General features: G+C 40.0%; 3 protein-coding genes across 9 annotated transcripts; 2 read left to right on the top strand and 1 right to left on the bottom strand.

Annotated features, from left to right (window-relative positions):
* Positions 1–55779: 55779 nt before the first annotated feature.
* LOC117406860 (interleukin-1 receptor-like 1) lies at positions 55780–68588 on the top strand. Of its 3 annotated transcripts, XM_034011216.3 has the most exons (12): positions 55787–55825; positions 57105–57151; positions 57519–57590; positions 57939–58152; positions 59728–59899; positions 61218–61368; positions 61879–61944; positions 62365–62491; positions 63122–63264; positions 64918–65061; positions 65757–65918; positions 66745–68588. In XM_034011216.3, exons 3-12 carry the CDS (start codon positions 57527–57529, stop codon positions 67119–67121), a joined length of 1620 nt encoding a protein of 539 aa, XP_033867107.3. In that variant the 5' UTR covers positions 55787–55825; positions 57105–57151; positions 57519–57526; the 3' UTR covers positions 67122–68588. The 3 variants fall into 3 exon arrangements, with proteins under 3 accessions (XP_033867109.2, XP_033867107.3, XP_033867104.3); XM_034011213.3 differs by having other exon boundaries at positions 57105–57590; XM_034011218.3 differs by lacking the exons at positions 57105–57151; positions 57519–57590; positions 57939–58152 and having other exon boundaries at positions 55780–55825.
* Positions 68589–84017: 15429 nt separating this feature from the next.
* LOC117406847 (probable ribonuclease ZC3H12C) lies at positions 84018–162086 on the top strand. 5 transcript variants are annotated; one of them, XM_059028781.1, is made up of 7 exons: positions 84018–84418; positions 84766–84868; positions 133545–134368; positions 144396–144535; positions 145559–145793; positions 152556–152662; positions 153119–162086. In XM_059028781.1, the coding sequence occupies exons 3-7, from the start codon at positions 133617–133619 to the stop codon at positions 154516–154518; spliced, it is 2634 nt and encodes an 877-aa protein (XP_058884764.1). In that variant the 5' UTR covers positions 84018–84418; positions 84766–84868; positions 133545–133616; the 3' UTR covers positions 154519–162086. The 5 variants fall into 5 exon arrangements, with proteins under 5 accessions (XP_058884764.1, XP_058884765.1, XP_058884763.1 ...); XM_059028782.1 differs by having other exon boundaries at positions 84742–84868; XM_059028780.1 differs by lacking the exon at positions 84766–84868.
* Positions 162087–168986: 6900 nt separating this feature from the next.
* On the bottom strand, positions 168987–264307 carry LOC117407280 (radixin-like). The gene is made up of 14 exons (XM_034012099.3): positions 263950–264307; positions 245407–245515; positions 222342–222425; positions 214500–214595; positions 207836–208110; positions 197207–197290; positions 196788–196934; positions 196050–196146; positions 187896–188059; positions 182424–182554; positions 180990–181150; positions 177875–177967; positions 177302–177547; positions 168987–171982 (listed from the first exon to the last, which is right to left on the bottom strand). Exons 2-14 carry the CDS (start codon positions 245416–245418, stop codon positions 171818–171820), a joined length of 1755 nt encoding a protein of 584 aa, XP_033867990.3. The 5' UTR covers positions 245419–245515; positions 263950–264307; the 3' UTR covers positions 168987–171817.
* Between the last annotated feature and the right edge of the window lie 24051 nt (positions 264308–288358).

Here is a 288358-nt window from a genome sequence, read left to right as displayed (position 1 = left end):
TCCGTCCACTGTTTGTTTAGTGTTAATCCGTTTTGTCTGTCTGTTTTATTTGGCCTCAAGTGCCGTGTCCTGTTTTCTATTTAAACCTTTTATTTTGCAATAAACTACTGAGCGCAGCCATTGTGTCTCAGTTTCACTCCCCACTACTATCTGTCTGTGTACACCTTTCTGGTCTGACGTCATCACTGCAGCTAGCCTGTCACAAGTGGTCACTGAGGATCTCCAGGAACTGGGATGGGTGAGGGGGAGGGAGTAGCTGGGGGGGAGGGTGCAACGGTTTTCAGGAATACATGAAAATATGATTTTGAGAATGCACTTTTAGACACAGAGTATAACTGCAACTAAACATTGCGCCGGCTTCCCTGTAAGACTCCACCACTTGACGGATTTTTTAAGTTTTTAAAAATCCACATAACCCTGGTCTTCTTTTACCATGACAAGTGTGTCAGACCGATGGGTGTCACTGTATGATAATACTATTATTATTATTATTTATTTCTTAGCAGATGCCCTTACCCAGGGCGGCTTACAGTCGTAAACAAAAAATAGATTTCAAGAATCACAGTACAAGTATTAATACAATTAAGAGCAAGATAAAATACAATTACTTCTGTTCTAGTAAGTGTCAGTGATAGTTATAGATGCATCAGGATATAATTAAATACAAAATACTACAGATTAAATAACACTTGTGACAGATTACAGTACTCTAAAGTACAGGATTAAATGCAGTAAAATAGGGAGCAGATAAGAGCAAGTAAAGCGCATTAAGGAAGAGTGTCCAGAGGGAAAAGAGGAGTTCTACAGGTGCTGTCTGAAGAGATGAGTCTTAAGGAGGCGCTGGAAGATGGTCAGGGACTGGGCAGTCCTGACATCTGTAGGAAGGTCATTCCACCACTGCGGGGCGAGAGTGGAGAAGGAGCGGGCTCTGGAGGCAGGGGAGCGTAGAGGAGGTACAGCCAGTCTTCTAGTGCAGGAGGAGCGGAGAGGTCGAGTGGGGGTGTAGGGAGAGATGAGGGTCTGGAGGTAGCTGGGTGCAGTTTGGTCAAGGCATCTATAGGCGAGTACAAGAGACTTGAACTGGATGCGAGCGGTGATCGGGAGCCAGTGGAGTGAGCGGAGCAGTGGAGTTGCGTGGGAGAAGCGAGGCAGAGAGAACACTAGGCAAGCAGCAGAGTTCTGGATGAGCTGGATCGGACGGGTGGCAGACGCAGGGAGGCCAGCCGGAGGGAGTTGCAGTAGTCTAGGTGGGAGAGTACCAGGGCCTGGACAAGGAGCTGGGTGGCGTAGTTGGTGAGGAAGGGTCGGATTCTTCGTATCTTGCTCAGGAAGAATCAGCAAGTGCGTGCCAGAGTGGAGATGTGCTGGGAATACAAGAGGCAGTGGTCCAGGGTGACTCTGAGGTTCTTAGCTGAGGAGGAGGCAGAGAGTGTGGTAGATTCCAGAGGAATGGAGATAGAGATATCAGAGGAGGGGAAGAAAAGGAGGTCAGATTTAGAGAGGTTGAGTTTGAGGTGATGCGAGTGCATCCAGGAGGAGATAGCAGACAGACAGGTAGAGATAGGGGAGGGGATGGTGGAGTCAGAGGGGGGAAGGAGAGGAAAATCTGAGCATCATCTGATGACTGACCCTTGTGGGACTCCTGTTGAGAGAGGGCGAGGTGTGGAGGTTTCTCCACACCAGGTTACCTGGTAAGTGCGGTTGGAGAGGTAGGAAGAGAACCAGGCCAGAGCAGTGCCAGAGATTCCCAGGTCTGTGAGAGAGGATAGTTCAATAGAGTGATCGACAGTGTCAAAGGCTGCAGAGAGGTCGAGGAGAATTAGGACAGAGGAGAGAGAGGAAGCTCGGGCAAGGTTAGTGAGTTAGTGACAGACAGGAGGGCGGTTTCAGTGGAGTGAGCAGAGTGGAAGCCAGATTGGAGAGGGTCGAGCAGAGAGTGGTTGGACAGGAAAGCAGAGAGCTGGCGGTGTACTGCCCGCGCGAGGATTTTGGAGAGGAAGAGTAGGAGGGAGACAGGACGGTAACTCTGGAGGGAGGTGGGGTCGAGGGTAGGTTTTTTGAGGAGGGGAGTGATAGAGGCTTGTTTGAAGGCAGAGGGAAAGAGACCAGAAAGGAGAGAGGTGTTGAGAAGGGAAGAGTTGAAGGGAAGTAGAGCAGAAGCAGCAGCTTGAAAGAGGTGAGTGGGGAGGGGGTCCAGGGCACACGTGGTGGGTTTGTGGCCCTGGAGCAGGGAGGAGAGGTCAGAGTCTGAGAAGGGAGAGAAGGTGGAGAAGGAGGGTGAGTTAGTAAGGGATGCAGTGGATGTAGGGGTTGGAGCGGGAGGGGGTGGGGGAGGGGAGAGGTGTTAAAGAGTTTGCGGATATCTGAGATTTTAGAAGAAAAGAAGGAGGCAAAGTCATCAGAGGAGATAGAGGAGGAAGCAGGAGGGGGGAGGGTTTAGGAGGGAGGAGAAGGAAGAGAATAGTTTACGTGGGTTTAGTGGAGGCTTGGATTATAGATTGGAAACAAGAACATTTAGCAGAGGAGAGAGTAGAGGAGAAGGAGGAGAGGAGGGAGTTGTAGAGGTCTAGGGCAGCAGGGAGTTTGGTTCTCTTCCATTTCTTTTCAGCAGATCGCAGTGTGGTTCTTGCTGAGTGGAGCACAGAGGAGAGCCAGGCTTGGGTAGGGGAGGGGCGAGCAGGTCGGGAGGTGAGGTGACAGAGGGAGTCAAGGGAGGAGGTGAGGGAGGAGAAGAGGGTGGAGGTAGCAGAGTCTACAGAGTGTTGGGAGAAGGAGTCGATAGGAGGGAGGTGAGAGAGAGCGGTGGAGGCAAGGACAGAGGGGGTGAGAGAGCAGAGGTTACGGCAAGAGGTGACAGTGGGGGTAGGAGGAGCAGGGAGAGATGGGAGAGACAGAGAAAAAGAGATGAAATAGTGATCAGAGCGGTCCAGGGGGTGACAGAGAGGGTGGAGGGGAGGGAGGAGGGAGGGAGGAGAGTAGATAGTCGAGTTCATTGAGAAAGTGAGCGAGAGGTCCAGGGGGATGGTACAGTACAATTAGCAGGAGTTGACAGGGAGAGGTTAGTTGGACAGCATGAAATTCAAAGGTGTTAACAGAGAGTGAGGAGAGGTCGGAGGGGACAGAAAAGAGTAAGGAGGGAGAGAGAAGACCAGTCCCACCTCCCCGTCCAGTGAGATGTGGAGTATGGGACATGATGTAGAGAGAGGACAGTGCGGCAGGAGTTACAGTGTTATCAGGGGACAGCCAAGTTTCAGCGAGGAAATCGAGAGAGAGGTGGGATGCAAAGGCAGAGATGAAATCAGCTTTGTTAGCAGAAGAGTGACAGTTCCAGAGTGCACCAGAGAGAGTGCGAGTGGGGAGAGGGTGAGGGGGGGGAGAGGCAGAGGGATGAGGTTAGAGGGGTTGGAGGAGCAGCAGCGGAGAGAGGGCAGAGGACGAGAGTGAGAGCATAGAATATCAGGGATGTGAGAGTCAGCCATAGCAGGACAGGCGAGACAAATAGGCACAGTGGGAGCAGGAGCAGTGGGGAGAGGGTACAGACCTGACTAGTAGATGGCGTCTTCCAGAGCGCTGTTTGGATCTTTTCCAACAGCCTCTCGGCACAGGCCTCCCCTCGCTGGACTCCCACAGCTAGACTCCCGGCTCTTTTTGTTGTGAGGCTCTTCGGTTGGCTGGCTGTTCGTGCTGGCACACAAATAGGCTAACTGACTAATATAGCAACTAGGTGGATAAAAACTGTGTGTAAACCAATCAAATTGCAAATCAACCTCTATTCAATTTAAACCTGGTACTCTGTTCGTACCTTGGATATAAGAACCGTACTATGAATTAAACGTGCCTTGTATATCTGGCAAGATCCAGTGATTTATTGAGCCACAGTGGAACTGGCATACCTACTCAGATCAGATCATGCTTTATTCATGCATTTCCAAAATCTAGAAAAACATAGTACGATGGTGACAGCACAATGCTAGAAAAGGAACATTAAATTCAGGGCCTGAAAAAAAGTCATGAAGTCCTTGAAAGAAAAACGCCAGTAAGCTGAAACTAGACCAGGGTTGCAAGTAGAGTAGGAGGAAGTGTTTTTTAATATTTTTTTCAGTGAAACATTATATTGAACTTGGCTTTGACATGGTTGTGGTTGAGAGACAGAGACAGACAGAGACTAGACAGAGACAGACAGGCAGGTAGGCAGGTAGGCAGACAGACAGACAGGCAAGCAGGCAGGCATGCAGCAGACAGACGAGTGTCTTGCAGAACGGGACAGAGAAGCACAGAGCTGGAGAGATGCATAGAAAGAGAGAGCTGAGCACGGACTTAGCTTAAGGCAGATTCAGCATTTAGAGGGGAAAGAGGTGAGCTTATCTCCCCCTCACAGAAGTGCTCCATCTATTTTTACTGGTTTCATTTTCATCATGCTTATACATTTCAACTCTCTAATGGTTGCTTAGCAGAGTTCTGTTCTGTTTTTCATCAGATGCCTAATTTATTCTTGCAGCCCTGCCCTTCAATATTATTGAACTGAGCTTGGACATATTATTAGGACATGGAGAAGGGACTGTGATTGTGGACTTTTTATTGGTTTTCTGTGTTCCTTGTATGCATTGCCAAGGTGTTGCTTACCCAATATTAAGAACCGTTCAGTTTTGTTGTAGTTGACAGCTACCCGGTGACAATTGGTTTTAAAACCAATGTTTAATAATGAAACATATGTGAAATGATATTGAAATTAAATAAAGACTGAGATTTAAACATGGGATACAATTCCATCTTTATGAAAACCATGTAATCTGAGTTATATGAATCCCATGGGAATATAAGGATTTCTAAAATATTCCGGAATTTCAGAATATTTCTTATATAAAAAAAAAAAACCCTAACGTGTGTTAAAGGGGTATTTGATTTTTTTAATAGTATTTTTCTCTAAGCTGTAAGTGAAGAAAATGTATTGATGCTTCACATTTGCATCTCTGCATTCTGTTCAAAAGGTTGCATAAAGAAGTGAACTTTGAATGTATGTCAGTGAGACAGAAAGACAATGATTCTTGGTGGTAAATCTTCCTCTCGACCTGTGAGGGCGCTAAGTAACGGGAACAGAGTACTCTGGACTACTTGGCCTGACACTTCGTTCCCAGGGTTAAAAGGAAGTCGGTCATGTAGAAAAGAGACGGAGCTTCGGTACACTAACTCATTGACCCGGAGGGGAAATGATGTGGCAGCTGCAGATCATAAAAAAAACCTGCAATCATTTACCAAGGGGTCATGAGTGACGGTATAAATAGGGGTCGAAGCAATGTTATCTGTTCCTTTTGGTTTTGGTTTATTAAAAGTGACCTGGAAGGACCTGTGTTTTGTGTATCTGTATCTTGAGTGTTTCTTTGTTCTGTCTATTTGTTGTTTGCTATCACTAGACAGCTAACACATTCCGGAGCTGTAGCCAGAGGCCAGCACAAACACGGAACAGCACTGCACTTGTATCACTAATAATTGTATTTGCACCACTAGCAATAATTCACGCACTAACGGACTTGTCTGTGTTTTGTATGGGTGTATAATAAAAACAGGACTATTATTTTGGGACAAACCCGGGGATTACAAATTAAGTAATACACGCTGCTGTATTACTTAACATCATTTATTGTTTACTGTCTGTTTTGCTGTCAAGCACTGGACACAAAAATATCATTAAACAAACTTTGCACCTGGATTATAATTGTGTCTGTTCATTGATCACCTGCACCTGCACACTGTTAACCACTTTGCCACACGTGGTGTCAAAACACGGGATTATGGATCACGCATCACTTTCAGCGTTGCTGGAGGTGCTGGACAGCAGACAGGAGGCTGCGAAGAGATGGAGAGAGGAGCGGTACACGACGTTGGTTGAGAAGGTCGGTCTGGCGATCCAGAGCACAGTACCAATGGCACCCGTGATGATGGTCCCAAAGGCACTGAAAATGACGGCAGAGGATGACCCCAAGGCTTGCCTGGTCGCTTTCGAACAGCTGTCTACCATGCAGCCGTCATACCGGAAGTAGTGTTATATTTTCTTTTTATGTAGTATTAGAAACAATGATTTCGGTTTTATACTATTGTGTGTACATGTACCCATTTACACCTCTACACGGGTATATGTACATACCCTTTTCTTTTGAAATGTATATTTTATCATATTTTTTCACTGTTTGTAGTCGTGCTGTATATGCGCTCATTTTAAAAATAAAGCCTTTATGTTTAATTTTCAATTTAAATACAGTCCGATGCAAATGTTAGATATGATGTTCATGAATAAAACTTTTCAGTTGTATCCAATAGTATATCTTTAATTTTCATAATGTATGGTTCACAGTGACCCTTCACAGGGCTCCGGCCTCCTTCCAACGCCTTATGGATAGAATATTAAAAACCCATATGGAGTACGCGTCTGCATAAATAGACAACATTGTAGTCTTCTCAGAAACATGGGAAGATCACTTACCCAAAGTGGAGGCCGTCTTAAAAAGTCTTTTTCTGCAAACCCAGAAAAAATGTTTTATAGAACTCAAAGAAACTAAGTACTTAGGGTACACGGTAGGGGGCAGAATCATTAGGCCACAGATAACCACAATAGATGCCATTAAGAACTGGCCCACTCCACAAACAAAAAAACAAGTTAGAGCCTTTTTGGGTCTGGCTAGGTACTATAGGTGGTTTGTACCCAAGTTTTCAACCATCGCAGCACCTCTCACAGACCTAAAAAAAAAATTGGCTCCAAATAAAGTGGACAGCAGAGACAGAACAGGCTTTTCGACAAATCTTATGTAGCGAGCCAGTGTTAATAGTACCAGATTTCAAAACCAAATTTGTGGTACAGACAGGTGAATCTGAGACAGGCCTAGGAGCGGTACTGTCTCAGATAAAAAACAGTGTTGATCACCCAGTAATGTACCTGAGCCGAAAGCTTTTGCCCAGGGAAACCTGCTATGCGGTGGTGGAAAAAGAGTGTCTGGCTGTTAAATGGGCCATAGAGGCATTAAAATACTGATGCGCGCACCCGTCTAATCCTCGTCGTGTTGGAGGCATAAACCAGACAGGACTGTGTTTAAAAATAAACCGGATCGAAATAAGAGTCAGGTTATGTAACGTGTCAGTTACAAGTCTTGCAAGGAGAATACGTGGCTGTAATCCTTAATGTGTGTGTAGAGTAGGGAGTTATTGTTAAGATGGGACTTTATAAGAAACTCCATTATAACACACAGAGAGAAAATCTTGTTGAAATCCTTTCTTTATTGTTTGGAAACACATTGCTTATGAACTGTGAGCTAACAACCAGGAACAGTGCCACCTGCTGGTCCTGTTGGTGAATACAATAGGAATCAATTATAAACGTTATAAATGGGGGAGGGGGTGGGGGCGCCGCAGGATACATAACAACATACATCTAAAATACAAAATAAAATAACTCCCTCACTATAATGCACATACAGTGAAGCAAAAATGTAACTCAACTGAATTAACCATGCATAAAGCACCATGTAATCAACGCGATATTTTTACAAAAAAAAAAAAAAAAGGTAACATTCCTGCTCGTGAATCATTTTAATTAGGAGTTTTTAAACTATAAGTAGCCTGGTTAAACGGCGGTCGGGAGTTCAGTTTGAAGCGACAGCCAAGCAAACCAAGTGCGAGAAGGAGAGCGGGTCGGGAGAGGGGAAGAGGGAATAGGCTCGCCCCAGCTTCGGCTGCAGGAGCGGGGCTGAAGTGAAGCTGAAGCATCTCATCTCCCGGAGAAAGCTGCAGCTCCTCTCGCAGCAAAAAAGTAAATACATTAGGAAAGGTAACCATGTAATAGGCCTAATATTTATTTAGTTATAAAACGAATGCTGAATAAGATGTCTGTGTTATAAAGTGCCAGCGCAGCTTTTCTTCAGTTCAGATACTGTATCAAAAGGGCGAGACAGAAACGGAAGTTAGACTGTGAAGTTGTTTACAGTTTGAACAACACCGGTACTGTATTTACTGTAGAAATATTGCATGAATCACTAGTATAGGGAATTGGGGGACATGCTGTAGGAGTGTTAAATCCGAGGCACGTTATATCCGAGAGCCTTATAGCGAGGGAGCACTGATAGCAGAATGTGTGTCATTTGATTGGTTTCCTGTAAGGCAATCTGCTCTTGTGTCAGGTGTTTGTTTTTGTTTTATTTGATCCACCACCATTTTTTGATCGTCAACTGCAGATCTCAGCAGGAGCCTCTTCATATCGATGTTTGTTTCATGTGAATGGACAATACGCAGGAAACTTGGTAGGGAAAGCCCAAAAAACGGCCTCAGTAGTTTACCATGAAAGTCTCAATTTCTTGTGCGATTACAGCAAATGCTTGTGAAATTTTCCTTTCCTAAAGCCACTATAAAAGTCATATGGGAATACATAAGTTACCATGGTCCACAGATGGCAGCAGGGAAGTACATTTTTTGTTTGCAGTATTTCCCTTATCAGACTGATGTTGCAGATAACCCCATTTTTTTCTCTGTCTTCCCTAGAACTTTGCATAATTCTAATCTTGCATGGATCTAAATGTGTTTGTAAAGCATTCTGTTTAAAACTGGGAAGGATATTTATATCATCAACAGAAAAAAACTTGGACTCCTATATCAATATTTCATCAGAAGCTAGGAAATACATTAAAACGTGGTTTGCACTAATACAGCATTGGAATGGCCTGTCTATGTTATGATGATTTCATTTCAGTACAACATGACCTGGCTTTATTTATGGATGCTTCATTTAAGGAATTCAGGGTTTTTTTAAATAGTCAATGGTTTTCTAGTGCATGGCCATTAGAAATCGAAAACCGATCACCACATTTTAAATCTACAGCTCTTCTTGAAATGTATCCAATAGTCGCGTCAGCACACCTATGCGGTCATCTTTAGTCAAATAAATCAATACTGTTGTAACGATGCTGCAAACTGAAAGATAAATTTGGGGTGCCAGGAAGAGAAATACCCTTACCAATAAGAACAATTAAAATAGCAGAGAAGAAACAAATAAGAATATATAAAAGAGTGAAATAAGCACCATTACCAGACTACAGATACCAGTGACACAGGGGCCACCTGACCTGTACCCTGAAGCAGAGTTACTATCAAATAGAAAAAAAGAATAGAAAGCAATTAATTACATTAACTATTTTACAGACTTTTGTAGTAACAAACAGAAGAAATACAGAGAACACCAATAAATGTTAGCTTGCGAGGTTCAGGGGGCGTGGAGCTGGGGGGCCTCTAATCTTCTAATCTTTCAATTTTCTAATCTCCCGTTAATTAGTATCTATTTACTATTTAAGACCTGATCACCTGCACCTTTTCTGTCTAGTGTTTCGTTTTGTAGCAAACGCTCAGACGCCGTTGTTTCGTGCTTCACCGCTAATATCTAAACTTCGTTGTCTCGCTCACTGCAGGCCATTTCTCTGCATATCGCTGCCAAGATATTATCAATTATTTTTCCTACCTGCTCAGGTGATCTTTCTTTTTCATTCAGCTTCTCTTTTCGGCTTCAAGAGCTCCAACGTTACTCTTTCCTGTTCCATCTAGTCTCCACCTCGGCATCATAGCTGTCCAAAGCGCAACTTCATTACTCAACTTGTCTGCAACTTTATCAGAAAGTCTGGTCCTCTGTTAAACTTTCAAGCTTCTTCGACAAGAGATCGACATTCCCGTTGTCTGCGATTGCCTTACTTTAGCTCTATTTAATTCTACCACAAAGTTTTGTCTGCGGAATCTTTCTTTACTCCTCGCCCGCAATCAGACGCCCCTCCCCCGCTCTCCCGCTCCCACGCTCCCACAGAGCCAGCACGATTACCGTTCCATCAGAAGATCCTGCCCTGGACCTCCATCAGCTACGTTCAACCTTTTAAAGTCGTATTCAGCCCATTCTAAATTCCATTTTTAACCAGTGGCGGCTCGTGACTTGACTGGTCACAACATCCTCCAACGACACTATTGTACTGTAACTTTTCCACCGGTGCCTCACAGACCATGGTTACCACGGCAACGCCGTCATTGAGTGACTGCGGGGAGTGGTAAGTTGTCATGGTGACCAGGCAGCTTCATCAGGCTCTGCGTGCTCTGCGCCTCAGCACTGTAATCTTCCGGCTTCCTGTTGCTGCGCTTTCACAACTGGCGGAGACGAATTCAACGCGCGAACCATGACATCTAAATACTGCGTTAACTTATTTATATTCATGACTAACTGTCCTAAAACATTTGTAGAATATTTATTATTCAAATCTAAAGGAATAAGCAAATGTTGTTCTACATAGACAAGGATTTTAATCGTAATAACTTCATAGATTCTACCCTGCTTCACTTTAGTCAATGGCTTAATTCCAATCATAACCTCTGGATGGCAGTATAATACCTCAAGTTCTCTCTCTATATATTAAACCAGTTTGGTATCGCTGCAAAGCTCGGACACTACAGCTTTTCTATCTATTCCCGCAGTTCTCACTCTGATGGATTCTCGGGAGTTCCCCTCCTGCCTCATCCTTTGTCTATCTATATCAACTGACATTCTTCAATTCTTCAGTTCCGCAGCAGACCACCACGCTCTACCAATGGCAGTCCACCATTCACAATAACAGATCACTGCTTCAGCAGATCTCTCTCTCTCTCTCTCTCTCTCTCTCTCTCTCTCTACAGCAGACCACCGCTCATTATTGACAGCACTTCTTTGTTTACTTACTCAGATCTCTGCACCGTTCAGCAGATCCCATCCTCTACCGTTAATTGCTCCTCACTGCAGCAGATCTCTGCTCCCTCTTCAGATCTACTCACTATTATAGCATTCAAGCTCTGCCCTCCATTCCAGAAAATGGTGCACAAAGCGTGCTGAGCTTCCCCAGCAGTCGATTTACACACGTTCGTTCAGTTCCAGCTGCTACCTCAACTGTCAGTTCCAGCTCCCCTTCTGCCTCCACTTTTAGTATCCAAGTTCCGTCGACTGGTCCCGTCTGCTCCATTCCCCCTCCCACCCCCCCCCCCAGACTCCCCAGCTTCACCAGCTGCTATTTGACTGAATTATACTCTCAGTACCTCCTTCAATCTGCTCAGCATTTCGTATCTGCAGCCATCTCCCTCCTTCGAAAGCATCATATTGTACAGCTTGGTCAGTGTTTTAAACGTTCTGTGCCAGAATCGGGTTCATTCTATTCCTTCAATCAAACCAGATCATGGCTTTTATCGTCCACGCTATGGATTTTCTCTCTTCCAACCATTCTCTCCATACCAGTAGTTCGTCTGACTCTTCGCGGAATCTTCAAAAATTTCCCCCCCCTGATGCACCTTCCCGCCTGCCCATATCAACAGACATTCTCCATTCACTCATCTCTACTCTTCGGAAAGTTTGCTTGTCCCCTTACGAAGATCTCCTTATGGAGACCATCTGTCTAACAGCTGATTCTTAAGAGCCTTCCTTTCTGCCTCACCTACCCCCTGTCCGCATCAATGAACATTCTCAGTTTGCTCATTCTACTCTTCGGAAACGCCACTTCTCCCCATACAAGGATCTACCTATAGAGATCATCTGCATCTGTGCCCTCTTCGGTCTCCCTAGGAGCTCAGAATCCACAGTTCTAATTTACTCCATCATTCAGTTGTGTACCTCCAGACGGATCCATTTCAGCGCGGTCAGTTAATTCAGCTGTCAAGCAGATTCCCCTATCTGCCCCTTATTCGTCAAGGTATCTCATCTGCTTCTCGGCCTTCTTCGGTTTCCTCAGAACTCGCAGTTTCTTCTGCTTCTAATTTACTTCACCATTCGGTCGTACCTCCAAGAGGGATCAATTTCAACGTGCTTAGTTCCTTAAGCTGTCAAGTAGAGTCCACTATCTGCCCCTTTCAACATCAAGGTATCTCCCCAGCAAGAACCCCCCCCCCCCAGGACCCTCAGTTCAAGGATTCCCCTCGCTCCTATCATCACTCATCGCTGGTCTCAACCCACCTTTCCACCCTCCAGAGCAAGCCTCCCTCCTCTACTCTACCCCCCTCATTGATTTCTCTCACTCCTAGGATCACTCGTCACTGGATTCCAACCTACCTCGCCTCCAGAGTGGGCCTCCCCCCCCCCCCCCCCCAATCATTCTGTAGGCACAGCCCCCTCTGCTGCGAGGGCCAACATCAATCACAGCCAGATAATGAAGTAGGGAGATGGCCCTCTTCTACAGTGGACTGGTTCTCAGCCCCCCTCTCCACCCTCCTTTCTAGAGCAGGCCTCCCTCCTCAGCTGTATTCTTTCGTATAGGTGCAGCCACCTCCACTGCAAGAGCCAGCATCAACCACAGTCTGATCAAGACCATGGGCCGCTGGTCCTCTTCCGAAGTAGATTATTACGTTCATTCATCTCCCTCCGATATAGTTGCAGCCCATTTTAAAATCGCTAGCATGCCCGGAGTGGGGGCTACCTGTTCGCCGGGGCCACCAGAGGTTTTCCCCTAATCCGCCTCAAGGGGTTTTTTCCTCTCCACTGAGCGGCAGGTATACACAGTCACATCTACTAACAAATTTACTAATCTCCCTCTGTTCGTTCTGTTCGTCCTTCTGGTCTTTTGTTTATGTTATGCGTTGGCATGTGCTGTCTTGTGTTTGTCTCACGGTGTGGGAGTTTTCGTGAGGTGCCGGGGGTCCATCCTTTGGGGGGCAAGTGATGCTCACTTCCCCGACCTCAGGGTGAGGCAGCCGCCTCCCTTACCTTCAGGGGTTCTCACCGCGTGAGTCAGAGCGGACCCCCGGCCAAACTCTGTCCTGTCGCAGCTCCTGCGCTCATCTTATCTCACTCGAGGCTCTCTTCTATTCTGCCTCTCTTCAGGACGTGGTCACTCGTGCCGAGTCCTATACTAACCTCAATGCTTTGTCCTTATTTTCAGGTCCCAGGAAGCGTGACGTCTCGGCCAATGAGGGGTTTTACGAGCGCCCCTTACAGAAGCATCAGATGCTGGGTACCTCTCTCATCTCCTCTCGAGGGGCGGCTTTCCAAGTCATAACCCTCATATGTGTTTTCGGTTGCCGGGTCCTCTGCCCCTGGGATGTGCGGCAGCGTCACCCTCAGTCAGTAACCACATTCTGTCCTACTAACTGCTCCTTGCTGCTTCTTCTGCCTTATCCTTCCCCCCCAGCTCACGCCCAGTGAAAGCCAAATAATAAAGCAACACACCTAAAGAGAAATAACCTTAAATACTATACTCTAAAAGAACTATACAAAGAGATAAAAGAAAACAAGACACCAAGGTTCTGAGATAATTAATAGTTGTATTGTTTTCAGTCAAGGCCGCAGCACAAGCAACAAAGTCACTGTCCTAACCACTACCAATAAGTGATTAAAAGTCATTTTGTAAAGTAGTAATAGACAATAAAAACACTAAGCACATTTAATTCCGCGCCTGGGTTTTTAACCTAGACACCTAATAAGTAACAAAGTATATATGCCGAATGTAAAATAACTAACACAAGAGATATGCCAGTTATGAACTATAGAAGAGTTAGCAGAGAACGGGAAGTCTGTAAATAAACAGTCTTACAATTACCATATACTTTCTTTCACATCTTGCATAATAACTAACAAAGTATAAAGGCAAGAGTTAAAGTGTGTGGCCATTAGAAAGTATAATAATTACAAAAAAAGAAAGAAAGAAAAACAAAAAAAGAAGATAGAACAAATGCAAGTACCTACTGATCTACTTTCTGGGTCAGCGTTTGTCAATACACACAGTTCACGCTGTAGATTTAATTAACAGTCCAAACCCACTCCTACTAGGGACTGAAGTCCTCCGTGAATTTTGTATCCCGTGTGATATAGCGCGTCCGTGTTAGCAGCAAAGAAAATCCATTTAGGTGTCCCGCAGCAACAGTGTCCTCCACGATTGTTTACATATTCACAAAGTTCAATTTCCAGCCTCAGCCCAGGTAGTTGTAAGCCGAATCTTGTCCATCTACCGGGACGCAGCTTCATAGTACTTCTCATCAAAAGTAGAACAGAATTAAGAATTAAAGAAAACTAAACCAAGGTAAAGAAAAGTAACCAAAAACCACAGGGCAACCCAGTCCAGGAAAAACAAACGCTCTCCTGTAGGAAGAGACATGCGCCTTATTAGTGCTCAGTTGTGCGCGTCATTTATTACAACTCAATCTTCTTAAAGGGACAGACGCTGTGGTAACTGTGGCTCGTCACAGTCTCCCCCCCTAGAAAAAAAGAAGAGCCAGGACAGCCAGAAAAAGAGGCAGTTAGAACTCTGTTGACAGCAAATCTGGGAACCTAACAAACTCCTCCTCATCCGAGTCTGCGGCAAACAGGGACAGACGCTGTGATAACTGTGGCTCGTCACACTGTTCTTTTGCAATAACAAATCTACAGTTCATATTATCAAAAAAAGGCTGTTCCAGTTCTCCTCTTATTATGCAACTACTGTGGCACCTAATATGGATTTCAGTATTAAATAATTTTCTAATCCAAGCCCGCTATCTACCAGGCATTCATAATAATGAAGCTGACACACTTTCTTGTTTAGAGATTCAGAGTCTGGTTCCTACAGTCCTGCCAACTCCAGCAGTAACACCCAAGTTCAACCAGCTAATTTTTAACTGCGCTTCCTTTACCTACACAAGGGAGGTTCTCTCAGTGAGTTGGAGAGGACCCTCGGCCAAACCCCAAATTTTTGCATCTCATGCACTACCACTCCCCTCGTAACCCGAGGATCTAAGCTTATTCTAACCTTGCAGAAGGATCTCTTCCTTCATAACACGGGACAATCTTCTCATTTCAGGTTCTCTGGGGGTGCGTCTTCGCCCCAGCTGTGGAAGTCTATAATTCACCTCATTGAGGGCAGCTCTCAACAATCCAGAATTCAACTTTTTTTCTTCTTTTCAGGTCCTCAAGCCCCTGTGTGTTTGGTGGGCCCCGATAACGGAGGGACCCTCTCTTATATGTTTTCAGGGCCCCGATAATGGAGGGGCCCTCTCTTATATGTTTTCAGGGCCCCGATAATGGAGGGACCCTATTTTTATATGTATTATTTATATATTATTTATTTCTTATTAGACGTCCTTATCCAGGGCGACTTACAGTCATAAACAAAATAACATTTCAAGAATCACAGTACAAGTATTAATACAATTAAGAGCTAGATAAAATACAATGACTTCGGTTCTAGCAAGTACAAGTATATGACAAAATACGATACAATAACGGAGCAGATAACAGTGTCAGTGATAGTTACATCAGGATATAATTAAATACAAAATACTACAGATTAAATAACACTTGTGACAGATTACAGTACTCTAAAGTACAGGATTAAATGCAGTAAAATAGGGAGCAGATAAGAGCAAGTAAAGCGCATTAAGGAAGACTGTCCAGAGGGAAAAGAGGAGTTCTACAGGTGCTGTCTGAAGAGGTGAGTCTTGAGGAGGCACCGGAAGATGGTCAGGGACTGGGCAGTCCTGACATCTGTAGGAAGGTTATTCCACCACTGCGGGGCAAGGGTAGAGAAGGAGCAGGCTCTGGAGGCAGGGGAGTGTAGAGGAGGTACAGCCAGTCTTCTAGTGCAGGAGGAGCAGAGAGGTCGAGTGGGGGTGTAGGGAGAGATGAGGGTCTGGAGGTAGCTGGGTGCAGTTTGGTCAAGGCATCTGTAGGCGAGTACAAGAGTCTTGAACTGGATGCGAGCGGTGATCGGGAGCCAGTGGAGTGAGCGGAGCAGTGGAGTTGCATGGGAGAAGCGAGGCATAGAGAACACCAGGCGAGCAGTGGAGTTCTGGATGAGCTGGAGCGGACGGGTGGCGGATGCAGGGAGGCCAGCCAGGAGGGAGTTGCAGTAGTCTAGACGGGAGAGTACCAGGGCCTGGACTGTCTTTACTATAAGTGTAGATCCGACAGCTCTACAGGTAGCCTAGCTCCTGCCCTGTGAAACAACAAATAAACAAACAAGCAGTAATACAGTAGTTTTTTTTATTTCAATGTGGACTAAAAGAAAAGCAAGGAGGTTTAAGCAAATCCCTAATATGCTCTTTATAACCAAAAAATGAGAGGCTATCAAATTCCATTCTTAAACCATGTGAAAAAGCGTTCCAGGTTTTTGGGAGTCGATAAGAAAAAGCCAATTCACTTAATCGTGTCCTTATCCTTGGGACTACCAAACTACCAGAATCATGAGAACACAAACTATAGCCAGGACTGACCTTTTTGACCAAAGTATTAAGATAATCGAGAACCATACCTTTTCATAACTTTAAAAACGAAGCAATACCAGTGATAAAGCCTTCGATTTGTCAATGAGAACCATCCTAGCTTTTTATATCTGGCAGTGACGTGTCAAAAAAGGACACTCTCTAAAACAAAACTGCAGCATGAATTATATATTACATTCAATTTTAGCAAAGACTGCTTGGAAGCAAACTGAAGTCACCATAGTCCAAAACTGGTAGAATAGTAACAGTCACTAACTTAAATCTGCTAGCTTGAGAAAAAAAAACAAAAAAAAAAACTTCTTCCTAAAAAGGAACCCTAGTTTAGGTCCTAGTTTTAAAAGCAGTTTATCAATGTGATAGTTAAATGTAAGATGCTCATCGATCCATAGACCTAAATATTTATAGGAGGAAACTTTCTTAAGTGACTCACCATACAAAGTAGTAATAGCCCAGGTCTGATTAACCCTTTGCAGTCCATTTATTAACTGTGCGTCAGGCACGCCAGGTCTAATTAATTTTCACACGCGCAGTTAATTTTATATGCGCTGTTTAAAAGTATTTTTTTTTCACAGTCAAACGGGTTTAAATGGCCCTGCATATCAACAAAGCACTCACTAGGCATCTCCAGCCCCACCCCACCCTTTCGTTTGCTATAGCGTTCAGCTATGTAAGAAATAAATAATAATAATAATAATAGTCGTACATACCGATCGATCATCTCCGGATCACTCGTTTTATCACCAAACTCATCAATAATGCAATCCAAGTCATTATTTTATTACTATAACATCTGAAAAAAGCTCTGCAAATGTCCATGATAGTCTCTGTACGCTGACGCACTCAGCCAGCTTGTTTACTATGAACGCCCCGTTATCTGATACCTGATACCATGTATGACTATTCATGAGATCCGCCTTTTTTTTTTTTTTTTTTTTCCGACTTGTCTCGGCTCCTGTCGCTCCCACTCGGCAATTTAATGGTTTTTCGGTGAAAAAACGACTAAACACCCGTTTATTGCGTTGCTAGAATGATGTCGGACCCAGTCCGACAAAGGACCTGTGAGGAATAATTGCAATGTCGGACCCAGTCCGACAATGGACTGCAAAGGGTTAATAATTTTCTTCCTGTTACAACAAAATAACATGCTTTTTATAGAGTCTTAGTACCATTATGTGACAGAAATACAATGAATCTTGGTTGTAAATCTCCCTCCCGGCCTGTGAGGGCGCTAAGCAGCAAAAGTAGAGTTCTTTGGACGGGCTGGCCTGACAGTTCTTTCCCCGGGCAGGGAAGTCGGTCAATCTGGAAGAAGGCAAGACTCCGTTGCAGGAACATATTGACCCGGAAAGGAAATGACGTAGCAGCTGTAGATAGTAGAGACAGCTGCAAGGGGTCATGCATGATAGCATAAAAGGGGACGGAGAATCGCAATCTACTCCTTCGCTTGGTTTTGAGCGAGACCGAAACTGGAAGGACTGGGAGAAAAAAGGATTTGTGAGTGTTTTTGTTTGTTTGTTGCTGTTAGTAATTGTCTTTTGTTTTGTAAATCACTAGACGGCTAACACGTATCCTGAGCTGTCGCCTTGGGCCAGCACTACCTGGAACAACACTACACCACAGTCACTGTATAATTGTTATCACACACCACGAGCACTACTGCACACACCCGGACTGGTGACTGTGTACTGTATTATTGTGGGGCAGATAATGTGTGTTTATTATTTGGACTGCAATCCATTTATCATCATTACCTATGAGCTTTACACATTGATGTGTATTGCTGGAGGTTTATTGTTTGGTCACCAGACCAGGAGTTACAAATAAAAGACCCCTTTTCCAAAACAGATTATAGTTCCTGGCTTATGATTATTTCTGCACTGCATCACCTCTGCACCTGTTTCCAATCAGCAGCCAGTTTGCCACACATTAGCAGTGTGCTTTAAAGTGTGCTTTATCAACATACTTGAAACAATTTTATAAATATACTTTGCAAAGAAAAACAACTACAATCAAATAGAGCAGGAAGTGTAAACTATAATACAAAATAATTCACCTACTGACATATTGCAGTAACAAAGTGCATGTTAAAGACACTGCTCTAACCTAACTAAACTATTTAAAATAAACAACACAAACTTAAACAGCATGATACTATGACAGTCATCACGCATAGGAGTATTGTAGAAGACATGAAAACAAGTTTCCTGCTTAAAAATGTTATTTATAATGAATAACTATATTAGCAGTATATAATAATATTACTTATTTAATCATTTATTTATTTATTTATTTATGTATTTAGCAGACACCTTTATCCAAGACAACTTACGGAGGCTAAGCTGGGAACTATGCACCAACAATCACTGTTGCAGGGTCACTTAAATTAGGACCTTGGTTTCACACCTCATCCTAGAGACAGAGCACAAGGAGGTTAACTGACTTGCTCAAGGTCACAGAGTGAGTCAGTGGATGAGCTGGGATTTAAAGCCAGGAACCTCCTGGTTCCAAACCTTTTCTTTAACTACTGGACCACAGAGCCTCCACAGAATATAACTAACAGCAAATACAAATAATAAACTGTGATGGGGTGCCAGCTCGCCCTTATAATTTGTGTTTTATTGTTATTTTTACTGTTTTCATTATGTTCTATTATAATTAGAACATAAGAACATAAGAAAGTTTACAAATGAGAGGAGGTCATTTAGCCCATCTTGCTCATTTGGTTGTTAGTAGCTTATTGATCCCAGAATCTCATCAAGCAGCTTCTTGAAGGATCCCAGGGTGTCAGCTTCAACAACATTACTGGGGAGTTGGTTCCAGACCCTCACAATTCTCTGTGTAAAAAAGTGCCTCCTATTTTCTGTTCTAAATGCCCCTTTATCTAATCTCCATTTGTGACCCCTGGTCCTTGTTTTTTTTTCAGGTCAAAGAAGTCCCCTGGGTTGACATTGTCTATACCTTTTAGGATTTTGAATGTTTGAATCAGATCGCCGCGTAGTCTTCTTTGTTCAAGACTGAATAGATTCAATTCTTTTAGCCTGTCTGCATACGACATGCCTTTTAAACCCGGGATAATTCTGGTTGCTCTTCTTTGCACTCTTTCTAGAGCAGCAATATCCTTTTCGTAACGAGGTGACCAGAACTGAACGCAACATTCTAGGTGAGGTCTTACTAATGCATTGTAGAGTTTTAACATTACTTCCCTTGATTTAAATTCAACACTTCTCACAATATATCCGAGCATCTTGTTAGCCTTTTTTATAGCTTCCCCACATTGTCTAGATGAAGACATTTCTGAGTCAACATAAACTCCTAGGTCTTTTTCATAGTTCCCTACTTCAATTTCACTATCTCCCATATGATATTTATAATGCACATTTTTATTGCCCACATGCAATACTTTACACTTTTCTCTGTTAAATTTAATTTGCCATGTGTCTGCCCAATTCTGAATGCTGTCTAGATCATTTTGAATGACCTTTGCTGCCTCAACAGTGTTTGCCACTCCTCCTATTTTTGTGTCATCTGCAACTTTAACGAGTTTGCTTACTATACCAGAATCTAAATCATTAATGTAGATTAGGAATAGCAGAGGACCTAATACTGATCCCTGTGGTACACCACTGGTTACCTCACTCCATTTTGAGGTTTCTCCTTGTGGCAGAGCAGGGCTCTGCCCTTAGAAATACTGGCAGGGAAGGAGTTAAATTCTCCTCCCTGCCCAGGTTGATTGTGTCAGGTGGGAGCACTCAACCCATAAATTATTCAATTAGTCACCAGCCACCTGACATAAAAGGAGGCCTCAGCCTCCCATTCAGGGAGAGAGAGTTCTAGAAGGAGAAGGGTGTTTTTTGTGTGTTTCGTTAGGTTTTGAAAACCAGTGAAGGTAATGCCCAGCCTGGAAGCTTTATTTTTAAGTTTTGTTTTATGTTTATTATTTCTGTTTAAAACCTTTTTGTTTGGCCCTTGTGCCTGTTTATTTTGTTTTTTTGTTTATTAAAAAGCTTTATTTTGAATTTTAACCTCTGTCATCCTTGTCACACTCCTCTAATCGGTATTTTTTGTTTTCTACATGTTAACCACTCCCTAATCCATGTGCATGCATTTCCTTGAATCCCTACTGCGTTCAGTTTGAGAATTAATCTTTTATGTGGGACTTTGTCAAAAGCTTTCTGGAAATCTAAATAAACCATGTCGTATGCTTTGCAGTTATCCATTTTCAATGCTGTATCCTCAAAGTCAAGTAGGTTAGTTAGACACGATCTCCCTTTCCTAAAACTATGCTGGCTGTCTCCCAGGATATTGTTACCATATAGGTAATTTTCCATTTTGGATCTTATTATAGTTTACATATAATAGTCAGGCTTCTTGGTCTGTAGTTACCTGGTTCGGTTTTGTCTCCCTTTTTGTGGATCGGTATTACATTTGCTATTTTCCAGTCTGTCGGTACAACCCCTGTGTCAAGACACTGTTGCATGATCTTGGTTAGCGGTTTGTAAATAACTTCTTTCATTTCTTTGAGTACTATTTGGAGGATCTTATCTGGCCAGGGGATTTGTTATTTTAAGAGCTCCTAGTCCCTTTTAACACTTCTGCCTCTGTTATGCTAAAGTTATTTAAAATTGGATAGGAACAGGTTGACGTGTCGAGCATGTTGTCCGTGTCCTCCTTTGTAAAAACCTGTGAAAAGTAATCATTTAATATATTTGCTATTTTCTTCACCTATGATTTTGCCATTTGTCTCTTTAGACATTTAACCGCCTCTTTGAATGTTCTCTTGCTGTTATAATATTGGAAAAATATTTTGGAATTGGTTTTAGCCCCCTTAGCAATATTGATTTCTATCTCTTTCTTGGCCTTTCTACCTTCCTTTTTGACTTGTTTGCAGTTCCAAGTACTTTTTCTGTGTACTTTTGTTTTTGGTCCCTTTTAAATGCTCTGTAAAGTGCCTTTTATCACAGAATATTTTTTTTAATTGATCTATTAAACCATTTTGGCCATTTTGTTTTAGATTTAGATTTGTCTACTTTTGGGATGTAATTGTGTTGTGCCTGTTTGGTTTGGATCGGCAGGGAGGGGGTTAAATTCCTCCCTGTGAAATACATGTGAGAATGTGGCTGGAGCCTTAAGTGCTTAATTGTTAATTATTGGTTAATTGGGCTCCAGCCACTGCCTATAAAAGGCAGGTGAAATCTTTTGTTTGTGGATAGGATGGGTGAGAGAGAGAGAGAGAGAGAGAAAGAAAAAAAAAAAAAAAAGTGTTGCTGGCAAAAGATTTTTTATATAGATATATATAGATAAATTATTTATATATAAATAAATTATTTATATATGATACATACTTGTTTAATTTGATTTATTTTGTTCCAGTGTTTTGTTTGTAACCTTTTGTTTAGTGTTTATACCTTTTTGTTTGGCCCTCGTGCCTGTTTATTTTTTTGTCAATTAAAGTGTTTTTGTTTCACTGCATTTTCTGTCTCTGCAGCTGTCCTGCCACATAAACATAAAACAAAGCAAGAAAAAGATATTCACAGTTGGGCATTCACATTGTAAGAAATTTGATTTATTACATAGCTTCAAGAAAATGCATTTAAAATTTGGTAATTTAAATGCAATGCACAAAAAATACCTTTGGTACAACATGAGTGCAAATGTATTTACCTTTATATATTGTATGTTGCCCTTTGTGAAAGAAGTAATGCTTTTAAGTTGCTTGCTGACCCATAGAAGAATAAACACAAGTACAAAATAGCCCCTGTTATTATTTCATGATGTCATAAGGTTTTGTAAATGCACTTTGGCTAGAGCAATCTGGTTTTTCAAGAAAAACACCACCAGTATTCATAAAAATCCTGGTTTATTGTATGTTAAAATATATATTTAGTATATCATCAAGAATAAATTCTGTGCTTTATAAACTGGGAGATGAAGACATTTCTACACCAAACTTCCTGAAAAACTGTGTGCTGTGAACTCTCGAAAGCTGGCATTGTGTAAGACTCCCGCAGAATCTGAGAGTAACCTGACATTTCTCCATTTTACATTTAAAGAAATTCGCTGTAAATGCAGTGGTTTTTTTAAACATCAAATATGCATATGTTTTATATTACTAGTAAAAGCACCATCTTTGGGCCATCCCCTTCCTGCTCTAAAAAGTTCATGCTAAAACTCCAAACTTTCTCAGCACTAAGCATCTCTGAGTTTTTTGTTTTGTTTTGTTTTGTTTGTTTTTTTTTTTGTTTTTTTTTAAAAACCTCAAACTGCACATCTGATGGAAAATTGCTACAATTAGGGAGCAGCATCATTAAACATTCTAAATTGGGAAGAAAAAAAACAATTTAAGTGCAGCATTGAAATATGTACAAAGGTGTTCTCCCATTATGTTCACTAATTGCTATAATAAATATTTGCCTTCGTGGACTCTAATCTCAAACTTGGAGACGTGATTCTCCACTCATGGAATTCAATTAAAATTTGTTCCACCAATTCCAATGTATTCTGTATTGTTCATAAGCCTGCCAGAGTCCTGTTCTCACAGGCTGATGCTATCCAGGAAAGATGAAGAAACAGAACAGCTGCATGCAGTTACAATGTTTCTAATCCACATTCTCCTAATTTCATCCCCGGGTTTGGCCTCTCCATAACACATGATCAGCAGCAGCAGTGCAAGACAAAACCTTGCTCTGCTCCAACAGCTCTCAATCACACATTATCAAGGCAAGATTCTTAGGGGCCAGCGGCAATGCACACACAATTTGAATGGCACTTTTAGTTAATATGCACATTATGAGGCCCGCTATGATGTGATCCTGCTTATCTGTCAATCTACCCATCCTGCATGTTCTAACTGCCTTGAATTTGCATTACAAATTTTGAACATACATTCCTAGACTTTGGTTGCATTTCGGTATAATCTGATAAAAACATCAGTCTTTCCTGCTCTTGATCAACAGTTTTGATGTGGATCAACTTATAAACAAAACAAAAAAGTCCTCAACCATCACAGTGACGTAAATGACTAAAGGGGCTGGAAATGTGTGGTTTTATAATAGTTATGTTGCTGGGGTTTCGGTATCAGTACTACTTTGTGTTTCCTATCAAATGTCCTGGATGACAAACACATTAGCTTACTAAAGAATTTCCCCCTCTCTCTCATTATTAATATAATCACTTTATGCAGCAATTAAATATTGAATTTAGACAGGAAATCAGAAACCTGTAGAAAGTTTAGGACTGTGTGGTACTGTAGACCACACTTTTCTTGTAACTCTCTTAGAGGCAATTATTAGTATTTTTTTAATTTATTTACAAGCCAATTTCCTTTTTTACACCCAGAAACTCAAGAGCAAATGTTGGTAAGCAACCTGCCTCTTGCTCTCATCAGCTGTAGAATGATAAGGAGAAACAGTCTCTGCCAGTTTTGCATCCCTAGCCTGCGAGGCCACCAGAGCCCCCTGGAATCCCCAGCGAAAATTGGTGACTTTGCATAGCCAGGACTCAAACCCCTGACTGTGTGACTCACCCTGCACACTACCTGGCCATGATTTTACTAGGTGAGCCACTGGGGGACACCCACAGACCCAATTTTTTATATTTTTCAATTTTTTTTACATTTTTCAAAATTGATAAACTTTTTTCGATGAACACCAAGTTCTCCGGCCAAAACAATACATTATAATGCATAGCATAGATATTCATTATTGCTAATGTAATGTATATATTTGCTGAGACCTCTCATTAGTACTTTAGGGGAGTGAATACACCAAAAACTAGAGATTGTCCTATCTTCAGCTAAATAGCAATACTGTGTCTCCCATGTGCTGTTCATCAGCTTCCTCAATTTTCACCTTCATACGCTGTACCGTTTTACAGCTATGATACTGCAAAGTGGCCAAAGGACTATGGTTGCATTGTAGATTCAGAAATACTAATGACCTTCCTGATTTTACTTAAAGGACCATGTTTTAAAAAAAATGAAGTATCTTTGAACTGTCGTAATACAATGACAAGGACCATCCCATCGTTCATTTCAATAGGCTATGTACAATACCTCACAACCACACACACCCTGTGCTATGTACGATATCTCACAACCACACACACCCTAGCAGACATATTGCTTGAAGAAACAACCTTAAAATTTATTTTGAGTAATTTCTTAGAAAAGCATTACAACATTTGTTTTATTAAATTCCTTTCAGGAAAAAAATGTTCTATGCTGTTGGAGGGTTAGAACATAAAAAAGTTTACAAACGAGAGGAGGCCATTCGGCCCATCTTGCTCTTTTGGTTATTAGTAGCTTATTGATCCCAGAATCTCATCAAGCAGCTTCTTGAAGGATCCCAGGGTGTCAGCTTCAACAACATTACAGGTTGTATTATAACCAGCAGAGATGTGACCATTTGAACATTCTTCATGGGTACAGAGCAGCAAAAGAACAAATGTACTGCTTTTTCATACAAAAAAAATGATTGTGAATCTTTCTCAACTTGCAAAGTTATTGAAAGACTTGTTTTTGCATTTTCATTTCCTTCTGTTTTCTGCTTAAATATCATTACAGGAAGCATATCAGATAATCAGAGAGATGCTGCAAGAGGATTTATCTTAGATTGTACATCAAGTTATTTCTCTTGCATGACTTTAAATGGCTATGGAAAATTTAAATAGGCATTTTTATATTGATTCATTTATATTATTAAAGAGTAACCAAAAAATATATACTTTGGTGGTTCCCTATAAACATGTAGATGCTATTTATACAGTGGTTTTAGTATAGATATTAATTTAATACACTTTAAAAGCATGAGAGTTAGCACCTACAATTCCATGCCAAAATGCCCCTTGCAAGTGAAATGTTACATTCTTTTCAGGCCCCCTTACCACATGTGATGCTTGCACTCAAATGTGAAAGTATAGCGCATTTAATCAAAAGGCACTTGTGAATGGATTCCAGTCCTCCCAATCACATATTAGGACTTCAGTACATATGTAGCTTGTCTAATAAATGACTGATAGTTTATCATAGGCTCCTAGGGGGATATTCTTATTTTTCACTCCATTTTATCATTCACCACTTTTATCAATCTGCTTTGCCTTTGTATTTCAACTTAAATTTATATTTTCATTCAAAACTACAAACACTCAATAGTACTACATTTAGAAAACTTTTAAGTAACTTCATACATTCAATGACAAACGTTTAATCTGGAAATGTTTTTCATTCTTTCTTTTAGTATCTCTTTTAGTAATGTTGTATTGTTTTGATAAGTCGCACAAAATGCCATTTGCTTTTTTAGTTCCTGAACATTATTAGCAGAGATATACTCAACAAGAAAGTTAGCAAGCTAACAAGTGTATCAGTAACATATAGGCCCTTTCGGTACTGCTAGAGACAGGGCAGTCTACCCCCTGCTCTCAGTCACTTTGTTTGTTCTTAGGGGGGAGGGATTGGTAACCAAAGAGTTAAAGTCATCTGTACGCGTGTGTGCGGCCATAGTGGCCGGTGTCAATAAAACAGTTCAGTTCCCGTAACCTGCCGTGTGTGTGTGTTTTCCTTTGGTGCACCCGATACAACACCCACGCTTCACAATTACTTCCCTGGCTCTGTGCTCTGCTTTTTTTTTTTTTTTTTTTTTGGATCCCTGGCTCAGCACTTCTAATAGATTTTGCAGATTTAAGTAACTTTGATCTTCTGATTGATTAATTCTATGAATCTTGTAATGAAAAGTAACTGAGTGGCTTTGAAGAGAAGGGGAGTGCGAGGCAGATATATTGTTGATTAACAAATCCACAGTTAGTCCTATGAATACACAGAAAACTGAATACCATTTTATTATGCAACATTCATTTTAACAATGAGTTAATTAGTATTGCACATTTTAAACGTAATACTTAGAAAAGAGCTTATGACTTCAATTTAGCATTTCATATTGTTTGCTAAAACTAGGGTAATACAATTATACTGTACATTAAGAATGTAAACATGTTTTTTACATAATTACAAATTGAGACAAAGCTTCTTTATTTACAGTATAACAGTTCTGGGTTCCTGTAACTTTGGTGGATAAAGCATGCTCGACAACAAAGAATGGGGTTTTCCAGTAAGAACACAGCTTCTTTCCACAAATAATACAAAACAAAAATAAATCCTAACATGTTTTGGAGTGCTAAGTAAACTTAACAGGATCCCTACTTTAGTAAGATGCTAATCCGGTTACTGACTTTAAATGACAGATTGAATATACTTTGTTTTAACATACACCACATTCAGCTCTATACACAGGTCCTTACCTTCCCACAGAGAGTTATTGTCTTTGAAACATATCTTTTTATACCTGACTGACTTGTTAAATTACAAACAGGCGTATTAGTTTAAATTATTACCAGTCAAAGAGTGTTCTGGGATAGCTATGGCATTCTGGGAGATGTAGTTTTTCATTCCTCGTTTAAACAGCAAGACACAGACTTTAGCTTTAAACTAGCATTTCTGGCTTTAACCATTATTTAAGTAAGTTTACTTATGTACTTCTCAAACTGATTGCTTGCAATGATATTTAGGTCTGCATCTGTTTTAGATTTGACAAAACGATCAATAACTTTCCTCTCCATTCCCGGTTCACATTTCTTTTTGTTTGCATTTTTATTTTTCTAATGCCACTTTAATGTTCTACATCTAAAACATAGTGCTCACTGCTATCTTCACTTACAACAGACACTTTTGTCTGTAGTGGGATTTTAAACTCAAACTCTCAAGAACTCATGAAAACATTGCTGCAGTGAGAGACAAACATTTTAACTGTTTGAACTAAGCGTAACAAAGGATTGAAAACCAAATTAACAATCAACTGAATTTCATTATGGAACAAGTATCAATTAGAAATAAATGTTTTAAGTGCCATAAACAACTCAACGTGTTGAATTGGTAAGAAAAATAACCCAATAACGGCACTTGAAATGGTGAATTATTTTACCGATTCAACACTTAGCGTTGTTTTTCCCTTACATAAACTCTTCAAAATGTTTTACAAAAGAGGGCATTGTACAAAGAAAAAACACTGTATCATTTTGGTTTTCATTTATTACAGTCCTCATGACAGAAAATACTAGGATCACAACCAAACAAAACATTGATCACATTACTTAACCTTGCAAGTTGGGCCAGTGTTTGGAAAGCATAAAGCATATCTGCATCTATATCCCAATTCTGACTCTCTTTCCAAATCTGAAGCAGCACTTTGTTGATATTGTTTTTTAAATGTTAATCCCTACTGTCCCACACATCACCTGCCATTTTAGAAACATTCGTGCAAATCTGGCAAGATGGTAACCGGTGCAAGGCAAAACGCGTTGTGATAATTATCTTAATATATAAAGAAGAAAGATTGTCTGTCTGTCTGCTCCTTTATGCATTCGGACTCCGCAGTAGCCAGGGCAACCAAACTTTGCATGGCCTCCTCTTTCATCCAGGGGAAGGTCGAGGGCTATGTTTGGATCCAAAATTTGGACCCCTGGGGTACTTTATTTAGTGACCCCAATGCTGGATCACTACAGTAGCCATGTATGTCAGATTAAAGAAAACCAAAAAATTAATAAAAAGAACAAAAACTTATAGGAAACCATAAATCTACCCTTCCCCAATTTGTCATGCTTATATCGAAATATTGAATTTCCCCGGGCAACGTACTTCAGCTAGTTTCTAATAATTATCAAATATGTAATTTATGGTGGGCACTAACATGGATTTTTGCCTTCAAATTCATGTGCAGCAATGGTCGTTCGAATATTCATATATTTTCTCTGCCACACTAAAGAAAATAATAATTACTCCATGCCGCTGTTTTCATGTTGCACTGCTAAGTCTTCTCTCATTGATCAACTAATGAGCACTGACACAAAACAAAATGGGCGGAGATTTGTGACACATGCCAAAATGAAATCTGATCAGAATGAATGCTCAGCTAATCAACATGCAGTTATTATATTGACGTTAATGCTGGCCAATAGCAGCTAACAGAAACAGAAGCAGTATGATGATTCAAATGCAAAACAAAATTCTTAGTTATAGCAAGGTCAAGATCCAGACCACATTTTTACTCTGACTCTGATCCCCATATCCACAAATATACACATAACCAAACAACTATAATTATTACTCCTGTTGTTGTTTGTTTCAGTTCTTCACTAGGTTTAAAGGAGGTTTTTTTAGTGGAAATCAAAACTACTTTTTCACTAGTCTGACTTGTTACTGCATCCGTTCTTTCTCTGCCATAACCTTAGAATTGTATAACAACTGTATCAAATCATAGTGAAGGCAAAGTGAAGTTTCCTACAACACAAGTAGTGCAGCTTGTTGTGTATTTAAAGACGCTCATACAATGTTTCTTCCAATTAAATAGCTCTTCATTGTATTACAGCATCATGCATATGCATATTTCTTAATCCATGCAACATACAGAGATATTTCTTTGTTCCACCATACAACTCGTCTGCCTCGTGGACTCACAATGAGAATATTTATAACCTTGGAGCATGCATGTATAGTACACATGCACACAACCACACTCCTTACACATGTTCAGATTCTAACACGTGTTGCACACAAAATGTCTGCCTGTACAGTGAACCCGGCCATACAGCTGATCTGCACCCTAGTCAAAATCTGATACCTTCACACCAAGGTATGACATTTTGACAGCAGATCAGCAGCAATCAAATGTTGGTACCTTTAATAAAGAACATTGTCAAAGTATGATATTGTAATCAATTAGCGATGAAGGAACAAACAGCGTCAACAGGACTCTTCCAAAACAGTAAGACGTTTATTGTTATAGCAAGTACAACAGGTTACTCATAGCAATTACACACAGCACTATTCTAACACACCAACTCCTGCTCCAACAACTACTTCCAGCTAGCTCGCAGGCTGCACTTATAACCCCCTCAGCATTTGCAACAATGCAGGGAGAATCGTACCGTGCAATCAGGAGGCTGGCTGTGCATCCTTCCCCTAACTCCTGCCAGGTGCGCTCAACGATCCCTTGAATTCCTCAAATCCCTTGTCGCTCTGGGTAGGGTAGGGGTGTGATAGAGAGAGAAAGGATCGATGCTGTAAATCTCCCTCCCGAATAGAAAGGGCGCTGTGTAAGGGGGAAGGTATGCTGCCTCCTAGATCTACTACCTCGGTGGTAGGTGGAAACCGGAAGGTGACCATATTAGGAGGGGTGCGTAGCTGCAAGTATTCAGGACGATTCCATTGCAGTCAGCTGCGGGGCAGCCCTCTATTGGAGAAACCATGGCGACAAGTTGACTGCAGGGAGGAGTTTGCTGGGTAAAAAGGGGAAGCAGCTATGTCAAAACCTCCCCTTGTGCTGAGAATGTAAAACAGACGGCCGGAGCCTGTATTGTTTTATGGTTTTTGGATTACGTGTGTTTTGTGTTGCAGAGGAGGAGTGAGCCGCGGGCCGGCAATATATAGAGCACGTCCCTGCACTGCACAGCACAGCACCGCACCGCACCACTCACGGCACCACGCTTCTCAGGACCGAGAGCACTGCGTGCACGGAGAACGTGGGGACGGACAAAGTCCAGTTTTTGTTTACTTTTTGTTTTTTTATTAAGAGAGCTGCCGTGTACCCCCCAATACCATCGCTGGTAAAGGGGTGGACTTATTTGTGTTATTGTTATTATTTTTATTATTATTAAAACACACAGACTGTTTTGGGAGAAAAGATTGTGTGGACCTGATTTATTCACTGCACCACTGCACCTGACCACAAGGGGTCATTGCTGGTGCAGCATTGCATGCATAGTCCTGAACAGTGAAACATCATGCTGCAGACAGACTCATTCCTGCGCATACAGACAGCACAGCTGTGCTTATCGCTCTTTCCTTCCTACTTTTGTTGGTCTGAAACAACTAATTATTCCATAAATGTTACACTTGACTGTGGTTCAAAAACAATCCTAGCTTGTAATTAATTCAAGTTTCCCCCTCTAACTAATTATCATTTTAACCCCTGGTTTCACTTCTCACTCATCCTCTTGAAAGAAAGAAAGATTCTGAGAAAGAGCTGAGATACAAGGTTTTGCAAGACTGGCAACAGTAAGTACTGAGTGACCTAAACAAGCAGTTCTCTAGATATATGCAAAACTGACTCGCCTCCATTATATCCCCAAGGGGGATAATAGGTCTTGTACTGATACTTAAATTTGACCCATTTTGGATTTAAAATGTTAACTACTCTTCTGTTGTAAAAAATATGTGTATGTCTGTTTTTGACTTTTCCTAAATATATTAATTAAATATAATGACGGCGTTTGATAGCCAGAATCGCAAAAATTAACTCAGCAGTTCTGGTGAATGCTGTATCATGGAGGAAGTTGAAAGAAGAAATGAGGAAGAACCAGCTACGTCTACAAATGTTAATTTGTAAATAAATGTTCACAAATAATATGTTTACTGAAAACCATGTTTCTTGTTTGAATTACACTTTTACACCACACACAGTATTAAATAATTGTCAACCTAATTGGAAAAGTGCTCAAGAACAAAAGAATCCTGATAGGCCAGTCCATTTCTTATACTGTTGTCTGCTACAATACTTGGAACAACAGTGTAGCGTCAGATTGGGTCATAATATCATTCTGTGTATGAAATTAACAGAAATTGAATATACAGAGGGGGGTCCTAAGCCATTCTCTGTGTCTACTTGGTTTCTTGTCACAAACTCCCCCACTGATAAATAATGCTTTTAAAGAGTCGTGAACTAAAATACTGAATAACTGGTTTATCTTCACTATTATTGAATAAATCCTGTGGCGCCGGCAGTGTCTTGCAAAGGGTACAAACCAGACGGTTTTGAATGCTTTGACACCTCAGACAGAAAACAGTCCATCTCATAAATCCAGCCAACAGAAGTAGAAGCAGCGGACCAATTGAGAACACTGGGACGTCTCGCAACGAGAACAACCAATGGGAAAACACCCCACGTGGACTCAGGCACAGCCTCAAAAATAAACAAACTATCCAATCACAGGGGTGAAGAGAGGATTACAAAAGAAAAAGCACAACTTTCAAACAGGGCTCCCGACACAAAACCCAAGGCTCTTGACACACACAAGTCTCTGAACTTTGACAATCTGAAGACCCAGCCTACAACCGGCTTGAACAGAGATACCGTTTTCAGAAACTTGGATACCAGATAACTACTCTAGTGTTTGCCTTGGTGTGGGAGTCCGCAGCGTAAGGCATCTAAAATCCTAAAAGTACTTTTAATCAGATCTCTAACTTAGCCCTGATTGATCACCGGAGAAAGAGTTGGATCAACAGAGACTGAAATATATTAAGTCTTGTATTAGCTAGCACTGCCAAGATCTGCGGAGGAATATCCCAGATATACCTGGACGAGGAGTGCACATTTTGTGGAGGATTTGCTGCTTCAGTGGAATACCTAAAAAGTTAATGACTTTTGTTTTTGCAAAAACATTTTCTTTCGTACCCTGAAGTGGAGATGAAATGTGAGGAAAACAGAAACTGGAATCTGAACTTTTCCTTCTCCTACAGGAGCGCCTTTGAGTGTCTGTTTTGTTGAAGACATGGATCAGCTGGAGGAGGCAGCAAGGAGCCTGTTAAATATTCAACGTTTTGTTTTACGTAGAATGTAAGAAAAGTATTACAGCTTTCAATTCATTCTTTGAGTTAATGAACACTATAGTAATTGTTTGTTTATGTGATTTATACAAATTGATGTTGGTTTTACAAGGCAATTATCCTTCTGCGTTTAAAGCTGGAATCCAAATTTAGCTGACTTGATAACAGATAATTTTTGTTAGGTTGTCTGGACGCAAAGAGCATCTTTATATCGCAAGAGTGAGAATTGCCTTCTGAACCAAAACATATACTGTATATGAGACTGATTTAACGATGCTTTGATTATCAAATATTAACGAAAGTAAATATTTGTGTTATTAATGATACCCCTGTTAAGACTAACTTTTGTCTTAAATAACTGTCAGGAGTGCAGTTGTAACCATTAAGGGACTCTCCCATAGATTGCTTTGGATCGCTAATCAACTATCGGGAGTGTCATTGTTTATATTTTCTTTTCTGTACTGTTTTGTTTAGTTCATTCTTCCTTTCTGTATTACTTTAGTTTAGTTGTTGCACCTTTATTATTTTTCCTTTAGTTTTATTTCCATTAAAATTGTTCTTTTTTTAATCACTAGAAGCATTGTCCAGTCTGATTATTTCAATATTGATGGATCCTTGTCACAAAGACGGCTGCAGTGGGTGACGTCAGACCAGAAACAGGAAGTAACACACACAGACTTGGGGTTTTGGTGAAGCTGAGCGTGTGATCGCGCTCAGCATTTAATAATTAACAGACAGAACAGAAAATAAAAAGGGTTGAACACAAAAGAGGACACGGCACTTGAGCCAAAACAGACAAACAAAACGTACTAACACACAAAACAAGTGGACGAACGTTAAACAAGTACCATGCTGGCACTTCCAGCACGCTGTAGCAATTGTTATTTCACTTTATCTTGAACTTTATTTCTCCTCTCTCTCTCTCCCGTTCTCCACTCTCGAACACCCAACCCCGAGTGAGTGCTACGTGTCTCTATATATACTGTTGTGCTGGGATTCAATTACTAATTAATTATTCACTTGAATCCCAGCACGTGAATTCATTACGTGCAACCTCGTGCTCACATATTACATACTTTAAATGCACGTGAAGTGATGTGCAATCCTGTGCCTAAATACAACTATACATTTTAAATCACACATGAAACACAGACCCGTTTATATCCCGTGTACCAACTACAATACACCAACATTAACACACGCAACATACAACATATAACACACAAACGCACACAGGGGCGGGGCACATTGCCACAATCCTACATGATTTTGAATTCAAATAAAGTATTATATGATTACAACTTAAACTAGTCCAAATACAAATATACATTGCACACTACAACAGTTTCATCCTCTTCTTCAATGGGGGGTGTGGTAAAGTGGGAAGTGAGAACAGGTGCAGAGGTGATGCAGTACAGAAATAATCACAACCAGAAACTGGAATCCGTTTGGAAAAGGGGTCTTTTATTTTTTTAATCCCGGTCTGGCGACCAAACAATAAACATCAGGCAATACACACCAATGTGTCATGCACGGAGGTAACAATAATAATGGGTTGCAGCCCAAATAATAGTGCTCGTGGTGGGTGATAACAATTTATTAAGTGACTGTGGTGTAGTGTTGTTCCAGTTTAGTGCCGGCCCGAGGCGACAGCTCTGGATACGTGACAATTACTAACAACAACAAACAAACAAAAACCACTCACAAATACTTTTTTACTTTTCTCTCGGTCTCTCCTGGTCCTTCCAGTTTATTTGTCTCCAATAACCAAGTGAAGGAGTAGATTGCGATTCTCCGTCCCCTTTTATGCTATCGCGCATGACCCCTTGGTAAACGAGTGCAGCTGTCTCTACAATCTGCAGCTGCTACATCATTTCCCTTCAGGGTCAATACGTTCCTGCAACGCAGTCTCGCCATCTTCCAGACTGACCGACTTCCCGACCCTGAGAAAAAACTGTCAGGCCAGCCCGTCCAAAGAACTCTACTTTCGCTGCTTAGTGCCCTCACAGGCCGGGAGGGAGATTTACAACCAAGATTCATTATATTTCTGTCACAGGGGGTCTGGGTCACCTTTTTGTTTCACAAAATTGTGCAGCACAGCTGTGGCAATGATAACAATATAGCAATTCCTTGGATGAAAGCGAAGTGTCTTTCATAGACACTAGAAGCAACTCTTCCACACACCAAACATGTTTTCCACAAGGTTTCTTGTATGGATGTGAGCTTAAGTGTACCGTTGTTGGGAAACTTCTGCTGCATTGTGAATAAAGAAAAGTGGTGAATAAAAAAGTGGTCTGTGCATAGCCACCAAGTAAAATGCCACCATGTTGTCCTCTTTCGAGCTGAGCATACATGGAAGAATTCTCCTCAACTGCATGTCAAATGCTGTATTCACAAGATACAATATAAATAATGACAGGTCATGCCATCTTTCTAAGATTGTGATTTTGAGCAGTTTGTGTTTGGTGCTTGCACAAATTGGATAGTTATGGCCAATGCATGAAAAGTGGGAAGCAGAAGGGCAAATAAATTAAAAACAACTGGCATCCCCTTTAATGGCTTTTTTGCTCCTCTGCTTTTCTGTGATTTTAATAAATATATACACCTCATACTTCATAGTTACTGATAAGTAATTTATTCCTATTATTAATTTGGATTATGCAGTTATTATGAAAGTTACATGCAGCCCATCAGAATTTACTTGGTCAACATTGAGATTAATATCAATATTAACAAGAAAAAAAAACCTCATCTAATACAAGGGATCAGCAAGTAGTTGACTGGACTGTGTGTCTAAAGTGCAACATATTGCAATGCGCTGAAGGCAGCACAAATAATACGAAGTAAACAAAACGTATTGTACTATGTGTTTGTACTGTATGAATTAATTTATTTTACAATTGCTTTTCTTTTCTGCAAATAAATGATAACACTAGTTATGAAGCCCTGAAGCTAATGCTTTATGCAGTCCTCATAAGTAATAAATATATACTCTTATGCTGTAACAGGGGTGTTCTGTTAATATGTGGGTATCCTCTGATAAACTCTTCATCACCACCATCAACACCGCCACCACCACCACCATCACCATCACCACCACCATGTCCACTAACACCACCACCACCACCACCATCAACATCACCACCACCATGACCAGCATCACCACCACCACCATCACCACCACTATGATCACCATCACCACCACCACCACCACCATCAACATCACCACCACCATGACCAGCATCACCACCACCACCACCACCATCACCATCACCACCACCATGACCAGCATCACCACCACCACCACCACCATCACCATCACCACCACCATGTCCACTAACACCACCACCACCACCACCATCAACATCACCACCACCATGACCAGCATCACCACCACCACCATCACCACCACCACCACTATGATCACCATCACCACCACCACCACCACCACCACCACTATGATCACTATTACCACCACCGCCACCACTATGATCACCATCACCACCACCACCACCACCATCAACATCACCACCACTATGATCACCACCATCACCACCACCACCACCACCATCAACATCACCACCACCATGACCAGCATCACCACCACCACCACCACCATCACCATCACCACCACCACCACCACCATCACCACCACTATGATCACCATCACCACCACCACCACCACCATCAACATCACCACCACCATGACCAGCATCACCACCACCACCATCACCACCACTATGATCACCATCACCACCACCACCACCACCACCACCATCACCACCACTATGATCACCATCACCACCACCACCACCACCATCAACATCACCACCACCATGACCAGCATCACCACCACCACCATCACCACCACTATGATCACCATCACCACCACCACCACCACCATCACCACCACTATGATCACCATCACCACCACCATCACCACCACCATCACCGCCACCATCACCACCATGACCATCATCGCCACCACCATGACCATCACCACTACCACCACCATATATATATATAGCATTTATATTGCGCTTTTTATACGAAATTATCGCAAAGCACTGTACAGTACATAGCAGAAGAAAAGAACAAACCACAATACATTTGTATAGCATGTCACATAATCAGACCATTTAAATAACATATTTAAATAACAGTATACACATAATACACAAACAGCAATTTTAAAGTTACATTAAAAAAAGAAAAAGCCCTACTTCTATGTTGCTTTTGTTGACCCTAGAAATAACCAGCAGCCCTGCATCATGTGATCTCAGAGTGCGGTTTGGGAGATATGGGTAGTAACTCCTGCAAATTACTAGGTGCTAATCCATTCAGGGCCTTGTAAGTTAACAGCAATTAACATGTATACTGCACAGGGAGCAAGTGTAAAAAGGCCAAAACAGGGGTAATATGATCACTTTTTCTGGTTTTAGTCAGAATTCTAGCAGAGGTATTCTGAACAAGATGCAAGCGGGATACCACATGTTTTGGGACACCAGAAAAAAGTGCATTACAATCAATTCTAGATGAAATAAAGGCATGCATTAGTCTCTCGGCATCAGATACAGAAATAATCGGTCTAAGTTTGGCTATATTTCTCAAATGATAAAAAAGATACTTTAGTAACTTCCATAATATGAGTCTCAGATGAGATATCAGGATCAAAGATGACACCCAAACTCTTAATTTCTAGTTTAAGTTTTGATGAGAGACTGCAAGGGTCAAGCTCATGTAATCCCACATTTCCTTTTAGTTGGTTCTGTGAGCCCACAAGCATAACCTGTTTTATCTGAATTCAACATTAGAAAATGATGTGACATCCAATGTGATGTCTGTAATGCATGTACCTAATAACACCCAGGCAGAAGAAATTCCTGACTTTAGGGACAGATATAACTGGGTATCATCAGCATAGCAATGGAAGTTCACTCCATGTCTAAGGATAATGTCACCTAATGGTAGCATATATAATGAAAACAACCTATAATGCCGATTTTACCTCCCCTATAGACAAACTGAAACCTATCAGAAAGATAAGATTTGTGAACCAGGATCAGACAAGGCCAGGCAGTCCTACTGTGCTTTCAAAACGATTCAGTAGGATGGAATGGTTTGCAGTATCAAAGGCAGTACTTAGCTCTAGAAGAATTAAAACTGTAACCAGGAGGTCCCCGGTTCAAATCCCACCTCAGCCACTGACTCGTGTGACCCTGCGCAAGTCACTTAACCTCCTTGTGCTCCGTCTTTTGGGTGAGACGTAGTTGTAAGTGACTCTGCAGCTGATGCATAGTTCACACACCCTAGTCTCTGTAAGTTGCCTTGGATAAAGGCGTCTGCTAAATAAATAAATAAATTCTTCAAAGCCGACAGCTCCCTTTTGTGGGGCTCTGGCCACAGTACTTCCAGCAGTGAAAGTGCTGCTGTGGGAGCAGGTCTCCTGACCTCCCCCACGATCTCCGACAGCGAAACTGCTGCTGGGGTTGGTGGTCTCCGGACCTCGTCCCCCTTCTTCAAAGCCGGCAGCTCCCTTTGTGGGGCTCCAGCCACAGTACTTCCAGCAGCAAAAGTGCTGCAGTGGGAGCAGGTCTCCTGACCTCCCCCACGATCTCCGGCAGCGAAACTGCTGCTGGGGTTGGTGGTCTCCGGACCTCCTCCCCCTTCTTCGTGGCCGGCATCTCCCCTTGGTGGGGTTCTGGCCACAGTTCTTCCTGCTGCGATGTGGAACAACAGGCAGCCCCAGGCGATGCGGAGCACCAGGTAGCCCCAGGCGATGCGTAGCACCCGGCAGCCCCAGGCTATGCGGAGCATCAGGCAGCCCCAGGTGATGCGGAGCACCAGGCAGCCCCAGGAGATGCGGAGCACCAGGCAGCCCCAGGAGATGCGGAGCACCAGGCAGCCCCAGGCGAAGCGAGGCAGGCATCCTTGGGCGAAGCGAGGCAGGCATCCTTGGGCGAAGCGAGGCAGGCATCCTTGGGCGAAGCGAAGGTTAGGACCAGTTGTGCTGCTGTGGTTGACATTGTGGCAGTGGCTGCGGCTGTGCTGGCCCTCTTGTAGTCGCTGGTCTCCTGAACTCCCCCATGATCTCCAGCAGAGAAACTGCTACTGGGATTGGTGGTCTCCGGACCTCCTCCCCCTTCTTATATTCTTATATTCTTATAGGAGTGTGGCAAAGTGCCCCCCCCCCTGTGTATGTTATATGTTACGTGTTGTGTGTAAATGTTGGTGTATAGGCATTGGTACACGGGATATAAGCGGTCTGTGTTTCACGTGTGTGTAAATTGTATATTTGTAGTTAGGCACGGGGATGGCACATCACATCATGTGCAAGTAAAAAGTAATAGTATGTGAGCACGGGGAATTGCACTTTAATTAATTCACGTGCAGTTGTACCGAGATTCCAATTGAATGATTGACTAGCAATCGAATCTCGGTACAACTGCATAAAAGCTGCATGTTTTCACTCACTGGTGGTTGGTGTTCGGTGAGTGGAGAACGGGTCAGGAGACGGAGGGTATTGTAAAGCAAAATAAGTAGTAAAAGAAGCTCACCGTGTTTGTCTGTGTAGTCCGTTTTGTTTGTCTGTTTATTTTGGCTCAAGTGCCGTGTTTTTGTGTTTTGTTACAAACGTTTATTTTCTGTCTGTTTATTCATTAAATGCTGAGCGAAAGCATTAAAAGCATTCGCTCAGCTCCACCAAACTCCACATCTCTCTGTCGTTTGTGTTCCTGTTTCTGGTCTGACGCCACCCACTCCGGCCGTCTTTGTGACACGTGGTGTCAGAACCGGGACAACAGCGCCTCCAGGGCTCAGGCCAGAGCGGGAACCGCTGTTTTTTTTGTGGAAAAAAAAAACAAAAAACAAAAAAACAAAAGTAGAAGAAATGGGGAGAAGAGGCTGGAGAAGAGCACAGGAGGGCAAAGGGAGAAAGGCGGAAGCAGGGCTGTGGTGTTTCGACTGTGGCCAAACTAGCCACACCACCATACCCTGCTCCGTCCACAGGACCCTACAGGCAATGGCCCAAAGACTGGGATGGGGGGAGTGGTGCCCTGGCTGTGGGGCATATGGGCACACGTTGGCCCTATGCCCCATGCAGGATGAAGAAGAGGAGCCCTTGCTGCCACGTCCTATGCCTGAGCGGGAGGAGCCCGAACGTCCACAGCCCGAGTGGGAGGAGCCCGAACGTCCACAGCCCGAGTGGGAGGAGCCCGAACGTCCACAGCCCGAGTGGGAGGAGCCCGAACGTCCACAGCCCGAGTGGGAGGAGCCCGAACGTCCACGGCCCGAGTGGGAGGAGCCCGAACGTCCACGGCCCGAGAGGGAGGAGTCGGTGCGTCCACAGCCCGAGAGGGAGGAGTCGGTGCGTCCACGGCCCGAGAGGGAGGAGTCGGTGCGTCCACGGCCCGAGAGGGAGGAGTCGGTGCGTCCACGGCCCGAGAGGGAGGAGTCGGTGCGTCCACGGCCCGAGAGGGAGGAGTCGGTGCGTCCACGGCCTGAGAGGGAGGAGTCGGTGCGCCCACGGCCCGAGAGGGAGGAGTCGGTGCGCCCACGGCCCGGAGGGGAGGAGCCAGTGCGTCCTGTGTCCGGAGGGGAGGAGCTGAAGGCCCAAACCCCGATTTTTTTTTGGGAGGGACGAGGGCGTGAAGCTCAGGCTCCACAGCAGCCGCTGTTTTTGCTGCTGAAGGGAGCCCAGCGGAGACGCCCGCCACCAGCTCTACCCCCGCTGTCGGAGGAGCCGGCAGCGCCACCAGCCCTACCCCCGCTGTCGGAGGAGCCGGCAGCGCCACCACCACCACCCGAGGGAGAGGAGCAGGAGCTGCCTCTGCCTCCACCACCTGAGGGAGAGGAGCAGGAGCTGCCTCTGCCTCCACCACCACCCGAGGGAGAGGAGCAGGAGCTGCCTCTGCCTCCACCACCACCCGAGGGAGAGGAGCAGGAGCTGCCTCTGCCTCCACCACCACCCGAGGGAGAGGAGCAGGAGCTGCCTCTGCCTCCACCACCCGAGGGAGAGGAGCAGGAGCTGCCTCTGCCTCCACCACCCGAGGGAGAGGAGCAGGAGCTGCCTCTGCCTCCACCACCACCACCCGAGGGAGAGGAGCAGGAGCTGCCTCTGCCTCCACCACCACCCGAGGGAGAGGAGCAGGAGCTGCCTCTGCCTCCACCACCCGAGGGAGAGGAGCAGGAGCTGCCTCTGCCTCCACCACCACCACCACCCGAGGGAGAGGAGCAGGAGCTGCCTCTGCCTCCACCTCCCGAGGGTCCGCTGCTGCTGCCGTCGCCTGAGGTCATCGAGGGTCCTGCTTCGCCTGGGGTCGCCGGGGCCTCTGCTTTGCCTCGAGTCGCTACACTGTGGCCGGAGCTCCATGAAGGGGAGCTGCCGGCCATAAAGAAAGAGGGGGAGGTCAGGAGACCAGCTCCCCCAGCTGCACTTTCGCGGCAGCAGATAGTGTGGCTGAAGCCCCGGAAGAGGGAGCTGCCAGCCACGAAGAATTGGGGGGTGCCAGACATTCCACCATGGCCACCCCCAGAAACAACTTGCTTCCCCCTCTTCCGGGACTTTGGGACTGAGGGGGGAGGTGGCCATTGAGGCCATGTGTGCGTTGCACAAGGGGGGGTATATGTGGCAAAGTGCCCCCCCCCCTGTGTGTGTTATATGTTACGTGTTGTGTGTAAATGTTGGTGTATAGGCATTGGTACACGGGATATAAGCGGTCTGTGTTTCACGTGTGTGTAAATTGTATATTTGTAGTTAGGCACGGGGATGGCACATCACATCACGTGCAAGTAAAAAGTAATAGTATGTGAGCACGGGGAATTGCACTTTAATTAATTCACGTGCAGTTGTACCGAGATTCCAATTGAATGATTGACTAGCAATCGAATCTCGGTACAACTGCATAAAAGCTGCATGTTTTCACTCACTGGTGGTTGGTGTTCGGTGAGTGGAGAACGGGTTAGGAGACGGAGGGTATTGTAAAGCAAAATAAGTAGTAAAAGAAGCTCACCGTGTTTGTCTGTGTAGTCCGTTTTGTTTGTCTGTTTATTTTGGCTCAAGTGCCGTGTTTTTGTGTTTTGTTACAAACGTTTATTTTCTGTCTGTTTATTCATTAAATGCTGAGCGAAAGCATTAAAAGCATTCGCTCAGCTCCACCAAACTCCACATCTCCCTGTCGTTTGTGTTCCTGTTTCTGGTCTGACGCCACCCACTCCGGCCGTCTTTGTGACAAGGAGGCTGTGTGGTCCAGTGGTTAAAGAAAAGGGCTTGTAACCAGGAGGTCCCCGGTTCAAATCCCACCTCAGCCACTGACTCGTGTGACCCTGCGCAAGTCACTTAACCTCCTTGTGCTCCGTCTTTTGGGTGAGACGTAGTTGTAAGTGACTCTGCAGCTGATGCATAGTTCACACACCCTAGTCTCTGTAAGTTGCCTTGGATAAAGGCGTCTGCTAAATAAATAAATAAATTCTTCAAAGCCGACAGCTCCCTTTTGTGGGGCTCTGGCCACAGTACTTCCAGCAGTGAAAGTGCTGCAGTGGGAGCAGGTCTCCTGACCTCCCCCACGATCTCCGACAGCGAAACTGCTGCTGGGGTTGGTGGTCTCCGGACCTCGTCCCCCTTCTTCAAAGCCGGCAGCTCCCTTTGTGGGGCTCCAGCCACAGTACTTCCAGCAGCAAAAGTGCTGCAGTGGGAGCAGGTCTCCTGACCTCCCCCACGATCTCCGGCAGCGAAACTGCTGCTGGGGTTGGTGGTCTCCGGACCTCCTCCCCCTTCTTCGTGGCCGGCATCTCCCCTTGGTGGGGTTCTGGCCACAGTTCTTCCTGCTGCGATGTGGAACAACAGGCAGCCCCAGGCGATGCGGAGCACCAGGTAGCCCCAGGCGATGCGTAGCACCCGGCAGCCCCAGGCGATGCGGAGCATCAGGCAGCCCCAGGTGATGCGGAGCACCAGGCAGCCCCAGGAGATGCGGAGCACCAGGCAGCCCCAGGAGATGCGGAGCACCAGGCAGCCCCAGGAGATGCGGAGCACCAGGCAGCCCCAGGCGAAGCGAGGCAGGCATCCTTGGGCGAAGCGAGGCAGGCATCCTTGGGCGAAGTGAGGCAGGCATCCTTGGGCGAAGCGAAGGTTAGGACCAGTTGTGCTGCTGTGGTTGACATTGTGGCAGTGGCTGCGGCTGTGCTGGCCCTCTTGTAGTCGCTGCGGCCGGGATGTTTTCTGCTGTGCTCCCCTCAGCAGACTATGCAGTGGTTGCTGAGGAATGCCAGTATCACGTCCTGGTCCTTCTTCTGGTGAAGGGAGAGGCAACTCCTGCTCCTCTCCCCCTGGTGGTGATGGAGGCAGAGGTAGCTCCTGCTCCTCTCCTCTTGGGGGTGATGATGGCGGTCGGGGAAGTGATACCAGCAGGCATTCACCCTCTGCTGGTGGAAGTGGACCCAGCAGGCATTCACCCTCTGCTGGTGGAAGTGAACCCAGCAGGCATTCACCCTCTGCTGGTGGAAGTGGACACAGCAGGCATTCACCCTCTGCTGGTGGAAGTGGACCCAGCAGGCATTCACCCTCTGCTGGTGGAAGTGGCGGAGGTAGAGACAGCTCCTGCTGCTCTGCTCCTGGTGGTGGAGGTGGCGGAGGTAGAGGCAGCTCCTGCTGCTCTGCTCCTGCCGGTGAAGGTGGCAGAGGCAGAGGCAGCTCCTGCTGCTCTGCTCCTGGCGGTGGAGGTGGGAGCAGTGTGTAGTCTCCTGGCAGACAAAGGTGGGAGCAGTGTGTAGTCTCCTGGCGACGAAGGTGGGAGCAGCGTGTAGTCTCCCCCTGTTGCAGAGGACTGGTGCGGCTCTCCCCTTATTGCAGAGGACTGTTGCGGCTCTCCCCCTATTGAAGGGGACTGGTGCGGCTCTCCCCCTATTGCAGGGGACTGGTGTGGCTCTCCCCCTACTGCAGGGGACTGGTGCGGCTCTCCCCCTATTGCAGGGGACTGGTGCGGCTCTCCCTCTGACTCGGAAGGCAAAACCAGCAATGGCTCCTCTCCCGGCGTTGGAAGCTCGTGCTCCCCCCGTCTGGGCGCTGGCAAGCTGGCAAAGGGGAATCCTGACCAGTCGTGTCTCCCTTCCTCACATTGCCGGCACCAGCTCGGTGGCACCTCAGAGCAGTCCCTCCAGCGGTGATCCACCTTTCCGCACCAGGTGCACCAGGGGAACAAGTTCTCTGGCTCCTCTGGCTGCTGTTGCAGTTGCTGTTGGGGCGGTGGGAGCAGCAGTCTACCTACCCCTGCTGGTGGTGGAGACTGAGGCGACCCCTGCTCCTCCCTCTCCTGATGGACAGGGCAGCGGGTCACGTAGTGCTCACCTCCGCAGATGGGGCATAGTTGGGGTAGCTGTCCGAGGGGGTACCAGGGGCAGTTTGTGCTGGAATGCCCAGGCTCAGCGCAGCAGTAACACCTGGGCTGCTGTTCCTCCGGCTGGTGTTGTGGCTGCTGCCTTCTGCCGTTCTTTCCCATTTATTTATTTATTTATTTATTTATTTTAAAAAAAAAATTCCCACAGTACTCTTTCTGGCCTGAGTCCTGGAGGCGCTGTTGTCCCAGTTCTGACACCACGTGTGACAAGCAGGCTGTAGTGGTGACATCAGACCAGAAAGGAGTACACAGACAGACAGTAGTAGAAGTTGAAACTGAGACTCAATGGCTGCGCTCAGTGCGTTTAATAAACAAACAAAAGGTTTTAAACAGACAACAGGACACGGCACTTGAGGCCAAAATAAATAGACAAACAAAACGGATTAACACTAAACAAACAGTGGACGGAGAGACAAACAAACACGGTGAGTAAAAGAAACTTAAATTTACTTTTTCCTTAGTTTTTAGTTTTTGAAATTCTCTCCTCTCCACACCCGTTCTCCACTCACCGAACACACAACCCCGAGTGAGTAAAATGTGCATCTGTATATATCTATAGTGCAATCCCCGTGCCTAAATACAATTATACATTTTAAACACTCGTGCTCATTACCCACATTATATCCCGTGTACCAACTACAATACACCAACATTTACACACTACATGCAACATATAACACACAAATGCACACAGGGACAGGGCACATTGCCACACACCCCCAGACAGGTCACTACCTGGGTGGGTGCTAACTGGCTCTTTGCATGGTTTACCTTCAGGCCCAACCGATGTAGTTGATTGGTGACGAGCTCTGTGTGTTTCTGCGCCCTTGCTGGAGACTCAGTGCAAATGAGTCAGTCGTCCAGATAGTTGAGGACTCTACGGGGCTAGTATAGCCTCCTTGTATTTTGTAAAAAAGCGTGGCAGTAGAGAGAGACCGAACAGTAGAACACAGAACTGGTATACTGTTCCCTGAAAGGCAAACCTCAGGTACTTCCTGTTTGTTGGCTTTACTCGTGTGTGGAAATAGACATCCTTCAGGTCTACCATGGTGAACCAGTTGCCTAGCCCGATGGACTGCAACAGCCGTTGTGAAGTCAGCATCTTGAACCGTCTCCGACTCAGATACAGGTTCACCTGTCTGAGATCGAGGATCGGTCTGAGGCTGCCATCCCGTTTTGGCACCAGAAAATTCCTGGAGTAGAACCCCCCGTTCTTCTATGCAAATGGCCCACTTTTGCTGCAGAGCTGCTATCTCCTGAGCCACCTGAGCGGCGGCTTGCGGGTCCATGACAGTTGTTATTGTCACGCCCTGGAAAGGAAGGAGTAGCCAAGAGAGAGTAGCCAGTTTGCACAGTATTAAGCACACAGGGGTCTGTGGTGCACTGTTCCCAGTAGTCCAAGTGGCTTCTGGAGAAGGAGCCCTGGGTTTGTGGCAGCAATATCCTAGGGCTGCTGCTTCGACTGAGATGCAGCCTGCGCCTGTTGCCTAGGCACAGGGTGCTTGAAAGGACGCTTGCCGCCGTGGAACGTGGTTGCGTGCTGCCTCCTGGCGGTACCACCTGAGGTGGGAGCACCCTGTTGTACCGGGTTTCCTCTGAAACTGGGGCTTAGGATGCCACTAGGCTGCAGGCTTACGCGGTGGGGGTCTCTTAGGGAGAAGGCGCACCAATTCCTTGGTGGACTCCCTTGCGCGGTGAGATTGCTGTAGCATCTCATCTACCACCGGGCCAAAAGTGTGGCCTGGAGTGACCGGAACGTCCAGCAATGCCGTCTTGTCAGCATCAAGCACGCATGCTTGGGAGAACCAGAGCTGTCTGGTGCAGCCACCAATGCTGCCAGGTTTCTGCCTATAGCTTGTCCGCTAAGCTTGGACAACTGTAGCAGGTTTCTGGAAATTAGGCGCAGCTCGTCCAGTTGCTGAAACGAGGGCCTATGGTTCTGAGAGAGGGACCCCATAAGTTGTGCCTGGTGAGCTACAAGGATGCTATTGTAGCTTCCCAGGCATGTGGTAAACGCACTAGCTGCATCGGCTTTCTTTAAAGTGACTTCTGTCACTCTGCACTGCTTGTTCGGGCATGCTGTGTCCTTGGCTAGCAAATCAGTTACAGTATTTAATTAAGTAAACATTTATTTAAATGTTTTTGGAATTAAAAGTATAAATGCAAAACTGTGCCTTTTTTTTGTGAACGTTCAAAGTGAAAAAATTCCCCAAGGTAGCAAATCCGCCGAATTTAATACCAGTCAAAATTTCCCGTTATACGGTATATATTAACTTAAAACACATCTTTCTGCTGACACCTCCAGGCATGTCAGTGTTTGTAGATGGCGATGTGTGCTTGCATATTTTTGGATGTAGTCCGCTGCCATCCGGTAATGTTTGTTGTTTATCAGCTTACTACATGGTGTGCACGTTATAACAAAGTTGACTAATAACAGCAGTCAATTGCTACAGCGAAAATAATTATGAAAAGGGGGCCACACAGAGGCTACCAAAAATACATTTATTACTACAAAGGAAAATGGACACAAATTGTCTATTCAACATCCTATAGAAAACTACTGGAAGGCAATGAATGTCACTAGTAGTAAAAAATAAAGAAATCACAATAACAGTCCCGAACAAAAAAACAATAAAGGCAATATAAAAATCACCAAAAAAAACAAACAATGTCCCAGAAAAATCCTATGCAAACATCCCAAAAATAAAACACATGAATGGCCATTCAGAAAAAAAGTGTAATCCAGTAGAGAAATAATTGACGAAGATCTCACCCTGGCTGCTCTTGATCCAGTGCTGGTTCTGTGAATCTGCAATGCAATTGATGTAAATCCTTTGAACAACAAAAACTGGCAAAAACAAACAGAACACCAAACAAAAAAGGAATGCAGGAAAAAACCTGGTGGTAAAGAAAATACAGCCTGCGCAGTTAGGATAGTTGAAAAGAGAAAAACAAAAACTATATTTTGCAAAATAATGAAAAAACTAAAAAGTATAGTAATACAACCAAAGATCCTAACCAACAAAGGTGAGCAACAACCAAACCCTTCTTCCCCTTCCTTCTACTCCCCACCCCTAAAACAGGAAACAGGAACTCAAGGCCTTCCCCCATCAGGTGACTAGTGGAGGGAAAAAAGGAGCAAGCACAAATCATTACCGTAAAACCCCCAGTAAAAGGGTAATGAAAAAAACACAGGTAAAACAAACCAATTCAATGAAAACATACAGATGTCCTGAAAAGCTCTAAAAATAAGAGACAGGAATAACACTATAAGGCGAACAAAAAAAAGCTAAAAATAAAAAAAAAAAGACATTGCCTGGCCAGGCTCTGCTATTCCCCCCCAACCGGAGGTACCAGGGGTTTAGCTCCAAAATATGGCTTCAGATTGACCATATGCACTGTGTCAACCCTCTGTTTCTGGTCTGTCCACTGTACCTGGTAATTGACAGGACCCAGCTTTTTAATAATTTTGGCAGGCCCTGACCATTTTGGTGCTAGCTTGGCAGAGAAATGGGTGTGTTCGAACCCAAACCAATGTCCCTTCTTCCAACTGAACATCTCTCCTACGGAGATTATAGTTTTTAGCCTGGCGTTTTTGGGCAAGGCTAACCCTATGTCGAACTTCCCTGAGTAGGTTGTGCTGCCGTTCTAACAGGGAATACTGCTGAGAACGCGGAGAGGGAGACACTGCAATTAATCGATCCAGAGGGCCCTTAAGGGTACGCCTTATGGCCACTTCAGCTGGAGACAAACCAGTGGTTTCCTGCCTGGCTGAATTTATGGCAAAGCGGAACTCAGGTAGCCATTCATCCCACTGCTTATGATTCTCTCCCACAAAGGAGGCAATCATGGTTTTGATAGTACGATTCGCTCTCTCTGTGAGATTTGCCTGTGGGTGGTAAGCCGTGGTTAATTTACGGATGACCCCCCAGGACTTGCAGATCTCCTCAATCAGCTGGCTGGTGAACTGGGGACCTCTGTCAGACACAAGGTATTGGGGGGTACCCCATCGAGTGAAAATCTCCTGGGTAAGTATTCTAGCGATACTCAGCGTCTTGCTGTTTCTTAATGGGAACATTTCCACCCATTTAGAAAAGTAGTCTATTACCACTAAAAGGTAGACGTGTCCTTTCTTGCTTCGGGGAAAAGGGCCCATTAAGTCAACCCCCAGCTTCTCTCCTGGCTCCTGGACAGTAGTGGGTTGCAACAATCCAGCAGGTTTTCTGTTTGTGGGCTTATATCTCTGACATATGCCACACTCCTTTATGTGCCTCCAAGTGTCTTTGCGGATGGATGGCCACCAAGCAACTTCCAATATCCTCAGCAGAGTTTTATACTGACCTAGGTGTCCCCCCCAGAGGATTGTTGTGGTAGTAATAGAGAAAAGAGGTAAGTGTCGTTGGCACAACCAACTGAAATCTAAAACCTTCGTCAGGTATGGGAACCCTACGATAGACTAAACCCTGCTGAAACATAAAAGTAATTCTGTTAGTTGCCACCGGAGTCGACGTCTTCAGATCTTCAAGTACACGGGAGATCATGGGGTCTTTGGATTGGGCTTCAGCCACTTCATCAAGGGAAGCCGGCAGGTCTGAGCTATAACTCCTCCCTTGGCTCACACATACTGATGCCTCCACATCTGTCGAGATTGGAGCCCGGGACAGTGCATCAGGGACCACATTAAGGCTACCCTTTCTGTACAAAACGGTGAAGGTGAATTGCTGAAGCCTCAATGTCCAGTGAGTTAAACGAGAGGATGTCTTAGGGGTATTGAAAGCCCATGCTAATGCAGCATGGTCAGTGACCACGTCAAACGGGACGCCTTCCAGAAAATGCCGCCATTTCTCCACTGCCCACATTACTGCTAGACATTCCTTCTCCGATGTGGAATAATTTATTTCGGCCTTGTTGAGAACTCTGGAAGCATATGCTAATACGTGTTCCCCCTCCTCACCCATCTGTGCAAGAACAGCTCCCAGCCCGACTTCACTGGCATCCGTGTAAACCGTGAAGGTTCTGGAAAGATCAGGGTGTGCCAGCACAGGCGGAGCTTGTAGAGCTTTCTTAAGTTGTTCCAGGCTGTTTTGGCACTCAGTTGTCCACTCCCATTTTACCTCTTTTTTTTCAGGTGGTTGAGGGGTGCTGCGATATCCGCAAACCAAGGAATAAACTTATGATACCATCCAACCACTCCAAGGAAGCGCTGAATCTCCTTAAGGTTGGTGGGAGTTGGGTATTCCTGGATAGCTCTTGACTTCTCTGAGTCAACAGCCACTCCATCCTTGGTCACCACATGCCCCAGAAACTTCAAGGTGGTTTTAAAAAACTTGCACTTGGACAAATTCAAGGTGAGGCGGGCTTGATGTAATTTCTGAAAGACCAGTTTGAGGTCCTCCAGATGCCGGGCTTCCATGGGTGAATAAATGATGATGTCATCAATATACACAAAACAGCAACGTCCTCTCAACCCTCCCAGCACCTGCTCCATCAACCGCTGAAATGTTGCAGCCGCATTCTTGAGCCCGAATGGCATCACTTTGAATTGGAACAGACCAAAGGGAGTGGCAAAAGCAGTCTTCCTTTTGCTATCTGCATCCATCGCAACCTGCCAGTATCCAGAGCGCAGGTCTAATGAGCTAAATACCACAGTTCCATTGAGGGACTCCAGAATCTCATGGATGTGAGGCATGGGATAGGCGTCAAACTGGGTTTTCTTGTTTAGCTGTCGGTAGTCCACGCAGAAACGATAGGATCCATCACGCTTCTTAATGAGGACTACCGGGGCTGACCAATCCGAGGAAGATGGTTCAATAACCCGGTCCTCATCCATCTGTCTAAGATGTTCTTGAATCAGGGCCTTCTTTTGAGGTGATGCTCGATAAGCCCATCTCACTGGCATCTCGTCTGTTGTATAAATGTTGTGGGTACACACTGTAGTCTTACCCAGTTGTGAGGTGCACACAGAGGGCCACTCCTCCATGAGTTGCCGAAGATCCTGACGTAGCCCTATGACACTGGGATCCGCAACTGCCTCCTCATCCATCAGTGGGGTAAAACCAGCAGTAGCCACCGTCTTCTTCTGGACAGCCATATAGAGCATAACAGATGGTGATTCAGCCTTTTTTTCAATATTCCAGACTGCCCCCCACTCTACTTTAGGTAAAAATGGATAAAAGCTATACCCCTTTGGTCCTTTTACTCCATATTGTTTTCCTCTCATATCAATTTGGGTATTTGTTTTACCTAAAAAGTCAAGGCCCAGTATCAAAGGGAAAGCCAGGTGTTCGTCAGCCATGATATAGGTGTCTATGACCCAAATCTCACCGTGAAAGTCATATGTGAGCCAGGTCTTCCCCAGAGATGAGTGAGTCTGTCCATCAGCCAACACAAACGCTTGCTCGCTACACAGCATCACAGAGTCACTGGGCCTTTGAATCTCTTTCCAGAGCTTGTTTCTCATCAGAGTAAAAGTGCAGCAACGCAGGGATGTGCACATCTCTCACTCCAATCTTCACAACCAACAATGTAAGTCCGGATTGGCTAGGTGAGGTGGTTATAAACTGGCGGACATTTTGCACCACACTCACCTCTGCTGGTTTCCTTGAAGCCCCCTTACTTCCTTTCTTTTCTGCGCGATCAGTGGAGGACTTGCTGTTTACCTTGGCCCAGTAATCCTTTTGCATGTTCCAGTCTCTCTCTATCATGGTGCCGACCCGAACCAGTTCTGACACCGAAATCACTGTTCCCCGCAGACAGCTCGCTAGCTTTGGGTAGCAGCTATTCAGTATTCTTCGTATAACCTCTGTTTCAGAAATGTCAGGCTTCCACCTGAGACACAGGGTGCGGTAGTCATAGGCAAAATCTCTTATGCTCTCCCCTGGTGCTTGCACTCGGTCCCGTAATTTATCTTCCACCGTGGTTAGGAAATCCACTGGGAGAAAAGCCTTTAAGAAAGCACTTTTAAAATCCAGCCAAGTACAAATTCCTTGCCGCTCTGCCATCCACCAGCTCTTAGCAGAACCCTTTAAAACTGATGATAATGTGGCCATTATTTCATTATCAGCCAGTGGTTGCAATGCTAAAAACTCCTCACAGAGATCTATGTATCCCACAGCATCCATGTCTTCCTTCTCCCCCCCAAACTCTGGGAAGTTAATTTTTATAGGGAGTTTGGACTTAGAGTGAACACTTGATTTTTGAGGGACATCCAAATTTTCCAGCACCAATCTAGAGGGCTCAGAGCTGTACCGTTGAGAACGAGGTGTTGTTAGAGTAACTTTGGAGGTGTTTATTTTCTTCTCCAGTTTCTCCAGTGTATTGGCCCACTGTTTGTCTCGCCTATGAAGGCAGTCAACCACTGCCTTGTCCAGCTGAAGGACAACGCTATCTAAATACTTTTCAATTCTCTGAAACCGAGTATCAATATACTGCCGCAGTGACTCCTCTCTATTAATGCTGCTATCTTGTGCCATATTAAACTCTTCCCCCAAGCTCCTAATCTGCTCCGTTATCTCCTCCACAGTGTTAGCCCATTCCTCAGACACTTGCCGATCAACAGCCAAAACTGGCTCTTCAATGTCAACGCCTTCAGGCTCCTCTGGCTTGCTAACATAAAGTTCACTCAATAAAGTAGTTAATTCCCCACTGCTTCTCTGGGTTTTCGCCTAGTCACATGTTCAATAGGTGATATATCAAATAGTTCACCACCAGGCCCTAGCTCTCTAGCAGGAGTAGACAGGGTAAGAGACATGTTTAAAACCTATGCCCATTAACACCAGTGAATATGAATAAGACAAAAGTGACCTATCCTTCAACCAACTCTTAGATAAACCTCTGTTTGAGTCCCCGTACGGGCTACCAATTCTATAACAAAGTTGACTAATAACAGCAGTCAATTGCTACAGCGAAAATAATTATGAAAAGGGGGCCACACAGAGGCTACCAAAAATACATTTATTACTACAAAGGAAAATGGACACAAATTGTCTATTCAACATCCTATAGAAAACTACTGGAAGGCAATGAATGTCACTAGTAGTAAAAAATAAAGAAATCACAATAACAGTCCCGAACATAAAAACAATAAAGGCAATATAAAAATCACCAAGAAAAACAAACAATGTCCCAGAAAAATCCTATGCAAACATCCCAAAAATAAAACACATGAATGGCCATTCAGAAAAAAAAAGTGTAATCCAGTAGAGAAATAATTGAAGAAGATCTCACCCTGGATGCTCTTGATCCGGTGCTGGTTCTGTGAATCTGCAATGCAATTGATGTAAAAACTATATTTTGCAAAATAATGAAAAAACAAAAAAGTATAGTAATACAACCAAAGATCGTAACCAACAAAGGTGAGCAACAACCAAACCCTTCTTCCCCTTCCTTCTACTCCCCACCCCTAAAACAGGAAACAGGAACTCAAGGCCTTCCCCCATCAGGTGACTAGTGGAGGGAAAAAAGGAGCAAGCACAAATCATTACCGTAAAACCCCCAGTAAAAGGGTAATGAAAAAAAACACAGGTAAAACAAACCAATTCAATGGAAACATATAGATGTCCTGAAAAGCTCTAAAAATAAGAGACAGGAATAACACTATAAGGCGAACAAAAAAAAGCTAAAAAGAAAAAAGAAAAGACATTGCCTGGCCAGGCTCTGCTATTCAGAATTATGAATAGCAGGTGATGCATTTCCTGCAACATTGTGTGTGGCTATTGCCACAACGTTAGCAAGCATAGGTCATTATTATGACGGATTGGTGGCTGGTTAGTGCAAAAGAAAAGAAACAGAAAGAAGCCACAGGCAGTGTGTGTGTGTGTGTGTGTTGTGAGGTGGGGGTGTCATGTACCACAGACAAGAGGAAGGGGGGGTGGCCCAAAAAGTTTGAGAACCACTGTTTTAGATGATAATTTAAGGCTTCAGGCGTTTCGCTCGGTTGCAGCCGCTGGCCTCTGAATTGGCGTCTATAAGTGTTTTCAGTTACCCCTAGTCATTCCAGAATAGGTTTTTTAACTTCTGCATAACTGGCAGTATCATCATGATTAGCTACCTGACAGACAGCTTGTGTTTTCCCAGTTAACAAAGGTGCCAAGTATACAACCCAGCAATCCTGTAGCCATTCGCATGCCTGAGCAAGTCAAAGTTATTAAGAAAAGCATCAGGTTCCTCACCCTCAAATTTCCAATGCACCTGTGGTGGGCTAGCTATCGACCAGGGTTAGACTCGAGGGTGAACGCAGGTGAACGCTGTCCACTCACTTTTTTTCAAGGGTGGACGCCATCCACTCACTTTTTTTGGGGGGGGGGGGGGGTATGAGTGCAATTTTTCATTATGATTTTTTGTAACAAAAATCAATGAATAAAATATAAAATACTATATGAAGTGCATCCCCCACCATAAATAACTTCAAATTGCATCGATTTTCCGTGCTGCCTTCTGTATGAGTCTTGACAAAGTGAACACGCCCCCCTCCACACACACACATACCAATAAGAAATAGAACAGTCCATTTTGTTTTATCTTCGTCAACAACCATAAAACCGCCATTGTGTATTTTATGAACATTAGAATATTTAACTGTTACGACCATTAATATACGACGAAGAGGAGGAGTATAGAAGATTTTTTTGTTCCTGTCGGTAAGACGATAGTGACACAATCATATGCTTTTTGTATATTTTGTAAGGCACAGTTATTATTTTATTATTATTATTATTTATTTCTTAGCAGATGCCCTTATTCAGGACGACTTACAATTGTTACAAGATATCACATTATTTTTACATACAATTACATTTTTTTTGTTTTGTTTTTTTTCACATTATTTTTACATACAATTACCCATTTATACAGTTGGGTTTTTACTGGAGCAATCTAGGTAAAGCACCTTGCTCAAGGGTACAGCAACAGTTAAAGTTTTCAATTTTATACAACAGGCCTATTACTAAGACTTTTTTAGTAATTTGTGATTTGCATAGCAGGATTTAGGGGAGTTGTGTTGAACAGTAAGAGGTTCATTTTTTTTTTTTATGTAGCAAGAAATATTGGTGTGTCCTTGTCCCTGTATTATTATTATTATTTTTTTTTTGGTATATTGTGCTCTGTATTCTGTCAAAGGATAACAGTATTATTTGTTTTACTCTTGTGTCCACACTGCTTTTAACATTATGTGGTAGTAGAATTATCTCTGCTCTCACTTTACAGTTAACTTGTATGACATACTTACCAAACAGTATGTAAAATAATATATATATATATATATATATATATATATATATATATATATATATATATATATATATATATATATATATATATTTTTTCCTTGGGATACGTATCCTGCTTCGTACTTTACAGTCCACTCACTATTTTCTGTCAGAGTCTAACCCTGCTACTGACCAACAAGGCCTGAACCAACTGCGTAGGGATCACTTGCTGATGTTCTTGCTGTGCCTGAAGGGACTGCTGCAGTAGCTGTTGACCATCCTGCAGTTGTTGTTGCCCTTCTGCAAACATCTCAATAACTGGCTCCATTTTCTTTCATTGTGCAATCTTGTTGCTTCACCAGTAGGAGGCATTCAAATCCCACAACTAACACCAAGTGTGATACAGCAACCCCCCTGGTCAGGGATAAATCTGTCGATGTGTCACTGAGATGCACTTTAAAGAGGATGGCAAACAGAATAGCTACAGGTGTGGTTTTTATTCAACATTGTCAAAATCAAAACTAAAAATAAATCAAATAAAACCGTATCTCATTTTTGGAGAATTAACTAAACACAAAGATTTTCTTTTCCTGTCTATGTTGAGGCAGGCTAATCCTCTTACCTTGAAAATAAACCTTTATCACAATGTCAGAACACTAGTCCACAATCATAGTCAAAGAACAGGAATATAGTCGCATTACCAAAACAGGGTTTCCACACATATGCATGCACAGCACAAACTGAAAACTGAGCTGCCGTCTAGGCTCGGAGTCTCCTGTAGTACAGGATTTGAGAGAAGATGGCCGCCAACTATGGAAGCCTCCCAGGGACAAAATGTGCTCTGTCACAGTGGTGTACAACGAATGTTTACTTGATATTTTCCAGTAAGTACAGTAGATGCCGGTTATTAGCAGCCCTGATACAGACAACTTTCAGTTATTAACAACATTTTCCCAGGACCCAATCCCATCCCATAGACTTTAATGTTAATGGAATTCTGATATTAGCAACTGCACGTCACTTATTGACAACTTTATTACTAGTTGCCAGTGCTACAGAGCGCACTTGCATGATTTATGCACATACTTCATGCAGCTCTTATAACACACTGACTTTGCAACTACGTATTTCTGACGAACTGAGGCAGAATCGTGGCTTTGAAACTGGCTGCGAAGCTGCACGCAAAATTGAGATGGATTTACAGCGGGAGGTGGTACATTGTAAAAAGCAGACAACATTGGACAATTTCTTATTTTAAAACTGTGTTCTTTTGAATTGATTGTAAGTACAATACATTTTTTATGTTTGCTTTACTCATTGTAAGGACAATTGCAGTACATCGTTGTGTAGTACTATTTAAGCTTATACGCCCTTTTTTGGTTGTTTTACACGTGTGACTTAAACAGTTCTATGTTTGGGTATTTCGTGTTTCTCATGTTCATTTTTTAACAATAACATTTAAAACATGTATTTCAGTGCCATGTTTGTACAACTACAGTATATATCGTTGTTCCATATAAATACACTTGAAAACGGGCTTTTCACTTATTGGCAACTTTCGGTTAATGACAACTTTTTGCTGGGAACCGAGAGGTTGTTAATAATCGGCATCTACTATAATTACATGAATAGATACTTCTGCTTTGGCTGTTTTTAATGATGGAATAAACAGCAAAAAATACTACATTGTTGGTCAAGTACTATGAATAAAATATGCTGTAATGAAAGTCAAAGAACATTCTTACTATTCCTGGCAGCTTGTACACACCCTTTCCCCCACACAGAAATGAATTGGGGTAAGTTCTGTAGTTGAAGGAGGATGACTGAATGACCAACAAGCTCCCAAAAGGTTGTGGGTTGTTTATGGCCTTCCTAATGAGTGAAATAACCACAGAACTCCATGTATATTCATTAAGTATTCTGTTCATACTACAAGCACAACATATGGAAAATAAAGTTTAAATCTAAATCAAACTTGTTTTCTTTGAGGAAGCACCTGGTTATCAATGTGATTCACCATTTGAATAAATGCAAGGTAGATTCCAAAATGAGATCCAGTAAAAAAAAAAAACAAATCCAGTCACACAACAACAGAACTTTGAAAACTTGTATAATTAAATTTATAAGTGTTTCTTTATGACAAATTTGACTTTTAGATAAACAGATTTCTGATCTAAGTGATGTGGTTTTACTTGGTATTTTCTAAGAAAAATATGTTTTTGAAAGTCAGATCTTTATCTAACCACACCTGCCACGTCACAAATAACACGATAGTACTATAAAAACACAACAGCTCAACAGAGGTAACATTTAAAGACTGAACAAGACAATCTTAATACACTCTAGAGCTGAGCTTGGATGAAGTAAGTACTTTTAACAAATGCTAAATTACTTAGGGTCCCTGTATATATGCATGATAGAACAATCTTTGAAAGAATGTTACAATGTATTCCAAGCAGGTGTATATATTATATTCCTGTATATTACTACTGTACATATTTATATATTGGAATTTCACCACATGAGCAGAAAGAACGGGTAAGCCGGAACACACAGTGGGAGTTGTTTTGGAAGCTTTTGATGGATGATTTGTTTGTGTTGTTTTATTAGGATAATTATCTATTTTACTCTAAGTACTTTAACCAAGTTTGATATATGTTGAAGTGTTTGGGTAACTTCTTCTGCATCATTGTGTTTGCCACTATGGGTGATGATCAGTTTGCTTTCAACATGGACCAGTCTGTAATTCTTGAGAAAATGCTGTTAGCATAAAATGTCAGCAGTTTTGTGGTTCAGACAGATAGGCGGGTAGAAAACGCGACATTTAAAAGTTTCAACCAAGATTTTCATTTAACAAGACAGCGAAGATTATGATCACTATATGCACAAGTTATATAAAATAACAAACATAATAATAATGATGATGATGATGATACTACGACTATTTTAACCACTCCATACTAATACTAATGCACTGACCGACTTAAGGCAGTTCTTTTTTTATTAAATGTGTTCACATGTATGTATATCTTTTATTCACTTTATTATTATTATTATTATTATTATTATTATTATTATTATTATTATTTAATATGTTTTGAATCTGTCCTGTTAGTTATATTATGTAGTTATCAGATTTGGGTTGTTTATTTAATTAGTTGATTTGGCCCTGTGACAGCTTGATCGATTTCCATTGTATAAAGTCTGATGTGTGAAATGTCTTGTATTGCTGTTGTTAACAGTTAAATCAGAGGGTTTGAGTTTTTTTTATGGATTAAACATGATCCTTTTAAATACACTTTTATTTGTTTTTGATTTTATTTAATATATGCATAGCGGTTTCTAAACTACAGTTTGTCTTGCTAAAATGAAAGTCAATGTCATATATCTATATGTATGAAATATGTTTCAATATAATATAATGGATAATATTTCGGAATTAATTTTAGTATAAATCAGAATTTTAAATATTTTAAAATATTTTGAAATGTAGTTTATACAGTAACAGAACTAGACATAAACCTGGAGGGGATGAGCTTCCTATCCAGAATGTTTCCTGCATTTGGTTTTGTTTGTCTTAATTAGAAAATGATACAGTGTGAACCCCCACGGTAGCAGAAACCATGTTCTCTTTCTTTATAGCTGCTGATGTGTTAATCTCACAGAGGAACACACGACTGGTTTAATAGGTATGGTTAAATAAATAATGGCTGGTTTCAATACCTTGATTGGCACAGAACCTAAAGTAATAAAGCAAATATTTAAAGGCAGTACAGCTTTATCATTCTTTGCCGCCATATTTATCTAGTTATGTTTTTAAAGAACAAATCTCAGTTCAGTAGTTTTGTTATGTATGCACGTTAACTTTAATTCATTTAGGGAACATCCTGAAGAATCAATAATATATCAAATGTCCCCCGAAACCAATTTGTTTATGATTGTTTTGTAGGTAATTGATTTGTTCCTGTTAATGCTCAGTTGCATCACACAGGGGTTTAACTAAATTATACATTTTCAAATGATAAACAAAAATGATACCCTTTTGTTTTTTTGTAGATTCAAAAATGGGAACATTACTGTTGTTTATCCTTAGTGTGCATGTGTTATTGTCTCTTGGATCCATTCCAGGTATGAAGACTATGCTGAAAGTATGGGGTTTTAACCTTAACATTTCTCAGACATGCTTTTTTGCCGTTCCGTTATTAAGTAATAACAGAATGGCTGACCTGGGGAGAGCAATGCCCAGTTGTTGTAGAATTGCATTTATTGCAGTATTATCATGTTATCTCTTGAGTAATTATAAAGCATGTTGTTACTACCATGTATTACACGTTCTAAAGTGTGTATAAAGTTCATAAAGTTAGTATATAGTAAATGTATTATAAAGTGCTACCAAAAACCCTTAGAAACTCTACCGTCCGATTATATGAGTTCTGATTATAGGGAATTGTTGATATTTTTTTCTACCTCCTGCAGATTATCATGATGAAAAAAGTGTACATGTTATTGAAAACGAAGCTGCGTTCGTATCTTGTTCTCAATGTTCAGATGAGGTTGGTGTTAAATGGTATAATAATAGAACTCTTCAGGAAATAACTTCAAAGGAAGAAGAAAGAATACATTCACACTCTGCTGACCTACTGTTCTTGCCAGCCTTTATCAATGACTCGGCAGACTACACATGTAACTGGTAAAATCATAATAATGCTATCATGTACAATAACCAAGACATTAAACACATTTTAATACCTCTGCTTAGCATAATACCATCCTCAAATACCCCTCATTGTATTTCTGTTTTCCTTTATGTTTATCTATATTTTAGGTTAAGTTCATTTATTCTGCCACAATGATCATCGGTTGTTTCAGTTTTTTGGGCTACCTTATTTAAAGGTGCGTTTTCATGGTAAAAAAAAGGGGGATCCAGTTTCTTTGATCAAAAATGCTTTGAAGCAACTTTCACCGTGAAATGCTCAAATCAAACTCATCCAAATTCTTTGAAGAAACGTCACCCAAGGTCACGTCCAAGTTCGCTCCGATTGGTTTGCAGGTTTTAGTGGCACATTCCATTATTTTGTTTAGGGAAGTACAAATCTCTCTCTCTCTCTCTCTCTCTCTCTCTCTCTCTCTCTATATATATATATATATATATATATAATTTTACATTTTATATTTTTTTACATATTTAAATGAACATGGTTGTCTCTATAATCTCTCTACAAATAGCTACTACCAGGACAAGGGGAAATCAATTACAGGAAATTAATAAGACAAACAATAAATGATACAATCTGCCCATTATATTTATGCAATTTATACAATAGGAAATATGTATAAGTGCAATCAATTTCACCATTAAACTATAGACAAAAAAGGTTTGTGTATAAAACTTATCAGATTCCCAGATGCTTCAGGCTCAAACAAATACAAATTTTCCATTTTTTTTATAAACAAATGTTACCTAATTTAAGAAATGAAACATTTTATTACACTTTTTGCAATACATGTATTTTAAAAAAAATGCACCATTGATTAGGTATATAAAGTTATGTAACATTTATAAAGCCTTTCATACAATAAAGACGTGTAATTTGGAATTGACACTGCACTGCTCATCAAATAAACTGGACCCAGCTTTGGTCCAATTCATTTTTACCATGAAAACAGTGCTTCCAGTTAATTGAATCCAACTTGGATCCAATTTCCTTGACTGTGTAAACACCCCTTTAGGCTAGGATTAGTGCTAATGGGGAATTTGTGAAAGCATCTCTTTAGGTTTGAGGTATGTGGTTTGTTTTCTCAGTCTTTCTCGCCATCAGAGTGAGTTTAGAAATGCATCCTTAGATTTATATAGGTAGAGAGTAGGAAGAACTGGAAGAGTTGAAAGGTCAAATTGTCACATGTTTTGAATGGAATGAGGAACGCTGTTCCTTGCAGGGACAAGCTCATAACTCATGAGTTAAAGTTTCATGAATAGAGCCCTGTACCCTTAACTAACACAATGAATAAAATTAGGAAAAACCATCAATGTGCCAACTAAGCAGCTGTCATGCGATGATGGCCCACTCATCCATTTGTTTATCTCTAAAAATGGATGTTGTTGTGTTTTCATGTCATAGTTTTTTCTTCTAAACAACTTAACTTGCATATCTGCTCTTTATTTGATATTGATAAATAAGAACTTCTCTTGCAGAACTTCCCTTAGCTGAGAACTAATAATTTCTGCATTTATTATGATCATAACAGATTCCATTTTTCTTTTCAGCGTAATAAACATCATAAATTACACATTGATTATTCATTTCATTGTGCATGAAAGAGAGCCTTTCAGTAGCTCACTTTTATACTCTAAAGTAACATCTACAGTATCAAGTAATGTACAAATCTCATGCCCTGATGTGGACCAGTTTAAAAGTGAAAATTTTACCTGGTGTAAGGTAAGTGAAGACCTTTTTTTTTTTTTACAAGAATATACATATATAAAAAGCATTAACAAACGAAGAACACAAAACTACAACATCTTCATCATGTGTTCATTCTGCATTATTTAGGTAGTGTGAATAGAGTATCTGGAGAAGATTCTGGTCATAGTAACACATTTGGAAAATAGACTTCACATGGATCAGGGTTGCATAATTGTGGTCTTCTAGTTCTCCTTTATCCATCTGTACCATATATTAAACCAATTAAACCTCTGTTTTAATTGGCTAATTATTTAATGACACTTTTAAAACCGGAAGGACTCTGAGGACCAGATTTGTGCACCCTGATAGATTTTTACATTTTATACCAAACGGATGAAAGAAAGGCAACACAAAAAAATCGCAGTTACATTAAAAGTGCTTATGTCATGATTTTTTACATTAATGTAAATTTATTTGTTATGATGTATTGGTAGCAATTGTACTCTCCCAGCATTCCTATTCTGGTGAGTGATGTAGAAAGGGTTTGGTCTGTGTAATTAATTTGCCAGAGGATAAAGAGTAAGTAGAGGGGTTCAGAAAAATATAGTGTTAATGTTCCCACATGTTGCTACAACTGTTTAAATAATGTAACTGTCATTTTTCTTTTCATTATTAACATCCTAACAACTTTTTACACTTATAATTTTAAAGTCTGTTTCAAAGCTCTTTTAAAAATGTCCGCTCTAGTGCACTGATCGTGCACACATTGTCAAACAGGTAACACAGCAATAATGATCCCTGATGAGGTATGGAACAGAAAAGCCAGAGCACTGTTTTTTTTTTTTTTTTTGTTTTGCTCTTCCTGCAGTAATTTAAAGGACAGATCTGAAACCCCAGTGCACTACAGCTACTTACTCTTTAACATAATGTAGTATTGAAACAGTACCCATATTAGGTCAGAAGTGAATATCAAGGTCATCAACACATTTAGCATGTGGTTTATATAACCTCAAGCAAGAAATACCTGTGGTAGTTTATGAGAAAATTAGGCTTTTACACTGGTGGCTTTGTAAAAAAACCGACAAAACAATTAGGAAATTATGTTTTTTGTTGTGGTTAAATGAGGATATTTAGATTTGTTGGCAATGAATTATTGGCATAGTACTGTGTTTATAAAGCAGACATTGAACTCCCTGTCTTGGCATACTATTTAACCCACATTTTCAAAATCTAGAAAACTATAGTACAATAACACTATGAAAGTCGTTCTCAACATTACTGTTGTTTAATCGTTTTTCTTTGTGCTTTTTCTGTTGTTCTCCATTATAATTTGATGCTGTTTTTTATGTAGGATTTTCAGATATTACCAAATGAGAACAGGAGACAGTTAGTTCGCAATAATATCACACGAAAGGATGATGGAATCTACACCTGTCAATTAACATGGACACACAAAGGAAAGCAGCTCAGTGTATCAAGAGCCAGACGCTTGATTGTTCAAGGTCATTTCCTCTTTCTATATTTCATCTACTAATAATATACCTAGAACTGGAATACTTTTTAAATGTGACACTACATTTTAATGTTCTGTCCTTTATAAATTGCTACATAAAAAGTTAGAAAAGGGTTTCCCTTTCATATATAGTTTATTTCCACATTTGGTGCACTTTGAAGGATGGTTTGGTTAATTTAGTGGCATATGGGCAACATAAAAAACAACAACCTTCCACCTGGGCCCTTCAGTTTTAAACATGAAAACGCAGCTTTTGTAAAAGATAACAATGCAGGCTGTCCACTGGTATTTTGCTCAGTGAATGTCCCCTGTAAAAGTGTACAAAATTACCCTACATTCATTACAGTGACATACAAAATGTTAAAACAAACAAGAGAAATGCCTAAATAAAATAAATATAATTTAATGTCCAAGTGCTCAAAATAAAAATGAAATTTTGTATTCTTCAAACTTTTTGATATTGATTACTTTTTAAAACGTGTATTTTATTCAATAACAGCACCCTATGTCCCAGTGTATCCAGTTATTGAGTACCCGCGTGACAACACAGAGGAAGCTCTGTTAGGTAAGTAAATAGCTTTCCCATTTCAACTAGTGTAATCTGATCTAAACATAAATATGTAATATACTGGTGACAAAGACAGTTACTACCAGCTGTATCCGAGATAACCTTTATAAGGGAAGTTTAAAAGAAAAACAAATGAACAGATCGTACACATACCAATAAATATGCATCATTCTTTTACCCAAGTGTCATTCATGTTTTTTAGTTGTTTATGTTTTTGATCACATCTGTGACTCTAACCAAGATTCATAGCAACATGCCTCACTCCTACACTTTACAGCATGATCAGTTGAGTCAGAATTACAATGTGTTACACTTGCATGAGGGTGACATTGAATACTGAGCATACTGTACTGTCTAGTCATACTGTGCATAATACCCCAGTTTAAATGTTTTTATCGTTACTCTTTTTTGTTGTAGGTTCACTTAAAAACATCACCTGCAAAGTTTTCATTGGATTTAACATAAACAGTGCATGTCATGTGAGGTGGGAAGTTAATGATACAAGCAATGGACAAATCAACAGATATTCACAACATACACTAAGGTACCTACTTGTATTTTAGCAACTGCTGTAAGAGAAAATCAAGGATGTTTTTACTAATTCTCACTCATTACCAGTTAAAGTGGCTATGTTTTTATAGCAATAAACAGAATGATGTTGTTTTGAAACACTGAATCATTCAGCATAAATGATAAAACATTATTTCTCTAATATGTATTGTATTTGCTAATGCCGGAAATGGGACTGACCCCATCGGCACTGACTTTTGATATGCAAGTATTATGCAAGTATTGGTATATTGGTATATTTTTCTGCTTAGTTGTTATATCCAAAAGCATGTCTCGATGAAGTTTTAAGCACATCAAAGTCCTTTGTATAAAACTCCTTTACTTGTCCGACTTTAACGTTTTACTTTTTAACAGCTACCATAATTCTGATTGTGAAGCCTCCACACTCCAGTTAGATGGAACTGTACCAGTATGGGTTGAGAAATATATTTGCACTATGCTGGACCTTTTAATTTGAGCTATTTTGTAATGTTTGATTTCATGGCAACGTTTTTAAAATGACAGATCATTAATCACCTTTATCACATAAAACAGAAACTGTTGTGAGTGCTGGTTAATGATAGAAAAATGATTTCATTATAAATGTTCTTTTTTGTTTTTAAAGAAGAGAAGAAAATAACAAGACTATCTGTATGTCCATCTTAACCATTCACAAAGTGTCAACTGAGGATTTTAACACACCAATTTACTGTAAAGCGAAAGATCTTGAGAACTGGACAAAACATTTTATTAAATTACAACCAATGGGTAAGAAATGTTTTTGTGTAAATAAAATATCAAATGTGGATGTATTTGTTTAAATGTTTTGCTGTCTTGGATACACCATTTTAATATGAAAACAATCCGCATGAGAGATTGGGATTTACAAATAAAACAAAAAAAATATTTAAATAACTGATGAGATGAACTATATAAACAGCGACTGGCACACATTCCCTCCAGCTGACAGGCAAATTCTCAGGACAGCCACAGCAGTTTTGTAGAAGACACTGCCACCTACTGGCCAATTTTCACACCTGAATTCTAGTAAAAAAAAAAAAAAAAACAGACAATTACCGAATCATTCTTAAAATAAAAATGGCATGCATGCAAGTGTCGCCTCTGAGGGCTTGTCCATATTTATATATTTTTTATATCCCTCTAAATAGCCAGTCTAGCTATTCCAGAATAAGTACTGGGAAGAAAAAAACAAAATCTTGGATGGATAGAGTTCTTAATTATTATTTACTTCAACCTTTTTTTTAAAACTGTACCCCTTCTGTCTGGAGACTTTAGCTCAAACACCCCTTTACAATTTTCGCTCTACTGAATGGTACCACAGTTGCAACAAAACACAAAATAATCAGATTAATGAATTAAAAAATGTTACCATTTATTTAATATATACTTTGTTACAACAGTTAGGGATTGACAAACTGCAGGTTTAGGACCAAATACCTAACAGTCACTCTTAAAAGTGTTTGGAGGCACAGAATAAAAGGACATATTGGAGAATCTCTTCGGAAACACAGATATTCGCTTTCTATTCTACAAAGGTATTATAAATAATAAATAACTGTAATTCACTTATGTAACAGGGCGAGCAGCCCTGTACATTGTTTTGTTTATTTTAGTTTAGAACGGAGTCCCCTCTGCCCCTGTGCAGATTATTGTTTTTGTTTATTATGATTTAGTTGTATTTATATGACGGCGAGCGCTGTATGTTTTGTTATTGTTTGTATTTTGACGGTGTAGCCGGTTTGTTTTGTTTAGCGTGGATGGGTAGCCCCATCCACAACATAATTAAAACTCGTGCAGAAGGTGAACCATCTCCCGAATTAATTAAGTGAGTTAATTTGTTGCTAATCGGGAGATGGTCACCTGTTATAAAAAGCCTGCAGCTCTCTAGCTTGGGGTGGGTGTTTGTTTGGAGCGAGAGGAGAGAACGAGAGGAGAGAAAGAGAGGAGAGAAAGAGAGGAGAGAAACGAAACGAAACGAAACGAAATGAAACGAAAGTTAAAACTCCATGAACAGTGAAGGCATTTGCTCAGCCTGACCTGGGTTTTGTTATTTATTTTGTGTTCGAGATTTGTTTCTGTTTAACCTTTTTATTTTGCTCTGTGAGCACAGTGTTTATTTTTGTTTAAATATTTATTTTTGGATTATTTAAATAAAACGGCGCCCGCGCCACTGCACCGTACCTTTTGGTTTTGTTGTGCCGCCTTCTGGTCTGACGTCACCACTCGTCATCCCTGTCACAACTTACCTATTTCGATGTTGTTTCAAATAGCATCACAGGTTTCAGCCAGCAAGTAGAAGTGTACACAAAGAATATTGCAATACAGTATCAAAACAATATGACTGAATACATGTTTTAAACTTACAAGTTACACTAACATACAAACTTTTATTTTCAACAGCGAAGGATAACAGACTATTTGTGGCAAGCTGCTTTGTTGTGCTGATCTTCTCAAAAATCTCTGTGGCAATACTGGTCAATTATTTTAAGATTGACATTGTCCTTCTCTATCGGGATACAATTAAGCCATACAGAGATCAAAACGGTAAGAAATGTATATATTTGAAAGCACAGTTATAGGAACTTGCACCACAGTAGTAGTGAAGAAAACAATAACACACAACAGGATGTTCAAATATGAGCCAATATCTGCAGGACTGGGCTGAATTTCTAATGTTATTTCATTTGTTTTGTCTACATATTTGAGGAAAAGAAAGAGGCCAAACCATTTTATTGGCTTTGGGTAGTTTGGAAATACAGGGAGGAGGGGTGTAAATAAAATGTTTGTTTACACTTAAAAAAAAACCACATTGACTCAACAATCAATTAGTAGTAGATTAACAGGACATATAAGTTGCCTGTACACAATATAAAGGAAAACGACATTACACAATGTGGAGTGCATCTCAATAAGTCTTTGAGGTATGTTAGGGTAGTGGGGGGAGTCCACTACCTTAAAGCTTCTTGAGCTACAGTTTAAAATCTGGGAAAGAAAAGTACATTAGGTAACAAAACACAGAACAGACTGATTTTTTTTGGAAAACATTTAAATCCCAAATTATGGAATGCCCTGCAAACAAACAATATTGGCACAAACTTGAACTAATGCATAAACAAGTACATTAACTACAATTTGCCCCTACTCCTTTAATAAAACCCTTTACCAACTTTAGAAAAGGCGTTATTGTGTTTTCTTTTTGTTTTTTAAAAAGACATACTTTCACTTTTGCTTCCTTTCAGATAAGAGGTATGATGCATATGTAATTTATCCAAAAGAGAACCTTCAAGAATCTTCTCAGGAAAAGATCAGACATTTTATTAATCAGGATTTGCCAAACATCCTTGAAAGAAAGTATGACTATAATCTTTTCATTTGTGGCAGAGATGATCTCCCTGGGGAAGGTATTGTTTGCACTTGTCTTACCACAGTAATTCCCAAATTAAAAAAATAACCAGTAGTATTTGCATTATGAGACCAGACAAAAACAATTCACAGGTAAAGGAATTTACAATTTTGAATAAAAGTATCATGACTAAGACCATTGAGGTTTATTATTAACCAGACCAGTTATGCCTTTGTTTTAGTAGTTTTTATTTTAATACTGGCTTGGTCTAAATACGTTTTTACAATAGATACTGTAAAATAACAAATTACAGTTACTTAAAGCAAAAGAAAAAAAAACATATTGTCTGTCCTCCAAAGTCAGCAACTTCTATTCATACACTGATCACTCTTTCCTAAGGAATAGCTTCCATTTAAATATTTCCCTAGCCTAGTGTTATGAATTGTTAATATAACTACCTGCTTCCCTTTCTCTAAATTTAAAGCCAATACAACAGCACTGGTGTTAATAAAGGAAACCCTAGCCAAAGCTACATACATTAGTTTTTGCTTGACAAGGAAATTTAAATTACAAAGTAAATAAAACTTACAGATTTTTTCAATTAAAAATAGCACATTCCTAAACCTGTTCTATACAGTGGAAACCCATAACCTCATCACCAAGTTTAGATAATCCTAGTCTCACAAATAAAATGAACAAATCTCTAACCTGCAGATATGATAAGCTATAACACAGGTAAGAAGCTAAAATGTGGAAAATATAGATGAAATAACACATGCCTCTAAACACACCAGGCACATAACAAATCCTTATGTCATGTATTTTTAGTTACAAAGATTGAGCTAAACATGGCTCTAATTATCTTTCTTTTCTGTTGCATGAAGATACTGCAGTGGCAATCGAAAAAAACATAATAAACAGCAAGAGGCTCATTATTATTTTAACTCCTGGGACTTCTTTTGGGATGAAGTCTGAAAATGCATATGATCAACAGCTTGGGTTATACAACGCTCTTGTTCATGATGAGATGAAGGTGATTCTGATTGAGATGGAGAACTTCAGCTCCTATAAGGATCTCCCAGAATCTCTCCAGCACATCATTCAAAAGAGGAAAACGCTGAAATGGAATGGAGGTCAGTCACCGAACTCAAGGTTCTGGAAACATCTCAGATACGAGATGCCTTCAAAGAGAAATCCTACATACTTTACAGTCCAAAATGTATCAACACCTACACCAGAATTTGGAACGTATATTGAATGACGATTTATGCAGAGTGATTTTAAAGTCAGTGGAGGGGGGTGGGGGACGGACGGACAAACCATTATAACTAAGGGTGTGCAGATACTCATATTTTCGAAATAATTCCCTTAAAGAGGTTTTAAGTTGTTATGTATTAATTAAATAGAAAAAAAAGTTCATTATTCAACACAATACTAAGAATTCCCTCAGTTGCCCTAGTTTACACAATTATTGAATTCCTATCAATAACAATCTGCCAGTGCCATATAGAACCTGTCATTATCAAACTAAAACCGCTCATGTTTTATCTGTGATTATTGTAAAATCGTGGGGCATTAATGAGGGCTCCTCCCCCTATTTCCTTCCTACCAATAACATCTGCTAATCCCCTATTTAAACCTCAAGCTTTCTGTCTTGCATTTTTGTTTTGCCTTGCTCTCAGCCTGCAGACTCAAGATTACAGACTCGAGACTAATCTTTAAAAATATCAACCTGCATTTGATAGATAAAATGGGCCACTGGTCCTCTACAGCAGTAAAGTCTTACATCTGCTCGTCATTCCAAGATATATCTCAGGTCCAACATAGCTTAGCTAGTAGAGTAGGAGCTATCTCTCCGTCAGGACCACCAGAGGTTTCCTCCCAATGGGGGGGGGTTCCTCTCTACTGAACAGTAAGATTAGGATTATTATTATTATTATTACATATAATAATAATAATAATAATAATAATAATAATAATAATAATAATTCAATAAATAAAAATAATAATAATAATCATAATTCATATCTGTTTTGCATTGGTGGTGTAGTTGCGGGGTGCCAGGGGTCTCTTTTGGGGGTAAGTGAAGCTCACTCGTAAAACCTTAGAAGTCCAGCTGCTGCTGGCTTCGTCCTCTGTGAAGAAGGATCTCCGCGAGTCAAGGGGGGCCCCCAGCCAAATTTATCTATCATTGATATCTTCCCATTTCTCTCATCTAGACCCCCCTTGGGGGAAGTATTGGTTGAGACCGATCGGTTCGGTCTCACCTCTGCAAGGGCGGCTCTTCGCGAGCCAAGGTGGAATCTCCTTACTGTTTAAGATATAAGCACATATCTTCCATTAATTCCCAAGGTCCCTTACTCCATGCAGCCCTCGATCATGCCCAGTGAATTTGTCTTAGCTTTATTTTATCCTTTTCTTTGCTTATTTCCATAATGAGTTTTTTCTTTTCGTTTTTGCTCTTTGCTTTATTTTTATTTTTAATATTCAGTCATATATAGTATTTGTATTTTATGTCTAATATTGTAAGTCTGAATCACGGCTCATTGATAATTGTTAATTGTTTTACCTTAATGGGGGCGGGGGGGTCGCACGTGTTCGGTATTTGCCACCTCGATGTTAGGTATTTAAGCACTGTGATTCATTTCATTCGGAAGCACTGATTACAGTCTAAAAAGACTGAAATGTTTGCATTTTGTTTGTCATTTAATAAAAGATGTTTTGAACCTTATAATTTCGACTGTTGGACTTGTTTCCTGTTGCGGAGAAGTGCAGAGAGAGAGTCCACTTGTTGCTACCAATAAAAATGTTCAGAAATCTCTGTAGTGAATTGTGGGATTGTAGTCCTGGGCAAGATATAATCTCTGATTGAACTTGACAAAGCAATGCATATCCCAGTATATACAATGGTAGCTCTTAAGGTAGGTCAAGGGAAAGGTCACATGTTCCTGAGGAATCAGTTGCATTTGCTAATTTTGAAAAACATTTTCATTGTCAGTTTATGGCCTCGTACAGCAGTAAAAATATCAGTTCCCGAGGTGAAACGAGAATTCACTACCAAGCAGCTTTTAAATCACTCAATGCAGAAGTTACTTGCCATTGATTGGTACTCAATTGTAAAGGTGAGGGAAAGGCAGCTTTTCTTGTTGTGAAATTAACACATTTATACACTCATTATCATAAAGAAATAAGTGGTGAACAGTGATTTATGACCCAATGATAATCACAATTACCGATATGTTGTAAATTACATTATAGCAGTATGCACAATACAGCAGTCTGCAATGGTAAGTAATGTTTTTTGTTATAAACTCTGGCTATGATGAAATCCTTACTTAAAGTGTTACTCAGTATTTCTAGTTGGTGTTTGCTATATCACCCTGTGGCAAAGTGGTTGCTGATTATGAACAGGTGCAGAGGTGATGCAGTGCAGGAATAAACAGACAGAGATTTGTAATCCGGTATGGAAAATAGTTGTTTTATTTTTGTTATAATCCAGGTCTGGTGACCAAATAATAAACTCTGGTTATACACAGCGATGTGTAAAACACAGAGAACAGTAACAGGGATTGCAGCCCTAAACAATAAACACAGTATCTCTCCCACAATATACAACCACGGTCACCAGGCCTGGGTGCGTGCTGTAGTGCTCGTGGTGGGTGATACAGTTTAAAGAGTGACAAAATGTGCAGTGCTGTTCCGGGTTCAGTGCTGGCTCTTAGCGACAGCTCCGGAGCGTGTTAGTCGTCTATAAACACACAAGTAACAATTATAGACAAGACAAACAAAACAAACACTCATGATACTCAATACACAGTGCACGGGTCATTCTGGGTCTATTTCGAAACCAAAAGTGAAGGAAAAGATTTACGATTCTCCGTCCCCTTTAAGCTATCATGCATGACCCCTTGGTAAACGATTGCAGCTGACTGTATTGCCTGCAGCTGCTACCTCGTTTACCTTCCGGGTCAATACGTTCCTGCAACAGAGTCTCGCCTTCTTCCAGGCTGACCGACTTCTCGACCCAGGAAATGAACTGTCAGGCCAACCCGTCCAAAGCCTTTCCCTTTTGCTACTTAGCACCCTCACAGGTCGGGAGGGAGATTTACGACCAGAACTCATTATATTTCTGTCACACACCCTCACTGGTCTTTGGTGGTGGTCTTAGAATCGTGTTGTCTATCATTTATTGTATCCATCTGCCAAGTGCCATTGCAATGTCGTTTCTACTGTATGTTCTTCAAATAATTAATTGGAAGAAGTAGGTTGATAAATCTGCAATGTGGTTGTATACAATTTTTATTTTATTTAGTTAGTCTGCAGTTTTAAATGTTGCACTATACAACACATAAAAGATAGATCGATCGATAGATAGATAGATAAATAGATAGACAAATCAATAGAAGAGATTAAATCTACCTTCAAAATTCCTTGTAATAGATAGATAGATAGGCAAATCAATAGAAGAGATTAAATTGACCTTCAGAATTCCTTGTAGGGGCTCCCGAGTGGCGCATCCAGTAAAAGCACTCGCGAGTTCGAGTCCAGGCTATTCCACAGCCGACCGTGGATGGGAGCTTCCAGGGGGCGGTGCTCAATTGGCCGAGCGTCGCCCGGGGGGAGGGAGGGTTAGGTCGGCCAGGGTGTCCTCGACTCACCGCGCACCAGCGACCCCTGTAGTCTGGCCGGGCGCCTGCGGGCTTGCCTGTAAGCTGCCCAGAGCTGCGTTGTCCTCCAACGCTGTAGCTCTGAGGCGGCTGCACAGTGAGTTCGCAGTGTGTAAAGAAGCGGGCGGCTGACGGCACATGCTTCGGAGGACAGCGTGTGTTCATCTTCGCCCCTCCCGAGTCAGCGCAGGGGTGGTAGCGGTGAGCTGAGCCTAAAAAATAATTGGGCATTTCAAATTGGGGAGAAAATAATAAAAACTAATTGGCAACGACTGAATTTAAAAATAAATAAAAAATTCCTTGCAATTTTTCATGGGTAAAGCAGTAATGAGCCAATCCTTTTCTTGGGTGCGGACCAGCTGGCACTGCTCCACTGGCTGGAAGAAGAAAACTAAAGTGAAAATAAAAATACATTCAATATTGAAAATTCATAGTGAACTCCTAGCACACAGTAGACTGTGTGCACTCAATTTATTTGCTCTTGTATTTTGTGATATTTAATTCCTGTGCCATAATTTTGATGTTGAGGACCTTATATTGATATATGCCAAAAAATATTTGAAATGTGCTTATATCTAGTTTATTCTTGCATTCCATTTATATATACATACATATACATGGGCACCTAACTTTATTTAAAAGTGTGTGTTGGGGTTGGGGGGGATATAGAAGATTTGCTGAGCGAAGCAAACATTATTTTGCTAAGAAGCTCTGGGAAACCTAACCTTGTGCTGTTAAACCTTTTTCAAGTTACTGTTTTTGTAATACTAAACCAACAAAAGTGTGCATGTGTTTCAGCATAAAATATAGAGTATTTATTAACTGAGCATTTATTAAGTACAAACACAAGTAGCACCAAATTGCAGAACCAGTTCCAGTGACATATCCGCACAGTGCTATACAGTACCCATACAATTCAACAAGCAGCTTATTAAAGGGAAGTGCTAAACAAAAACAAAAAATAACATGCACAAAATATTATAATGTGGCTTGTTTATTGATAGATTTATTGACATATGCATGTTAACAGTTAAAATATTCCTTGCTCGGCTTTGTTTTACATGTAGTGCTGGATGCTACAGAGAATGTTTTGTCATCAGACATTGCTGAGTTCAGTTATCATAGCAAAACAAACTGCTACAAGACTTTCGGAAAGTAAACGATAGGTTGAAACAATAAGCACCCGCCCTGAAACACTAAATGGCAACCCCCATGTGACAATGCTAATTAGCTGACATCCGTGGGTCGTGGGTTCAATCCCAGGTGGGGGACACTGCTGCTGTACCCTTGAGCAAGGTACTTTACCAAGATTGCTCCAGTAAAAACCCAACTGTATAAATGGGTAATTGTATGTAAAATAATGTGATATCTTGTAACAATTGTAAGTCGCCCTGGCTAAGGGCGTCTGCTAAGAAATAGATAATAATAATAAATAATAATGATAATTATCGTATGTATGTATGTAATTGGGACCATTTCCGATGTACGATACATAATTGTGAAAGTGGCCAAAATGTACAATAATTCAGGAAGGTTCATAGAGTACTCGCATTTAGAAAAAAAAATCATATTTGATAATTTTTTTTCATCTTCTGCCATTGGGAGGAGACAGGAAACAACAATAATGAACCATTTTCATCACCTCAGAGATTGGCTGTTGCTCCAGCAGGTTGTCAGTGATTCGTTGGTTGTTTTTGTGTTGTCGCTCCTGGGCAGAGACATGGTTAAATGTGTTTGTGTGCGGGACTGTGCTGTGCTGTGCTGCCTGTGACGGTTGGACATTATTTTCTCAATTATTTGAGTACATATTTGGAAGTTTAAAGGGTGGAATCATAATTAGTGAGGAGATCTCAACGAAAGGCGGACATCGACGAAAGCAAAACACCGGCCGTAGTGCATCGTAAGGAGTGGGAGATGCAACCTTTGCTCGGAGGCTGGTTATCAGGACTAAGTTCAGCAGTAAATTCCATATTACAATATATATATATATATATATATATATATATATATATTGTAAGAAAGAAGTAACGTCGCCTTTAAGGAATGGCGGCGTTACTACAAAAAATGAAGCAAACAGCACCCAGGAACCGGAGCACTAATTGGTAGGGCGGGGTTCCTGGGGTATATAAGGAAGTAGGGTAGGACAGGACGGGGGTGATCGTGGGGAGCACCGCCGGATTGTCCTGCAGGAAATACCCAGAGAGAGAGAGTGTTGTTAAAACTTCGCAAGGTAAAGCGAACGAGTTTTGTTTTGTGAACAAGAGTTTTTGTTTTTGTGTAAATTGTGAGCGGTTTCCCTCTTGGTGAGGTAGCCTTTTGTTTTGCTAGTATAATTTGTTTTATTTAAACGTTTGTGTGGACGCCGCTCGTCAGTATTAAGTAAAACAGTTCCGCAGCTTCCGTGTCGGTTGAGGACCGTCACGGCGGCCGACTGTGTATTTGTGTGAGGTATCCGGGACTGGAAAAGAGACTGTATGAGTACGCGCTGCAGGAGCAGCGGGTAGAAATAAAAAGGAAAAGGAAGCAGACGAAAACAACAGTTTGGTTTGCAGGACACGTTTTATTGTAACAGGAAAATAAGCACGTTGTACACAGGGGTGCTCTGGAACCACCCAGGACACTGGCTGCCGGGGTTCGTCCCCACAGTCTGGATACAGTCATCAACGCCGTTGGGCACGTCTTGCTTAGGAGGCGGGCACAGGAGTGTTCATCCAGGAGCTCTTATTCAGGGCCCCATTACATACTCCAACCAAGAGTCTTCCCGGTACCTGTTACCTGTGTTACAGTGAGATTCCAGCAGAAGGAGTCGGCGCTATACTTACCTGTTACCTGTGTTACAGCGAGATTCCAGCAGAGGGAGTTGGCGCTGTCCTTACCTGTTCCTGTGTTACAGCGAGGCTCCAGCAGAGGGAGTCGGCGCTGTCCTTGCCTGTGCTGCAGCGAGACTCCAGCAGAGGGAGTCGGTGCGGTTTTTACCTCTGGGCCAGAGAGCCTGCAGCGAGCGAGGAGTCCGTGGATACTTACCCGTGTTGCAGGATTACCCCAGCAGAGGCAGCGGACTTCTACAGGCTCCGACCTGTAGGGACTTGGTATTCTATAATAGATAGAGAGGGGCGAAGAAGTGAGACAGTTAGTGTCCCGTACAGGGCATTCAGTGATTTAAAGAGTCTCTTGTGTTTGAATATTGTGAATAAAAGTTACTTGCCTGCAATCTCTACGTGTCTGTGCTCGTCGGTGGAAGCCGGTGAGAGGAGTATCCCGCAGGGTACCCCTCCAGTTTGTTACAATATATATATATATATATATATATATATAATACTATGTTTGGCATTGGTTTTGTATTTAAAAGGTTTAAAATAATATATAAAAAGGGGAAGGTATTCAGAGGATGGGCCACATTTATAAGCAATCACAATAAATTCTCCTTACACAAACATTGGTTTGACCCAAGGTCTGCTGCACCGTGGCTCACTTTAGGGAACACAAAATTGTTAATGAATGTGAACTAAGCAGGTGGTCAGGAGAGATGACTCAATGAAATATTAATATAGTTTTTGTTTTATTACTGCCAAAACTATCTTAAGGCAGAGAAGAAGTTGAAGTTCAATTCCCACCAAATTGAATTTTGATAACTTAGATTAAGAAGCATTAAATATATCAAATAGTGACATTTCAAAATCACTTAAGTCTGATTTAACTTTATTGAAAAAGTTGGCTACAAAAATGTTTTCATTAAAAATGTGTAACTTCGTTGTTCTTTGCTGATACAGTAGAACCTCGGAGTTACAAACACCTTGGGATGGAGGTTCGTTGTAAGTCTGAAATGTCTGTAACTCTGAAAACTGAATTTTCTATGGTGTTATTAAATGTGGACACCACCTATCTACAACCTCAGTTATGTTTCTAAATGGTTTTATAAATGGAAAAAAGGCTACATTTAAGTTACCATTAAACGTCCATGAAAACCTGGGTAACATAGTACTTGTTTTTTTAAAAAAATGCATTTGTGCAGATTTGCCCCTTTTGGCTTGAAATACTGTGTATACTGAGAAGCTGACAGAGCTATGGACTGTGTGTCTGGAGAAGAGTGTGCTAAATAAAAGCATTGAACTGAAGCAAGCATGCCTCTTGCACAACACACTACAATATATTTAAGCAATATGTAAGCAATAAAGCATGACAGGGTGTGTGATATACTATCCGGGGCGTGCTGATATTAGAGTGTGATAGAGAGAGAAAGGATCGATGCTGTAAATCTCCCTCCCGATTAGAAAGGGCGCTGTGTAAGGGGGAAGGTACGCTGCCTCCTAGATCTACCACCTCGGTGGTAGGTGGAAACCGGAAGGTGACCATATTAGGAGGGGTGCATAGCTGCAAGTACTCCAGACGATTCCAGTGCAGTCAGCTGCGGGGTAGCCCTCTATTGGAGAAACCAGGTGACGCTTTGACTGCAGGGAGGAGTTTGCTGGGTACAAAGGGGAAGCAGCTAAGTCAAAACCTCCCCTTGCGCTGAGTTAAAAAGCGATCGGCCGGAGCTGGTGTTTGTTTTTTTGTGATTACGTGTTTTGTGTTTGTGTGTCAACAGAGGAGCAGGAGGACGGGAGGCTGTAGCCAGCGAGCCAGCACTTACCCCAGAGCACGCCCCTCATCGCACAGCACTTCACAGCACAGCGCACGCACCACAAACCCTGGAAAAGAAGAGCAAATTTTCGTGCACGGAGGACTGTGGTTATTGGAGTGTGTTTTTGTTGCTTTTGTTTTGGCTGGATGTTGCTGAGTTTTGCCCCATTACCATCACTGGTACTGGGGCTTATTATTATTTATTATTATTATTATTATTATTATTACTTATTTTTCCAAGTGGATTTATTTTATGATCTTTTTATTTGTTAATTATTAAAACCTTTTTGTTTTTGGGAGAATTCAGTCTGGACATTCACTTTCTACAGCACCACACCATTCACCGTGTCACATAGAGTTTATACCATAAGAATGTGTATATCTAGCATGGGATATATTTTTGTTATTCCACTGGAGTGAGATAACAGGAGTGGATAACATGCTTACTGGGACTAGTTTTGAATGTGTCTTTGTTTGCATTCCAATCCTGTGGCGTGCTGCTGAAATTCAGGATGGAGCTACATGTCAGTACAGTCGCCACCACTTACACCGTACAGGGTTATTTCGGGCAGCCATTTATAGCGGATAAACCGTGTTTGCCGTTTGCCATTCCCATTGATTTCAATAAACAATGGTATTGTTTACAACGTGTTAAGCACGCCGTATATATATTTCGGGCAGTCAGCTGTTTGGATCTCGTTATGTGCCATTCACAAAGATTTAAATAACAAACACACTGCTTATACTGTAGTAATCGCTCTTACTAACACTATGAAGACCAAGGCGGTCATTTTGACCGTTTTTGGAATTTAAATTTAAATTGCTGTGCGTGTGTTTAAGATAAGGAGCTGTGCTTTCTTGACTTTTCCTAAATATATGTACTAATTACCCTGATAAAGAAAGAATCTTGTAGCTGCAAAAATTAGCAAGATAAAATACTGTCATACCTATTCAGACCAGAAGCAGTCAAATTGACTGATGCATATAAAACATATTATAACAATTAAATGTTGAGGTATTATTTGTATTTATGTCGGGACTTGCAGCCATTTATTGAAGTTGATCAGTCTGCATTCCTCAAGTAAGTGGTCTTGTTTCAGTGAGCCTCTTGATAGCCCATCAATCAGCCTTGATAGCTCACGGCACCAGCATTCTGGTTAGGCTACTATAAGTAACTAGTTTTTCTAAGAAATTCACTGTGTGACGGAGTTGATCAAAACCCTTGAGCCTGGCAAGGTGTGGAGAATACATAAAATAAATACTGGTGTTCAGATAGGCTCCTTGTCTAATCTGTTGTTGGAAATACCCACTGACTGTGAAAACAGCACAGAGGTGTGGAAAGTACCCAGATATGGAGGCAAGTCCATATTATAATAGAGACATTAAAATGGCCCATGGTGTGCCCAGATTTCCATAACTGTTCTGCAGAGGATTCCAAAAGATTTGGTTTGAGAGTAATAAATTCTAGGAATAAACAAGCATCTTCAGATTGTAGTTGTGACACTTGCCAGCAAAGACAGGGCCCATTTAAAAAGAGAGTTTGTACAGTTTGCTCCCCTGGGGCCATATTCACAAAGCTGACTTAAGTCTGAGACTGGTCCTAAGTCGTCAATTTGGACTTAAGTCTTATTCACAAACGAGTCTTAATGGAATTTTGGTCATAAGTATGGTCTTAACTTTAAGACTACCCTGGAGGAGACTTAAGTCCTAACTTGCTATTGACCACAGTTATTTTTATTTTTTTAAATGGCTCGACAGATTATGTTGTACGATTTACTTGAAGATCACCCAGATGTAGAAAATCGCCCTCTGCGTGTTTTTGTAGATCAGGAAAACCCTTTGGATGTTTTTCCTGAGACTGAACTAAGAAGTTTATACCGTTTTGGGAGACAGTCAATTGACATGCTAGAAATATTTTAAATACAGACCTTTTTCCCTCAACTAACAAAAGCAATGCAATTCCACCTTTGTTGCAGGTAAAAAAAAAAAAACGCACATATCTATCTTTCAAATTACTCGAACTTATTTAAATAGCCCAAATGAAATTGTACAGTTATAAGAACCACCACATCATTTTCTGCCACCTGCTAGCAAAGCACAATGAAAATAAACAGCACATTTACCATTCTATGCAGTATATAATAAACTGAGTTAATCAAATTAAGTTTCTATTATAAAACAGTAGGCTATTTAACAATCGCCATATCCGTTGCTTTCCACAGCATCGATTTCTTATCCCGTTTCACACGCCAGGCCCCTTTTTGATTCCCGATACTTTCCTTTGCAGCAGCCGAGTTCCGAGTTCTTTTCTTATTGAAGTTATTTGTTTTCAGCCCATGGTATCAATACAGTATTTTTTAAGAAAGCGCAGGGATTTGTATGAAGGTTAATCAGTAAATGTGAATTTAAAAAAAAAATGTAAACATTAAATACAGTATATAGCCTAGCCTACGTTACTTACTGGTAATCCTTTCTTTCTTGCAGTCTGTCAGACCCCTCCCGGACAGAGATGCACAAGACTATTATAATAATTAATATTGACACATAGTAGCCTATGCAATTTGCAGCATTTATTTTTTACACGCAAAGAGTAGCCTAGGCTACTTTTTTGTATTGTAATCTGAAGTACTGTATTGATGATTGTGAGATTATACACATAAAATGGAAACAGATTTTAAAAACAACTTTGTAAATTTACTATAACAATAAATCCAATTTATTTTGGATCTTTCTGTAACATACGATACGAAATTCAGTTTACCGTATAGTTACACTGTATTTGCATTCAAATAATATTGATTGTGGGATTTTGACAATTAAAATTATAGATAGATGCACTTAGTTAGAAATCATATTATTTATATAGAGACAGATCATGTTTTATGTGTTCTTGTGACAGAGATTGAATGATGTCCTGTGATTCTTGGTGTTAGATCAGCTGCATAAAGGGAACAGAATACCCTGCACTAAATGGCACGACAGTTTATTCCCAGGGTTAGGTGGAAGTCGGCCATCTAGAAAGGGGGCAAAGCTATGGTATATGAACTCAATGACCCGGATGGGGAACAGCGTGGCATCCGCGGATTGGAGGAGCGGATGTGCTCGTTGACCAAGGGGTCATGGGTGACGTTATAAAAAGGGGACTGTAAGAAATAATTAAACTGATAAACAATATTAGTTTTGTCAGTTATATATGTTTATTGGTACAGCGTAGAATAGATAATTGTATTGAACAGAGTCGCGTCACTCTGGGCTGCAGTTAGATTGATAGAACTGAGCCCCACACAATGCATTCACTTCAGTTTTGTAGATTCCAAAACACACCCTTTTAATGATGTCATTTATGACATTGAAAGTACCATACATTCCAGATATTCTAACAATATGAATATGGACTATCACATTTCCTTACAGGGACGTAGTGATGTTATCTGTTCCTTTGTGAATGGTTATATTAAAGGACCAGAAGGAGAACCTGTATTGTGAAATGTGAGTGTTTTGTGTGTTTGTGTTTGTCGTTAATAATTCTGTTTGTAATTATTTGGACGGCTAACATGATCCGGAGCTGTCGCCAAAGGCCAGCATTAAACCCGGATCAACAACACTGCACTTTTGTTTAACACTAAAGAACTGTATTCACCATGAGCACTAGAGTACACACTGTGCACTGGTGTTTGTGTTTGTGTATGTGTTACGTGTGGGTGAACTAAAAACGGGACTGTTATTATTTCGGGGCCAACCCGCGGATTACAAATAAGCAATACACATCTTTCGACCAGGAGACAAAGTAATGCTGCTGCTTCCCTCCTCAGAGTCGAAACTATGTGCAAATGGCAGGGGCCATATGAGGTGATTCGGGCTATAGGAAAGGTGAATTATGAAATTAGACAGTCCGATTGCCATAATGAAAGAGAAATTTATCACATACATTTATTAAAGCCCTGGCAGACAAGGGAGGCCTTATTTATAGCCCCAGGTGAAGTAGAGGATGATTTAGGCCCTGGTCTAGAGACCTCTAGCTCAGAAGACATTTCAATGGGGGAACAGTTACTTCCTGATCAGCAACGTAAGCTGCGTAAATTAATTGAGGAGTTAAATTATGTTTTTTCTGACGTGCCCAGTAGAACTAACCTTGTTGAATATACCATTATCTCTCCCCAGATGTCACGTGCGAGAGAGACCTTACCGGATCCCAGAAAGTCAACGAAGTGGCGTTCGCAAAGAGGTATGGGCGATGCTCCAACTTGGGGTGACTGAGCCTTCCAGGAGCGAGTAGTGCAGTCCAGTTGTGATAGTGGCCAAAAAGGACGGCACCAACCGCTTCTGCATTGATTTCCGTAAGGTAAACGCTATTGCCAAGTTCGATGCGTACCCCATGTCTTGGGTTGACGAGCTTCTAGATAGAGTGGGAACTGCTAGGTTTATCTCCACTCTGGACCTGACGAAGGGATACTGGCAGATCCGATTAACCTGCAGTTCTAGAGAGAAAACTGCATTTTCATACCAGTAGGGCTGTTCCATTTCACAACCATGCCGTTTGGGCTTCATGGTGCGCCCGCTGCTTTTCAGAGACTGATGGACCAGGTTTTACACCCACATCGTGAATATGCAGCAGCGTATATTGACGATGTGGTTATTTACAGCTCCACCTGGCAAGAGCATTTGGCTAGGATCATGACCATCCTTCAGTCTCTAAGGGTAGCCCGGCTGACAGCAAACTTGAGAAAATGTGCGTTTGCCAAAACACAGACACAATATTTGGGATTTATAATGGGGAATGGAAGGGTGAAACCTGTTGTCACCAAGGTCCAGGATTTGGTGGACACGGCAATCCCCAAAACCAAGGCTCAGGTGAGGTCTCTACTGGGTTAGCCGATTATTACAGAAGATTCATCCCCGAGTATGCCACAGTGGTCAATCCCTTAGTTGACCTCACCAAAAAGAGCAACCAAATTCAATTAAGTGGTCAGTAGAATGTCAGGGGGCATTTAATACTGTTAAGCAGAGACTCTGCCAGGCCCCCGCTCTCATCACTCCAGACTTCACGAAGAGATTCATCCTCCACACCGATGCGTCGGATGTCGGTTTGGGTGCAGTCTTGTCCCAAACGGTAGACGGAGCAGAACACCCCATCCTGTACCTCAGTAAAAAGATGCTTCCTCTGGGGCGCAACTACTCCGTGGTCAAAAAGAAGTGTTTGGCCTTTAAATGGGATACTCACTCTTTATGGTACTACCTGCTGGGATATTAATTTGATCTCATCACTGACCACGCCCCACTCAAGTGGTTAAACACAATGAAGGACAGCAATGCCCGGATAGCTCGGTGGTATCTGGCATTGTAACCCTTCACGTACCACATGGTACACCATGCGGTGAAAGACCACCAAAATATGGATTATTTTTCCTGGGAAGGGGAGTAAGGGGAAAAGCAGATTTAGCCAAGTGTTCCTTCGGCTCCATTCTGAGCGGTGGGATATGTGACAGAGATCGAATGATTCTTGGTGTTAGATCTCCCTCCCGACCTGTGAGGCAGCTGCATAAGGGGAACAGAATACCCTGGACTAAATGACATGACAGTTTATTCCCAGGGTTAGGTGGAAGTCGACTATCTAGAAAGGGGGTAAAGCTATGGTTTACAAACTCAATGACCCGGATGGGAAACGGCACGGCATCCATGGATTGGAGGAGCGGATGCGCTCGTTAACCAAGGGGTCATGGGTGACGTTATAAAAAGGGGACGTAGTGATGTGATCTGTTCCTTTGTGAATGGTTATATTAAAAGACCAGAAGGAGAACCTGTATTGTGAAACGTGAGTGGTGTGTGTGTTTGTGTTTGTAACATGTTTGTAACTAACATGACCCGGAGCTGTCGCCAAAGGCCAGCATTAAACCCGGATCAACAACACTGCACTTTTGTTTAACACTAAAGAACTGTATTCACCATGAGCACTAGAGTACACACTGTGCACTGGTGTTTGTGTTTGTGTATGTGTTACGTGTGGGTGAACTAAAAACGGGACTGTTATTATTTCGGGGCCAACCTGCGGATTACAAATAAGCAATACACGCCGGTGTATTGCTTCATTAACATTGTTATTATTTACTGTTGTTTTGCCATCAGGCCATCGGATTTAAAAAAACCATTAAACAACATTGCACCTGGATTATAATTGTCTGTCTGTTTATTGATCACCTGCACCTGCACACTGCTAACCACTTTGACACAGGTATCTTATAGATTTTTTGACTGCGCTGAGGTTTTATGCTACAGGATTGTTTCAACTAACTGTGGGCGATGTGTCCCTCATTGTCCATCGTGCGAACAGTTCCTTAGCACAGACAGTGAACAGCTACATGAAGTTTCCAAGTAATTTCCAAACACTGAAGGGGAAATTTTACAAAATTGTGGGCTTCCCAAATGTAATTGGTGCGACTTATTGCACACATGTCTGCATTCAAGCACCAACAGCTCATGAAACAGATTTTGTGAATAGAAAAGGTTATCACTCAATGAATATTCAAATGGTCTCAGATTCTGATTATGTCATTCGCAATTTATTTGCAAAATGACCTGGAAGTGCCCATGACTCACGAATTCTGAGAGATAGTCAACTGGGAAGAGATATTTTGAAAATGGTTATGTTGAAGGGCTGGGGGCAGACAGTGGGTATCTGTCTAAGAAGTGGCTTATGACCCCAATTGCCAATCCTGATACGACTGCAAAAGAAAAATACAACAGATCGCATTCAAAATCGCGTATATGCGTGGAGAGGTGTTTTAGAGTATTAAAACGACGCTTTCACTGCTTACATAAGAACATAAGAAAAAACATAAGAAAGTTTACAAACGAGAGGAGGCCGTTCGGCTCATTGTGCTCGTTTGGTTGTTAGTAGTTTATTGATCCCAGAATCTCATCAAGCAGCTTCTTGAAGGATCCCAGGGTGTCAGCTTCAACAACATTACTGGGGAGTTGGTTCCAGACCCTCACAATTCTCTGTGTAAAAAAGTGCCTCCTATTTTCTGTTCTGAATGCCCCTTTATCTAATCTCCATTTGTGACCCCTGGTCCTTGTTTCTTTTTTCAGGTCAAAGAAGTCCCCTGGGTCGACATTGTCTATACCTTTTAGTCTTCTTTGTTCAAGACTGAATAGATTCAATTATTTTAGCCTGTCTGCATACAACATGCCTTTTAAACCCAGAATAATTCTGGTTGCTCTTCTTTGCACTCTTTCTAGAGCAGCAATATCCTTTTTGTAACGAGGTGACCAGAACTGAACACAGTATTCTAGGTGAGGTCTTACTAATGCATTGTAAAGTTTTAACATTACATCCCTTGATTTAAATTCAACACTTCTCACAATATATCCAAGCATCTTGTTGGCCTTTTTTATAGCTTTTTTATAGCCACATTGTCTAGATGAAGACATTCTGAGTCAACATAAACTCCTAGGTCTTTTTCATAGTTCCCTTCTTCAATTTCAGTATCTCCCATATGATATTTATAGTGCACATTTTTATTGCCTGCATGCAATACTTTACACTTTTCTCTATGAAATGTAATTTGCCATGTGTCTGCCCAGTTCTGAATGCTGTCTAGATCATTTTGAATGACCTTTGCTGCTGCAACAGCGTTTGCCACTCCTCCTATTTTTGTGTCGTCTCCAAATTTAACGAGTTTGCTTACTATACCAGAATCTAAATCATTAATGTAGATTAGGAATAGCAGAGGACCTAATACCCTGTGGTACACCACCGGTTACCTCGCTCCATTTTGAGGTTTCTCCTCTAATCAGTACTTTCTGTGTTAACCACTCCCTAATCCATGTGCATGCATTTCCTTGAATCCCTACTGCATTCAGTTTGAGAATTAATCTTTTATGCAGGACTTTGTCAAAAGCTTTCTGGAAATCTACCTAAACCATGTCGTATGCTTTGCAGTTATCCATTGTCGATGTCGCAGCCTCAAAAAAATCAAGCAGGGTTGTTAGACATGATCTCCCTTTCCTAAAACCATGCTGATAGGCTATTGTTATCATATAGGTAATTTTCCATTTTGGATCTTATTATAGTTTCCATAAGTTTACATATAATAGAAGTCAGGCTTATTGGTCTGTAGTTACCTGGTTCGGTTTTGTCTCCCTTTTTGTGGATCGGTATTACGTTTGCAATTTTCCAGTCTGTCGGTACAACCCTTGTGTCAAGAGACTGTTGCATGATCTTGGTTAGCAGGTTGTAAATAATTTCTTTCATTTCTTTGAGTACTATTGGGAGGATCTCATCTGGCCAGGGGATTTGTTTATTTTAAGAGCTCCTAGTCCCTTTAACACTTCTGCCTCTGTTATGCTAAAGTTATTTAAAACTGGATAGGAACAGGTCGACATGTGGGGCATGTTGTCTGAAGCATAGCAAAGTGTAGTAAAGGCTTAGCATATTAAAAGTGTAGTTAAGGCATGGTAAAGCACAGGCAACTATGTTATGTCATATAAAAAGTATGGCACAAATAACCATACCTTTATAAAGAACACTAAGTACACAAGATTGTATGGTAAACTGCATTTAGGCTACCCCTTGATTGTAGGACACAACATAAAAATAAACTAATGGACTTGGAAACATAATATTCTGTGCTATTCAGTCATCTTTTATGTAAATTTAAACCTGGAAAAAGTTTGAACAAATGTAAAACAGATAGGGACTTAAACTTAGAACAGACTAGATTTAGGTAGTTGATTTGACTGGAATTTTAGGCCAGGTAAAAAATGTAACTTTATGCTAACTAAATATCTGTCCCAGTGAGTGCAACTCATCCACAAGATTAAATAAATGATAGCTGCTGTAGGAAATTGACATATTACTTAATCACAACTTCCACAAGATGGCGCCCTTGTAGTACAGAGTACCGCAATACAGCGCGTTCACTCAACACAGTGTCCGCGGTGGAAGGAACGATGTGTGAAAGGCAATGCTGTGCTATGGGAATTCATCTAGTCTCCTGATCTAAACTGAAGCGACAATGATACAGATAGAAGAATTCAACACGTATTACATGCTCTGATGCGATTTTCAACCCGGAATTGTGTGTTGGATTTCCGTTATCATGAAACGAGTGTCTGTACTGTATAGTCAGTGGTAGTTGCGTGGAAGAAAGCAAGCAGAGGATTGCAAAACTCTTCTGGATTGTGGATTGCATCAGTTAGCTTTTGTGAGAATGTCACGGACTAAGTGTTGCAATATCATAATTCCTTGTAGCTTTCTTCGTTTTGATGCATGGTAAGTGTGTTTCTTACAGGGCTAACTAACCTAATGCCTACTTCGGCCAGTGTTTGTTGAGTTCAGTTATAACTTTATTACGTGCGTAAATTATTGTATTTGTGTAACTATTAGTTTATTATCGTATTAGATTTGATAAAACTAAAGGCTATGAATAGGGTATTATACCAGTTTTCACTGTAAAACAAGCGAGTAAATAGTTGAATTTTGTATAATAAAATAATATAGTGCCAAGGGTCTCGTCACGAGTGACACTGCTTCTGACAGCTGCAGTGCTCTATGTTTCAAAGGTAATTAGGTGTTATTTTTTTAATCTCATGAAGGCCCCTGCTTGTGCTCACGTCCAGGGGCTCAAGTTTGTTAAGTGACCCAGCATAAACCCTACACCAAGGCCAAGGAGAGATACAACAAACAAACAAATAAACAACGTATTTTTACACACCATCAAATGTAAGTATTTTAATTTTATCAAGTCCACATACATTCCAAATTATTGTAAACAACAGCATAAGACTGTTGAAGACGGACTGGATGTAGTATATTTTTAAGCTTGACTATATTGATTGTAAAATATAAACACATTATAAACAATACAAAATAACGAATTTTATTTGACTTTCAGTGCCTTTACAAACTTGTTATTTATTTATTATTATATTTTAGATTTTTCATTGAAACCATTTAAGTTATCAAAAATATTTTTTTTCTCGTTTTTAGGTTGGGCAATAATAGGTTTGTCAACATGGGTTAAACCAGGGGTTCCCAAACTTTTTTTTTTTTTTACCTAAGGCCCACCTGTTCAGCTGCATTAGGCACTGTCGCCCACTATTAGCACTCCTTGGGAAAATGTCAGATTTTGATAGTACACCAAGGCTCGACCATAAAATCAGACAGTGTATGTGATGCATTCTGATTCCTGCATTTCATCCAATTAATTATATGTAGAGTATAGATATGCAATACAGTGTGTATGTTAATGGCACGATTATAATGACATATTTAAGCTATGAATACAATTCTACAATAATAAAATACACGTGTAGCGTATTTTTAAAAATATGTTTTATTTTAAACAACCAAACGAACAAGATGGGCCGAATGGCCTCCTCTCGTTTGTAAACGTTCTTCTTATTCTTCTTCTTCTTCTCCAACCAAACTTATTTTAGCGTTATTTTAAGACGACTGTGAACGAGCCAGAAATCAACAAAATAGCAGTATCCAAACATTTTAATAAACCAATTACATGTCATTGCTCCCACTCGGGACTATGTCGGGCCGCAGACCACAGTTTCGGAACCCCTGGGTTAAACATCTGTTGTGTGCAATCAAATCCATATCCTGAAATGCAGAACTTTTTATTCCTTTTTTTCTTGCATAGTTCAAGTTGGAGATTTTTAAACAATTTTATTTATCTCCCACACATATCAATGATGGTAGGAGCCTTGAATTCATTTAAAAAAACTCATCTGATGTAAATAAGTGGTCCATTTAATTCAGGTATGTGCACCTGGTCAAGTGCCCTGTAATGCAGCAGCATATGTGCTGTAGCAGATGCACCGTCGGATTGTAGTTGAATGAATTAGAACAGAAGATAACAGCAGATGGCTTATCCCAGGGGGGAAATAAGCCTTGTATTTTACAGCCAGAGATGGAATGTTACCTAAATGTGAAGTTAAAGGGGAAGTCTCAATTGAGCTTTTTAAGGTAAGTTATAAGGGTACAACATATCTGGTTGCAGTCACAAATAATAAGCGAAATCTGTTCTTGCAGGTACTTTTAACAGATATTCACTGTCCTCACTGCTGTACTGCGGTATATGGCATCTTGTCCCCTTAAACTCTTGTACTCCACGTAGGGTTGGGTCGATATTTCGGTAACTCGGTAAACCGTATTGAAAATGCAATACTGTATTCCCTGTTTACAGGAGCCACTTTTAAGCCTGCTTTGAGTTGGCTTAGGTATTTTTCTTTGTAGTATAAACACAGCCATCCTAAAAGTGGTCTCCTCCAGAGTGGGGCTCTGCGACGGCTTTCGTCTGTGTTTTGCTCTATGGTGAACGCATTGGTCCCTGAGATGGCCCACATTGGCCTTGTACACTTGTAGGCAACGCCCTCATTAGCAGCGTCAAACAGACACAGACAACAGCAACAGGAAGTTGGGATTTTTACTCTGACAACAGAACCAAACGATGTATATATTTGACAGAACACTGAGAGACCGAGGCAGAGGATTTCCAAAATTGTATTTGTGTTACAATGCGAATAGGCATTTAAACATGTGGGATTAATGTGAAAAAAGCTTAGTTGCCACAAAAGTTTATTGTCAGAAATATTATTTTTCACACATATCTACAAATGTTACCTGTAATTGTATTTTGAAACGTATCATGAGCAAATCATTACAGTAAAGTTGGTAAGAAAATAAAAGTTTTCCTTCACCGAGTGAATACAGTCTGTTTAAAAGCAATGTGCTTTTAGACTTAAACATAGTGCTTGCTTAATTGTATGCATCACAGCACTAACACTTATACAATTTGAAAAATAAAGCCTCAAACTTGTGGAAGTGTAATCAACTTAAATATGTAGGCTTTACTTTTTGAAGTGTATCATCATAAGTGCCGTGATGTGAATATATGTATTAAAAAGCACTAAATCTTAAGGTCCAAAAGCACTTCATTTTTAATCAAAGGGCAAGGAAATCATTTGATTTATGAAAGGCTTTATTTTTCTTTCATCGATAGGACCATCATGCGTTGTTAGTATATGGTGAATAAACTTGAGTTCTTGGGGGAGAACGTACACAATTGAAAGTCTCAGATGTTTCTTTTTAGCTATTACACTAATGAGTTTAGCTTTTGTTGAATAGCAAAAAAAAAGTGTTTTTCATAGGTAAAAAAATAAACGAGAATTATTGTCCACATACCCCTGAAGAAGAGGCTTTGTAAGCAGAAAATGTAAAGAAAGAGTTGTTATTTACATCTCACAGGAGTTGGAAGTAGACGGTATCAACATGCAAGTTTTCGTTGCTTCGCTCCATTTCTGATGGCAAAATGAAATCTTAATTAGCATCGAACAACCATCTTGAAGTAGAAACACACAAGTGACACACGACAGGCTTGTTGTTGATTCTCCATCTGTATTTTGGGGAGGGAAAATGTCTTCACACAAGGGGTGGTCAATATGACTTGGAGCACGCACTGCAGTTCAGGGGCTATGAGTGTGCAAACGGGGCCAAAGCCAGTGTAGGTTTGTGCTCAAGTAGGGTGGTCAAATGTATTTTTACATTAAAGCAGAAAAAAAATCTAAATTTATTTAAATGAATTTTGTAATATAATCTGAACCGTGTCTGGGTCGGAATAGACAAACCGAAACCGGAAATCCTGGTGCCACTGATAGCGGCTAAGTTACAAAATTGACTATGACGCTTGTCTTATAAAAAAAACTGTGTTGTTATACAATAAAAGCCACTAAGAATGTTTTTGTTCTGCTGAATGTAATCTAGGTGAATTGTACAATCAAAATAACAATATTTTGTAGGGCTGTGTTTAAAGGTTCGAAGGTTTGTTCGCTAGCCAGGAATTCGAAGGTAGTTCAAAACCTTTGAAGGTTTGTCAGGCGGCATTCACACACTGTGTTTTTTTTCCTCTTAACAGAAACCGTTTGACTGTGTGAATTAGGGATGGGAATTTTAAACGATTAAGCATATAAAAGAATTGGTTAAACGTTTAATAATATGTATAACCGGTCACGTGACAAATGTCACCAAACGCATATTTTTTATGCATTAATTTTAGTAATTTATCATCAGTAGTCCGTCGCGTATTAGACTACTCTAATGCCACAGTAAGGGTGGATATTATTAAAAGGAAGGGGTTTGGCTATTGCCTCCAAGTAGCTTTTCTAATTGGTGCAACAGAAAGATTGACACTGGGGCGGGTTTTATTCTCGGCCGATCTGGTGCTTCATTGGTGCACTGTGTGTGTGTGTTTATGCCTGTAGTAGGCGTGGTATGGTATCAATTCCACAGGAAGCCACATTTGGAAGTATTTTGCAAATAATTATGGCAAACAAAATTGCCGTACCACAAAAACACAAGTTCAATGCTTCACAATTTGAAATGAAAATGTTCAGAATTATTGTAGATGGAGCTACTGATGGCAATAAAAAGCAAACATCCATAACAACATTTGCTATAGATTTGGCCGAACAGGGCGTGATCACATTACCCCCTATGAGGACAGTACGTGTGAAACGTGAATGCAGCAGTTTTGAAATCGATGTAAGTTTGTCCCAATACTCTGCCGACTCATAAAACAATAACAGCGAGGCTGGAAAAACTTAAAGAAGCTGTTCAAACAAAACTTTCAAACGGGAGAAAAAGTTGCAATACCACAGACTCGTGGACCCCATTCCCCAATCTTCCCACAGGTGGAAGGCTTTTTTCGCTTGAAATTGTTCTGTAAGCTTTTGGACCGAACGGCCGTTTAGTTTAATACAATTTATATTTGTATGTTGGGACTACTGCACTAAAGTAAAGGACCTCTGAGACACACTTCAAACAGGTAGGCCAGGCATCTCTTTTTACAATTTAATGTAAAGTTGTGTGGAAACGTGAATTTGAATACTTTACGTTATTTAGTATTACTTGACCATATACAATTAACTGCACAAGAAGGCAAACATTATATTAATTACTTAATATATTACTTGATTGTGTGATAATTTTGGCATTTAAAATATGACTTGTGGCAATGTTTGGGAGGTTTATGTACATTAGTACAGTATGTAGAGGAGACTGGCGTTTGATTCGAGTACTAGGAAATTGTAATGATCAAGTACTTGTCTCGAGCAACAATATATCTCTAAAATTCCACCCCAACTATCAAAGACCGCAAACTTTTAAATCTCTGAGGCAGACTTCTTAATATCAGTCACAGTGCTTTTATCCCTGGTAATTACCTTTTCCAGAAGTGAAAGTATTTCCAACTTTTTTTTCAATAGTAAGCACAATCGCTTTCGCTTTCCTGTAGCCATTTTGCATTATTATTTATTATTATTATTTATTTCTTAGCAGATGCCCTTGTCCAGGGCGACTTACAGTCGTAAATAAAAATTAATTTCAAGAATCACAGTACCAGTAATAATACAATTAAAAGCAAGATAAATACAATGACACTGGTTCTAGCTGTACAGTGAGTGAAGTTCATCACTTTTTTTATTTATTTATTTTTTAAACCATATAATTTTGGGCAAAGTTACTTATAAAAAATTAAAAACAAACCTACAAAAAAACGGAACAGGTTTCTGTTTTTTTTTTTTTGTTAAATGAACCTTTAAGAAACACACTATTCAAACATAGTATACCATCCAAAAATGTGTTCAATAATATGTATGTATATAGTTATATCTCCACTAGCAACTTTAATTACAACCAGAAATATAAACATTTCAATATATACTTTGATGTGTATGTGTTTTTTTTTTTTTTTTTTTTTTTTTTTACTTTGTAGTTAAAACATTATTTGCTTATTTAGGGTTTATTTGCTTAAAAAATTCTAACCAAGGCTGTCAGTATCAGAATGTAACATGAAGTATGTGAGTGTGTGTGTAGATATGGTTTAAACGCTGACATTGCAAAGCGTTTAAACGTTCATAAAAATTTACCAAAAGCACATCCCTAGTGTGAATACTATAATCACACATTAAATGTCACTCGCATGAAAAATTGGATATTTTGATTTGTATAATGCATATTACTAAAACAAAACTTGTATTAAAATCCACTACCAAATCATTAGACGTAGTAACTCAATATGGCGCCACTGCCGTGCATTAGAGCAGGGTATATTATACCAAATCGGTTGGGGGGGGGGGGGGGGGGGGTACTGTGGCAAAGTGGTTGATGCAGTGCAGGAATAAAGCAGACAGATTGTAATCTGGTATGGAAAAGGGGTATTTTTTATACTCCAGGCCTGGTGACCAAAACAGTGATCCCCGGCAATACACAGCAATGTGTAATGCACAGGGTTAATAATAACAGGTTGCAGTCCCAAACACAGGTGTCTCTGTTCCATGTTTTATACTGGCCCTTAGTGACAGCTCTGGAACGTGTTAGCCATCTATGAAAACATAAGTAACAATTACAGACAAAACAAAAAAACACTCACGATATTTCACAATTTCTGCACGGGTCCTTCCGGGTTATATTTCGTAACCAAAGCGAAGGAACAGATTACGATTCTCCGTCCCCCTTATATGCTGTCACGCATGACCCCTTGGTAAATGAATGCAGCTGCCTTTACAATCTGCGGCTGCTACATTGTTTCCCTTCCGGGTCAATACGTTCTTGCAATGGAGTCTCGCCTTCTTCCAGACTGACTGACTTCCCGACCCGGGGAAAGAACTGTCAGGCCAGCCCGTCTAAAGAACTCTGTCTTTGCTGCTTAGTGCCCTCGCAGGTCGGGAGGGAGATTTACAACCAAGACTCATTATATTTCTGTCACAGGTACCTATAGCGATTGTATTGCTTCCATAAAATATGTACTGAAGTGCTATGGTAGTATAAGTATGAAACACTAACACCTAATAATTTTAATTTTGAAAACTGAGCACCATCCCTGTCCATCCGTCCCTCCAGCTTGTGTTATCCAGAGGCAGAAACGTGTTGTATAGCGTAAGCTGTATTGAAAGAAATGTCTCAAACCCTCTGCTGTTTGGGATTTTTTTTGTTAAATGTCCATACGACCAAAAAAAAGTTGAATGCAAACTTTGCAAGTGACTATACAGCCAATCTCCGGGGTCACTTGACAAGGGCTTTGCTATTACCTAATTTCACCTGTCTATCGTCATTGACTCTGTATTTAAACACAGTCACAGCTCAGCTCTTTCTCTTGCTTTTTTGCCCATCTAGAAAGAGAAAGAGAATATTAAATTGATTATTGTGAATGAAACCTTGCCTGTCTGACTTCCCAGTTCTATTTTCGACTCCTGAACTTTGACTACCCGATCCAGCTTTGATCCTTTTTTGTACGACTTCCCGATTTGGCTTTGACCTTGCAGCACAACTACCCGACTGATTATCGAACCAAGACCAGACCCAACAACAAACATGGATTTTCAGTCTGCATTATTTCAACTTCTGTGTGAGTCCATCTCAGCAGAGCCAATTTTCTCCACTCGCCGCTCCACCCCTGCTCGCTTAGCAACACTAGAACCGCATACGTCACCACCCCAGAGCCGCCTGCAAGTATAACAGAAGCTCAACAGCTACCTTCAGCCAAAGATGATATGGCAGAGCTACACCGAAAAATCATGGACGACATGAAACCGTTTATGCAGCCATTTGCAAATGCCTTGTCAGCAATTAATTCATAGACAATCGCTCCAGCACCATTGCAATTCCTCCTTCTGCCTCTCATGTGCCAATCGCCGCCCCCTCCTTCACTACATCTTCTCTTTCAGCGGCTAGATTGCTAGCCCCTGCCCAGGCAGCTGAATTTATTGATCATAGAGTTGTAAATTGCGGAGATTTAGCATCACGCTGAAATCCCGCGACCCCCGCCTGCTTAAAAATCCGTCCCTTGGCGAGTTTGTTCTTGCATTTTCCGTATATCGAGACGTCCTGTGTGCTACATATCCCCATCGCCGCTAGGGGATGGATCAATATATGTTTTACGTCGTAGAACTATCGGTGAGATACGGGGGCACCATCTTCTACGAATACCACAAAACTCTCTCTGCAAAAGCAGCAGCTGTTTTGGCAAATGATAATCATATCGTTGATTGGTCAGCCCCCGATATCGATTTCTTTAATTGCATTTTCAGTGGGGTCAGGGCGAACACATACAGGGTATGCGCATCCACTACGCATTCATCCAACCTGTGCCCAAAAGTGGCAATGGCAACCCCATCTACATCAACTGCATCTCAGCTCCAATTCCTGCCCTCCTCCCCCTATCAATCCGTATCTAAAGATAAATACGTCCGTCCTATCAAATTCTCTGGAACCAGGCAAGTATGCAATAACTTCAACAATTCAGTATGTTCTACCACATCCTGCAGGTTCTTGCATGTTTGCAGCTTTTGCTGGGATGCACATTCCAAAACCATCTGCACAGCCAAATGACACTCAGTACTTTTTTCAGTCTGCACTCCCATCAACATCCCAGCCCTAGCCAACGCACTCCAACACCACCCAGATAGGCAATTTGTTGCTTATCTGATCAACGGCCTACAGTTTGGCTTTTCCACCGGCCTTTCTAATCTCCCCTACCATTTATATGCAAAAATCTTCGTTCTGCTTCCTCCGAGCCCAGAATCACAGAGGCTCTAATTCAAGCTGAGGTGGACAAATGATTAATGGCTGGCCCCTTCCCAGCCCCACCATTCCCCGTCTTCAGGATTAGTCACATCGGAAAATCGCTTAATTATCGATCTTTCTGCCCAGAGAGGCAGTTCCACTTCCAGTGTCAACGCCCTAATTCACCACGTTCAATTCTCCCTTCATTACATTAAGGGTTCTGACGCTATCAAAGTCTCTAAAGCAGCAGGCCACGGCGCCTGGCTCACAAAAGCAGATATATTAGACGCTTTTAAAGTCATGCCCATTCACCCCTCCTTTTCGTCACCTGTTCAGAATCTGCTGGGAAAGTAAATACTATTTTGTCACCAAACTTACCTTCGGCTGCCGTAGCAGCCCAAAAATATTCGACACACTGTCTGAAGCCCTCTGCTGGATCCTTCTCAACACATACAGAGTGCCTTTCCTTCTCCATCTCCTAGACGACTTTCTCGTTATATCCCTCCCTTCGGACCCCCCGGCTCAAGCAATATCCCAAAAATCCCTATTTTCTTCAGTAGGCGTACCACTCTCTGAAGATAAAACCTTTGGTCGAGTAATCTGACGAGAATTCCTCAGAATCACCCAGGACACCGTCATATTCAAAGCCAGCTTCCCACCTGACAAACTGGAGCGCATTCGTCAGCTCATTAACACTTTTCAAGTATTAAAATCAATCTCTAAACGTAACCTGTTATCTCTCCTCGGCCACTTCAATTTCGCAGTCCGCATCATTCCCCAAGGCAGAACATTCATATCTCACCTTCTCGCTCTCGCCTCAACAGCAAAAAACCTGCACTCTCACGTCAAAATCTCCTTGGAAGCAAGGAAAGATATCAGAATGTGGTACACCTTGCTGCAGCAGTGGAATGGCCTCTCATTAGTCTACAATGATTACATCTCAGCCCCTCATGATCTAGCTCTATTTACTGATGCTTCATCCATAGGATTCGGGTGGGGGGTTCTAATCAATGAATGGTTCTACGGCACTTGGCCCCCCGAAATTCAAAACTTCCCCACCTCAAGTCCTCAGCTCTGTTTGAAATTTTAGCACTGGCTCTTGGTCCAGAAAATCACTATTTTTTAGCGACAACCAATCAACCGTGCACATTATCTATAAAGGTAGATCATCCTCCACTCTCATCATGCAACTGCGTCGTCTAGTTTGGATATCAGTTTCTCACAATTTCCTCATTCAAGCTTGCCTTCTTCCAGGCATCTACAATAACGCAGCTGATGCTTTATCTCATCTACAGGTAGCCAAGTTCCGCAGCCTGGTTCCAGCAGCTGTTCCATCCCCCATCCAGGTCTCGCTCTTCCAGCAGCTCATCTTCAATTAAACACAACCCACTCCAACCTCCTTCTATCAGCAAGAACTTATATGTTAGCAGCCCTCTCCCCATCCACCTGCTCCTCTTATGCAACAGGTTGGGCAGCTTTCTCTACCTTCTGCGCTCAGAAGAGGACATCACCCGCTCCTTTTAATGAAAACTAGATTATAGCTTTCATCCTTTCACACTCGGGACACACTGCATTTATCCCCAACCTCTATAAAAATCTACATTTCAGGAATTCAATTTCATTTCCGCAGCATAGCCATCCCTTCGCCGACCATTCTCTCTATCCCAGCACTATCTAACACTCAGAGGAATCACCAAGAGCCTCCCTCCTGCATCTCCTTCCAGACTCCCATAACCACCGATATACTCAACACCCTAATATCAATCCTCAGGTCAGGATGTTTCAATCCATTCGATGATATTATCATGGAAGCAATATGCCTAACTGCCTTTGGATTGTTGAGAAGTTCAGAATTCACAGTCCCCTCATCATCCAGTTTCCCAGCCATAGGCATCCGCTCCTGCAACCTTTCTCTAGTTCCAGATCTACATTACATTCTATGCCTGAGAGCATCCAAGACAGACCAACTCCACCAAGCTCAATTTATCCAAATATCAAAGATAGATTCCCCTCTCTGCCCTTTCTCCTCTCTAACTAAGTTCATATCCAATAAAAGACCTTTCAGTTCCTTAGACACTGGTTCTCTTCCCACCTCTCCGCTCTTGTCACCAGAGCAGGTCTTTCTCCCCTATTCTACACCACACACTCCTTCAGGATTGGTGCAGCCTCTTCAGCAGCCAGAGCCCACATCAGCCATCATCTGATCAAGACCATGGGGCGTTGGTCTTCTTCAGCAGGCAACTCCTACATCCGATTGTTGCCATCCAATATTACTGCAGCACACCAGTCTATAGCTAGCATGCCTGGAGTGGGGGGCGCCCTCTCCACCAGAACCAGGTTTTCCCCTCATAAAAAGGTTTTTTTTCCTCTCCGCCAAGCGGATGGCCGACACATAGCTTGTTCCACTAATCATCTAATTTAGTTGGTTTGTCATTGTTCGTCTCTTCTTACTTTTTATATTATACATTGGTACGCGGTCTTCGTTTGTCTTCACAGGTGCAGGTTTAGCAGGGAGCTGGTGGTCCAACCTTTTGGGGGGGGGACAGTGATTCTCACTTCCCCGGCCCAGAGTTCCCATAACTCCACAGGTTCTTTGTGCAGTCAGAAGAGACCACCGGCAACACTATTATTTCACAGCTCATGTGCTATATCTTGCCTCAGAAAGAAGGCTCTGTCTTACTGCCTCTTTTATCCTCCTGGGACATGGCCATCATACTCTTAGTGCTCAAGTGCCATAACTAACAATTATTTGTGTTCTTTCAGATTCTCTTTTCTTCCTTACATCAAGGCTTCGTATGAGCCGTTCAGTCCTCTGAGGGTTGAACACGGTCACTAACTGGGACCCAGTCACGAGGCAACACCTATAACGACTCTCCAAGAAGTCAGAGGACTCTGTTTTCAGGGGCCCGGAGGCCGATAGGGCCAGCCTCGACTCCATAGGGAAAGCTGTCTCGATTGGAGTCCGGCCCGTCCTTTTCTCTCTCTCAGCCCTGGTTTCCGCCCTGTGAATTATTATTATTATTATTATTATTATTATTATTATTATTATTATTATTAGTTGTAGTAGTAGTCGTAGTAGTAGTAGTAGTAAGTAGTAAAATGTGACTGTAAACCTGCTTGGAACAGTGACTGTTTTGTTTTGCCTAAGTCAGCTGCAGTTCTTTTAATTGGCAGCAATAAGGTGCTGCTACAATGCAAGCTTACTGTATACATCGTAAGCAACATCAATCAAGTGTACGTAAACAACATGTATTTTATAAAAACATGATTACTGTTCTATATACACTGCTCCCTCGCTATAACGCGGGTCTCGGGGGGACACACAATATGAGCATCATAACCGAAGAGCATTATAAACGGGGGAGGGGCGCTGCGGGACACATAACACACATCTGACTAAAATACAAAATAAAATAACTCCCTCTCTATAATGCACATATAGTGAAATAAAAACATAACTTTCTATGAATTAACCATGCATAAGCACCATGTAATCAATGCTATATTTTTTACAAAAAAAAAAAAAAAGTAACATTCCCACTCATGGATCATTTTAATTAGCAGTTTTGAAACTATAAATATCCTGGCTAAAATGGCGGTCAGGTGTTCAGTTTGAAGAGAGGGGAAGAGTTATGGGCTCGCCTCAGGTTCGGCTGCCGGAGCGGGGCTGAAGTGAAGCTGAAGAGTCTCGTCTCCCATAAAAAGCAGCAGCTGCTCTCGCAGCAAAAAAGTAAATACTGTACATTAGGAAAGATAACCACGAAATAGGCCTAATGTTTATTTAGTTATATAACGAATGCTGAATAAGATGTCTGTGTTATAAAGTGCCAGCGCAGCTTTCCTTCAGTTTAGATACTGTATCAAAATGGATAGACAGAAACGGAAGTTAGACTGAGAAGTTGTTTACAGTTTGAACAACACTGGTACTGTATTTACTGTAGAAATAATGCATGAATCACTAAGATAGGGAATTGGGGGACATGCTGTAGGAGCGTTATATCCGAGAGCCTTATAGCGAGGGAGCACTGTATCATTTTTTTAAACTACTTGTGAATGTGTTTTTCCATTATATGGATTATCTGTAAGTAGTAGTTATGGTGACATCACCAGTAAATTATGCAAATTAGTACCATCGAAGGTCTGAACCTATCTTTGGTAATGTGTTCTGAACCTTCAAAGGTCAAAATGTATTCTTCGTTACAGCCCTAATATTTTGTGAGATTTTATATTATATTTTGAGAAATTATTATACTATTAACAGAACATGTTTCATTGTTTTTTACAATGTGTTGCAACTTTAGAACTCTGTTAAACATAAAACCACACAAACATACTTAAATATTTTAGGACAGACGTGTAGCAGACAAAAAGAAAAACTATTTTACGATGATTACTGGGATAATCGTCGCTCAGCACTTTATTATTTAATAAAGTGCTGAGCGCCGTTGCGCTTCAGTTTTCCCCGCCATTACTTGTTTTGGTTTGGTGTTCCTGGTCCGTGACGTCACCACACCTGCGCATGGCAAACACTCGTTCGCATGCAGACATGAGCCAGTCGCCTGTATCAGGTGCAGTGCGAGATGTACCTGGAGCTTTAGTAAAACGGGCAGGAGAATGAATCCATTTCCCTGTTTCTCACGAGCTGCAACAAAATACAAAGCAGATTTTTTTGGGAGGTATGGGTTTTCTCGTGTCCTGCGAGCCATCGATTGCACACATGTGCAGCTACACGCACCAACACAAAATAGGCACCTCTACATAAATCAGAAGGGGACCTATTCTGTCAACATGCAAGTAGTGTGTGATGCCAACAACTACATCATAAATGTGTGTGCAAACCATCCTGCCTCTGCCCATGACTCGTTTATCCTCGCTAATTCACAGGTGGCAGCTGTGTTTCAGCAGGATGACAGTCTGAGAGGCTGGTTGATAGGGGACAATGAGTATCCACTGAAGTGGTGGCTTCTGACACTGCTGCTCAAACCCACGACCCCTGCCGAACAGATTTAAATGTGCTCGTACTTTAAATGTGCTCGTACTGTAATTGAGTGGACATTTGGAATCCTCAAAATGTGATTCCGATGTTTGGATGTCTCTCGGGGAACACTACTGTACACTCCTCAGAAGGTTAGCAATATCATCATAAAATAGCTCTCCATAATGGATGTGATGTTGAATTTACAGAGAACAGATTACACGGTTTGAGGGAAGCAGATGCCGAACTTGAAGCCCCAGTGGTGGAGTTTGCAGATGCTGCAAGTGCCAGGCAGGTCAGACAAAGCCTAATAGATTTATTTCGGAAGTATTCACTCTCCACCTCCAGGCTGCTAAAAAAAAAAAAAAAAATGTAGCCTTGTTCATCCTCCTCACTTGGGCTGCTGGACATTTTTGAGCTTTTGTCTCCTTTCTTCTTTTCTTGGGCTTTAAAATGCCCTCTGTTTGCTGTCGCAGATGCACAGGGTGCTCCTAAAGGGAATGTTGAATCCTTATTGGTTGTAACCTTACTCATCCCCACTGTACTTTGAAGGTGTGGGAGGTCCTCAGCTCTGTCTTTTGCCAGTCGCTAAACCACCCATATGAACTACCATTGAAAATATACTGTACATCCAAGATTGGTCTACTTTGTAGGCCATTGAGGTCTCTTACTGTGGGCCAGAATACTAGTCCCCAATCCAGTTGCCGCTGGCCGTGATGGAAGCCCAGATAATGCTACCCCATGCATTTTACACTAATGGATAGACTTTAGAGATTAAGCAACAGCTGATCATTTTATTAGGTGGAAATCATTTTCAGTCACTGATCGCTTGGGCTGCATTCAAACCAGCAATCTATGGTTAAGTGCTTTGCTTTGGATAACAAAAGCACTGTTTCTTCTAGGAACAACGTTTCTGTAAAAAATATTTATTTTTTAAATAAAACCCATGCAATCGGAGAAAACAAATTGCTTCTTATCTTATTTTATGGTACAGTTCTAATCAAAAGACAAACCGTGCCGTATAGTCACTGGAAACTGTATACAGCTAACTCAAATTTCAAAGTACCATAAAAAGTGTATACTGTCAGTTTTTATCAAAGTTGTAATAACACTGAAGACAATTTTCCATTACAAAACAATGACAAGTATTATACATTTAAAAGTACTGTGCATTTTATTGAAAATGTGCTTGTGTGTGAACTTTTAAAAAGTATACATTGCAAATGAACTGCACTTCAGATCTGCATGTCCCAACATCAGGGTATTGAGCAAATAGGAAATGCTTACATGCATTATTATACGCAGGTTTTTCAGAATGGTTAAAGTATTTGTGGGAATGATGAAATCTGCAGCCACATCTTTCTTTTTCTTGTACGGTGTTGCATTATCCACCGGATTTCAACACCTCCGCTTTTGTCTGCAAGGATTCTGCATAATGTTTTTTTGAGCTGCTTCATGGAAATGGTATTGATCTGTGAGCACTAAGACATCATAGGATCAGTAGTCCCAAAACAGCACTAAAATACAGAGGCGCTAATCTGGATGCCAGTTAATACATTTCCCAATATCCTTTACACTCAGCTGTTGAAACTAGTGTGATTTGTTTTAATCTAGTTTTTCTTCCCTTTCTATAAATAAATATCATAATTTGATTTGAGGGAATTAAATCGCCTAAACCATTTAAAGTGAATATTGATAGGTATGGAAGTTTACACATGGTGTGCTTATCTCTGTTTTGTGCACGTTTCACCTTTTCTCAGATATAATATCTCATACTTGCCGTTTGAACATTAAAATCATTATATATCTCCTTGCCTCCAAACACCCCAGTTTCCTTTTGTAAACTTTGCAGTAAACTGCAGTTTTTTCCTCTGAAGTAATTTCCTGGTGCACCAAAAAAAGTCCCCTGAAGAAACTGCAAAACAGACCAGTGCCGGGGGGCGCTCTGCAAGAACGCATCCCGTTTGACAAGAAATACAAGCACTTGTATATCAGCAGGGTTAGAAACTCACGCTCGCCCGTTTGACTGAGGCAAATTAAATCTGATGAGGACTAGTTGATGTCTGTGTCTCAGTAGTTCTCTGGGTGAGTACTTAAAATAAATGTATAGATATACACTTACGTTCACAGTGTTGTGTTAAAAAAAAAAAAAGAAAAACATGCAGGAAAAGTCAATTTTCTAACAGGGTGTAGCAGTGGTGAATAAGCATTCATAATGCTTACAAAACAGTCACTCGGAACTGAAACCTATGGAGCGCCATTTGTGCCAAAACTATCCAGCCGTTAGCTTGTCAATTTGTTAGTTAATTTGTTTGTCAATTCGTGAATTTGTCAATTTGTTTGTCAATTCGTGAATTGGTCAATTTGTCAAGCAATTTGTCCATAAATTTGTCAATTCATACAGTAATTCATAAACATATTTGTTAATTCATGTAATAATTAATTAATTAATTTGTCAATTCATTAATACGAAAGGCTGTACAGACCTGCAAATTTCCAATCAACCAGACAAACTTCCCAACAAACAGACAAACTTCCAACTGTCAATCTCGCACTGTGCTGAAAACACTGCAACCTTTCTGCCAATGGGAACACACACTAATATTTTAATCAATGAAAATCCAGCCTCACTCAAAACTGCTTCGGCCAATAATATTTAGAAGGGCGTTTCAAAAGATATTCTATTTAACAAGATACTCGACTCTGCTGATTTTCAATGGAGACTTGTACGAAATGTTGCTGGTTTTCGCCATGTTAAAAAAATGTATAAAACTTTTGAAGTAGATTTCACATTTGCCCAAGGCCTTTTGAAGAAAACGGCAACATTAGCAAATTATGACAATACGTAGTTATTATGAAAAAAGCTATTTTCTGAGCACTGTCCCATTCGTTGGCGCATGCGCAGAAACATCGCTCTAAACAGTCCAGTAACACCGGTTACTTTAGAAATACATAACACAAAACAACATAAAATATTATGAAGACACAGCAATATAGTATAGTAAACAAACTACCAGCATTTTTTTTAACATGAAGGAAACCAGCAACATTTCTTACGCCTGCATTGACTCTACATATAATTTTTTTGCCTAACTCTCTATATACCACAATGCTTTGCACGCAGTGAGACGGAAGTCTCCATTGAAAATCAGCGGAGTGGAGTATCTTGTTAAATAGAATATCTTTTGAAACGCCCTTCTGAATAGACCAATTCACGAATTGACAAACAAATTGACAAATAACGGCTGGATAGTTTTGGCACAAATGACGCTCCATAGAAACCTCCAATGCCAACCCCACTTAGTGCCGTTTTACAGTTGTGTTCTCCCTCTGCCCGGGATGCGAAGTTTATTGGGCATTTGAATTTACTGAAATACGTTGCATATTTGAAGTAAGTTTAAAGTAATTTTACAAAAATTTGGAGATTTATGCCGGGTTGCGATCCGCCACCACAAAATAAAAAAATACTTATGTCATCAGCAAAGGGGTCCAGTTGTACTGACGAGAAAAAAAACAAGCCACGTTTTACTGAACATGTTTAAACCTATAAAAAAAACAATTCCCATAATGAACAGTATCTTAATAGGTTGCTTAAAACATAATAACACAATATATTCATAATAAAGTTGAGTTCTTACCAGTAAACAACAGAAACATGTTTGGGACTCGCTGTCTGTAGCTAGGTGTTGTTTACATTAACGTCAGCATATTTTAAGTGATTGGAAGCTGAAATTACTTTTCTTATACCAATACAGTACTGGTGAGCAATAATCAGTTTGTTTGAAAACCAGGCTTTAATCCTAGGTGCACAGGTGGTGATTCTGTAAGTGCTCCGGGGCTCAAGCACCAATGGGGGAAAATAAGATTCTGCACAGTGCAAATAAATTACCTGTTCTGTCAAATTATAGTGTGGATGCTTCACAACCAGAACTGTTATTGTAGCGTTTAAAACGTAAATCATTCACTGTCGGTTCTGACAAACCGGAAGGCAAATCCATTTATACAGCCTGTCAGCTTTCTTGAAAATATCTGCGTTTCCCTCGTTTTTCTTTTGTAGTTGTTATGCTCTCATTAGTATCCGACCTAGTAGATTAAGCGTCCATCAGTTCCGGCAGATTCAACTGTACTTGCTGCAGTGATTTTCTCCCACTGCTAATTAAAAATAAAATAAATAAATAAAAAATGTCGGCACCTAGCAAAAAATTTTCATCCCGAATGACTCGGTATAGACCGCGTGTGTATGCAAGTACAAAATTATTGTAGGTAGTAATTCATAGTTACCGGTATTTAATCATTCACAGGCTGTAACCCCCAACTCCACAAATCAGCCAGCATTTTTGTAAACAACAACACATGCAATTAACAATAAAATAAACATTTTATTTGTGTCATCGGTGTCAATTTTAGGCAGAGTTTTGTGGTCGGCAAGGTGACATGGCTGAGAGAATTTTTTTCCCTCTGTCATCCCGTCTGGTGCTGTTAGTGTCAGTTTCTCAGCACACAGTACAGTTAGTCGACTCTGCTGATTTTCAATGGAGACTTGTACGAAATGTTGCTGGTTTTCGCCATGTTAAAAAAATGTATAAAACTTTTGAAGTAGATTTCACATTTGCCCAAGGCCTTTTGAAGAAAACGGCAACATTAGCAAATTATGACAATACGTAGTTATTATGAAAAAAGCTATTTTCTGAGCACTGTCCCATTCGTTGGCGCATGCGCAGAAACATCGCTCTAAACAGTCCAGTAACACCGGTTACTTTAGAAATACATAACACAAAACAACATAAAATATTATGAAGACACAGCAATATAGTATAGTAAACAAACTACCAGCATTTTTTTTAACATGAAGAAAACCAGCAACATTTCTTACGCCTGCATTGACTCTACATATAATTTTTTTGCCTAACTCTCTATATACCACAATGCTTTGCACGCAGTGAGACGGAAGTCTCCATTGAAAATCAGCGGAGTGGAGTATCTTGTTAAATAGAATATCTTTTGAAACGCCCTTCTGAATAGACCAATTCACGAATTGACAAACAAATTGACAAATAACGGCTGGATAGTTTTGGCACAAATGACGCTCCATAGAAACCTCCAATGCCAACCCCACATGGCTGAGAGAATTTTTTTCCCTCTGTCATCCCGTCTGGTGCTGTTAGTGTCAGTTTCTCAGCACACAGTACAGTTAGTCGCTCAGTAAAGGCCTTTTCACACTGAGCGCGTCGTGTTAAAGCGTCAGCGTCCAGGGTATTTTGACACAGTCAAGTTGCTTTCACATCAACGGCATTCAAATAATTAGAACGCAAGAAACTGAGCACTGTCCCTTAAAATAAAAACCTAAACAGCCATAGCTAAAACAAATAAATAAAAGAGCACAGCGCAAATAAGAAAAAAATGGATTATTATTATTATTATTATTATTATTATTATTATTAATAATAATAATAATAATAATAATAATAATAATCCTACTGCTGACTGTTTACGTTCTCTACCTTTTCATTTCCAAATGCTGCTCCAAAAACTGCATTTGCAGCATGTATTTCCATGGTTTTATATTTCTTACTGCCTGCCCACTCTGTTTTTTGCTCCTTTTTTTTTCGAGAAAACTGGTCCCGCAAGCTCTTCCATCATAGGGATGCACCGAATCCAGGTTTTTGGGATTCAGCTGAATACAGAATCCATCTCAAAAGATTCGACCAAATACCAAACCGAATACTGAATCTACAAAAACTGTGAAGAAAATTGAAGGAAACTGTTGAATGACTGGCAGCTACTAACAAGGGACGCACACAATCTATAATCTTGAACCTTTTAGTTAATAGTATTTTTTATTACCTAATAGAAATATAACCCTGAATATGATTTCAGTTTGAAACTTACACAATTTACCACTAGCCCCCTCCCCTCACAATAGAAACGTCAAAATACAGAACCGTTTACTTTACCTTTACAAGAAAGGAGAGCTGCATCTTTGCCTAACCCACTATGTTCTTTAATGACGTTTCAACCTGTGTCACCTGATCTGAAAGCTACGAGGAAAAAAAAATACCCTGATGATTGACCTGAATCTCCCTGCGAAATAAAACCCACGTTAATTTAAATGCACCGTGTGTGCAACACATATCAAATAGGCTACAAAATAGTTTAATAAAACACAACAGTTCCCAAATGGTTCAACTTGTATTGGCACATTACAATAAATATATATATATATATATATATATATATATATATATATATATATATATATATATATTTCTGTGCACCAATTATTATTATTATTTATTTATTTTTTTAATCTCAGTATTATCTCTCTAGAACACGTTTGACAGACAAAGCACAAAAGTCTACAACATTTTGCTGTTAATATATATTGCAGGTTTACTGCATAACATGAAAAGTGTGACGTGAATGTGCTGCTGCATACGGCGGTATGTTTGCATTCAGCAGCTGCGTCTGTTTAGTGCGTGCGCCACCAGTAATTTAGGGAGTTGAGAGCTGCAACAGTGTTCATCAAACGTGTTCTTGTTATTAAATACACCAGTTACGTTCAATACCGGATTCGTGTCTTTTATTTAAAGAACTGCACACATTGGGTTAAATTCGATGTGCGTCTAGGCAGATATAGGATTCGGTCTTCGGCCGAATCCGAACCCTGCTCAAAAAGTAGGTATTAGGGCCGAATCCGAAACCGAATCCTGGATTCGGTACATCCCTAGTTTTTAACTACATCTGAGTCACAAGACATGCAAAATAAGTAAAACAGCAACAGTATAGTACTTTACTTGTGGTTCACTATAGCACTTTAAGTTCTTAATCTTAAAAAAGTAAACTTTATGCAACTATTCAGTTTAAAGATACAGTTTGTGTTTGAAACACAGGGCTCCGTACTCACGCCTTTCTCTACAAATAAGTACAGTAGTAAGCATTTTGATGACTGATCATTTATGTATTTACTGTCTGTCCTAAAACTAAATAATGTAAAATGTACATAAACATGAAGATTATATACATGTATTCATTTAATTCAGAGGGAGGTATTTTAACATGTCGGGTCTCATTTTGTGTTGCTGTTAATCCTTGAAAGAGTTTTCTTGTTTTCTTTACTGTAGCTATATTTGTTTCCATTATCTTCAAGGAAACTTTTCATGTTGCCAATATCTACTGTTTTAAATAGCTAATTTTCATTAGGCCGATGTCTGCTTCTGTTAATGAAATACAGTAGGGGCTACCTGTTGATGTTTGTTGTAATGCCAACGAGTGGGCTAAAGCTGGAGTGTGACTGGTTAGAGAGACAAATTTACGTCCAACGCGCACAGAAAAATAGGACAAGGTCTATTTTTAACACCGTCGGTTTTACACGACACGTCCAGTGTTAATGCCTCCATATGATGTATAGTATTCTAAAAAATTAAGTTTACGCAGGACTTTGACGCCTTGACGCAACACACTCAGTGTGAAAAGACCTTCAGACATGTTGCATTTCTACTCTGATACATTATGAGCATCAACAATTTACTCAAAGCCTCCACTAGTGTTTTCTACTATTATAACAACCTAGACTTGCATAAAGAAGGAAAAACAATAAGTGAAATAGCTTGCATCACTTGATTTTCAAGGTGTGGTATCCGAAGCATTAATCAACAAGTACAGAGACACATCATCTGTAATTGACAAACCCAGCACTGGAAGACCCTAAAAGCTGTCTAACAAGGATGAGCAATACTTGAAGATAATATCCATAAGGAATAGAAAGACGACATGTGTTGAATTGACAACAGAACTGGCAGAAGGCAAGAGCAGGGTGATGTATTATATTTTTAATGTTCAAACTGCATCCAAAAAGCAGTGCAATGCAGCGGAGTATGGGAAAACTACGCAATTATGATAAACTTTTTTTGTTAAGACCTATAAATATTCCCTTTAAGCCACAAATATGTTGAGCATATACTTGCTCTTAATGCCTTACTATTCTGACTACTTGTATAGGTAAGTAGCCTCCCCCACATTAACTTTACTGAGGGAAAACTCACCACTGAAACCTGTATTGACCTTTTGACACCCACATGAACGGAACGTTGGTCCTCCTGCTGTGCCACAATAAAAATGACAATTGGCTTTGTTCTATTAAAATCCTTTCTAAAGCATTTACAAGCATGTAAGCATTAATTTATTGATAGGAGAATACAATCAGAAAATATAGATTTCAGAGGGAATATCAAGAACCTGTAGCAGCTGGAGAATTGATGAGCCTCGTCGGTTTCAGAAAAAATGCTGTCAAATATTGTAGTAAAGATTATTTCTAAAATGTGTTTTATAGCCTACATGTGTTTGAAACAAACTCATGAAAAAACATCGGACACTTCACAGTAACAAAGAAAAATCTTAAAGGGTTGTTTATTGATGAAGTTTCTGGCTTGCTGTGTATGTTGATAACCCTAAAGTGGGGCTATCATCATATAATGTCTCTGTTTGTCTAAAGGCCTGTCTATTTTTCCATCTGACTTGCACATAAAAAAACCCTGAAATATTAAAAAACAGTGAATTAGTGAAGTAACAGATCAGTAGTTGTAGTATATATTTTCAGTGACAAAAAGCAGGTTTGTTTACAAGGAAACTGGGGAGGTGAAGTGCAAGCTACCTATTGAAGTATACATCTGTTTTTCGTAGACCACATGCATTAAATGTATGTGACCTAACAAACCCACACTTTGTGAAAGTGTGGGTTTGAGGCATTCACTATTCCCTGGACAGCTATGGTCAAAAGTTTTGCATCACCCTATAGAATTAACTCATTTTGCTTCATAAAGTCAAATGAAACCTGCTGAATAATATTACGTTAACGTATTGAATTACATACCACTTTGTAGTTTTCCATACTTAACAAAAAACTGAAAAATGTAATATTTTCGAAATCTAACATGAAATGCTGTACTACTATTATGGCTTCTGGTAGACTTTTGCAGTATAAATGTTATATATATATTGTGACAAACTTTTGACAAATTATCCGTCTGAAATACTAACGGACAGTGGCTGAGTGGAAACAGGTGCAGGAGTGATGCAGTGCGGTAATTAAACGGACAGAGTCTTGTAATCCAGTTTGGAAAGCATTTATTTTATTTATATTCCAGGTCTGGCAACCAAACAATAATCCCCCGGCAATACACACCAATGTGTACTGCACGGGGTAAATAACAAGGAGAAATACAGTCCCAAATAATAAACAAACAATATCCGCCCCAAATAATACAAACACGGTCACCAGTCCTGGGTGCGTGCAGTAGTGCTCGTGGTGGGTGATACAAGTTTATATTTGTGACAATGGTGAAGTGCTGTTTCCGGTTTAGTGCTGGTCCTTGGCAACAGCTCCGGAACTGGGTTAGCTGTTTAGTAACGTACAAGACAAGACAATTACAAACAAACAAAACACAACACTCACAATACACTATTTGTAATACGGGTCTCTCACAGTCCTTCTTGGTTCTAGCAATTCAAACCAATGCGAAGGAACAGATTACGATTCTCCGTCCCCTTTTATGCCATCACACATGACCCCTTGGTAAACGAGTGCAACTGCCTGTCCAATCTGCGGCTGCCACGTTGTTTCCCTTCCAGGTCAATTGCAATGGAGTCTCACCCCCTTCCTAGCTGGCCGGCTTCCCTTGAACCCTGGGAAAGAACTGTCAGACCAGCCTGTCCAGGGAACTCTGTTCTCACTGCTTAGCGCCCTCAGAGGTCGGGAGGGAGATTTACAACCAAGAATCATTGTATTTCTGTCACATGGACATATTCAGAAACTGCACTTGAGTGTTAGTCCTCACTTAAGGAGCTTTCTTGATATGAACAACAATTAGCCACACTTAATTAAGCACTAACACTCAAGGTTTGTTTCTGAATATTTTTGAATAAGCTGTTGGTGACCTTGACATTGACTACCAAATACAGTATATCTGCAATATTAAGGATGTTTGAAGTAGACTGTATAGTTATTGTCTTTATACAGTATATTAAGGCCAGTTTGTTAGTCCAGATCTTCTCCTATTGACAGCAATGTAAAGTCACTTTATATATTAAGGCCACTGTCTGGAATCCCAAAAGTATCAAACCTTTCTTACATTACTACTCCAAAATAATACCAAAATGCTGTAAACTACCAATTATATATATATATATATAATATTCACTTGAGAGTTTGCCCATGTGATTTAGATAAACCAAAAATATAATTAGAAACTAAAAGGGTACATTAGAACAGTTTTCATAAAAGAAAACTAATATGTAATTTCAACCAGATAAATAAATGTCATAAGTTAAGAACTTTTTAAGATATTAAGTATTCATTCGTTACAAGAAATTATATACGCCTTCAGTGGTAAGGTCCCACCCCCATTAAGGCCACATTTCGTTAGTTCTTTTACTGGCTAATAGAGCTGTTTCGCTGTACTGTATTCTATGATTCTTTCTGACAAGTTCCAATGATGTCCAGTGAAATTAACCACTGATTCCACTGAATAGACCAATACATATATTTTTTCACTATACATTTTACTTTACAAACCATTCGATCATATGCCATTTTCCTTTCACAAAAACTCCAATTTCTCATTAATATATCTGGCACTGACTAAAATACTATAGATCATTTGAAGTTATTTGCATCTTGTGAAGTTATTTTAATTATGCTGTGTTTTGTTGGCTGACAACATACTGTTGTCTGATCTACAGAACTGGTTACAACAGCTCCCCAGCTGTAGTTACCTGCTATAGACACTTAAGAGGGAATCAAAAAGAATCATTGTGCCAACCGGCAGATGGGACTATTGCATTCATCACAGGCAACTTGTCTATGGTCTTATGACATCTTAAAAGTTTTGCGATGGGAATACAGCTTGTTTTACCCATATTTGAAACCTTACCAGATATTATTATTATTATTTATTTCTTAGCAGACACCCTTATCCAGGGTGACTTACAGTCGTAAACAAAAATACATTTCAAGAATCATAGTACAAGTAATAATACAATTAAGATCAAGATACATACAATGACTTTGGTTCTACCAAGTAGACACAGTCTTTATGAATTGACCTGTAAGACAAGAAGTTGATGTGTCCCAAATATTCAATCTGAATGTGCTAAAAAAATCCTGTTTGACTTTTTATTACATTTACTTTGTTGCAAACGTATTGGCTTTCCATTTGTTTTCCAAGGTAGTTTCAGCTGCAGGCACAAAAGCTTCTCGCTTTTTGAATCCCATTACAACTTTCGGGAGCAGGATATCATGAATGTCATCCACACTCTCCACTGCTGGTCAGGGAAGCAAACCTGTAAACAAAGGAAAAAAACAACCCATCTCTGTTTTTCAAATATGTGGTTTATTACTTGAAACACCTGCAGACTGATCTATTCAACATCGACTAATATATTCAGCATCCCCTTATAAGGTACCAAATTCTTAAATATACAAAAGCTATTGTAGAAATGTATTGATCACTACATATTTAATTATGTGATGTCTGTGCAAAGTGACCTGCAAAAAATGGCTTCCGACAGCCCTTTGACTGTGTTTCTAAAGGATTGGTGTCTTATTGGTTCTCTGTTGTGTGAGGGGAAGGGTACTTTGGACTTCCAATACTTGTGATTTAAAGTTCTCCTTGTTTCAGCAGTTTGTAAGGGGGAAGGGTTAATACCTACAATATATGTATTTGTGACTTTATGAAGTTTTGTGAAATTAATATAATTGATGGATTTCTTTCTCAAGCACAGGAGAACCCTTACTGTTGAAGCCAAACTGAAAAGCCCAATACAATTTATAATACATAAACAGTATTGTGTATGGGTTGTCATTTGCTATTTGTAAGTATGTAATTGCACAAAATAGGTGATTCCCATATCCCCATACTAATTTAGTTTTTGTATTTAGAACAGATAAAAGAAAACGCATGAAAAGAGATGGTCATATCCACAGCTAGCTTAGTCAATTGTGAGATGCTCAAAACGTGACTGTGACCTAATGAAAACTTTGTAAAGAAAACAGCGTTTACAATGGAAACCATTTTTGCATTTGGTCTAACAGCAGGGGTAATCCCATAAGGGCCAAGAGTTTTTGACATGGCTTTCTCTCCAGTAACAGGCATTTTTCTCCTGTTATGCCCTGAATACTATTGTATTTTAAAATAAATCTTCTTTCAGTACACTGAAATTAGAAGACCGCAATGAAATGTTTATACTGTACCAGCAATTACTAATAATTGATAGTTGTGCCATAATGATCTTTTCCTTTCTTCGTATTTCCTTTTTTTTTTAAATAAATTTAGTCGTTGCCAATTATTTTTATTATTTTCTCCCCAATCTGAAATGGCCAATTATTTTTAGGCTCAGCTCACCGCTACCACCCCTGCGCTGACTCGGGAGGGCGAAGACGAACACACGCTGTCCTCCGAAGTGTGTGCCGTCAGTCGACCGCTTTTTTTCACACTGCGGACTCACTATGCAGCCACCCAAGAGCTACAGCGTCGGAGGACAACACAGCTCTCGGGCAGCTTACAGGCAAGCCCGCAGGCGCCCGGCCAGACTACAGGGGTTGCTGGTGCTCGGTGAGCCGAGGAAACCCTGGCCGACCTAACCCTCCCTCCCTCCCCCCGGCCAATTGAGCGCCACCCCCTGGAAGCTCCCGTCCTCGGTCGGCAAAGAAATAGCCTGGACTCGAACTCGCGACATCCAGACTATAGAGCGCATCCTGCACTCCACGTGGAGCGCCTTTACTGGATGCGACACTTGGTAGCCCCAAAATGATCATAGTTTTTAAATGATTTATATATGAGTACATGAAGAATCAAACTACTCATAGATTTTAGAATGCAACATAACAGTATGTTTAATACTACATATTATCAGTAATATCACAGTAAAACTAAAGTCTACAGTGTTTGTCATTGTTTTTTAAAATTTGTTTTAAAGCTTATATATAGCACAAAGGAAGCACCAGACAACAGTAACCCGACAAACACAAAACATCCTTCTTCTGTAATAGGTTATATGTTACAAAGATCCTGACAGCACCTCGACAGCCTGCAGTGGTTGCTACTGTACATGGTTCCTCCAGATTTGGTGTAGATTTATGAAAACATTATGTAGCACCATTATTGGTATGGTACTCATTATCATAAACAACAGTCTTGTTACTTTAGAAATCAGCAGCAGGTGTCTAGGCTACCTTTAATGGAAATCTATGAGGTTTAGGGGCTGTCCAGAAGCCTGATGCTCCCCTAGATCACACCAGAGCTGCAGTTGAAAATAATGCAACAGTGGTTACCTTCAGAGGCCTGAGAAATCTTTGTTGAATTAGCAGCATGCTTCCACAACCCCCTTCCTGTACTTTGAGTTAGTATTAATGTTCTGTGTGATGGGATTGTGACTTTAAAATAAAACCACCACCACCTTTTTTTAGTACCTTTTATAGCAGCTTAGAGATCTAACAAGATGCAGCCCATCTTGCATCTTAGAGCAAGATGGGCTGAATGGCCTCCTCTCGTTTGTAAACTAACAAAACCTACGGTCCCCAAGTGCATTTTTTTTGCCAGTATTTTTATCTTTGGTACTTTTGTGGATAATAGGACATTGTATAACATATAGAATAAAAGGAGGGGTTCAGTGAATGACAAGTGTTACATTGAATATAGTATAACAAATCAGTAAGGGAATTTTTGATTAAAACGTAAAGCAGGGTGCTCCTGAGTGGCGCATCCAGTAAGGGCGAGTCCGAGTCCAGGCTGTTCCACTGCCAACCGTGGACGGGAGCTCCCAGGTGGGTGGCGCACAATTGGCCAAGCGCCGCCCGGGGGTGGGGGGGGGGCTTAGGTCAGCCAAGGTGACCTCGGCTCACCGCACAACAGCGACCCCTGTAAACTGGCCGGGCACCTGCAGGCTTGCCTGTAAGCTGCCCAGAGCTGTGTGGTCCTCTGATGCTGTTGACTACTAAATAAAAATAAATGAATTAATTAAAACAAAATGTAAAGCAGATTTTTCTTCTACATTTAAATCTTATTGCGGTCAATTTCAATTGATCTTAAGCTGTTTCAGATCATTAAATAGGATCATCCATGGCATATTACAATTTTTACAAACATAAATACACTAAAGATTCAAATGCACTGATAGATATTTATAATATAGTAATAGGACTGCAAATGTGTCTGTAGGAATATTGGCACATGTACAACTGAACTTGAAAAGATTGATGATGGAAATTTTGTTAAGAGCAACAAGGCTTGAAGGATTTTTAACTTTCACTTACATTTTTTATTGATTTTGTTTTTGTATGCCAAGTCCTTTCAACTGTTTTGAAACTTATGAAAGTTGCCAGAACTTATTGCTTAATCTGATCTAACAAGTACAATGCATACTTGGCAGTGCATTTTAAACATGGCGTTAAGATAATCCTATTTAAATTAAATAAAAATTGTGTGAAGTGCCTGCAGCACACCTAGCAATTCCAGAAAGTTGCAGAGCAGTCTATAATAATATTTCGATCCACCACTATCTTCAGCATGAGACGAGGCACCAGTTTAACCCCACAATTTTATGAAGTAAACTGCTCTCAAAAAGCATATTTGTTTTTGAAAAGGACATTGAGGCAGAGACATTGTTTGAGTGCTGTTTTTGTATGATCACAGTACAGTATTGTGTTCTGTTGTGCTCTGGTAAAACATGGAAATACTGCAACATAATATGTCGAAAGACTCTTTGGATGATATAAAGTAAAATGATACTGCCTGTTCAAGGAAATGGAGAGGTTCTCTTGCACAGGGATGCTCTACATTTTGATGACAACTATTTTAAAACATATAACACATAACATACTGTATTGCATCTTGAGTTCTGGATAGATATTTTTATTCTTGTTGAAATTCTAGTTAAAATTCAAAGGCCTCATCTTTAATATATAAAAAAGATATGACGGGTAGCAATTATACTGGGGATCTGTAAAACAGTATGTTGTTGGATAATATAATTGTTGGATTTTAGTTTTTGGGTTAATTTAAATGAAATATCTTGAACCCCTCAATTGTCCTGCCTTGTAATACACACAAAGCCATTGCATTATTTTGAGATCTGCGCATGCGTCAGCGGTTCATTGAATTTTGTCTGTGTGATTACTTATTCTATTAATTTATTCATCGCTGTGGTTTAAATGTGAACTTTCGGTATTATCAATTTAAATGTACTTTTTAGACATCAAAACAGTATAAAAAATCAAAATACAAACTACATCAAGTGAATGGCCATTTCCTAACATTTATGAAACAGACCATATGAAATTGTTGTTCTAACATTAGTAATAAGACATACTTAAGTAACCATCTGTTTAATCTATATATTTTTAAATACTTTGATATTTATACTGATTAAAAATCGACCTACTAAATAAGTATGTTGTGTTTAAGAAATCTGGCTTTTTGTAAAAAAAAAAAGGAAATGCAATCATTAAAAAATATTACGTTGAAATGCAATGAACTACGAATTTGTGCTAGAATTATTACTAATACTGTACTGCTATTACGCATACATGTAGGGTACAGAAAACGGTGAAGGATTTATAAGTGTTGATGATTTTAAATGCGTCTACATTTAATTTTAGTTTCTAAATGCATATTTCAAAATGAGTCGTCTGAGGCTAGCTTATTTCAAAGCAAATATATAACAATTCCATGAAACGCTGACGCATGCACATATCTCAAAATATGCAAAATTCTGCTCAAATAACGCAAAGATCCTCTCAAAAAGACACGTGCCCATAACACAACGCACTGTGTGAGAATGGTGCCTGCTGAGCTGGGGATATCGACGCTCTGCAGGTCATGGAACCGATTTCAGGCCGCAGGTCTCCCAGCCTCCTATGTGGACTTCCATCCTTATTCAGTGAAGCAGCTTGGCGCTCTCTCTCTATCTCTCTCTGCCTGCCACACAAGCAGCCTGTAATTTTCACACAGACAGTCTCACTGCTGTTTGCTCCACCGACATCTTTGAAGACAGCTACAGAAACACAGATGGTCCGTATGCATAAAATTAATTAACAACATTGAAACACTATTTTCACTTGTTTCTTTTAAACTGTTAGTTGAAACTTAATATTGATTTTAAATAAAATACTTAATGGTTGCTATAAACTCACTCCCTGTACTAAAACATTAAAGCGAAACGGAAAATAATAGTAAAACCATCAACTGTATTTGCGGTGTGGTATGTTTCAAATTTCTTTTAGTGGTACCCAAATTAAAAATAAATATTGGGGGTTAATTATATTGATCGCAATATGTGATCCTTTTAGTATAAAATGTAAATATCGTAGGGAATTTTGTAATTTTAAAGTAAAAAAAAAAAAAGTTACAGTGCTCTAAATTGGCAAAATAAAGGGCAAGGCCAAATTTGTAGAGGGCAAGGTCAAAGTGTAGGATGTTGAGTAATTTTGCACAGGATTCATACATAAAGCTAATTATTAGCCACTGATAGAAACAACACAGTTTAACTTAATAATAACTATTTGTTCAGAAAATGCTGCCTTTGTACGTTTTTTATTGTATGAACTGTCCTGTGTGGCTACTGGCATGAGGGTGACTTTTTGTGCCCACAGGGTCAAAAAAATAAGTTTTTTGGCAAACAGCACTGTTCGGAGGAACACAGCTGTCATCACTGAGACCGCACCGGGAGCAATTCAGTGCTTGGCAGACAGGGGGAGCAGTGCACCGAGAGGCGGCAAGATCCCTGACCGGTAAATTAAACCCCCCGAGCCGGGAAACCAGCCAATTGCATTGTTGCTGGGCAGCCCACCAGCCCAGCAACCAGTATCCTAGATTTGATTTGAGCCTGCGAGGACGTAACTCGCTGTGCTGAAGGCATTGACTTTTACCGGCACTCCATGTTACCATTTCGTTCAATTTTAATAGTGTATATTCTACACAGTTTAATATGAGTTACCGTTCCCTTGTATAACATACAAAAAGCCGAGGCACTGTGTTGCATTTATGGGTGAACTGAAAAAGCAAACTTATTTTTATCATGGAAAACTAATAATAAACACTGTAGTACAATGTAGACACATATTTCCTACCGTCTTGTTTTTGCTGTGGTAAAAAAAAGGAAAGTGAGTTACAGTAAATACTTTTTTTAAAGCTGAAAGAAACTTACAAGTGGTTATATTAAACATTTCTAAACTATTTTCTGAGAAATCCACGTGCTTGAAAGGGTAGTGTTCGTTGTTTGTTTGTTTAGTTTTTTTAGCGTTATACGTCCCCACGTGTTGCTACAACTGTTTAAATAAAGTGCCTGTAATTTTTTCTTTTCATTGTTAACATCCTAACAACTTTTTACACTTAAAACTTTAAAGTCTGTTTCAAAGCTCTTTTCAAAATAGTGCTTTTCTTTTTTTACACTTGCCACCTCATACATGGAAGCCGCCATTTCGGTTTCCCTGACACACTCACCACTTCAAACAGCATTTCTCTAGTTCTACAAGTCCTAGAGTGATCGTCAATGGCTTATTTGAAAAGTAAGATGTTAGGACAGTAGTTCAATCTATTTTTCCTCCTATGATGAAGATTTAACCAATCACAGGCCAGAATTTCCAACTACTGACATTATATATATATATATATATATATATATATATATATATATATATATATACACGCATAAAAATTGCTCTCACATCCTTACACCGATGGGCAATAGTCTCCATCTGTCAAGTGATTGGTTCACATCACTGTCAGTCCTGCCCCTTTTCAAAAGAACGCCCTCCACATCCACTCCAAACAACAAGATAAAATGGCTGAATGAAAAAACTGCTTAATGCCGATTCTGTGATTTAATATTAAATATGTACTGCAGACTCCGCTCATTGTGGAAAATTAAATGCCCCTCAGGAAGACTACTGTTACCTCCAGGGTGCAGTACCCTCAGCCTGTCGGTAACAATAGTCTCCCTCGGGTCAATAATTTTCCACTATAGCCCTCCTCTCCAGTCCATATTTACTATATATATATATATATATATATATATATATATATATATATATATATATATATATATATATATATATATATATATATATATATACAGTGCCTTGCAAAAGTATTCAGACCCCTGACCAATTCTCTCATATTTCTGAATTACAAATGGTACATTGAAATTTCGTTCTGTTTGATATTTTATTTTAAAACACTGAAACTCAAAATCAATTATTGTAAGGTGACATTGGTTTTATGTAGGGAAATATTTTTAAGAAAAATAAAAAACTGAAGTATCTTGCTTGCATAAGTATTCAACCCCCACAAATTAATATTTGGTAGAGCCACCTTTCGCTGCAATAACAGCTTTAGGTCTTTTGGGGTAAGTATGTACCAGCTTTGCACACAGTGTCGGAGTGATTTTGGCCCATTCTTCTTGGCAGATTTGCTCCAGGTTGTTCAGGTTGGTTGGACGACGCTTGTGGACCGCAATTTTTCAAATAGTGCCACAGATTCTCAATGGGATTGAGATCAGGACTTTGACTGGGCCACTGTAGGACATTCACCTTTTTGTTCTTGAGCCACTCCAATGTTGCTTTGGCCTTGTGCTTGGGATCATTGTCCTGCTGAAAGGTGAATTTCCTCCCAAGCTTCAGTTTTTTAGCGGACTGAAGCAGGTTCTCTTGCAGTATTTCCCTGTATTTTGCACCATCCATTCTTCCTTCAATTTTAACAAGATGCCCAGTCCCTGCTGATGAGAAGCATCCCCACAGCATGATGCTGCCACCACCATACTTCACTGTAGGGATGGTGTGTCTTGAGGCATGGGCAGTGTTAGGTTTGCGCCACACATAGTGCTTTGAGTTTTGGCCAAAAAGCTCTATCTTGGTCTCATCTGACCACAAAACCTTTTCCCACATCGCAGCTGGGTCACTCTCATGCTTTCTGGCAAACTCCAGACGTGCTTTCAGATGGTACTTTTTGAGCAACGGCTTATTTCTTGCCACCCTCCCATACAGGCCAGTGTTATGCAGAGCTCTTGATATGGTTGACTGGTGCACCATTACTCCACTCCCAGCCACTGAACTCTGTAGCTCAAAGTGTTTGTTGGCCTCTCTGTGGCTTCTCTCACAAGTCTCCTTCTTGTTTGAGCGCTGAGTTTTGAGGGACGGCCTTTTCTTGGCAGTGCCTGGGTGGTGTGATGCAGCTTCCACTTCTTGATTATTGATCCAACTGTGCTCACTGGGATATCCAAACACTTGGATATTATTTTGTACCCTTTCCCTAATCTATGCATTTGTATTACTTTATCTCTAACTTCTGTAGAATGCTGTTTGGTCTTCATTTTCCTTCAGATTCACAGCCTGACCAATGATCCTTCAACAGTGGGGTTTTTATCCAGAAAATGTGACCACAACTTTAATGGTTCACAGGTGGAGGCCAATGGTAAGGTAATTGTGTCCTCGTTAGGGCAATTTCTTTCATCGGTGTAAATTGGGAGCTTCCACAGCACAGGGGTTGAATACTTATGCAAGCAAGATATTTCAGTTTTTTTATTTTTCTTAAAAATATTTCCCAACATAAAACCAATGTCACCTTACAATAATTGATTTTGAGTTTCAGTGTTTTTAAATAAAATATCAAACAGAACGAAATTTCAATGTACCATTTGTAATTCAGTAATATGAGAGAATTGGTGTGGGGTCTGAAAACTTTTGCAAGGCACTGTATATACAGTATATCAGGGGTATAGCGTATATTGAGGCAGCCGAGGCGACCAAAATATATCTAAAGATTTATTTTTAAGAGTGGCATAATCGACATGTTTTTATATTATTATTTTTGTTTTTGTCATTTCTTCGTAACATCACTGTGATCTCAGGCTGTATACATATTTGACAGCCGGGTTATTGAAACTTTGCACCACACAGACACGTTCGCGTCTCATTGGCCAGTTTCCCTAGTTACGCCGCTTGTAGCTACAGAATTGGATCAAGATTAGGGATCAGTGGAACCTGATCCAGATCCACTTAGTATTACACCTTTATGATCCGGCTCAAGTTAATTCGGATACGATCCCATTTTTTGTTCTCGTTAGTACAGCCCTTGGAGCAGCTGGTAGTCCTGTATATTATTTGGTGGATGGTTCGGTACTGTACATAGTCAAAGATGAAACGATGAAACCAATCTGTAACGCATTTCTTTCAGAAGAAGCCAACTCTAGGTAAAATGTTTAGTAATTTTATTTCTTCTTCTATTAATTTAGTTTTTCTGCTGACAGGCCTGTGTGATATTTAGCTGTTATATGTTTTGATAAATCAATGGTTTTCTTGCGTAATGGCAATGCATCCCCCCCCCCCCCCCCCCCCCCCCATATAACGATTAATAATAGTTGTTAGTTTTTAGTAGTTTTCATGTCTTGTATTTTTGTGCGATGGCCCCGATGCCATGGTCTAGAAGAATTGGAGGTAATTCAATCCATAAATTCACTGTTTGGCAACAGCATTTATACATATACCAATACATATACACCAACATTAACACACCACACGCAATTTAAATTATTTAAAACTTTGCTACATATTTCTTCTTTCGGCATTCACAGGAATGTGGTGATTTATTTAGCAGTTTATGTTTGTTGGTTTATATTTGATACAAAGTGTCATTCTTTGTGGAAAACAGGTGAAATGTATCAAACTGAACTTGAGGTTGTAATAGTGTATCAGATCTGGTGAGATGTATTCGAATGGATGCTCTTAAACAGGGGTGATCAAACCTGGTCCTGGGGACCCCCTGTGTCGTCTGGTTTTCATTCCAGCTGAGCTCTCAATCACTTAACTACACCCTTAATTGAACTAATAATTTGCTTATTTAGACCTTTTAAATTGTTTTCAGCTCTTAAACAGGTGCAGGGTTTAAGTTACTTATAAAATGTTATAGCTAACTGGAAATCTGCAACTGTTTAAGAGCTGAAAACAAGTACAAATGCGGTATATATTTTCCTAATCAGGGGCGTCATTTCAGAAACATCGTCTCTGGGGTAAAGTTGTGTCAACATTGATCATTCTCTGTCCCAAATAGCATCGTGAATGAGAAAAAAACATGCAATAATTGTACCAGTTTACAACAAGATAGCATATTTATCCTTAAAATAAATTATACAAAATGTGAAATGCAATTAGTTTAAAAGTATGCCACTGGTTTATAACAAACTTGAAAATGTCGTGCTACTAAATCTCATTTTATAGTAGTAAAGTGTGTAATATTACGGTCGTCGTTTTTACTGAAATCTTTGTGTTTTTACAGTGGATAAAGGCTTTAACGCTAACTAAATTGCTCTATTGCCAGCTTTCGATATCTCAGTGCAGTAAACATTTCACAGTTACATACTACTGTTACATTAAACAAATAGTGGTACAGCATTTTTTTTTTTTTTTAATCGTTTTACAGTAGCAGCTAGAGACATTAGACTACTCACAGATCATTGAAAAAAACAAATGTCATGCATGGACTTTACAAAAAGAGCCTGGGGTAAGAATGCAATTTAGCTCTTTATTTTAGAGCAGGGCTTCTCAAACTCGGTCCTGGGGACCCCCTGTGTCTGCTGGTTTTCATTCCAACTGAGCTCTCAATTACTTAACTATACCCTTAATTGAACTAATAATTTGCTTAATTAGACATTTGTACTTGTTTTCAGCTCTTAAACAGTTGCAGATTTCCAGTTAGCTATAACATTTTATAAGTAACTTAAACCCTGCACCTGTTTAAGAGCTGAAAACAATTTAAAAGGTCTAAATAAGCAAATTATTAGTTCAATTAAGGGTGTAGTTAAGTGATTGAGAGCTCAGCTGGAATGAAAACCAGACGACACAGGGGGTCCCCAGGACCAGGTTTGATCACCCCTGTTTAAGAGCATCCATTCGAATACATCTCACCAGATCTGATACACTATTACAACCTCAAGTTCAGTTTGATACATTTCACCTGTTTTCCACAAAGAATGACACTTTGTATCAAATATAAACCAACAAACATAAACTGCTAAATAAATCACCACATTCCTGTGAATGCCGAAAGAAGAAATATGTAGCAAAGTTTTAAATAATTTAAATTGCGTGTGGTGTGTTAATGTTGGTGTATATGTATTGGTGCACAGGATATAAATGGGTCTATGTGGCAAAAGTGATTTAAAATATATAGTTGTATTTTGGCACAGGGGTTGCACAATCACTTCACATGCAGATAAAATATGTAATAGTATGCGAGACCGGGGAGTGCACAAATTAGTTCACTTGCTGGGATTGAAGGGAAAGATTAATTAGTAATTGAATCCCAGCACAGCTGTATATATAGAGTCAGTTTTCACACACACAGGGTTGGGTGTACAGTGAGGAGGTACGGGAGAGAGAGAGGAGAAAATAATTAAAAAAGATAGATATAAACAATTGCTACGCGTGCTGGAGGACCAGCACGATACTTGTTTGTTTTGTCCGCTGTTGATTAGTGTCTGTTCGTTTGGCCATTGTGCCGTTTTGTTTCTTCAGTGTTTGTGTTTTGTTAGATCTTTATATTTATTAAAACGCGCAAGCAAGCGCATTCACATTTCAATTGCAGTTCTGTGTATGTTTCTTCCGGGTCTGACATCACCGCTCATGCCAGCTTGCCACATTCCCTTATTGTTTAGTGCTACTTTTCCTTGTTAAAGATGTTTTAAAATGTATTTTCTTAGTGTACCTCTTCCATTTCACTGCTGCCCTTATTGAAAGATTCCCTGCCCATGATGTAATATCTATGCTAGAAGTCTAACTCGGATGCAGCTCAGTTGAGTGGTATGGATTTCCTGACCTTCTTGGCTTCAAGCTGCACCGTTGAAGTTAATTTAACTGTCATTTTTTTTTGTAAGGAATTTCCTGACTTTTGTGATCTTAAGCTTAAACCATAACAATTTAACAAAGTTTTTTGTAATGAATATAAATACTACTGTAAGTGTACTTTTTATTGAAAATGGTTTAACAGATTATTACAGATTCTTTTTTGAAGAGCGAAGCTAATTTCTAATTCTGCTATAAAATATTGTACATAGTAGATCCTATTGTGTAACCCTAATCCTAATTTCCAAGGTTTGGAAAGTTGCTTCTTTTCATTGTATATGTTAATAATGTTGCAATATGTTGATCTTGGTGTATGCAAAATAACACTTAGTATTTTAAGTAAAAAAGTAAAGTTAATATGCTTAGATGTACTACAATAAAGGGTAGATGATTAAACATAATTTATTGAATTGTGTGTGTTTTCCTGCAGTATTTTGCAGAAAAGGCAAAGCAGCTTTGTGTTTATTTAAATTCAGAAGGGCATACGATGTTTCAAATGAACATGAAATAATTTCGCATTTTTTTAGTTTTTACACTCTTAACCACCCCCACCCCCACCCCCACCCCCGCCACCCCCCAGAAAGAAAAACACCTGTTTACAGTTGGAGCACAGCAGATGGCTTCCAGAAGCCTGATTTTTGAGGGCTGGCTGATCTTTCAAAGCCCTTGCATTCACAAGTGTGGTTTAGATTCCTAGTTCATGAAAAGTAAACATTGCAGGTCTGCGACGGCAGTGTGTGAATTAGACGCATGTTTCAGGGGATAGATGTCCAGTCTGATCAGTTGTTTTTTATAATTGATATAGTTTCTACACCTGAAAAATATAGGGGGTTATTTGAAGTCTCTTTTCATTTGTTTATTAATATATTTATTATAAATAAAAGATTATTTAGGTATTTCATACTACATATGTTACAAAAATATATAATAAACAGATCACCAAACAAAAATTCTGTTCTTTGCTAAAATAGTTTACATTGGTAGCAAATGTACATTAACAAATAAGTGTTGTTTGTAGCATTGGGGACAAAATTGCAATAATTTAATTTAAGCAATAATGTTTCTCTAGAAGGAATGGACAAAGACGCAGGAAAGATTATGTAAAGACTACTTTTCTTTTTTGCTGTCATTAAACTAATAAATCCTGTTGGTATCTGATAGATATCAACTACATGTAAAGTGTAATTTTGTTTACATCAATTTTGAAAATCTTGCAAAGGGAATACAACTAACTTCCCATTTTAATTTGATAAATAATTTATTGTGTGCTTTATGTTAAAATAGATTTCACAGAAAAGGAAAAAAATATCTGGGCATTATGTTAATTTCCTAGCATTACAGATCCTTTCCTTTCTTGATAACAATTACTCAAATAATATTATTAATTATTGGTATTTTCATGTTTTTTTTTTTTTAAATAACAAAAAATACACTACTTAAACCACACCATAAAAGGAAAAATGTGCATGATTAAAATAACTACTGTTTTCATTGTAGGGGAAAGGGACAAGTTGACAAGTCCTCAGTCTTTTTATTGTTTTAGTTATGTTTTGCATTTAGAAAATGTTTAGTTTTTGAGACATGCAATACTTAAAATATAATTCCCTTCATTGTTTCCATAATCCAAAACAAAGAGGGCAGGCTAAAGTCCGCAACAAGCCAGGTGTTTCTTACTGGCGGCCTGCTCCCTAATGACTTGAGCCCTCATGCAGCAGCTGCCTGCTAGCTCCTTTTGTTAGACCCATTGTTGCAGCACACCCCTTGTTAATTCACATGCTGCCTGGGGCAGACCTTCCTTGTGACAGCGACTTGCTTATCTTAGAAACCTACAGGCCTGATGTGGGGTGGAGGAGTTGGCTTGCATCTGCCCGTGCAACTAATTGTGAGGTAGTTTTGCTCTGATTGGATGACAGGGGCCACTCACTAATGGGGAAGCAGAGACACTGTCGCTCCATCTGTTCAACTATTCATTGTTCCACTCGCCTGCCTGGAAGCTTGTAGTATTTAGACGTTGCTGTTGCTGTTGAAACCACTACAAAGAAGCCAATGTCGGTGTGCTTTCCATTTAATGTAAGTAGTGTCGATTTGGTTTTGGAAGAGAGGATTTGCAACAGTCACTGTATCTGCTCCTGAGTTCAGAGTTAAACCAGGGAATTATCAGCACATTTTTTTCCTCATAGACAGCAAAGTTTGTTCTTCAAAAGCTGCCTTCTAGGATTTACTATAGTTCAAGGATTGGTGGTAAGTTTAAGAATTTCTTCAAAATAGCTCAATGTTTTATTTTATGGAGCTCATGCACTTTTAATGTATGCTTTTGCACGCATTTATGCACATTTTTTTGTTTGTGAATTTGAATGGACTTTGTTTCTCAAACAACTCTGGATGTCATTAGATCAATCTTTGCATACAAAAATCTGGAATAGCCACATCATTATCAACAACAACATTATACGACAGAGATAGAGAGAGTTATATGTTTCATTTTAGCTTAATAAGTCTTGTGTTTTTGATAAAAAAATAAATTTAAAAAAAACATGTGGAGTATTTTTAAATTATATTTTATAGGATTTATGGAAAGATGTTGAACCAAAGAAAAGCTAATCATTTTGGAAGCATATTGTAGATTACTCTTGAAACCTTGCAATTTAAACGAGACAGTTGACTTTGGAGGCGTAAAAAATAATATATATCTATGCTAAAATAATATTCTGCAATGGCTACTGTTCCATTTGCAATATTGTTGAAAGCAGTACATTTTTAATACGTGTGTAATTTTGTAGTGTAAAACAATGATGAATTGAGGACCATGGTTTTGGTTTTCAGGAAACCCTGCTTTCTTGATTTAAGCCATCTTGGCAACAGTGCCTGAAAACTGTGGAGTTGTAAAAACAAAGACCTCATGATTTGGAGGCGTTACAAAGAGGTTCATAAAGGGTTAAAGAGGTTCTCCTTTGTGCCACATGCCCTATTGTGTGGGCATATGCATAAGCCTATTGAATGTTTTCAGAAGATGGGCAGACCACCAGTTGCTGGTCCCCTGTGGTTCCAGTAGACATCTGTTGCCCCCTTAGCATTAACCAATCTATTAAATGGGGCATCCTTCCTTTGTTTCATATAGCTATGCAGACAGCTCCCTCATTGCACTGGAATAGTAATTACGCCTATAGGGACTTCAGCATTATATTTTTGTTACATTATTATTATTATTATTATTATTATTATTATTATTATTATTATTACAAACATTTGACAATTTTAAATAAGTAACTTTTTTTTTAAAAGGTACAAAAGCTCATTTGTTGGTTTGGGTCATTAAATAAATCACTGTTTACTTCAGATAACATCGGACGCCTGTTTGTTTTTTTAATTCACATTTAGTGTGAGAGAGATACGTGTGGATGATTTGTTCCCCTTAAAGTTGATGCACAGGCTTGTTTACTCTAAATACTACCTGAATAAATTAACCTGTTTCTTGATAAAAATAAATAAATAAATAAAATACATAAAAAAACTGTGAAAAAAAAGCAATATTTGAAAATTTAAAATAAAAATGTCAGTGTTTTTTCTTAGCCCTTCAAACCCCCGCCCACCACTTTAACACCTTTTGCTAACAAAGAAACACGGCTGAAGTGGTGGTATGAGGTTCTTTTCCCCCTGACCTTTTTTGTCACGTTTTTGACTGTATACTGTAGACTGGATTTTGTAGGCAGTAATAGTTAGGCTTTAATTCAGTAGCTGTTAGGGTGTTAACTGAAATATAGAAAATGTCAATTGTAGATTCATAACTTTTATACATGAAGATTTACATGGGCCCTGCTTCTGCCCTTTGTAGTTTGTATGATAAATCACAGTTGTGAGTGTTGTTGTAAGAAACAAGTAACATAACATAAATAGTTTGCTTTCATTTTTTCTAACTTTCACTGTTTCATGTAAAGGTTATTTGTTACTGTTTTTGTTTAATTTCCATACCCAGCGTTCTGTTATGGCCACCATGTTTTTAGTTCAAAGATTAAAGCGAATTTTACAGTTTCAAAAAGAAGAGTCTTAAAACAGTTTGGTTTTATGACCCTAATTTACATAATACTACGGTGTGTGTTTACTCGTGGGTTAAGTTTATGTTCTTGCATGATTACCTGTGTTAGGCTGGGATAAAAGGTTATCTCAAATAAAAGTGGGCTACTTCTTTTTTTAAACTCTGTACATGGATATTATCTAAAGGACTAGTACTGTTTAAAAATGATAGGACTTGAGATCTGTAATCCTAGGCCTTTCTCAACTTTCACAGTACAATGTGTGATTTCTTACCACCAAGAACAAATTGATAACAAATATAAACATTCCTTTGTGTCTCTTACTTTGGACCTGTTTGTTCAAACCTCTGGTAGTTGATCCAAGAAGTGCAAATTAGCAGAGTGAACCATAGTATCATGAAAAAGGTTACAAAATAGTACACCCAGATGAGGAATCAAAGAATACAACATTTTAACAGAAAACAAAAAAAGCTTTTTAGGCACAGTATAGGAAAAGCATTTTTAGATTAAAATGAAAACAAAATCCCATACAATACATAGCCCAATAATAATGAATAGTGTATGGCAGCCTGAAGGTACAGGTAATGCTTAAAGTCTTGTTTCTTTTTAACATTGTGTATCTTAATACCATATACTACTAATCTATATATTTTATTGTAGTGAAATTAGGCAGTCCAAAAATAAAAAAGTACTCATTTTAGAGATTTAAATTATCATAGGTTCATTCAAAATGGAAATTGCTCCAAAGGCTCTGAAGATAAAAGTACAATTTAAATGTTGACTTATTTTATTTTAGTAGTCATTTTATTTTAATATAGCTGTTTCCGGGCTTTATTTGAACCTTCAGTGATTCTTTCCTTCAAAAAACACCAGTAAGAGCAGAGAGCACATTATCTGTGGATATCTTAATGTATTGCTAGTTATCTCTGCAGGTGCAGCCGTTAATATCAATGATAATACCAGTCATTAACAGCTCTGAAAAACTCCAGCAATCCCAGCGAGTGTTACATGGCCATTTAAAAACAGTGAGAGTTTGCTGCTGATTGGTTACATGTAAATCCACATTCTCTTCATTTCATTTTCTTTAGTAAAATACTGTTTATTTCTTAAGTTGAAACTGTTCTGTGATGAAAAAATATATATCTTGTTTTTGAAATACAGTATATTAATGTTGTTGTTATCTGAGAAGGTTAAACTTATATAAAACTTGCTTTATGCATAGACATGCCATGACCATATGTATTTACAATATTAAACAAAATATAAACTTATACAAAAATGACATTTTTTGCAACATAATATATTAAGTTCCAAAAAATAACTTCAGTAGTTTGTATTTCTGTGACTTTGCCAAAAAGACGACATGTTTTGTAATTTAGTTATACATGCACATATAGGCTCAGAGCCAGCTTAGAATGCTGCTCAAGTGTATACGGGTGGCTGAGATGATAAGAATATTTTAATCTAATCAACCCTAAACCAGCTCAGGTTGGAGTTTTAAGTGTAACCACACTATGCTTTTTGCTTACGATTGTAAGTCGCCCTGGATAAGGGCGTCTGCTAAGAAATAAATAATAATAATAATAATAATATGCATGACCCAAGATCACATTACACTTACATGATACTTAAGGGTGAAATGTGTTGTGTTGGCTTAGTAGGCTATAGTATATCAAACTATGCACAGCATTTTAATCCTCAGAATCCACTGAAGAAATGTGCAGTGCTTTTTATTGCTGGTGAAAATGGTTTCAGCAGTACAGTTGTTTCAACCATGAGTATGTGTTTAGCAGATGATTCTTGAATATGAGCAGAAGATGGGGATTTGTATTTTATTTCTACAGAGTAAAACCTTCTTTTACAAAAGACTCATAACTGAAGGCCTTGAAGCATTATGCTTCCAGAATATGACGCGGCTCAAACTTTTCACCACAAATATTGAATAGTTTCTCCAGTTAGAGCAGATTGCAAGGTCTACAGAACAATAACGTCGGAGTGCCCAGATTGGTTTGGCAGCTGCATTGTTCAAAGAGGGTGAGCCAGACACACTTGAGCCCCTGCCTCTTTTGTGGGCTTTTGTTCATACCAAATTATTCTTTCAATATGGAGGGATTCATGGTGACATGCTAAAGCAGCAGAAACCTAGCAACAAGGGGCATGTTGCTAGGCAGCCCAGCTTCCAATTGATTTATCTTTAATAGGTGTTGGTGGGCGCTTCCTGAAGGCCACAGAAGATAATAAATTCCCCATCATCTGCATTACTGCCTCTCAGTCAGGACATTAAACTTTCAAATCCTTACAGCAACTTAAAAAAAGAAGTAGGTTTAAATAAATGATGTTGCAAACAGAAACTGTAATTCAGTTGATAAGAAAAGGCTTTGTGTGACTGTCTTTTGAATCTGAGTCACATGCACGATGATTAAAGATTAGTAGCATTTTTCTCTATCAATGTCTTTAGATGTAGTAAACCTTATCCTTGATTTTTGACTAGTTTTGCTTGCAATCACAACTTCAGAAAGCATTTTAAGGTGCGATTTAGTTCCACAGCTTCTTGTTTTGATACAGCTGTAAAAATGTTTACTGCTTTTTGGTGCAGTTAGTGTGTGCAGTAAGTAACGTGCCAGAACTGATCTCAATGGACAGGCAGAGTGCATGTATTCCAGGAAAAGAAATGAAAGTAAAATTCATTGAAAACAGGAAAGTTCTATTACACAACCTTATCAAATCCCTGCAGCAGGAGTTGTAAAATAGTCCGACTGCTCCTTCGCTGCCAAACTTCAGTTCATCTGGGAAAAGATTTGTATTCCTTGCATGAGGCAAATCTTGTGATGTGATGTATTAGAGCTCGGCAATCCCTTTCATAAATAATTCTATAGCATTACTGTAAGAATTGTATAGTAAACTTTCTATAATAAATTGGAGCATACTATATAATAATATTATAGGTATTAAAGGTGCTGTCATGCAGACAGCGTGCAATGTGGGCAGGAAACCATAATGGTTACTCTCTCAGGAAACCATAATGGCAGATTACAAACAAATGTACAATCTCTTGGAAGGATGAGCAAATGAAATCATTAATACAAGTATGAAAACAACATACAGCAGCAACTTGAAACAGCAATTAGAAATGTAAAATTAAGAAGTGGTGGAATAGACAAAAATGCAGAACAGTGCTGAGAGAAAATGTTTAAATATAGAAAGACTACAACGGAAGACGTGGGCTCGATAGACACAGAATGCAAATAAAATGAGTGGAAACAAGATATTAACACCTACCAGTAACTGATCGATGCTCCTGCTGTGCTCCCTTTGTCACTCTCTTAACTGTCAGCTTCCCCTCTAGCTTGAGTAGAGGGGCACCTTTGATCTCTGCACTCACCCTGCTATCACACCACTGCTCTCGAGCAGCAATCTCATTCAAACATATTTAAGGCTTAATTTGTTTTTAAAATAATGTTCTACAATAAATCCTCAGTTATAAAGCATCCCACAATCAAAGGAGTTACATGATTGGGAACCACTTTCTCTGCGCATTAAGACAATACCCATTTTAAATCTGAAGCCAACAAAACTATTTCTGGGCTTCATGATGATCACAAATTAAAACTACATTTCATATAAAAATATGAATACATAATACAAACAGGCTCTGATTATTAAACTGTCAGTCGATAATGCACATTTATATGTTTAGAATGGAAGGGGAGATTATACAATTCCTAATAATAAATTAATTATAGATTGCATTTGCAGTTAAGTAATTAAAGCTCTGAACATATTTACAATTCATTTAAAAATATTTCATAGAGCTTATTGATTTAAATACATTGCTGCAAAGGACAAAGAATTGTATTAATTAGTTGTCACAAGATAGTATTTTTGAGCATTGATGACCTTTTACCCCCACCTAAAAGAGGTGTTTTAACCTTCAACAAAACACCACTGGCTGTTTGCACACCCCAAGCATTGTTTTTTGTAATTATCTTGTTGAAGGTTAAATGCTCAGTATGAATTGAATATTTTATGCTGAATTACCTGCCCAAATGTTTTGTTTACAATTACAAAACCAGTAACTTAAGCCACAGATTGAACAGCAAAAATGAGGTTGCCTTGGCCTTGCAGAACTTCACAAAGACCCAGACCAAGACCAGTATATGATCCAATTAATCTTTTATACAATAATAACCATTTCTCAGTTATTGTATTTAAAGACAATGAAAAAAAGGGCAGCTGGCTCTTTGAGCTAATATATATATATATATATATATATATATATATATATATATATATATATATATATATATATATATATATACACACTGGAGTCAGCTCTCATTAATATGAATTTCCTGGGACCAGCAAAAAACAATCGTCTTATCAGTAATTTGTATTATCAGGAGTCTAAGCCATACTGTGTCAGTTAATTCATAGTGTCAGTTTTTTATTGGAAGTTATAGTAACACTGAAATCAAATTTCAATTACAGTAGAATGAAAAGTATTATACATTTAAAAGTACAGTGTGTTTTATTAAAAATACAGCTGGAAGTGAACTTTTAACATTGCAAATAAACTGCACTTGAAATCTGCATGTCGCATTTTGATCACCGGCATTTTTAAACCACGAAAGCAAGGGTAATGCACATTCTTTGCACTACTTCATGGAAATGGCATTGATGCGTGAGCACTATGGCAATCAAAATGCATCATAGGATCAGTGGTCCCAAAACAGCACTAAAATAGCAGTACAGAGGCACTAATCCAGATGCAAGTTAATGCATTTCCCAATATCCTTTTAACTCAGCTGTTCAATTTGTCTTATTCAAATTTGTCTTCCCAAAAGGGGCTCCAAAATGATTAGCATAAACAGGGAGTTTGTGTTGTGTGAATTTACAATAAGCGACTGCTAAATTTGACTAGGACCATGTAAAAAATGAGTAGTGTCAGGAAATGAGTTTTGATCCAAGTTTGTTTTAACGAGAATTGACTGTATATATTTGTAGTCCCCTGTGAAAAACAGATTGTGCTGCAAATTTCCAGAATCACCCTTAGGTTGCAGAAATATTGATGTACTGCAGAATCCTGCAAAAAACCCAGAAGGCCACTGTCTGGAGATTACTGCAATTATATGTTGCATTTTAGGGCTTTGACCACTGATCATTGTTGTTCTGCATGAACTAAGGTAATTAAAATAAAAAAGACAGAAGGCCTAATCTTTCTTTTTCAATTCAGATAAAAATACTACTCTCCATCACTTATTCCAGTTAAGTGGGGTGCCTCATTCCTACACACTCTAAAACTATTACAATTTGATGTTTGCCAAATATCTTGTTTTGGAGACCCAAACAGTGACTTTTTAAACATGTGTTACAGTGAATAGGATCAGCATAGGTATGCAGAATTGAACTGAAATTTGGACAGGTAGAACTGCAAGCACCAAGAGTGTTAGCATTATTGTCACTGTTCCTGGGTTTTAATGCATTAGGTCATGATTACTTAGCTGGTGTTATTGTCTTAGTAGAGTAGCAGGGGGTCAGAAGGGTTAGGGTTACTGTCTTAGTAGAGTAGCAGGGGGTCAGAAGGGTTAGGGTGACTGTCTTAGTAGAGTAGCAAGGGGTCAGAAGGGTTAGGGTTACTGTCTCAGTAGAGTAGCAGGGTGTCAGAAGGGTTAGGGTTACTGTCTTAGTAGAGTAGCAGGGTGTCAGAAGGGTTAGGGTGACTGTCTTAGTAGAGTAGCAGGGTGTCAGAAGGGTTAGGGTGACTGTCTTAGTAGAGTAGCAAGGGGTCAGAAGGGTTAGGGTTACTGTCTTAGTAGAGTAGCAGGGTGTCAGAAGGGTTAGGGTTACTGTCTTAGTAGAGTAGCAGGGAGTCAGAAGGGTTAGGGTTATGTAAAAGATACAGTGCAGTAGTATGCTGCCTTTGTTTGATGCCCTGATTCTGTATTGTACTGGCAGTGAAGTACTGAACCTGTTTAAAGAAATGCCCTTTGAAGGTGTGTGCTTTCATCTTTGGTAGGTCATAAACTTGTTAGTTGGAAAACAATGAAGGGATGCTGAGATGCTGAGCCATGATACATTTGTTGTGCATTTAAATACCTGGAATTAACTGCATTTTTATACTGCATTGTCTGTTTTATTTTGAATTTACTGCAAGAATGAATGTAATTATTTATCAATTATTTATGTTTGTAAAACTAAGATTAACATAGACTTCAGTGAACTGGCATAAGTTACATCTTTCAGTTAACTGACCTGGCTAATTTATAACTTATAGAAGACAGAAGCCCTGTCTGTTTTTATGTGTGGCTTTCAGATATTTTTGTAATAAATAACATACATGTATTACTATTGCTACAGTAGATTGATGATATAAAACCTATTGACATCTAGTATTTGGTAAAGCACTATTTAGTATTGTAGATAGTTATATAACCCCTGCAATTGGTGATGCACATTTGAATAACAAAGGCATTTAGCTTGGTTGCGATTTCTTTTATCTCTGATTTGCAGACCACTGTGAATAACTCCTTTGAATTCAGATTGTGCCAAAATGAATTTAGAATATGTACCTGGGATATATTTTTTTTAGAATGTGAATTGTAATTACTTGAGGTTACTTCCAATCTGTGGTGTCTGAGCCATAATGTTTGTTTATTTATTTATTTATTTTTTTACTGCTTTTTACTTTGCACTAAAAACCCTCTTGGCAACAGGAAATCAAGTTTCCCAAAACTACCACAGTCTGCCAGCTCGGTCACAGTTCAGTACATCGAATTGTAATTATTTTACAACAACATTTGTATTAGTTCTACACTGATAGGCCTTGTACTTTTATAATATTGGAGCTGTGTGTAACATTAAAAACATTCAAATTGTAGTGTGAGCAGGTTCAAAGCTGTTCTGACCCACATTTCTTATCATTACATCCTGCGATGACAAATGCTGCAAAGGCCAAATTTAATCTCAAGATGCATTTGTGAAGCTATCCAAGAAAAACTGAATTATATAAATGTACAGTCAATTCTCATTAAAAACAAACTTGGATTAAACATATTTGCTGGTACTACGAATTTTTGAAATGGTCCCGGCCAAATTTAGCAGTCGCTAATTGTAAATTTGTACTAATTATTTTGGAACTCCCCAGGGAAGAAAAAATGTAATTTAAACAAATTTCCTTAGTTCAAACAGTGTAAAGCTGTAACGAAGGTACCATTTTGACCTTCTAAGGTTCGGAACAAATTACTGAACGAAGGTTAGAACCTTCAGTACTACTAATTTGCATAATGTACTGGTGACGTCACTGTAGCTACTAGTTTATATTTGATTGAAAACCCTATTATAGTACAGGTAATCCATATACATTCACACATGAAAATACTTTATATAGAACAGTAATCATGTTTTTATAATTTAAATACACTTTGTTTATGTACATGAATTGATGCTGCTTGCGATACTCATACATTACAGTAGTGTTGGATGATAATGCAATTTTCTGATATCGATTGTCAGCTGTAAATTATCACGATAATCGACTGAATAAATAAAATATATACAATTTCTTGTAACGTGGCTTGTTATTGCTAACATGTTTACAACATAAAAAATAAGTGTTTTAAAAAAAACAATTCCAGTTCATACGTTCTAAATTGTGAATGTCCGCTGTGTAACAGTTTCACATTGCAAACACAGATAGTAATACTATAATACACTTTATTGCTTGCACAATGCAGGGTACCCCAATGTATCTTTATAGCATTTATACCCCTGGTCCCATCCTAGCCTATTGAAAATAAATGCTCATTTTCTCCAAAACTAAACATAGCTCAACTAAGTACTTCAGACTGGGTGTACATCTTTTTGCAACTGTAGATAAACGAGAAGTTGCTCTGTTTCTTGTCTTTTTTTCTGTTTTCTATCTTTCTGAAACCCGTTTCTTGGACACTGTAGAGGTGCCTGCCTGTATAGTGTGACCTTTCACCTCTGCTTTGTTTTGTTTGTTTTGTTTTGCAGTCAGAAACAACAATTCACAATTTGAATATCTCATTATTATTATTATTATTATTATTATTATTATTATTATTATTATTATTATTATTATTAAGGAAATAAAATATTGTTTCATTTTGAACACTGTAATAAAAACAGTTATTTGCCACATTGATGTATATTTTTCATAAATATATTGGTTAAATAAGTACATTTACACCAAAGAGAAATAGGAACACAGTATATTTTAGATGCGGCACGTTTTACGCTACATGACGGTGCATTTGAAGATATTTATGGAAATACATATCACTCAAAAGACGAAATGGTTATTGTAGCTTTTGGAAAAGAAGGTACAACAAAATTAGTTATTTAAACCCGCATAAACGTGCCTTCTCTTGCCACAACGTCGCATTTCATTTTGAATTTATCGACTTTCATTGATGACTAGATGTCCTCTGCTAGGACACCTGGTTTTTAGTCCTGTGCGAATCATGTTTAAGTCAACTCTGAAATTCTTGAATTCTTGAAAACTAAGATAAAAGTCCTGGAATGGCAAACTGTTAAAGAAGGATTGGTATGGGCCACAGACGAACAAAACTGGTGATGGTTTTCTTTGGCTGGTATTCAGAAAACACTTAAATTATTGCTGTGAGGACACTTCATGAAGTGAGCAGCTGAGGGATAAGAGCAATAAGGCATCCGCAAGTGTGGACTATATTCAAAAAGCAAAGTCAGAGCTCCTTTCATGGAGTGTAACCTCACTACTTGAAGTGTTTGTGGTGTGATATGGTTCTACGGCAGCAGGTTAGTAGGCCACTGACAGTATCTCCGGAGGTATGCTCAGTTTACTATACATGATTGGCATTTATGTATACCCTGTCAGCCAATCGGAGGATTTCTCTCAGTTGTGATTGAATATATAATCTCTTTTGTCATTTCTAGGATTATAGGACACTTTACTTCCAAGAGTACCCAAATATTAAAAGTGCAGACCCAGGCGTATGCAACAACTTCATGGGCTTGAAAGGTCATCTGGACGATGGAATAGATGCCATCCTGGACCTGGATTACCTACATGTGGAGAGCGCAGACCAACAGCTCAGCACAACCTCAGTGTGGTCAAGGATAGAGGAGCCCACAATGGACAAAGTAAACTCCAGGAAGGAGGATGGCTCAGCAAGCTCCGCGGAGGACACCACCTGCAACAGCTCCTTCGGGGATTCAGAGGAGAGTGCCAGTTCTGATAGTGAGTCCGAACACCTCAACAGCAGCACAGCAACGGACTCTAGCCCCTTTACAAAAACCCACCGGCAGCTGTGCCGGTCACCATGCATGGATCCACCTGTGGTTATAAGGACTGAGATCCCACAGGATCTAAAGCCAGAGGAAAGCCACGGGACACCCAAAGAGGACAAGAAACCACCAGATGTAGTCAGGGAGTACCAGACCAAAATGGAATTTGCCCTCAAGCTAGGGTATTCTGAGGAGCAGGTCCAGCTTGTTCTGAGCAAGCTGGGCCCAGAGGCGCTGATCAATGACATCCTGGGGGAGCTGGTGAAGCTGGGGAGCATGTCTGAGGCTGACCAGGCCTTGTCGGGTGGTAGCGGTGGGGGCTGTGGCTCCTCATCCTCCTCCACTTTGTCTTGTATCTCATCCGCTTCCTCTACAGAGTCACACCGTCCCGACTCGCCTTCTCAAGAAGAGCTGTCTGACGACACAGACAACCTGAGACCCATAGTCCTCGATGGCAGTAATGTGGCCATGAGGTAAGTTGAGACTGTTCAAATCCTAACAAAACAAAAAAGGTTTATATTCCTATCTACATAATTTAGTACTAATTTAGGAACTATAAAAATCACTAAATATAGCTGCCACTTGATTATCTTTCACCTGATTATTTCCAACTTTGGATAGTCTTATTAAATCATTTACATTGTGCCCCTATAACAGTGGCTTCTAAACTTTTCCAAGCTTGGGAACATCTTTTAGGGATCAAAAATATTTATACTACAAACTTTACTAGAACATGCATTTTAATTGCATAGTAAAACATTAAAATACTCCATGAGAAATTCTTCATGAGAAATGTTCCATACTTGTGCATATGCTGTGTTAGGTGTAGTGCAGATGATAAATGGTTTGGAATGTGAACATGGATAGATCATTTTAATCATGGACCTTAATGCGATATGGTAAAAGAATATTCAATAAATCCTAGATGTATATAATTGAGTGTTAGCTGTATTTAGGCAGCAGATGAATGGAATTAGAACTCCACAAACATAATAAAATGCAGAAACATGTTTTAAAGTGGTTCACTTATGACTTTTATTTTAGTGATGTTTTTTTACATAATATGAAAAGAAATGTCTATACTTCCGGTCTGTGTTCCTTGAACTGTAGCTTTAAACAATGAATCAAAAAGTTTTGAATAACTTTTATGAAACTGGGTATGTTGAGCGGGTCCATAGATAAGCAAAGCACATCAAATTGCAGGTCTCCCATCACCCTGGAAAGTTCTTACTGAGTTTCATCCAGAATCAGAGCTAGGGGGTGAAGTACAAGCTGTGAATACTTGTCACTGAGCGTATAGTCCTTGCCTTTGAACACTGACAAGACATGGTGTCTTATATAGCTTATTTTAAAGCCCTCTACAGTAGACAAGTTAAACAAATGATTTATGTGACCACAATCACTCCACATGCCTATCAGTATCAAAGGAAGTATGCAGTCCATCTTGATCTTCAAAATTAATTCTCAGTTTAGGAGATACACTTCATAAAGAAAGAGGAAGTAAGAAATCATATATATTTAAATGTCAGTTGAAGATATTTAATCGTTGAAGTAAAAAAAATAATAATACAAAAGTTTTTACTAACCTAGCAGTTTGTACAGTTATGGGAAAAAGTATTATTATTATTATTATTATTATTATTATTATTTATTTATTTATTTATTTATTTATTTATTTATTTCTTAGCAGACACCCTTATCCAGGGCGACTTACAATCGTAAGCAAATACATTTCAAGTATCACAGTACAAGTAATACAATTAAGAGCAAGATAAATACAATGACTTTGGTTCAAGCAAGTACAAGTGTGACAAAATACAATTCAGTAATACAGCAGATAACAGTGTCAGTGATAGTTACATCAGGATATGATTAACTACAAAATACTACAGATTAAACACTTGGCAGATTACAGTACTCTGAAGTACAGGATTAAATGCAGTAAAATAGGGGGCAGATAAGAGCAAGTAAAGCGCATTTAAGGAAGGGTGATGTGTCCCAGGGGAAAAACAGAGGAGTTCTGCAGGTGCTGTCTGAAGAGGTGAGTCTTGAGGATGCGCCGGAAGGTGGTCAGGGACTGGGCAGTCCTGACATCTGTAGGAAGGTCATTCCACCACTGCAGGGCGAGGGTGGAGAAGGACCGGGCTCTGGTGGCAGGGGAGCGTAGAGGAGGTAGAGCCAGTCTTCTAGTGCAGGCGGAGCGGAGAGGTCGAGTGGGGGTGTAGGGAGAGATGAGGGTCTGGAGGTAGCTGGGTGCAGTCTGGTCAATGCATCTGTAGGCTAGTACAAGAGTTTTGAACTGGATGCGAGCTGTGATCGGGAGCCAGTGGAGTAGTGGAGTTGCGTGGGAGAAGCGAGGCAGAGAGAACACCAGGCGGGCAGCGGAGTTCTGGATGAGCTGGAGCGGACGGGTGGCGGACGCAGGGAGGCCAGCCAGGAGGGAGTTGCAGTAGTCTAGGCGGGAGAGTACCAAGGCCTGGACCAGGAGCTGGGTAGCGTAGTTGGTGAGGAAGGGTCGGATTCTTCGGATGTTGCTCAGGAAGAATCGGCAAGTGCGTGCCAGAGTGGAGATGTGCTGAGAATAAGAGAGGCAGGGGTCCAGGGTGACTCCGAGGTTCTTAGCAGAGGAAGAGGGAGAGAGTGTGGTAAATTCCAGAGGAACAGAGATAGAGAGATCAGAGGAGGGGGAGGAGGAGGGAAAGAAAAGGAGGTCAGATTTAGAGAGGTTGAGTTTGAGGTGATGTGAGTGCATCCAGGAGGAAATAACAGACAGACAGGTAGAGATACGGGAGGAGATGGTGGAGTCAGAGGTGGGGAAGGAGAGGAAAATTTGAGCATCATCAGCATAGAAATGGTATGAGAAACCATAGGATGCGATGAGGGGGGCCAGGGAGCGGGTGTAGAGAGAGAACAGGAGAGGACCCAAGACTGACCCTTGGGGGACTCCTGTTGAGAGAGGGCGAGGTGTGGAGGTTGCTCCACGCCAGGTTACCTGGTAAGTGCAGTTGGAGAGGTAGGAGGAGAACCAGGCCAGAGCAGTGCCAGATTCCCAGGTCAGCGAGAGATGATAGTAGAATAGAGTGATCAACAGTGTCAAAGGCAGCAGAGACGTCGAGGAGAATTAGGACAGAAGAGAGAGAGGCAGCTCGGGCAGACTTTAGTGAGTTGGTGACAGACAGGAGGGCAGTTTCAGTGGAGTGAGCAGAGCTGAAGCCAGATTGGAGAGGGTCGAGCAGAGAGTGGTTGGACAGGAAAGCAGAGAGCTGGCGGTGTACAGTCCGCTTGAGGGTTTTGGAGAGGAAGGGTAGGAGGGAGACAGGACGGTAGCTCTGGAGGGAGGTGGGGTCGAAGGTAGGTTTTTTGAGGAGGGGAGTGATGGAGATTTTTTTGAAGGCAGAGGGAAAGAGACCAGAAAGGAGAGAGGTGTTGAGAAGGGAGGAGTTGAAGGGAAGTAGAGCAGAAGCAGCAGCTTGAAAGAGGTGAGTGGGGAGGGGGTCCAGGGCACACGTGGTGGGTTTGTGGCCCTGGAGCAGGGAGGAGAGGTCAGAGTCTGAGAAGGGAGAGAAGGTGGAGAAGGAGGGTGAGTTAGTAGGGGATGCAGTGGGTGTAGGGGTTGGAGTGGGAGGGGGTGCGGGGGAGGGAGAGGTGTTAAAGAGTTTGCGGATATCTGAGATTTTAGAAGAGAAGAAGGAGGCAAAGTCATCAGGGGAGATAGAGGAAGGAGGAGGAGGGGGGAGGGTTTAGGAGGGAGGAGAAGGTAGAGAATAGTTTACGTGGGTTGTTAGTGGAGGCTTGGATTACAGATTGGAAATAAGTACATTTAGCAGAGGAGAAGGAGAAGAGGAGAGTGTGGTAAAGGTCTAGGGCAGCAGGGAGTTTGGTTCTCTTCCATTTCTTTTCAGCAGATCGCAGTGTGATTCTTGCTGAGTGGAGCGCAGAGGAGAGCCAGGGTTGGGGAGGGGAGGGGCGAGCAGGTCGGGAGGTGAGGGGACAGAGGGAGTCGAGGGAGGAGAAGAGGGTGGAGGTAGCAGAGTCTACGGAGAGTTGTGAAAAGGAGTTGATAGAAGGGAGGTGAGAGAGAGCAGTGGAGGCAAGGACAGAGGGGGAGATAGAGCAGAGGTTACGGCGAGAGGCGACAGTGGGGGTAGGAGGAGCAGGGAGAGAGGGGAGAGACAGAGAAAAAGAGATGAAATAGTGAGCAGAGAGGTCCAGGGGGGTGACAGAGAGAGTGGAGGGGCAGCAGGCCCTGGAGAAGGTGAGGTCCAGTTGACGGCCAGCTTTGCAGTTTTCCATATTTTGTTGTTTATTTGATTACATGATATTAAATAAAATATCTAAACTTTTTGCAATAGCTGTATTGTAAATGTCATGATATAATTTTTGAAAAGTTAATTAAAAGTTCACCAAAACTCTCAGATACTAAAGACCAAAATAATGGTATGATTCAGTTTTTAAATATCGTCAAATGATCCTGAAGAGGCGACAAGGTTTTAATTTCACATGGATTGACCCAAATGTAATTTGTCTGTATGTGTAGCAAACCTCTGATATGTTCCGTTCAACTCATGTATTCTTGACTTGAGTGCAGCTTCTTGTTACTTATCCTGTGTGCTTGGAGTTAAGAGCTACAGTCTGAAAGTAGTGGTCTGGGAGTTAAGTGTTTATCCCTCTGATTTAATTGCAATCCTGTTTTAAACTGTATTGCTTACAGTACCTTCACCTGGCTTGTTTCCCTTGGTATCCATCTGCTTACTTTCACACTTATCAGTGAGGAATTTATCAGGGAGATTATATATATATATATATATATATATATATATATATATATATATATACAGTACTGTGCAAAAGTTTTAGGCAGGTGTGAAAAAATGCTGTAAAGTAAGAATGCTTTCAAAAATAGACATGTTAATAGTTTATATTTATCAATTAACAAAATGCAAAGTGAGTGAACAGAAGAAAAATCTACATCAAATCAATATTTGGTGTGACCACCCTTTGCCTTCAAAACAGCATCAATTCTTCTAGGTACACTTGCACACAGTTTTTGAAGGAACTCGGCAGGTAGGTTGGCCCAAACATCTTGGAGAACTAACCACAGTTCTTCTTTGGATATAGGCAGCCTCAGTTGCTTCTCTCTCTTCATGTAATCCCAGACAGACTCGATGATGTTGAGATCAGGGCTCTGTGGGGGCCATACCATCACTTCCAGGACTCGTTGTTCTTCTTTACGCTGAAGATAGTTCTTAATGACTTTCGCTGTATGTTTGGGGTCGTTGTCATGCTGCAGAATAAATTTGGGGCCAATCAGATGCCTCCCTGATGGTATTGCATGATGGATAAGTATCTGCCTGTACTCAGCATTGAGGAGACCATTAATTCTGACCAAATCCCCAACTCCATTTGCAGAAATGCAGCCCCAAACTTGCAAGGAACCTCCACCATGCTTCACTGTTGCCGGCAGACACTCATTCGTGTACCGCTCTCCAGCCCTTCAGCGAACAAACTGCCTTCTGCTACAGCCAAATATTTCAAATTTTGACTCATCAGTCCAGAGCACCTGCTGCCATTTTTCTGCACCCCAGTTCCTGTGTTTTCGTGCATAGTTGAGTCGCTTGGCCTTGTTTCCACGTCGGAGGTATGGCTTTTTGGCTGCAAGTCTTCCATGAAGGCCACTTTTTTTTTTTTTATTTCTTAGCAGACGCCCTTATCCAGGGCGACTTACAATTGTTACAAGATATCACATTATTTTTACATACAATTACCCATTTATACAGTTGGGTTTTTTTTTTTACTGGAGCAATTTAGGTAAAGTACCTTGCTCAAGGGTACAGCAGCAGTGTCCCCTACCAGGGATTGAACCCACAACCCTCCAGTCAAGAGTCCAGAGCCCTAACCACTACGCCACACTGCTGCCAGACCAGACCAGACTTCTCCGGACAGTAGATGGGTGTACCAGGGTCCCACTGTTTTCTGCCAATTCTGAGCTGATGGCACTGCTGGACATCTTCCGATTGCGAAGGGAAGTAAGCATGATGTGTCTTTCATCTGCTGCAGTAAGTTTCCTTGGCCGACCACTGCGTCTACGGTCCTCAGCGTTGCCCGTTTCTTTGTGCTTCTTCAAAAGAGCTTGGACAGCACATCTGGAAACCCCTGTCTGCCTTGAAATTTCTGCCTGGGAGAGACCTTGCTGATGCAGTATAACTACCTTGTGTCTTGTTGCTGTGCTCAGTCTTGCCATGGTGTATGACTTTTGACAGTAAACTGTCTTCAGGAACCTCACCTTGTCAGCTGAGTTTGGCTGTTCCTCACCCAGTTTTATTCCTCCTACACAGCTGTTTCTGTTTCAGTTAATGATTGTGTTTCAACCTACATATTGAATTGATGATCATTAGCACCTGTTTGGTGTAATTGTTTAATCATACACCTGACTATATGCCTACAAAATCCCTGACTTTGTGCAAGTGTACCTAGAAGAATTGATGCTGTTTTGAAGGCAAAGGGTGGTCACACCAAATATGGATTTGATTTAGATTTTTCTTCTGTTCACTCACTTTGCATTTAGTTAATTGATAAATATGATCTATTAACATGTCTATTTTTGAAAGCATTCTTACTTTACAGCATTTTTTCACACCTGCCTAAAACTTTTGCACAGTACTGTATATATAAAGGTATGTTTGTCTCTGAATGTTCAGCTTTCCGGACTAGTAACCGATTCACAAATCTCTGGGGTCCCTGTGTCACTCCTGTGAACTTTGCCCTTTGCTAGTGTAAGCAGACACAGAGATGCAATAGTCTTCTGGCTGTCAATTCATTTTGATCTGGTTTGAATTTGAGCTCCAGTAAGAAAAAATACTTTTCATAATGTATTGTATTACAGAAACACTAAATATCCCATAGCTTTTATTGTAATAATTTTATCAGGGCTGTTGTTGCTATAATTCAATAGTGTTGTGAATAGACCTTATTTTGCTGTTCCAACACTTCATTATTATTATTATTATTATTATTATTATTATTAAGTCACAAGAAAACGTATGAAATTTGTAACTTCAGTAAAGAAATATAGCCTTATTCGTAAAGAACACTCAAAATTACAAACACCTTAAAATGTAATTCTGCAAGTTAAATAAATAAATTGGAATAATATAAAGTGACGTAGTATAAATTAGGTCATGTGTGTTGGACTGTGATCCATTACTTAATGTGGTTTACTAAATGCAATGAAGTGAGATATTATCTCAAATACAATTTATACTCACTGTGAGACTGTGCCTTAATTGGGCAAGAGACATGGCTAATAACCACATTTTCTCTCGAAGGCAATGAGTAAAATCCTCCATAAAATGTCAAGCTGACCGTTTTTTGGCGCTGTTTTCTGTGCTTCTCCTTTCATCAGCATTTCCTTTTTGCTGAAATCCCCCAAAACATTCACATATGCTAGACTTTTGAACTTCCTGCATGTCTAGGTTTGCAAATTGCAGATAATTAAACAGATTCACCTTTTCTGTACATGTAGAGTATGTACTGTTCCAAAAATCAAAATTCTGAATAACAGTTGACAAGGTTGTGGTTTTCTAGTTTTCAAAAGTGATTTCAGACACCTTGTTTTGTCAGTTTCTTTTAACACAGTACTGGCGTTTCCACGTCAGACCGGTGTACAGTATTTTATAGACAGCAGTCAGTTTTTGTTAAAGCGATCATACACAAATTATAACAGTCCTGTAGTTAAAAACAAAAAATGTCAATCTTTCTGATTATGATATTAGCTCGTAAATTTAAAATACATACTGTATGTAGAACGAAAATGTCAAAATGAAAGAACGTGGCTGAAGAAGGAAAGCTGAAAGCTTTTGAGCAAGTGAAAAGTGGAGCTTAGCAAGTGGATGTTGCTTGTGATTTGAAAGTTGGCGAGTCAACTGTGAGAGGATGGATAAATGAGGCTGTGTGGTCCGATGGTTAAAGAAAAGGGCCTTGTAACCAGGAGTCCCTGGTTCAAATCGCAACTCAGCCACTGACTCATTGTGTGACCCTGAGCAAATCACTTAACCTCCTTGTGCTCCGTCTTTCGGGTGAGACATAGTTGTAAGTGACTCTGCAGCTGATGCATAGTTCACACACCCTAGTCTCTGTAAGTCACCTTGGATAAAGGCGTCTGCTAAATAAACAAATAATAATAAAAGATGAAGAGAAGCTCAGAGCACTCATTCATAAAGTTGACAGTAAAGAAAGCTTATTAAGAAAACGAACACGAATGGAAGAGAATGATAACATTGATGAAGCACTATACACCTGGTTTGTACAACAATGCGCACAGGGGAGACGTCTTTCAGGCCCAATCCTACAAGCAAAAGCACAAGACTTGGCAAATGACTAAAGGGACCGGAGTTTGAATTTAAGGCTAGCAGGGTTGGTTTTGGTGCTGGAAAAAGAGACACTGCATCCGTGAAGGGACTCTAAAAGGGGAGCAACAATCTACAGATGAGCAAGCGGCTGTTAATTATTCAGCAGAACTGAAGGAGATCATACAATCTGGTGGATATAAAGAACAACAGATCTATAATGCAGATAAAGGTGATGTTTATTGGAAATTGCTGCCCTGCAGACACAGTGTTTGAGGGAAGATCTGCAAAAAGGCTACAAGTAACAGAAAGATCGTGTCACAGTGTTGTTTACAGCTAATAAAACTCGGAAGCACATTCTGTTCCCTTGGCTTCACAAATTCAGTCTGTTTTTTTGGTTTTAAACTTTCATAACACACTTGCAAACCTAGTTAGAAATCTTTAAAGATTGCTAATGCTTCATGTATATTGTCCAGAAAAGCCTTCTGAGCCTTTTCCATGTACAGTAGCTAAAACCTGCCAAAACTACCAGCGAGTGAAATGGCATGCACTTGTGGTAGAGTACACAAGTCGAAACGTTTGCCTGCCTGGCTTTGTTTCTTATAGTTTTACCTTAGAAATCTGATTGACCTCTTTGAAGTAATGAATGAGATCTAGGGGGGAATAGTACCTCAACAGCCTTGTGGTTGAACAGTGAACTTGTACTTTAAATTATTGACCTCAGGATGGGGGTGGGTGTGATTGCTATGTAGTAGGTGTGATCCTGGAATAATTTAACAATCCTGTGACACGTTACCGAAAAGAGGAGGGGAGTTAAATACAGCCCATGCACCTCTCTGTCTTCGAGATGCCATCTTCAGCTTCAGTACCTGAAAGGGATTATAACCAATGCAAAAGCATTTTCTTTCACCTCAGTTGAACAACATTTTTTACCACGTAATCCTTTTTGTAAGACTATTTTAACTTTGATTCAAGTTCTATTAACCCATTTACACTTGCCACTAAGCGGCTTAGCTCTAGGACGTTTTTTTTTTTGTAGTGTAAATGCAGCCATCCTAATTCCACGGTTTTGGTGTGTTTTTTTCTTTGCTGTGAATGTGTCTGTCCCTGAGTAAGCTCACGCAGAGGCACGTTGTGAGCAACACCCTCAGTGCCTGTCTTACTCAGCCATCTCCTGGGAACAGGATGCATAAACACACTGAGCTGAAGCCATGGACATGACAGACTGGAGTGATCAGAGACGGTGCTTGCTAATATTTTTTTTTAATCGCTTAGCTTTATCTTGGTAATAAAAATCTTGGCACAAAAAGTACACTTGTCTGATATGACATGAAAACGAAGAACCAACGCAATACTAGATTCCAGTTAATATGATATGCATTTGTTTCATACTGTACTACTCTCCTATGGTTACTTGAAAGTTGCCCTGCATACTTCAATAACAATGGCAGACTTGATACAAATAAATCATTAATTACAAAATAATACACCCATCTATGATTTCCGGTGTTTTACCTCCAATACTGTTAGCACATATCATTCATATCCAAACACACACATTCTCACTGTAGGACTACTCACACTGATTCCCACTTGTAATTTTAACAAATAAATAGTTAGTTTAGGTTTTAATGATCCTATTGCTTCCATAAAGGTCTATAAACATAAAGAATATATTCACATTTTATCACTGCTTTGTGCACAATTGTTATTTACTGACTACACATTTTAAATAAAAAAAGAAAAAATGATTGTTGCTGATTGTTGTTCATTTTCTTCAGTGAAATACTGTTTATTTCTTAAATTAAAACTGCTGTGCAGTGTTAAATATTTAGTTTTTGATATATATAAATGTTGTTATCTGAGGTGGTTAAACTACCGGTAATATAAACCCGACTTTAAAGCTTAGACTCAAGTGAGGTCGGAGTTTTAAGTGTTAACGCATTAAATGTTAGCCCCTTTTAATCTGAACGATCCAGCGCTATTATCACCATTTAATTCAGTCCCTTCTGGTGATTCTAATTTCTGGATTCCACTGTGCTTTAATCACACCATTCTATTATCCATGTAAATAAGATTTACAAATAGACTGGCCTTGAAATCCATTCAAATTCTAGTGCAAGTTTTCTGAGATGTTCTATTATTGATGTTTCAGCCATGGCAACAAGGAAGTGTTTTCCTGTCATGGAATTAAACTGGCAGTGGACTGGTTTTTGGACCGTGGCCATAAAGACATCACAGTGTTTGTGCCCGCCTGGAGAAAAGAACAGTCGAGACCAGATGCCCTTATAACAGGTACTCTTTCATTAACTGTTCATGTCCATAGTAGACAGCCTTAACATATGTTCACCATGTACAACTGTTTGTAAGAATATGATGTTGACACCCCATGAAAAAGTCTAAGGGCCCAATTTTGACAAATGCTAAAAAATGGAAGTCAATGTGATGTGCAAACTCAAGAACATCCTGCACAGAGCAGAGGCTGGCCACTGGCGAGATTATGTTAGTGCTGGTAAATTAATCGAAAGTGGGAGACAGCAAGGATTAGCAAATCAAGAAAAACTAACTTCCCTTTTTAATGTGGAATACTTATTACTGCATATGCGTTTTCTGTTATTTTTCGATAATAATAAAATAAGCATGGGTGGCTTATATTGGGTACAGTGCAGAAACTGCATCTACAATATGGAACATAATAAACCCTAACTCTCAAATCCGACACGAATTGGATATGTGCTTATAATTTCACACAGGTATGGCCTATGAGTTTTATATCATTTTAAAAAACTGTTTTTGTTTGATTGAAAGCGGTCATTTGCAAAGCAGCACTAAGTTTATCAAGCCGGGTCGTCACACACAGTCTCTCGTATGTATGTACATACAGTACACGGCTACTAGCCTGCAGATACAGGGAGGGGACATATCCAAAGTTGTATTGCAGACTTGCCTGTGAAAATGTAGGATAAAACACCAGATAATTGTCATTTTTTGTGTTAATGCAGTTAGATTTTAATGTCTGATTTGTCAGAATGTCTGCACATAATAAACCTCTCTTTAAAATTGCTCAGGTGAAAATGATAATGAGACCACTCCCCAATTTTACCTGACACTTTGCGATAGCGCAGGTGTAAAACATCTGGGCAAAACATGGCACCAAAATCCCTCCACAGGGCCAAGTTTGATTGCACTTGTTGGCACCTGATTATGGGCGCTAACGACCTATGCCTTGCGTTACTGCCTGCCCTGTAATCAGGGTTGACTCCGAAGCAGTCATGTGTAGATGTGTAAAATTTACTTTTTTTCTTGTTTTTTAAATAGACCAAGAAATCTTGCGGAAACTGGAAAGGGAGAAGATCTTGGTGTTCACCCCCTCCCGACGTGTGCAGGGGAGGAGGGTGGTCTGTTATGATGACCGGTTCATAGTCAAACTCGCCTACGAGTCGGACGGCATCATTGTATCCAATGACAACTACAGGGATCTGGCCAATGAGAAGCCTGAATGGAAGAAGTTTATTGATGAACGATTGCTGATGTATTCCTTTGTCAATGACAAGTGAGTTTCCATCTTTTCAATGTATATTTTTTTTTAATGGGTAGAAAAAGGAAATACTATAAGCCTTACATCTAATTTCGTCCGACAGGATGATCTTGTATTAACCTGAAGCGTCATATTTGCATGGACACCTCACTATTTACAGGATGAAAAGTGAATACAGACGCACATTGCGATTTCCTGAGTTTACAAATTAATGAAATCCTTTTTTGTTTCATAGTAAACACGGCCCTTCTTTGATGACTACCCATCATATGGTTATTTATTTCTTGCAGCTAGTTAAAATTTGTTAAAATGCAAAATAAATAAATAAATAAATAAAATAAAATGCAACAAGTTTCATTTGGGATTATTTCGGGTTTTTGGCTAATGAAGATGGCCACCCTATCGACAATGGAAAGCCAAAATGCCGAAGATGTTTAAAAGAAATTCTGGCAAAATTAGGCAATATGTCAAATTTGTTTAAACATTTGTCTGATCGACATCCGGACCTGTTTGCAGAAGTTAAACGGCAGGTTTGTAACATTATTAAATATTGGTCTTTATTTAAATATACTAACAAAGGATTATTACCAGTGATTTTAGTGTTTTTTTTTTTAATTATTATATATTTTTTTAAATATAATGCTTGTTAGATGATACAACTCATATATATTGTAGTGGTTGCGGGTTCTGGGAATAACACGTAATTTCGGGAGGCAAACTGTATTTCTGCCCAGACTTTTGAACAGGCTCAGACAACAACAGAGCAACATAAACAGCATGGCTTGGCTTCAATACACTATTGGGCTTACGCAACAGACACACCTCAGCCCTTCTCTCACACAGCAACCACACACAGACTCACGGTCCCCATTTTTATTCCTCCCCAGGTGGGAAAGCACAACCTGATCAAACACACACAACACAGCAATTCCCACACATACTCTCTCTCACACAGAGCCAACACAGCACAAGGTAATAGTCCCCCCAGTACAACAACAACAACAACAACAACAACAACAACACCGCCACCACCACCAGAACAATTCCTATGTACAACAACTAACCCCTGGCATGTTACAAATGTTTTGTTTGCTTAGAATTTACAGTTATAACCTATAGTTGGACATTACAATTTAGTAATGTCCAATTATTTTTAGGCTCAGCCTACCGCTACCACTCCCGCGCTGACTCGGGAGGGGCGAAGACAAACACACTCTGCCCTCCAAAGCATGTGTGCCGTCAGCCTCCCGCTTCTTATACACTGCAGACTCACCATGCAGCCACTCAGAGCTACAGCATTGGAGGACAACGCAGCCCTGGGCAGTTTACAGGCAACCCCGCAGGCGCCCAGCCAGACCACAGAGGTCGCTGGTGCGCGACGAGCCAAGGACACCCTAGCCCTCCCTCCCTCAGGCAGCGCTCGGCCAATTGAGCCCCGCCCCCTGGGAGCTCCTGTCCTCGGTCGGCAAAGGAATAGCCTGGACTTGAACTGGTGACGTCCAGACTATGGAGCGCATCCTGCACTCCCCTCGGTGTAATCCAGACTATAGGGTGCATCCTGCACTCCACGCAGTGACATCCAGACTATAGGGAGCATCCTGCACTCCATGCGGTGCGCCTTTACTGGATGCACCACACGGGAGCCCGTTGTGCATGTGTAGTTCAGACACTATTTGGTACGTGCAAACTTTGTACTAATGCAGCAGCTTACAGTAGTAATTCTAGCCCATAAAATTCTGAGTATTAGATTTTATTACCATCACAGAAAACTGAGCTTAGTTTATCATCTTTACTTTTTAAAACAGAAGTCAGTCATCTAAAACTGCATCTTCCACGCAAAAGCAGGGAAACCTTCCAGCTGCATTTGACAGACAGCAGAAGTATGATTCCAGGTCACAGGAAGCACAAATCTTACACAAAGCAGTGGCTGAGTTTATCTGCATGGGTCAGGTGCCTGTGCACACCGTTGAAAAGAATGGATTCAGAAACCTACTGGCCAAACTCAACTGCAAGTATGAGCTTCCAATACTTTATGATGAAACAAAGGAAGGAAGCAGTATGTGCACAGTTATTGGGAATACCTTTTTACTCATGCACTACTGACCTCTGGACAAGCAGAGCCACAGGTGCCTATATGTCAATAACTGTCCAGTTCATTTGAGAGAGCTGGGAAATTATTATTATTATTATTTATTTCTTAGCAGACGCCCTTATCCAGGGCGACTTACAATCGTAAGCAAATACATTTCAAGTGTTACAGTACAAGTAATAATACAATAAGAGCAATATAAATACAATGACTTTTGTTCAAGCAAGTACAAGTGTGACAAAATACAATTCAATAATACAGCAGATAACAGTGACAGTGATAGTTACATCAGGATATGATTAACTACAAAATACTACAGATTAAACACTTGGCAGATTACAGTACTCTGAAGTACAGGATTAAATGCAGTAAAATAGGGGGCAGATAAGAGCAAATAAAGCGCATTTAAGGAAGGGTGATAGTGTCCCAGGGGAAAAACAGAGGAGTTCTGCAGGTGCTGTCTGAAGAGGTGAGTCTTAAGGAGGCGCCGGAATGTGGTCAGGGACTGGGCGGTCCTGACATCTGTAGGAAGGTCATTCCACCACTATGGAGCGAGGGTGGAGGAGGAGCGGGCTCTGGAGGCAGGGGAGCGTAGAGGAGGTAGAGCTAGTCTTCTAGTGCAGGCGGAGCGGAGAGGTCGAGTGGGGGTGTAGGGAGAGATGAGGGTCTGGAGGTAGCTGGGTGCAGTCTGGTCAGGCATCTGTAGGCTAGTACAAGAGTCTTGAACTGGATGCGAGCGGTGATCAGGAGCCAGTGGAGTGAGCGGAGTAGTGGAGTTGCGTGGGAGAAGCGAGGCAGAGAGAACACCAGGCGGGCAGCGGAGTTCTGGATGAGCTGGAGCGGACGGGTGGCGGACGCAGGGAGGCCAGCCAGGAGGGAGTTGCAGTAGTCTAGGTGGGAGAGTACCAAGGCCTGGACCAGGAGCTGGGTGGCGTAGTTGGTGAGGAAGGGTCGGATTCTTCGGATGTTGCTCAGGAAGAATCGGCAAGTGCGTGCCAGAGTGGAGATGTGCTGGGAATAAGAGAGGCAGGGGTCCAGGGTGACTCCGAGGTTCTTAGCAGAGGAAGAGGGAGGGAGTGTGGTAGATTCCAGAGGAACAGAGATAGAGAGATCAGAGGAGGGGGAGGAGGAGGGAAAGAAAAGGAGGTCAGATTTAGAGAGGTTGAGTTTGAGGTGATGCGAGTGCATCCAGGAGGAAATAGCAGACAGACAGGTAGAGATACGGGAGGAGATGGTGGAGTCAGAGGTGGGGAAGGAGAGGAAAATCTGAGCATCATCAGCATAGAAATGGTATGAGAAACCATAGGATGCGATGAGGGGGCCCAGGGAGCAGGTGTAGAGAGAGAACAGGAGAGGACCCAAGACTGACCCTTGGGGGACTCCTGTTGAGAGAGGACGAGGTGTGGAGGTTGCTCCACGCCAGGTTACCTGGTAAGTGCGGTTGGAGAGGTAGGAGGAGAACCAGGCCAGAGCAGTGCCAGAGATCCCCAGGTCAGCGAGAGATGATAGTAGAATAGAGTGATCAACAGTGTCAAAGGCAGCAGAGAGGTCGAGGAGAATTAGGACAGAGGAGAGAGAGGCAGCTCGGGCACACTTAAGTGAGTTGGTGACAGACAGGAGGGCGGTTTCAGTGGAGTGAGCAGAGCTGAAGCCAGATTGGAGAGGGAAATGCAAACCTGGTGCATAGGTTGTGCTGGGATAAACGCATATCATACTGCTGAGGACCTGAAGGATGCTCTTAAAAACATTTTATGCATCTAACTCTTGGATTCGATGCTTTGGACATAATTTAGATCTGGCAATCAACAAAGCAATTCACATTGATAGAGAGTCCACAACTTTATCAAGACTGTGCAAAATAGTCACAGCATTCACAAGGTCTTCCAAGATCACTAGGCAGTTGGTGAAAAAACAAACAGTCCCAGGTCTACCACTGCACAAACGAGCATGACGAGCCTACATGCTGGAGTTCAATTTATGATGTGGCGCAGCATTTCTCAGAACAGCAACAAGTTGTCTGTAGTGTTCTTGCAGATGACAGAAAGAAGTGGCATCTTATGCCCAAGGACACTGACATTAGTATTCTGGAAACCATGAAGGATGCTCTTGGTCCACTAAGTGACTTCACTGATGCATTAAGTGGTGAGAAACATTCCACTGTTTCTTCTATTCTTCCTTTAACATGCAAGATTTTCTCATATCTAACGCTCTTGATACAGACAGCAACCTGGCCATTGAAATTAAGGAAAAAATAACTAATGATTTACAACTGAGGTATGAGGACTGGAAGGACTTACAAAACATTCTCAATCTTGCAACTTATCTTGACCCACGTTTTAAGGATACTTTTTTGTCAAATCAAGAAGAGGATAACTCAAAGAAGAGCTTTTGCAGCAGGTTGAAAATCACACGAGTGACTCAAATCAACCTATGGAGACAGACAAGCCTGATGAAAATAGAGATGATCCAGAGAACAAGAGAAAAAAACTTGACTTGCAAAGGCTGCTATCCACCATCGCAGAAAAAAAGGTGAGACAACTGCATTAGCACATTAGCAGGCACAGCTACAACACTCTCTACAGGAGGAAGCCTGGAAAGCAAGTTTGTACTCCATGGCTGAATGGAAGACATAGATGCTGAAGAAGATCCTCTAGCTTGGTGGAAGAAAAATTCAGGAAATTTACCCTTGGTTTCTGAGTTTGCCAGAAAATACCTGTGCATTACAGCTTCTAGTTGTGCTTCCAAACGTGTGATACTGGGGGTGTTGCTCACAATGTGCCTCTGCGTTAGCTGACTTAGGGATAGATGCGTTCAGAGTTGATAAAAAAACAGACCAAAGCCATCACAAAGCCACTCTCTGGAGCAGGCCACTTTTGAGACAGTTGCTTTACCGAAAAACAACAAAAAACTATCAATCAGTTAATATTTATTTTATATAGCGCCTTTCATAGTGGACCACCATCACAAAGCACTTTACAAAAAAGCAATGCATAATACATTAAGTACAGTTAAAAAGAAAAAAAGCTTAATACATTAAATACAAGGCTAGGATGTGAAAATTCTAAAACATTGTGGATGCATATGTTGTATAAGATTATATCTTATACAACAAGAGTATAAGATACAGTTGAAAAAAAAAAAGTTAGAAGTAGCAAAGACACAACAGCTAATAACAGATATCAGGCTTAAAGAGCATGGAAAGATAGAGAGAACAAGTGGGTCTTGAGAGTTGATTTAAAGCGAGCACTAAAGCTGGGAGAGAGTTCCTGAGAGTCGGAACCATGAAGCTAAACAAGCGTTCTCCAAGTGTGGTGCACTTTTAATCCTGAACTTTACAGGCAGCCAGTGCAGCTGGGCAAGACTGGGGGTGATGTGTTCACGTTTCGTACATCTGGTAAGGATCCTGGTGGCGGCATTCTGAACTAACTGCAGTCGGTTGATGGCGCGTGCCGGAAGACCACCATAGAGAGAGGTGCAGTAGTCGAGTCGAGAGGAGACAAATGCATGACAGAGTATCTCCGCATCCGGGAGAGAAAGGTAGGGACGGACTTTGGAGATGTTTTGAAGCTGGTAGGAGGAAGATTTGACCACGGAGGAGATGTGGGCATCAAAACAGAGGTTGCTGTCAAGAAGTATACCAAGGCTTTGTACAGTGGGGGAAGGCAGCAGCAGACAGTTTCCAAGGTTCAGGATAGCTATATTGAGATTCTTAAGTTGAGTTTTAGATCCTACTAGAAGTTCAGATTTGCTAGTGTTCAGCTGAAGAAAATTGGCAGACACAGGCCTCGATGTCTTGAATGCAAGCTGAGAGCCGGACCATGGCAGAGGGAATCCAGGGTCGAGTTTCAAGTAGAGCTGGGTGTCATCAGCATAGGAGTGAAACATGAGGCTATGTTGGCAGATGATTGACCCACGGGAAGCATGTAGATGTTGAAGAGAAGAGGCCCAAGAACAGATCCTTGAGGGACACCACAAGTGACTGGGCTTGCGACACTACTGCATCCAGCATAGAAAACATCCAGATAGGGAAGAGGACATCCAGGAGTATCCCAGCATACTTTTGAAGGTGGTCAAGAAGAATGCTATGATATATGGTATCAAAAGCAGCAGTTAGGTCAAGGAGGACAAGCACAGAGGGAGCAGCAGCATCAGCATTAAGCAGGAGATCATTTACAATCTGGAGCAGAGCCGTTTCAGTACTGTGATGCGGCCGGAAGCCAGACTGCAGAGATTCAAGCAGATTGTTATCCTAAGCGTTTATGAGATATGAGACATAGAGAGATGAACACAAAACAATGTACATGTATGAGGTTTGTTTTCCTGTGCATTCATGTTGGAGGTGCCTTAAAAAAAAAGATAAAACACGATTGCATCTTGTGATGCTTTATAGGGGAACTTTTTAAAAGGCACTGATGGAGATTGTTGCAGAGCTGTCTGATAAATACTTAAGAACTTGCCTTATGTTTTTTTTTTTTATAACCTGTCAGCAGGGCTATTAGTGCCAGGAAATTTCACACCACCTTGATCTTCCTTCCTTTAAAGTTGTTAATTTTTAAAGCAAGGGAACTTAACATAAGCATCAATGTGATTACCTTTGAATAGGATAGTAGCCCATGATGGGTTAACTTGATATCCCTGCTGTTGTCTGCAGTATTGTTTTAACCAGGTTCCTGTTTCTTGATCTTCAGGTTCATGCCACCTGATGATCCACTGGGTCGCCACGGCCCAAGCTTGGATAACTTTCTGAGAAAAAGACCCATTGTACCAGAACACAAAAAACAACCTTGCCCATATGGTAAGTTTGTGTCTGGCTTTTAATTATTTTATTTCACATGAGAAAACAGGTGCCTTTTTTTTTTTTTTTTTTTAATTTTATTTATTTATTTAGAGGGTGGAGGGGGTACAGTTGCCTGTCAACCTGGCATACATGAGATCCACTGTTCTCAGCACAACCTAAACCAAATGAATCACTGCAGTTGGTCTCAACTGTTATTTTGTTTTGTGATAGTTACACACACACACACACACACACACACACACACAGTAGTAATGATGCAAGTAAAGCATTATTTTGCCCAAACTTGTACTGTACTATACTGTAACTAGTATTTCCACATAATTCATGGAACCAGGATTGTAGCAGCATGAATAGACCTATTGGAGGATTGGATGCACAGGGCTAAGGGAATTTACTTTGATGTTTCTTAAATTGAATAGATGTTTTAATTACCTTTTATTTTTTATGTAACAGGAAAAAAGTGCACTTACGGGCATAAGTGTAAATTTTATCACCCAGAGAGAGGTACTCAGCCCCAGCGCTCTGTAGCGGATGAGCTTCGTGCCATAGCTAAAAACACAGCGGTCAAAGGAGTGAACGAAGGTGGGCTGGTCAAGAGTCACAGCATGCCGTCAAGCTCCAAATCCAACAGCTGCTCTGACATCAAGCGCACAGCACCAAAGAGACAGTCAGACCCCAGTATCAGGACTCCAGCTTACCACGAGCTGGAAGAGAAGCTGAGCGTCAAAATCAAAGCTGAGACACGCTCTGTTCCCTCGCCAGTTACCAAAAGCAGTTCCCCTCATCCTCATTCTCAGAAACCTCAGCCCTCTGCCCCAACAAGCAACGCCCTTCATCCCTCTCAAAGAGCACCTATGATTGTGACCAAAAACCACGGGACGCCCATGGCATACAACGAGCAGTACCCCAAATGCGACTCCCCAGTTGACATGAACTATTACTCCATGACTAATGCATACTCCAACCTGAGCATCTCGGGGCCCAGGAGCCCAGATAGGCGTTTTTCTGTCGACACAGATTACCGGATCAGCTCCGTCGCCTCGGACTGCAGCAGCGAAGGCAGCATGAGCTGTAGCAGCAGTGACTCTTACATTGGATACAACGAACGCTCTTACATGAGCTCCCCAGACCCGCTGCTAGAGGAGAACCTCAAGTGTCACCACCACCACCCCCCTCCTCCTCCTCCTCCTCCTCCTCCTCACAATTGCCTTCATTCACAGCCTTTTGGTCACAACTATCATGATGCCTTAGCCCGGGTTCAAAGTTTTGGTCATGACGAGCCCAAATCTCATTTTAAGCCATCCATTCCCTACCTCCCCTCTCACCTGCAGCACCCGGTGGTGGGGGCCCGCTCTAGTTGCCCAACCGACTACCCTGGACCTCAGAATCACCAGCACTCCCAGACCAGGGACTTGGTTTCGACTCGGATTGACAGCCATTCTGACTCGCGACTTTACCACAACTCCTCACTGCGGCAAAGGAAGCCCCATCCTGGCCAGGAGCACTTTGGGAGTTGGGACGGCCTGAGTTATGGGATGGATGCTTATGGCTACCACCAAGGCTACTCTTTACCCAGTAAACCCACGCAGCCTTGTTACGAGCAGTTCACATTCCAAAGCTTGCCCGAGAACCGGGATCAGTCCTGGAGGATGCCCTGGGGACGCAGCATGCCCCAGCAGGAGCCGCCAAAGCCTTCAAGGTATCAGGATCTCCGGGAGAAGGTCTTTCTAAACCTTTGCAATATCTTCCCACCCGACGTGGTTCAGATGGTAATGAATAGGAGTCCTCACATGACGGATGCTCAGCAGCTGGCTGCTGCCATTCTGGCAGAAAAGTCCCAACAAGGTTACTGAAAGGGGACGTGTCTGGTACAACGTGATCCTCATTTTATTTCTTCAGCACTAACGCTGAGGGAGGTTTGCTACAATAGCATTTTGTATTTTTATTTTTAACTCTGCAATGTGGTTATGTTACAAGCAGCAACATACTTTGAAACCTGTATAAATCATTATTTTGGGATTGCCCCCCCTTCTATCAGAAATACCACACATTTCTGTTGAATATAAAATGCAGCGGTTTGGATTTTTAAAATCAAAATTTAAATCAAACAGCTCAATAAATTGCTTGCTACCTACACCAACATGGCCATTCAGTATTTGAAGCACAATTATCTTCTGAAATGTAGAGAAAAAAAAATCACCCAGCAATGGACTCCTTCCTTAATTAGCCATATTATACAGGCTTCACTTAAAACTTAGAGGGTTTTTATTGTACTTTTCTGGTGTCTAAAACAAAGCAAATGAAATGCATTTATTTTTCCTTTTTTTAACACAAAATTAGCAAAAATGTAACTTGGTTTGTTGAGGAGGTATTGTTCTTTTATGGCACTTTTCACTATTGTTTGTTATATTGTATAAGAAGTGTTTTGGTAACTGTTGGCAATAAGTCTAGGAAACTCAACCTGTTTGTTTCAGGGTAAAGGCGAGAAGATTAAATAAGAGATTGGTATTATTCATTGTGTTTTTGACTGGGTGTTAGAGGGCTATTTTAAAGAGATGCTGCATTGATGCACGTCTGTATTCCATGAATCCTAAAGTCATCCCAGTAAGCAGGGTTTTATCAGGTAGCTGCAATAATATACTGTACTTCTTATTTATTTAGAAGGTTTTTATAAGACCTGTTTCTGCTTGTGCAGTCCTAATCATGCTCTCAGTATCCCAGCTAAAGTGAGAACACATTCCTCTGTTTTCCCAAAGGGTAGAGTTTCCTTTACGTGATTGTGTGCTTATTCTCTATTCACTTTTTGTGGTATAACAGTGTTGTGCACGTTATGAGATTTTATTTTTTAACTTGAGCAGACACCATTACAATCACAAAAGGATGTTTCACGAGGATATGCAAAGTAGCTGTTGATAATGCACTGTAGTGTACAAATAATGCTATTTTATTTACTGAAATGAATAACTTATTTTTTATTTAATATTTTTTCCTGTAAGTTAATGCATGTTAGTTATAAAGTTAGTTACAGAGCTGTTTTGTTAGTAGGAGGTGTGAATCTTTCCACAAATTTAGTAGTAGAACAGCCAAAATGTCTGTGTACCTTAGTTTTAGTAAGGGATGTTTCTGGCATGTTATTAATGGGTTTTTGCTAGCTGCTATTGCAGCTGATTCTTTTCTATAGCAAGCCTGACTTGCACATGATTTCAATTCATGGTTTTGCTAGATCAGTGATAACCAAAATAATTGTCTGCAGGTCAGTGTCTACAAAAGGACTGTACAGAATTTTAATCACTCTAGCCTTCTAAACCTTTCATCGTTTGGGATATTACACTATAGCCATCTTTTAAAGGGACATTCCCACTTTAAAGGTGGGGTAGGAACTAAACTAACATTTGCTGGACAACTACATTGAGCTTCTTTCACGTTTCTTGTTCACGTTTAATTAATTCTTCAGTTAACACATTTTATAAAAACAGCTAATCTCTTGGCATGCTGGTTTAGTTTGTTGACTCTCCATCTGAGATGGGTCTTTGCCAGCTCCATTTATGGAGATGACAAGATGCATCCAGGATATCCAGCAACAGGTATGTCTGGTTTACATTAACGCAGACACACAGACCAGCATTAATAGCATATTCTATTCTAGAGTGGTGTTTGAAGCACTTTTGTGATTATCTAAATCTACTACCTTTCTTTTTTTATTTGGAAATGTCCCACACACCAAAACATACCTGAAAAGGTGGAAAATGTCCCTTTTCACCAAGCTCACTGTACAGTTTTCCGTAACCTTTGATAGCCAGAAAACGCCTTTCCTTGTTGATACAAATTGTATCTTTTAAATTAATGACAGATTTTTTTTTATATGTACAGTAGTTAGACACACATGTAACTGTTATTAAAGATATTTTGGGCAACATTTTATCGTTTATTTTCAGTTAAATGGTCAGAGTTTTCAGTTATACAACAAGAAAAAGAGGGGAGGGGGGGGTATATAGTACATTAGTCAAGAAATGTTGGGACTGTGAACTGTCATGATATCAAGTAGCATTTGTACAATACACTGACTGTGCAGAGAGGTGCTGTAACCACAGTATCCTTCACTATTTTGACTGCTGTGTATATTCTTGAAATTCAAAACTACATTTTAGAATGTCTGTATTGTTTCGGTTGGTTTTTGGGCAACCTGACACGCATGAAATCTCAAGGAAATGTAAAATGCTGCCTGAAGTAATGTCCAAGCACCTTCTAACGAAGATAACCTTCTTTCTACTTGTGTGGCACTGTGTGTCAACACACGTAGGCTTTGGGTATACAGTAAATGCTTCTACCTGGCATTGTGCTTATTGACACATCCAATAATCTGAACCATGTTCAGCAAACTAGAATTCAGGTTTTTTTATGATTTATTTTATTGTTATTATTAAATGTTTTGGACATATTCCGCTTGCAGCATGACTTTACAGTAAGGTTTACTCAGATTTTCTGTTTAGTAATTAACTGCTCCCTGAGGTTGTTTTATTGTTGTTAATTAGAGTCCTTTTGTGTTCTTAAGTTTATGGAACACAGTAAGACTACATTGAATTGAAGTACCATAAACGTTTTCAATTTTGTAGTTTGTTTGATTCTCATTTTAAATTATGAAAAGTGTTGAATGAAATGACAATTTGTACAGATTTGTTTGGCCTTTAATGAGTGTGCAAAAATAGCAGCTTGCAGCTGGGCTTTAGAAATCTGCAGGTCTGCAATCCCTTCCACACGGTGTTCAATCATATCATCTTTCTTTCCACAGATTTTGTTAACAGGGGAATAGAATAGTGAACAGGGGGAAACAATCTAAGCCATATATTACCATAGTTAATACAAATATAACACTTTTATAAAATCGGTAGGCAAACATTTACACAAAATGTCTTTTCCAATGTCATCATCAGTTTATAATACAAAAATATTTGTGAAAAAAATGTTTTATACCTATTCCAAATGTGTGAATTAAAATCCCCCATAATAATAAAAAAAATAATCAACATTGATTTTATAATGTTTTTTGGAAAATTCATTCATATCCATTAAAATCTCGACTGGTCCGCTATCTGTTTTTATGCGCCATGCCACATCCCATCAGTGAAGGTATATCCCCAATACTGTATCTCTCATACAATCATCTAGCCAGCTGAGATATTATTATTATTATTATTATTATTATTTATTTGTTAGCAGGCACCCTTATCCAGGGCTACTTACAATTGTTACAAGATTTCACATTATACAGATATCACATTATTTTTACATACAATTACCCATTCATACAGTTGGGTTTTTACTGGAGCAATCTAGGTAAAGTACCTTGCTCAAGGGTACAGTAGCAGTGTCCCCACCTGAGATTGAAATCACGACCCTCTGGTCAAGAGTCCAGAGCCCTAACCACTACTCCACACTGCTGCCCTTCAAACATCTCTTATGGTGGCATTCAGCTTGTACCAATTTAACAGGTGGAGGTTTATGAATTCAAAAGCGACTGGCTTAGATGGAGAAACACATACACACACACACAGCTACACATGGACGTTTTAGGGTGAATCTGGATGATCAGAACCAAAACAAAAACTGTGTTTGTGTTGATTATACATACATTATATACATTATATATACACACACTACTGGTCAAAAGTTTTAGAACACCTCAATTTTTCCAGTTTTTATTGAAATTTATGCAGTTTAATGTCTCAATGTACTGGAGATAAAAAAGAAATCATGGAATCGTTTTGTTTAACAAAATTTAATCTAAATTTTTGACTCCTCAAAGTAGCCACCTTTTGCAGATATAACAGCCGAACACACTCGTGGCATTCTTTCTACAATGGAAATCAAATATTGTTTGGAAAGTTTTTCCCAACACTGTTGCAGAAGTTCCCACAAATGTGTTGCACTTGTAGGTTGCTTTGCTTTCACCCTCTGTCCAGTTCATCCCAAACCAGCTTGATGGGGTTTAAGTCTGGAGACTGTGCTGGCAATTCCATGATTTGAAGCCTACCGTCTTGTTCTTTTCTTCTAAGGTAGTTCTGACATAGCCTGGAGGTATGTTTTGGGTCATTATCTTGCTGTAGGATGAACCCCTGACCAACTAGGCGTATGCCAGAGGGTATTGTATGGCGCTGCAAAATGCTGTGGTAGCAGTTTTGGTTCAGGGTGCCACTCACTCTGTGCAAGTCGCCGACTCTGGATCCAGCAAAAGAGCCCCAGACCATCACGCTTCCTCCTCCATGTTTGACAGTTGGTGTCACACACCGAGGAACCATCCTTTCGCCTACTCGACGGTGTACAAAAACCCTGCGTGATGAACCGAAGATTTCAAATTTTGATTCATCGGTCCATAAGACCTTCTTCCAGTCTTCAGTAGTCCACTGGCAGTGCTTCATGGCCCAGGCAAGCCTCTTTTTCTTATTTTGCCATCTTAGCAATGGCTTTCTTACTGCCACTCGACCTGTCAAACCTGCAGCTCGAAGTCTTCTCTTCACAGTTGAAACTGAGACTTGCTTACTTCGACCAGTGTTAAGCTGTGCTTGAAGCTGTTGTCCTGTGAGCCGCCTATCACGCAAGCTGTTGACTCTCAGAAACTTGTCTTCTGATTCTGTTGTGGCTTTGGGTCTGCCAGACCTCTTCCTGTCAGAGTTTCCTACAGTTTCCAAGCGCCTTTTGATGGTGTCACAGCTGTAAAATGCAAAATGCAATTGATTTCTTATCTGAGAGTGCAGATTATTTGGGATAGTAGCCTACTTCATGAAAATAGCCACCTTATATAGCCAACTTAATAGTTAAAGACTATTTCTATTTTTAAACTGTCCTCATTTGAGAATGTAAAGATCTCAGCTTCATTAGGACTTCAGTTCATACTAATTCATTTAGATACATTAAGTGACAAACTAGTGTTAGCGTTTGGCTTTTCATATCTGCTGCTATTTAGGCACATTTGACAACAAACTTTACACACAAACACACTGCTTTGTCAAGATGTAGTCTCCCAATGTAGGTAAATGTACATGCATTCATGAAAGAGCATGTTGAAATAGCAGTGCTTCCTATAAAATGGCAGTATAACACATTGCTTGAGCTGTAACAAAGTTCCTATCTACATTTTGTAACAGGAGCATTCTTGAAAAGACTCCTTTTTGATAAAGGAGGCTACATTATTAAATAACATTTTCAATCAGCAAATTATATTTTAGTTTAAAATAGAATTTCATTGTGGGACACTGCAGCTTTAAAACTACATTGTAGACACATTTATGGTCAGTGTTTCTTTTTGTGCAACAACAATACATTATGTGTTTTAAAGAAAAACAAATGTTTGTGATAAATGGAAATGAATAGGTTCTTTGTCAGGTAGCCTTTAAAGGCATTTTGTTATAGGATACAAACTAAAGGGTCAAAATGAATTTAATTCAAAATGAATTTAGATCAAAACATTTGAGATTTATGATCCATTATGGATTGAATGCTTTTAAAAAAAAAATGTCAATGTAGAGATGTATTCATATTTGATAACGCAATCTACTACAGTAGCACTGTTGTGCAATTTTTACAAAGTCTGAATCCACATGGTCTTGTACATGTTAAACAAAATAACTCCATTGCTATTCATAACCTTACCAGCTCATTTGAAATCCTACTGCTGCCCAAAAGTAGTTAGAGAATGATACACCACCACCTCAACAAAAAATACACAACATGCCACGTTTACAGGAGGCTGTGTGGTCCAGTGGTTAAAGAAAAGGGCTTGTAACCAGGAGGTCTACAGTTCAAATCCCACCTCAGCCACTGACTCATTGTGTGACCCTGAGCAAGTCAATTAACCTCCTTGTGCTCTGTCTTTCAGGTGAGATGTAATTGTAAGTGATTCTGCAGCTGATGCATAGTTCACACACCCTAGTCTCTGTAAGTCGCCTTGGATAAAGGCATCTGCTAAATCAACGTGTAGGTGTGATGCACAAAGTGCAGTATTACAAGCACATAGTGAGCTATTGGGTTGTTTCTACTTATTATGTATCATATACAACATACATGGGTTCAATTGTATCAGCTTGTAATTATAGTTTTACGATGCTCTTTGCTAGTACTGCAGTGATTTTCCTGTGTGGTACTTTTATAACTACTAATGAAATCTACTTATGTGAAAGAAATACTATGCTTCTAGGTTCACCTGAATAATGGACTAATAAAATTGAGTAGCATTACATGGAAGTCATTTTGCATCTGTGCACTGTGTGAATTGCTGTGATACAAAGCCTATTGAGTAGATATTTCCACAAATCTGGTGCTTATTTAGTGATTGACAGATTTGACAGACTAGTATTTAGGTCTGCTGTGGTTTTTATATCATTAAAATATACCCTGATGTGTGTTTCATTCAAACCCTGTGCATAGACCGATCCATTCAAATTCTTTTTTTTTTTTTTTTTTTTTGCTATGCATCTTTTAAAAAGATTTCTATTGAAATATGTACAGTATAATTACTGTGCATAGCATTTGTGTCAAGTGAGCAATACAAATGGGGTAATGCAATGCTTTCTAGATTACAATCTAATCCATTTTACTGGTGGGTGGGCATGAAAGTAGCAATGACTAGAAGCCAAATGGTGTCACCACTTACAGCTGCAAAACTGCCACTTCTAAACAGCTATTAGTAACAATAATAACATAACTGAATCCTTTATTCCTAAAATAATTTTAATTTAAGAAGCTGGTCTCTTGCTTCCTTTCATGCCCAGTCCTGTAGGTAATATCAGACTCAGACACCAAGCCTCACTGGTAGATTGCATCACAGAACGTGGTCTGCAAAGGTAATGGAGGAGACCTTTTTTGTCCTCAAGTGAAAGTAAAAACATTTTCAGTCTCTCAAGATCTATTAATTGCTTGCACTGCTCTTGCATTTAGCTCAGATGAGTCATACTTGTAAGATTGTAATTCATTATATGGACATTTAGGAAGGAAATTGTCTGGGAAATTCCAGATACCCAAACGGCTCAGGTTTACCAAATGAACACATCCTGTCCATTTCCAGAAATGTTTGGGCCCTTTTTTTGTTTTCCTTTACTGTGTATTACTCAATGTTACTCTACAGTAAAGGCAACATTTTAGGGAGGAATAAAAATCAAGCAATTAGTTTCTTGTTTTATAAATACTATTCCCGCTTTTATTTTTTAAAATACTGTTTGAAAGACTTTGTTTTAGTTATGCTTTTATCAAAGAAAAGCATCTTAAAAGTATCTTAAGACTGTGTGTTTAAATCATAATATTTACAAAAGCAACATGTAAATTGTGTGCTTACAGGTAAAGACCTATGCATTTTAAATGGTGTGATTATTTACTGCTGTGGTATGGCTGTTGCATTTAAAATAAAAAAATAAAAATGATGTTTGTCGTTTTTTGTGTGTGAAAAACAATTTCTGGTGAGTTTGAACATGTCTGTCCTTTCAAAATAAATGTTACATGATTTGCATTGTATTTATTAAATGCTGATTAGATTATTCCACGCAGACATGTAATTCAGTAGAAGGTCATGTTACCTGCTTTTCAAATTAATCTGTGCTAGACCAACAGAAGCTGCCATTTGCTTTATTACTGGATGTTCAGTAACTTGCATGCATGATCCCGTTTGTGAATATAAATAAACACATGTCAGTACAGTATAAATGTAGGTCACTGAGACCTACATCCACAGCATATAAAGAGCATTGCATAATACCCAAATAGTTTACAGTAATCAAAAAGTTATTCCCAAGATACAGTATCTCAGCCAGTTGCCATAATTGCAAAATGTAGGTAATCATGACCAACACATACATAATGTTAAGCAATCATTTTCTTGTAACCAAGCACATTTCCAACGAATCTTCTTGTAACCAAGCATATTTCCAATGAATCTGGCAAGTGGTTCTAAAGAATAGCCTAAGCAAAATTATAACACTCTCTATAACATGTTCAAAAAGTTGTGCAAGGGAATGCCCATACAAGCTTCATTCCATGCTTTTTTTTATTGTTTTGTTAGTGCCATCATAAAAAGAACAGGCCAGATCAATGAGCTTTGTACCATACTCATCACCCACAACGTGTGGTGGTGTAGAGGTAATGTGGTAGACAAAACATTCTGTATGGGCTTTTAAAGGAAAATACTAATATTGCATTATTATTATTATTATTATTTGTTTATTTATTAGCAGCCGCCCTTATCCAGGGTGACTTACAATTGTTACAAGATATCACAGAAGGCTGAACAGAAAGACCAGTAACAAATATCTTAATTAATGAGTGGATGGTATTACTCATCACAGACCCATGTGCAATGTGAATCCCACAACATACCATCTCATAGTATTATACTTAATTAACTGGATAGTCAACCAAACACATAGAAATAATGGTCTATCTCACACACACACCAAAAAAAAAATTCTTTGGGGCAATGGCCCTTAACCAAGCTGCTACCATATCACTAAACATATTGAGCTAGGGTTTAGTGGGGCAGAAACAACCCAGATTGACAAAATACAGCTGTTACAGTGTGAACAGCCAAGCAGTTTCCAAACGAAGAAAAAAAGGATACTATAAGTCCTGTAGTATAGGTATGATAACACTAAATGTGTAATATGGACCCTGTTCATTTTTAGGAAAAGAATTAAGCATTGGAATGGCATCCTTGCAATCCTTTCACAACATCAGTGCAAAGTGACCTTCTAACCTCACTATGATTGCTCAACCCTTTCTCAGACAAATATTTTTTGGCCTTCTGGTGCTGTGTTCATGAAAGCCACTCCTGGAATGAAAATGATATATAAAACTTTGTGTCAAATGGGGAGGCCTAATTAGGTGCTGGATCAGTAGTGTTGCTGGGGCTTTCTTACCCACAAAACAGAAGAAGGAAAATGAAGTGAGAAGTAGATTGTCAGGAATAAGGTATTTAATAGGCTGGTGTGAAAAAGAGTACAATAGTGTGTGAAAGAGGGCCAGCTAAGGAGAAAGAGGTGGGAAAGTGTCCTCACTTGGCTTAAAGGTGTGGCACCTGACCAAGCTGTCACCATATCACTTAACATACTGGAGCCAGGGTTAAATCTTAGGTGGGGCAGAAAAAGATATATTGGTCAAATATAGCAAGGGCAGACACTATTCTCATAGTACAGCTCATATGCTGAAGTTTTACGCAGTTTCTGATAAAAACATTACATATTCTACAGTGTGTCTACATACCCTATGGTTTATTTTCAGATGTGGAGACATGGACGACCGTGAGATAACGATTATTTGCTATTTCAGCACCATGTGTCTTAGTAACATGATCATAAATCCCTAAATTACAGTTTCATGTGCATTTCTGTGGCCTGCAACACTTTTCGTATGTGAAATCACTGGAGATTTGACCTATGGTGACCGTAAGAGGTCAATGACCGCAATCAGGGCTCAAATGTGCTGTCCAATTGAGAAGTTGTAATGAATGCCACAAATATAATAAACCAGTTTATTAGAAAGTTGATGTCTACATGTACATCGGATGTCACACAGATACTTATTAGATGCAGAGATCTGAAGAACTGGGAGATCTGAGTAATGATCTGAGTCCCAGCTTAGTGCAAGCATTCTCCAGAACAGGAGATAAGGGCAGTGCACTTGAGGGTGGCCTTGACACATTTGCATTGAACTAGGATTGTAGTCAATGTTGTTAACTGCTGCTGTCGTGAAGAGTCCTTGATGCATTTTTCGTGGACATCCTCAGGCTGTAAAGTGTGTCAATGAGGTTTCTCTTGTGTGTGACAGCATGGATCTTCAGGGCAATGTACAGTGGAAGTGGTGTTTTGCGGTCACAGTTGTGACAAACTGTACCAGTGGAATCCGCAGTTCGTGCATGTTTCACACTGTTGAACACCAGGAGCTGAGATATGGAGAGAGCTGCCGTTGTGGTGGTTGTGTTGACAACCTGAGTTTGATTCTTTATGTTTGGACCCTTCTGTATCATGTTCACAAGCGCCAACAGCGATGGTGGTACAGCATCTTGCTGGGACCCTTGCTTGAATGACCTATCAAATTAGAACTTTCTGTCAAACATTTCTCTGCGCACGACTTGTGCTGTTTGTGCCAAATGCACAGGCTTTCCTAAGAGCACCACCAATGTTGTCATCAAATGTGAGAAGTACACCTCTCCCCTGTGAATGTGCCCTTATATTAGGAAACACAGATAGTAATCTGTTTTTCAGTCTCGTGTGAATTTGGCCCTCAACAACAGCACCCAGCTGTTCAAGACAGACCTTGTAATGTGTGCCAGATCAGCTAGCTGGAAGACTGGGGAAACACATTCTTCCATGTAGGCCACCAACTCTGTGAATGCAATGCCATGGAGATTAGCATTGGGATCCTCATCAGCACCTGTGCTGTCAGCAGCGCTTACTCTATTGTTGAGTTTCACAAGGCATTTCAGGTGGTACTTAGCCTCAAGGGCAATCATGTCCCCAGGTGCAAGCTTGGCCAGCAGAGCAGTGTCTTGTAGTTCCATTGCACACCTCCGAACCCTTGAATCAATGTCATAGGTGGAAGCTTGGTGGACGCCTACAAAGCCAGCTGGCTCATCGCAAAGGAAGCATATGGGCTCTGTGAGGTAAACTTTGCTATGGCTTGAACGTGTGTGCACAGCTGATAAAGTAACAGCCTTCCATTCTGTGGATTTCCTCAGTCATTTAAGATTTGTTTGGTTAAATTTCAAGCAGCATGTTTTATGCCAGCCAGCGAGGTGTGTCATCATTGAGTCTTTCAGTGTCAATGTCCATTGGCCTGTGCCCAAGTTCCTGAAACTGCCAATGGGTGCCTTGGTTGATTTAGCTGGACACTATAAATCTTCCCCAGTCTCCTTTTGACAGAACACAGAGCTACTAATTAGTAGTGCCAGATGGCTTGGGGTGCTTGGTTGTAGGTGTGGTAGGGTCTAGCAGGATGTGGTGTTTGCCATGGTGATAGGAGAGGAGATGGAACCAACACCAAAGAAAACAAGTTAGTGTACCAATAGTTTCGTCTGCAGGAGTGCTGAGGTGCTGAACATGCAAAGGAGATTCACCTGCAACATACAAGCATATCATAACAGCATTATGAGTCTCCTTCCTTTAATGAGGCCGAAGCACTCCTTACATACCCGTAGCCAGAAGGTTGATGGAATAATTGACAAGCCATCTCACAAGGACAGAAAAATAATGGTGGACAGGTTTTTCCATCCATCACACACAATAATATCTAAAACAACAACAATAATAATAATAATAATAACACATTTATATACCAATGGGCAGACACCCCACCACAAGAAAACAACAACTGTAAAATGTCAGTGAAGAAAAAAGAAGCCCAAACTAATATTTTCAGTGGGTGGTGGCCATTAACATTTGCCGTTGACAACAATGTCAAGACAGGAAATGTTACTTTATTTTTTGATTGCATTGTAAAAAAAAAAAAAAAAAGTTTTCCACCTAATTTCTATTCTTGTTGGTGAAGATGTATAAAAAGTCCCTAAACAGAGATTTAATGTAAAACATGACAATTTTATAAAAAAAAGTGGGAGGTGTCTTACCTCAACACATGTTGCTGTTCCTCAAAGACAAGATGACCTTTCACCCCCATAAGAAAAACATGTATTTAAACAACATTGATTATATAAAAATGATGCATAATGTGGGTGAGGACATTTTAGTTAACAAAATCAGGGACAGCAATAAAAATGCAAATGAGAGTGAATATGAAAAAAGGATTAAAACAGAAACATTTCAACTAAGCTTACTTTATTCTCTTAAACTTGTTTTGTTTTAAAACTGTCAAGGAACATGTTATCGGCAAGTTACATGAAAAATGCCCTGTAGAAGTTTGCAGGACACAGAAATACAGAAATTTGGGGATTTATGATCATGTTACGATGACACATGGTGCTAAAATCGTTGTCCGAGATCATTGACCTCTCATGGTTGTCAGAGGTCAAATCCAAGATGGCTCCACATCTGAAAATAAACTTTAGGGTATGTACAAACATTGTGGAAAATGTCATGCTTTTATCACAAAATGCACAATACCTTCATTTTTTTGATCTGCTATACTATCACAAAAAGTTGGGGGAATTCACTTTTGAGAAAGTTCCTTCGCGTATCCGACTGTGGTGGGACCATAATAAGGGCAGACAAAAGTTGGATAAATGAATCCTGTTTTAAATACCATTCTACACTACTGTAACAATTACTCTAGTCACACAATTATTGTTTTGAGATTCAGCTTTTATTAGGGAGCTCCCCTAAATCCCTTGTTTAGAAAGATACAGGGTATTAATGACAGGGTAGCTGTCTGCCGTGTGGGTGCATTCATTCGCTGCCAAGTGACAGGCAGGAGATCGAGATGGACGTTGAAGATGGTGGGATCTACAATGTCTGATCTAATCTGCTCTGTTCAATAATAAACAGACTCTTCGATATCCCACCGCAGGCAAAATTCAGCTTCTTTAGGCCAGTTGGCTCTGGTTTTGCAGCAGCCGAGGTGAATAAATGGAACCGTTTTATACCCAACGCCCTGCTGGAATACACCTATCTGCTGATTAGATTCCACACCTGGTAATCACACATAGCAGGCAGGCTCTCCCAGGAGCGTCAGGTACTTCATTAATTACAATAAATACACAATATTTACATATACATTGACACAAAAAACCCTCCTCATGCGCAGGGCTCCTGGCCTGCCACACTTACATTGGTGTCGGGTAATTTACACAGTAGCAAAACGCATAGGTTTGCGGAAAGAAAAAATATTTTAATTGTAAATGCATCTCGCTTTATCTTCACTGTAGCCATTTTGAATTAGGGCTGTACACGTGGGTGATGTTGCTGAAGAGCTTGAACATGGTGGATAAACGGTTAGGGCTGATATGTGACAGGTGGATACACGAGTTTACTGTATTAGTAATTTGCTGAGTCTTGGATACAGCACTTCCCAATTGAGTGCTTATTATGAACTCTCAATCAGTCTATCAGATTTGCTGTCTTGCCCCTTGTGTCTGAACCCATCTTGCAACTGTGAGATGCTACTTAATAATATTACAAAACACACGTCAGATTCCCTTTGCATTACAAATTTATATATAAGGGTCAGCAGATTACACCAAGAATAAAGTTTCAACCATTCTTTAAACATTCCTAAAACCAGAATAATACTATGCCTACTTTATTTGAAAACATTAGTCATGTTCAATGTGGAATTGTGTTTTTATTTTAAATATTGAGAAAAAGTTGGAAGTTGATTAAGGAAATAGGATCATCTGTTCAATTGATGTCAGGCTAAATATGTAAAAGTACATCTCCAATAACCTCTTCTTAGCTCCAGATGAACAGCTGCAAGTGTTTGAAGTTACTGACAAATTACTTGCATAGTAGCACTCAAAACTATAATGCATGACTGATCAGAAAAAAGATTGTGGCTGAAAGCAATTCCATTAGGGACCATATTTATTCAAATTAAAATGTTTTAAAATTGTTATTAGGTGATAATAGCTGAGTCCAATGCTGTGGAATGTACAAGTGAGCGGACTTCGGAATAACCTAAGCACCTAATAGCAGCATTCATGTAACATAGCTAATTTGTCAGGTGTTGGGGCCATTTGGGAGAAAACATTTCTGTATGTGCTGCTGATCCTTGAAACCATTTGTTTAAAGAAAAAAGTTCAAACCCTCTTAATAAAAGTATATTACTTACAATGGGTTTCCATGAGTTAATGTAGACCAAAAAAATGCAAAATGCAAAATGCAAATCAGGGAAAACCCAAAGTTGAATAGCAGTGCAACTTAAATCATGTCATACACTTTGCTAGTTAACAAGAAGTACAATACTCTCCAAACACCATTCCAGTATATCCAAACAGGGGGTACTGAAGAATGCCGGAAGCATCTTCTACAAACAGTATGACTCCCACCTGCACTTCCAAAACATATACACTTCACAGCAGGAAAACAAAGGTCACTGGGCATTCTTAAGTGAACATTGTATCCTGTTATGCAGAATACAAATTATACACAGTGCCTAAATGTGTACTTCCTTCTGGAACCCTAGTTTATTTATGTAATACATGGATATCTTTATTATTAACCAATCCATGTTGTTCAGAATAGTTAGGTTTGATTGTACAACACAATTCATGGTGTTTGTGGGGGGCAGAAAAAAAGTAGTTAACATTTTTTAGTGCACTATATTGCCAGACCCCCCCCCCCCAAAAAAAAGACAATATAGAGGAGAGCAAACAAATATTTTCACACAATCAATATACAGAGATTAAATTCTTTATTTATTTATTCTATATAATATATAGATACATGAACAGCAAACATGATAAGTAGTTTGTATTTCTCACACTGATACAGATATTATGTATCAATGTTAGCGCACGTTTCAGGAAAATAAAAATTTATTTGGAAGCACAGTATTTCACTTGCTATGGCAAAACAATTTTCTAAATGTTTCCAAGAGAAATGAATGCTCATGCGTCATTGAATAACATTTGTCAAACCTCAAACTTGAGGTGCTGTGCATTGCCAGATGAAAAGCAGTGTTCTGAAGCACGTGCACAGCAATTGCACACCGGGATTTTATAGTTTGTAGTTAACCAGCCAACCCAATTATCTACTATTGCAATTACAAAAAAAAAAAAAAAAATGTTAAATCAAAATGCTGCTGTAACACTTTCTTTGGAGAGAAAACAACCTCAAGGGAAATTAGCAGCAAGTAACTTGACATACTGTACTGTGCATGAAAATGCTTTACAAGAAATGGCAAAATTCAATATTAAAATCAATAAATGAGGAATTATGAATTGCATAATACCAATGGAAGTAAGCTGCACTGGCATCAGAGAGGAAGCCGGGGCTTCAGATCAAATAATTGCGTGTGAATTTAAATACTTAGCACCCAATGGCTGAGAGATGCCTTGATTCCATGTAACCTGAAAGTTAAATTTAGATATAAACAAACACTGATATATAGAAACGCAGCCTGAACTGTTACGGACTAAAGCAGATTAGCATTCCAAATTTGAAACAAGTCCAAATTAAATCTTCTGAGAGGAAATGGAAAAAATGATGCAGAACTGTGGTTTATCAACCTGCTTCTTGCCAGCATTGGATTACCTGGGTTTTTCCTTTCATAAATGTGGCTTTGCACTTATACTCGCTTCAAAATAAGGCTATTGTATTTTCAATACAGATAAATCTTGAACAAAGTCTTCAACACCTGAGGGGCTGGTCCCTTAATCGTGGGGCTCATTTGAGGTTTAGAGAATGGAATAAGAAGTACAGTGCGGGGCAACATGCACATCAAGAACAAACAGGCCCAGAGTGCAGTGATGGGGCACAGGATAAGGAAAATATATCTGGCATTAGATTTGTGATAGTAGATGTTCATAGATATGCCGGACATCCCTCATACTTCAGCATTTATCTCCCAAAGCAATTTATAAAAAAGACTCTCAATTCTCAGCTTCACAGATGTGCAAACTAGGAAAACTAAAACAGTGAAATTTTAGTTCTACCATTCCAAAAAAAAATAATAAGTTAAAAACTCAATACAAAATACAAAATCTTCTAACAGCTTTACAATATGTAACTCCATTACTGTGCAATGTTTGAAAAAATATCAAATCCAATACATTTTCTGATGTGCAATGGTGAGACATGGACCAGCAAACTAGGTTTTAAGCAAGCATTCTACTAGCTTTGTCACACAATAGAGCTCAACTGGTCAGCAGATTTCAGTATCTATTAGTCAGTGTTTGTGAAAAGTTGATTATCCATGGAGATATTATTCTTCATGAATATTCATATGGAGCTACATCCCCTGTACATCTCTTATTACAAATCTAACAGCCAACAAGAAAAAAAAGATGCAGGAGAACAATACATGGAATAAAGGTGAGATGAAAAAAATGGTGGGAATTCCTGACATGATAAAAAGTATTTTCCCCTGCACACAACTGAATCCCTAACACACCTTGACACATGTTCACAATAGTTTCTCTCTCACACACAAACATGTGCACACATTCACCTAGTCTTCCTGTATGAGGTCATTTCATAAACCAATAATTGCATTTGTGAGTGGAATGCAATTCTCAAGTCAAGTGCAACATGTCAACACACAAGGGCTGGGGAACTTGAAACAACCCGACACATTCTAGACTGTACCATACACAACGCACAGGGTGGGAGGTGGAATTCATGAGGAGTGTTTGACTGTCCAGTCATCATGTATATAATATTGAGGTAGTCAGCTGTCCCGTCATTGGGACCGATGTTTTCGTATGCTCCCTTGCCAGAAAGGGCAAGAACTTCAGTAGTGGACGGTGAGTTAAAAACAGGTCATGCTGCACACCAGTTACAGATGCGCAGGCAACCACATATTACATGCGTCTACTGAAGACTCCACGTCAGACAGCTGGGGAGATAGCCATCTTTTATACACAGCCAGCGTTCCATCCCATTGCCTTATCAACAGCAGAACGGCTATCTGTATTCCAAGCCTTTGTGAGCAAGCAGGCAAAGAAAACCATCTATGACGACTGGACATGAAACACAATGCAGGGGTTCTGCTCTCTCAGTTGAATTTAACTGCTGACAGATTTCACTTTCCCACACCATTGTACTGACTTCTGAATGTACAATAGTTGTTCATTAGATACATATGTTACTTTTAAATAAATGGCAATGCTAACTGAATTCTACAAATACAACATTCTGAAAATTCAAAAGAGCCCAACGTATATTAAAAGTACCAGCTGAATCTGTACTTCTGAGAAAGAAATTTCAAATGCAGGTGAACTTACAAATGTGTTGTGGATTTGCTTAACTTCCTCTTCATAAAACGAGGCCACACTACAGCTCTAAAACTGTCCTTTTGTTTGTTAATATACTGTATACATGTAAGCACATCAGTTATGTAGCCTCTTGATCAGAACAGGTGCATGGTCAGAGGTTTGGCATGACGAGGTGGAATCTGAATGGGTTTGTTAAGCCCTGCTTGCCTCTCTGCTGGAAGGTTCAGCTCTAAACAGAAACCACAATGTGAAATGAGCAACACCCGTAACTGCCTCCCTCTATCCCTCCCTCACATCGACTCAAACTCGTCAATGCGCTGCTTTGTGTTTCCTTGCCGGATTTGTCGCAGGGTCTTGTACTTGTCACGGCCTGCTTTCACGTTCTCTGCATGGAGGACATCGTTTTGAGTTTTCTTGGTGTCGTCCCGAGCCTGGGCCAGCTCAGAGCTCAAAGCCTGTTGTGAAGAGAAAGAGTTCATTAATACAACTAAAATATATTACTTAACTGCAATGACGTATACAAAGAAAACTATGCTACTCTCACAGTTCTGCATCATAAATATTTCTACTTTTTTCTTTATGTAAGTCTCCAAATCAGTTCAGGTCTTTTTTTTTTTTTTTTTACAGTTTAAAAGATGCACACAACATAAATTCTAGAAATTCTTTTTTTTTCACTTTAGGTGGTGTTCTTAGCCATAGGAGTGGTCCAGTGGTTAAAGAAAAGGGCTTGTAACCAGGAGGTCCCCGGTTCAAATCCCGGCTCACTCACTGACTCAATGTGTGATCCTGAGCAAGTCACTTTACCTCCAAATGATAAAATGAAAATGAAGCTTGGAGGTTATACTTCACAGTTCTTGTTTACATGATATTAGGCCATTTACATTTTATATACAAATATATACTTGTGTACCTGATCAACTAGAAATTGTTTTTTTTTAATGGAAAAGCAAAGCATCCTCGCAGGCCTAACCCCTATGCGCTGGACTCCTCTAATTGTGGCGCTTAAGCACCGATGACGGAGTCTCTTTTCCGGGATGTCCAATGGCAATAATAAGCTGTGGGGCAATCAAATCAGTCTTTCTGAGCCTTGTCATTCATGCAAAATAATGAATAATTTAATAACAACTGCATTTCTAACTTGTACTTATTCATATATTTCAAGGTTAAAAGGTTTTACATATGACTTGGCAATGCACTTTGTGACATTTTGCTTAGTCTGGACTACTTCCATAAAATAGCTGACAGTGCCTATAGATAGGGCCGTTTGTCATACAGACCATGACTTGGACAAAATCTTGTAGCTCCTCAATAGATATTTGAAATCTGATTTCTTTTTAATTTGAAATCCTCATAATTTCTCAACTGTAACGTCCTAAATATTTTTTCTATATATAACTTGCAAAGGGATTGAAATTGGCAGTTTTAAAATATTTTTTATTAGAAATGTATTGTGGATTTTTGGGGGCGTGGCTTATATAAAAAAAAAATGAAATACATTCCACAACAAAACACATTATATCATATTTTAATTTCCAATTTAAGGTTGCCAAGCTACAAGCTCTAAAACACAAAGTGGTCATATTCATGCCCGTATACGGTCATTCTATTCAGGCAGGAAAGGGTTAATGTTAGGAACAGCATATCGGACCGAGTGCTGTGTAATGCCAGAAATAAAAAATAAAATGGAACCCTGGACATACTGTACACACTAGATGACACTGTCATCTATCACACATATGTTAGATATTTTTATGGATGAACTCCGATCAAAGCACTACTAGAAAATAACATTTGAGTAAGTGCAATAAGAACCACTCAATGATCATAATACAAAAAGGGGACAGAAAAAAAATTCTTTCCATATTACATATGGAGAAGTCTGAAAGAATGAAGCAGTGTATAGTATACCATTTATTTCAATTTATTGATGTATTACTGTTATTGATTCATCCTGCTAGAAGGTGTCACTGTGAGACCGGGCACAGAGAACTGAAATAGGCCAGTAAAGACAGTCAGTGCGCAGCGTAAGAGAGAAGAGACACAGTGAAGAAAGGTAGGGTCAGATGGTTAATACCAACTAAAAGGAGGAAAATAAAACTGAATATCTGACAACTGGATCTGACCAAAGTTACAGAAAATGACTGGTATGTACTACAAATAAAATACCAGAACAGCATCTTGTTTAAAATAGCAAACTGATTCGTAGTGCAAATGAATATAAACTGAAGAGACACCTTGTGACTAGACGGATGAAACCGTTAAGAATTTAAGACGTTCTGGGTGTTCGATTGAATGGAGATAGAAAAAAAAAAAAGTATTACAGATTGATTATTTCTCACAATTTCATACTGTTTAAATAAAAGCTTTGGATTAAACCCAAGTGTCTTCATTAAACCTGTAACACTAACATAGAGAAACGGTTCTTGCATGACTGTGACACAAGTCGTTCTACTTGCGTAACCAGCTAACTATTTTGTTGCTTTTGAAAGGTTAACCTCAGACTAAGTCTGAACAGATTAGCCTGGCACCAGTCAAGGCCAGGCGTGCAACCATCTTCAGGCGTCTCATGGAGCTTATCATATCAGAGTGAGCAGTCTAGGTGTGAATTTGTACAATACATATATGCATAAATGCCCATGAAGTGAGGCACTTAACCCTTTGCGGTCCTATGTCGGACCTGGTCCGACATTGCAATTATTCCTATCCGGTCCATTGTTGGACCCTGTCCGACATCATCAAAAAGACGCAAAAAACGGGTTTCTAGTCGTTTTTTCTCTGGAAAAAGCCGAGAAAACCATTCAATGGCCGAGTGGGAGCAACAGGAGCTGAGACAAGCCGAAAAAAAAAAAGGGGCGTATCTCATGATTAGTCATATTTGCCCCTGGCATCAGATAACAGCGGTCATAAGGAAACAAGCTGGCTGCTGCTGCATCAGCGCTCAAAGAATATCACAGACATTTGCAGAGCTTTTTTGAGATGTTATAGTAATAAAATAATGACTTGGATCGCATTACTGAGGCGTTTGGTGATAAAACGAGTGATCAGGAGATTTATTTATTAGATATGTGAAAGCTATAGCGAACGAAAGGGTGGGGCCGGGCTGGAGATGCCTAGCGAGTGCTTTGTTGATATGCAGGGCCTTTTAAACCCGTTTGACTGTGGAAAAAAAACACTTTTAAAAAGCGCTTCTAAAATTAACTGCGCGTGTGAAAATAAATTGGACCTGACGCGCCTGACACACACTTAATAAATGGACTGCAAAGGGTTAATATATTTGTTGACAAAACATTGACATATGTGTGTTGTGTAATGTATAATTTTGTTAAAATGGTATCTTAAGACAAGTGAATGATACTGAATTATTATTTTTATTACACTTTGCTATGGCATGTCCAGTGAACAAAGCAAGAGGAGTGGAGATAGGTGGCAAGCACAGAAGCATGCATTAAACATGTCAAAATCGCAACATAACTGAAAAAGTTGTGTCTCCATTTTTAAAACTGAAAAATACTTCTTGTTCAAATGGAATTATGAGCAAGTTTAAGCATTCCTACTTTAACATTTTTTTTTATTCATCCTATAGAACAATTACAGCAGTATAATTAATCACTTATCCATTCTTAAAAATAGAGGCTCCTTATATTTTGACAAGAGTGTCAACTAAAGGACATCTTAAATTCATCATGAACAATTAGCATTTGTAGACAATGCCCTTCACAAAATAGCTTATTTACACCCATGAGAATTCAGTAGCCAATCAGTAGCACGAAAGTGCCATGTTGTGTCCAAAACACACACACATATACCAATTTACATTTTTAATAAAATGTAAAAATGTATTTTCAAATAAATTTCAACAGCAGCGAGAAATTGTCTTCATTAAATAATAGCATATTACTAGTATATCTCATTAACATGAAATATTTCATTTTCAGACCTGATTGTCCAGATTTAAAACGTGCTCAAGTAAATCTTTGCACAATTCTTTTCTAAAATGAAAAACTTGTATGTTAACAATTTAGATGTATATATTTTTGCTTTTTGTATGTTACAAGAATATTTGAAAGATATAATTAAACTGAATGCTCTAAATAGGCGAAATTTTAAGTCTTTGAAATATGTGAAAATCTATGCAAGACCTTCATAAAACTGGACATTTTGGTTGAACCCTTTAATAAAACATAATACCGTTCAGGGTTTTTATTTCTGTTTACTGTCTGCACATTTAAACTTTACAGCCTAAAGCCTGATTCGCATGGGACTAAAAATCACCACAAACTGGTGGTTTTGGGATTTATGACATCAGTGAAATTTAGTCCCGTGCGAACCGTCCATTTCTTATTATCCCAGATCATTTTTTCAGAGGTCCATCAGGACCTTCTGTAAAATTTCAAATTCAGGCGTCCTCCTGTGTCTTTTGACTCCCGTGCGAAGAGACCATGTCAGTTTTATGTTAGAATCGATGGAGCATTTCTGGGGTCTTCTCTTCAAAGCAATACCAGCCTTCACAATAAATCATAATATAATAAAAAAAACTGGTACAATTTGTCCTGAGATTCTCCAGTTCAGTACGGTCAGTATGATAAAAACATTGATGACCTTGACATATATCAACAGTATTACAGAATAATATTGAATAAGGTAATTAGCAATGAAATGTTTAATCCATGGTTCCTGCAGCTCTCAGCTGAGCAAATTTAAGACCTTTTTGAGACTTTTTTAGACCAATCTTTAGAAAATGTAAGACCCATTTTCACATCAAGTATACCAAACGTAAATACTAAAATTGTGACTAGTTCAAATACAATCTAACAATTATTTATTCAAGCTGTATGAATTGTAAAAGAATCAAACATTTTGATGCTAGTACAATACATACAGTACCGATGCAATGATAACAGTTGATGACAAGGGTTATTGTTCAATCTTTCTTTAATCAATAGAGCAGCAGTTCATTCCAGCTGATCAACAAACAACTCAATTATATATTTATGAAATCTTAAATGACATTAAGAGCTGTCAAAGCTGAAAAAAACAGCACTCTCACTTGACCTACGTTCTGACACGTTATAAACATTAAATTAAATATAGTTTGACTATATATATATAATCCTGGAGATAACATAACAGTTTGAACCATTAGCATTGTTTAGCCATCAGTATCAATCGAATTTAATCTTTAAAAAAAAAAAAAAAAGTCCATTGCATTTCTTACTTGTTTTTTTCCTATACATTTAGAATCACTCATTGTTTTTTACAACAACAAAGAGAGGCTCGAACGAGTGGTATTTGTGGAACTAATCCGTTGTGTTTATTCAGCAGCACACATAGGCTACAACTAGTAGTGATTCATTTTATTTATTTTTTGTCTGGCAGACTTACACAAGGTTACGTACATAGTAAACTAAGAACTGTAAAAAAAAAAAAAATAATAATTATGGTGCACAAACTGATTTTCTGACAGCGTGAAGCAGCTCTCTAGAAAGTACACACCATCTGGATCAGAGCTATATAGCTATGGTCTGGAGGATGTAACTGACGCCATTTTGGCTCACACAGAGTTCTTATCATGCACTAAGTAAGCGGGAATATGGATCCACCATGGCACAGAATCTGATACTCTCAATAAGTGATTCTCCAGATATATGCAAACATGTGTGAAGTGTGACATGTGTGACCTCCTCCACTACGTGCCTTCGCAGGGGATTTCATCCATGCCAGGGGACAATGAAACACAGTAAGAAACCCAGCTGTGCCTGTGCCCATGGCCTCACCTGCAGCTGCTTCTTAACTCGCTCATTCTTCTGGGTCTCGGTGAGGCGCTCTTCCTCGCTGCGGTGGTTGTTGACGCCCTCGTTGGAGAGTTCTGCGCTGGCCTCTGCGCTGTTCTCATCCTGCTCGTCGTGCTCGTTCTCCAGGGGGGCCACCACGGGTGGGGGAGGGGGAGGGGGCGGCGGCATGCTCATCACTATCTTCAGCTCCTCCTTGGTCCTCTCCAGGTCGTCCTGTGCCGAGAGCGCCTGGGGAAAGAAGGAAGACCATATAACAAGAGGGTCAGGTATGCTAAACTGAACTGAACTCGCACGCTGCTCAAATTTGTCTTTTTGATAGGCCTCAAACGACACATACTTTCGTTATCACAGTTTTCCATTCAATTTTGATCCAACATCCTTCTATTTAAAATGTTGAACTTGTAGATTTATTTTGATATGAAATGAACACCAAGAAAGCGTTAATTTAACGAATAAGTTTAGATTCAAAGTGGATTTTAACAATGCATCAGACATCCCTGTTGAAAAATGATTTAGCAATGTAGCATTCGGTGAATGTCAGAAGAAATCCTTTACTTTGTGCTGCCATTCGGATGCCTCCTCCTCCTTTTTCCTCTTGGCTTCCTCGAGCAGGGCGATTTTGGCAGTAAATTCACCGAGTTCAGCAGCCTGAAAATGAAACATTAAATATTAATTTTTCATTTTTATTTTACCGATTCTGGTAGATATATTTCAACGCTGAGCCAGAATTTAAAATTGATAAAGAAACGCCAAACTAGTGCAGAGATGTTTGTTTATTTGACTTACTGTAGTTTCTTATAAGGTTTTACCTTAGATATATTTCAAGAAATGTAACTAACAATGTCCTGTACACCACTAGTTGGTGTAACAAAAAGTATACATTGTGCACATCAGAACTGACCATTATATATAAATATTAAACTTTAAAGTAAAAATATGAGTTAAAATAACATTTTATTAAGTCACAAGAGTACTTTTATTAAATATGGATGTTATGAATCATTTAACAGGTAAAACAACTAGATATTTAAACACTTTAGATGTATATTAATTTAAACATAGATTTATAGCCTTAGGTTATTATCATAACCCTGAAAGAGCTCCAAACATGCGGCTATTCTCTGCACTCTGCCGTCCGACAGTGTCCAGCATGGACCCAGAGTCCAAGCACACTCCAAGATAGGAGGCTGTCTGGGAAGGCGTGAGCTGACTCTTCATCCGATTCACTGTAAGGCCCAACCTCTGAAGGTGGCCAGTGACAAGTTCCGTGTGGGCCTCTGCCTGAGTTGGAGACTAAGCAGAAATCAGTCAGTCATCCAGATAGTTTAGTACTCTGATGCCTTTGAGTCTCAATGGGGCCAAAACAGCTTCCATGCACTTCGAGAGGCACACAGAGCTAGGGAGAGGCCAAATGGCAGGACACAGAACTCATAAGCGGTTCCCTGGAAGACGAACTACGGGTACTTTCTGTGCGCTGGTTTTATGGGGATGTGGAAATAGGCATCTTTGAAGTCCACCATGGTGAACCAGTAGCATGGCCTGATTGACTGCAACATTTTGAACCTCCTTCGGCTACAGGTTGACCTGTCTAAGGTCGAGGATTGGTCTGAGGCCACCATCCCGCTTGGGCACTAGGAAGTACCTGGAGTAGAACTCTTCCTCCAACTGAATGGGGTCTATCATGCGAATAGCCAATTTTTGCAGCAGAGCTGCTATCTGCTGAGACACCACAGCGGCGTCTTGGGGGTCCATGACTGATGTTGTAGTCATGCCCCGAAAGGGAGGGGTACCGTGCTTTAACTGAAGAGAATAGCCGGTCTGAATGGTAGTAAGCACCCAGATGTCTGTGGTGCACTGACACCAACAGACCAGATAGCTCCCGGAGAAGGCCTGTGGCAGCAAATTCCTAGGGCTGCTGCTTCACCTGTGCCTTGGCCTGTGCCTTCTGTCTGCACAGGGCGGCCGGTCCCAAACATTGCCTCTGGCAGCGGGCACAGCCGGCTGTGCCGGTCTTTGAGGCTGCAGAGCCCTAGGGCGCCAGTTTGCCACAGGTTTACGCGGTGCTTTGTCCCAGTCAGGCACACGTGCCTGGGAAAGCCAAAGCTACCAGCGCTGCCAGGTTTCTGCCTACAGCCTGTCCGTTGAGTTTAGATAGGCGGAGCAGGTTTTTGTTAAGCAGGCGCAGCTCGCCCAGCTGTTGTGGCGAGTGCCTGTGGCTTGTGGAAAGGGACCGCAGCAGCTGTGACTGGTAGGCTACCAGGATACTGTTGTAGTTCCCTAACCTTGCGGCAAACGCCCTGGCTGAGTAGGCCTTCTTGATGATCACCTCAGAAACCCAATACAGCCCAGCATTTCCACGTCATACACCCTGTACAGGGTGTCCATTGTCCGGGAAACAGCAGGAGCTGTTGCCAGATGGTTCCAGGAGGATTGGATCTCATTGAGGAAATCTGGGTGAACTGGGGGGTTTATAGGAGGCGGTAGGCTCCTCAAAGATGGATTGCCTTGTTTCCTCTGCTGTAGGCCAGGGTACTTGCAAAGTTGCATTGGCTCTCAAGTAGCGGCATGATCTCTGCCAACAGGGAGAGCTTTACCGCTGGGAATGTGCTGTCCGACTCCACGTCCTCAGGATGGGAATATCAGCTCCTGTTCACCCGCCTGATGGACAGAATAGGAAATAAACTCTGACACACTGCAAGCAGTATTCTCGTGCAGGTAGAGCACTGTGGCACCACAGAGCACATCCACACTGGGTGCACTCGATCCAGACAAAGAGCCTACATATATTTTGCGGCGCCCATCCTAATCAAGACCTATGACCCCAGCCCTCAAAATGCACATTACTTTTATTAACTTATTTAGGCTCATAAACATAATACTGTGCTAGATTTTGGATGTCGTCCAGGATTGGCTGAATGGCTCCAGAAATGTACATAACCAATGCATCTGTCAATGACATGTACTTATATTCTGTCATACTTTAGGTGAATATAAGATTGTTGCATGGGCACCTTTTTTTTTTTTTTTTAACTTGCCAGCAATGCAACTTTCCTCCTTGCTTTATTAGATAAAAGAAGAACATCTCTATTGCAATTAGCCAATCAAAATTTGTATAATGTGGGTTATGTAGCACAGGTGATTTAAAATGTATATTGGTATGTGGGCACGGGGAAGTCACAATTAGTTCACGTGCAGACCGTGCCTGGACTCAATTGAATGATTAATTAGCAACTGAGTCCAGGCACAGCTGTAGTTAAAAGCAGCACAAATTTCTCTCTCGGGATTGGGTGTACAGCGAAGAGGTACGTGGGAGAGAGAAGGAGAGGTCAAATAAAATAAAATATAAACCAAGTACCAGCACAATACTTTTTTCTGGAGTTTGGTGTTAGTGTTTTGCTTGTCTGTTTATTTTGGCCATCGTGCCTTTTGTTTTGTGTGGTTTTGTTTAGTTTAAATATTGTATGTATTATTTGCAATAAACCAGCGCACCAGCACATTCAAGCACAGTACTGTGTTCTGTCTCTTCTTGGTCTGACGTCACCAATTACATTCACAGCGACGAGCGTATTTGTCATCAGCCATGCCTTGCATGAGGCTGTTAGAATACTGCAATGTACTCAAGGGAAATCATAAGAATCAATGTTAAAGCAGCAGTGGAGCTTGCCCTTACCAGTTGCTCCTGGTTCTTCATCTGGTCCGCGGCCTGCTTTGCCAGTGCTAAACGGGCCTCCTCGGCACTGTGGCGTTCCCTCTCCAGCCGCTGTGCCTCCTCCTTCGCTCGCTGCTTCTCCTGGTCCAGTTCCAGGGCACGCCGGGTCTGCTCCTCCAGCTCTACACCACCACACACAAAAAAGAGCACTCTTACTGGTACAGATAACCAGGCAGCGATGAGCCCAAATGAAGCTGAAGAACTGTGATATCTATTTGTCTTTTTATAACCCTTTTATACTATTATAAGGGATAAGCTTGTATACTATTGACACTGTATAGTTTCTATAATTCTATAGAAATAAAAACTGTCACGTAGTAGAATTATGGTGAAAAGAGGAAAATACAACCAGATATGTTTGAATTAAAGCAACAGGAGCACTGTTAGCAGGGATTCAAAAAGTAGATTGTAAAATGGTTTAATTCTTAACAAAGAGAGTGTTACAGAACCCCCTGCAGTATTTTACAAGAAATATATTATATTCAGATATAATGGTACATCATCAGGAAACTTCTCACTTTTTACTCTCGAACGTTTGCCAGGAGAAAGATGCAATCTTCTAGACATGGCAGTGAATATATGCAGGTGGTCTGATTGAAATGAGCGTCATATTTTGGGAACAGAAAAACAGTATTGTTGCTGGAGAAAGCATGAACTGGATACACTGCGATGTTTAGAAAAAAAAATAGTTTAACCAGATTGCACGAAAAACAGCTCCAGCACGTGTGTGCTCATTAAACGAGGCATGTTTGAACACAACATCAGTGTATTTGCATTTTTACTGTACTTGCTTCTACCAAAGACTACAGACTCCCATTGTATTAGTTTCAAACAAATTAAGGACCTGAAGGGCATACTTCACTTCTAAATAATAAAAAGCTCAGTGAGTCATATATGGCCTAACCGCCACATTCAACAGACAACATTGCTTTAAATCTACTCTGCATCAGAAATATTTTATCACTGTTAACACAGCCCTGTTAGAAACATTTTATATTTGTTCCAAGATAATGTCTAGTAACAACAAAAAAATTGTATTAACATGCAATGCCTACATGCTCTTTTTAATTCATGCGACAATTTAGGAATCTGTGGGGCTAGTCTGGTTTCTACCAGTGCACATTGCAGATGAAGTGTCAGTACCATGTGCTATTGTGGTCTAAAGGTAACTTCAGCTAACTTTTTCAGGCAATTATAGATTTTCTTTTTGCAATTATTGGTTTTGTAAACCAACACAGTGTTCTCAACCACGCTAAGTGAAGTGCTGTAATACTTGAAAAAACTAGTACCAGTAATCCATTCTCATTTGCCATGAAGAACTAAGACGTGGGAAATCCAAACCTATCAGCCCTATAAAATGAAACAAAGTCTTCATTTTAAGTAGCACAGGGTTACCTTTTTGTGCCTTGAATGTCTGTTCTTCAATTTGTCGGAGTCGCTCAATCAGCTCATCCTTCTCCCGCTCTATTCTTTCCTTTTCTTGCTCTGCCAACTGTCTTTTCTTTTTCTCATTTTCTAGCTGTGCTCTGGAGAGAAATAATCAGATTACTAGCCACAAGCGCTAGCCAGGCTTTTGTTTCCCATGTTGCTATGATTTTCTTTGTATTATATGTTTTACAATTAATAAGAGAGTGCTGTACTCAAATAATTTTAGTTCTAGTCACAATGAATGTAGATGTTGTGCCTGTGTTGTATATTACAGCAGGCTGCCTACACTAGTGCTGTGCACCACCACAAAATAGGGGATTGCTTCATAACAGCATACTAAATAAAAATAATAAAAAAAAAACAATATGACCCTGTGATAGTGTCCTGGTATACTTGCCTCAGGTGGCCGGGGAGAACACAGAAGAGACTGAGGTAGAGATTGACGTTGATACGCCGACACAGGCGCACGGGATTTAATCAATAAACATAACTGTACAAACACTCAAAATAAAACACAATACAACAAACTATAAATCAAAGGTGCCGTGAAAACGGCAGGCCTTGCAGCAGCCCCGATCACAGTGATCTCTATGTTTTTATACTGACGCTCTGCTGAGGCACGCCCACCTGCCTGCTGGAACAGCTCATTGCTTTCAGCTGCTGCTCCACACAGACAGGTAATCGTCCACGGCGGAGCGCAACATCAGTTAAACAATTAATTAAATCAATTTACAACAAATAACACAAAAATATACAATAAAACTACATATTTCCCATGTGTAGGGCTTCCGCCCTGCCACAGGAAGCTATAAAAAAAGGCCAACAAGATGCTTGAATATATAGTGAATTTAAATCAAGGGAAGTAATGTTAAAATTTGTACAATGCATTAGTAAGGCCTCATCTAGAATACCCTGTTCTGAATGGTCACCTCGTTACAAAAAGGATATTGCTGCTCTAGAAAGAGTGCAAAGAAGAGTGACCAGAATTATCCCGGGTTTAAAAGGCATGTAGTATGCAGACACGCTAAAATAATTGAATCTATTCAGTCTTGAACAAAGGCGGCTATGCGGCAATCTGATTCAAGCATTCAAAATTCTAAAAGGTATTAACAATGTCGAACCAAGGGACTTTTTCGACCTGAAAAAAGAAACAAGGACCAGTGGTCACAAGTGGAGATTAGATAAAGGGGCATTCAGAACAGAAAATAGGAGGCACTTTTTTTACACAGAGAATCGTAGGAATCTGGAACCAACTCCCCAGTAATGTTGTTGAAGCCGACACCCTGGGAAGCTGCTTGATGAGATTCTGGGATCAATAAGCTACTAACAACCAAACGAGCAAGATGGGCTGAATGGACTCCTCTCGTTTGTAAACTTTCTTATGTTCTTACAAAACATTGTACATTCATCTCAAGTCTGCACCGGAACGAATGACTTATTAGCCATTTTAATGTTCTTTTTATCTGGGTCAGTAAGGGGCTATTAAGAGCACCCTGGCCCGGGTCTGTCTGATCTTCTCCACACACAGTGGGAGCTGCGCAAGCGGTGGAAACGCATAGAGTAGACGCACTGGCCACAGTTGCGCCAGCGCATCTACCTCTAGCGGGTCCCCCTCCTATTATGGAGAACCACAGGGGACAGTGTATCGACTCCTGTGAGTTAAAAAGGTTCACCTGTGCCCTCTCGAATCTCTCCCAAATGAGGCTCACAATCTCGGGATGGAGTCTCCACGCTAAGCTGCTGGGGATGCCCCTCGAGAGGAGTTCCAGAGCCAGTTGATCACTCCTAGCAGGTGGACTGTCCAGAGTGAGAGGAGGTTCACTTGTGCCCACAGTAGAAGTTTGTGGGCCACACGGTGGAGATTGGATGACCGCAAACCACCCTGATGGCTTATTTAGGACACCACAGACGTGTGTCTGTATGGACGAGCACATGTCTCCCCCAAAACTGCTCCAAAAAATCCTGCAAGGACAGGTACACTGCTTGCAGTTCCAAAATATTGATGTGGCAGCTGCTAAATGTGAACATGGATTTTCTGCACAAAACAGAATTATGTCCAAGCTACCCAACTCACTGAATGTGGGTACTGTTGAAGATCTTGTGAGAATCAGTGTAGAGGGCCCTTCACTTGAGCTGTTTGACCCACAGCCTTGTGTTATGCACTGGCTTTCCTCAAGTAAAAGAAAATGAAGACCAAATTAAACATCCTGGCCAAATGATGTAGACATTTTAAGCGTTGGTGACACCGACTCAGATTGTGAATAATAAGAAAGATTTGATAGTTGTATATACTTCACAGGCTTAAGTTAAGGCCAAATTCCAATGAGTTCAGAGGGCTGAGTTAAGGAACACATTGCCAAAAGGCAAAACTGCAGGAAATTTGAAGTTCACTTTTAAAGAACCAGAGATGTAAAATGACAGCATGAGGAAGAATGGTTACAGCAGCAGCATCCAAGGACAGGTGCAGAGTCAGAACAGCAGATCCCATGGAGGACAGGGGCAGTGTCAGAACAGCAGATCACATGGAGGACGGGCAGTGTCAGAACAGCAGATCACATGGAGGACGGGAACTGTCAGAACACCAGATCACATGGAGGACAGGTGCAGCGTCAGAGCAGCAGATCACATGGAGGACGGGCAGTGTCAGAACAGCAGATCACATGGAGGACGGGAACTGTCAGAACACCAGATCACATGGAGGACAGGGGCAGTGTCAGAACAGCAGATCACATGGAGGACGGGCAGTGTCAGAACAGCAGATCACATGGAGGACGGGAACTGTCAGAACACCAGATCACATGGAGGACAGGTGCAGCGTCAGAGCAGCAGGTCACATGGAGGACAGGGGCAGCGTCAGAACAGCAGGTCACATGGAGGACAGGGGCAGCGTCAGAACAGCAGATCACATGGAGGACAGGGGCAGTGTCAGAACAGCAGGTCACATGGAGGACAGGGGCAGCGTCAGAGCAGCAGGTCACATGGAGGACAGGTGCAGCGTCAGAGCAGCAGGTCACATGGAGGACAGGTGCAGCGTCAGAGCAGCAGGTCACATGGAGGACAGGGGCAGCGTCAGAACAGCAGATCACATGGAGGACAGGGGCAGTGTCAGAACAGCAGGTCACATGGAGGACAGGGGCAGCGTCAGAACAGCAGACCACAAGATGGCAGTAGGATACTATATTTTGGGGGTTGTACTCCAGATGGTAAAAAGATTATAGTGGCTTCTTTTTTTGTCAGTTATTTATGCTTTGCACTTTGGCTTGCTTTGGAGACCACAGAAATTCAATATTGTGAAGTACACATGGGGGTTACTAAATGTACAATTCTCCATTAATTAATGAGTGGTACAAACAAACATTTCGAGTGAGTGTTCTTTACAGTTTGCATGCAGTGTTCCACAATCGCATTCTATTTTACACAAAATGCATCTCGTTTATGTCTGATTACTCCATCTTTCCACAGCTTAGACTTACCAGACACTGGACACATAGTCTGGGAGCCCAAATGGAAAAGCCCTCCTAAATTTGAAATTTGTAGCACCCCCCCTACCGAAAAAGTTTAAAACATTTTTATGATGGGATGAACCCCCAGGAGTAATTTTAGGGGGAAATGTATTAAGATTGATATGAATGCTTTTCTAAATCATGTAAAACTGTCATCACGAATTTCTTGAAAAAGCCAAAATATTGACTCTCCTCTAACATGTGTATAATTGTACATATAATTGTTTTATCCTAAATTGATTTAATTATTGCAAATGCACTTTAAATATTTCCTTTGCTTGTTATTTTGTCTGTGTAATTTATGAAATGCTTACATAATGTAACGCTTACACAAAACTGCTTTAGACCATGAGCCAAAGCTCAAAAAGCCCTTTGTTTTTGAGTTGGCTGCACCCCCTGTCAGACAGGTTTTTTGGTATAATTGTCCCTGTTGGCAAGCAGAATAATTGTCCATTTAGATGCTAATCAACCTATTTTGGACCTACCCTTACTGCGCTAAAGACAGTAGAATAGCGTCATAGCAGATAATCAAAGATAATCAAAGTAAGATGTATTTTTCTTGCACTTCTTTTGTCGCGCTGCTTAAATATAAACATACTCCCTAAAGAAAGTTGTAAACATTTTAATTATTTCTTCATGTTTCCTTTTGTTTAAATCTATGGGAAAAGTTAAACGTTACTTTTATACTGATGTTGAGGCTTGCAGACAAGCTGCCAAACTTGATCTGCAATGGTTAATTAAGATGCTGCCCAACAAAGCTATTTGAGGTTGAGTTTAAAAAGGTGAATGCTCAGCAAATACCAGGATGGACAGTTTTTAAAGTGATGATTTCATCTACCATACCTACACTGACATCTACTGGGTACTGTCCAATGCTGCCAGCCTCACCTACTGAAGATGTCTAGGATACTGGGCCAAGATTAGAGTGTCTTGACATTTGATGAGGCTCTATGTTGTAAGGCAAAAGAGAATCAGTGGAGGTGCCTGGAGAAATTTCAGAAAACGGTCTTGAGAATGGGTGGTTTTTCCACATAGCTTAAACATTTCTGGCTGTAATTGTAAATAAGTATGAAGAGAGTGGTCTGGAAGACATCCTCCTAGAATCACAGGTGTGTGACAACAACACAGCACGCGATCTCCTTAAAGGGAAATCATACAACTGTGGAGTGAGGGCCCACAAGCTTGTAATGGAGGCTCTGACCAGACTGAGGTGGCAGGCATTTTGTAACTGGATACAAGACAATGAGATTGATTGTGATGTAGACCTCATCAACAGCAAGCTATAGGAATATCAAAATGTGGTATCAAACAACGATGCAACAAGCCTAACAGAAGAAGCCTAACAGATGCCCTCCAGAATGTACAGGATGCATGGCACACATTCTGCAATGGGAAGAGCAACTTCCCAAACCTTTGCATTCTGGGATGATTACCATTCTCAAAATGGTAAACATCCTAATGCGGTTCATTACAGCAGAAGGTGAAAGCACCTGGGACTTGCATCTTGTGGTAGTTGTAGAGATGCTACCACTATTTTTTGTTTTTGACTGGACCAACTATGCCCGCTGGGTATCTGTGTACATCAGTGACATGAATCTTCTGCCAGATTAGCAGCATGAGCAGTTTGTGAAAGCATTCCATGTACATTCAATGTTAGATATACATTAAGGCCTCTATGTGTGGTCAGTTAGTGTCCTAATTCTTAAAGCCTTGGTTAATACAATTTTAACACCTATTTTAAAAGATGTATTTAAATCTGTTTGGTTAAACCAATGTGGTCAGGGTGTGTTGGGGGGGGGGGGGGGGGGGGGGGGGATGTTAGGTGATCTGGGTTCAGCTCCTGTCATTCAATACTGGCAGCAGCACAAGTCAGATGAGTAGGTGGACTACAACTAACCTTATCTCATCAAATGAGCTTTGAGACAGACTGACGTACCTCTCAATCTGTTTCTGGTGCTTCTCCTCCCTGGCCTGAGCCTTCATCTGCTGCACTTCGATCGTGTCTGGCTTCCTCCTCCTCATGTACAGCTCGTGGTTCCCCATACATAACGCCAGGATGCGCTTGTTTATTCTCAGCCGAGGGGCGTAGAACACAAAGTCCTTTCAAAATAATATAACATTGGTGAAAGTGGCCAATGATAATTAACAAACTCCTGGGGCAAAATCAATCTTTTGGCTGGGGGTCTGTTGGCCACCTAGGCCCCACGAAGCTCTGGGGTTGTATATGCTCTCAGATACATTTTGGACCACTTTCAGAAGCAAATTTGAGCTTTTTGTAGAAAAAGAAATTAAGAAATGACGTCATTTTTCTAGATGGATCAACCTGACAAATCACACATGAGGCTCAAACCTTTTACATGTATGCCCAATTCACATATTACTTTTATAAAACCTCAATTGCAAAAATCATATACATACAATCTCTGCTTAACTGAATCAGATGTGGTAAATACAGGGTTCATGCAGTTTTTCTGATACAAGGACAGATATCTGATACAGATATTTCAAGGATGTTAAGGACCTTAAAATGACCGTTTTGACAATTTTAAAAGACTTAATTTCAGGAGTTCAATGTTGATAACTAATAACCAATTATAAATTGACTCCTTGTTTTATCAGTACGAATAATAGACTAAATACAATCTTGAGGTGCATTAATTTATCTATCTGTTTTCTTTTTATAAAAGATTATCACTACCTTGCGTACTTCTGTTTAACTTGTGAAATGTGTGCTTTAACACACACGTACGTACATACATACATACATACATACATACATACATACATACACACACAGAGTTTAACTTCATTATAACAACCCCCCCTGGGACCTGGAGAAATGTTCGTTATATCAGGCTGTTCACTATAATAGGGTTTGGTAATTTGCTGTATCAGAATAATGAAGAAACGCCCAAATTGAATTGAACATCTTTATACAGTATACAGTAATTGTTTCAAGACAACTTCACATTGATCAACATTTAAACTGTATATTTAAAAGAAAACAATGAAGAAATGAAAAAAATAAAAAGTACACTTACATGCTGAATACAGTAATTACGTGCCCTTTCTCTTGAAAAACCAGCGTAGATTGCTTCAAATTTTTTCGTGCTTTTCTCAATGCATGCTGTTTCAATCTTGTTACCTCCTCATGCCTGATGCCATGGTTGCAGTTTGTGTGAAGATGGCAACGATTGCATAAGTCACACATGATTCGCACTATAAAGGTTATCTATGAATCAGCCTTATCTTTGAATTAGCCTACCAAGGTCTTTGTTTTCACTGAGAGAATAACACAGTTACACTGGAGAAAGTTCAGTGTCAGTCACATGTGTTTGCAGTCGCTGGCGGAAACAACACTGAAATAGCATAAATTGGTACCTAACTGCGAGAGGCCTCATTCGCACTCTGACACCTAAAATCTGGATCCCCTGTTATCTCCTTCCATCCCAAGAATCTGCTGAATCCTCTGAAACTCTCAGAATGTGTCTCTTCATCCCCTCTAGCTCGTACTCTCCCGTCCTCTCCCGTTGACAATGCAGTGACCCTCTAAACCACCACCCTTACTCATATCATCGACACTGTTGCCCCGCTTACAACCAGAACCGTCAAGAACGATCGGAACTGCCCATGGTACACCCTCGAACTTCAAGTGCTTAAGTCTGCCTGCCGCAAGCTTGAGTGCAAGTGGAGGTCATCTGGACCAACGGTTCACAGAGAGATCTGGACAGACCATCTCACGAGCTACAGGCGCTCACCGCCAGGGTGAAGTACTCTGAAATCATAACACCACTGAACATTGACCAAATCCTACATCCAGCCACTGACAGATCCATCTCCTATTTATCCTCCTCTCTTACCTGTCATGATTTCTCCTCTTTCTTTCGGAACAAAACTGACATTTATTCTATGGTCTCCCACCACAAACCCAGTTTACTACTTGACCACTTTGACTCTCCTCCGGTTGCCCCTCCTGCCCTCTCCTCCTCCTCTCCGTTGCTGATGTCTCCGGTCTACTGTTGAAACCAACTACTGCCATGTGCCCCCCTGGACCCCTGGCCAACTAACCTTGTCCGTCTCTGTGCTTCTGTGAGACATACACTCCTTCCATTATGCACACTCTCAACCTGTCCCTAGACTCTGGCTCGGTTCATGCTGCCCTTAAGCTTGCCCGAGTAACGCTGGTACTCAAAAAACCCTCCCTCGACACAGCTGACTTATCTAATTTTCATCCCATCTCCAATCTCCCCTTTCTCTCCAAAACTCTCGAAAGGGCTGTAGTCAGTCGGCTGATGAAACATCTCATGGATAACAATCTGCTTGAATCTCTACGGTCTGGCTTCCAGCCGCATCACAGTACTGAAACTGCTCTGCTCCGGATTGTGAATGATCGCCTGCTTAATGCTGATGCTGGTGCTCCCTCTGGGCTTGTCCTCCTTGACCTAACAGCCACTTTTGACACCAAAGATCATGGCATTCTGGGATCTCTGGAACCTGTCTCTCCTGGATGTCCTCTTACCTATCCGGACGCATGTAGCCTGTTTTCTACGATGAATGTAGTGGTGTCGCAAACTCAGTCACTTATGGTGTCCTCCAAGGATCTGTTCTTGGGCCCCTTCTCTTCAATATCTACATGCTTCACTTGGGTCACCTCATCCACCAACACAGCCTCATGTTTCACTCCTATGCTGATGACACCCAGAATCTGAACTCCTTCTAGTAGGATCTAAAACTCAACTTAAGAATCTTAACCCTTTGCAGTCAATTTATTAAGTGTGCGTCAGGTCCAATTTATTTTCACACACACAGTTAATTTTAGACGCGCTGTTTAAAAGTATTTTTTTCCACAGTCAAACTGGTTTAAAAGGCCCTGCATATCAACAAAGCACTCACTAGGCATCTCCAGCCCCGCCCCACCCTTTCGCTTGCTATAGCTTTCACATATGCTAAGAAATAAATAATAACAATAATAGTCGTACATACCGATCAATCATCTCCTGATCACTCGTTTTATCACCAAACGCCTCAATAATGCGATCCAAGTCATTATTTTATTACTATAACATCTCAAAAAAGCTCTGCAAATGTCCATGATATTCTCTAAGCGCTGATGCAGTACCATCCAGCTTGTTTCCTTATGACCGCCCCTATCTGATGCCAGGGGCAAGTATGACTATTCATGAGATACACCCTTTTTTTTCGGCTTGTCTCGGCTCCTGTCGCTCCCACTCGGCCATTAAATGGTTTTCTCGGCTTTTTCCGGAGAAAAAACGACTAAAAACCCATTTTTTGCGTCTTTTTGATGATGTCGGACAGGGTCCGACATTGGACCTGATAGGAATAATTGCAATGTCGGACCAGGTCCGACATAGGACCGCAAAGGGTTAATATAGCTGCCCTGAACCTCGTAAAACTGTCTGCTGCTGCCTTCCCCCACAGTACAAAGCCTTGGTGTACTTCTTGACAGTAACATCTCCTTTGATGCCTACATCTCCTCCATGGTCAAATCTTCCTTCTACCATTTTCTCCAAAGTCCGTCCCTACCTTTCCCTCCCAGATGAGGAGATACTCTGTCATGTATTTGTCTCCTCTCGACTCAACTACTGCAACTCTCTATATGGTGGTCTCCCGGCATGCACCATAAATCGACCGAACCTAGTTCAGAATGCCGCTGTCAGGATCCTTACCAGATGTAAAAAAAAGTTATCACATCACTCCCTGTCTTGCCCAGCTGCACTGGCTACCTGTAAAGTTCAGGATTACTTTCAAAATTCTCCTGTTCACCTACAATGCCCTTCATCAGGTCCTGAGTACCTCCTCAACCTGCTGACCCGCTATGTCCCTGCCCGCAAGCTGAGGTCCTCTGACTCTGGCCTGCTTGTTATCCCCAAGCAAAAGTGCACCACACTTGGAGAACGCTCGTTTAGCTTCATGGCTCAGACTCTTTGGAACTCTCTCCCAGCTTTGGTGCACGATACTCCCACCGTCGCTCGCTTTAAATCAACTCTCAAGACCCACTTGTTCACTCTTGCTTTTCATGCTCTTTAAGCCTGGTATCTGCTATTAGCTGCTGTGTTGTTGCTACTATTTCATGTATTATGCTATGATCATGTATTATGGCTTTTTCACTGTATTTAATGTATTATGCATTGTTTTTTTTTTTACTGTATCATGTATTATGCATTTCTCTGTATTTAAAGTATGGATTTTCTTGTTACTGCATCTTGTAAAGTGATTTGTGATGGTGGTTCACTATGAAAGGCGCTATATAAAATAAAGATTGATTGATTGAAAAGCGATTGTTCTAATAGGGCTAATAACTATTGAAAAAAACAGTTCTTGCTGCTTGGATCAGTAAAAAAGGGGGTTTGTTATAAGGGTTAGTTATAGTTAAGCTAGACTGTATGCACACACATACACGGCTAACTAATGTCACTGTTTAATAAACAAACCCAGCGTATATATATTTTTTTTAAAAACCTTGGTTGACATCCCTTATTCTGTTATTCTTAATTTCTTCAAAATTGTACAGCATTTAAAAATGCAGTGAAAAGGCAGGGTGCAAGCATTGATTATATAATTTATTACTGATAAGTGTTTGTATTAAAGTGTATGTCTCTCAGTAATGTTTGTATTAAAGTGTATGTCTCTCAGTAATGTTTGTATTAAAGTGTATGTCTCTCAGTAATGTTTGTATTAAAGTGTATGTCTCTCAGTAATGTTTGTATTAAAGTGTATGTCTCTCAGTAATGTTTGTATTAAAGTGTATGTCTCTCAGTAATGTTTGTATTAAAGTGTATGTCTCACAGAAATGTTTGTATTAAAGTGTATCTCACAGTAATGTTTGTATTAAAGTGTATGTTTCACAGTAATGTTTGTATTAAAGTGTATCTCACAGTAATGTTTGTATTAAAGTGTATGTCTCACAGTAATGCTTGTATTAAAGTGTATGTCTCACAGTAATGCTTGTATTAAAGTGTATCTCACAGTAATGTTTGTATTAAAGTGTATGTTTCACAGTAATGTTTGTATTAAAGTGTATCTCACAGTAATGTTTGTATTAAAGTGTATGTCTCTCAGTAATGTTTGTATTAAAGTGTATGTCTCTCAGTAATGTTTGTATTAAAGTGTATGTCTCACAGAAATGTTTGTATTAAAGTGTATCTCACAGTAATGCTTGTATTAAAGTGTATGTCTCACAGAAATGTTTGTATTAAAGTGTATCTCACAGTAATGCTTGTATTAAAGTGTATGTCTCACAGTAATGCTTGTATTAAAGTGTATGTCTCACAGTAATGCTTGTATTAAAGTGTATGTCTCACAGTAATGTTTGTATTAAAGTGTATCTCACAGTAATGCTTGTATTAAAGTGTATGTCTCACAGTAATGTTTGTATTAAAGTGTATGTCTCACAGTAATGTTTGTATTAAAGTGTATGTCTCACAGAAATGTTTGTATTAAAGTGTATGTCTCACAGTAATGCTTGTATTAAAGTGTATGTCTCACAGTAATGTTTGTATTAAAGTGTATCTCACAGTAATGCTTGTATTAAAGTGTATGTCTCACAGTAATGTTTGTATTAAAGTGTATGTCTCACAGTAATGTTTGTATTAAAGTGTATGTCTCACAGAAATGTTTGTATTAAAGTGTATGTCTCACAGTAATGTTTGTATTAAAGTGTATGTCTCACAGTAATGTTTGTATTAAAGTGTATGTCTCACAGAAATGTTTGTATTAAAGTGTATGTCTCACAGTAATGTTTGTATTAAAGTGTATGTCTCACAGTAATGCTTGTATTAAAGTGTATCTCACAGTAATGTTTGTATTAAAGTGCATGTTTCACAGTAATGTTTGTATTAAAGTGTATGTTTCACAGTAATGTTTGTATGGGCCACACAATTGTGTATGATTCATTATTCCAGTTTGTATGTCTACAAATAAACACAAACTAGAAAAGCAACATTTTTTGTAACTATTTAGCATGTTGCAGCTTTAATTCAAAGACATAATTGGCGAAAATGTGTAACCTGGTATTGCTTTTACCTCATCTTGTCTCAAGCCATTTCTGTCAGTAATATAAATAAACAAGACCGTTCTTCCTTGACAGATTTCCTCCCCTATTTCACAGTATTGAATACTCATCTTATTGTTTAAAATTGTTATGAGAAATACATTTACAAATAAATAGTTTAGTAATAGCTTTGTTTTTTTTTTTGTTTTTTTTTCTTGCAATTTAGTACCTCAAAGTGATTCAGCATAATATTAGTAAAGATTTGAGGCATTTTAAGTCAAATTTAACCTTGTTGACTTCGTTAATTAATTTATTTTTTGTTCTAAGAAAGCATCACCCACATACTGGTGAAGGAGAAATGTTCTTAATTGATTAATATGAAAGAATTCCAGAATCTTTTTTTTTACAAAACAACAAAACATGACGAATGACTTTGATTTTAAAGAAATGTTTCACTAACAATAAATGTACACGAGATTCCCTTATTAAACTAACTATGAACCTTAATTCTTTTGATTGGTACTACGTACATTTAAACCTACTGCTTATATTTTTTACTGTAGCAATGGTCATTTTCTTGTTATCAGTTTTTGACTGTTGTCTTATTTATTTATTTTATTTGTTTATTTAGCAGATACCTTTATCCAAGGCGACTTACAGAGTCTAGGGTGTGTGAACTATGCATCAGCTGCAGAGTCACTTACAATTACGTCTCAACCAAAAGACGGAGCACAAGGAGGTTAAGTGACTTGCTCAGGGTCACACAATGAGGCAGTGGCTGAGCTGGGATTTGAACCGGGGACCTCCTGGTTACAAGCCCTTTTCTTTAACCACTGGTTCATGATAGAAAAAATACATTTTTCGTGCTGTTAGCTGTTCTTGCTAATATTATTCTAGGTCAACCTGTGATCATTTACGTCACAGAATTGTACAATGTTATTATTTATTGTGTCAGATACACTCACTACAGTACAAGGGTACGTGCTTTTTTAGTATAATCCGACAGCATTCAATTACTGAATGTTATGGATTTTTTTTTACTTTGAGCTATACATTGTCGTATAATCGTAAGGAGAAGACCCCCAGACACAGCATTAGTGTAGACTACATGTCAATTATACACATTTGAATGCAAATAAAAACATTAATAGTCAAATATTTTAATATAATTCCTTGCCATTCATCACGATTAGATGGAAATCAGACTTTTTTCATGTAAATGTGTTAATATTAAACTGCAAATACGCTCTTGTACGTCCTGCAATGATACTGTGCATTATAACATAGGAGACATTAATAATAAGGATATTATCCTATTACTCACACGTCACTTCACACTGTGATGTACCTGGACAGAAGCTAACAATAAATAAGATTCAATTAAACTTTGGCTGTGGTATAAAAAAAAAAAAAAAAAAATGTAAAAACATTCCAAAGTCCTGTCTAAGAAAAACTTGCTGTTTTGTAGCTGCTAGGGTTTTCTCTTCCTAAAGTATTTACTTGCAGGCCACTGCTGATATTTTGAATGATTTTTTTCTTCTGCCACCTGGTGGTAGGAATAACAAAGTGCTGTTGAATTTCAGAAACTTTACAATTGTCAGGTGGCTTGCTGCAATACGCAGCCCAAGGGTAGGAACAATCAGTTTCTACTGTATACAACGATTAGCAAAGCTTCTTAAGTCCCAGACCATCAACACAATAAATAATGTGTACAGATCTATAGAGCTTAGATAGTGTTTCATGATTTCTTCACTATTATTTGTGCTGCTCTCTATAATTTTATAATATTGGCAGTAAAAACGAAGAAATCATTCAAATAACAGCAGGGGCCACTGAGGCCTTTAAGTAAATACTTTTGGAATAGAAAACCCTAGCAGCTACAAGACAGGACATTTTTGTTTTTGACAGGAAGTCAGGAATCAATTTTTTTGGATAGGAGTGCTGTGTGTGAAATGTGTTGAAACATGTCTGTGTCTTCTCTTGCAGGGAACTGCACCTTCTTGTTACCAGTGCTATTACCACTTGCATTGAAAGAGCACTGTGTTCACAAGAAAACAAAATAAAAACTAATTTACTTACTGGAGCTTTTTTATCAATGGGCTTGATAACAAACTTCTTGTCATTAAATGAAATATTTCTAATTTCACTCCAAGGGAAGCCAATCTTCGGTGTCAACCTGGCGAGAGAAGAAAAAACTATTAACATTGAAAACATTCCAAATTCATTATTCTAAATTCAATCAAAAATAGGGAGAATAAAACCATTGAGCCGGAATCACTTAGAATTACAAGCCAAGATTCAAATAAACAGTGGCCCAGTGGTAAAACTGGCATTTTTATAGCTCAGGAACTAGGCCGCTCAGCAGGCTAATTCACAAGTCTCACATAACTTCCACAGTTGGAGGCCCAAATTCAAATCCAGGTTGTAGGTCAAATGAATTTGGTGGTGTCAGTCCTCGATGTGTGCACAGAGCTGTGAAGGGTGCCTGCCCCCACACTGCCTGACTTTCACCTTCTGGTCATCAAAACAAACTAGAATGGGATGCTGTTGTGCATAAGGCCCCTACAGCAGGTTGATAGTACTCATGTGAAAACATTGTATTGGTTGTAAAGTGGAAGTATGCATATGAATACCCTATAATCATAATTATTATTCTTCGGGTTCCAAGAGCAGCAACTCTGAATATAGATTGTAATTTAATTGAATTTTTATTTAAGGATCTTTTTTTTAATTTGTTGGCTTGCAAATTTAGTGGTGATGAAAAAGTGGGATCTATTGAATTGGTTGTAAAACAATCCAATCTGTATTTAAACTCACTTGTCCTCGTGTTCGTAAATGTTAAGCCCCAGCGCGTCAACACCCAGCCAAAGTTCCGTTCCCTTTTTGTTCTTAATTTCAAAGTAGTTCACACCGTACATTTCCAGATCCTGTGCAATCTTCAGATACTCCATCATCGAATCTTCTCTGTGTCATAAAAAAAGTCAGATGCTCTCAACAAGCAATGACATTCAGCTTTACTGAAAGTTAGTAGTAATTCAAGTTTTGACAAGCGTTTCGACTATCTTTAAAGAACACATCTTTATATGTGAGGCAATATTCACACAGTACTCACAAGTCTAGATGTTACTTGAGCATAATATTGATAGAAGGTGGATACCAACTAACAAAACACAATTTGGTATCATAACTTTTAAAAAATGATTTAATATTTGTAATGCCCAGAAGAAGCAACTTACCTTAGAACTCCTCTGTGTTCCTCATGCCAGGTCTGTATTCTTTCTTCCCACTGTTCTTTGGTTAGTTTATGCTGTTCCAAAACCCTAAAAAATACAACCAGATGTTATCTCTACACATAAGAAAAAACAAACAATAAGCCAAACAATATTAAATCCACCACACTACCTGAATGAAGCCACATATTCCTAACATTTTCCAAAAGTCACTTCAAATGCAGAGAAGCATAAACCTGGCTTTTTTTTTTACACCCTTCATTTTAGGGGCATCCATGTGCACACTAACACTAACAGCAGTAACTAAACTATGCTGTATATACTTTTAGTGTAACATTCAAACTGTGTAATTGAACTAAGCTGCTAAAACAGGGCACTCCCATTTAAAAAAAATTACATAATATACTAAAAGTACAAACACATTGCATGAATAAAATGCTGAATGAATTTAGGGGCGTATATATCTGAGTTTAGTTTAAACGGTTAGTGACTGTCTAATTGTTTAGAACCTCTATTCACAAAACATTAACTCATGGGTTGTTGTTAAAGAATGTTTCAAGTCTGGTTGAATGTCTAAAATAAAGTTTGATATGTATGAAACCGTTCTTTACTGGTGTTCATGAAACCACCAATACTATAGAACAGTTTCAGGAATATCACACTTTTTATTTTTAAAAACAGACTTTGAAAAAGCATACTTTAAATAACTTGTTAGCGTTTATGAATAGAGCCCTTTAAAAGAGCCGTTTAAACTCAAGACCCCAAGGTGATATATATGTTACACTCAGAGTCAGGATTTGGTCAATCACCGACAAAAATAACCATTTCCCGATTTGAGCATTTAAAAATGATCAAAAAACATAACAAAAGGTTATTTCAGTCTTTGAGCAAATTATTTTGCTCAAATTGCGCATTGGAAAATATCAAACAAGCAAAGAACTAAACAGAAAAGAGGAGACAATTTCTTCAGTCTAAGTAAAACAATATAATCAAATTGCGAAATGTGCTTTGAGCAAATGCACAGCTCCCAAACAGATGCTGCTCAATCTGCGAATAGCAATTAATGCGGGGTGTTAAATAGGCATCAAGCGAAATATAAACTTTAATAAAACAACTGAATGAACATAAAATCTGTAAATTATATTTATGAGATGAAAAAAAAATAAAGCGTTGAATTGAACATTGCCATTGAAAGTTCTTCATTTGATTTGTTATACTTGGTTTGTTCATTGCATTTTAAAGTACAATATTACGCCCATTTTCATCATGACACACCACAAATGAGTGGCTTTAGTCACGCAGACCCTTCTTCACAAGATCTGCGACAGTATCAGGTGACAGTCAGTTTTTTTTTTTTTATATATACATCCTTTGTTTTATCTAAGGACAGGAGTTTAATTCATCCTTTGTTTTATATTAAGTGACAGGAGGTATCCATACCAGATTAGTGGTTTATGGCTGGACAACGTGGAGAACTACAGGGCCCGTGTTAAACAATAAAAAAAAATTAAAAAATGCAGGGCACAGCAGAAGAGATGATACCATCGTACCGGACAAATTTATGTGGAGAGAACGGTACGGATGGAATTGTCATGATGCTTTTTATAAATACTCTGCATCACACAGCTGTGCAGGCGGAGCAGGAGATGCAACCGAGTACAGACATACAGTAGACCAGGGCAATAAAACATCCATTTAACCACAAAAGGCTCTTAAGAGTCACCCAAAACTTTTTTTTAAATGCCGAAAGTTAAGATATTTTTTTTTAAACTATGCATTTTCAGAATGGGATAGGGTAACGCTGTATTTCTGGTAGAGTTCAGGGAGAAGGGGCAGAGCGATCAGAATGGGGAGTTTTGAATTGATTTGAATACTTACTTTTGCTTTTATTCACTACTTGAATTAGTCAATGATGTCTGATTCAGACTCATTCAAAATCTCACTTACACTTCAGTTTCCTAAAAGGACAACATTTACATAAATCTGGTTAGTTATTTTTATTGCGATAAAATAGTTTATTTATAGTTTATTTCTTAGCAGACGCCCTTATCCAGGGCGACTTACAAGATATCACATTATTTTTACATACAATTACCCATTTATACAGTTGGGTTTTTACTGGAGCAATCGAGGTAAAGTACCTTGCTCAAGGGTACAGCAGCAGTGTCCCCACTGGGGATTGAACCCATGACCCTCCGGTCAAGAGTCCAGAGCCCTAACCACTACTCCACACTGCTGCCCTTGAATGTTTGTTATGTTCAAAATTCTAGTGGCATATGGATATCTACCAGTGATTTGCCACTTTTTGAAAAGTGCTGACTTATGGTGATTTGCTGTAATATCAACACCCCCACGTGACCTGTTTTGACCAATCAGGATAGAGTATCTACTATACCCATTTTTTATTATTTGTTTATTTAGCAGACTCCTTTATCCAAGGCGACTTACAGAGACTAGGGTGTGTGAACTATGCATCAGCTGCAGAGTCACTTACAACTACATTTTATAAGACTACTGTATACACAGTATTTAAACTGCAGTCAAATGTCAATCCACGTTTGTCTAAGCGAAAGTATGCTTATAAAATTTTTAATATACTCAAATTATTAGAAGAGGTGAACTACCACTTTTTAGAAAACAGGTTTTGCAGACCCCAATGCTTTTTGACAACAAGAACGCCTTCTTAAATGTTTTTATTTTAGATGACAACTTTGGTAAATTAACAGTTTTCAAAAGAAACCATATTGAGAGCTCCATTGGGCTACTGAGCTTCATTCTAAAACACTTTGTTTAGATAATAAGTCAGGTACAAATTAAAGCAGTTCAATCAAATCAGATATAAAGAAACCATAATGAGAGAGCATTTAAAAAAAAAAAAAAAAAACTATTTAGATTTAGAAATAAATACAAGTCACTGTATTTTGTATTTGTTTTTGCAAGGCTTGATGCTGTGGCATTTAGAATTGCACCGAATGCCCTTACACACACAGAAGCACTTCTTTGTTTAACAAAACTTGTTGCACTTGCATAGCCCCAGAATGTTTTCTTTGGGTACTTCGTCCAAAGTTAGGAATGAACTATCGGACAATTTAAATTCATTCAGACTTTAAAAAGGCACTCGAGATCCTCCAGCAGACCGAATAAACTTTTTCTTTTTTGTCCTTTGCTTGTTTGGTGTTTTGCATTTCACAATCGGATTATATCACTTTACTCAAAATACAGAAGCAGCTGTCTCTCCTATTATGTTTCGTTCTTTGCTTGTTTGGTATTTTCCATTTCACAATTTGAGCAAAACAATTTGCTCAAAGACTGAAATAACCTTTCATTTTGTTCTTTGATAATTTTTAAATGCTCAGATCGCGAAATGGTTATTTCTGTTGGTGATTGACCGAATCCTGACTGTGTAACATATACTGTATACCTGGTGGCCATAAAGTCCTTTGGCAACTTTGCAGTGTCACAGCTGGTAAATGTTGAAGGTGAAAATTAAGGATCATGATTATCAGCACTTGGGAGACAAGATGTGCCGATAAAAGAAATTACCAAATTTTGCCACCAGGGGACAGATTTGTACAGTACGTGCTTAATGTGTCCTCCCTACTACACAACTACAGCATCCAATCAAGGAATAAATGTTGAAAACTGACATTCCTGAGAAATACAAGCAGCTTCCCATCAGACGGTGGCCTTAATCAGTGTAGGGAGAAGAGCATAGCTATACAGTCAAGAGTGGAAAATAAAATGTATGGTATGCTGAGATATAAATGAGTCAAGCGTTCATATACTTTGGAACAGAACGAAGGGTCAAACGTTCATGCACTTTGGAACAGAACACAGGGTTAAACTTTCATGTATTTTTTGGCACAGAGCACAGGGCTAAACGTTCATGTATTTTTTGGCACAGAGCACAGGGTTAAACGTTCATGTATTTTGGAACACAGCCAATCCACTAACGTTGAGGAAACCTGTTAAGGTAAGATACCAGGGACAGAGGATACCAATGAGAGATGCATCACAATGAGAGCATAGCAATAGCTGTATTAGATCTAATTATAAGAAATACAGATTGGGCTGGGTTAGACAGCCAAATCATTTAGAACACACACATCGGGTACAGAGGTATACACATGCAAGATATCCTTCATACAAGTGAGCAATTCCTGAAGAGTACCTCCAGCCCTGCCTTGAGAGAACGCTCCCGGTGTACAGGCAGATCTGATCAGTTGAACGTGGTTATTGTTAGGGGCACTAGATTTTGTTTAATTTATTAAACGTTTAAAAAATATATAGTTTAAATGTTAAAATAAAAAATAAAAACATTTTGAGATAGTGCTGTTATTTATTTTAAAATAAATAGCTTTCTATTATTTACCGCATGTGTCTATAAATGGGTATTCTGATTGTCTGTGTTTTACCTCTACTCTCCTTAAATGCAATTGATCCCTGTAAGCTATTTGTGTATCTCAATCACAACTGAGAAACACATCAATAGTAAAATTGATTTACTTTTTTTTTTCTGTGAAACTACTAAATGGACTTTAAATCGTAAGTCTTACTTTTTCATTTAAATGCCGAAGCGACTCATCTTTATTAATGTAAATACAGTTACTCATAACGATTGTAATAATGTCTCCAGCAAAACATTTTATTTTTCATTATAGCTTTAATAAAGATTAGTCACTGATCAACATGTTGCCGTCTCATTTGTACGTTCTACATGAAAAATTAAGACTTGGCCTATTTAAAAGCCCATTAAGTTGTTTGACAGAAAAAATAACTACATTAAATAAAATACATTACTAAATTAAGCCCTATATATAAATATATACAAAAACATATATACAATAGCATCGGCGGTACGATAATGGTCTGTTTTGATTAGAGGGCAAGCATTAATTGCATTCTTACAGAAATGTTATGTAGTCTAACTATTCAAACAGTGCTAAAATCCAAATCGCGAATCTATCATACATACTGTATGTAAAAGAGACAGTAACTAGTTATGTTTACACCAAAGTGACTTTATTCTAAGTACAGTATCACATTAATTCAAGACATTTGCAGGATCAATGTTATTTACTAAAAGCAATAGGTTGTGCTTGTCTGACTGGCAGCAGTAGGAAAAAAAGATCAAAAAATAAACAAAATGGAAGCAATCTTCTCTTTAAAAAAAACAAACAAACAAAAAAAAAACCCTGTATTAAATCATTGAGTCTCAGTCCCAGAATAGCAGTTACAAACTAAACTGGCATCTCCCTCGGCAGAGTGCAAACTAGAAAACAACAACAAAAAAATGAACATGACATTCTGTAATCTAGCTCAATAAAAGACACCATCTCAGTTGCGATTATCTCAATAATCAACCGTGTTATTATGTTTTCAGCCCGAGTTTATGCATTTCCTTGTAGGAGCATACACTTGTATACACTTGTATTGTTGTTTGTCTGGGCCCCACATCCTCCGGGCTAGATCCAACACCAGTAGTAAAAGGAGACACTGTATGTACAGGATACTTTATTTTCATGTGCTTTAACATTGTTCCAGTACTGCCCCTGTAACTATGCTCTGCAGAGCACAGTCTACATTTTACTTTTTCGTCTCCCTTTTAATCGCAATATGCTCAGACAGGGCTTCGCTTATTTCAAGCTCCCGAAGGACATTGCTAGTCACGTAACCAAAAGCACGCTGGACAAAAGAAAATTCTGAGTAGCCATTATTTGCAGACACCCTCTTATTCTTAATATTTGACCTGCACATTGACAAAGTTTAAACGATTAAGCAAAATTAAAAACGTTTGACACTTCAATAATGTTTAAACTATAAACAATTAACACCCATAGTTATCGTATAAGTAGTCTGACTAATATTTTTTGTCGAAAGAAATATTTGCAATAACTGTCTTCTTTTCTCCCCAATTTGGAAAGCCCAATTCTTTTTTTTTGTTATTTTTTTTTTACATTTTTTTATTTCAACCCGGCTCACCGCTGCCACCCCACGCTGACTCGGGAGAGACGAAGACAGACACAAACGTCCTCCGAAACGTGTGCTATGCAGAGACCTCAGAGCTACAGCATCGGAGGACCACACAGCTCTGGGCAGCTTACAGGCAAGCCTGCAGGCGCCTGGCCAGTCTAAGGGGGCACTAGTGTGCGGTGAGCCGAGGACACCCTGACCAACCTAAGCCTTCCCCACCTGGGCGGTGCTCGGCCAATTGTACGCTGCCCCCTGGGAAGTCATGTCCATGGTCGGCAGTGAAATAGCCTGGACTCGAACTGGCGACCTCCAGGCCATGGGGCGCATCCTGCACTCCAAGTGGAGTGCCTTTACTGGATGCGCCACTCGGGAGCCCCAAAAATTGTCATTGTTTTTAATATCATATATTTATGACAAAGGCATTTAACCCTTTGCGCTCCTATGTTGGACTAGGTCCGACATTACAATGTTCCCTTTCCGGTCCGATGTCGGAACCTGTCCGACATCATCAAAAAGACGTAAAGCACAGGCCTCTAGTCGTTTTTTCTCCGGAAAAAGCTGAGAAAACCATTCAATGGCAGAGTGAGACCGATAGGAGCTGAAAAAAAAGGGGGTGTATCTGAGCAATACACATAGTCCCGGCATCACAGAGATAACACGGCCATAAACAAACAAGATAGCTGCTTCTGCATCCAGCGCTCAAAGAATATCACTTTTTGAGATGTTACAGTAATAAAATAATGACTTGGATCGCATTATTGAGGAGTTTGGCGATAAAACGAGTGATCAGGAGATGATTTATCAGTATGCACGACTATGAAGAGGTATGTGAAAAATACAGCGAACAAGGGGTGGGGTGTGGCTGGAGATGCAGTACTGAGTGTCCTGTTGATATGCAGTGCCTTTCAAACCTGTTTTACTGTGAAAAAAAAACTTTTAAACAGCGCGTCTAAAATAAACTGCGCGTGTGAAAATAAATTGGACCCGACGCGCCTGAGACGCGCAGAAAAAATGGACCGCAAAGGGTTAATCATTCAGCTCACATCAATCTCTACCCACGCTGTAGGAATTGCATCCCGGTAATCAACAGCCTTGAGGTGGTCCCATTAAGCAAGAGAACCTGAATAAGCACTTTACTGTCTGGTAAGGCCCACCACGTGTCGTTAAATGTCCCTAACCGAAGGCGATGGCAATTAACAGAATGAGAAGGGCCTCGCCAGATGGTAAAGCCCTCTATGAGGGTTCTATTGCTAAAAAAAATCCCCAAAAAAACAACACATTTTTCTGTTTGTTTTTGTCATGAATTTATGCAGCACCAGTTTTTTTGTATCTCTCGGGGAAAAAATACTGCAGGGCCAGATGAACTGCCCGCAGCGACAAAACATTTACGTGGAGACCCTCCCATGGGGGTTCCCACACTCCCTGAACCCCCCCAAGCCGTTCCAAACAGTGTCTCAACCTAGATTGTAAGTATCTGTAGTCACCACCTCTTTCTCCTCGTAACACAGCCCAGAGCTGTGCACAAGCACAGATGAGCTGGATGTTTCCACCACAAGAGAGCCTCCATTCAGTGACAGGACACTGAGTAAGTGGTGGCGTTCTAAGACAGGGTGCCATACCCTGTGTTTGAACCAAGCTTGGAAAGGACACATACGTAAGAGCCCTAAGGGGAGGTTCTGGGATGCTGCGAACATCAGGCACAGAAACCTCCGGAAGGTCAGTACCCTGACCGCTGCGTTGGGCTGAAACGTTTCCAAGCTGACAGCTAGCCTCTGGATTCTGTCGTCCGACAGATTGACGATCATGTTGTCGGAATTGAGGCTTATGCCGAGATAGACAGCCCTTTGAGAGGGCTTTAACCGGCTTTTCAACTGCCTCACTGCGATGCTGATCCTGTAGTGAACCAGTCGCCTGACCTTACTCACTGCAACAGCTGCCCGTTGTCAGCATTGAAACTTTGGACTCTCAAATACAGATTGAGCTGTCTGAGGTCGAGGATCGAGGCTGAGGCTGAGGCTGCCATCCCATTTTGGCACCAGGAAATACCTGGAGTAAAATCATTCTCTCTCGCTGAGAGGGTGAACATTTGAGATTGCCTGTTTCTGCAATAGGGCCGTCACCTCCTGAGACACTAATACAGTGTCTTGAGGTTGCATGACTGTTGTTGCGATCATGCCCTGAAAGGGAGGGGGGCGAATCGAAACTGCAGAGAGTAACCGGCCCTGATGGTGGTAATCACACAGGTGACCGTGACGCATGACAGCAGCTCTGTCAAAAGGGACTGCTGCTGGTTCACAGCTTCAAAAAGCTTCTCCATTTGCTCTGCAACCCAGTCAGTATCAGACTGCCTGTTCCAACGGCTCTTGTTCCTCTTCATTGGAGGAGGAGAGGTGGAGCTCCCCGAGCCAGATGATGAAGAGGAGGATTTAAAGGACTGCTGAATCTTCCCCCTGCTCTTCCTCCTAGCGGTTCATTTCCTAGCTCCCGGTGTAACTCTTGACCGCACTGCAGGAGACGAAAGGGGCAAGTCATGCAGCGCCAGTGTCAGAGATGCAGATCGGTCCCTGGAACAACAGGTCTGCCAGCTTTCCAGTGTCCTCTCAGAAAAATGAACACACGACGCACAACAACTGCGGTCTTTAACTGCCCCCTCTGCATGCTCCCTTCCTAGGCAGTGGATGCACCTGTCGTGCTTATCCTCTGCTGGAATGTTTCTCTTGCAGCCAGCACAAGGGTGAAACCCAGGCACAGTGTAAGGTTGAAAAAACATTTCAACACAAGAACAGAGAGTAAGCTGAAAGCTGTTTTGTACAGTGTATACAAAAAACTGAGCGCTGGTAATAGTCTTGGTGTCAAACCGGACTGAATCGGGTCACTGGTACCGATTCTGGCATGAGGCAGGTGACTGGTACTAACCTTGGTACCAATAAAGGTGACTGGTACCCACTTCTGTACAGAGAAGGTGACTGGTACTGGCTCTGGTACCAACCAGGTGACTGTTACAGGCTCTGGTACCGACCAGGTCGTTGGTACAGGCACTGGTACCGACCAGGTCGCTGGAACAGGATCTGGTACATACAGGTCACTGGTACAGGCTCTGGTAGAGATTCTAGTATCAACAGGTCACTGGTACAGGCTCTGGTACCGGCACAGCGAGTCACTGGTACAGGCTCTGGTACCGACAGGTCACTGGTACAGGCTCTGGTACCGGCACAGCGAGTCACTGGTACAGGCTCTGGTACAGACAGGTCACTGGTACAGGCTCTGGTACAGGCAGAGCGAGTGACTGGTACAGGCTCTGGTACCGACAGGTCACTGGTACAGGCTCCGGTACCAACGGGTCACTGGTACAGGCTCTGGTACCGGCTGAGCGAGTGAGTGGTACAGGCTCTGGTACCGACAGGTCACTGATACAGGCTCTGGTACCAACGGGTCACTTGTACAGGCTCTGGTACCGGCAAAGCAAGTCACTGGTACCAGGACAAGTGGCGTTCAGGTAAAAACCTGAAAAAGCCAGTGGCAAACTGCAAGCATGCACTGTAAAACAGACAGGGGCTGCAGTTGCCAGCTAACTAGAAACATCTAGTAGTCTTTGTTGTCACTGCAGCCCCAAACACAGCAACGGCATAGAAGCGCTCTGAATATTTTCCAGTCAAAAAGGCACAGTGTAGCTAAAAAGCCATTAACACTGGCAGTGTCTCTCTAGCGTGAAAAGCTGACTCTAGTACAGAGAGACAGCGTGCATGCGAACTGGATTTCTGAACGAAAACAGAAAAATATATAATATTTAATAAAAATATGGGGCTCCTGAGGACTGCGTGTGTTCGTCTTCGCCGCTCCCGAGTCAGTGCAGGGGTGGTAGCGGTGAGCCAAGCTTAAATAATAATTGGATATCCTAAATTGGGAGAAAATAATAAAAAAATAATTGGCAACTACTAAATTTATGAAATAAAAATATAAATATATATATTTAAGTAATGTTCTGTCTTGTTTGCCGTTATTTTCTCAGACTTGCAGATAAAACTGCAGCTTTATTTGTTGTGAATTCAATATTTCGTTTACATCATACCAGTCTCACAGTAATAGTTTGCAAGATAGCAGGTGTTTGTCTGCAGCGAACAATCTACAAGATGCCCCAATGGATACCCAGATACAGGATTTAATTATGTTTTGGGATCCGATGTGTTCAGGTCAAAAACACCATTTATAATCTTTCCAGGACTTGTTGGTATCACTCAGCAAGATTGGCACTGACCTGCAGGGCTAAAAACATGTTTTTACATTAACTAAAAACAAGGGAATAAATTTGGCAACAATTTCAAACAGAATACGTTTACTGTAGAATGTTGCTGTTACAAGCATTGCATAACTAATTAGGGTCCTTACATTTAATAAACAAATAACAGGTTTAAGACTGACAACACTTGTCAAGCTTCAGCATTAAAAAAAAAGGGGGGGGGGGGTGCGTATTGATTTATACAGTGTTAAGCGTCTCATTAGTATGCTAGCCGTGCGTCTACACAATTTTTCCAGCACAGTCATGTGATGCTGTTTAACCAATCAAAGGCTGTTATTTGTCCAAGCCGTTTTATAAATCTATATAGCTAACTGTAATTTAAATGAGGTCTCCAGTACATCCATGGTCAGATACAGAGCTCTTACCGCTGAGGAAGGAGCCTGTCGTTGGTTAGATAGCCTTGCTTGTGGACCTCTTTGTTGAAATCGCCGTACTTAGCCTGCACGGCATAAGAAGCCAGCAGGACGGCGGTCTCAGGCGGGCAGTAGTTTTCATCGTTCAGGATGGCCTCCTTCACCTGCAGGAAGAACAGCCTCTGTGTGATCTCCTGGATCAGTTCCTCTGACACATCCTCAGGGAAGAATTTTGCTCGGAACTTGAACTGCAGGGGATTCTCTTTTCTGACATCTTGTTGTGTTACCTGACAGAATACAACACATTAATAAAAAGACCTTGTGTAATGGAAATTCATCTGTGTAACATTCTCTTTTTTGAGACAAACAAATCTATCTGACTTTTGAATTACAGTCTTGCCTGTGTCAAGAGCCTTTCTTTGGACCTTGCACATACTGCAGTGATTCTGTACCAAGTAGGCTTCTTCTGTTATTTAATGAGAAATGAAGTGCTGAAATAATGCCACTAGATGGTAAAACAAATGCGAAAAGAGAGAATCATAGAATACATCTGTGCAGTGATTTTGAAGGCAATGGGCTGAATTCTCATAGCTAAATTATCAAAAGTACAACATTTTCTCAAAGCAGAAACACACCCAATAAAAAAGAAACCAAGACTTTTAATTTGGGTGAATGTGAGTAGTCTTCTGTTGTTTCTTATTCTTTTTAGCATTGTAATAGTGTACTTTCTTTAAGAACATATTTTTTAATAAATAGCTGAGAAAATGTAGCCCATTGTGTTAAAGAGTGTGAACTTTACCAACCAGTCAGATGTCAAGCTTAAAGGCACTGGTACATTTTACCAGAGTTGTTCGGCTAACATTACAAATAGCCTCTACTGCATATCAAAATGTTTTTTGAAATAGGTGGTGCGGAAAGAGTGGGAGTGTTGCTTTTACCAAAACAAGCATAGTGGCCTTACAGGTGAAAATATAAATAGCTTATTTTATAAAAGTCAATACCAGTACATGTAGTTTGAAAGTTAGTTAGAACTTTGGTTTTAGTAATTATTACCATAGTTTTAATGATTTTCACACATTTTCAAACGATTGAAGAAATATTATCAGAGGCTGCCAGAAAATCATTAGGGGGCTAGTCAGACATTTCAGGAATTACACGATTTCTCCCCTGATTCCAAGAGCTAAAATCTTATAAAAGGGGGCCTTGTTTCAACCCCAGTTTAAATCTTTGAGGGCCAAAGCACAAGAAGGTCAATTAAAGGTCTCAGAGGGAGACCTTCTCAATCAACTACCAGAACAAACTGTTGCTCATTTGTGGACTCTAGAATATCACTGCCAACAAAACACTTCCTGAACAGAGGGAAAAGTGGGCATATGTATTATTCTGGTAGTGTGGGAATCTGCTCCTGCTATAGCTCTCGGTCATCTATCACTGTGGAAGCATGTATCGCTGCATGGGGTGGAAACACATCAGGGAAGCATTTTCCCCAGAACCTGAACTGCAGGGGATTCTCTCTTCTGACATCTTGTTGCATCACCTGACAGAATACAGCACAAAGTTTTCCTTAATAGTTCAACACTGGTGGTATTGTAGTTAAGCTGTAAATGTTACCAGGTGCAAAACCAAAAGATTTTTGAGAAAGGAAAGTTCCAAATTGACAAATAAAACAATGATAAAAGGGGGATATTTTGCATTCCTGGTTCATTTGGACAGTACCATAGGAAAACCAATTAAGATATTGGGACTGTAGTGCAGTAGTAGCATCCGTGAAATACTGATTCCAGTTTCTTATAAACATGAAGCTAATGTGCGGTTAGGACAGTTTTAAAACCCCACTATCCTGAATTTAGTTAGTCCTTTTCTGATCATAACTACAGTCAGCACTCACATATCCGACCCTATACAATTTTGACTTCAGTGACGGTTAAAAGAGTGTAACACATATCTGATTTTCATTTTGGCCCATTTCAACCCTTGTGTCTTTTCAGAGAACACAGAAAATAAACAAATGTCAAAAATACATAGCCGAAAGGACTGTGTTTTAAAATAAGTAGGCTTCCATTTAGATGTACTATATTTTCAACAGTAGTACAGTAAAACCTCAGTTTTCCAAACTAATTGGGACCAGCTCTTTTAATACAAGAGCTATTTACTGTAACATACAATAGAAGCCTGTGTGAGTGTTTATAAATGCAAGTCTAGTATAATGCATTTGTTTTAAGTCTTTCAGATTGCATTATTGAACGTTAATGAAATAAGATTCTAGGTGTCAAAAAATAATTTCTTCAGAAAACAATTTCATCAGCATCTTCGGGTAAATACTTAATTTTCAGTATAAAAACAAACCCATTTCAATTAAAAAAACAATATTGTTTGCCGTTAAACTTCAAGTGGGCAAATGTATTTTACAGTACAGAACCCCCCATCCCCCCCCCCCCGCCCCTGCGTATTCCTGTATTGCAATTAATTGTCTGTAAAATAACCTCCAATTTTACTTTGTTTCAGTTTTTTGAAGCATTTTGAGACTGCCAGGTGACGCATTCTTTTTAAAAGCAACAGCAGAGTTGAGTCATTCTCTTCTTGTTGCTCCAACCACACCATGTGTTTTGAGAGCAAAAACCTCGGCCTCTGAATGACTCGGGACATTCTCATTTTCCATTTCAGAGTCCTTATCCCTGTCCACACCACCTTCCTGTTCAGAGGTGACAGAGGTGCCCGCATCTCCAATGTTCTCACTCGGAAACTCAACGTCCTCAAGAGGCCAAAGTGTACGCCAGCTGCGCTGCAGGTTTTTACATTTAACCCCATCCCATGTGTCAGCAAGCATATAGACAGCATCTTTTACAGTTACATTTTCCAGAACTGCACCACTGTTTCATGTTCACAGCAGCTCCTTTCGATAAAGGCACTTCCATGTTTCCAGGATGCCTTGGTCCATGGGCTGGATTAATGAAGTTGTGTTAGGTGGTAGAAACATACATTTTATTGTACCATCGTCAGTTTGCAAAGTGGACAAATCTGGGTGTGCAGGTGCATTGTCTACCAGTAGTACTGCCTTCACTGCCCCTTCTGTGTCAACTCAGCCCTCACTTGCAGTACAAAATGTTCCCAAAAAAAAAAAAAGTTTTAAAAATGATAGCAACCATCCATGCATTTTGTTGCGCATAATACTTCACAGGAAGCGCATCGAGATTTAGATTTTTAAAAGCACAGGGTTTTTTTGGATTCATCACCAACAACATCACCATCACCATCACCAACAACATCAACATCAACATCATGGGAGTTTGGCAGTTCCACTCGCATTACCACAGGCTAGAACTGTCAGTCTTAAATCCGGGGGCACTCGATTCCTTTCAGGAAGCAAGGGCTTTTGAAGGTAACGCTTTCCAATACAGTCCAGATTCGTCTGCGTTGTAAACTTGCTCATGGCAGTAATGTTCACTCTCAATCATTTGATTGAACTCATCCTGAAATTTTGCTACAGCCTCTGCATTTGCTGACATTTTTTCCCCTTCAACTGCCAATTGACGGCTGCCATGGTGATGTTTAAATTTTTGGAGCCATCCTTGACTCGCTTTAAAATTTGTATCACCCTTCAATTTAGTGTTCAGTTCTAATGCTTTAGCCTTCAGCATTTGCCCGAAACACCAGCACTTCGTTTTCTATGACTTCCTAACTCTAGTGTCTCCATCTTGCTCGCAAACTAACACATTTTATCCATCGCTCTTCAGATCGCTGACTGTAGATGTTCCAATCTTGAATTCGGTAGCTAGCTTTGTAACACTTTCACCTGACTTCAAACATTTAACAATTTCAATTTTTTGTGAAAGATTCAAAAACCGGAACGCCAATAAGCACGCAGACGTTTAGTTGCGTATTAAACACATGGCAGGACTTGTTCCTTGCTTCTCAATCTAATGCTATATTCAAGTAAGTCGCCCTCCAGAAAGTGAGCACCACAAACGACAGAATTCTTTTGGTGAATGGATTTCACAAACCTGTGGGCCTGACATACTGACAGACTGCGCATGTGAGAAAAAATAATAAAAATAACGGTGGCTGTGACGGATAATCAAATTAATTGTAACATTGACGAGATGGGCTTTGTATCAGAAAACTGGAGTTGAAAAACGCGTCTGTCGTCAGTGGGTGCGGAGGTTAGATGAATTCCATCCTCGAGCTGTGACTCGTTCCCTACACAGTCTGCACACCACTTTGCCGGCTTCAACTACCCTTTTCTTTTTTTTCTAACCAAAATAAACCCAGATTAAATGATTTTTTTCAAAATCTGCCATCTTCATCAAATTTTTTATTTTTTAGCACTGGGCTGGAATATGTAAACAATTTGATCCAATAATATACAGGCTATCCCACTGTCGTAGCTTGTCTCTGTAGGGAGACATTGAAAGATGAATTCTGTTCATACTAAATTAAAATAAACTGTCTATTACATTTAGTAGAGTGATGAAAAAGATGATAAACTTTCATTATTATTATTTTTAAATCAAGCTGCAAAGCAGAAAGCATCATTTAGGAGCCAGTGGGACAAAACATGCAAACTCGACAACTCGACAACCGTGTTATGGAAAAGGTTGTCATGGTATCAAAACCGTGGAAATGTATACCATGGAACCTGTATACCATGGCATCGTTAGCTTCTAAACACTTATGAAATAAAAAGCCTCATTAAATACCGTAGAAAAGAAAATGAAGATTGTTTAGAAACACTAAAGGCGCTTGTCTATTATTTTATGGATATAGGAAAAATATGCACCATACAATAGTCATTCCGTGACAAACCTTGAGCACTGTTCAAATTAACAAAATGTTTTTACCATTTTTTTTTAAAACTTCAAATTGCATCTTTACTGGACTAGCGGTCAGGGGTCACAGTTCTGGTTCAAAGCAAATTGCTGTAGCTCAGGATCCAGGCTTTTTTCTTGGAATTACTGTAGCTTTGCAAATACAAATATGTACTAAATATTAAAAACATTTTTAATGAAAATAACACTGAATGACCCTTAACCACTTCAGTTCAACGTGCTGCGTCAAGGTTTGCTGTCTATTCTATGGGGTTTCAGTCTGCGTGGTCTGTCAGTTTTCGTTGTTGGTGGTGTTGGTGCTGTGGAATGTTTGATTTGCAGACGGGGGTGGGGTTGTGAGTTTGTCTGGTGAGATTTTAATCCAATCACATTTCACGCAAACATCCCATTCACCTGTGAGTGCATTGAGAAGAATGGAAGATACAGGAGCAAACCATCGGCGATCTAAAGGTGTATATATAGTAGTATTATTTGTTTATTTAGCAGATGCCTTTATCCAAGGCAACTATTTACTTACATTTTGCTACAATTTATTTGCAGTACAGCAGTCTCTGGCTAATAGAACACCCCTCGGGAAGGAAGCAAAGTGTTCTCTTAGGTGAAGTGTTCAGACAGAGTTGACCACCGGACACAATATGCCAAGGTCAATCACGATATGAATCAATAACAAACATATTTATTAGTTATGTCATTACACATGTGCATCAACATATGAAATGAACAGAATAAGTATGAGAAAAGCAATAGGCAAGCGTGTTAATAAACTCACTCACAAACTAACATTAACAAACAAAATTAACAAAGCACCCCTATATATGGTAAAAATGCAGCAGCAGCTCTAACAGTAATTATGAATACGAGAATTGGGAAAATTCTGTTTCACCACCAGGTTGTTCCCTAAGCTGAAATGTTCTCTTAGAAGGTGTTCCTTCTCGTGGAGACTACTGTATTTCTTGTTTATTTTTATTTAATATTGGTATAACTTGCTTGCTATTATTGCAAACGAAAAATGTGTCATTTAAGACTGATTCAGACACTGGAAGTAAATGTTTTAGGGATGGGAATTTTAAACATTTAAAAAATATATAAAAACTTTAAAGAAGTGGTTAAATGTTAAATAATATGCTAGCCGGACATTATAAAAAGGAAGGGGTTTGGCAATTTCCTCCAAGTAGTTTTTCTAATTGATGCAACAGAAAGATTTACACTAGGGCGGGTTTAATTCTCGATCTGGCGCTTCATTGGTGCACTCTGCGTACATGCTGTAGTGGGCGTGGTATGGTATCCAGTCCATACGGGTAAGAAAGTTAATGACAAGCGTTTTTTCTGACGTTTCTTATATAATTTTTTATAAAATGTCATCTTTAAACAAAAGAACGAGGCAAAGCCACGTTTGGAATTATTTTGAGGAACCAGACTAGAAAACCGTGGTATGTAAATAATTATGCCAAACAAAATTGCCGTACGACAAAAACACAAGTTCAATGCTACATCATTTGAAATGAAAACATTCAGAATGACTGTGGATGGAGTTACTGAATGCAGTAAAAAGCAAACATCCATAATAAACAGAACGCTCCAGATGGCGACTGTGAATATGTATAACACTATTTTAAACAGAGGTTTTGTTTTCAATATTAATTCAGAGAACGCATAAGTGTAAATTAACATATAGGGTTTAATTGACCAGTACACTGTTACGTAAATCATGTTTTAAAAAAATTATAATTCCTTGATATTTATGTAACAGTGAGTTACTATAACAATGTATTCAATTAATAAATTTTTATTTTTTTTGCCATTTTTGTGATCAAGATCATCTCTTTGGATTGCCAAGGGGGGAAACCTACCTTTTTGTTCAGTTTCAACCATGTTGTGTAACCTTTGCTGTCCACATACTGTAGCCCAAAGAACCAGACTTCACGAAGTCCAACTGTCTTTACCACCTGTTGATAGAGGACCATTGAAATTTCAGCAAATTTTAAATTTACTGAATATTGATATCACTTTGGATAAAAAAATGAAGTCATTTACCTGTAAATCACCAACTTTGATTACAAAAACAATCAAAATGAGAAGGAGGTGGAAGAAATAGTAAAAGTGTATTCCTCAATACAAATAACACTTGTTTCTGAACTCTAGATCAATATTAGATGGATCGGAATGTGATGTTTCCCAATGAATCTACTGTCTCTGCATATAGATGTCTAGGGTTGTATCGAGAGTCAACTGCCATGCCCATATAAAGAATATGGAAGAAGTCCCTTAAAGAAACTGCATGCCGTGTTATTCTTTCTACATGAGGATGTCTCACCATGCTTTTCCTTACCATGCTGTTTCTGCTGTATTTTAATTTGGTATGATCACACTCCTACCGAGGCCAATCCGTAATTTTTCACACTGCGGATCCACAGCAAAGCCACCAGACATATAGTGCCGGAGGTCAAGACGGATCTGAATGGCTCCACTGCAGACCTGCAGGTGCACTGTCAGCCACAGGGGTTGCTGGTGTGCAGTGAACCGTGGATTGCCCTGCCGATCTAATCCCTCCCTATCCGGGCGGTGCTCAGCCAATTGTGCGCCACGCCCTAGGAACCCCCGGTCACGGTCGGCAATGACATAGCCTGGATTCGAACCTGCGATCTCCAGGCTATTGGGCGCATCCTGCACTCCACACAAAGCACAACTCGGAAGCCCACGATTTTTAGGATTTGAAAACAATAAATTAGCTCCCCCATTGTCTTCCCTATTTATTAGACTGGAGAAGGAAACATGGTTTGGTAGAGTTCACACTCATTGAAATACAAGGTAGAGTAAGAAACACTTTTAGTCTACCACTTTTCTCAAATTGCAACACAATAACTACTTGTCCATATCAAAGAAAGATCCTCTGTGCCAATATTTAAACCTTTTTTTATAAAAAGAATTATCTTGAAGATGCTCTATTGGGTTTTAATAATATGGCTTTAATGACATTTAGATAACTAGTTGAAGAATAATTCTGCTTCATAGAAATTCCCTATTTAAAAGGGTTTTACTGTAAGTTAGCAAATGTGTTTATACCCTGTACAAACAATATTCAAATAAAAACACACATAAAATTTTAAGAATACAGTGCACGCTTGTTCGTTTAACCACATACATTAAACAGCCTCATCTTTCAGCAGGATGAGGTTACGGATCATGTTTCACTGCATTGGGTCTGTGGCACATTGATTTACTGTTGCACTCTTCCACAGGCTCCTCTGAGGCTCTTCAGACTAATGTGGTTTAACTTTCTATTAACTGCTCTAATGATCATACTGAGTTTTAGTTATGAAGAGGGTGTTTGACTCGTACACAGTACACTATCACACAAGTACAGTATGTTTTTGACAAAGTGATTCACTTGTTGATACATGGTTCCAGCAGCTTTCAGCTGAGCAAATTTAAGACCAATCTTTAGAAAATTTAAAACCCATTTTCACAGACCCATTTTCACATCTTAAGTATACCAAATGTAAATACTAAAATTGTGACTAGTTCAAATACCATCTAACAATTATTTATTCAAGCTGTATGAATTGTAAAAGAATCAAACATTTTGATGCTAGTACAATACATACAGTACCAATGCAATGATAACAGTTGATGACAAGGGTTATTGTTCAATCTTTCTTTAAATCAATAGAGCAGCAGTTAAATGACATTAAGAGCTGTCAAAGCTGAAAAAAACAGCACTCTCACTTGACCTACGTTCTGACACGTTACAAGCATTAAATTAAATATAGTTTGACAATATATATATATATATATATATATATATATATATATATATATATATATATTTAGAATCCTGGAGATAACATAACAGTTTGAACCATTAGCATTGTTTAGCCATCAGTATCAATCGAATTTAATCTTTAAAAAAAAAAAATAGTCCATTGCATTTCTTACTTGTTTTTTTTTCTATACATTTGGAATCACTCATTGTTTTTTACAACAACAAAGTGAGGCTCGAACGAGTGGTATTTGTGGAACTAATCCGTTGTGTTTACTCAGCAACACACATAGGCTACAACTAGTAGTGATTCATTTTATTTCTTTTTTGTTTGGCAGACTTACTCTAGGTTACGTACATAGTAAACTAAGAACTGTAAAAAAAATAAAAAAATAATTATGGTGCACAAACTGATTTTCTGACAGCGTGAAGCAGCTCTCTAGAAAGTACACACCGTCTGGATCAGAGCTATACAGTGCCTTGCGAAAGTATTCGGCCCCCTTGAACTTTGCGACCTTTTGCCACATTTCAGGCTTCAAACATAAAGATATGAAACTGTAATTTTTTGTGAAGAATCAACAACAAGTGGGACACAATCATGAAGTGGAACGAAATTTATTGGATATTTCAAACTTTTTTAACAAATAAAAAACTGAAAAATTGGGCGTGCAAAATTATTCAGCCCCTTTACTTTCAGTGCAGCAAACTCTCTCCAGAAGTTCAGTGAGGATCTCTGAATGATCCAATGTTGACCTAAATGACTAATGATGATAAATAGAATCCACCTGTGTGTAATCAAGTCTCCGTATAAATGCACCTGCACTGTGATAGTCTCAGAGGTCCGTTTAAAGCGCAGAGAGCATCATGAAGAACAAGGAACACACCAGGCAGGTCCGAGATACTGTTGTGGAGAAGTTTAAAGCCGGATTTGGATACAAAAAGATTTCCCAAGCTTTAAACATCCCAAGGAGCACTGTGCAAGCGATAATATTGAAATGGAAGGAGTATCAGACCACTGCAAATCTACCAAGACCTGGCCGTCCCTCTAAACTTTCAGCTCATACAAGGAGAAGACTGATCAGAGATGCAGCCAAGAGGCCCATGATCACTCTGGATGAACTGCAGAGATCTACAGCTGAGGTGGGAGACTCTGTCCATAGGACAACAATCAGTCGTATACTGCATAAATCTGGCCTTTATGGAAGAGTGGCAAGAAGAAAGCCATTTCTTAAAGACATCCATAAAAAGTGTCGTTTACAGTTTGCCACAAGCCACCTGGGAGACACACCAAACATGTGGAAGAAGGTGCTCTGGTCAGATGAAACCAAAATCGAACTTTTTGGCAACAATGCAAAACGTTATGTTTGGCGTAAAAGCAACACAGCTCATCACCCTGAACACACCATCCCCACTGTCAAACATGGTGGTGGCAGCATCATGGTTTGGGCCTGCTTTTCTTCAGCAGGGACAGGAAAGATGGTTAAAATTGATGGGAAGATGGATGGAGCCAAATACAGGACCATTCTGGAAGAAAACCTGATGGAGTCTGCAAAAGACCTGAGACTGGGACGGAGATTTGTCTTCCAACAAGACAATGATCCAAAACATAAAGCAAAATCTACAATGGAATGGTTCACAAATAAACATATCCAGGTGTTAGAATGGCCAAGTCAAAGTCCAGACCTGAATCCAATCGAGAATCTGTGGAAAGAACTGAAAACTGCTGTTCACAAATGCTCTCCATCCAACCTCACTGAGCTCGAGCTGTTTTGCAAGGAGGAATGGGCAAAAATTTCAGTCTCTCGATGTGCAAAACTGATAGAGACATACCCCAAGTGACTTACAGCTGTAATCGCAGCAAAAGGTGGCGCTACAAAGTATTAACTTAAGGGGGCTGAATAATTTTGCACCCCGATTTTTCAGTTTTTTATTTGTTAAAGTTTGAAATATCCAATAAATTTCGTTCCACTTCATGATTGTGTCCCACTTGTTGTTGATTCTTCACAAAAAATTACAGTTTCATATCTTTATGTTTGAAGCCTGAAATGTGGCAAAAGGTCGCAAAGTTCAAGGGGGCCGAATACTTTCGCAAGGCACTGTATTTCAGGAGAAGAGAGTACACAAATGCAAGTTTCGACAGACAAACAGAACCAGAACTAAAAAAAGCTGACTTTGACATTAGATGCGTCAAAAGTAAGAAACAGACCACACTGGTTACAAAGTTGTAACCAGTTCTTAGCAAACCTAGGGGCTTCTTCCCAAACCACTTATTTGATTGTTGTGATTATCTTTAGCTTGGAAATCACTGTCCCCAGCCACATCTGGTCAGCTGTGCACCCGATTTGACTGTAATCAATGCATTCACTAGGCGTAATCAAGACACATCAGACGCATTTGAATAGTCTCCACACATGGGGTCTGTAGGTGATCATTAACGCATTGAATGGTGTTCACAGCGAGACAGGCTGCAACCTGTACAATTGAATTATATTTTTGTGGCTAAATAATTATAGAAACAAACATGTTATACTCAATCCAGAGAATTATTATTAAAACTTCTCTTACATATTTTAGAGACATGAATTACAGTGGTTTGCAGAAGTATTCACCCCCTGCAGTTTTCACATTTTGTTGGCAGCTGAGCATACTCCACGACGCTTTCAGATTAGACTTTACATGCAGAATCTACACAAACTACTCCACATTGATAAAGTTTTTTAAAAAATCCATATAGAATATAAATAAGTAAGATTTACAGAGAAAAACAGATTAATCTCAGTTGCATAAGTATTCAACCCCTTTGCTACTGCAGCCCTAAATCAGCTCAGGAGCAAATGATTTATTTGAAAGGTCACAAAATTAGTGAAATGGTTTCAGCCTGTGTTTACTCAAAGTGGTTTAACTTGTAGATAATTTCCCTCAGGTATACAAAGACTTTCAAGCTGCAACTCACATAGTGATCCAACAAAGCAACCATGAAGACCAAGCAGCTTTCGAAACAAGTCAGGGATAAAGTGGTAGAGAGGCACTGAGCAGGAGAAGGGTACAAGAAAATTTCAAAAGGCGCTGATTATCCCTCTCAGCACAGTGAAGTCCATCATTAAGGAGTGGAAGATGCATCATACCACCCACACACTACGCAGATCAGGTCGCCCTCCCAAACTGAGCAGCCGGGCAAGCAGGAAACTGGTTCGGGATGTCACTCTGAAGCCAACAATGACCTTTGAGAGATCTGCAAAGTTCTGTATATGAGATGGGAGTCAGTGTTCACACATAAACAATAAGCTGGTCCCTACACAAACCTGGCCTGTAAGGACGGGTGTCAAGAAAGAAGCCATTACTCAAAAAACTCATCTTAAAGCACTTATGGAGTTTGCGAAAAAGCATGTAGATGATATTGCAGACATGTGGAAAAAGGTGTTGTGGTCAGATGAGACAAAAATTGAACTTTTCAGTCTAAATTCCAAGCGTCACGTCTGGCGCAAGCCCAACACTGCACATCACCCAGTCAACACCATCCCAACTGTCAAGCATGGTGGTGGCAGCATCATGTTATGGGGATGCTTCTCTTCAGCAGGGACTGGGAAGCAGGATAGAGGGGAGAATGGATGGTGCAAAGTACAGGCAAATCCTTGAGGAAAACCTGTTTGAGTCAGCCAAGACTCTGAAAGTGGGGAGGAAATTCACATTTCAGCAGGTCAATGACCCAAAGCACAAAGCCAAAGCCACATGAGTGGTTGAACAAGAAGAGAATTAATGTTCTTGAGTGGCCCAGTCAAAGTCCTGACTTGAATCCAATTAAATTTATGGCGAGACTTGAAGATTGCAGTCCAAACACGATCCCCAACACACTTATCAGGACTGGAGCAATTTTCCCGTGAAAAATGGGCAAAAATGTCACCATCCTACTGTGCAAAGCTAGTAGAGACCTATCCAAAAAGACTCATAGCAGTAATTGCTGCAAAAGGTGCTTCTACCAAGTACTGACTTAAGGGGCTGAACACTTATGCAACCAGTAAATTTCATTTTGTACATTTTCTTTGCAAGTTTTGCTGACATTTAACCTCCTCCTCATATAACAGTGTTCCGTTTAACCACTACAGCTTTGAATAAAAAAAGAGTTTGTTTGAAAAACTGTGCATAAATTAATGCATTTTATATTAACATGACATGTCTGACGACAGGCTAATCTTTTGTACTTGTTTGTTTACACTTGCGTTTTCGTAATTAAACTCCCGTGCCATTATTATCCAGTCCAGTATTCCGTAAGATCCACTACTAGCACTAGTAACTACAGTAGGCGTTCCAAAGGTAAGCTTTCGTTATGTACATTTGTGTAGACCTTGACTAGTTACTAGTATTTACTTCTTACATTGTATTCTATGTAGAAAACATCACAAAAATACTGCAAACTACAAGCAGATACTGGAACAGAGGTCTGACCTAGAGTTCTTTAAATGTCAGTCACTGAGAAAACATTTACATTTACGTGGAAGCAAGAGGAGAATTCAATAAATGTAACTGTGGTGGAAATGAGCCAATTCCTACAAAAACTGCATTATTTATAACGCTAAGGTATCTATAGGGAGTCAGACCACAAGGAGCACAGAAAATGTACAATTTGGTTTGATCATTTGCTTATTAAAAAACGCACTGATTACACAATACTGCCCCATCGCTGATGCGAGAAGTAAATATGATTCACTGAAACCGAGTAAGATTTCATATACTGTAACAAGTGTACATTAAGTCTGATACAGCGACTTTATACAGGGTCGAAACTTTATAGCAAAACTAGGGTATTGCCAAGACTATTCTAACTGTCACAATGCAGTTCTACTTTGTTTCCTTCAAATGCTAAACAAGATTTCTTGATAGATAGTAGAAATATATTTCCTTCCTGTTCTCCTTATTGGGAAAAAGATATTACAGCAAATGCTGATTAAATAATGAGCAGTTTACATTCATATTATTTCATTATCATATTAAGTCAAATCAGGGATTTTTTTTAGTGGGGTTGTTTTTAAATTACTAGGGATGAACACATAGGATATTTTAAATTTTTTCTCCCTTGTTTGGAGTCAAACACAAAAAACTTCCCTTCGGACAGCACGAATTAGAATGAGGTTCGTCACTGCAGACATGTAAAATGGGGCAACTCAGGACAACCAAGATGTGAACCAGTGAGCCCCTGATCGTATAATGTCCTGATCTTTAGATTCCAAGCCCCAAGTTACACAGCTAATCTGTGTGACCCATAGCTATAATAAACATCTCTCATTGAACTGTGAATCAGAGATTCATCTTGTTTAAATATTTATCAATACATTTGTATTTTTTAGGTGTCAGTACAGAGAGGTGGTTGTCATAATCAATAATCATGAAAATCAAGTTTGATAGAAAGCCAGTAGTTTCAGAGATATCCCAAACAGAACCTACAAAAAGCCACCATGTGCAGTAATATTGGATAGGATTAAGGTGACCCAATAAATTACATATGGGTAAATACACTATTTTACATGCAAAGTGATCATAACAAAATATAGTCCTAGAGATACAGTATATGCAATTCCTTTTGCAATAATGATGAACAGAGACACATGAAAAATTAAGAGAGAGGCAGAAACATAAGAACTGCATAAAATGTATTTGAAGAGAACGATTATTATTTATTATTATTATTATTATTTGTTTATTTAGCAGGCGCCTTTATCCAAGGCGACTTACAGAGACTAGGGTGTGTGAACTATGCATCAGCTGCAGAGTCACTTACAATTACGTCTCACCCGAAAGACGGAGCACAAAGAGGTCAAGTAACTTGCTCAGGGCCACACATTGAGTCAATGGCTGAGCTGGGATTTGAACCGGGGACCTCCTGGTTATAAGCCCTTTTCTTTAACCACTGGACCACACAGCCTCCTTGATAACTAACCTGGTCAAATAGCTGCTTGCCAGTTGTATTGGGCTGGATGGCAAACTCCAGCTCTGCATCCATCGTAGTGACCCGTACATTGATCTAGTGGAAGGAAAAAAACACATGTAAATAAAAACAAGAATATTACAAATATATATATATATATATATATATATATATATATATATATATATATATATATATATTATATAACAATTTTCCATCAGTAATACAGGAAGATTGCTGTAAGACTGACAAACATAAGTCACATGGTTTGCTGGCGTGTGCAATTCGTGTCGCCCGACGTTCGGGACAACAAAATTTGTGTGAGGGACAAGTTTTGCCTTTGTGCTTTGTCTGTTGGACAAGTAGTGTTTATTTATTTATTTTTCCTATGTTCGTTCTGTTGCAAGAAAGACGCTCGGGGTATATTTGTAATGCACAGACTAATCTTTTAAATTATTTATGTTTTTTGTAAATTAGCAAATAAGTGATACTGCTTTTGTTATGCATGAACCTGACATTTGAATGCATCAATCTAGTAAAATTTAAAAAAAAAACCTAAACACACACCATAGTCGGTAAGGTAATAGCGGATTCGAAAAAATCGTGTTGTGTAATTTATAACACTTTGTGGTGAATGTACTTGTTGGGATGTTTAAAAAATAAATAAATAAATAAATAAATAAATAAATAAATAAATAGTTTACTGTTTAGAAGCATTTCAAGACAAACTTTCCCTGGCAAATGTAATTACTAACCTAGTTTGCTGTTTAACATATTTACATATATTTTTAGGTTTAAAATGCTATATTAACAAAAAAAAAACGGTATTAGTTATTTATTGGACATTCACAATCCATTGATTTGTGAAACTATTACAACAAGAAGAATGACAAATAATATTTATAAATGATAGAAATGAAATACTTATATATGAGATTATCTGTATAATATTTCATGACAGTAGTGCAGGGAAAGAATGTTGCCTTCCCAAACAAAAAAAAACAACAAAAAAACGCTGCAACAAACAATCAGGGTATGAAACCAGGATCACCCTGCTGTGTGTTCCAGTGAGCCATCAAGGGACAAGATGTTAGATGAGGAAAAATAGCTGTAAAATGTTGTACTGTTTAAAAAAAATAAAAAATGAAAACTATTTTGTCTTTGCAGAATTTGATGGAACCTACTGTAAATAATGTGTGCATTTTGATAGCAAAAAAACAGTAAAAAATGCGAGAAACTTGACTGGTTATACACAAGTCCTTTAAAAGCCTTGGGTTCAGCAGTTACAAAACTGAAAGAACGTCAAGAAAAACCTGGATTCCACAAAGCAGCAGTAATAGTTGGCAATGATTTCAAATCTGTGATGCAACAAAACAAATACCTGGACATCAGGAGTTCAATTCAGCTTATAGAGAAAGTGGGGGGAAAATAAACAGGCAGAAGATATTTTTATATTTGAATAACTCCCAAGTATTGCTTATTATAGTTGTACTCATGTTACTTAAATGTACTAGAAAATGAGTTCCAAACTGCACTGAAAGGAACATTTCCTTAAAGCATATTGTACGTTTGTTGAGGTGAGGTGGGGTCACAGGCAACCTTTCATGTATCTTGAAGAATTTAGTGAACCTGTCAAGCTAAAAGGCTAGATCCGTCTCTGTTAATTACTAACTGATTGTTTGTGTTCACTGTTAAATAAAACCAAAAACCTACAAGTTAGTCTACTTTTTAGTATGGGTTTTGTGCGACAGGTAGGGGAAAAGTAGATTTTTCTAGCATTTTGTCCCTTGGACAAAACTTTTTGTTAAAAAATTGCACACCCCTGTGAACATATTCAAATTGAAGGTGGCATTTAGTATTTAGCAACTAAGTCGTTCTGCTTTCTTAATAAATGAACCTGACATTAAATGCATAAATACAGTAAAACACAACAACAACAACAACTACTAAGGTATTAGCTGATTAGAAAAAAATGTGTACTTGTTGAAATATTTTGAAAGAAAAAAAATGTAAAGTTTATGGTTTAGAAGCATTTCAGGACAAACTTTGCTAGCAAAAAAGTTTGTTAAATATAAAGTTTGTTAAATATACATTTACCATATTTACATATTGTATATATTTGAACACTACTTTGGAATATATAAAAATTAAGCTTTTTAACTAGTATTGAACAGAAGCAATATTAATTATCTATTGGATTTACAAGAGCACAGGTTCAGATCACCCTCAGTGTTGCCAGATTGGGCGGGTTCACACCCAGTTGGGCTTGTATTTTTTGTTTTATGCATAAAAAAATGGCTTTGGGCGGGTGCCTAATTTTTGGGCTTGTTTTGGGCATTTATACGGGTATTACAATTGGATATATTTTGAATAATTTTAAAGTATTAACGATATTTTAGACCAAAATACTAAGCTATATAATACACAACCTTTAGTGTTTACATCACTGTTGGTAAACATTGTAACAATAACACGCACCAACATCTGTGGATATGACGCACATTGCATTCTGGGATATTACTTTGGGCTAGCACTTTCTAAAAGGCACAGTCTGGTACTAGGCTTGCAAATGAGAATTTGTTCTCAAGGGTTTTACTTGATTAAAGAAAATGAATGATTGATTGATTGATTCTGCAAAAAAAGAAAAAAGAAATTCTCTGCATTAATCCGCAATTAAAATAAAAGGTATTTATTGGTACACTTTCAAATTCAAAGGAAGTTACAAGCTCACCAGAGTACCATCAATCAATAATATAAACAAACGTAACATTTTACTTTAAACATTACAAATATGTCTGTGTACTAATAATAGAAAACAAAAAATAGTATTTATATTAGTTTATCTCGAGTTAGTCTTTGTCACCTGGATGGCTATTGCCAAACTCACTGACCCAATATTTAGGGGTGATTTTTATTATCGTATTCAGCATCTTTAAACAGCTTGTTGAGTAGTAAAAACACACAGGATACTGAAGTAAACTGCAGCAACATTTCAACCTTGACCTCCAGAAGCAGTTTTATTGAACAAGTATGTTTAATAAATTTAAAGCTTTAAAGCAAAATTGTCTGATTATATATGATAGGTGTATTGATTATATATGACAGGTGTATTGATTATGTATGATAGCTGAATTGATTACATATGATCAGTGTACTGATTTGGTCATCAAGCAACCAAAAAAAGCATTGCATGTTTTTTGCAAGTGTAAAACTAAAAATTCTACGACAGCACAGACAATCCATGTTTTTCCACAGCAAACGGGTTCCTATGATCCCTGGTAATTAAGCACATAAAACACAAAAAAAGTTACAATTGCAAATAGTGTACTTGCTACTTGCTACAATGGGGAACAGCATCTGAAGTTGTGATGTCAACTTACGCTCCTGATTGGGCAGGTTTTTGTAAAAATTGTTGGAAACCCTTATCATCCTGCTGCAGCAGTGTTGCAGCTAGCCATCATGGGGACAAGAACACAGGTTCAGATCACCCTGCTGCAGCAGCGTTCCAGCTAGCCATCATGGGGACAAGAACACAGGTTCAGATCACCCTGCTGCAGCAGCGTTCCAGCTAGCCATCATGGGGACAAGAACACAGGTTCAGATCACCCTGCTGCAGCAGCGTTCCAGCTAGCCATCATGGGGACAAGAACACAGGTTCAGATCACCCTGCTGCAGCAGCGTTCCAGCTAGCCATCATGGGGACAAGAACACAGGTTCAGATCACCCTGCTGCAGCAGCGTTCCAGCTAGCCATCATGGGGACAAGAACACAGGTTCAGATCACCCTGCTGCAGCAGCGTTCCAGCTAGCCATCATGGGGACAAGAACACAGGTTCAGATCACCCTGCTGCAGCAGCGTTCCAGCTAGCCATCATGGGGACAAAAACACAGGTTCAGATCACCGTGCTGCAGCAGCATTCCAACTAGCCATCATGGGGACAAGAACACAGGTTCAGATCACCCTGCTGCAGCAGCGTTCCAGCTAGCCATCATGGGGACAAGAGCACAGGGTCGAGTTGAGGAAAAATAGCTGTACAATGTTTTTAAAAATATGTTTATAATAGAAATTAAACAAAATAAAAATGTATACATTGTCTTTACAGAATTAGATGCAGTTGCTTCTTCTGAGAATAGCCACCCAAATGAAAAAAAACAATGTAATAACATTTTACATGTCTACTGGCACCAGCATTTAATGTTGCTGGCGCTATACGAGGTACCCAGACGCTAGAATAAGTTATATTCTGTATTTTGTGCGACAGGGAGGGGGCAAGTAGATTTTTCTAGCATTTTGTCTCTTGGACAAGAAGTTTTTTTTCCAAACTTCCACACCCCTGTATACAGACAGCACTTCAGCTTCAAAACTGGCAGAATCTGCACTGCCCCTTTTGATCTTGCAGCATCAATCCCTTTAAAAACTTGTAGAACCAAACCACCTTTTCTTGTTTCCATAGTAAAAGCGCACCAGCCAGTCAAGTTAGGGTAGAACAGCGGAAATAATCATTCCGAATTCATTCTGCTTTGTCTGCAGTTCAGAAGAGACTGCTTTAGCCAACTAATGAAACAAACAAAAAAAGCACCTTTAAAAGTAAATAACTGAACACACTGCATTAGAGCTGCACAACTTCTAAAAAATGTCTTCAATGAGAAAGACACAGCTGCATGCATCAAAGATCACTCTGTCCATTTGTTTAGGTTGTTTGATAATTCACTGATGGTGAAAATAGAACGTCTTTAAAAGGATAGATAAACTAAATACAATTTAGGAGTTACTGTTTTTTAGGTATGCATTTAAATATTTAGGAACATCTGTTATATAATAGAAAAAACGATCAATTTTGACAACACTTTTTTTCTGCTTTAATAAATATTAATGTTTGATCATGAAATCTCTATTTTTAGACAGTGAAATGCAGTGAAATGAGCAACTTTTTACCATGAAAAAAATAGTCCTAATTTTCCCTGATCCGTGGAAAGTCTGAGGTGACGGCGTAGAGGCGATTAAAAAAAAAATAAGGTCAATTTAAATTGGTTTTGTGTTGCTTACCTGGCACTTTTACAGTTAACACAAAAGCAAATATGACGGTAACAATAATAATAATAATAATAATAATAATAATAATAATAATAATAATAATAATAATAATAATAATAATAATAATATGTTCACTTACTGGAATTGTTATATTGTTATCTTCTCTGGCATTTTATTAATATAGTTGAATTTCTTGGCATTTCATGTATGTAGTTCCCTGGAGTTGTATGCATATACTTCACTCACTGGCATTTTATGCACACAGTAAATAGTTCCCTGGCCTTTCATGCACAGAATATACAGTAGTTCCCTGGAATTATGTACTTAGTTCCCTGGCACATTGATTGTATATAGTTCCCCTCCCACAAGTTAATAAAAAAACATCCATTGCATGAAAACAAAAGCAAAAGCAATAGCAATGTGTGCTAAATATACAATGTCTCCTCATATTGTCTCTATTTGAAAATGTTGGCCACCAGCATACAACGTGATTTGTCCCACCCTGCCTCCAACCTAATATGACTGCTACATGTTAATACAACTTTCTGCTTTCCCAATGATGGATGAGATTGTGTTCCTTTGTCAAGTTCCAGCGTCCATTTGTCAGGATATGTGCATACCAGATAAGTACACAAGAAGAACATAAACGTTTGGGAACGAAAAGAGGCTTGTCCCTTTTCAGGACACCATTCCTCTTACTAAGAGGATTTAATTAAATAGTCCAGAAGACGAAGATTACCTGTAATATGGTTTCTTCGTACTATGATGAACTCCACACACAGAGTGAATGAACTCCCAGTCTCCATGTTGCTTGGGTCAGGAGAAAAGCCGATCTCGTTCACAGAGATCCTTTATATAATCATTTTTTGACGCCAAGTAATGTCCCTCCTCTGTAAAGCCTCCCCTTCCTGGAGTATCTATGTCCAAATTTCCAAACCAACTAACCAAAGTGAAACCACGAAAATGGGGAAGGAGGGTGGGATATAGGTGTGTGGAATTCATCATACTACAAAGAAACCATATTACAGGTAATCTTTGTCTTCTTACCTCGTATGAGCAGAGTGAACCCTACCATGGGAAGTAGACAAGTGGTGGTAGGTTAGATAGTAGTGCCCGAAGCCACAGATAATACGGAGTGAGCAAAAGTTGGCTGAGAAGACACATTTAAGTTGTAGTGTTTTGTAAAGGTCTCGGAGGAGGCCCACATGGCTGCATTGCAAATGTCTTGAAATGGGACAGATTTTAAATGTGCCCATGTAGTAGCTACTCCTCTCACCGAGTGTGCTTTTACCAGACCTGGAACCGGTTTCTTGTCCAGGTTATAACAAAATTCGATGCAAGATGTAATCCACCTGGAGATTGTCTGTTTGGAGACAGGTTGACCTTGATTTTGTGAATTGAAAGCTACAAAGAGCTGTCCTGATGGTCTTTTGTTGATGGTTCTATGAATGTAGGAAGTTAGTGCTCTTCTGACACCAATTAAGTGCTGTCTGGCCTCTGATTTAGATTTATGCAGTTTTGGGAAAAAATCAGGAAGAGTTATGATCTGATGTAGATGGAACTGTGTCACCACTTTTGGCACAAATTGAGGATTAGGTTTGCAGACAGTCCTGTCCCTGAAGATCTGGAAATAGGGTGCATCAATGACCAGTGCCCGTATCTCACTTATCCTTCTTGCTGATGTTATTGCTACCAAGAATGCCGTTTTCCATGTTAGGAATTTTTGGTCGCATGTTGCCATGGGTTCAAATGGTGGCCCCATGAGTTTACTCAGTACTAGACTGAGGTTCCATTGTGGAAGGATATGTTTCCTTGGGGGACTTAAGTGGTTAACCCCCCTGAGGAATCTGGACACCGCGGGGTGAGAACCTACCAGGTGACCCTCCCATCCAGGTAAAATGCTCGATATTGCAGTGATGTGCACTTTGATGGAGGAGAGCGCAAGACCTTTATGGAATAGGTGGCACAGGTAGGATAAAAATGTTGGCAGATTTATGTTTGTGGTGTGCAAAGATTTGGGTTGCACCAATGGATGAATTTCTTCCATTTACCTGTATAGGCTTGAAAAGTAGATGTTTTTTTGAAGCCAGTAAGATGTTGGTTACCTGTTCAGATAGCCCCTGATCTAACAACTGCCGCCGTTCAATTTCCAAGCAGCTAGTTGTAACCATGCTGGATTGTTGTGCAGCATCCTCCCTCTGTTCTGAGACAGCAGATCTCGGGTCACTGGTAAGTGTATTGGCCCGGCTTCTACTATCTCTAGTACTTCCGAGACCCAGAATCTCTTCACCCAGTAGGGAGTTACTAGGATGAGACTGGCCGGGTCTCTTTTCACCTTTCTGAGCACAGATGGAATTAATGGCAGTGGAGGACATGCGTATATTAAACTGCTTGACCATGGGATGGACAGACCGTCTACTGCCATGTCTGCTTCTTGTTGGAACCTGGAGCAGAACAGTGGCAGTTGGGTATTTTCTGCCGAGGCGAATAGAAGAGCAACCAGAATTATCCCGGGTTTAAAAGGAATGTCGTATGCACAGGCTAAAATAACTGAATCTATTCAGTCTTGAACAAAGAAGACTACGCGGTGATCTGATTCAAAATTCTAAAAGGTATTGACAAATGTCGACCCAGGGGGCTTTTTCGACCTGAAAAAAAAAACAAGGACCAAGGGTCACAAATGGAGATTAGATAAAGGGGCATTCAGAACATAAAATAGGAGGCACTTTTTCACTCAATTGTGAGGGTCTGGAACCAACTCCCCAGTAATGTTGTTGAAGCTGACACCCTGGGATTCTTCAAGAAGCTGCTTGATGAGATTCTGGGATCAATAAGCTACTAACAACCAAACGAGCACAATGAGCCGAATGGCTTCCTCTCTTTTGTAAACTTTCTTATGTTCTTACCTGTGGTTGACCCAGACTACGGAAAATCCATTGTAAAACCTGTGGCCGGATTTGCCATTTGTGAGGCAACCTCTCTCTGCTCAGATGGTCCACCAGGCTATTGTCGAGTCCGGGTAGGTAAGCCACCTCTATGTGAATGTCCTGTGTCCCGCACCAATTCCAGATCCTTAAGGCCTGGAGGCACAGTTCCCACGACTTTATGTATTTTACTGACATGGTGTTGTCGGTAAGAACTAGCATGTGTTCCTGTTTTAAAACCAGGAAGATTGCAAATTTAACAAGTTTGCTTACTATACCAGAATCTAAATCATTTATGTAGATCAGGGATAGCAAAGGACCTAATACTGATCCCTGTGGTACACCACTGGTTACCTTCCTCCATTTTGGGGTTTCTTCTACTTTCTGTTTTCTACATGTTAACCACTCCCTAATCGATGTGCATGTATTTCCTTGAATCCCTACTGCATTCAGTTTGAGAATTAATCTTTTATGCAGGACTTTGTCAGAAGCTTTCTGGAAATCTAAATAAACCATATTGTATGCTTTGCAATTATCCATTGTCAATGTTGCATCCTCAAAAAAGTCAAGCAGGTTAGTTAGACATGATCTACCTTTGCTAAAACCATGCTGTTTTTGATGTAATGTAATTGTTTTGCGCCTCTAGTACTACATTTTTACTATTTTACTCCAATCTACTTCTGTTAGTCTCTGTTTCATACCTTCATAGTTTGCTTTTCTAAAATTGTAAACCTTAGCTTTAGTCATTACTTTGGGGGTTTTAAAAAACACTTCAAATGAGACCATGTTGTGGTCTGAGTTTGCCAATGGCTCTCCGACCTGTTTTAGTTATTCTGTCTTCGTTATTTGAAAAGACTAAATCAAGGCATGCCTCCCCTCTAGTTGGTGCCTTGACAAATTGCGTTAGGAAGCAGTCATTTGTCATTTCCACCATTTCAATTTCGTCCTTCGTGCTCCCCACCGGGTTCTCCCATTTTATACGGGGGATGTTGAAATCCCCCATTAGTATGGCTTCTCCTTTTCTACACGCATTTCTAATGTCATTGTATAGAAGGCATCTGTGTGAAAAGACGGATAGCCACCAGGAATAACTAGCAGTGCTAGAGAGAAAAGGGAAGAAAAATAAATAAATAATAAAGTTATATATATGATAGCATCAATATATATATATATATATATATATATATATATATATATATATATATATATATATATATATAGTCATTTTCTTAACAACAAACAAGAAAATGTAAGCACATAATGCCAAAAACTATACTGAGTCCTAATCCAAACATACGCAGGAGAAATTTGGACACAGTTACTCCAGGAAGGGGAGGCTTTATAGAGGAGGGACATTACTTGGCGCCAAAAAAGGATTATATAAAGGATCTCTGGGAAAGAGATTGGCTTTTCTCCTGACCCAAGCACCATGAAGACTGGGAGTTCACTCTGTGTGTGGAGCTCATCATATGAGGTAAGAAACTAGTCGTTTTTTTAAATGTTCAGAGTTTTTTCTACTACTTCATCTGGTAGGCTATAGGCCTACTTTATGTTTCAACTCTACAATGTTACATGTAGCTATTTTAAGAACCACAACATTTAACAACCAAAGTATGCTTTAATTTTAAATGATCCACACAGTGAAGTAACAGTAATATGTTTATTGTAAAGAATTATAAGTTTCATATAAAACAGATATACTCTATTCCCCAGCCAATGGCTCCATTCAGGTCTGACTCTTCTCCAGGAGTAAAATACAGTTGAGTTAAAAAATAAATACATATTTTTTGCAGCATACTGGAGTGCTTCAAGTTTAACCACCAAAAATGACTTATTTTGCTAATGGGCTCCTAAAAATAGCTTGTGGGTAACAAGTAAGAAATAAAAGACCGCATTATATGCAACTGCTAGGAGAAATGGTATTCAGCTCTTTACGAATGCACGTCATAGCTGATCCAACAAGGGCAGCTCTCTCCCCCCTCTCCCCGGGGGGCTTTCCACCCCTGCCTTTAAAAACAAAAGGTCTTCTCCACAGACAAGCCTTTTATACAAATGGGAAAGGCGATACAGGGAGTCCTGCTAGGATAAAGTGACATCTCTCATTCACTCACAATTCTCTACAGCTTTACATACTGATCTTACTTACAAGGGACTTTCAAAGATATGTCCTGTGTGGAAACTTGTTGCCCGTCTACGCATGTACAGTAGGATTGTGTATATTTGTACAGTATGTGTATAAAGCTGTGACAAAAGGCTTGGAACAGTATTCCACACCTCCATGACAGAAACAGTAAGCAGAGGAGCGGAAAGCCAAATGAGAGAAAAAAAACCTTCCCAATGCATGTTCCCTATTATGATGAAAAAAAGGATCAGTCCCTTGCCACAAAGCTTAGACTATTTAAGGGGGGGTGTAACAGGGGGAGACCTGTGCTGACTCTTCTGACGTGTTCATAGTGCTGCAGGGAGAGGGCAGCAGCTCGTCAATATCCGCCTGTCAGTCATGGCAGTGACACGGAGAGGGGGGAGAGTGGGTGTGCGGACTTTCCTTCTCTCTGAGTGGCTGGGAGGTGGGTCTTGGGGGAATTGCTGACCCTATAAGTTTCATTCTGCTGTTCCCTCAGGTCTGCCCACGGAGACGTAAACGGCGTGCGGAAGCGCTGGAGGAAAATCAGCCGGGACGAAAATCCCAGCAAGACAAATAAATAATAAAAGAAAGAAACAAAAGAATTAGCGGTAGCGGGGAAAACTCTTGGGCAGCCCCGATAAAGTGTATAGCAGGCTGAGGGAGCCGCTAGGGTAGGACGGAGACCCGGGCCGTGCGGGTCGCGACGGTTGGGGTGAAGCTGCCGAGCGCAGCACTTTTTATTTTGTAGTTTTGTTTACTGTGTTTTGTTTTCCCTGTTCCTTTCGCCTTTTGATTAGTGTTTTTGTTTAAACCTCTGTACCCTGTACCGCTCTGGTATAGTTGTGGCTCTGTCGCTACCATAGCTGGTACGGCAGGCCACAGACAACAGCGCCCTCTGCGGGCTGAACCAAAATCAGTTTCTAATAAAACTGGGCACCTGTGCGGTGTTTTCAGACTCATTTCTCTGTGTCCTGTGTCAGTGAATTACCCACCACCCTTCCACAGGGGGGAAAAATAAAAATAATAATAAAATAAAAATCACTGAAAAATCTTTAATGTAAATACTGTTTTAACAAGCAGGAGGACAAAACAATTACTAGCAATTAAATGGATCTGAGATTTCCTTTAGCCTGATTGGTCAATATGAGGTCCTTAATCTCTGGTAAAGGACCTTGAATCTTATCTTTCAAACTACGTTTAAATCACTGTTCCAAATCAATCTGCCACAAAATACGTAAATAATCTCTGTTCTAGTACAAAATACGCCCTCTGAAAATTGTCTGTCAATGTAGTCCGTCTGCTCATCTGTTTAAATTTAGTATGAATGAATGAATGAATGAATGAATGAAAATAGACTAGTATTTGCTGTCAACGGCAATACAAAAACCACAATAGCAACTAGTCTCCAGTTTGAATGACAAGTTGAAGAAATCATACTGGATGCAGTCTGACTGCTTTCAGCAACATTACTTCAGCATATCCCAGGAACAACACAGGATGGTGCTCTCTTGGACTCAAAGCCAGGAAGGAGGCTTTGAATACACTTGGTACTGAACAAAAACAACAAGCACTTTTATTCTTTTGCATGTTTTACAAACAGTTCACAAACCATGTTCGCTTTTGTGTATGAGGTACCTGAACTGAAGAACAGCTCCATGTAAGTGGAAGATTTTTATTTTAGTATTGAGGTTTTATTTAGGCTATTGGAAATATCAACAAAGTGACAAAGTGCACCGCTGGGAAAATGAAGCCTGAAGGCTACCAGACCACAGATGGAATTCTGAACAAACCGCATTACTCAAGGAATATTGAGGAAAATGTTTGTATTCTCAGCCATTTATCATACTACAGGTTCTTACTGGACTTTACTCATATAAGCAAATATTTACTATAGGTTCTAACTGCTTAGTCAAACTCGCTCTTACTTATACCTTACTGTATTCTTTATTTTGCTCTTACTTAAATTTGATCTTATTGTACTTTCATAACTGCTCTTACCTGCATTATGATATTCTGTATTGTGATATTTTATAAATGCAATACAATTGGTACAAAATATCACAGTATAAAAGTAAGTTACCCGGGATAAGGGCGTCTGCTAATAAATAAATAAATAAATAAATAAATAAATAATCATCAACAAAAACTAGTGCTGTACAGAACCATTAAAACAAACTTTTTTTTTTTTTTTTTTTTTAAACATATCCATTTTCTAATAGCAGTAGAACACTCATAAGACGGCTTTACCTTCTAGTAAGTCCCTGCTCATTATGTCAAATGTCCTCGCCTTCGTCTGGGAACATTTAACGGCACAAGCCTGCTTCCTCAGGTTCTGTTGCTTTAGTAAGTCACATTCATTGGTTTCCCAAAATTAGGACTTGTTTTATTTGTAACCCTGTATTAACTTAGCTACTCCATATCAGAAGCTACTAGTACTACACTACTGTTGTTTCTTGTGCTGACCCATAACTCCAAAGACTATGTCTGAAAAACAACCAGGGCCCTTTTCACTGGCTGCACAACATAGCGTTTGTTCATGCAGGGTAACATACAGCTGTGGCTAAAAGTTTTGTATCACCTTTTACAATTAACACATTTTGCTTCATAAAGCCGAATGAAACCTGTTGAATAATGTTACATTAACGTACTGAATTACATACCGCTTTGTAGTTTTCCATATTATTGAATATTGTTAAAATATTCATTATATAACAGTTCATTTTTAGATTTCAAAGAAGCGCAAACTATATCCAGTCAGTTTTCTTCATTGTGCACAATTTATTTAGAGGCTGTTTGCCAGGAATACAAACCTGTCGTCCTGCTCTGGATTCAAGGAGGCGTGCTTTTTTGTTTGTTTACATTGAACATAGAGGGGCGTACTTACAAAGCATTTTCAAATCTGATTCGCTGGTAGGATGGGACCAGCAAATCAGATGCTAGTTAACATGAGCAGGAAAAGAGCACTCCCACTGCTTGTCTGGCAGAAATACTGTAAATACCAAGGCAGGGAGTTCGGTGCAGTTTCGTTGATGAAACTTAAATAATGTTATTAACTATGCGCGTTACAAAAATGTAATTCTTGAATCGATTATCCAGTATTTATATCGATGTACATAATGAGGAATGGAATCGATCGAAAAATTGATTTTCGAGTTAAATCGTAGCAGCCCTTGTAGCCATCGCACTGATCAAAATCGGTGAAATTATGAGAGTTTAGATCTGTTTTTCCTTGTTTAATGTTTTATACTGTCAGCTAATAAAAAATAAAAAATAAACATTTTTTAGTCAACCTTTAGGAGTTTCTAGTGGCACAGGTGTGCCTAAATTAAAATTTACGTTCGCACAAGCAAATTTTTTGTCGCATATGCAACCAAATTAGTCGCACTGTAGAGTCCTGTTGTGTTGTTTTGTGTCCGATTTTGTTCCCGAGAATAGTCATTGAGGTGTACTTGCCACTCTGTGTTATTGTTTTCTGTAAAACATTGATATCCTGTCAGTTAAGAAAAGGCTTAATGCAAAAGCTTGTTTTAATGTTGTCTTTATTACGCCGGCCAGAGAACCACGCTTACAACTGCATTGTCATATTTTCTACATTTTCTTTAAATTCTCAAATTAATAAATCGAAACCTGGACAGTACAGAGAGACCCGGGTAGCGTTGGGTAATTTAAAACCCGGGTTTTATGAAGAATACGGTGTAAAATTCTTCAAAGGGAGATACATAGGACCCCCAGTAGTTTGTAGTCTTTACCCTGGAATGTAAGGTAAGCATTAATGGCTGGTTATGGCTACCACTGTACGATACGAGGGTCACAACATAGTAAATTAAGCCTGACCAGTGTAGACACAATGTGACTTTTACCAAGAGCTTGGGAGGAGTGAAAAATCCAGTGAGGCCTGTGGCAATGTGCCCCGCCCCTGTGTGCATTTGTGTGTTATGTGTTGTATGTTGCGTGTGTGTGTTAATGTTGGTGTATAGATTGGTACACGGGATATAAACGGGTCTGTGTTTCACGTGTATTTAAAAAGTGTAGATTTGTATTTAGGCACGAGGAGGGCACAAATCACTTCACGTGCTGATTAAAAGTAATATATGAGCACGGGGTTGCACAGAATTAATTCACGTGCTGGGATTCAAGTGAATAATTAATTAGTAATTGAATCCCAGCACAACAGTATATATAGAGGCACATTTTCATTCAGTCGGGGTTGGGTGTTCGAGAGTGGAGAACGGGAGAGAGAGAAGGAGAAAGAAAAGCGAAATAAAAACGTAAATAGTGTTTGTTCTCACCGTGTTTGTTTATCTCCGTGCACCGTTTGTTAAGTGTTAGTTCGTTTTGTCTGTCTATTTATTTTGGCTTAAAGTGCCGTGTCCTGTTTTGTCTGTTCAAACCTTTTATTTTCTGTTCTGTTATTAAATGCTGAGCGAAAGCATTCGCTCAGCTTCACCAAACCCCAAATCTCTGTGTGTTTATTTCCTGGCTCTGGTCTGACGCCACCCACTCCGGCCGTCTTTGTGACAGGCCACACTGTACATTTGAAACATGGCAGCACAGGTCGAATTTTGCTGTTGCTTTCCATAATTAAGTTAACTGTTATGATGAACAATGACCTGTCTTCACTCAGCTCTCCAGTTCGCTTCCGGTGCGCTGGACACATTAACCTTTTATCCAGAGTGATTTAAGAGTTGAGGTGAGGCCATACATACTAACAATTATTATTCTTGGATAGTAAACAAATGAATTGGCACATACGAAGATTTACCATTTGGAATTACAGCAGGTTACTTCACCCCATTTGTTTATTTAATATTGAAGGCACCACTTCCCTTGCTAATGTGGAGACTTAATACCTCTGACTGACAGAAAGGGCAGTCATTGCCAGAAATGATATGCAGACACAGCAAACACGAAAAGAATTGCAGCACGGATGAGGCAATAGAACAATAAAGATAAGTTCACACTGGAAGTTGTATAGCAGTTTACAGGTACTCAGCATTTGCCTTCAAAAGTCACTCGCACTCTGTCAAATGGTCTTGTACAATTATATTGGCTAACAAAAATAAACATATTCTTGAGGGTATCAAATTGTCTTCAAGTCAATCTTAGACACTGCCATGTGTGCCCTCAATAATCAAACGTTAATTTTTGTGCTTGTGAAAGGGACTGGATTGACAGTATACAGACATTTGTAAGTGAGATCATAGTTGGTTTGCATCTACAGTAATACACAGATTGCTAGGTTTGCTGGTAGATCTATACAGGCACCTTTGCAAATCAACCTCTAGTGAAAGATGATCTGAAATGTGTTGGTTTCCACACAGCTTTTTGTAGTTGTGTGATCCCACTGAAGTGCACTGAAACTGTTGTGTTGCTTAAGTAGTATCTCTGTCTTTTCTCCTCCGCTGCTCCCCTAACCTCATCCCTCTGCCCCCCCCCACCCCCCCGCACTCTCTCTGGTGCCCTCTGGAACTGTCACTCCTCTGCTAACAAAGCTGATTTCATCTCTTCCTTTGCCTCCCACCTCTCTCTCGATTTCCTTGCTCTCACTGAAACCTGTCTCTCCTGTTAACACTAACTCCTGCTGCCCTGTCCTCTCTACATCCTGTCCCATACTCCACGTCTCACAGGACGGGGAGGTGGGACTGGTCTCCTCTCTCCTTCCTTACTCTTTTCTGTCCCTTCCGACCTCGCCTCACTCTGTGAACACCTTTGAATGTCACGCTGTCCAACTAACCTCTCCTTGTCAACTTCTGCTAATTGTACTGTACCGTCCCCCTGGACTTCTCGCTCACTTTCTCGATGAACTCGACTATCTCCTCTCTTCCCTCCCCTCTCTGTCTACCCCAACTGTCCTGTTGGGTGATTTCAATATCCATCTCTCCAACCCCACCCACTCTGCTGGATTCCTTTCTCTCCTTCACTCCTTCAACTTCTCTCTCTCCATCCCCTCCTACCCACAAAGCTGGCCTCCTACCCACAAAGCTGGCAAAGCTCTGTCTCTCCCTACTCCACCTACCCCCACTGTCACCTCCTGCCATAACCTCTGCTCTCCCTCCCCCTGTCCTTGCCTCCACCGTTCTCTCTCTCACCTCCCTCCTATCGACTCCTTCTCCCAACTCTCTATAGACTCCACCCTCGACTCCCTCTGTCCCCTCACCTTCCAAGCTGCCCTCCCCTCCCCAACCCTGGCTCTCCTCTGTGCTCTGAGCGGCAAGAACATAAAACTGCACTCTGCTGAAAAGAAATGGAAGAGAACCAAACTCCCTGCTGCCCTAGACCTCTACCGCTCCCTCCTCTCCTCTGCCAAACACTCCTATTTCCAATCTATTATCCGCTCCTCCACCAACAACCCCCGAAAACTATTCTCTACCTTCTCCTCCCTCCTGCTCTGGCCTGGTTCTCCTCCTACCTCTCTGACCGCACCTACCAGGTAACCTGGCGCGGCTCAACCTCCACACCTCACCCTCTCTCAACAGGAGTCCCCCAAGGATCAGTCCATCTTGGGTCCTCTCCTGTTCTCTCTCTACATCCGCTCTCTGGACCCCCTCATCACATCCTATGGTTTCTCATACCATTTCTATGCTGATGATGCTCAGATCTTCCTCTCCTTCACCCCCCCACCTCCTCCCACTTCCCCTGACCCCACCATCCCCTCTGGTACCTCTACCTGTCCGTCTGTTTATCTCCTCCTGGATGCACTCGCATCACCTCAAACTCAACCTCTCAAAATCTGACCTCATTTTCCCCCCCTCCTCTGATCTCTCTATCTCCATTCTTCTGGAATCTACCACGCTCTCTCCCTCCTCCTCAGCCAAGAACCTCAGAGTAACCCTGGATCCCTGCCTCTCGTATTCCCAGCACATCTCCACTCTAGCACGCACCTGCCGTTTCTTCCTGAGCAACATAAGAAGAATCCTTCCTCACCAACCACTCCACGCAACTCCTCGTCCAGGCCCTGGTACTCTCCCGCCTAGACTAATGCAACTCCCTCCTGGTCGGTCTCCCTGTGTCTGCTCCAGCTCATCCAGAACTCCGCTGCTCGCCTGGTGTTTTCTCTGCCTCACTTCTCCCACGCTACTCCACTGGCTCCCGTTCATCGCTCACATCCAGTTCAAGACTCTTGTACTTGCTTACCAATACCTTGACCAGACTGCACCCAGTTACCTCCACACCCTCATCTTTCCCTACACCCCCACCTGAACTCTCCACCCTCGCCCCGCAGTGGTGGAACGACCTTTCTACGGATGTCAGGATTGCCCAGTTCCTGACCACCTTCCAGCACCTCCTCAAGACACACCTCTTCAGACAACACCTGTAAAACTCAACTCTCCCTCTGGACAATATAGCACTCTGCCCTTAATGCACTTTAACTTGCACTTATCTGCTCCCTATTTTACTGTATTTAATCCTGCACTTAACACAATCTGTAGTACTTTGTATTTCACCTGCACTCATATTTGCTCTTATAAAGACTGAAGTCATTGGATTTTGTATCTTGCACTTAATTGTACTGTAATTATTGATATGTATTTTTGTATACTACTGTAAGTCACCCTGGGTAAGGGTGACTGCTAAAAAATACATAATAATGAGTCAGCTCCATCACATTCCTTGTTAAAAGATGACTGAAAGGAAGCTGATTTTAATGTGTCGGTTTGAATTTGCCTACATACAAACCAGCACTTGGACCATCAATGGCGTTTTATTACATGACTGCTTGACTACACATTGATCCTAAACATTGAAAAAATCACAGGTGTATGCACACTGAATATCCAATCAAGCTTTACAGTGTTATTTCTGCATGCAGATTTATGTTAATATCATAAATAATCATGAACATTTGGAAAAGAAGCACAATGCATGCACAGAAATTCCAGCAGGTTATATTACCAGATCATTCAGCACATAGCTTTCAAAGTGGTGACAGGGCTAAATTTAGTATAGCCGAGACCTTCACACAGTTAGTTATCTTTGACCATTCATACCAGTCAGTATACTGTATATTTTAGGAAACTACCATTGCTGTCATGGAATGATGCATTATGGAAGCTGCAAAATGTGATAGGTCCTCTGTGACACACTTCAAAAAAAAAAAAAAAATCTATATTACATTTCCCCAGTTTATTATATTAAATAGCAAACTCAATTTTTCTGTGTTGTGTTACATACTATGGATCAGGCTGAGATTTGCAAGTTCATAGCCTGACTTTCTTGAATGAGGTAATCAAAGGCCATTGGGCTGCTAGTATTGCACAGAACACTGAATTTAGTCAAATACTTAAGCCCAAGACAGACAGGCACGGCACGGCACCGCTGGGCATTTTCAGTGCGATACCGCTAGTCTGCACCCAGACACACAGGAGCGGTACGCACTATGCAGTATAGTAGTTGTCAGTTCCACACAGTAGGCTATATAAATGTACATATATGGCCAAAGGTTTTGCATCACCTAGCAGAATATTAGGATGCAGACATAATTAAAAAAAAATAAAAAAATAAATAAAAATATAAACATAATTTCGATATTTTATTTAACATCATTCAATCTAAGAAACTACAAAATGGTATCTCAAAAGTCAACCAGACGCTACAATAGTAGTATAGTATTTCATGTTAGATTTCGAAATGTCACATTCTTCAGTTTTTGGAAAACTGCAAGGCGATACGTAATTTCATTATGTCAACATAACATTATTAATTCTACAGGGCGTGACGCAAAACTTTTGGCCAAGCTGTAATGCCCCCCATATAATCTACTAAATAAAAACACTGGCTTGTTTTTCAACTTTGTTTTTCTGTCATCTATATGCAGATATATGAAATGAGCGATCTGAGCTTAGCAAAGAAACATACAATACTTTGACAGTAAGTAGCCTACTGCTAAAGTGTTATCAAATATATCCTCTTACAGCTAGTTATTTAGTAAAAATAGAAGTGAACTACAGAAATAATAAAGGCAGGAAGGATGCTTATCAGAGGCGGTGTATAAAATACTGACTTGCCTGTCCTTTTATGAAATATGGGAGGGATCAAACACTTCAGGGTGCTTGGACACCTCCGTAGACAACAGTTTAGTTCATGAATTTTCCTGGCAAGCACGTGTTGTCAGCTGTGATTGGTTAATCCACCAAATCGCTCTGGATTCGATTTGAGCGTTACCATGGGACTAGCGGTATCGTCCCGCACTGATCTGTCTAAAACCACATGAAAGCAATGCCAGCGATACAGGCAGCAAAATGCCTTGTGCTCTGTGCCTGCCTGTCTGTCCCGGGCTTCAGTCAGAGACAGCTTCATAGAAAATTCCTGGTGTGTGTTGCGTTTAGGGCTGGAAAGATTAACAATTGCACATTAAGTTTATAGCATTCTCTACAATGTACTAATCATAATTAAAATGTTTTTATGTATTAATATTGCCTTTGTAACTTGATCTACAAACCAATAGCCACAGGCTGCAGCCAACAGCAGGTGTGTCTCTGCTATATTCTGTGCTAGAACCCTGGTTGCTGATTTGCTGTTAATGACTAGACAATAAGTTATGGAGAGATGTTTATTTTCTATATTTCTATATAACATTTAATTTGTATAATCTGTGTGTTTGTATTATTGGAATTTATATGTAACATGTACTCTGTATAATGTTTAAGACTCTTGCTAGAGTGCGGTTCTGTTTCTTGAAGAATGTTTTTACATTTGGGTGAAGGGAATTCGAAGTCTGTGTAACCTATAGAGACCATAAAAGGGGTACAGGCTGGAGAAGGTAATCACACCCAAAAAGCAGCATCACAAACAGAGAGTATATAAACCACAACAAGGGGTCAGGCCAGTGCACTCCTGTAATACACACACCATCTACCTTGGCACGGGGCGCCCAGAACTGGTCATTATTGCTGTTGTTTTGTATTAGACTATCAACATATAAATTAATATGTTTATCAGTTATTGCAATTTTATATAAAAATCGGTCCTAGAATGACGATTGATTTCCATTACACGAGAGTAGATGTTAAAACTTCATGCTGATTTGAACTCGGCTCTCGCCAAGATAAGCACCAACTAAGACGTAGCTTTACAGTAAACTAATGTGATCCATATGTGTCATCCATTTACGTTTCCTTCCATATGATGATGTAGATATCCTTCTGTCTGGTGTTAATGGCTGAAGTGTAATGCTGGCTCCAGGGATCAGCTTATTTTGCCTCCCTGGCGCATCAGCACACACAACGGCTGCAATGCTGGCTCCGGGGATCAACCACAGTGCGGCCTCCCCAGCGCATCAGCATGACAACTGTCTGGATTGAGCTAAGTAGGGTACATCTCTGGGGTTTTCAAGTGGGCACCTTCCATCCTCAGTGTTTCGTCGACTAGCCCACGACACCTAAAGAGGGCTCGACGGTGATTCTGGCGTCCCAGCATCACCCCTCTCCGTCCCCCACTCAACTCAGCCCAGCTTACTTACCTGTACATCAGCGTTTCTTTCTTACTATTGTGGTTGAGATCCCCAGCCAGAATCTTTCCGTCTCAACCACAGCCAGTTGCTGCTCCTCTCTGCTGCTTCAGATAAGTTCTTCACTGTGCGACGCAACTCTTGGCCACTGAATCCGACGTCTCTGAGAAACCGGGTTGTAGAGTGTGCCACAAATCCTCGACAACCCACTTCCACTGGGTAAACCCGGACTCTCCATTCTCGCTGTTCCGCTTCAGTGGCTAGTTGAGCATACCGCAGTTTCTTCCTCTCATACGCCTCATCTACAGCATCCTCCCATGGCACTGTTAACTCTACCAGGTGAACAAGGCGTGCTGATCCAGACCACAAGACAATATCTGGTCGAAGGTTAGTGGTGGCAATCTCAGGTGGAAAAATAAGCCGTTGACCAACATCTGCCAGCATTTTCCAGTCTCTAGCAGCTTCCAGTTGTCCTGGGCGAGGATTGGTTTTAACACCTTTTCTTGGTGGTTGCTCTCCTGGGCGGAGGAATGTTGTCTTTTGTGTGTAATGTTTTGATGGAACAGGTGGCAACTTATTGGTCATTGTTGGTAAGATAAGGACTGAACCTTACACTGAGTAATAATGGTCTGTTTCTATTGATTGATATAATGTTACAACTGTAATCTAACATGTCGTGGGAGAATATAATTTGATGAATGTTGAATTACTGTTTACCATATGTGTTACATAAAGAAAATAAACGTATATCAATATGGAATAATTAAAAGAAAATAAGAAATAGTTACCATATAAATAAAAATCCAACAAAGTGGACACTGTCAGAGAACTTTTAGATGTATAAATATCAGTGTCCAATAATCACTAGGCATGTGGGCTGGGTTGCACCAGCTATGCGTAAGTTTGTCCGTAAGTTAACACGTAAAGACTTCACTAAGTGCTTAGTAGTTACTAGTTAGTTGATAATCAAGTGCTGTCCTATTTTTGGTTGCACCACACATACTTAAGGCAGAACTTAGCTAGTTTGTTAGTAAGAGCACAGACTCCAAGTCAATCATGTGTTTCCTTCACAGTAACCAAGCAGCACTGAATGTTGGAGCATGGATCCTGCTGATCAAAACAACTCCAACGTAATAAACATGAACAAATTTAGTTATTAAAATTAAATCAGTGCATCGAGTCAGGATACCGGCACTGCAGACTTTTCCCGTTCACACAGATAACACTGTAATGAAGAGCTTACCTCTCCACTCAGTGTTGTATCTTATTTTATTATTATCATTATTATTATTATCATTATTATTGAATAAAATATTTACATATAATGTCTATATTTTCCAAATGTATTACATTTTCAATGGAAACTGTTTAGAATACTGCCTAATCTAAAGCTAATGAATATACCGGTACCTACATTACAATATATATTTGTTTATTCTAACAAGCTGTACATTTCAGTAAATTAAATTTCATCCGCATTACACCTATTATACGAAGCTTATAGAAATACCGGTCTGAGTCTGTGTTGTTACTTGCAGAAATTGTTTATGTGGTATTTGTTGAGAAAAGGGACCATTAACCACTTTCTTAATGGATAACCTGAATCTCCGAGTAATTTCCCTTTAAATCGACATACTTCAAATTCATCCCACAGATTTGAATGATTCAGAACAAAGCTGCCATGTTTGGATCCGAGCCACTTTATAACAATTTGTGATTAACAAATCTGCATCTCAAACAATGTGCGTAGTCAAAGAATGGAAACCCTTTCCATTTATGTATTCTGCTTCATGCACTGAAGGTGTTTTTATTTTTATATGCGCCCCATCTATGCAGCCAACAACATCAGGAAAACCAGCGATCTGAAAAAACTGCTAACGAGTTTCGACCAATCTTTTGGTATCAGTGTGGAAGTATACATGCTTCTGCAACAGTTTACACACAGAGAATGCAACGAAACAGACCATTCTGCACATTGTTGATTTATGCACCTGTATCGAGTTGCCTACCAGATTTTGAAAACATCCGGTAGCGAAATACCTAAAGCAAGGAAAATCTGGAGAGATGGAGGACGTGCTCCATTTCTGGAAGATGAGTGTTTTATGTTACTTTCGAGTTCATCAGTGATCTTCAAAATATGCTCACATCTAAATCTAAAATGGGCATAGTAATGTGTAAAACCACAGTTAGTAAAGACTTACGCTATAATTAAGCTAAGTAAGAACTTACGCATAGCTGGTGCAACCCAGCCCTGGTCACTGGTAGTGAATCAGCTGCCAGTGTCGCACAGGTGAAGATTGTGCAAAAGGCAATATAAAAGAATCACAGACACAGATTTAATAGGAGTGGTTTAATTCTGACGGCAGTAACACTACATAGGGCCGCTGCTCAGTAAGAACCTAAAAACATGCAGGCAGTTTACCTCCATTGCATAATTACCATGAAAAAGTACATTGTATTGTAACCTATTTAACAGAAAAACAACTCTATTCAGAGTTAAAGGTAGGGTAAGAATAAACAAATACATTTCTTTAAAAATTGTCTTACCGGTTTTGGCATTTTCCAATGGTCTCCACAGTTTGCTAAAACAGGAAAAAAAAAGAAAAAAAAAGGAAAAGGTGTCCTTCCCCCTGCACAAACTCCTGTAGCCTTTAATCTGCAAAAATACAAATAGAACAAGGGTTTAAGAACAATGCAGGACAAAGCAAAGGTAAAGTAATGTGTTCCTTGTAACCCTATATTTGAAACTACAGCTACTGTAACATGTTTATCAAAATACTGGAGCCAGGTATGAACCTGCAATACATAATAATCATCAAGGCTTAAGATAAGTAGTGTTCTGATGCCTACTGCAGAAACACAAGAAACAAAAAGTTAAAAGTAAATAAAGAAGAAAAAGTTTTGTTCATTACAATTACCCCAGAAGTCAACATTAGTTATCCAACAAAGCATGCGCACACTTTTATTGACTGCTAAAATATGTTGGAGTATTTTAAATAGGAAACTGTGGCAAAGCGGCTGCTGAGTGAGAACAGGTGCAGAGGTGATGCAGTGCAGAATAATCAGACAGAAACTGGAATCCGTTGGAAAAGGGGTCTTTTATTTTTTTAATCCCGATCTGGCGACCAAACAATAACCTCCGGCAATACACACCAATGTGTCATGCATGGAGGTAACAATAATAATGGGTTGCAGTCCAAACAATAAATACACGTTATCTGCCTGTGGCAAAGTGGTGAGTGAATACAGGTGCGTGCAGTGCAGAGTGTATACAAAACAGACAGACAATGATTTCCAGGTGCAAGGGTGTTTATTGATTTATTGAACAATTTCCAGAGCCTTATGGTGAACACCTGTAAATAATAATGATGGAGTGATACAGCGGCGTGTAACACTCTGTTTGTAAATCCCCGGGTTTGACCCGCAACCAAAAGTTCAGTTTTACACACCATCACTAAACACAAAACACAGTTCCTAGTGATAGTGAATAAGTGCAAGTGGTGTATTACAGTTCTCTGTGAAATGCAGGGGTGAAAGTGATGTCCAGGTTTATGATGGCTTTCGCTACAGCTCCGGATCACTGGTAGTCTATTAAAAAACAGACAACAGTTAAACTCACAGTTCACGAAACTGCAACACAAGAATCATTGGATCTATGTCACACTGCCCCACATTAATACTGGACACTGTCACCAGTCCGGGTGCGTGCAGTAGTGCTCGTGATGGGTGATAACAATTTATTAAAGTGACTGTGGTGTAGTGTTGTTCCGGGTTAGTGCTGGCCCAAGGCGAAAACTCTGGACATGTGTTAGCCATCTGGTGATTCACAAACAAAGACAATTACTAACAATGACAAACAAACAAAAATACTTTTTTAGTTTTCTCTGGGTCTCCAAAAACCAAGCGAAGGAGTAGATTGCGATTCTCCGTCCCCTTTTGTGCTATCACGCATGACCCCTTGTAAACAAGTGCAGCTGTCTCTACAATCTGCAGCTGTATGTTGTTTACATTCCGGGTCAATACGTTCCTGCAACGGAGTCTTGCCTTCTTCCAGACTGTCCGACATTTTTCACATTGTATTTGGTCAGATTTCTTTGTGGGTTGTAGTAGTATATAGAGGGAGTCTGAGAGAAAAAATGACACCAAAAGCTTTCTTTCATTTGTTTGGTGTGCAAGGTAATCAAACATGCAATCTTCTGGTGTGAAAAAGTTATTGCCCCCCCTAGTTAACTCAACCCAATTAACCCTTTGCGGTCCATTTATTAATTGCGAGTCAGGCACGCAAGGTCTAATTAATTTTCACACGCGCAGTTAATTTTAGACGCGCGGTTTAAAAGTTTTTTTTTTCACAGTCAAACGGGTTTAAATGGCCCTGCATATCAACAAAGCACTCACTAGGCATCTCCAGCCCCGCCCCACCCTTTCGTTTGCTATAGTGTTCACCTATGTAAGAAATAAATAATAATAATAGTCGTACATACCGATCGATCATCTCCGGATCACTCGTTTTATCACCAAACTCCTCAATAATGCGATCCAAGTCATTATTTTAGTACTATAAATCTCAAAAAAGCTCTGCAAATGTCTGTGTTTTCTGTGCGCTGATTCAGTCAGCCAACTTGTTTACGTCAGACCGCCCCCGTTATCTGATACCTGATACCATTTATGACTAATCATGAGATACGCCTTTTCCCCCCCCCCCCCCCCGACTTGTCTCGGCTCCTGTCGCTCCCACTCGGCAACTGAATGGTTTTCTCGGCTTTTTCCGGCGAAAAAAACGACTAGACACCCGTTTATTGCGTTGCTATAATGATGTCAGACCCAGTTCGACAAAGGACCTGTGAGGAATAATTGTAATGTCGGACCCAGTCCGACAATGGACCGCAAAGGGTTAAAGGGATAATTAGGGTCAGCTGTTTGAGTACTTTGGTTAACAACCAGGCCTGATTTGGGCCAGCCCTGCCCAATATAAATCTGACTAACTTTGGCCCTTACCATCAGAGTGAAGTTGTCAGTACACAGGTTCTTGAGGCACATCAAGCCACGAACAAAACAAATTCCTGAAGACCTCCGGAAAATAGTTGTTGATGCCTATCAGTCTGGAAAGGGTTGCAAAGCCATTTCTAAGGCTCTGGGGCTCCACTGAACCAGAGTCAGTGCCATATTGTCCAAATGGAGAAAGTTTGGGACAGTAGTGAATCTTCCCAGGAGTCCTGCCAAAATCTCTCCAAGAGCAAGGCGTAAAATCGTCCAGGAAGTCACAAAGATCCCTAGAACAACGTCCAGGGATCTGCAGGCCTCTCTTGCCTTGGCTAAGGTCAGTGTTCATGACTCCACCATCAGAAAGACACTGGGCAAAAATGGGATTCATGGCAGAGTAGCAAGGCAGAAACCACTGCTCACTAAGAAGAACATGAATGCTCGTCTCAAGTTTGCCAAAAAGCACCTGGATGATCCTCAAGAGTTCTGGAACAATGTTCTATGGACAGATGTGTCAAAAGTGGAACTTTTTGGCCAACATGGGCCCTGTTATGTCTGGTGAAAACCAAACACTGCATTCCACAGTAAGAACCTCATACCAACGGTCAAGCATGGTGGTGGTAGTGTCATGGTTTGGGGTTGCTTTGCTTCATCAGGACCTGGACGCCTTGCCATCAATGAATTCTGCACTGTTGCAAAACTCTGTGTGTTGGGCTCAAGTGATTAACTTGGTAGTTGAAGTCTGGGCACACCGCCCCAGTGATGTCACGGAAGGTGTAGCAACCCTTGTTTCAATGATGAAATCTATCTTCAAGAAACCCTTCAGGAAGAGGCAGTTTGTGAGATTTCTTGCAGACCATGGGGCAGAATTACCCACAGTAACCAGTCTGCGTTGTTGCAGATGAAACTACAGATGGGAGAGATAAAGTGTCCTGAACATTATAGTTAATTTGTAATTTTATGAAAATTGTATATTTTTGTAATAATGCCCCTCGTTTTCAACTAGTCTGTATATTGTAATCCCAGCAATAAGCTGTTTTTTTTCAAAATACCTTTATTTGTTGACTGACCTACAGTACATTGTTACTAGTGATCTGCTTTAAGAAAGATTTTCCCTGAAAACTACAGTATCTCAGGGACTTAAAAAAATGAATTCAATAGATTTAATGTAAAAATGTTATTTATGTTCAAATTACGTTGTTAATTCTTAATAAATTGGTAAAAACTGAATTGGTAATATTGAAAAACAAAATTTGCCATTCTGAAGAATGGAAACTCAGGAGCCCTACACACTGTCACATCCTTTGGATTTGGCTGCCTTTTGGAAAAGCCTGAGCAACCGCGTGCCACTGCTTTTTCCAATTGCTTGGAAATACATTTGGTTGGTCCCTTCTAGTGTAGACACAGAGAGAACCTTCAGTCAGTACAAGAACTTAGTCACTAACAAGTGTGAAAGTCTCAGTGATAAATCAACCAAACAACTTGCTATTCTTCATTGTAATGGAGATGTGGAGGCTACAGCATCTTCATAATTTCTTAACTAAACCAGTGTTCCCAATCCTGTGCTTTGGTTTTTGTTCCAACTCAGCATTCAATTACTTAATTGAACCCTCAATTGAACAAACAATTTGCTTCATTGGATTTTTTAAATAGCTTGCTCATAGTAATTCAGACATTTCAAGTTACTTATATTGGAAACCACAGAACTAAGCTATGGAGTACTGCAATTAGTATTACACTGCAAGTTACATGTTATATTTCCCTTTTTTGGATATTATAATGCCAGTTACTTTAAAAGTTAAGCCAAATTAAAATGTTGAGCCATGTTGTGAACTTAACTATAGTACAGTTATACTGGAGTCCTGTCAACTGGTATAACACTACTGGGCATTTCCTTTTCCCTTGTCATGCCAGTAAAAAGCTACATTGATGTTTACAATCATTCACTTAGTGGAATAGTGTTATATTATAATGCCAGCAATAAACTGTTTTTTCAAAACCTTTATTTGTTGACTGATACAGTACATTGTTACAAGTGGACTTCTTTAAGGCTTAGAGCAACACAAGTTATTTAAAAAAAACACAACTGTAACTGTAGAAATGCTATTTAACTTGGTAAAAATGGAACTGGTCATTTTGAAAAATAGAATTGGTCCCTTTGAAAAACGGAATTTGCCATTTCCCAAAATGGAAAATAAGTAGCCTTATAGCTATAGGTTAGTCCCCACTATCGGTCTAACATGTTCCAATCAGTTAAACCAATTACCGGGATCATGTGTTTGGTACGTTGCAATCAGGAATAAGTTAGTACAGATTTGCAAGATGTTCTTGTCCTCATTTGAAGTGACTAAATCACTGGTACGCTGCAATTGACCCCTTGGGTTTAAAACAGTCCTGGGACATTCTGTTTACACAACATTGTGTGCTACATATACAGTAGCACTTTTACATTTTTATCCAGAGATGAATGTGTGTTTAAATAATCAATCATTTAGCTGCCTGGGTGTCGTGTTACAACTTAATACAACTCTTATTTAACTTTTAATTACATAACTTTCAATTACATGCACATACATACTGGTTGCAAATACACAAGAAGCGCATTCATTGACTGAGACACAAAACAAATAGATTTATAATGGTAATACGGAAGAGGCTATAGGAAAAAAATATACAGGACACCAAAAGACGAGTTTGGTGGATCCTGTGCCTTAATTACGAGTATGTCAAAGAAATCCTCCAAACTACAGCTGAAAATTATGCAGGAACCCCACAGAGGCCAACACAATAGAACACTGTGCTACTGAAGATGTGGTTTCTGCAAGCATCACAGATGCAGAATCAGCCGGGTCAAGCAAAAGACAAGGCTATAAATAAAGCAAACACTAAACAGCTGAGTTATTTTATAAACTTTTCAATGACAATCACAATGTTGCTTATGTTATTGTTTTACTGAAAGTGATTACCTACAGAACCACATACAACCATTCTGTATAAGAAGCACACAAAAAAAAATATTCCATCTATTTTTTTAGTGTTTTGAGCATATTCGTTACTAGAAAAGGGGAGTTTTGAAAATGAGTATTCTAAAACTAGAGCTAAATCAGAACCACAGCACCAGAAGAGCACTCCCATAACAGAATTCCTTTGGTCAAACCCAACACTGGAACACATGACAATCTTTTCATATGATTTATAAAATGTATTGTAATGTTCTAGGGTTGTGTTTGAAGGTTCAAAGGTTAGTTCGCTAGCTAGGTAGTTCTAAACTTTCAAAGGTTCATCAAACAGAATTCAGGCATTGTATGTTATTTTTATTTATTTATCAATATAACGGTTTCTGTTAACAAATACAATGTGTGCATAATATAAATCAGCAGTAAAAAATAATGTAATTGTATGTAAAAATAATCCGATATCTTGTAACAATTGTAAGTCGCCCTGGATAAGGGCGTCTGCTAAAAAATAAATAATAATAAATAAGATGCGTCTGGTTTCCAGCCTTAAGTCAATTTGTCAATGAAAACACAAATCTGCAATTCAGATCTGGAGGCAGGGCGCAGAGCGAGCGCTCTGGCATTAGGTTAGCGTTGTTAAGGTCATGTGATTTGTTCTGCTGGCAGATGTAATCAACAGATGGTAAAGATCCAGTATTTAAAAAAATGACATGCTTTTGGGAAATTCATTTGTTATGTATTCATAGAACTTACGAGTTGTATTGAATGCATTTGTACTGTGGGCTAAGTTTTGATGCAAACCTGTGTTTTTTTATTTTTTGTATAGAAACGTTTTTATTAAGGGTGCACCGATAATTGGTAGCCTATCGGCATGGCACCGATATAAGGGAAAAAAACACAATCGGCATTTAGCTAATAATGTACACCGATATTCATGCTTGAATTTCTTCCAGCACAGAATTTAAATGTTTGGTCAGATGTGCTTACTAATGACACAAGAACACTGAGATACTCATTTTCCCAGTGTTGTGTATCATGAGACCAAAATGCAGTAAATACACCTCAAAATAGCAGTGTTTGCATTTTTTTTAATATCTAAAGACAACAATAGGATAGCGAGTTGTGTGCAGTATGCTATATTAAATCCAACGATGAACTGCGAGTAAAATATTATTTTGATGCTTAAAAAAAAAAAGGTTGAATCCTAAATAACATTGACAGTTTAAGTTGTTATTGGTGGTAGTAGTAGTAGTTTAGAGTACATGTAGCCTGTACAGTTACCAGACTAACATTCATCCTAAGTAATGCTTTGTAGTTGGTTTCAGGCTGACAAAACTGCAATAAATAAAAGAAAATAGCAAATTATAACAAGGTAAATTATTTTTCAAATGCAGCATGCACGGTTAGTTATAAAACTGCCTCTGCGATGTCTCTGCTCCGTCTCTCTCTCTTTGGCAGCTTGGCATCACCTGAGGTCCTCCTCCGTAGCTCACTTGATCTAATCCTTGAAAGTAAACAGTTTAGCTGAAAAGCACTTTTTTCAAACAAAGTGCTCTGTTTGTTTATCTTAATCTGCATTGGTTGCAGGTGTATTTGGCGGCATTTTGAAGCTGGAATTGATTACTGTGCTGTCTTGTTTAGTAACAAACTCAAATTTGTAACAGGATATTGTCATGACATCTTTTTGTTTTTAATTAAGTGAACAATTTAAGTTGGGCTGCATTTTTAAGCAGTGTATGCTTAAAATAAGAATTTAACGACCGTTGTTGTAGTTGACATTGCGTAGGCTCATTTTTTTGGGGAGGGTGGGGGTTCTAGTACAAGGTATGACACAGGCCCGGTTTTTGGGACAGAACCATTTCGACAGTCACGCATTTCGATTGGCCCTTGTCTGTCACAGGAATATGATGTCAACACAAATGGGAAAGCTGCATTTTTAACATTGTGATTGGAGAGAGACAGAGATCTGCTTTCCAGAACCTTTCAATTAAAATATAAATGTGGTATTTTGCTGTACCAATATAACAAACTATGGGTGACTATTACTTTATATAAATTGTCATGTTATGCACGAATGTAAGAATTGGCTTTCTGTGGTGACATACTTTTTTCTTTCAAATAGCATATATCTATAATCCTTTGCATGATTTATTTTAATGGCAAATATATATATATATATATATATATATATATATATATATTCAGGATTCATTGGTTTATCTGTAATGTAATCGCAGTTTTACATATAGACTGCCCCTGTTTTGAGCCGATTTGTTTTTTAGAACACCTCCCAAATTCTGGGCCTCTTTGTTTTTCCAAAATCAGCCTTGTTTTTGGGATATTCTGCTCAGCTGATAGCCGAGTTTCTAGGTCACGCATGCTCACTTTACCATAAAGTACACGAGAACTTACCCTAGTACATCAAAGTTAATGTATTTTTTTTTTACTCTCCCCAGAAAACATTATTTTTTTTTATGAAGAAACATTTTACAATTTTACAATGAAGAAACTATATTGCACTGAAATAGGTAAATGAAAATTCATTAAAGCAGGTGTTTTCCTTTATTAGAGTGTTTTCCTTTATTAAAGGTTAACATTAAAACACATTTTTGAGAAGGAACATGGTATTCCAAAAAAAGGGCATCTCATTTTCTTAAATAATGTCCATCAATATATAGTCATGCGTAGGTGTTTATCAGACCTTCTGGGTTTAAGAGACCAGTGCCCTTCAACAACTTCAAATAAATCTTATTGTATTAGTCAACATTTTCCTTCTATATTCTTGATAGTTTAAACTGTAGGTCAGTGTTACTTAACATTGTACAAGTCACATGTAAAAATTTGCCCTTCAACCATTTACTGTATAGTCCTTCCACTTAGAAACATTTACACTGGCCATAAAAGGGTTAACTATAAGAGCGATAGAATGACACAAGTTATCAATCTGTGTGCCCTATTTAATACCTAGATTGATACTTTGTTGTAGTTGATACTTCTAACAGTCCATAGGCATTCCTGATATTGATAGAATGCCACAGGTTAAATGTATCTACCTGTGCCACCTAATATCTGTCTAGATCAGGGGTCCCCCTCCTGGTTTTTGTTCCCTGTACCCTAAATGACTTAATTGGACCAATTCAGCATACAATTAGCACTTAATTGGCCAAATTAAGTAATTTAGGGTACAGGTAGAACACAAACCAGGAGGGACACTAGCCCTCCACATCCACGATTGGAGACCCCTGCTAGCAGGTTCATTGCTCCACATCACCAGATTTATATTGCACCCTTTTTAATTCAAACACGTAATGAATCACCCCTATTGTTTTTTGCTAATTCGGCATTTGTTATGTTCCTCTCCAGGCAGAATGTATGTATTTTATTAAACAAGCGGTGTGTAGTGTAGCGACTACAGCTTCCTTACAGTGAGTGTAAAGCGATCAGTTTTGTTCAAGGAATGTATAGCTAGAAACAGGTTTCAGTTTGTTTCATAATCTTCAGATTTCCGTGAAGTAAACTATTAATAAATAGAGATGGTTTAATAATGTTAATTTAATAGTTAATTTAATAGTTTGAATTAACTATTTAAGTATCATTATCTGGTGTTTCTATTTGGGGAGGAGTGTGTGATTTTATCCCAGGCAGTGTGCTTATTTGAGTAAAATTTGTAATTTGTAAATTGTATCAGGGAGGGTGGTTTAACTTGAATAGAGCAGTTTGCATTTGAATTGGTCTCCACACAGCTCCTGTAGTTGTGTGATCCCATTAAAGTGTGTGAAACTATTGTCTCCAGAGCAGTTAGCAGCTAGTTCCCTTGCTAAGTGAAGGGAGTTATTTAAGGGTGGGCTTCTAGTAATTAGTTCAGTCTACAGGTAACCAGGGACAGAGGCAGATAGATAAGTTCCTGCTTCAAGTAATTTTAACTAACTACATTTGGTGACATTGTAAGGTGGTGTTTGAATTGGCTGAGTTAGTGTGCGAGTAGTACCAGGTGAGTAAATTGATTAGCAGTTGATTTTGCTATTTGATTGGTTTCCACACAGTTTAGTTGGTTCTTTTGCCAAGCAGGTGTAACATTTAATCAAGCAGCTTATTTCGGCGCCAGCAAGAAGCGCCAGCAAACCGAAGAGCCTCAACAAAAGCGCCGGGAGTCTAGCTGTGGGAGTCCAACAAGGGGAGGCCTGCGCTAAGACGCTGTTCAACTAGATCCGAACCTAACGGGGCTCTAGAAGAAGCTATCTACTAGTCAGGTCTGTACCCTCCACCCTACTGCTCCTACTGTGCCTTTTGTCTTGCTTGTCCTGCTATGACTGTCTCTCGCATCCCTGTTCTGTCCTCCCGTCCTCGTCCTCTGCTGCTCCTCCAACCCCTCTAACCTCATTTCTCTGCCTCCCCCCCCCCCCCTCCCGCACACTCTCTGGTGCACTCTGGAACTGTCACTCTTCTGCTAACAAAGCTGATTTCATATCTGCCTTTGCCTCCCACCTCTCGCTCGATTTCCTTGATCTCACTGAAACCTGGCTGTCCCCTGATAACACTGTTACTCCTGCTGCCCTGTCCTCTCTCTACGTCCTGTCCCATACCCCACGTCTCACTGGACGGGGAGGTGGGACGGGTCTTCTCCTCTCTCCCTCCTTACTCTTTTCTGTCCCCTCCGATCTCGCCTCACTCTCATGCAGTCTAACTAACCTCTCCCTGTCAACTCCTGCTCATTGTTCTGTACCGCCCCCCTGGGCCTCTCACTCACTTTCTGGATGAACTTGACTAACTACTCTCCTCCCTCCCCTCTCTGTCTACCCCGACTGTCCTGTTGGGTGACTTCAATATCCATCTCTCCAACCCCAGCAACTCTGCTGGATTCCTCCCTCTCCTTCACTCCTTTGACTTCTGTCTCCCTCCGTCCCCTCCTACCCACAAAGCTGGCCGTCAACTGGACCTTACCTTCTCCAGGGCCTGCTGCCCCTCCACCCTCTGTCACCCCCCTGGATCTCTCTGATCACTATTTCATCTCTTTTTCTCTGTCTCTCCCCCCTCTCCCTGCTCCTCCTACCCCCACTATCACCTCTCGTCGTAACCTCCGCTCTCTCTCCCCCTCTGTCCTTGCCTCCACTGCTCTCTCGCCTCCCTCCTATCGACTCCTTTTCACAACTCTCCGTAGACTCTGCTACCTCCACCCTCTTCTCCTCACTCACCTCCTCCCTCGACTCCCTCTGTCCCCTCACCTCCCGACCTGCTCGCCCCTCCCCTCCCCATCCCTGGCTCTCCTCTGCGCTCCGCCTGGCAAGAATCGCACTGCGATCTGCTGAAAAGAAATGGAAGAGAACCAAACTCCTGCTGCCCTAGACCTTTACCGCACTCTCCTCCTTCTCCTCTACTCTCTCCTCTGCTAAATGTGCTTATTTCCAATCTGTAATCCAAGCCTCCACTAACAACCCACGTAAACTATTCTTTACCTTCTCCTCCCTCCTAAACCCTCCCCCCTCCTATCTCCCCTGATGACTTTGCCTCCTTCTTCTCTTCTAAAATCTCAGATATCCGCAAACTCTTTAACACCTCTCCCTCCCCCGCACCCCCTCCTGCTCCAACCCCTACACCCACTACATCCCCTACTAACTCGCCCTCCTTCTCCACCTTCTTGCCCCTCTCAGACTCTGACCTCTCCTCCCTGCTCCAGGGTCACAAACCCACCACGTGTGCCTTAGACCCCCTCCCCACTCACCTCTTTCAAGCTGCTGCTCCTGCTCTACTCCCCTTCATCTCCTCCCTCCTCAACACCTCTCTACTTTCTGGTATCTTTCCCTCTGCCTTCAAAAAAGCATCTATCACTCCCCTCCTCAAAAAACCTACCCTCGACCCCACCTCCCTCCAGAGCTACCGTCCTGTCTCCCTCCTACCCTTCCTCTCCAAAACCCTCAAGCGGACTGTACACCGCCAGCTCTCTGCTTTCCTGTCCAACCACTCTCTGCTTGACCCTCTCCAATCTGGCTTCCGCTCTGCTCACTCCACTGAAACCGCCCTCCTGTCTGTCACCAACTCACTTAAGTCTGCCCGAGCTGCCTCTCTCTCCTCTGTCCTAATTCTCCTCGACCTCTCTGCTGCCTTTGACACTGTTGATCACTCTATTTTACTATCATCTCTCGCTGACCTGGGCATCTCTGGCACTGCTCTGGCCTGGTTCTCCTCCTACCTCTCCAACCGCACTTACCAGGTAACCTGGCGTGGAGCAACCTTCACACCTCACCCTCTCTTAACTGGAGTCCCCCAAGGGTCAGTCTTGGGTCCTCTCCTGTTATCTCTCTACACCCGCTCCCTGGGCCCCCTCATCGCATCCTATGGTTTCTCATACCATTTCTATGCTGATCATGCTCAGATTTTCCTCTCCTTCCCCACCTCTGACTCCACCATCTCATCCCGTATCTCTCCGTCTGTCTGCTATTTCTTCCTGGATGCACTCGCATCACCTCAAACTCAACCTCTCTAAATCTGACCTCCTTTTCTTTCCCTCCTCCTCCCCCTCCTCTGATCTCTATCTCTGTTCCTCTGGAATCTACCACACTCTCTCCCTCTTCCTCCGCTAAGAACCTTGGAGTCACCCTGGACCCCTGCCTCTCTTATTCCCAGCACATCTCCACTCTGGCACGCACTTGCTGATTCTTCCTGAGCAACAGCCGAAGAATCCGACCCTTCCTCACCAACTACGCTACCCAGCTCCTGGTCCAGGCCCTGGTACTCTCCCGCCTAGACTACTGCAACTCCCTCCTGGCTGGCCTCCCTGCGTCTGCCACCCGTCCGCTCCAGCTCATCCAGAACTCTGCTGCCCGCCTGGTGTTCTCTCTGCCTCGCTTCGCCCACGCTACTCCACTACTCCCCTCGCTCCACTGGCTCCCGATCACTGCTCGCATCCAGTTCAAGACTCTTGTACTAGCCTACAGATGCCTTGACCAGACTGCACCCAGCTACCTCCAGACCCTCATCTCTCCCTACACCCCCACTCGACCTCTCCACTACGCCTGCACTAGAAGACTGGCTCTACCTCCGCTACGCTCCCCTGCCTCCAGAACCCGCTCCTTCTCCACCCTTGCTCCGCAGTGGTGGAATGACCTTCCTACAGATGTCAGGACTGCCCAGTCCCTGACCACATTCCGGCACCTCCTCAAGACTCACCTCTTCAAACAGCACCTGTAGAACTCCTCTGTTTGTATCCTGGGACACTATCACCCTTCATTTAAATGTGCTTTATTTTGCGCTTATCTGCCCCCTATTTTACTGCATTTAATCCTGTACTTCAGAATACTGTAATCTGCCAAGTGTTTAACCTGTAGTATTTTGTATTTAATCATATCCTGATGTAACTATCACTATTATCTGCTGTATTATTGAATTGTGGTTTGTCACACTTGAACAAAAGTTATTGTATTTCTTGCACTTATTGTATTACTTGTATTGTAACACTTGAAATGTATTTGCTTACGACTGTAAGTCGCCCTGGATAAGGGCGTCTGCTAAGAAATAAATAATAATAATAATAATAATTACGGCTTTAAAGGCAGGTAGAAAGTAGCCAGCCTAATTATAAACAACCTGCCTTGCATTTTGTGTTTACCCACAGCTGAGTTTAAGATAAGAATGTGCTAAATAAAAATAAAATAAATAAAAAAACAACAAGGAACTTGCTGTGCCCTCTACCACCATCCCAAAGTGGGCACAGCTAAACAATGGAATGTCCATTTTTTCACACAAATGGAGGGTTCTGAAACTCCAGGAGCAATTAGAGAGCTGCTAATGCTGCCAGCATACCACATTTCAAGACCCAGGGTGGTTTACAACCACCTTTACCATACCAGACAGACTGCCCTTCCTCACCCTTTTGAGGGTGATTGACCCAGGGTCTTCAAATACTTTGAACTCCCAAAATTTCTGTACCCCTAGTTTTAAAAAGCTCTTTATTTAAATGAAAGATAATACTTTGGATTTATATAGCACCTTTCATCCCAGAGGATACCAAAGCTCTTTACACACGGCAGCTATTCTGTGCCAGCACACTCACACGGCAGTTAAAGTGGAAGAAGTGAGGAATTGCTTAGCCAATTGAACTACGGGAGGAAATTTAGGTAGGCCAGATTTTAAGTGCCTGAATTGGAATTTAGCCGTTATATTTGCATAGTCCAACTGTTTGAACATTATCTATAGCCTACAATTTAAACTATCAGGAATAGATAAGGATTATTTTACCAATACAATACAATAGTATTTATGTTAAGTTGTTGAAGGACACTGGCCTCTTAAACCCTTAAGTGAAAGAGCTGATACAGGCCTTTATTGTATTTTTGTTTTTGCGTGTGATAGGTGAGTAAAATATATTGAACTCTGCCATTCTATTCATTTGTCTGACAAACCCCTACGCATCACTATATATTGATGGACATTACATAAGCAACCTTTTTAATATTAGCCTTTAATAAAGGAAAATGACTGCTTTAATGAATTGTATCTGTATCTATTTCAGTGCAATGGAGTTTCTTCATTGTAATAAATTTTATTTTTTCAACAATTACATTTTATTTCTGTTACTTCATAACAAAAAAGTTATGTTTTCTGGGGAGAGTAAAAAAATACATTAACTTTGATTCATGTACCAAGGGTTACTCTTAAATGAACTCATAATCCAGTTCTGGTGTACTTTATGGTAAACTGAGCATGCATGACTTAGAAACTCGGCTGTCAGCCGAGCAGAATATCCCAAAAACTGCGCTGAATTCAGAAAAGCAAAGCAGCCCAGAATTTGGGACGTTATCGAAAAACCAAACCGGCCCAGAATTTGGGACATTATATGAAAAAAATAACTAACAGCGGGCAGGATATATATTTGCAATTAAAAGAAATCATGCAAATAATTATAGATACATGCTATTTGAAAGAAAAAAGTACATCACCACAGAAAGCCAATTCTTACATTTGTGCATAACATGATAATTTATATAAAGTAAGTCACCCATAGTTTGTTATATTAGTACAACAAAATACCACATTATACTTTAATTGAAAGGTGCTGGATAGCAGATCTCTCTCCGATCACAATGTTAAAAATGCCTCCAAGCTTTCCCCGCTTGTGTTGACATCATATTCCTGTGACAGACAAGGACCAATCAAAACGCGAGACTTATGCAGTTCCATCCTGATATTTGTTCAGGTCTGGTTCACTCTACTTTTCATTGTTTCTCAGATTTTCTTAGAGTAAATATTAAAATCATGACATGTTTGACAATTGACTTTTGCAAAACTAGAGTTTCTGCTAACAGTTGCTTCCATAGTTGTTTTAATTAGCTTGTCCGATACAATAAAGCATGTATGTAATACGAATACATATGCTGTAACATTTCAGTCTTAAGTACCGGCACTATTGGTATTTCATTTTAGTTAACAGATATTTTTCTTATGAGTTGGCCACCACAAAATGAGCCCAGTGTTTCATTTGTTTTGTTTAGGCTGTAGCAGTTTCAATGGAAAAAGGCCAGTATAAAAAAAGCTTCCCAGGTCCTTAACAGGCTTTCTGAAAAACATGCAATGCAAGAGGTAGGACCTAATATTTTACAACAAACAATATGTTTAATATATTGCTCAGTACTCAATACAGTAAGTGCTTTAATACTTTTGTTTTTCATGTATCTCTTAAGCTAAAATAACAAACAGGCTGTTTCAGTTTCTGGGAAAATCCCCCTGCTCATGCAATGTAGCTGCCAGATGTACTGTAGTTGGGTTTGGGCTTGACTTTGGCAGTGCTTAGATTATGCAAGATGTGCTACATGGAGTTTAGAGCAGGTGAAAAGGCATGCCTTGGAAGTAAAAGCAGTGGAGGTATATTACAAGTGTGCCTTTAGGCCCACATCAGTTTTCTTTTGGGGGTAGTCTTAAGATTAGTGTTAATCAAGCCTGTGAAATCAGCCTGTAATGGAACATTCCGATCATTATGGAGCCTGTGGACATTCATCACTGGAGGAGCTCCAACGCCACAAAAAAACAGCGATATTTAACAAAAAAATAACATCCAGTGATTGACACTTCAGAATTTTTATCTATTTGGGCAATTGTGTTCCATTGAATCTAATTGTATTCATAATGTTAAATGAAAAGCTGAAATATGTTCCATGACTAAATGTATGTTAGTTTTGAAAGGATAATTTCAGTTTGTTTGTTTATTTGTTTTTGTCCCATCCCAAACAGTCCTTAAAAATGAAGCTATCCCTCATTGTTACCAAGAAGGACACGTATCATCAGTTTCTCATGGCTTTCAGTTTTGACGCCTTGCTAAAGAAAGTCAAGATATTTATAGATTCTTTTTTAAAAGATCACCCTTCAGACTTCCTCCTAAAGGTAGGTAACCAACTCCCTCCACCTCTAGCAAGTATGGCACGGTAGTATGTTCAGTGCTCTGGTTCAGAACTTGTAGATAAATACTCTGAAGCAGGGCTTGGAATGAACTTTTCCATGTACTAGCCACCATGGCTAGTGGATGGAAAAATCCACCAGCCACACAGACATTTTACCGGCCAATCATCGTTCCAGAGGGTGATGACGACAAAAGAAAATGCAAAAACAAGCAACGTTTATGAACATTTAATCATATCCTGATGTAACTATCACTATTTAATCATATCCTGATGTAACTATCACTATTATATGCTGTATTATTGAATTGCGGTTTGAAAGTTATTGTATTTCTTGCTCTTATTGTATTACTTGTATTGTAACACTTGAAATGTATTTGCTTACGATTGTAAGTCGCCCTGGATAAGGGCGTCTGCTAAGAAATAAATAATAATCCCAAAAACTGGGCCTGAGTCATACCTGTCTAGGACTTTAAAGTTCTGCATCAGGGCCTGGTAAATCCTAGTTCCAGCACTGTATTATATTGTTGTGTATTATAAAAGCATATATTAAAAATAACATTAAAGTATAAACCTATATGCTAAGGGTAGGCAAACAGTTGATAGATCTGGAAGGGGGTATGTGACAATCAAAAGTTTGGGAACCGCTGCTATAAATCACACATTAAATGTCACTCACATGCAAAACTCGATCTTTTGATTTGTATAATGCATATTACTTAAAGTTGTTGTATTAAAATCCACTACCAAATCTTTATACGTAGCAACTCTATATGGCGCCGCTGCCGTGTATATAGTGCTTCCGTAAAATACGTACTGAATATCTAGTGTACCAGACAGTGTAAGAGAAGTGCTATGGTAGAATATGTCTGAAATGCAAAACAAATGCCAACACTAATAATTTTAATTTCGAAAATTGAGCACCGTCCGCCCGTCCCCCTCCAGCTCGTGTTGTCCAGAGGCAGAACTTTACTTTCTTCTTTCGTTATCTGCCATACAAGCTTACAGTATCGCAAGCAGCATCAATTACGTGTACATAAACAGCATGTATTTTTATTTAAATTATAAAAACGATTACTGTTCTATAAAACATATTTTTAAACTACATGTGAATGTTTTATTTATATGAATTACCTGTAAAAGAATAGGATTTATTTTCAATCAAATATAAACTATGTTGATGTCACCAGTAAACAGACAGATAATGAATCAATAAATGATGTCTTCATTTGACAACTAAAAATAAATATTTACATAAAGTAACATATATTAAATCCGGTCCTTGCACATACAGTCCATTTACTTTTTTTAGTAAGCAAGCATGAATACATCAAGCAGTTTTGTACTGAACCCTCCAAAACATCCTACTAATTGAGGAAGACAGGGAAACTAAAGGCAAGACAAAAAGTGAAGATAGCTCACTAATTTCAAAAGTAAATGAAGATAAATAAAATAAATAAAGAACAGCAGTCAAGGGCATAAATAAAAATCTGCAGGATATTGGCGTTATCAGCATAAAATGGTCATCTTAATACATAAATTACAATAATTATGAACACAGGTAGTGGCAGAGAGGGGCAGAGGACATCAACATAAGAAAAAGGAGAGCAGAACTTAATTAAAAGCTTGTTTTGTATATAGTTTATGCAGTGTGGTTTTTAGACTGCTTTGCTGCCGATTACAAACCAGAAAAGACTAGAAAACACGGCAAGACTGTCCAGGCTACCAACCCCTTTAAGACTTGGTTTACCTAGTCATACCGTGGTTGAAAGGCGGGGGCATTTGTCCACCGCATAGGGCCCACAAAGAGGTAAGCCCGTCTCTGGATATCGGTACATTTGTCGTGGTCTATTTTTGTTATGCAAGCTCAATCTACAAATCGGTACTCTTGACTTTTAACTTATCATAATAACTGCGCTACAGAGGGAACCCAAGCAAGCGTTAATGACATTCCTTGTAATTCCAGTAGTTACATGACTGGACAAATCGTTACATGGGTAGCTATTGCTCTGTTTCACAACACGATGAAAGAGTAACATATTCATTATATATTTTATGTATACCCACAGACAGCGGTTGCACAGATAGGCCAGACACGTGTTTATTTTATAACAATCCGAGCATGTTTACTATTGTATTCTTAAATGACACATTGGCCATTCATAAACATGTAACGTTATTTACAGTTAGAAGAACATTATCAGCAGCATGTCTAGTGATACAGCGGTACCACAACAAAAACGTTATTAATATGTCACATACGTATGGCATACCAAAATGCATATTATGGAGACAAACTTTTCAATATTCGATATACAAAAGTAAACATTATTTAATTTTCTAAAATACTTCTCTGTATTTCCGTTACGAAAATTGAAACTGGCATTGCAATTTAATATAAACGTTATTCTAAGCTTCTCCAAGTAAACGGGATAGGGATTTCAGCCACAGGCAACTACAGTTAAATTACTTGCATCGTTAACAGTTTATAATATATATATATATATATATATATATATATATATAAAATATACTAGCAAAGCACGTCTTGTTTTTTAGACATCAAAAAGGAAAGAAAAAAAAACTATGTAGCGGGAATACTTTTCAAAGGCCTGTTATTAACATTTTATTGCAATAGCCAGTCAGGCCTGCTTATCACTAAACTGTCGGGAGTAAAATATATATACATTTTTTTTGTTTTGTTTTGCTTTGTTTACCTTTTCATCTTCTAATAAACAAAAATACACATTGGTTGGCAGATAACTTACCTGGGCAGCAGTTTTTTTAAAGACCCAGTGGAAGTATTTTCCAAATTAAGAAAGTCTTTTATCAAATAAAAAAATAAATAAATGTTTCTTCTCTTGTCGTTCTGATCGCCCTGTGTCTGTTTCCCCCTGTGTGAGTGGTGTTGATGGTGATGTTGAACTCCGTGCGTTTCACCACTAGGAAAGAAGGAGCGAGAGATTCTCTTTGCAATATGGCCGTCTGTCTGCGCCAGGCGTGGTCCCTGTGCTGGAATAGCGAGGTAATGGGAGGGGGAGATCGTCCAAGCTCTTCAAACAGTTTAGAGTTAGAGTATACGGTACCCACTCCCATTCGTTCTGCATCCCAAACAAGCAGAGAACATTGAAAATATTAAAACAAATGTAAATGTTTACACTGTGGGTGTCATCTTTAATTTTCAATTTAATTTCAAAATATAGCCTTGCAAAAAAATAATAATAATTACAGCAAACAGGAGTTGTGAATTGTAACTGATATTTACTGGGCTCTCAGCAGATATGTAAAATGCCACACCTGGTCCACTGCAAATTGATTAATTTAGGAGAGTAGACAACAGACAATTGGATTTAGAACTGTACATTAAAAGGGATTTTAAATGGACCTGGCTTCTTCCTATCACATCACATTTTTCCATATATCTGGAAATCCCCTAATCTCATTTTTGTCATGAACCTTGGTTTTAACATTGTTTAGCAAACCTTATTGAGAATACCAGATTGTGGACTTGTGTGGGGGTGTACATCTTGTTCCTACAGCCCTCCATCTGTATGCCAAGCATATACCTGGAAAACTGCTTCTCCAGTTGTCATGACACTTGGTAATAACATTATATAGCTGTTTTGGGAGTATCAGATTCTGGGAATATATGGAGTTGTCTGTCCCTACATCTGTCTATCCATCTGTATGTCACACTTACATTTTTGCATATACCTGTATCCAGAGAACCTCTTGTGAAATTGTCATTAAATATTTTAATTGTCATTTCTTAGAGGAGAAAATGGTTCACCAACGTTTAAAGCTTTACTCCCTAAACTGAACTGGAACTGTTGCTAGTGAATCTAATGTGTATGAGCCTATGCTTCTGCTTCTGCAAAATGTGAAGTACTGCTATGTTATAATAATGTATTCATCTTGAAAGCAGTGGCTGACTATGACAGCAAACAGACTAAACCCACTAGCAAAAGCTGGTATGGTTGTTGTGCTAAAAATTGTTTTAATTCCCATCTCCTGCTGGTCATCAGTTGCGGAAATGTTTAGAAAGGCACACAGATGTGATATTAGATGAGAAATATGCTGACAAATAAAGTGGGAAAAAATGAAGAAAACTTGAATAGGACTAAAAGCTTGCTGTTATATTTAAATAACTTGGTAACCTAACCTCACACAATTCAAAATAGAGTTATTGGTTACAGAGATATAATCTCCTCCACCAGCAACTGCCAAATAAATGCCATAACCTTTGAACCCTAAAAGTGCAAATGACGCAGCAGCTACAGAATTTTACATTTACTATGGATCCTACTGCATTGTGATAAGTTCATTAAGACATGATAATGATAAACTACAATGTTTTTTTTTGTTCTTCACATTTGCCCACATAGTATACTAATCTATTGTGTCACCTGTTGAGACTGTTGGTGAATAGAAGAAAAAAAACAAAAACACATTTGTGTGTTCAAAAACTAAATATATTTAGAATAGATTTAATTCTAGCTTTGTTATTTCATACATTTTTATTGCACCAACATAAATATCACAAATTAAATTAGTGTACATTTTGTGACACTTAAGTTGGTCATATACATAATTTTTAAAGATAATTTCAGTGCTAATATTTTGGATTATGCTCAAAATATCCCCCAGTGAAAAATCAAAAGAACCAGAGTTCAGAAACAGAACTGTTTAGTTTAACTGTAGTGTCACACAGTTTTACATTAATACAATAGTTCAGTGCTTTACTTCAATACAAATCAAATTGTTGACTGCCAGCATAGTTTCAGTTGTAGGGACAAAAACTCCCCCATTGAAATCTGCTCACCTCTATATTACTGTGTTAAACTAATAGGCATGCTACACTAACAGTAAGACAGGTACTAGAGTCACCCAATGCGCAAAGGAACTACAGGTGACACAGCATGGGCCAAATTTGGGAAGGCAAAACTGTCCATGGCAAGCATTTACCATGAAATGGGTAATTTGCATGCAGTGGAAAATATAGGCCCACATGTTAAGTGGAGTCTGGAATGACTGGAAATGGACTTGCCGTCTAGCAAAGAATGCATGCAAGCCTAGTTCTTGTTTTTTTATTCACTGTATCATTTCGTATTTCAGTTATCACAATGTGAACTTTAAAGAATCCCTCTGACTTCAATGTACAGTAGCTCTTAGAATCATGTCTATCCTCCAAGTGCATTTTGTACACCAGGGTGTATGCATTTCTTACATCATCTAGAGGCGGGGTGTTGCAGGGGAACAGGTTAATTGCAACACTCTGGTGTACCAGATGTTTTTGGAGGCTGATTCTTATGATTTAGTTATGTTGACGCCACAAGAGTGCTTCAAACCTCTGAGCATCTACCTATGAGATTTTTGTACTGTGTAACATATAATTTTTCCAGCATAGCTGTTTAGTCATCAAATGACTATATAACGACCCTATATTTTTGTTACATCTCTGATTGAATTGTGCATGCTACTTTCAATATGTCTTTATTTTAAAAATAAAAAAATGTTTTTATATTCGTAGTATTAAGGCTGTGGTTACTGTTTCAGTTGTATGGTGTTACAATGTAGCCTTTTACAGTGTCTGCAGAGTTCTGTGTCTTACATGGGACAAGCAGGGTACAGGCAGGCACAAACTGACACAACAGCCTCCCTTACATTTCAAATCTGCAGTGTCCTTTTCTGTTCCAAGTAAAGAACATCAACTAACCCCCCTTCAAACTTGACTGTTTTGCATTTTAAACTGCAGAACCCTGTATGGTTTTAAATATAGTTTGACATGAAGTATTTAAATAATTGAACACCTTACTATGGACCATGGGGTGAAAATATGTTTTGTCTTTTTTAAAAAAAATGTTATCAGAATAACAGCTACTATATTTTCTTCATTTAGAAAAGTCTCTGAAAAGAATAATACTATATTTCTCACCTATATGTTGGTGCACACCTATTACAGCCCCCCATGCGACACACCATACTTTACTATGGGACAGACAGAGCCCCTGTCCAGTTATTAGCACATTCTTTGCCATCATGCCTTACTGAAACTCTGGGACACAGGTAAATGGCACAGTCTTAAATATTTCCTCTTAAAGGGGCATTGCTGAACACAAGAGCAGTGAGGAACATGAGGACCAATATTAAGGAAAGGAATCTAAGCTGTGTTAAGAAATATTCAATCAAAGTATTTATTTTTGTTCATATATAACAACATGCTTTGGGGATAGGTGTGCCAATGCTGTGGGGGTCAGGTGGTGTTCTATAATATGTAACACAGGAAGTGAATGTACTTCCACCAAACTTACCTCATTGTAACAGGATACATGGAAGTGTTATACCTTTCAATTTTATTTCTGCAAATGATTATGCTGTCTGGAATAATGCCTGCATCTCTGCCATAGCCATTAGTGTCTGTCCTTTTTAAATATGTGCTGATGGAGCTTCTAATAGTTCCAGCATTCATATGTTCACAATATGAAATGTAAACGTCTGATCAGGTTGTTATTGGTTGGCTGCTTCTCTTCTTAAGCCCAGACACAAATAACACTGCAGTACTTTCAGGCATAAGTAGATTTTCAGATGTCTCACATGCTCCACGGGCTGCTTCAAAACTAAACATTAATCATTGCATCTTGATGGAAATCCATTCTAGACGAGATGCAAGAAATGTAATACACAATGCATATCCCTCGGCTACGCCTTTGAAAAAGCTTTACAAAACAGTAACATAGAATAAACTAATCAGTTTTTCTTTTTGTGGAAACCTGTATTCATAACTTAATGCTCTTCTTGGTAAATACCAAAACTGTTTTTTGTTTTGTATTATACCTTCTCACTAAAATCATTAATTAGTCCTTGAGCTTTGGAGCACCTTCAGCATTTAAATTTGCACATTGCCACACCATTGTTTAAAAAAAAAAAAACTAATAATAATAATAATAATAATAATAATAATAATTTAGATCCTGATATCTTTTGTAATTACAGGCCTATTTGCAATCTGCCATTTTTGGGAAACATTTTGGAGGGTGTTATGGCACATCAATTACATAATCACCTATTGAAATGTGAACTTTATGAACCTTTTCAGTCAGACTTTAGACCATTACACAGTACGAAAACAGCCCCTGTTAAAGAGTAAGTAGCGGGTTCCAAAAAATACCTGTATTTTTCTTTTCATTGTTAACATCCTGACAACTTTTTACATTTATAACTTTAAAGTCTGTTTCAAAGCTCTTTTCAAACTGGCTACTCTAGTGCACTGATAGTGCAAGGATTATTGCCCACATTGTCAAACAGGCAACACAGCAATAACGATCCATGGTGTGGTACCGAACAGAAAAGCCAGAGCACTTGTTGCTATGTTTTTTAATTTCTTAGTGCTCCTCCTGCAGTGATTTAGAGGACAGATCTCAAACCCCTAGTGCACTAGAGCAGACATTTTGAAAAGAGCTTTGAAACAGACTTTAAAGTTTAAAACGTTGTCAGGATGTTAACAATGAAAATAAAAATGACAGTGTAACAGGGGGAGACCTGTACTGACTCTTCTGATGTGTTCGAAGTGCTGCAGGAAGAGGGCAGCAGCCCGTCAATATTCGCCTGTCAGTCATGGCAGTGACACGGAGAGGTGGGAGAGTGGGTGTGCAGGCATCCTTCTCTCTGAGTTCCTGAGAGGCGGGTCTTGGGGGGGATTGCTGGCCCTATAAAATAACATTCTGCTGTTCCCTCAGGTCTGCCCTCTGAGACGTACTGAGCGTGCGGAAGCTCTGGTCCAGGACCGAGAACTGTGGGGACGGGAATCCCAACAAAAAGAAAAAGAAAAGAAAATGAAATCCACAGAAAGGTACATTATTTAAACAGCTGCAGCAACACGTGGGGACATATAACGCTATATAACCCCGCTAGTTACCCTTTAAGGTTGTTAATGATCTGTTTATGGCTGCTGATTCTGGCATATTATCCATCTTGGTTCTTTTGGACCTTAGTGTTGCATTTGATACTGTTAACCATGCTATTCTTAGTCTTTTGAAGACCTTTGTGGGTATCTCAGGCACTGCTCTCAGCTGGTTCAGATCTTATTTACTCATCCACCTCTAGTCTGGTATCCACAGGTGTCCCACAGGGCTCTATATTGGGGCTTCTTTTATTCAGTATCTATATGCTGCCACGGCCAGATAATCCGTCATCATGGCGTGACCTTCTGTTCTTATGCAGACGTTACTCAGATTTATTTGCAGACTAAACCTTACAATAAAGATGCTGTACTTTCAGACTGCTTGGCAGAAATTAAATTATGGATGCAACAGAATTCTTTGCAGTTGAATTGTGATGAGATAGAGGTAATGTTGCTTGACAACTTTAGCATGGTTATTGATAGGTTTGAACGTATGTCTAGCTCAGTGTTATTTTTGATCATAGTCTAACCTGAGTCTCATGTGCAGAATGTCACCAAGGTGTCATTTTTCCATCTATGTAACATTGCCCGACTACGACCTAGTCTTTCTGCACCTGATGCTGAGACTCTAGTGCATGCTTTTGTCTCATCTCAACACAATTACTGCAATGCTTTGCTTGCTGGCATCGCAAAACTTGTTCTCGGTGGGCTATAGTATATTCAGAACTCAGCTGCTCAGGTCTTAATTAGATCCAAATCCTGTGAAAATGTAACCTGTTCTGCATCATTGCATTGGCTGCCTGTTAAGAGTAGGGTTGATTTTAAATGTTGTTGTTGACCTTTAAGGTCTTGAATGGTTTGGCTCCAAGTGACATTTCAGACCTATTAACTAATTACATTCCTCTGAGTAACTTGCGATCTGCGGCCTCTGGGCTGTTAAGTGTTATTATTATTATTTATTTCTTAACAGACGCCCTTATCCAGGGCGACTTACAATTGTAAGCAAATACATTTCAAGTGTTACAATACAAGTAATACAATAAGAGCAAGAAATACAATAACTTTTGTTCAAGCAAAGTACAAGTGTGACAAACCACAATTCAATAATACAGCAGATAATAGTGATAGTTACATCAGGATATGATTAAATAGTGATAGTTACATCAGGATGTGATTAAATACAAAGTACTACAGGTTAAACACTTGGCAGATTACAGTATTCTGAAGTACAGGATTAAGTGCAGTAAAATAGGGGGCAGATAAGAGCAAAATAAAGCACATCTAAATGAAGGGTGATAGTGTCCCAGGATACAAACAGAGGAGTTCTACAGGTGCTGTTTGAAGAGGTGAGTCTTATGGAGGCGCCGGAATGTGGTCAGGGACTGGGCAGTCCTGACATCTGTAGGACGGTCGTTCCACCACTGCGGAGCAAGGGTGGAGAAGGAGCGGGCTCTGGAGGCAGGGGAGCGTAGCGGAGGTAGAGCCAGTCTTCTAGTGCAGGCGGAGCGGAGAGATCGAGTGGGGGTGTAAGGAGAGATGAGGGTCTGGAGGTAGCTGGGTGCAGTCTGGTCAAGACATCTGTATGCTAGTACAAGAGTCTTGAACTGGATGCGAGCGGTGATCTACTGTCTGGGTAATCAGGATTTTAGCAGTTAGGCTCTGGAATGCTCTTCCCATGGCAATCAATGACTTTTTTTCACACTGGTGTTTTCACCTATTTAAACTTTATTTGTTTGTATGTGTTGATGTGTTTTTAATTGTAAAGCGTTGTATAAAATAGATTATTATTATTATTATTATTATTATTATTATTATTATTATTATTACATTGGTGATACGATTTGAAGCAGCATTGATTTTGCTGGTATAACAAATAGACACAAAGTTTATTCACTGTTTCAAAGCCAGCATCTTGTTTGTGCATGACACAACTAACCTGTTAGTGCACTATGAACTGCCAAATAGTGGGAATGCTAAGGAATGCATCTTTCTATGGACCACAGTGGAAGTTGTGAAAAAGTGGAGCATATCATGCAACTGTATCATAATACAATTCAAACACTTTTCTCCACTATTTCTGTTTAGTCCCCAAGTGACCATGTATATTACAGTGCATCGTGCACCCATAAGCTGCAGTGCCAAGAGGCAACAGAGAATGCCACCCCGCACCACACACATTCATACACACATACTTTTCAATGTTCACAGTGAAATGAAATATTGTTTGTTACAGTATTAAGCAGTATTAAACCATAATGTGTTTTTTGTTTTTGTTTTATTTTTTACATTATCCTTATACCAAACTTATTATCCCTTGTTAGGTATATGGTTCTTTTATTTATAATGTAGAACCAGTTAAAAATAACATTTTTGATTAATATATATACATCGTTTTGATTTATGATTCATTATGTACATATTTGAGACATCAATGTATGGAACGTATTGGTTAATTCTAGTAGGCCTTACGTGATGTCATAATGGCTTGAGGTGAATGTGGGGCTCTTTCATGACTAGCTAATTTAGTTTGAATCATTCTCATTTATTTATGCAACCATGATTTCCTGTGATTGTTTTTATTTTATTTTAAGGTATGAATATACAAATACCACCAGCAGGCACAAACCCACCTACAAAATGACAATAACTATCAATTTAAATCCAATAATGTTCCACTCCTATACACTTTTCATTCCATAACAGTCTGTACAGATAAAAAAAGTAACTTGGAACTGAACATTTGTGGCTGCTGCTAAGCCAGGTGAGGTGATGACACATTCAAGGGTCTTCTTTCATTCACTGTGAATAGGTAGACTCACAGAAATATTGTATAACTACAGTTCATACTGGCTGAATAAATGGAGAACCTTACCATGGCCTTTTAATAAATTATATCATGCTCTATGGTGTTGAGTGACTACTTTGACAAAGTAAATTGATAAACCATAGCATTTTTTAGGGTAACAGTACATAAGCCTTATCTGGTACCCTTCTTAGAATTCCATAATTCATATTTTTGGTATATTTCCATATTTTATCAACTATGACAATATGGAATTGTGAATTGTGCTTATTTTCACAGGTTGGTTTTGTATCAATTTTTCAGTATATGGTTCATTTTTTACAATATAAAACCGGTTATAAATGACTTGCACTACTAATATGTAATTGTAGATATATATTGTTATAATCCTAACATGTTGTATCCTAGTTCTTATTTTATTTTAGTAGTATCATTTGCACTTACTGTAAGTTATACTGTATTTAAATATTAATTTTGCATTGTAACCCTGTACGGCCCTGTAACACCTGTAAGTTACCTTGGATAAAGGCTTCTGCCAAATAAATAAATAAATACATCATTATTATTAATAATAATAATAATAATAATAATAATAATAATAATAATAATAATAATAATAATATTAATGTTAACAGTAAACTAAACATATACTTTACAGTGTAGGAACCCCACACAAATTCACTACACTTGTTTTCACTATATTCACTATATATTTGTTTAGGTATCAGATAGCAAAATAACAATGGAACACTGTTCTGGTATTTTTATCAGTATATTTCACAGCCCTGTTGAAGAAGCCTATAGCTGATTTTTTTCCCTTCATCAATGTTTTTGAACCTGCTAATTCGATTTGAAAGCCGGCAATCTTGAAATCAGCTGAATATCTTTTCCTGTCAGCTTCACTTTGATTCATTGTGGCACACAAGCCAGTGTTAGCCTCAGAGCTATCGGGATGCAACATGAATAATTTGTGCAGCTGTTGAGTTCTTCAATATTCATCTTTCACTTGCCAAATCAGCTGAGTAATGTTGAAGTTATTTTCTGACTGTAAGCCATTCCTCTTTATATGCTGTGTCTTTCTCCATGAATGCAGACCCTTGTGTTAAACAGGGTAAATGAAACATAGCAACTGGACAAGCTGAGATGTGAATTGGACCAGAGAGGTTACCTGTGGTCAAAACAATTAGAAAGTATGAATCAATAATTATGGTATATGCTAGACACCAGAAAGACATATCTGGATGAATTAAAAATAAATAAAAAAATATATATTTGCATTACTGTATAATTTCTCATACTGTATGCCTAATACCTGGTGTATGTATTAGTTTGACTCATTCTGGTATTTTAATAAGACACATGTTTCTCATATATACAATGAATAATTAGGCTCCCCTCGAATCGATCAAGCTGAAAAAAATTATTTATAAGTATTTATGTTCTCTTCAGGTGGAATTTTCACATAGGATTTCCAGGTATAGAGGAGAGCTACCAAGACAAATCAAATCAAGCCACCTCTACGTGTAGGAGTAGGTTGATCAAATTGACCAAGTGCATGGCAGATTTACAGAGAAAATAATTGGAATGGTATACAACTTGCAAGAATATACTAAATACTATTTGCAACAAGTGTCTTGTTCTTTTTAATTTTATACCCTTACAATTGTTTGTATTCCTTTCCGAAAATGTGGTTATGTCATCGAAGGATAGGTCCAATAAAATGTGGAAAAGTCTGAGGGGGGTGAATACTTTTGAGAGCCACTGTAAATGCATGCACGTTTTCAAAAACAGATTTATATAGTAAATAATTTACTATATTCAAAGTAGTTGAGTTGAGTTGAGTTGAGTTGAGGGGGAATTATAATGTAAAGCAGAGAAGAGATCTCGCTCAGCTCATCTCCTCCTTACTCTACCAAACATCTATATATATAAATGCAAAAATTTACATACATACACCGTATGATAACCTGCTTGTTATATTAAGACAATACATACGTAAAGTGCATAAACTACAGTATTAACTTTTTGAGTTGCTATGCTAAGTTTTACATTAGAGGCTACTGGATCACTATACATAAGAATATAAGTAGTTTTGTGTAATGGGAATGTCAGACAGTTAAATCAAATGCGACATTACTTCATTTCACTTATTATTATTATTATTTGATTTGTTACTATAAATTACTATAAATATTAATTGAAAATAAATTTCTTATATTATTGTTGTACTAAAAAAATGTGATCCTAGCAAGTAGGCCTATTTAACCTAAAATACATAGTTTTAATAAATGCACAGGAATTAGAAAAAATACAGGTTCTAATTCTAGCAGCATTGAATCAGTGTACATATGGGTGTGTGGCAATGTGCCCCGCCCCTGTGTGCTTTTCTGTATTGTATGTTGCGTGTGGTGTGTTAATGTTGGTGTATAGGCATTGGTACATGGGATATAAATGGGTCTGTGTTTCACGTGTGTTTAAAAATGTATAATTGTATTTAAGCACGATGATTGCACATCACTTCACGTGTATTTAAAGTAATTAATATGCGAGCACGAGGTTGCACATAATTAATTCACATGCTGGGATTCAAGTGAATAATTAATTAGTAATTGAATCCTGGCACAACAGTATATATAGGTGCACGTTTCACTCACTCGGGGTTGTGTGTTTGGTGAGTGGAGAACGGGAGAGAGAGAGAGGAGGAGAAACAAAAAGATAACAATTGCTATTGCGTGCTGGTAGGACCAGCACGATACTTGTTTATTTAAACTCATCGTGTTTGTGTGTCTGTCCGTCCACCGTTTGTTAATGTTAGTCCGTTTTGTTTGTCTATTTATTTTGGCGTAAAGTGCTGTGTCCTGTGTTTTGTTAAAACCTTTTTATTTATAATAAACCGGCGCAAGCAAGCATCTTCATCATTTCATTTCATCTGTCCTGTGTGTTATTCATTTCCTGGATCTGACGGCACCACTCAGCCAGCCGTGTGACAGGGTGCCACATAGTGAGACGGCAGATTGTTTCTGAAGGATTCTAAGGAATAACGGTGATGTTTTTAAACTAGATGATTCTAAACTAGACTAATCGTTATCTTTTTACTAGACAAAAAAGCAGCAGCACGGTGCAGTGCTTGGCAGTAGAATATTGTAGCGGCAGGGGAACCGCAACAAACATGTAGCTCTCATGGACTGGGGAAGGGAGTGGGACTTTGTACTGTACCCATAATGTTACCTGTTTTGTGTGCTGCTGCGTGTAAGTGTGTCTGTTTCACCGGCTCATGCCAGCCTCTCTTTCCCTCTAGCCTTGAGCAGCCTGCCTGCCAGTTCTGTGTGTGCGTGTCGAGTGGATCCAGATTGGCCAATGGAAAGGAACACAGCGCCAATTGAGGAAGTCAAGTTGGGAGTGCTGAATGAGAGAGATCTGGGAGAAAGCCATTAAGAAAAGAGTGCAAAATCCTGTTGAAAAAAGAGCTGAAATAAAACAGTAGTTTTCACTGCTTTAACTACACGCTGTTGTCTGCCTTTTCATTGACCGCCAGAAGCCCCACACATAGCCTGCCGCTACACTGGTGTCAGAAGTAAGCAGGATAGAATGGATAGCGAGGAAGACACACAGCGGGATCCGGAGGTTTAAGTGCGAGTCGGGAGCAGACGGCACTATTGTTGCTGAAGGCAATGCCAATCATGATGGCACTCTGGAGAGCCGAGAGTGAGGGACTTCGAGACGACGGATCACAGCACCACATTCCCAGCCACCCAGAGTCAGGTTCCCCCTCACCGTCCACCCCACTGTCGACCCCGACTACCAAGGAGGATCCACCTGGAACTACCAGTCAAGCTGCTGTCACCCCCTGCAGCAGAGAGTACACTGCAGAGCAGGGCAGAGAAAAGCAAGATGCTGCCACCACAACGAACCGACAGCCAACCTCACCCCAAGGTCCAACACAAAGCTGCCCTGGTTCAATGACACCTTTTCCCTGGAAGCCTTCCTCGCCCAGTTCGAGCTGTCCCCTGCTGAATATGACTGAATGGACTGCAGGAAGGCTATCTACTTGTCACAAGCCCTGGAGGGGTTAGCCTCTGAAGTGTTGTTGGACCTGAGTTGGGAGGAGAGGCACTGACCACGACTTTGAAGCGGTGATTCGGAGATTGTGATTCCTACCTCGGCTTACAGGACCAGCTCCAACACTGGAGGAGAACACAGGAAGAGAAGTTGGGAGCTCGCCTCGTACATCACACATCTCGCAAGATGAATATACAGTGATGAGCCCAACAGCTTCAGCCGGCGGATTGCCCTGGATACCTTCCTGCACAGCCTGCAACCACCGCCGCTACGCCATCAGGTCCGCCTCGCTGGCCCATGAACACTAGAAGAAGGGGTGAACCAGGCCATAGCAATTGAGGCTGTGCTACAAGACTAGGAGCCCTGGTCATGTCACTCAGCCACCAGGTCCATTCACTCGACCAGCCCTGCCCCTGAAGGAACCCCAGGCTGCAAATATGGACACAATCCCATGCCAAGAGTGTGAGCTGCCGGCCCCCAGCAAAGAAGATGCGAGAGCGAGTGTGCTGGAAATGGCTGATTGCTGCCACCTGGAGCTCCGGGAGATACCTCCGGCAAGAACGATGGGAAACGGAATGGGTAGGCAGGGAACCACGTTCCCAGCAACTCAACCCCAACGTTGACAACTTCCAGTCCACTGACACCGCCGTGGTTGGGCGCACAGGAGACGGAACGTTCTTGCACACCTTGGTCTACATAGAGGGAGACCCCTGCACTGTCATGATTGACACTGGTTCGTCGATCACCATTGTCAGACCAGACATGTTGCAGCAGACAGGGATGGACTGAAGAGTCCACCCAACCCCGGTGTAGTTGTAGATGGTCACTGGGGAGCTGGCACCCATGGAAGGGAAATGATGGCTGGAAGTCAAGTATGCCGGCGTGACAAAGCACCATGAAGTTTCGTTGGCTGCAGTACAAGACCCCTGCATTCTAGGGCTAGACTTCCGACAGTGTGTGGGGACCCTGCTCGTCTTGCACCATGGGAACATTGCCGCCCCTGACCGCGTCAATCCCAGGAACCCTCAACTGTGCCCAACGGCCCCTCCCCTGCGCTTGACCGCCGCTTCCTCGCCCGCTACTGGCCACTCGATGGTCCCAGCCCTGGACTCCCCGAGCACCTCAGCCACTCCGCCGCCCTCAGCACCAGCCACCAGCGAGCTACCTGCTGCCCTGCCGTCCCCATCAACCCAGCCCGGGACCTAGTCGGAAGTAGAAACGGTCTGGCGCAATAGCTGCAAAGGGTTTTGCCCGGGGCAGTGTGCCCAGCTGTGGACACTACTGGCTGAGTTCCAGAACAGCTTCGTTGCCCGCCCTGAGGAGACCGGCCACACTCACCTGGTGCAACACAGATAGGTGTCCAACCCCAACTGACCAACAAGAGCTGCGTAGCTTCTTAGGACTCGCCTCCTACTACCGACGCTTCGTCCCACAGTTCACCAGCATGGCCGCTCCCCTACACCACCTGCTTCACAAACACCAGCCGTTCATGTGGACAGGTCCTTGTGAGAACGCCTTCGGCTCGCTGAAGGATGCGCTGACCCATGCTTCCCTCCAGTGGCTAGTTCATTTTAAGAAGCCTGAAGGTCAACTCGCCCGCTGGTTGGAGCAGCTGTAGGTGTATGACTTCTCCATCCAACACAGAAGACTAGCCACTGTGAGAGGAGGGAGCAGCATGAGATTGAAGCCGGAGAAGAAGAGCATCTGGAAGGGGAGCAGTCAAAGAACCTTCGTCCAGAGTGATAGGTGCAGGGAGATCTTCACCGTTCTGGCCGAAGACTGGAGGACGCAACAGGAACAGGACCCCGATCTACAGCGATGCAGTCAACGAACATGTAGGTATTGAAGACGGCAATCAACATGACTGAATAGTAATGAAAATTACGTTCACCAAATAAAATGGTTTAACACGGCTGTAGCAGGGCGATTGCCCTGCATATGGGCAGCAGTGTGGAGTAGTGGTTAGGGCTCTGGACTCTTGACCGGAGGGTTGTGGGTTCAATCCCCAGTGGGGGACACTGCTGTTGTACCCTTGAGCAAGGTACTTTACCTAGATTGCTCCAGTAAAAACCCAACTGTATAAATGGGTAATTGTATGTAAAATAATGTGAAATAATGTATAATGTGATATCTTGTAACAATTGTAAGTCGCCCTGGATAAGGGCGTCTGCTAAGAAATAAATAATAATAATAATAATAATAATAATAATATGTGTATTTAGTGTTGATATCATTTGTATGGGGAAATGGGTTTATTTTGTGTCGTTTTGGGAGTTGATTTGTTTGATTGAATTATTGTTTACAGACGGACGCTTGATTGAGACTTGCTGCCTGCCAGGCTTGGTTGAGGGGAAGGGCAGCAGGTGATTGGCTGGGCTGGACCTCAATCAGCAGGTGGGCGGGTCTTGATCGAGTGTCCATCAGGTTAAAAACATCCGCGGGAGATGGCTCAGGGCTCCTGCAAGGCCTGCCGTTTTCACGGCACCTTTGATTTATAGTTTGTGGTATTGTGTTTTATTTTGCACTTTTTGTACAGCTTGATGTACTAGTCCTCTGTGCGTTACCATCGCTGGTAACGTCACATGACCACCTTTATTTTACTTTCGTTTTCTGTTTGTTTGTGAATAAAACCTGCGCGCCTGTGCCGGCGTTTTCAACAGCACCACGTCTGTCTCTCTGTATGCTTGAACAGCGGCTACCCACACGCGTGACACAAGGAAGACCCGGTCACAACGGCCCAATACGTATAGTAACATCAAGAAATGTCATTTATAATTTTTCACAGTTCACCCAAAAAATCTAAGATGGAAAACCGCCTATAGATGGAAAACTCCCACCCATGTAATATGGTTCAAAAACAGAAAAGAAAATTACAAGGCTGTAGTCAGCTATGAGGTACCCGAGGCACGGGCTTGGTTAAAATCATACTAATAATTATTTCTTTAGGCTTTCTTAGACGTTGCTCTGCCGCAAAATAAAATGCATTTCATCCCTCATGTGCATACACAAATTCCCAAGTCCTGCTGATATCTATAGCCTCTGGTCTCTTAAAAATCTTTACTGTCATTGCAGACTACAGCGACACTGTACGGCCCAATTCATCACCGCAGCCGTTAGTTAAACGTTTTAGAATGGTTTTGAAATGGCCAAGGCTTATTATTCCTAGCTTGTAATTACAGTACACCCTGACTATAACAAACCTGTTGGGGCCAAGCCTTTTGTTCATTGTATCGAGGGGTTCGTTATAGCGAAAGGACAATCAAAATGAACGATACACTGTTGGAGTAAGTAAATAAGATGAGAATGTGAATAAAAGTAGAGCTTCATGTATCTGTTCGTCTCATGTATGCAGTATTCTGCCTTTACTTTATCCTGTTCGTAAAGAAGAATTAAAACGCAGTACAAAAAGCAAAAATCCCGAGTTGAAGCTGAGCTCTGACAATCTGACATGAAAACTTTGACATGAAAAGTTCATCAGATCTTCAAGTTTTTTGTTGTTGTTGTTTTTTCTTCAATCAATTTAGCTTTTGCTGTGTGGTTGCTGAACAAGCCAAAAAACAGAGTGCTTTTTGACAACCGATATTCACGACAGAGATATGCCAGCATTATTCCTTTTTTCAAATGATCAATATAGTTTCCAGCTTTGTTGCAACATAAAATTATTTTCGTTTTAGAGGCTTAATTACACAGTGCATGGTTTTTATTAAGATAAATGAGTTGACTTCATTGCGGAGGTGGCACCCTGTGCATGCAGACCGGGATGTTGACAGTGTATATATATATTTTAATTTGGGGTCCAGGGGCCAGGTTCGTTATAGCGAAGGTTCGTTATAATGTCGGGCATTATAGCGAGGCTTGCCCCTGATAGACACTGCATTATTATACATAAATATGCCTTTGTGACGGAGTGCCCACCCCTTGTGTATATTCATTTATTTATGTATGTATTTTCATTTGTATTATTATTATTATTATTATTATTATTATTATTATTATTATTATTATTATTATTATTATTATTATTATTATTATTATGTTTAAATGCAGGCGGACAGGAACTGTCCGTCATTTTTATTTATTATTTGAGACTGGCGAAAAAGCCGCTCTCCTAAAGTGTAGCTGGCGTGGATGGGGTTAAATCCCCATCCCGAGAAATCTCATGGGAATGTGGCTGGAGCCTTAAGGTCATTATTTTATTAAAGGGTAATTAAGGCTCCAGCTACAGAATATAAAAGACCCACTTCAGGCTCATTAGAAAGAGAGTTTAGAGGAGTTGAGAGTGAGAGTGAATGCTACCAGTGAGAGAGCCAAAAGGTACTCGTTTTGAGAATTATCAGTATTGTTTGTGTATGTTTTGCTTTGGCCAACAAGCCATTTTCTTTGTGTGTTTTGTTTATAGTGTTTGTTTTATTATTTAATAAATAGACTGCTACGGCAGTTTAAACCCGTACCTCAGTCTGCTGTCTACTGTTGCCCTGGTCTGACATCACCCGTGCAGCCATCGCTGCCACAGCCTTAAACATGTAGGGCCTTCTGCGGTGTCGCAACAGCTGCGTCTCGAGGCCCAAACATTGGGCTCCATGAATAGCACAATAAACAGTTGAAATTGGGTGTAAAATGGTTGTTTTGTGTTGAGTCAAGCAGTGTACAGCTCGACATACTGGATGCTTAAATTGTGTCTATTTAATAATCTCCTCATATCTTTTTTCTTCTGTTATAAAAACTTTAGTGGTGAGGGGGACTGCGGTGCATGGGCAAGTGCCTCAGTGATTTTTCATGGCTTTCTACAGCCATGAAATTATTATCAATATTAATCTCAGCACGCAATAATATTCAGATAATATCTCAGCTTCAGTGGAAATATTTAACGGCAAGCACACATTCATTGTCTATAATTTGTCTTTCCATAAGAACTAAGAATACTCTTAGGTCAACAGATATAATAATATGAATATGCAAGTAGGATAACTGTATGAGTATTTTTATAGATTGCTTTATTATTCTAGCTCTGTTATAAAGCGAAGTATGACACACCCCTTTTACATTTCACAACAGCAACCTTTATGCAAATATACATTTATTGCATTCCCCAAGCATAGTTTCTGTAATTCTCTGTTCTTTGGTTCTTTGTGTTGATGCAGTGTGTGACGACTCAGCTGGGCGGTGTCCATTTTTGTTTGATTAGAGCAGATATTCTGCCAGTAAATTGATCGATTCCAGGCAGGCCAGTTCAGTCCATCCATTAATTTTTTTTTATTAGTTTTCCTTTCCTTCAATGGTGATCCAAGTTAATGGAGCTCTTTTAAGTCCTGTAACAATATTCAGTGTGTTTTCTATATGTTATTTGCTGGCGGTTCAAGTTGTTAAAAAGCTGCTCTCCGTTTCTCTGACTGACAAACCCAGAACAAACCAATTTCTTGTAACCTCTTTTTATAATTAGGCAGATAAAATGCCAATTTTATTATTATTAATTATATATTTTTTATCAGTGATTTTATTTTTTTTTTATTTTTTTTTAGCTAAACATTTGGGTCCTGTGGAAAACTAGACTAAATAATATAAGTTATAAACCAACCCTCCATTGTAGCTAAGGCTAATACTGTACAGTACGTGGCATTTCAGTAGACAAACAGGCTGACACATTTCCACAATAGTAGCATAGATGTTTTCTGGCCAGTGGTAACAGTGTCAAATTGTTTTTAAATTACTGATGGGTAATATTTCTGCATGTAGTACAGTAATTCAATAATTAAACAATAATTGAAGTATGATATGTTTTCAGTTTATATGAAAATATGAAAATTGAAGTTCACCAATTATGCATCCCTGTGAGGGGATCTTTTATGTTCTTGTATATCTGCTGCTATTTCAACGTGAGGTAGGGTGTGGGAAAACACAAGACAGACACCAAGTTCAAAGATGAAACGCCGGCACAGGCGCCCAGATTTATTAGGGTGAGCTCGGTTGGCAGGTGTTTCAGCGACAGTTCAGGGCACTCTATCTACAACGGTATTGTGCCTCGTGCCCTTTGGATTACACATACAGATGTGTAATCCAAAAGCAAAATAAGTGAAAAGGCAAAAGGAAAAAGGAAAACAAAATACTTTAAGGAAAAAACTACAAAATAAAGTGTGCAGGTTTTTAACTGCGGCTCGTTGCTCCCTCTAGCGGTGGGAGCCCCGAGAAACAGGCACTGCTCTATACCCTCTCGTAAACACTGTGGGACGTCTCAGTCCCGCTAAACTCACTATCTAAAATAGTAGTACAGTAAATAACTGGTGTTTGGCTTGCTTGAACCACCGGGCCTGTAAGCCTCACACTGGAGTTGGCACTCTGTCTCCCCGAGTCGCTGCTCCAAAGCTTCCAGTTTCCCTTCCAATTCTCAGGATTCTGCCGTGAAGTCACGCTCCACTATACTTCCTGTATGAGCCAGAGAGGATACAAAACAGCGCCTTTTTATTCATTCATTCACCCCGTGTAGTCCCACCCCCCAGCCAATGACAGAGCGTCAGCCGATCTCTACACAGCTGACTCCTGTCAACAAGACATTGCCTGACAGCATGGGAATACATGGAGAATACGAACCCCTACAGGCTCCCGCATGCACCTGACGACCAGTCAAGTTCCCTCCCCTCTCACACATCCCTATTATCTTTCAGATTCCAACTTCATATATTCAAATTTGGAATTACCGTCATCACATTTATTATAAAGCTACTTTATAGTATAGGATTCTCTCAGTCAAGGTCCAGTACAGGTGTTGTTCAGAAAAAATGAACTGGATGCATGTCAGTGCAAATTGTTTTAACCTCTGGCCATAGCAATGATACAGATCACACCCTTTTCAAACAGTAAATCATTTTAACAACATGAGATACAAACATGATTCTGCGTAATACTATCACACTGTTTCTCATTCTTGCATTAATGTTATCCTATTGTTTACTCCACATAATAGGAAGAAAAGACTGTGGCTGCTCTGTGATCTGATACTAGGCTTTCTTTCATTCTTTCTTTTTTCTTTCGAAACCTGTTCACAGCACAGAAGCAAAAAAACAAATTACAGTAACCATGGTGAGTAAGAAAATCTTAAAAAGACATCTCCCTTGTAATTTCACAATAATTATTACAATAATTTGGATTAACAAAATAACAAAATTATTCTGTACAATGATTAGAGTTGGTAAAACTAATAAGTACTCTAAGAAATAGTCATTAAAGTCTTAGTTAGTCAATCAATTATCATTTGAGCTTTCAGCTTTACTAATTGCTGCCTAATTCACAATGTTCCCTATTTACAGCTATTGCTAGTACTGTTACCTGTACTGCTGCAAAAGGTCCACAAAACGTTAAATCATGGAAGGCAGTAATGAAGAAAAAATTGTTATTTATTTCCCTTTAATAATTAAATACCAACATGAGCACATAAAAATCATACTCATTTATAACCTGACTCTGCAGATATAGTGGTAACAGGGACAACTTCAAAACTTTGCAAGATTCAAAAACAATTGTGTGGGTTAAAACACTTGGGGTGGAAGGGTGAAAAAATAAAAATAAATTCATATATTCATAAATAGATTCATATACTGTAATTAGCAAATCAAACACGAAAACAGCACCTTATCCAAGAAATCTCTTGATCCCAAGACGGGACGACACTAAGTATTTTATATATCAAGCATCCTTCCTGTAGCCAGTTTGATACTGTTATCATGTTTTGCCTTTTTTAGGCTTCTAGGCCCATAGGGCCTATTGTTATTACTGGGATTCTTCTTCTTCTTCTTCTTCTTCTTCTTTCCGCCAAAAGTTGCTCGAAAATTAACCAAAATTCGGTACAATGGTAGATGCTTATAGGAAGTTGGTAAATATTAATTGAACATATGTCGTAAGTCACATGGTTTGGCCGCCATATTGGATTGAAAAAAAACATTTTGCCTAAATGTAAAAATTCATCTTTTTGGTATACTTGTTGAGGAATAGTCCAAGATTAACTGGTGTTCGTAAGAAGCTGATAGGTTGTGTGGTATGGCGGCCATGCTGCATGACGTCATACTCACACGGTACAGGCGTCATAATCACAAAAAATGTCATTGCCCATGACCTTTGACCTCTCCTGAAGTTCAAATGTAAAACTGGCTTATAACTTCTGAGTGAGTGCAGATAGTGTCATGGTTACTATGGAACACATATAGTAACCCATTTATGCTCTATCAAAAAATGTCATTGCCCGTGACCTTTGACCTCTCCTAAAGGTCAAATGTAAAACTGGCTTATAACTTCTGAGAGAGTGCAAATTACTATGGAACACATGTAGTAACCCATATATGCATTCTGCACTATTTGCTAAAGTGTTTGGTACTGGCACTGGCATTCTGCACTATTTGCTAAAGTGTTCAAAGAAATTAAAGTTATTTACAAACCGCTGACCAAGATCATGCAACAGTCTCTTGACACAGGGGTTGTACCGACAGACTGGGAAATTGCAAACGTAATACCGATCCACAAAAAGGGAGACAAAACCGAACCAGGTAACTACAGACCAATAAGCCTGACTTCTATTATATGTAAACTTATGGAAACTATAATAAGATCTAAATTGGAAAATTACCTATATGGTAACAATATCCTGGGAGACAGTCAGCATGGTTTTAGGAAAGGGAGATCATGTCTAACTAACCTGCTTGACTTTTTTGAGGATGCAACATTGACAATGGATAATTGCAAAGCATACAACATGGTTTATTTAGATCTCCAGAAAGCTTTTGACAAAGTCCCGCATAAAAGATTAATTCTCAAACTGAACGCAGTAGGGATTCAAGGAAATGCATGCACATGGATTAGGGAGTGGTTAACATGTAGAAAACAGAAAGTACTGATGAGAGGAGAAACCTCAAAATGGAGCGAGGTAACCAGTGGTGTACCACAGCGATCAGTATTAGGTCCTCTGCTATTCCTAATCTATATTAATGATTGAGATTCTGGTATAGTAAGCAAACTTGTTAAATTTGCAGACGACACAAAAATAGGAGGAGTGACAAACACTGTTGAAGCAGCAAAGGTCATTCAAAATGACCTAGACAGCATTCAGAACTGGGCAGACACATGGCAAATGACATTTAATAGAGAAAAGTGTAAAGTATTGCATGCAGGCAATAAAAATGTGCATTATAAATATCATATGGGAAATACTGAAATTGAAGAAGGAATCTATGAAAAAGACCTAGGAGTTTATGTTGAGTCGAAAATGTCTTCATCTAAACAATGTGGGTAAGCTATAAAAAAGGCCAATAAGATGCTCGGATATATTGTGAAAAGTGCTGAATTTAAATCAAGGGAAGTAATGTTAAAACTTTACAATGCATTAGTAAGACCTCATCTAGAATATTGTGTTCAGTTCTGGTCACCTTGTTACAAAAAGGATATTGCTACTCTAGAAAGAGTGCAAAGAAGAGCAACCAGAAATATCCCGGGTTTAAAAGGCACGTTGTATGCAGACAGGCTAAAATAATTGAATCTGTTCAGTCTTGAACAAAGAAGACTATGCGGTGATCTGATTCAAGCATTCAAAATTCTAAAAGGTATTGACAATGTCGACCCAGGGGACTTTTTCGACCTGAAAAAAGAAACAAGGACCAGGGGTCACAAATGGAGATTAGATAAAGGGGCATTCAGAACAGAAAATAGGAGGCACTTTTTTACACAGAGAATTGTGAGGGTCTGGAACCAACTCCCCAGTAATGTTGTTAAAGCTGACACCCTGGGATCCTTCAAGAAGCTGCTTGATGAGATTCTGGGATCAATAAGCTACTTATAACCAAATGAGCAAGATGGGCCGAATGGCCTCCTCTCGTTTGTAAACGTTCTTATGTTTGATACTTGTACTGGCATTCTGCACGATTTGCTAAAGTGTTTGGTACTTGTACTGGTACTGGAAGCCGTAAAGCTGCTGACAACTCTAATTTTGTATTATTTCTGTAGTTCACTACTATTTTTATAAAATAACAGGCTGTAAAAGGATATATTTTCTAACACTTTAGTAGTATGCTACTTGCTGTCAGCAACATAGTATGTTTCTTTGCTAAGCTGAACGCTCATTTCATACACCTGCATATAGATGACAGAAAAACAAACCAGTGTTTTTATTTAGTAGATTAAATAGGGGGCATTACCGCTGTGGCTAAACGTTATGCATCACGCTCTATAGAATTAATAATGTTATACTGACATATTGAAATTACTTATCGCTTTGTATTCCTCCAAAATTTGAAAAATGTGACATTTCTAAATATAACATGAAATCCCCATACACTCAACAGAACCACAGTCTATCACTCTACAGTAGTTACTGTAATGGAAAGGGCTAACAAGTGTACCAATTCATTACAAATTCAGACAGTCGGGTACTGAGCAATAATATATGCAAGGCACTAGACTTTTTTTATTTCAAATAGACACTAGGCTATTTATATTAAAGATAAATAAATATTTTCATAACCAGTTTCATTCACGAATACACACATGATTAAAACACTGTCATTATTATTATTATTATTATTATTATTATTATTATTATTATTATTATTATTAATCCTATGTCTAACCCTCCCCCTCCCCCTCCCCCTCCCCTCTTGGATATCGAATGGTTTGGTCCAGAAACAGCTTGTCTCACTATTCTATTTCAGCAACTTTTAACAGTGAATGATACTGAAGTTTTGAAACAGAAGTGCATCAGTTTGTAAAAAATAAATTGTGTAAGGCCACAGGTACCCTTTATTTGTTTGTTGCGATTGAGTTTTATCTTTTAAATAAATGTTAGCTTCTTTTACCTACTTGATTTCTGCTATATATGTCTAAAAATAAGAACTGTTCCAATTATTACATCTAATTGTAAAACGCTGACACCTCAGCACAGTGCTGATACGAGTTCCCTTCACCTCTCTTACTCATTATTCAAGACCAGAGGCACGCTATATACTTTTTCATTATTTATCACTCAAGGGTTTCTTACAGTTATTGTATTCTTTGCTTATTTGTATGGGTTATACACATGTATATCTATCACCATATATTAATAGGATCAAAACAGATAAATATTCTGTAATGATATAGGTTGATATAAATGATCTGCTATTGTATGTAGTTGCAGTTCTGGGTAGTGCCAGTAGAGGGCACTGCAATAAAAGATGGAAATAAACAGGCCTATGTGTTACAGCAGCTCATGTTGTTATTATTATTATTATTTATTTCTTAGCAGACGCCCTTGTCCAGGGCGACTTACAATCGCAAGCAAATACAAATACATTCAAGTGTTACAATACAAGTAATACAATAAGAGCAAGAAATACAATAATTTTTGTTCAAGTGTGACAAACCACAATTCAATAATACAGCAGATAATAGTGATAGTTACATCAGGATATGATTAAATAGTGATAGTTACATCAGGATATGATTAAGTACAAACTACTACAGGTTAAACACTTGGCACATTACAATATTCTGAAGTATAGGATTAAATGCAGTAAAATAGGGGGCAGATAAGAGCAAAATAAAGCACATTTAAATGAAGGGTGATAGTGTCCCAGGATACAACAGAGGAGTTCTACAGGTGCTGTTTGAAGAGGTGAGTCTTAAGGAGGCGCCGGAATGTGGTCAGGGACTGGGCAGTCCTGACATCTGTAGGAAGGTCGTTCCACCACTGTGGAGCAAGGGTTGAGAAGGAGCGGGCTCTGGAGGCAGGGGAGCGTAGCAGAGGTAGAGCCAGTCTTCTAGTGCAGGCGGAGCGGAGAGGTCGAGTGGGGGTGTAGGGAGAGATGAGGGTCTGGAGGTAGCTGGGTATAGTCTGGTCAAGGCATCTGTAGGCTAGTACAAGAGTCTTGAACTGGATGCGAGCGGTGATCGGGAGCCAGTGGAGTGAGCGGAGTAGTGGAGTAGCGTGGGCGAAGCGAGGCAGAGAGAACACCAGGCGGGCAGCAGAGTTCTGGATGAGCTGGAGCGGACGGGTGGCGGACGCAGGGAGGCCAGCCAGGAGGGAGTTGCAGTAGTCTAGGCGGGAGAGTACCAGGGCCTGGACCAGGAGCTGGGTAGCATAGTTGGTGAGGGAGGGTCGGATTCTTCGGCTGTTGCTCAGGAAGAATCGGCAAGTGCGTGCCAGAGTGGAGATGTGCTGGGAATAAGAGAGGCAGGGGTCCAGGGTGACTCCAAGGTTCTTAGCGGAGGAAGAGGTAGAGAGTGTGGTAGATTCCAGAGGAACAGAGATAGAGAGATCAGAGGAGGGGGAGGAGGAGGGAAAGAAAAGGAGGTCAGATTTAGAGAGGTTGAGTTTGAGGTGATGTGAGTGCATCCAGGAGGAAATAGCAGACAGACAAGTAGAGATACGGGAGGAGATGGTGGAGTCAGAGGTGGGGAAGGA

The sequence above is a fragment of the Acipenser ruthenus genome, chromosome 8 (genome assembly GCF_902713425.1).
Source record: "Acipenser ruthenus chromosome 8, fAciRut3.2 maternal haplotype, whole genome shotgun sequence".
In the NCBI taxonomy this organism is placed as follows: Eukaryota; Metazoa; Chordata; class Actinopteri; order Acipenseriformes; family Acipenseridae; genus Acipenser; species Acipenser ruthenus.
The sequence above is the reverse complement of the archived record's forward strand: the minus strand, read 5'-3'. Positions and strand labels throughout refer to the sequence as shown.

Bases quoted from the DNA above. Each gene is read 5' to 3' on its own strand.
- LOC117406860 (XM_034011213.3), top strand. From the start codon at position 57,494: ATGATACCCTTTTGTTTTTTTGTAGATTCAAAAATGGGAACATTACTG. The intron at 58,153-59,727 runs GTAAAATCATAA...TTTTCTTTTCAG, and splicing joins GCAGACTACACATGTAACTG to CGTAATAAACATCATAAATT. The intron at 61,945-62,364 runs GTAAGTAAATAG...TTTTTGTTGTAG, and splicing joins CACAGAGGAAGCTCTGTTAG to GTTCACTTAAAAACATCACC.
- LOC117407280 (XM_034012099.3), bottom strand. The intron at 196,147-196,787 runs GTGAGTTTAAAT...TTCTCTCGCCAG, and splicing joins ATTTACGAACACGAGGACAA to GTTGACACCGAAGATTGGCT. The intron at 171,983-177,301 runs GTGAGGCCATGG...TCTTCACAACAG, and splicing joins GAGTTAAGAAGCAGCTGCAG to GCTTTGAGCTCTGAGCTGGC.
- LOC117406847 (XM_034011190.3), top strand. From the start codon at position 122,626: ATGTCGGTGTGCTTTCCATTTAAT. The intron at 134,369-144,395 runs GTAAGTTGAGAC...TTGATGTTTCAG, and splicing joins GGCAGTAATGTGGCCATGAG to CCATGGCAACAAGGAAGTGT. The intron at 144,536-145,558 runs GTACTCTTTCAT...TTTTTTAAATAG, and splicing joins ACCAGATGCCCTTATAACAG to ACCAAGAAATCTTGCGGAAA.